At 40.7% G+C, this 288,358-nt stretch overlaps 1 protein-coding gene across 2 annotated transcripts; it reads left to right on the forward strand.

Moving 5' to 3' along the window:
- Positions 1-117,592: 117,592 nt before the first annotated feature.
- Positions 117,593-243,286, forward strand: LOC149232060 (Leucine-rich repeat protein kinase family protein). 2 transcript variants are annotated; one of them, XM_089379344.1, is made up of 8 exons: positions 117,599-118,480; positions 119,360-119,587; positions 120,087-120,220; positions 186,282-186,522; positions 186,626-186,837; positions 186,996-187,048; positions 227,059-227,173; positions 242,435-243,286. In XM_089379344.1, the coding sequence occupies exons 1-8, from the start codon at positions 118,099-118,101 to the stop codon at positions 242,684-242,686; spliced, it is 1,617 nt and encodes a 538-aa protein (XP_089235470.1). In that variant the 5' UTR covers positions 117,599-118,098; the 3' UTR covers positions 242,687-243,286. The 2 variants fall into 2 exon arrangements, with proteins under 2 accessions (XP_089235469.1, XP_089235470.1); XM_089379343.1 differs by having other exon boundaries at positions 117,593-119,587.
- Positions 243,287-288,358: the final 45,072 nt, after the last annotated feature.

Below are 288,358 nucleotides of genomic sequence, written 5' to 3' on the forward strand. Positions count from 1 at the left end.
AAAAGATTCCTTAATGAAAGCATCATTAATGTACGCCCCCGATTATCAAAGATATTTTAACCTGTATCTAGCTGCAGCAGATACGACCATCGCAATGGTTTTAGTTCAAGAAGTCAATGGAATTGAACACCCTATATATTATTTAAGTAAAAACTTAAATGATACAGAAAGTAAATATTCTTATGTTGAAAAACTAGCGCTTGCAGCTGTTCAAGCGATACAACGATTTCGACACTATGTCCTCTTTCCAAAAACTACCATTTTGTCTGATTGCAACCCCATGACTTATATATTGTCGCGACAGTTGCTGGGGGGCAAATATTCAAAATGGATAGCGATCCTTCAAGAGTTTGATCTGGAATTTGTAAAATCCAAATCAAAGAAAGCTCTAGTTTTCGCAGAATTATTGTGCGATCTCCCATCGTCGTCCAACGATGAAACATCCGAAGAATCAATCGTGGATGAGAATTTGTTTCTGATATCTACAAGAAATAAGTGGTATGGAGATATAATAATTTATCTCCAGACCCAAAATTTTAGGCCTAACACCTCTCACTCTGAACAGAAACGTATACGATACCAAGCAAAAGACTACATGATCATCGGTGATACACTTTACCGTCGTGGTATCGATACAGTTCTGAGAAGGTGCCTCACCCATGAGGAGGCCGAGAAAGCCCTGAATGAGTGTCATTCAGGAGCTTGTGGGGGTCATCAATCTGGTTATGCTACGGCACAAAAAATCTTACGAACAGGATACTTCTGGCCGACAATGTTAGGATTGCATAACCGCAGTCAGAAGTTGCCATGCTTGTCAAATTTTTGATAGCAAAACCAGAAGACCACCCGCACCTCTATAGCCAATAGTTGTTGTTGGGGCGTTCGCCAAATGGGCCATCGATTTCATGACATGTAACCCCACCTCGACCGGGGGGCATGGGTATATCATAGTCGCAGTTGACTATTTTACCAAATGGGCCGAGGCGATGCCTACATTAGATAACACTGGTGAAACAGCTGCCCTTTTCTTTTTCAATCATGTAGTCGCCAGATTCGGTGTACCACAAGCTATAGTCACGGATCATGGATCGCATTTTCGCAATCACATGATGCTTGAATTAGCTGCCAAGCTAGGATTGTCTCACGACAGCTCCACTTCGTATTATCCGCAAGCCAACGGACAAGTTGAAGTGATCAACAAGGTCCTGAAGTGTCACACGGAATCAGTCAATGGTGTGGACACAACCGACCTTCCTAGAAGTCTAAGACATTCTAATGACAAACAAAACAAACTAGAGCTATCCTTCTCTAAACATGCATTATGATATGAGAAATAAAGTGTTTCGTTCTTACCTTTGTCCAAATGCTGTTGTAGAAGTCCAAGCTTTGTTGATCTGGATGAGCTCTTCCTTTTCTCCAAAACCTGCAATCACCAACAGTGAAACAATTAAATAGCACCTGATTATAACATAAAACAAAGCATATTCAACATATAGACCAAGGAGTACATGAAATAACTCATAAGCAACAAGTTATTGAGAAGAATGGACCAATTTGCATTAAAGGTAATCAAAAGGAACCATTACAACCTGAGCCTTGGTGTTGTGCAAACTCCTTCCAGGGTCCACAAGAGTCTTCCTTTACTTTGACAAAGCTCACCCACTTCCAAATAGAACAAGCAAAGATGGCAATCTCTCCTCACAAGCTTCTAAATGGGAGTCCTAATTCCTGCAGCATTTACCCTTAGAAATGTATAGCTTTTAACCTCTCCTCCTTCTGGCCCAATGTATGTATTTATAGTGCTCAAGAGGAAGTTAATCAGGTCCACCATCAATGGGATAATCCCCTCTTTGGATGGGATAGCTCCCTTATTGATGGGATAAGTTCCTCTTTGGTAGGAGTGCATGAACCATCTGGAGGCGCTCAATACACGTCGAACAACCTTCTAGAATGCTCTAGAAATAACCACAAGTGACTTTTTAAAGATGAAACTTGCGCATTTTAACCTTTTCAGGGGGACGCACCTGCACCTTTACATACAGAGCGTCCAAAGACGCAGCTTTTTTGAACCTTGGGTGCGTCCCCGCAGGTAAGGTTGAGAGAACCTGCGTCCCCAGAGATAAATACATTTTGAAATACTTTCTCTCTTTTTTGGAGTTTGACATGGAGAGCAGAGGCATAAGACTTGCCTAAGAGGGTAGTATGACTGTTGATAGAGTCATCTTAACTGTAAATAGTCATGGTGACATTTTTTAGTGTAACAGATTGCCCCCTAAAGTGCGAAGCCTGGAATAGATTAGGGTTTTGTATTATCTAGGAAGGGTGAAGCGCTTTATCATTTCAAGGATTATCTCGTGGAGAGCCTGGTCAGAACCTGCAATTTTCAACACAAAATACATGTATAAGATTATATCATCACTGAGGTAGGCATTCCCATACTCAGATTAAAACTTTAACTAACAGACTAACTACTCTGATACAGGAATGATCTTGCAGTACATCATAATCATAGACTTTTTGTAGACACAGTATGGGCGCAGCCATCTGTTTATGATAGTCTACTTAGATAATGAATACAAAACTCCTCGCAGCCTGGATGGTGGAAACTAGATCCAGGGTCTTCATTTCTACTTCTCGAATTGGTACGATTCTAGCCATGCGAATAAATGAGTCGATGTCGAACATGGTAGAAACCACTTGATTACCAGTCGATGATGTGAACTGTTAACAAGCGTGAGAGAGACCACCAGTAATGTCAATGGTTCTCAAAGTACCCAGTACAATCCATGAGATGTGAATGAATGAGTTGATGTCGAACATTACACGGAATCCTTCGATCGAAAGTCAATGATGTAAACTGACGTCAAAGGCGAGAAACCGGCCATTGATGCATGCAGACTTCAAGGTACTGACGATTTCTAAGTCATCTCTCTAGATAATGTGTTGATGTCGATAGAAAGTGACTCGTTGCAGGCAAGCCCACAACACGAAATCATTGTTCAAGTTGAAGAGATGTTGCTGTAAAGACTGACTCAGGGATGGTCAAATGGATGACAAGTATTTTGCAGATGAAAGTTTTGCTTGCAGACCTCTTGAACACATAACGACACGACAGATGGCTTGGTGCTGAATAACTCAAAGTTAATCCCCGGAACCCGGCTGAAGACTTTCAAAGTGGTTTGATCAATTGTGAGGTAAAGGATTTCCCAACCCAGGTGAATGAAAAGTGTCGTGTTCAAGAGTGGTAATAAAGCTTCTTCTGAGACAAAAGGTGACAAATAGGCTCATTCTTCTCTCTTTTCCCCCACCATTTCTGGCAAGTACCTCTTTATTTTTAACAAGCTTGAGGAGGATAACATATGCTTGATTATAAGCTCATCCTTCGGATGAGTCCAACCTAGTTTTGATTCGAACCCTAGGAAGGAGTGGTTCGTTCCTGTTTGTAATTGAACAGGTCCTTTACTGTGAAATGTTTAACGAGCCCAGTATAGGAGAAACTCGGCGTTTTTCAATTTTAGAGAGTCTGAAAAACTTAAGAAGACTCCAAGTTGAACTTTTTCGTAGATTTGTGTCCCTCAAGCCCGAAAAAGAATAAAATAATACCTGGGGGAACCGCTTGATCTTGCGACCAAGGAGTACTTTCATAATTAGTGTCACTGACCTGAAAAGTAAAAAGCGATCAAAGACACGTCGTTTTATTTCCGTATCGAGTTTGAAACGACAAAAACCCGGCAATCTTTTCCTGATTTTACGGTCAGAAAAGAGCTATAAGGGGACCGTCTTTTAATTCTGTTTTAACGAGTGTAAAAGAAACGCTCGGCAATCTTTTCATTTTTTAGGAGTGAGAAAAGGGCTTAAAAGATGACTCTGATATTTTGGTTTGTGAAAAATGACAATTTTCCCTCTAAGTCCCTTTGTCCTGCACAAAAGCGACACATTACTCATACCTATTTAAGATAGGCAAAAATACATCGAAAAACATCTTTCCATGGTGAAAAATGAACAAATTCATCCAAAAAACCTATAAAAAGACTTTTTACCATGTCATTTTTACCGTTTGACTGTTGAGGTTGAAAAATGAGCTTTTGGCAAGAAACTGCCCGTGGTTGCTGCGGAAAATCCGACCGTCAGAATCGAACGCTGTCTCTTCCAGGTATTTTACAACATCCTACTCTTCAATTTCATCCGATTAAAGTTGATTTTTAGGTTTTAGTTTTGGTTTTTGGAGGGGTTTAGGTTTTAGAATGCGCCCCTCGATGGACGCAGGTGCCCTTCGGGTGACATGCGTCCCCTGACTTTTTCCTATACAGGAAAATGGTCGGGGGACGCAGCCCACCTTCAGGCCAGCTGCGTCCGGACGCCCTGTGTTGTAAACGCGGGGTGCGTCCTCCGTGAAAAGCAGATTTTAAAACCCCAATCTCCACAAATGACCATTCAAATTTCCCCAAATCATTTCTAATCATTGTTTCTTGGTGTGTAGGGCACTCACCATGTTGGATTGGAGAGAAAGAGAGCATGAAGACGTTGATTTAGCTGCAATTGAACATCAACCTTCCATTGATGCCCTAAAAGAATGCGGGCTATATAAATACTGGGCCATACCTGGCATGAGGGCTCAGGTAAGATTCTTAGAATGGCTGGTTGAGAGATGGAACGTTCAAGAGAAATGTTTTTACATAGGAGGGCACCAGCTCGAGATAGAGCCCTCGGATGTATACTTTCTCACTAGCTTGCCAAACAGAGGCGAGCAACTCAATCTAGCCGGGACTAGGCCGGGTGGCCAATCCCTTGTTAGTCTCCGGGAAGATTGGTGCACACCTGGTGCACACCATTCGAAAGGCGTGGAGATCAAACACATCTCTCTGCGTGAACTCAAAGTCATAGTGTTCACAGTTACCAGAATTTGCGGCGCGACCGCTTTACACATTGCTTTCGGGTCCCAAATGCGGATGGCAATTGACTGTTACCAAGGCACCATTTTCAACTGGTGTGATGTTGTGTCGGCTAACGTAAAGAGCCAACTGACTAAGGCAAAGAACGGGCGACTGAAAACTTTTGGATATGGGCCTTTAGTCGTGAGCTTTGCCTTAGAGAGAGTTCCAATGCTGATCCCTCAGCAACTCACTGTTGATATTTTGGGTCCTCGAGAGCCAAAGTTGGTACGATGGGTTGCGGTGATGGCCCGGCATCCTGACGAGGGCGCGGCAGTTGTTCGATTTTCTGATAGTTACTTTCACTGGTTGGAAGACCAGGTTTTCTCGATCCAGGACTTTCCGTATGCCGGAGTAGATTTTCGAGGTGATCCGGACATGGTTCTTCCACAGGGAGAACAATGGGATGACAGAGGTACTTTATTTTTCACCAATTTTCAAATTATGTATTTTTTTTTGTTTTTTATATATATCGTCTCAAAACTGACAGTAAAATTTTCAAAATGCAGATGTTGGTCCACAGCGTCCAGCCAACCTCCGGCCTTTTGAGAGGAGACATCCAGTTGCACCGGTACCGGCTCCACAGGACGCAGCGGCTGCAGAGGTACTAGCTGAGTTGGAGCATGATCTAGAGCGTCTGACGGCGGATATGCCTGAGACTACTATGGATGATATTCCTATCAGACTTCAGTGCTATGTAGTCGCGGTCCCTGGACCGTTTAGGAGATTTTTGCGCAAGGTAGCCCGTGCAGTGGTGTCGTACAGGGAGCACCACCAGTGATTGGCTAGTCACTTTGTAGACACATGTGACATTTTTGACCTTTTTGTACTCTATCATTTTTGCCGATCATAAGGTGTTTTTCAACCTATGATCGAAGACGATGTATATTTTTTGACACACTCTTATCTATATATATATCACTATTACCGGCTTATCTTGTTTAACATGTATGATGAAATGTTTTTAAATTTACTTGCATGATTATCGTAAATGTCTGTCCAACACTCGAGAAGCAATTGCATCTGCTAATGTATTTAAGGACCTTCGAATATGCTGATATTCAATGTAATCAAATTCACGTTCCCAGAGACGCACTCTCAAAAACAACCTTAATAACACAGGATTCCTAATGGCATAAACTCTATTAAGCTGTAATACAACAAGTTCAGAATCTAACCTCACTATCAAACGTCGAATTCCAAATGAAATAGATTCGGATAATAATTCAACCACTGCACTGTATTCTGCAATGTTGTTTGTTGTTTGACCGAGGCTTACCCCATGCATAGAAACTAACTCGTCAGAGGGTGAATAGATAACCCAAGCTGCGGAAGAGATATTCCGTGTACTACGACAAGCACCATCAGCAAATCCAATGTATGTTTGGAGAGGCGTCGACATCTGCAATATCAAGAGTAAAACCAAGATAAGCCAGAATAACAACGAAAAACACACTCGCTAAGCTAAGCACACTGACTAACTAAAAAACATACTAGCTAGAAAGAAAACCTAACCTAACTAAAAATTCTCCATACCCACCATTTAAGCATAATACCTCTTTAGGTAAAGTCCATTTCTGGGTTTACCCAAAGAGTCCCCATCAAAATCTACCAGCTCATAAGCCCCTTTTGCTAGCTTTCGCTTTACAATATAGGGTCCATGCCACATAGGAACGAATTTTCCAGCACCTAGCTTATCGTTAGCTTGATCATATAAAAGCACTAGGTCTCCCTCCGAAAAACTTCGAGGGGTCACATTTCTATCATATTGAGCTTTCATTCGCTTTGCGTGAGTCTCGATTGCCAATGCAGCGTCACGTCGAGTCTCATCTAATTTAGCTAAGTACAATAAACGTTTCTCCTCTTCGGAAGTAGCTGGGAGTAATTCGACAGCCATTTGAAGTGATGGGATTTCGCATTCAATGGGTAACACAGCTTCCAAGCCATAAACTAGCTGGAAAGGAGTGAACCCTGTTAAGGCTTTCACTGAGGTTCGGTATGCCCATAGCGCCGAAAATAACATGTTGTGCCAATTCGACCGATGAATACCAATGGTTCGTCGGATCATGATAACCAGAACTTTGTTGATAGACTCAACCAAACCGTTGGCTTGCGGATAATAAGGAGTGGAGCTATCGTGGCGCAAACCAAGCTGGCTTGTAAGCTCAGTCATCATGATGTTTCGAAAATGGCTCCCATGATCAGTAATGATTGCTTGTGGGACACCAAACCTAGTTATAATATGATTGAATACGAAAACTGCAACTGTTTTGCCGCTTGTGTCGAATGTAGGCATCGCCTCGGCCCATTTAGTGAAATAATCAACCGCGAGGATGATATACGCATGCCCCCCGGCCGAGTGAGGGTTACAAGTAATAAAGTCGATACCCCATTTGGCGAATGGACCAACGGCAATTATAGGGTGGAGAGGAGCAGGTGGTGCGCGCATCTTTCAATCAAACACTTGGCAGTTGTGGCACTTCCGGACTGCGATGATACAATCTTTAAACATAGATGGCCAGAAGTAACCAGCGCGCAACACCTTCTGAGCTGTGGCATACCCAGACATATGACCGCCACATGCTCCAGAGTGACAATCATTCAAAACCCTCTCAGCCTCTTCGTGAGTTAAACAACGTCGAAAAACTAAGTCTGCCCCCCGGCGATAAAGTGTATCTCCAATAATTTTGTATTGCTGGGATTGAAACCGAATTTTTCGACGTTCCGCCTTTGAAGCTTCAGGCCGAAAGGTTTGGGTTTGGAGATAGATGATTATATCCCCGTACCACGGATCTAAAGTACTAATAAGAAACAAATATTCGTCCGCAATGGACTCCTCTGCCACAGTCTATGTGTCAGTACGCGGGAAATCACACATCAATTCCGCAAAAACTAAGGATTTTTTAGACTTGGACTTCTCAAACTCCAAGTCGAACTCTTGCAGGATAACGATCCATTTAGAGTACTTGCCCCCTAGCAGTTGTTTTGTCAAAATGTAAATCATAGGGTTGCAATCCGAAATAACTGTAGTTTTACGGAGAAGAATGTAGTGACGAAAACGCTGGACAGCTTGAACGGCTGCCAGGGCCAATTTCTCCACATGCAAATATTTTAGCTCAGTGGGATTTAAGGTTCTACTGAGATAATATATCACATGTTCCGCTCCGAATTCATCTTCTTGAACTAACACCATTCCAATGGTGGAATGCGAAGCTGCGAGGTATAAGAAGTAGTCCTGGTTGTAGTTGGGAGGATGCAACAACGGTGCATGGGTCAACGCGTGTTTAAATGCATCAAAAGATTGTTGGGCAATCTCGTCCCAAAAGAATTGAACGTTCTGTTTCAACAACCGTGTAAAACCTTTAGTGACCTCGGCGTAGTTTGGGATGAATCGGCGTAAAAAGTTCGCTTTCCCCTGCAAACTTTGGAGTTGGCGCAAACTCGAAGGAGGAGGCAATTTGATGATAGCCTCGACTTTCGAGGGATCGACGCGAATGCCGGCTTTTGAAACAACAAATCCCAACAATCGACCTGTTTCTATACAGAAAACACACTTGTGGGGATTCAACCGAATTCGATAATGCCTACACCTCATAAAGATTGCTCGTAGGTGGACAAGGTGATCAGCTCGACGTAAAGAATGAGCAGGAAAATCATCGAGATACGGTTGAACAATGTGCTTGATGTCGTGAAATGCGTAAGACATCGCCCGTTGAAAAGTGGCCCCGGCATTCTTAAGCCCAAAAGGTAATTTGCAATAAGCAAATGTCCCCCATGGACAAATGAATGCCGTTTTTGGTTGGTCGGCAGGTAGAATATTGATTTGATTATAGCCCGAAAAACCATCCATGAAGGAAAACATTTCACTTCCGGCACAATCATCAATAATTTGATCGATATAAGGCGTAGGATAGTTGTCTTTTGGACAAGCTCGATTGATATCCCTATTGTCGATACAGATTCTTATTGTTCCTTGTTTCTTATTGACCGGAACAATATTCGATACCCAATCCGTTAACGGGATCGGATAAATGAAACCTGCTTTCAACAGCTTTTCGACTTCTGCTTTAATCGCAGCCGCTTTTCGAGGGTGAATCTGACGCAACCGTTGCCGGACGGGTTTAGCATCCGGGTAGGTCTTTATTTCATGAACAACAATGGCAGGATCGATTCCCGATATTTCCTCGTAAGACCAGGCAAACACATCGCGGAATTCTTGGAATAGGGCCTTGTAAGTTTGGATTTCATCATCTGTACATGCGGCACCTATATGAATGTTCTCCTCAATTCCGGGCTTCACTGAAATATCAATGGGAATAGTATGAGAAATATTCCCTAAATTCAACTCTGAATCAGAATGTTTCATTGGATCCTGAGCGTCTTTGACATATTCAGCGGTAAAGATAGATGAAAAATCATTTTCAAATGCTTCATCCTTAGGTAAAAACGAAGATCTGTGATGGAGATCCTCCCATGGTAGATCGTCTACACTTAGGATTTCGCAAAGTTGTTCGTCAGATGACACGACTTCGGGAAACGCTATCCGTTCTAAGGTTGAGGTGAAAAGTGACTCTTCACTGACCACATTCATTTGGTCGATCTCGGTTGAATGAGAGTCGGTAAAAGACATGAGAGCTTCATAAGCAATTTCATATGGACTCAAGGGCATAGCATCACCGAATGAGTCTATCTCAGAGTCAGATGGGACAATCCAAGGATCATCATAAATAATGTTTTCTGATGTAATCATATGAATTGTTGCAAATGAAGGTTCTACGCTGAGTGGAGGGAGAGGAAAAGTTCCCAGTAAACCGGAATCCTTAACTAAACCTACACCAACATCCCTATAAGGGATTGTCGTCTTACCGACATGCTGGATACTCTCTGAAGAGGCTGGGTCGGATGAAAAGTATGCCAGCTGATCAATAGTCACGATCTTACCGTTATGTGGAAACTTAATTACTCTGAAGACCGATGAAACGACCGCTGTCATAGCATATGACCAACTTCGACCCAAAAGAAGGTTGTAGTCTAGAGGGGCATCAACCACTTCCACATCCAGACTAACGGTTTTACCTTCTACCCCTATAGGCAATTCCTATAGAATACCAAACAGACGGAACCCACGGCCATCAAAGGCCTTAAGGATGGTGGGGGATTGGTTCAACGAAGGAGAACCAAGGGATCTCCAACATTGAATCGACATAATACACGTAGAAGCTCCCTCATCAATCACAGTCCTATGAATAGGTCTGTTTTTTACTATCACTGGAATTTGGAAAGCCATTTGATGGGGGAGACGCGGTGTACTATTTTCTAGATCGAAGATTATGAGATTCGGGTCCTGAACATCAACAGCTCCTATAGCCGACAAAAGCAATTTTCGTTGTGCTGGGCATGATTGCAGCACTTCTAACGCCGACATTGCTGAGGGTGAAACAGCTAAGTCCTCAACAATGTTGTAATTCTGGGCCGCTCTCGCATGTGGATTGAAAGCAGACCTTCGAAGTACACCCTTGGCGGGCGGTTTAATTACTAAGTCCGGGTTAGGTTTCTCGATCTGTAGTGGATCGGAACCAGGAGCTGAGGTTGATGGGTTAGAGTGAGAAGATTCTGCTTCCTTACCATCAACAGGATTCTTACTACCATAATCTTGCGATCAAGTCGCAATCCTCACATGAGACATCATCCAAATGGGTTCTTCACTGGCATTCGAGGAAGAACCTATCATCTTATTCTCCTGCTCCGGAAATGGATTTTTTAACATAGCAGGAGTGGGAGAACCTTTGACTATTTTCACAACCTCGGCCCGATGAGGGCAATCTCTCGTAAAATGATCCTCTTCACAAATAAGACAAGGATATCGAGGTTTGCGCTTTTCGTCATTGGTTTCCAACTTTTCGGTTTTCTCCTTCGGAACTTTGTCTGCTTTAGCCTTCTTCTTTCCTTTCTTCTTCCCGCCGTTTTTTTATTCGGCCGTAGATGACTCTACAGCGTGAATATCGGCGGTAAGTTCAGGAGAAGACTCTCCTGTCAGGGAATCGGGCAAAGTGATAATAGGAGTAGTCAAAGCCTTGGAAGACTTCTTCTTGCTCTTTGTATTCACGATACCAATCATACCATCAGCGGCATGAGATCCCGAAGGAGCAGCAGCGATTTGATTCGACTTTGGAAGATCCGAAATCTTCTCGTGTAATGTACCCGACTGAGTGTAAACTAAGTCAAGGTATTGCGCCTGAGCAATGACTTGCTCCTCAGTAACTACTCCGGCCTTAGCTACATCTTCAGTAATCCTTGGTAATAATGATTTAACAAACCATTCAGCTAAGATTTGGTCCGGGATAAAAACTTTCACTAGCCTTCTTCAACATCTCCACTCATGAATGTGATCGGAAATATACGTGGAGGTTGATTGTTTTAGTGAAATTAATAACTCCGTGCCATTATCGTATCTGACCGGCAACTGAAAGTGAGTTAAGAATGAGGTAGCTAACTGGCTAAAGTTGTAAAAAGAGACCCGTGGTAACTCAATGTACCACTTGGCCGCGAGACCAATGAGTGTACGCTGGAAAAGACGTAAGCGGATCGAATCATCCGAGATAGAATTTGAAGCACACCAGAGGTGGTAAGTCATCACGTGATTGGACGGATCCTCTCCAGACTTACCTTCGAACTTAGGTATATCGTTGGGCAACTTATTTGGCATTGACGGCCAGAACGGAAGATATTGAATTGGATCGTTCGTTAGGCGCGTCAAGTCTGGTAAATCCAAAGTTGCGATAAACGCTAACTGCCGGTTAGGATCTCTAAAACTCTGGGTCACAATACCGGCCCCAGGAGGAGGATATCCAGGATAACTAGGGACAGGAGTTGCATTTGGGATATTATATCCTCCTGGAAAACCAGGATTAACCGGACCGTACTGGGGTTGCTGAGGTTGTTGATAAGTGTACCCAGGATACGGTTGATACTGGTAAACCGGTTGTTGGACAGCTTGCCCAGGTTGATACTGTCCCCGGTACGGAGGTTGAACAAATTGAGGTTGAGTAGTGACAACCGTACTTATACCAGGCTGGCCTACAAGCATCTGGACCGTGGTTTGAATCGTAGATCTAGACAACGGTAAAGATGTCTGAGGAGTGGTTACAGAGACAGTAGAAACTGGAGCCGTCGATACTCCAGAAGTAAGTATGGTAGATGTGGCGGTAGTTGCAGCAGCCGTTTGAGATGGAGTACTAGGTGCAATTGGCGGCTGAGTAACTACCGAAGTTACAGAAGTTTGAACACTTGACTGGACAGGTTGCGGTTGCTGGGGTGGACCAGAAACTACGGGTTATCCAGCTTGAGGTACCGACTGTATACTTGGCTGCAACATCTGTTGACCCTGTGACGGATCCCACACTAACATTCCAGGGTATTGACCCGTAACAGGTTGAGGATACTGAGATCCATAGCCGGATTGAGGATAGGATTGATAACTGTAAGGCGCAGTTCCCATACCTTGACCATATGATTGACCTTCAGGTGGTTGATAACCTTGACTTGAGTATTGACCTTGAGGTTGATAACCTTGAGGTAAATACGGATACTGGGGTTGACCTTGACCTTGAGGTTGGTACCCTTGAGGTTGATACCCTTGGGGTTGCCATCCTTGGGGTTGCCATCTTTGAGGTTTATATTGATACTGAGGTTGATAATGAAACTACTATGCTTTCAAATCAAACCACCTAAAGTCTCTAAAGAACCAAACAAATTTGAATCACACGCCTAAAGAATCTAGGGTGTCAAACCAAACACAAACAGTAGCCTTCCAGACCGAAAGTGCTAGTTGGTGATGAAGCCCCACATCGCTGGATTCAGTACAGAAGTGGCAGGTGGAACAGTTACCCCGGCAACCTGCTTAATGAATAGACTGGACCAAGTTCCTCCACTTTAACCGTCTCGAGTGAAGTGAACCCCCCAGAAAATCCAAGTGAGTCTAACCGACGTCTGCTCCAGGTACAGTGGGATCTTCCCTCCACCGTCACCTCGGTAGAATCCTAAAGATAATGGTCACTAAGGTTACCAACCGCAACAAATGCACCTGGGGGAACAGTCTAAACTCCGACAGCACGCAAGGGCAGAGTAGCAAGCTCAATCCCCTTGCCGGCTCCTTGACAATAATCCAAGGTTTACCGACAAGTGACCCCTGGCTCCTCGACAATGGTAATCCGAGGTTTACCGTTTGTAATACGTGCGTGTCTGGCGTCGTTCCCAACGAGGGGGGATTGATCCCCTCACTGGTTCGGACACGAGCTCGTTCTTCTCCTTTAAGAGGAGCTTTCCCAGAGTACAAGTGAGACAATTGGATTTATTCTATCACAAGATAAGCTACTTGTTTGGTTTTGTTGTCTTGGAGAGTTAATTACTCACCTACTCCAAGACACTAGCCTGATCTAAATTGGTGTTTCAGAGCCCTAGTAAATAAAAGTTACTACTTCGATTTTACTTTAAGCGTTACTTTTATGGTTTTTCTTTAAAGACAAAAGGTAGTGGAAGTGAAAGCAATGGTGTGTAGACTCGACTCAAACCACTACAAAGATGCACCTAAGATGATTTACGCTATTTTCCTTTTTCAATGAAATTCTTAACTAAGAGAGTTGAGAGAATGCAAATTTTAGAGAAAACAACTTCCTTAGAAAAGACAATCAAAGAAACAATTCTCTTTTTCTTTTCAAGCATGCAAACATGACCACTCTTTACTTGCACGAAAAACTCTTTTTCTTTCCAAAACTTTTCAAAGCTACTCGAAACAAAACTTTTCAAATGAGATGTTTTTGTATTTTCTCTTTTTAATAAAGCATATAAACCTATCTTAACAAAAAACAATCTCAAAAGCTATAAAATCTATGAAAACTTGACTTGCAAGCAAATCAAAAGAGAAATTACTCTAAGCAAACCTAACAAGGCAAAAGCTTACAAAGATGATTCTAGGTTGTTTTACTTGATCAAAATCAAATCAAGGACCAGCTAATGCAGAATCAAAAGACTAGTCAAAACAAAACTCAAATCTTTTTGTTCTTTTGTAAAATGGAATTCAAGACTTAAACAACAAGCACTTCGAAATTGGGCCAAGAGACAACTCAATGGTAAGTTGCTCTCATAGGTAGACTTTGTGACAGGTCTGACTTCTTAGAATGCTGACAAAACCAGAGAGATCTAAGGCTTGACAACTTCTACCGCCAAAGTCACTACAAGACCTACTCAAAAATCAAACCCTAGGGCTTATACTTCGATGAAATCCACTAAAACACTCAATGCTACCGAAACAAGTTCAGGTGAAGATCTTTGACAAGGGACTAATGAATTTGGGCAGTAAAAACTAAGAAAAAACAAAATCTAAGAGCAAGAAATGCAAAAAATGGAATTTTCTCAAATTTTAGCAGGGGACGCAGGCAACCCGTTAGCACAGGTGCGGGCCCGCTCTGTGCACACAGCAAAAGTGTGTCCAAAGACACACTGTGCAGCACTCAGAGGGTGCGTCCTACTGAAAAACTCAAGAAAAACCAAAATGAATCTAATCCTAAGTTAACCCACCCAAAGACAAAGTCACAGAGCAAAAACCAGAAAAATAAACCAATTTTCTCAAAGCAAAGTTCACACAAAGGAAAAGACTTTTCTCATCAATGGAATCCCCAGTGGAGTCGCCAATTTTTCACACGGAATCAGTCAATGGTGCGGACACAACCGACCTTCCTAGAAGTCTAAGACATTCTAATGACAAACAAAACAAACTAGAGCTATACTTCTCTAAACATGCATTATGATATGAGAAATCAAGTGTTTCGTTCTTACCTTTGTCCAAACGCTGTTGTAGAAGTCCAAGCTTTGTTGATCTAGATGAGCTCTTCCTTTTCTCCAAAACCTGCAATCACCAACAGTCAAACAATTAAATAGCACCTGATTATAACATAAAACAAAGCATATTCAACAGATAGACCAAGGAGTACATGAAATAACTCATAAGCAACAAGTTATTGAGAAGAATGGACCAATTTGCATTAAAGGTAATCAAAAGGAACCATTACAACATGAGCCTTGGTGTTGTGCAAGCTCCTTCCAGGGTCCACAAGAGTCTTCCTTTACTTTGACAAAGCTCACACACTTCCAAATAGAACAAGCAAAGATGGCAATCTCTACTCACAAGCTTCTAAATGGGAGTCCTAATTCCTGCAACATTTACCCTTAGAAATGTATAGCTTTTAACCTCTCCTCCTTCTGGCCCAATGCCTGTATTTATAGTGCTCAAGAGGAAGTTAATCAGGTCCACCATCAATGGGATAATCCCCTCTTTGGTTGGGATAGCTCCCTTATTGATGGGATAAGTTCCTCTTTGGTAGGAGTGCATGAACCATCTGGAGGCGCTCAATACACGTCGAACAACCTTCTAGAATGCTCTAGAAATAACCACAAGTGACTTTATAAAGATGAAACTTGCGCATTTTAACCTTTTCAGGGGGACGCACCTGCACCTTTACATACAGAGCGTCCAAAGACGCAGCTTTTGTGAACCTTGGGTGCGTCCCCGCAGGTAAGGTTGAGAGAACCTGCGTCCCCAGAGAGAAATACATTTAGAAAGACTTTCTCTCTTTTTTGGAGTTTGACATGGAGAGCAGAGGCATAAGACTTGCCTAAGAGGGTAGTATGACTATTGATAGAGTCATCCTAACTGTAAATAGTCATGGTGACATTTTTTAGTGTAACAGATTTCCCCCTAAAGTGCGAAGCCTGGAATAGATTAGGGTTTGTATTATCTAGGAAGGGTGAAGCGCTTTATCATTTCAAGGATTATCTCGTGGAGAGCCTGGTCAGAACCTGCAAACACTAAAATATGTCACCATGACTATTTATAGTTAAGATGACTCTATCAACAGTCATACTACCCTCTTAGGCAAGTCTTATGCCTCTGCTCTCCATGTCAAACTCCAAAAAAGAGAGAAAGTCTTTCAAAATGTATTTCTCTCTGGGGACGCAGGTTCTCTCAACCTTACCTGCGGGGACGCACCCAAGGTTCACAAAAGCTGCGTCTTTGGACGCTCTGTATGTAAAGGTGCAGGTGCGTCCCCCTGAAAAGGTTAAAATGCGCAAGTTTCATCTTTAAAAAGTCACTTGTGGTTATTTCTAGAGCATTCTAGAAGGTTGTTCGACGTGTATTGAGCGCCTCCAGATGGTTCATGCACTCCTACCAAAGAGGAACTTATCCCATCAATAAGGGAGCTATCCCATCCAAAGAGGGGATTATCCCATTGATGGTGGACCTGATTAACTTCCTCTTGAGCACTATAAATACAGGCATTGGGCCAGAAGGAGGAGAGGTTGAAAGCTATACATTTCTAAGGGTAAATGCTGCAGGAATTAGGACTCCCATTTAGAAGCTTGTGAGGAGAGATTGCCATCTTTGCTTGTTCTATTTGGAAGTGGGTGAGCTTTGTCAAAGTAAAGGAAGACTCTTGTGGACCCTGGAAGGAGCTTGCACAACACCAAGGCTCAGGTTGTAATGGTTCCTTTTGATTACCTTTAATGCAAATTGGTCCATTCTTCTCAATAACTTGTTGTTTATGAGTTATTTCATGTACTCCTTGGTCTATATGTTGAATATGCTTTGTTTTATGTTATAATCAGGTGCTATTTAATTGTTTGACTGTTGGTGATTGCAGGTTTTGGAGAAAAGGAGAGCTCATCCAGATCAACAAAGCTTGGACTTCTACAACAGCGTTTGGACAAAGGTAAGAATGAAACACTTGATTTCTCATATCATAATGCATGTTTAGAGAAGGATAGCTCTAGTTTGTTTTGTTTGTCATTAGAATGTCTTAGACTTCTAGGAAGGTCGGTTGTGTCCGCACATTGACTGATTCCGTGTGACAAATTGGCGACTCCACTGGGGATTCCATTGATGAGAAAAGTCTTTTCCTTTGTGTGAACTTTGCTTTGAGAAAATTGGTTTATTTTTCTGGTTTTGCTCTGTGACTTTGTCTTTGGGTGGGTTAGCTTAGGATTAGATTCATTTTGGTTTTTCTTGAGTTTTTCAGTAGGACGCACCCTCTGAGTGCTGCACAGTGCGTCCCTGGACGCACTTTTGCTGTGTGCACAGAGCGGGCCCGCACCTGTGCTAACGGGTTGCCTGCGTCCCCTGCTAAAATTTGAGAAAATTCCATTTTTTGCATTTTTGCTCTTAGATTTTGTTTTTTCTTAGTTTTTACTGCCCAGATTCATTAGTCCCTTGTCAAAGATCTTCACCTGAACTTGTTTCGATAGCATTGAGTGTTTTAGTGGATTTCATCGAAGTATAAGCCCTAGGGTTTGATTTTTGAGTAGGTCTTGTAGTGACTTTGGCGGTAGAAGTTGTCAAGCCTTAGATCTCTCTGGTTTTGTCAGCATTCTAAGAAGTCAGACCTGTCATAAAGTCTACCTGTGAGAGCAACTTACCATTGAGTTGTCTCTTTGGGCAAATTTCGAAGTGCTTGTTGTTTAAGTCTTGAATTCCATTTTACAAAAAGAACAAAAAGATTTGAGTTTTGTTTTGACTAGTCTTTTGATTCTGCATTAGCTGGTCCTTGATTTGATTTTGATCAAGTAAAACAACCTAGAATCATCTTTGTGAGCTTTTGCCTTGTTAGGTTTGCTTAGAGTAATTTCTCTTTTGATTTGCTTGTGAGTCAAGTTTTCATAGATTTTATAGCTTTTGAGATTGTTTTTTGTTAAGATAGGTTTATATGCTTTATTAAAAAGAGAAAATACAAAAACATCTCCTTTGAAAAGTTTTGTTTCAAGTAGCTTTGAAAAGTTTTGAAAGAAAAAGAGTTTTTCGTGCAAGTAAAGAGTGGTCATGTTTGCATGCTTGAAAAGAAAAAGAGAATTGTTTCTTTGATTGTCTTTTCTAAGGAAGTTGTTTTCTCTAAAATTTGCATTCTCTCAACTCTCTTAGTTAAGAATTTCATTGAAAAAGGAAAATAGCGTAAATCATCTTAGGTGCATCTTTGTAGTGGTTTGAGTCGAGTCTACACACCATTGGTTTCACTTCCACTACCTTTTGTCTTTAAAGAAAAACCATAAAAGTAACGCTTAAAGTAAAATCGAAGTAGTAACTTTTATTTACTAGGGCTCTGAAACACCAATTTAGATCAGGCTAGTGTCTTGGAGTAGGTGAGTAATTAACTCTCCAAGACAACAAAACCAAACAAGTAGCTTATCTTGTGATAGAATAAATCCAATTGTCTCACTTGTACTCTGGAAAAGCTCCTCTTAAAGGAGAAGCACGAGCTCGTGTCCGAACCAGTGAGGGGATCAATCCCCCCTCGTTGGGAACGACGCCAGACACGCACGTATTACAAACGGTAAACCTCGGATTAACCATTGTCGAGGAGCCAGGGGTCACTTGTCGGTAAACCTTGGATTATTGTCAAGGAGCCGGCAAGGGGATTGAGCTTGCTACTCTGCCCTTGCGTGCTGTCGGAGTTTAGACTGTTCCCCAGGTGCATTTGTTGCGGTTGGTAACCTTAGTGACCATTATCTTTAGGATTCTACCGAGGTGACGGTGGAGGGAAGATCCCACTGTACCTGGAGCAGACGTCGGCTAGACTCACTTGGATTTTCTGGGGGTTCACTTCACTCGAGACGGTTAAAGTGGAGGAACTTGGTCCAGTCTATTCATTAAGCAGGTTGCCGGGGTAACTGTTCCACCCGCCACTTCTGTACTGAATCCAGCGATGTTGGGCTTCATCACCAACTAGCGCTTTCGGTCTGGAAGGCTACTGTTTGTGTTTGGTTTGACGCCCTAGATTCTTTAGGCGTGTGATTCAAATTTGTTTGGTTCTTTAGAGACTTTAGGTGGTTTGATTTGAAATTTTGTTTTGTTTTCGTGTGTAGTAGTTAAAAGTTTTTAGTTGTGGCGGAATTACCAAGACAGTCCCGTAGACTTCGGGACAAGTCACCTGAAATTTTTACCGGAACAGATTTGTTAAGAAAACTCCGTAGATCGCGGGGTGGATCTCCTGAAGACGTTCCGGGTCAGTACGAAGGGTTGAAGGTCCTTGTAACTCCTCCTAGTGGCAGTAGAGTAGGTTCACCTGAAGAAGGAGAATCTTCCTTGGTGGTCCATCCAGATTACCAAAGTTTAGAGACAGGTTATAATCCCGAAGCTGTTACAGTTTCTGAGCTTGTTGGTAGTTTTTCGTCTGCTAGTGATACAGGCGAAGAACCAGAAATATCTGAACCTGTTACTCCGACTTCTAGTGTTCCTGATTCACCGAGAATAGAAAGAATTATCACCGAAAATCTTCCTATTGGTTTGATTGCTATTGAAGAACTTGCTCCAGAGGAAGAAATAGGCGTCTCTAATCCTGAAGATCAACTTACCCTTGATCTAAGGGAGCGTGAATCTATCTTTTACAGTCCTCCTAGAAGTACTACTTGGTACCTTTCGTTAACCAATTATTTAGACAACTTTGGGCATGGTTTTTCTACACCTCGTACTCCTTTTCCACCCGAAGGTATTCATACTCCTGTAAATATGTCTGGTCAGTCGTCCGTGTTTACACAAAGTCCTGAATCTTTTTTACATGGCGGTCCTTCTGTTCCCACTGGGTATCAATCTCTTTCTGGTACCTTTGCGGGGGCATCTCCTCAACCCGTTGATCATGGGTTATTAGTTGGAAACAGTGGTAATATACCATTGGGTGTAGGAGACATTTACATGATGTCAGGTTCAGTTCCCGTTTCCCAACCTCAAGGTGGCCAATTACCGCCTGGGGGGCAGCCTCAGTTAATGCCTGGGGGGCAACCTCAAGGTACTTCATTCGTGTCTGGGGGGCAACCTCAAGGTCAGTACGCTCCTATGGGGCAATACATACCTCAAGGTCAACCCCAGCCTCAATATGTACCCCAAGGTCAACCTCAGTATCAATATCAACCTCAAGGATGGCAACCTCAAGGATGGCAACCCCAAGGGTATCAACCCCAAGGGTATCAACCTCAAGGGTACCAACCTCAAGGTCAAGGTCAACCCCAGTATCCGTATTTACCTCAAGGTTATCAACCTCAAGGTCAATACTCAAGTCAAGGTTATCAACCACCTCAAGGTCAATCATATGGTCAAGGTATGGGAACTGCACCTTACAGTTATCAATCCTATCCTCAATTCGGCTATGGATCTCAGTATCCTCAACCTGTTACGGGTCAATACCCTGGAATGTTAGTGTGGGATCCGTCACAGGGTCAACAGATGTTGCAGCCAAGTATACAGTCAGTACCTCAAGCTGGACAACCCGTAGTTTCTGGTCCACCCCAGCAACCGCAACCTATCCAGTCAAGTGTTCAAACTTCTGTAACTTCGGTAGTTACTCAGCCGCCAATTGCACCTAGTACTCCATCTCAAACGGCTGCTGCAACTACCGCCACATCTACCATACTTACTTCTGGAGTATCGACGGCTCCGGTTTCTACTGTCTCTGTAACCACTCCTCAGACATCTTTACCGTTGTCTGGATCTACGATTCAAACCACGGTCCAGATGCCTGTAGGCCAGCCTGGTATAAGTACGGTTGTCACTACTCAACCTCAATTTGTTCAACCTCCGTACCAGGGACAGTATCAACCTGGGCAAGCTGTCCAACAACCGGTTTACCAGTATCAACCGTATCCTGGGTACACTTATCAACAACCTCAGCAACCCCAGTACGGTCCGGTTAATCCTGGTTTTCCAGGAGGATATAATATCCCAAATGCAACTCCTGTTCCTAGTTATCCTGGATATCCTCCTCCTGGGGCCGGTATTGTGACCCAGAGTTTTAGAGATCCTAACCGGCAGTTACCGTTTATCGCAACTTTGGATTTACCAGACTTGACGCGCCTAACGAACGATCCAATTCAATATCTTCCGTTCTGGCCGTCAATGCCAAATAAGTTGCCCAGCGATATACCCAAGTTCGAAGGTAAGTCTGGAGAGGATCCGTCCAATCACGTGATGACTTACCACCTCTGGTGTGCTTCAAATTCTATCTCGGATGATTCGATCCGCTTACGTCTTTTCCAGCGTACACTCATTGGTCTCGCGGCCAAGTGGTACATTGAGTTACCACGGGCCTCTTTTTACAATTTTAGCCAGTTAGCTACCTCGTTCTTAACTCACTTTCAGTTGTCGGTCAGATACGATAACGGCACGGAGTTATTAACTTCACTAAAACAATCAACCTCCACGTATATTTCCGATCACATTCATGAGTGGAGACGTCGAAGAAGGCTAGTGAAAGTTTTTATCCCGGACCAAATCTTAGCTGAATGGTTTGTTAAATCATTATTACCAAGGATTACTGAAGATGTAGCTAAGGCCGGAGTAGTTACTGAGGAGCAAGTCATTGCTCAGGCGCAATACCTTGACTTAGTTTACACTCAGTCGGGTACATTACACGAGAAGATTCTGGATCTTCCAAAGTCGAATCAAATCGCTGCTGCTCCTTCGGGATCTCATGCCGCTGATGGTATGATTGGTATCGTGAATACAAAGAGCAAGAAGAAGTCTTCCAAGGCTTCAACTACTCCTATTATCACTTTGCCTGATTCCCCGACAGGAGAGTCTTCTCCTGAACTTACCGCCGATATTCACGCTGTAGAGTCATCTACGGCCAAATCAAAAAACGGCGGAAAGAAGAAAGGAAAGAAGAAGGCTAAAGCAGACAAGGCTCTGAAGGAGAAAACAGAAAAGTCGGAAACCAATGACGAAAAGCGCAAACCTCGATATCCTTGTCTTATTTGTGAAGAGGATCATTTTACGAGAGATTGCCCTCATCGCGCCGAGGTAGTGAAAATAGTCAAAGGTTCTCCCACTCCTGCTGTGTTAAAAAATCCATTTCCGGAGCAGGAGAATAAGATGATAGGTTCTTCCTCGAATGCCAGTGAAGAACCCATTTTGATGATGTCTCATGTGAGGATTGCGACTCGATCGCAAGATTATGGTAGTAAGAATCCTGTTGATGGTAAGGAAGCAGAATCTTCTCACTCTAACCCATCAACCTCAGCTCCTGGTTCTGATCCACTACAGATCGAGAAACCTAACCCGGACTTAGTAATTAAACCGCCCGCCAAGGGTGTACTTCGAAGGTCTGCTTTCAATCCACATGCGAGAGCGGCCCAGAATTACAACATTGTTGAGGACTTAGCTGTTTCACCCTCAGCAATGTCGGCGTTAGAAGTGCTGCAATCATGCCCAGCACAACGAAAATTGCTTTTGTCGGCTATAGGAGCTGTTGATGTTCAGGACCCGAATCTAATAATCTTCGATCTAGAAAATAGTACACCGCGTCTCCCCCATCAAATGGCTTTCCAAATTCCAGTGATAGTCAAAAACAGGCCTATTCATAGGACTGTGATTGATGAGGGAGCTTCTACGTGTATTATGTCGATTCAATGTTGGAGATCCCTTGGTTCTCCTTCGTTGAACCAATCCCCCACCATCCTTAAGGCCTTTGATGGCCGTGGGTTCCGTCCGTTTGGTATTCTACAGGAATTGCCTATAGGGGTAGAAGGAAAAACCGTTAGTCTGGATGTGGAAGTGGTTGATGCCCCTCTAGACTACAACCTTCTTTTGGGTCGAAGTTGGTCATATGCTATGACAGCGGTCGTTTCATCGGTCTTCAGAGTAATTAAGTTTCCACATAACGGTAAGATCGTGACTATTGATCAGCTGACATACTTTTCATCCGACCCAGCCTCTTCAGAGAGTATCCAGCATGTCGGTAAGACGACAATCCCTTATAGGGACGTTGGTGTAGGTTTAGTTAAGGATTCCGGTTTACTGGGAACTTTTCCTCTCCCTCCACTCAGCGTAGAACCTTCATTTGCAACAATTCATATGATTACATCAGAAAACATTATTTATGATGATCCTTGGATTGTCCCATCTGACTCTGAGATAGACTCATTCGGTGATGCTATGCCCTTGAGTCCATATGAAATTGCTTATGAAGCTCTCATGTCTTTTACCGACTCTCATTCAACCGAGATCGACCAAATGAATGTGGTCAGTGAAGAATCACTTTTCACCTCAACCTTAGAACGGATAGCGTTTCCCGAAGTCGTGTCATCTGACGAACAACTTCGCGAAATCCTAAGTGTAGACAATCTACCATGGGAGGATCTCCATCACAGATCTTCGTTTTTACCTAAGGATGAAGCATTTGAAAATGATTTTTCATCTATCTTTACCGCTGAATATATCAAAGACGCTCAGGATCCAACGAAACATTCTGATTCAGAGTTGAATTTAGGGAATATTTCTCGTACTATTCCCATTGATATTTCAGTGAAGCCCGGAATTGAGGAGAACATTCATATAGGTGCCGCATGTACAGAAGATGAAATCCAAACTTACAAGGCCCTATTCCAAGAATTTCGCGATGTGTTTGCCTGGTCTTACGAGGAAATGCCGGGAATCGATCCTGCCATTGTTGTTCATGAAATAAAAACCTACCCGGATGCTAAACCCGTCCGGCAACGGTTGCGTCAGATTCACCCTCGAAAAGCGGCTGCGATTAAAGAAGAAGTCGAAAAGCTGTTGAAAGCAGGTTTCATTTATCCGATCCCGTTAACGGATTGGGTATCGAATATTGTTCCGGTCAATAAGAAACAAGGAACAATAAGAATCTGTATCGACTATAGGGATATCAATCGAGCTTGTCCAAAAGACAACTATCCTACGCCTTATATCGATCAAATTATTGATGATTGTGCCGGAAGTGAAATGTTTTCCTTCATGGATGGTTTTTCGGGCTATAATCAAATCAATATTCTACCTGCCGACCAACCAAAAACGGCATTCATTTGTCCATGGGGGACATTTGCTTATTGCAAATTACCTTTTGGGCTTAAGAATGCCGGGGCCACTTTTCAACGGGCGATGTCTTACGCATTTCACGACATCAAGCACATTGTGCAACCGTATCTCGATGATTTGCCTGCTCATTCTTTACGTCGAGCTGATCACCTTGTCCACCTACGAGCAATCTTTATGAGGTGTAGGCATTATCGAATTGGTTGAATCCCCACAAGTGTGTTTTCTGTATAGAAACAGGTCGATTGCTGGGATTTGTTGTTTCAAAAGCCGGCATTCGCGTCGATCCCTCGAAAGTCGAGGCTATCATCAAATTGCCTCCTCCTTCGAGTTTGCGCCAACTCCAAAGTTTGCAGGGAAAGCGAACTTTTTACGCCGATTCATCCCAAACTACGCCGAGGTCACTAAAGGTTTTACACGGTTGTTGAAACAGAACGTTCAATTCTTTTGGGACGAGATTGCCCAACAATCTTTTGATGCACTTAAACACGCGTTGACCCATGCACCGTTGTTGCATCCTCCCAACTACAACCAGGACTACTTCTTATACCTCGCAGCTTCGCATTCCACCATTGGAATGGTGTTAGTTCAAGAAGATGAATTCGGAGCAGAACATGTGATATATTATCTCAGTAGAACCTTAAATCCCACTGAGCTAAAATATTCGCATGTGGAGAAATTGGCCCTGGCAGCCGTTCAAGCTGTCCAGCGTTTTCGTCACTACATTCTTCTCCGTAAAACTACAGTTATTTCGGATTGCAACCCTATGATTTACATTTTGACAAAACAACTGCTAGGGGGCAAGTACTCTAAATGGATCGTTATCCTGCAAGAGTTCGACTTGGAGTTCGAGAAGTCCAAGTCTAAAAAATCCTTAGTTTTTGCGGAATTGATGTGTGATTTCCCGCGTACTGACACAGAGACTGTGGCAGAGGAGTCCATTGCGGACGAATCTTTGTTTCTTATCAGTACTTTAGATCCGTGGTACGAGGATATAATCATCTATCTCCAAACCCAAACCTTTCGGCCTGAAGCTTCAAAGGCGGAACGTCGAAAAATTCGGTTTCAATCCCAGCAATACAAAATTATTGGAGATACACTTTATCGCCGGGGGGCAGACTTAGTTTTTCGACGTTGTTTAACTCACGAAGAGGCTGAGAGGGTTTTGAATGATTGTCACTCTGGAGCATGTGGCGGTCATATGTCTGGGTATGCCACAGCTCAGAAAGTGTTGCGCGCTGGTTACTTCTGGCCATCTATGTTTAAAGATTGTATCATTGCAGTCCGGAAGTGCCACAACTGCCAAGTGTTTGATCGAAAGATGCGCGCACCACCTGCTCCTCTCCACCCTATAATTGTCGTTGGTCCATTCGCCAAATGGGGTATCGACTTTATTACTTGTAACCCTCACTCGGCCGGGGGGCATGCGTATATCATCCTCGCGGTTGATTATTTCACTAAATGGGCCGAGGCGATGCCTACATTCGACGCAAGCGGCAAAACAGCTGCAGTTTTCATATTCAATCATATTATAACTAGGTTTGGTGTCCCACAAGCAATCATTACTGACCATGGGAGCCATTTTCGAAACATCATGATGACTGAGCTTACAAGCCAGCTTGGTTTGCGCACCACGATAGCTCCACTCCTTATTATCCGCAAGCCAACGGTTTGGTTGAGTCTATCAACAAAGTTCTGGTTATCATGATCCGACGAACCATTGGTATTCATCGGTCGAATTGGCACAACATGTTATTTTCGGCGCTATGGGCATACCGAACCTCAGTGAAAACCTCAACAGGGTTCACTCCTTTCCAGCTAGTTTATGGCTTGGAAGCTGTGTTACCCATTGAATGCGAAATCCCATCACTTCAAATGGCTGTCGAATTACTCCCAGCTACTTCCGAAGAGGAGAAACGTTTATTATACTTAGATATATTAGATGAGACTCGACGTGACGCTGCATTGGCAATCGAGACTCACGCAAAGCGAATGAAAGCTCAGTTTGATAGAAATGTGACCCCTCGAAGTTTTTCGGAGCGAGACCTAGTGCTTTTATATGATCAAGCTAACGATAAGCTTGGAAAATTCGTTCCTATGTGGCATGGACCCTATATTGTAAAGCGAAAGCTAGCAAAAGGGGCTTATGAGATGGTAGATTTTGATGGGGACTCTTTGGGTAAACCTAGAAATGGACTTTACCTAAAGAGGTATTATGCTTAAATGGTGGGTATGGAGAATTTTTAGTTAGGTTAGGTTTTCTTTCTAGCTAGTATGTTTGTTAGTTAGTCAGTGTGCTTAGCTTAGCGAGTGTGTTTTTCGTTGTTATTCTGGCTTATCTTGGTTTTACTCTTGATATTGCAGATGTCGACGCCTCTCCAAACATACATTGGATTTGCTGATGGTGCTTGTCGTAGTACACGGAATATCTCTTCCGTAGCTTGGGTTATTTATTCACCCTCTGACGAGTTAGTTTCTATGCATGGGGTAAGCCTCGGTCAAACAACGAACAACATTGCAGAATACAGTGCAGTGGTTGAATTATTATCCGAATCTATTTCATTTGGAATTCGACGTTTGATAGTGAGGTTAGATTCTGAACTTGTTGTATTACAACTTAATAGAGTTTATGCCATTAGGAATCCTGTGTTATTAAGGTTTTTTTTGAGAGTGCGTCTCTTGGAACGTGAATTTGATTACATTGAATATCAGCATATTCGAAGGTCCTTAAATACATTAGCAGATGCAATTGCTTCTCGAGTGTTGGACAGACATTTACGATAATCATGCAAGTAAATTTAAAAACATTTCATCATACATGTTAAACAAGATAAGCCGGTAATAGTGATATATATATAGATAAGAGTGTGTCAAAAAATATACATCGTCTTCGATCATAGGTTGAAAAACACCTTATGATCGGCAAAAATGATAGAGTACAAAAAGGTCAAAAATGTCACATGTGTCTACAAAGTGACTAGCCAATCACTGGTGGTGCTCCCTGTACGACACCACTGCACGGGCTACCTTGCGCAAAAATCTCCTAAACGGTCCAGGGACCGCGACTACATAGCGCTGAAGTCTGATAGGAATATCATCCATAGTAGTCTCAGGCATATCCGCCGTCAGACGCTCTAGATCATGCTCCAACTCAGCTAGTACCTCTGCAGCCGCTGCATCCTGTGGAGCCGGTACCGGTGCAACTGGATGTCTCCTCTCAAAAGGCCGGAGGTTGGCTGGACGCTGTGGACCAACATCTGCATTTTGAAAATTTTACTGTCAGTTTTGAGACGATATATATAAAAAACAAAAAAAAATACATAATTTGAAAATTGGTGAAAAATAAAGTACCTCTGTCATCCCATTGTTCTCCCTGTGGAAGAACCATGTCCGGATCACCTCGAAAATCTACTCCGGCATACGGAAAGTCCTGGATCGAGAAAACCTGGTCTTCCAACCAGTGAAAGTAACTATCAGAAAATCGAACAACTGCCGCGCCCTCGTCAGGATGTCGGGCCATCACCGCAACCCATCGTACCAGCTTTGGCTCTCGAGGACCCAAAATATCAACAGTGAGTTGCTGAGGGATCAGCATCGGAACTCTCTCTAAGGCAAAGCTCACGACTAAAGGCCCATATCCAAAAGTTTTCAGTCGCCCGTTCTTTGCCTTAGTCAGTTGGCTCTTTACGTTAGCCGACACAGCATCACACCAGTTGAAAATGGTGCCTTGGTAACAGTCAATTGCCATCCGCATTTGGGACCCGGAAGCAATGTGTAAAGCGGCCGCGCCGCAAATTCTGGTAACCTTGAATGCTATGACTTTGAGTTCACGCAGAGAGATGTGTTTGATCTCCACGCCTTTCGAATGGTGTGCACCAGGTGTGCACCAATCTTCCCGGAGACTAACAAGGGATTGGCCACCCAGCCTAGTCCCGGCTAGATTGAGTTGCTCGCCTCTGTTTGGCAAGCCAGTGAGAAAGTATACATCCGAGGGCTCTATCTCGAGCTGGTGCCCTCCTATGTAAAAACATTGCTCTTGAACGTTCCATCTCTCAACCAGCCATTCTAAGAATCTTACCTGAGCCCTCATGCCAGGTATGGCCCAGTATTTATATAGCCCGCATTCTTTTAGGGCATTAATGGAAGGTTGATGTTCAATTGCAGCTAAATCAACGTCTTCATGCTCTCTTTCTCTCCAATCCAACATGGTGAGTGCCCTACACACCAAGAAACAATGATTAGAAATGATTTTGGGAAATTTGAATGGTCATTTGTGGAGATTGGGGTTTTAAAATCCGCCTTTCACGAAGGACGCACCCCGTGTTTACAACACAGGGCATCCGGACGCAGCTGGCCTGAAGGTGGGCTGCGTCCCCCGACCATTTTCCTGTATAGGAAAAAGTCGGGGGACGCAGGTCACCCGAAGGGCACCTGTGTCCACCGAGGGGCGCATTCTAAAACCTAAACCCCCCCAAAAACCAAAACTAAAACCTAAAAATCAACTTTAATCGGATGAAATTGAAGAGTAGGATGTTGTAAAATACCTGGAAGAGACGGCGTTCGATTCTGACGGTCAGATTTTCCGCAGCGACCACGGGAAGTTTCTTGTCAAAAGCTCCTTTTTCAACCTCAACAGTCAAACGGTAAAAATGACATGGTAAAAAGTCTTTTTATAGGTTTTTTGGATGAATTTGTTGATTTTTCACCATGGAAAGATGTTTTTCGATGTATTTTTGCCTATCTTAAACAGGTATGAGTAATGTGTCGCTTTTGTGCAGGACAAAGGGACTTAGAGGGAAAATTGTCATTTTTCACAAACCAAAATATCAGAGTCATCTTTTAAGCCCTTTTCTGACTCCTAAAAAATGAAAAGATTGTTGAGCGTTTCTTTTACACTCGTTAAAACGGAATTAAAAGACGGTCCCCTTATAGCTCTTTTCTGACCGTAAAATCAGGAAAAGATTGTCGGGTTTTTGTCGTTTCAAACTCGATACGGAAATAAAACGACGTGTCTTTGATCGCTTTTTACTTTTCAGGTCAGTGACACTAATTATGAAAGTACTCCTTGGTCGCAAGATCAAGCGGTTCCCCCAGGTATTATTTTATACTTTTTCGGGCTTGAGGGACACAAATCTACGAAAAAGTTCAACTTGGAGTCTTCTTAAGTTTTTCAGACTCTCTAAAATTGAAAAACGCCGAGTTTCTCCTATACTGGGCTCGTTAAACATTTCACAGTAAAGGACCTGTTCAATTACAAACAGGAATGAACCACTCCTTCCTAGGGTTCGAATCAAAACTAGGTTGGACTCATCCGAAGGATGAGCTTATAATCAAGCATATGTTATCCTCCTCAAGCTTGTTAAAAATAAAGAGGTACTTGCCAGAAATGGTGGGGGAAAAGAGAGAAGAATGAGCCTATTTGTCACCTTTTGTCTCAGAAGAAGCTTTATTACCACTCTTGAACACGACACTTTTCATTCACCTGGGTTGGGAAATCCTTTACCTCACAGTTGATCAAACCACTTTGAAAGTCTTCAGCCGGGTTCCGGGGATTAACTTTGAGTTATTCAGCACCAAGTCATCTGTCGTGTCGTTATGTGTTCAAGAGGTCTGCAAGCAAAACTTTCATCTGCAAAATACTTGTCATCCATTTGACCATCCCTGAGTCAGTCTTTACAGCAACATCTCTTCAACTTGAACAATGATTTCGTGTTGTGGGCTTGCCTGCAACGGGTCACTTTCTATCGACATCAGCACATTATCTAGAGAGATGACTTAGAAATCGTCAGTACCTTGAAGTCTGCATGCATCAATGGCAGGTTTCTTGCCTTTGACGTCAGTTTACATCATTGAATTTCAATCGAAGGATTCCGTGAAATGTTCGACATCATCTCATTCATTCACATCTCATGGATTGTACTGGGTACTTTGAGAACCATTGACATTACTGGTGGTCTCTCTCACGCTTGTTAACAGTTCACATCATCGACTGGTAATCAAGTGGTTTCTACCATGTTCGACATCGACTCATTTATTCGCATGGCTAGAATCGTACCAATTCGAGAAGTAGAAATGAAGACCATGGATCTAGTTTCCACCATCCAAGCTGCGAGGAGTTTTGTATTCATTATCTAAGTAGACTAATCATAAACAGATGGCTGCGCCCATACTGTGTCTACAAAAAGTCTATGATTATGATGTACTGCAAGATCATTCCTGTATCAGAGTAGTTAGTCTGTTAGTTAAAGTTTTAATCTGAGTATGGGAATGCCTACCTCAGTGATGATATAATCTTATACATGTATTTTGTGTTGAAAATTGCAGGTTCTGACCAGGCTCTCCACGAGATAATCCTTGAAATGATAAAGCGCTTCACCCTTCCTAGATAATACAAAACCCTAATCTATTCCAGGCTTCGCACTTTAGGGGGCAATTTGTTACACTAAAAAATGTCACCATGACTATTTACAGTTAAGATGACTCTATCAACAGTCATACTACCCTCTTAGGCAAGTCTTATGCCTCTGCTCTCCATATGAAACTCCAAAAAAGAGAGAAAGTCTTTCAAAATGTATTTATCTCTGGGGACGCAGGTTCTCTCAACCTTACCTGCGGGGACGCACCCAAGGTTCACAAAAGCTGCGTCTTTGGACGCTCTGTATGTAAAGGTGCAGGTGCGTCCCCCTGAAAAGGTTAAAATGCGCAAGTTTCATCTTTAAAAAGTCACTTGTGGTTATTTCTAGAGCATTCTAGAAGGTTGTTCGACGTGTATTGAGCACCTCCAGATGGTTCATGCACTCCTACCAAAGAGGAACTTATCCCATCAATAAGGGAGCTATCCCATCCAAAGAAGGGATTATCCCATTGATGGTGGACCTGATTAACATCCTCTTGAGCACTATAAATACAGACATTGGGCCAGAAGGAGGAGAGGTTAAAAGCTATACATTTCTAAGGGTAAATGCTGCAGGAATTAGGACTCCCATTTAGAAGCTTGTGAGGAGAGATTGCCATCTTTGCTTGTTTTATTTGGAAGTGGGTGAGCTTTGTCAAAGTAAAGGAAGACTCTTGTGGACCCTGGAAGGAGCTTGCACAACACCAAGGCTCAGGTTGTAATGGTTCCTTTTGATTACCTTTAATGCAAATTGGTCCATTCTTCTCAATAACTTGTTGCTTATGAGTTATTTCATGTACTCCTTGGTCTATATGTTGAATATGCTTTGTTTTATGTTATAATCAGGTGCTATTTAATTGTTTGACTGTTGGTGATTGCAGGTTTTGGAGAAAAGGAAGAGCTCATCCAGATCAACAAAGCTTGGACTTCTACAACAGCGTTTGGACAAAGGTAAGAACGAAACACTTGATTTCTCATATCATAATGCATGTTTAGAGAAGGATAGCTCTAGTTTGTTTTGATTGTCATTAGAATGTCTTAGACTTCTAGGAAGGTCGGTTGTGTCCGCACCATTGACTGATTCCGTGTGACAAATTCGTTAATTTTATGGTTTTTCTTTAAAGACAAAGGGTAGTGGAAGTGAAACCAATGGTGTGTAGACTCGACTCAAACCACTACAAAGATGCACCTAAGATGATTTACGCATCAATAAGGGAGCTATCCCATCCAAAGAGGGGATTATCCCATTGATGGTGGACCTGATTAACTTCCTCTTGAGCACTATAAATACAGGCATTGGGCCAGAAGGAGGAGAGGTTAAAAGCTATACATTTCTAAGGGTAAATGCTGCAGGAATTAGGACTCCCATTTAGAAGCTTGTGAGGAGAGATTGCCATCTTTGCTTGTTCTATTTGGAAGTGGGTGAGCTTTGTCAAAGTAAAGGAAGACTCTTGTGGACCCTGGAAGGAGCTTGCACAACACATGAGTTTGATTAAAGTCTTGATAGAATAAAACACAAGTAAATAAAAAATAGTAAACAGTGATATGGTCGAAGATTTTACCAATAGCACCCCACTGCTCGCCATCCGGCAGTACTAAATCCGGATCACCCCGGAAGTCCATGCCAGCATATGGATACTCGGAATATACCATATCCTGACGATCAAACGACCTGGAGAAGGTATCATAAAAAGAAATCTGAGATTGACCAGCATGCCTAGACATGTGGTCAACCCATCTCTACATGTGTGGTTCAGTAGGAGAAGGCAAGTCGAGTGCAATGTACTGTGGCTGCATCAGTGGTATCTTCTCCAAGGAAAAGGCAGTCAAAATAGAACCAAACCAAAGTTCTTCAACCTCCCGTCCTTTACCTTGGTCAACTGACTCTTCATCACGAGAAGTACTGCATCACACCAGTTGAATATTTTCGGTTGGAGGCACTCCAAGGCATGCTGCATATAGGATCTGTTGGCTACATGAAGAGACGCACTCCTGGCCATCCTACCAAAAGTATACAGGATAGACCTAAGGGATCTGTCAGCAACATCACGGATAATGATCTTGCCGTCTTTACTCGGCTGAGATCCTTCCCTGCAATACTGGCGGACATAATCTCTCACAGAGTCACTCCCTCGGGCCGAACCTGACAAAGAGATGGGGGCACCCCGCCTCGACAAACCAGTCAAGAAGTAAATGTCTACTGTGGTCAAGGGGATAGATTTTCCCCTAATCTGAAAAACTTGGTTGATAGGATCCCAAGCATCGAGCAAATACTGCAGTAGATTGATCTGTTGTCTCATGCTAGAGATGCGGAAGAACTTCAGCAGACCACAGTTCCGCAGCGCGTTCACCGTAACCGGATCATGTAGGGCAATCATGTCCTCTTCTTCATGTTCTCGTTCTCGCCATGTAAGGGTCATTTTGCTCCAAGATCTCTTAAAAAAAAACATGAGAGGAGTTAGATCCTGGTTTTGATGAGAAACAGGCAAAAAATTTCATCAAAAACTGTGCAACAAAATCCTTTTCTGCGCCCAGCGCACCTGCACAGCGTTCCACCTGCGTTGAAGGTCAAACTGCCTTCATACTGCTTGACATTCAGCGCAGGTTTTGAGTGCCCAAGGTGCGCTGATGGCAGAGCGACCCCATCAAACCCCAGGGGCTCAGAAAATCAGGGAATGAAGCACAGAATGCAGAAAGGAAACCATGAAATGAAAGAGCTCAAGTTTAGCTCCTACCTGGTCCAGACGACGCCGAGAATCGTCCACAGAATCTCCCGAAATCAGCTGATGAAAATCAAGGGGAAAGAGGCACCTCCAGAGCTCCAACAAACCAAGTTCAAATGAAATGGTAAAATGAGAGGTAAAAACACTTTTTAATTGCTTTTTACGTAGTTCAAAGTGAAATATTAGTGTTTTAATCTCATTTTCAAGCAAATGTTATTCATTTCTAACTAGTTTGATGCAGCAATTGAGGGTACAGTACTATCTTTGTAAAGGCAAATCTATTTATGGTAAGAATCAAAACTAGACTATGTTATCGAGCAGTTTTAGCACATAGTTCATGCTCGTTAAAAAATAAACATAAGATCGAGCAAGTGTTTCAATCCGCGTTTAAGCTCGTTAAAAAGTGAACTACCCTCCGGTAAATAACCACCGTGAATGTAAATTTATCAGCCATTAAAGCCTTGGTCGTGTTTGCACCGTCACCTCCACTTTTCCATTGGCCAATCATTCACCTCCATTTGATTGTTTACCCATTTTGAGGAACAGCTGCGAAGAGTGATTTCACTAGCCATCCTTGTGACACTGCCGTGATTGGAAAATTCCAACCCTTACCTGGAATCAACTGCTACCCGTTTTATCACTCGTTCCTCAAAAGACGAGTCTTCTTTAAGCTCTTTTCATCTGACTCGTAAAATATGAAAAGATTGCCGAGTTTTGGCCTTCCAGCTCGTTAAAGTGACCGGAAGTGCTATCCCTCCTCTAGATTTTAATATTTTTGGACCTGAGGGATTATTGCACAAAAAGATCGAGCGCTTGTTTTGTTCGGCTCGTTAAAACTATCGAAAATTCATCCCTTCTGTAATGTTTTATACTTTTTCGAACTTAAGGGATTAGATGAAGAAAAAGGACTTTCGGAGTTAACTTTATGTACCTTTTTAGACTCTCTAAAAATGAAAAGGACCGAGTTATCTTTGTCGTTAGACTCGTTAAAAAGATTAATAGCGACAAACTTGTCTTTAGAAGAGAACGAGTTTCACTATCGCTAGGCTCGTTAAAACATAGCGATGGGTTTGCCTGAAGGGCAAATTATAGAACAAGCATATGTTATCCTCCTCAAGCTTGACAAAAATAAAGAGGTACTGGTCAGCAATGACTGGGGAAAAATTGGGAAGAAACTCAAAGAACCTTTATTGGTAGCAAGTCACTCTTGAACATGACACTTCCACTCCGTGCCTGAGTCGGGTTGGGTTGTTCCATTCACCGGTCACATCACCATAGTCTCGCCATACCATCCACCTTTGGGGTAAATGCTACGAATCCATCACATAAGTGTCACCGATATGTTCAAGAGAATTCATCCAAAGAAGTCAACCGTGTCCCATCCACTACCATACATTATCCTTCATTCTTTCATGACCGCCACCCTGAACCATATATCATCAGATCGTTTTCACCTCCATCAAAATCATTTGCTCCGTTCCGTGTCACTGATGTGGGATACATCAAGGCCCTCCTTTGACGGATCGCTTCTTGTCGACATCAGCTCATTATCCAAGAAGTTGATCTAGGAACACCCCCTTCAGTACTTTGAAGCTTGCATGCCTCAATGGCAAGTTTCTCACTTCCGGCGACAGGTATACATCAATGACCTTCGACCGAAAGATTTTGCGTGGTGTTCGACGCCAAGTCCTTTATTCACACCACGTGAATTGTACTGCAGTACCTTGAGGGTCATTATCATTATCGATGATTCCTCTCGCGGTTGTTAACAGTTTACATCATTGACTGGTAATCAAGCGATGTCTTTCCATGTTCGACTTCAGAACATTTCTCACATGGATCGACTTGTACTTAGAGTGAAGATCGAACGAAATTGAAGACCTCGAATCTATTTTCATCCATCCAGGTTGCGATATATATTCAGGAAAAATAAAGACATTGACATGTACAACATTGCAGCACATATAATCATCCTACCAAAAGGATGATGATTTCATCAAAATCATCAGTCTACCATCAGACGATTGTCTGTCCTATGTACATAAAATGAATTTATAAAGCTGAGCATGGGAATGCCCGCCTCAGCTAGATCATGAAAACAGTATGAAAAATAATGTATTGTATTGTATCTTATTACAGGTCTCCTCCCAGCATTGAATGAACTTTGGATCCTCCTAATAAAGCATTTCACCCGATAAACGGCCTCATACTTTAGTGGGCAACTGTTATAGACATTTTTGTGCCTTACAGCATTGAGCATGAAATGTCCATAATCCAAGGGATCCAAAGTTCCTAAAAGAGTTGTTCCTGCCCCTAAAGGAACAAGGTCAACCAATGACAGCTTCTCCCATAATTTCTCCACCAAAAACCACTCAGAAACAGTCAATTCAGGATCAATTCAGATGCTCTACTAGCTGCCTGCATTGCAATGCACCCCAGTACACTAGCTAGGTGCGTTGCAACGCACCTAAATGCACTACTAGGGTGCGCTGAGTGGGAAATGACAAATGGAAAGCTCATTCAACGAGGTGGAAAGACCATGGAAGCTTACAGAATCTTCTCCAGTGACACTTGCCTCAATGAATTCGACTAGTGATGAGTAAGAGGCTCTCAACCTCCAAGTGGAAGCAAGAACTGACAGAGAGAAGCCACAAGTCAAAACATAAGCTGACTCATCCTCTCTGCTTACATCTATATATGGGTCTCTCACCCAGAGATCCAGGAGGTTGGAATTTTGTACTTTGCAGAGAATTGTTGTTGGTTTGAGATTGAGATTAGTACATTGGGTGATTTATGCTTTGTTGGAGGAGAGGAAGGGATTCCTTTGCTGGGAGGTAGATGCTGGATCGGAACTCACTTGGTTGTATCTCCTCTTGGACTTTCTTATTCTATCAATAAACTATTTGAGTTTCTCCTACATGCTGTGTATCAATGATGTTTTGTTATATTTACATGTTTAGCTTAATCTGATCTTGAGCTTTTTATGAATGTATATCTATATCTTCGTGTAGTTTCTCTCTCTTGTGATCTTGCAGGAATTCGGTGAAGCTGGGCCGGTAAGGGAGCAGGGAGCTGGGAGCTATTGAAGAGAGGAGTGATTGGATCAACAAACTAGCGAAAGACACAGGTTAGTTACATCCCTCCTCATTTACATTTCATAAAGAAGAATACTCAAGTAAGTTTCCTTGTTTGTTGCTAAGGCACTATCACACCTTAGAGTGGGATAGGGGCGTTCTGAATAGATACTTTTCCCAACAACACCACCCTATAGCGTTTGCAAGCAGAAGGTTGTCCAAGGTAGAGAAGAACTATTCCACCACCGAGTGTGAAGGGTTAGCCATGGTATACGCACTCCAGAAGTTTAGACACTACTTTTTGGGTTGCCATTTTAAGATGTATAGAGATCATTCCGCGTTGAAATACATGGTCAATAAGCCTGTGTTGGGGGGAGAATTTGCAGATGGTTGTTATTGTTCCAGGAGTATGATTTTGAAGTTATTGTGAAGCTTAGACAACTAAATCCGGGACCAGACCATCTATCGTGCATCGAAATAGGGGAAGAGCCCACTAATTTGGAGGAAGGATTGCCTGATGCACAACTATTTTCAGTGCGCATCGCGGATGGTCATTTTGAAGATATCATACACTTCTTAACGACAGGAATTGCCTTGGAAGGATACACTGTTGAGAAAAAGAAGGAGTTAGAGGCGCGCGCGATAGACTTTTCTGTCATTACCAGGCATCTGTATAAAATGGGGTCTGATGAGATATTTCAACAGTATGTACTAGAGTTTGAAAGAATAAATATCCTCGTGGATGCTCATGGGGGTGCCGCAGGAGGACATTATGTAGGAAGAGAGATTGCGCAAGGTTGTGGTGGCCGACCCTCCATCAGGACTCAAAAGCGTACTGCAAGGCATGTGATGTGTGTCAAAGGACTGGCAGGCCATCGTGGAGAGATGAGATGCCTCTGAATCCATAGATGACATTACAACCCTTTGAGAAATGGCCGATAGATTTTATGGGACCCATCCAGCCTCAAGGAAAGATGGGAGCGAGGTACATTATAATCGCGAAGGAGTATTTGACTCGATGGGCGAAGGCACAGCCTGTGAAGGATTTTTCAGTTGTGATGTCTGTAAAGTTCCACTTTGAGTACGTACTGACGCGATTTAGGTGTCCAAATATTTTGATGAGTGATCCTGGTACACACTTTCTGAATGAAACGATCAGCGTGTTAATAGAGGCCTTTCAGGTATATCACCAGAAGAGCACGTCTTATCACCCACAGGTTAACGAGACAGTGGAAGCATTCAATAAATTGTTGGAGAATGTGCTCACCGAGGTTTGCAACACTCAGCGAAGTGATTGGGGCCTACGCATACCCACTGTACTATGGGCCTATCGGATGACATGTCAGAAGTTGACTGGAAAAACACCTTTTAGGCTTGTCTATGGTGTTGAGGCAGTGATGCCCATGGAATACATTGTGCCTAGTTTGCGGATAATGACACTCACATGTATGAAGGATTGTGGAGCCCTGGAGGAGAGGCTCGTGCAGCTGGTTGAGCTTGAGGAAGAAACATTTTTAGCTGGATTTCACCAACATGTCCAAAAGCAGTGCAAAAAAGCATGGCATGATCGACACATTAAGATGCACACCATTAAGGTAAATGACATGGTTTTGTTATATCATAGTAACTTTGATAAATTTCCAGGGAAGTTCAGAATGCACTAGTTAGTGCCATATGTCATTAAGGAGATTACCGACGGAGGAGCAGTACAACTGGTCAAATTGTATGGAGATCCCTTCCCAGGAAAGGTGAATGGTAGTCGATTGAAGCCATACACCGACAGTCTGGCCATGTGACTAGATGAAGGTAGCACAGTCTTAGCACTCCAGGCAGCTGAAAGGAGGCACGAGACTATAAAATACATTGCCTGAGTGGGAGAGTTGTGCGATTGGAGGATTATGCAGAGCAAGGAAGTGTCACAAGGTTTGCGTCAGCATGAAGGGAGTTTCACTACCCGCGGAGGAATCGCGCAGGTCGGCCGAAAAGTGACCGTTAAAGTCACTATTCATGATTTGATAGTAGAAATGTGGCAAAATGGAGCGGGCGACCGACATTTAATATGAAATTTATGGGTCAGATCCTTGAATATCTGTCGCCAATCCGACATTAATGAACCAAATTTGGGGGGAACAATCGAATTTGAATTCAAAATGCCCTATAAATTACAAGTGGTTGTCCAGTGAAAAACACTTGGCATTTTGAGAATTGAGTTGTTGAGCTCTTAAGCGCACATGAATCACGAGCACCATGAGCTTCTGATAGCCAGTAAAGTATTTGAGACATTGCTGAAGAAGACACAGGAGTTCTTGCAGAAATCATGTCGGTGCCCACAGAAGCCATAGATATCGAAGCGGAGGAGTCAGTGCTGGAAATGGAGATGGAGGTAGAGGAAGCTGCTCCAGAAGTGGCCGAAGTATTAGCAAAAGTCCATAAATCATCAAAGATTCTGAGACCAAAGCCAACCCCAACTAAGGAGACCACAAAGGATAAGAAGGGCAAGTATCCTGTAATACCAGTGCGTGCATCGCCAAGAAGAAATCCACCAAAGCCTACTGCATAAGAGAAGGGAAAAGTCATCAATTTGGACCTGGAGGAGGAAGAAATTGAAGACATCCTGATGGATGATGAGGATGTGGGAGTAGATCTAGAAGAGGTTGAAGCCCAGGATGTTGACTCTATCACTCGGTTACCTGAGTGTGTCCCTCTATGCAAGGGTAAGACCAAGGTGCCAAAAGGCATCGATGAAAGCGAGGTCCCCTTGCAAACCCCTCTGTTGTTGGATAAAAAAAAATTTGAAGGATTGCGCATGGGTCGGGTTCCTCTATTGTAACTTGAATACTGGGACTTGGCCGACCACGAGAAGTTCCCACAGCTGGCAACTGAGCAACTAATGTGTTGCATTATCGACACATCCATCGGCATGACCACATTAGAGTTGCAAAGTTGGATCAGAGGAGTAGACAAGGTAGGGTTGCTCAACCTGCTTTGAGTGCCGCACTACAACTGCACCTCGGTTACAGTATTGGTCATCAAGCAACTTCTGTGTTTGGTGCATGATGGGTGTTTATGGCTAGAAGTGCCAATACCCATCATGGACAGATTGATCCACAGGATCATGTGATTTCCCTACATTGGAGAGAATTCAGCCATGATAATTGGTAGAAAAGGTGGTGAGAAGGCCCTCACGGAGGCCATGAAAGAAAATTTTAAGTTTGTGAAGAAACCGCACGAGTATGCCATATCCAACATCTGTGACCCTGCTGTAAAGGTAGCTATGAATATTTTAGTGCGGAAGGTGATGAGGAAGTGTCGCGCTGACAAGGTGTCGGTGTTTGTCATCGCGCTAGTAGCCTAGTGCGTCAAAGGAGTCCAGTTCAACTGGTCAGACTATCTTCGTAGAGAGTTCCTAGCAAACTGTCGCGAGGCACAAGAGCTCAACAAGACGTTCCACTACGCATGGCTCTTGCTGTCGATTGTGCTGGTAGCATGGGAGCTGCCAGAGGACAGCCAATTCTCCTCGGTCACACCAGACCTACCAAAAGCAGTGAAGTATGCTTCACTCTGGGTGACCAAGGACACGCACCACATCAAGGACAACAAGATCTTCTGGATCTTGATGGAGAGGAACATCTGAATGGCCATCAACTGCAAACTGTGGTTGTCACCAACGGTGTACACCAACCTATAGGGTTGTGCAGAGTTTAAAATATACTTTCACCACGTGTCCATCAAGGCGCGAAAGGACCATGTGCAGAAATGGTATGACTTGCCTTACCTGGCAACAGATGATGCCATTGATGCAGTACTTGATCAATGGTTGACAGAGTGGCACACTACAACAAACTTGGCGGTGGGAGGGAGCAAGTGCGTTGTGTAAAGAAAGAAGGAGGAGGCCAAGCTTAAGATGACATAGCTAGCTAAAAAGAGGAAAAAGGAGGCCGCTGACAAGGCCCAGGCAGAACATGATGCCGCTCAGTAGACAGGGAAAGAAACAGGTGGAACAGAGTGAGGCTCTGACAAAGGCACAAGGTTGCCTTCACCTAAGACAGAGGAGGAGATAGATGAGCAGACAGAATAGCACGATGCAGACCCACATGCCACGTCCACCCACATCAATTTTCCAAGGGAGTAGGAGAAAGGAGGGTCCAAGAAGAAATCAAAGGCTACTAAGATGTCACTGGAACCTATCACCTCACAAAAGGTGATCTTCATGACATCGGTGACATGGTGCAGGGTGTCACCGCAAAGGCCCTACAACAGTTTGAGAAACAACAATAACTAGTATTAGGGGTTATCCAGACACGTCTGTAGGAGTTGCAAACACGCGCGACACAGACTAGCATGGCGTCTACCAACTTTGCTATCGGCACTTTAGAAGATGCCGAGATGCTACACGCAAAGGCCTCTAGTGTGATATTGTTGCTGGATGGAGGACTGACCACAGAGAATGAAGTTCACAGGCCCACTGTCAGTGCCCTAAAGGGAGTAGGGTTGAATCTGGCAGTGCTTCCTGGTGAAGCGCTCCACCTCTTACAGGATGGAGTGATTGCAGAGCTGAGGGCCTGTGAGCACCACACCCTCCAGGTGATTAGTGAGTAGTGGATTTACAATGAGCATATGGCACTACAACTAGACTCTACCATCGCCACAGTGACCAAGGTGACCAATCAGAACAAGCGTATTATGCAAGTCATCGAGGAGGCATGCCGAATGGTCCGAGAGTTGGCCATTCCTAAGGGAGAACTAGTTGAGGTATGTGTCCACAAGGTGGCCACAGGGGTGCGCGACGCTCAGACAGAACTGGCGAGGGTTCAGTTGGAGTTGAACTTGCAGATCACAGAGTTGCAGTTGAAGGCCTAGCCTTCAACTCCACTAGAAGTAAAGGAGCAACAGGCAACCACTATCACAGAAGCAGTTGCGGTGGTTGACAGTGCAGTAGCCGATTGCACGCAAATTTTTAAGCAGTCCTTCGAGGTCTTGACAAGCTTGTAGGAGGAACCCAATGTACAACAACTAGAGACATAAACATGCAAGATACAACAATGCTATGATGAGGTCAAGGGCACAACATGAATAGTCACGCTGACACAAAGACTAGCAAAGCTGCAGGAGGCCAAGCAGCTGAAAGAACAGGTGGATGGAGCGCTGAACAACGAAGTAGTGTTAAAGGCATGACTGGAGCCCTAGTTGGATGAGGCTTACATGGTGATAGGCTCTATTGAAGGAAATTTTGCGGCCTTACAAGCAACTCAGCAAAAGCTTTAGGTTGAAAGTTTAGGAGCAGTGACCGAGCAGATGGTTGAAGACGTGAAGCAGGTGGCCACGCAGTACATCGCTGAGGTTGCGATCATACGAGTCGAGCTGGAAGGTCTTTGCACTAAGATCTTCGTTCCTGCCGAGTGACTCAAGGATGAGTCACGATGTTTGTGTTGGGGTCTTTTTGGGAATGGGATCCCCCAAGGACAGTTTTGGGGCTAAAAGCCCATATTTTGGGTTGAATTTTGTAATAGAGTTGTAAAGTCTCCGCATTTTGTGGTCGTAGAGCGTGGAGGTCTCATGAGTCATAAAGGGTTGTCCGCCCTTATTTTTTAAAGTAAAGACGGTTGTAAAAGATCTACCCATGGTCTTCAGACCATGGGTTTGTATAAAAAGAGCTAAGTAAGTAAGCTCTAAGTAGTCTTAACAAGCCATGAGTTGTAGATGAAGTATTGAAGATAAGAAAATAAGTCTAAGTTCAGGTCGTAGCGTAGATAGAGGCTCTGTGGCTGAGTGCGCAAAGGCCTAGGGTAGAAGTCCGCATCTGAGTGCGCGGACCCCTGTAGCTGTGTGCACATGGCGGAGAGAGTCTGTAATCATATGAATATATCAATAAAGAGAAGAATTTACAAACTCTGTGTCTTTGTTTCTTGTTAATGCATCTTGACATGTTATGTATGAATTTCATTTATAATGCTTATATGATGCGTGAATATATGTAATTACATTGGTTAAGAGAACACAAGTAAGAACATCTGTTTACGTGGTGCTAACTATGATTGTTTAATAAGGTAAGTAAGACACTTGAATTAGTTTGGGAATCTGCACGGCACACTGCCCTAGCCACATGAAAGTACCTGAGCTGCGGGTTAAGGCTGCATGAAGGTCAATTGTATCTTTTTGCAAAGGTACTGAAGGGCGGCATAAAGGGCTAGTCTGGTGAGTCCTAGAACTAAGGAATCTACATGAAAGCAAGAATAAAAGGAATAAACCGACATCACAACCATCTCAGGGTGCGGAAACTTGGTTCCAGCATCCCCCATACTGCTTCGGGTGAGACTTCGGCCCGCGCTCTGTGGACAGATGCCGAAAGGGCTAGTAGTGTAGGGATTTGTTTGGCTAACTAATGCTGAACCTGGGTCGGGCCCCACCAAGACAACAATGACATCAGTCCTCCTTAACGATTCTCAGATAAGTATGAGATCCCTATGTTTAGATATGTTGTTATGACCTGTAGATTACATGTTTATGATATGTTTGAAGAAATTCCTGTCATGGTTGGTACGGGTCTAGTTAATTCCTTATTCAAGTGTTTGAATTAGTAGCCTTATTTCATTATTATTTATCAATTCTAAAAGTTTCATGAATTTCTAGGAAGAGTACTTAGTCATAGCACCGAAAAATTGGATCAGAATTTAAGGTCGTTGGCACATAACTGCCTGAAAAGAGGGTCTCAGTTGCATGGTGTTACACTAAAAAATGTCACCATGGCTATTTACAGTCGGTATGGCTCAATCAACAGTCATACTACCCTTTTGAGCAAGTCTTATGCCTCTGCTATTCATGTCAAAATCCAAGAAAGAGAGAAAGTCCTTATAAAATATGTTTATCTCTGGGTACGCAGGTTCTCTCAAGCCTCGCCTGCGGGTACGCACCTTTTGTTCACAAGGTCTGCGTCCAAGGACGCTCTGTATCTAAAGGGGCAGGTGCGTCCCTATGAAAAGGTTAAAATGCGCGAGTTTCATCTTCAAAAACTTACTTGTGGTCACTTCTAGAGCTTTCTAGAAGGTTCTTGGATGAATATTGAGCGCCTCCAGATGGTTCATGCACTCCTATCAAAGAGGAACTTATCCCATCAATAAGGGAGTGATCCCATCCAAAGAGGGGACTATCCCATTGATGGTGGACCTGATTAACTTCCTCTTGAGCACTATAAAAAGAGGCATTGAGCCAGAAGGAAGAAGGTTGAAAGCTATAGATTTCTAAGGGTAAATGCTGCAGGAATTAGGACTCCCATTTAGAAGTTTGTGAGGAGAGATTGTCACCCTTACTTGTTCTATTTGGAAGTGGGTGAGCTTTGTCAGAGTAGAGGAAGACTCTTGTGGACCCTGGAAGGAGCTTGCACAACACCAAGGCTCAGGTTGTAATGGTTCCTTTTGATTACCTTTAATGCAAATTGGTCCATTCTTCTCAATAGCTTATTGTTAATGGGTTATTTCATGTACTCCTTGGTCTATATGTTGAATATGCTTTGTTTTATGTTATAATCAGGTGCTATTTAATTGTTTGACTGTTGGTGATTGCAGGTTTTGGAGAACGGGAGGAGCTCATCCGGATTAACAAAGCTTGGACTTCTACAACAGCGTTTGGACAGAGGTAAGAACGAAACACTTGATTTCTCATATCATAATGTATGTTTAGAGAAGGATAGTTCCAGTTTGTTTTGTTTGTCATTAGAATGTCTTAGACTTCTAGGAAGGTCAGCTGTGTCTGCACCCTTGACTGATTCCGTGTGACAAATTGGCGACTCCGTTGGGGATAGTTTCCAATAATGAAAAGAGTCCTTTCTTTTGTTTGAACTTTGCTTTGAGAAAATTGGTTTATTTTTCTGGTTTTGGCTCTGTGATCTTGTCTCTGGGTGGGTTAGCTTAGGATTAGTTTGATTTTTGGTTTTCTTGAGTTTTTCAGTAGGACGCACCCTCTGAGTGCTGCACAGTGCGTCCCTGGACGCACTTTTGCTGTGTGCACAGAGCGGGTCCGCACCTGTGCTAACGGGTTGCCTGCGTCCCCTGCCAAAATTTAAGAAAATTCCATTTTTTGCCCTTTTTTGCTCTTAGTTTTTGTTTTTTCTTAGTTTTTTCTGCCCAGATTCATCAGTCCCTTGTCCATAATCTTCACCTGAACTGGTTTCATTAGTATTAAGTGTTTTAGTGGATTTCGTCGAAGTGTAAGCCCTAGGGTTTGATTTTGAGTAGGTCTTGTAGTGACTTTAGCGGTAGGAATTGTCAAGCCTTAGATATCTCTGGTTTTGTCAACTTTCTAAGAAGTCAGACCTATTCTAAAAGTCTACCTATAGAAGTAACTTACCATCAAGTTGTTTTTTGGGCCATTTTCGAAGTGCTTGTTATTTAAGTCTTGAATTCCATTTTACGAAAAGAACAAAAAGATTTGAGTTTTGTTTTGGCTAGTCTTTTGATTCTGCATTAGCTAGCCCTTGATTTTTTTTTGATCAAGTAAAACATCCTAGAATTGCCTTTATGAGCTTTTGCCTTGTTAGGTTTACTTAGAGTAATCTCTCTTTTGGTTTGCTTGTGAGTCAAAATTTCATAGTTTTATAGCTTTTGAGATTGTTTTTTGTTAAAAGTAGGTTATACATGCTTTATTGAAAAAGAAAATACAAAAATATCTCCTTTGAAAAGTTTTGTTTCAAGTAGCTTTAAAAGTTTGAAAGAAAAAGAGCTTTTCGTGCAAGTAAAGAGTGGTTATGTTTGTGTGCTCAAAAAGAAAAAGAGAATTGTTTCTTTGATTGTCTTTTCTAAAGAAGTTGTTTTCTCTAAAAATTGCATTCTCTCAACTCTTTTAGTTAAAGATTTTCATTGAAAAAGCAAAAGTAGTTTAGATCATCTTAGGTGCATCTTTATAGTGGTTGGAGTCGAGTCTATACACCATTGGTTTCACTTCCATCATCTTGTGACTTTAAAGAACAACCTTAAAAGTAACGCTTAAAGTAAAATTGAACTAGTAACTTTTATTTTCTAGGGCTCTAAAGCACCAACATAGCTTAGGCTAGTGTCTTGGAATAGGTGAGTACTTAACTTTCCAAGGCAGTAAAACAAACAAGTAGTCGATCTTGTGATAGAATCAAATCCAATTGTTACATTTACACTCTGGGAAAGCTCCTCTTAAAGGAGAAGCACGATCTCGTGTCCGAACCAGTGAGGGGATCATTCCCCCCTTGTTGGGAACGACGCCAGGCAGTACGTATTACAAACGGTAAACCTCGGATTAACCATTGTCGAGGAGCCAGGGGTCACTTATCGGTAAACCTTGGATTACTGTCAAGGAGCCGGTAAGGGGATTGAGCTTGTTACTCTGCCCTTGCGTGCTGTCGGAGTTTAGACTGTTCCCCCAGGTGTACTTGTGGCCGTTGGTAACCTTAGTGACCATAATCTCTAGGATTCTACCCAAGGTGACGGTGGAGGGAAGGTCCCACTGTACCTGGAGTAGACGTCGGCTATACTCACTTGGATTTTCTGGGGGGTTCACTTCACTCGAGACGGTTAAAGTGGAGGAACTTGGTCCAGTCTATTCATTAAGCAGGTTGTCGGCGTAACTGTTCCACCCGCCATTTCTGTACTGAATCCTGCGAGGTTGGACCTAATCACCAACTAGCGCTTTTGGTCCGGAAGATACTGTTTGTGTTTGGTTTGACGCCCTAGATTCTTTAGGCGTGTGATTCAAATTTGTTTGGTTCTTTAGAGACTTTAGGTGGTTTGATTTGAAATTTTATTTTGTTTGCGTGTGTAGTAGTTAAAAGTTTTTAGCTGTGGCGGAATTACCGAGACAGTCCCGTAGAATTCGGGGCCAGTCTCCTGAAGTTGTTTCTGTGGCCGAATTGTTGAGAAGATCCCGTAGACTTAGGGGTGAACCTCCTCGAGACGACCCCAGTAATTTAGAAGGTTTAAAGGTCCTTGTAACTCCTCCTAGTGGCAGTAGAGTAGGTTCACCTGAAGAAGGAGAATCTTCCTTGGTAGTCCATCCAGATTACCAAAGTTTAGAGACAGGTTATAATCCCGAAGCTGTTACAGTTTCTGAACTTGTTGGTAGTTTTTCGTCTGCTAGCGATACAGGCGAAGAACCAGAAATATCCGAACCTGTTACTCCGACTCCTAGTGTTCCTGATTCACCGAGAATAGAAAGAATTATCACCGAAAATCTTCTTGTTGGTTTGATTGCTATAGAAGAACTTGTTCCAGAGGAAGAAATAGGCGTCTCTGATCCTGAAGATCAAATTACCCTTGATCTAAGGGAGCGTGAATCCATCTTTTACAGTCCTCCTAGAAGTACCACTTGGTACCTTTCGTTAACCAATTATTTAGACAACTTTGGGCTAGGTTTTTCTACACCTCGTACTCCTTTTCCACCTGGAGGAATTCATACTCCTGTAAATATGTCTGGTCAGTCATCTGTGTTTACACAAGCTCCTGAATCTTTTTTACATGGCGGTCCTTCTGTTCCTACTGGGTATCAATCTCTTTCTGGTACCTTTGCGGGAGCATCTCCTCAACCCATTGATCATGGGTTATTAGTTGGAAACAGTGGTAATGTACCATTGAGTGTAGGAGACATTTACATGATGTCAGGATCAGTTCCCATTACCCAACCTCAAGGTGGCCAATTACCGCCTGGGGGGCAGCCTTCGTTAATGCCTGGGGGGCAACCTCAAGGTACTTCATTCGTGTCTGGGGGGCAACCTCAAGGTCAGTACGCTCCTATGGGGCAATACATACCTCAAGGTCAACCGCAGCCTCAATATGTACCCCAAGGTCAACCTCAATATCAATATCAACCTCAAGGATGGCAACCTCAAGTATGGCAACCCCAAGGGTATCAACCCCAAGGGTATCAACCTCAAGGATACCAACCTCAAGGTCAAGGTCAACCCCAGTACCCGTATTTACCTCCAGGTAATCAACCTCAGGGTCAATACTCAGGTCAAATTTATCAACCACCTCAAGGGCAATCATATGGGACTGCACCTTACAATTATCAACCCTATCCTCAATCCGGCTATGGATCTCAGTACCCTCAACCTGTTATGGGTCAATACCCTGGAATGTTAGTATGGGATCCGTCACAGGGTCAACAGATGTTGCAGCCAAGTATACAGTCGGTACCTCAAGCAGGACAAACTGTAGTTCCTGGTCCACCCCAGCAACCGCAACCTGTCCAGTCAAGTGTTCAGACCCCTGTAACTTCGGTAGTTACTCAGCCGCCAATTGCACCTAGTACTCCATCTCAAACGGCTGCAGCAACTACCGCCACATCTACCATACTTACTTCTAGAGTATCGACGGCTCCGGTTTCTACTGTCCCTGTAACCACTCCTCAGACATCTGTACCGTTGTCTGGATCTACGATTCAAACCACAGTCCAGATGCCTGTAGGCCAACCTGGTATAAGTACGGTTGTTACTACTCAACCTCAATTTTTCCAACCTCCGTACCAGGGGCAGTATCAACCTGGGCAAGCTGTCCAACAACCGGTTCACCAGTATCAACCGTATCCTGGGTACACTTATCAACAACCTCAGCAACCCCAGTACGGTCCGGTTAATCCTGGTTTTCCAGGAGGATATAATATCCCAAATGCGACTCCTGTTCCTAGTTATCCTGGATATCCTCCTCCTGGGGCCGGTATTGTGACCCAGAGTTTTAGAGATCCCAACCGGCAGTTACCGTTTATCGCAACTTTGGATTTACCAGACTTGATGCGCCTAACGAACGATCCAATTCAATATCTTCCGTTCTGGCCGTCAATGCCAAATAAGTTGCCCAGCGATATACCCAAGTTCGAAGGTAAGTCTGGAGAGGATCCGTCCAATCACGTGATGACTTACCACCTCTGGTGTGCTTCAAATTCCATCTCGGATGATTCTATCCGTTTACGTCTTTTTCAGCGTACACTCATTGGTCTCGCGGCCAAGTGGTACATTGAGTTACCACGGGCCTCTTTTTACAATTTTAGCCAGTTAGCTACTTCGTTCTTAACTCATTTTCAGTTACCAGTCAGATACGATAACGGTACAAAGTTATTAACTTCACTAAAACAATCAACCTCCACGTATATTTCAGATCATATTCATGAGTGGAGACGTCGAAGAAGGTTAGTGAAAGTTTTTATCCCGGACCAAATCTTAGCTGAATGGTTTGTTAAATCATTATTACCAAGAATTACTGAAGATGTAGCTAAGGCCGGAGTAGTTACTGAGGAGCAAGTCATTGCTCAGGCACAATACCTTGACTTAGTTTACACGCAGTCGGGTACATTACACGAGAAGATTCCGGATCTTCCAAAGTCGAACCAAATCGTTGCTGCTCCTTCGGGATCTCATGCCGCTGATGGTATGATTGGTATCGTGAATACAAAGAGCAAGAAGAAGTCTTCCCAGGCTTCAACTACTCCTATTATCACTTTGCCCGATTCCCCGACAGGAGAGTCTTCTCCTGAACTTACCGCCGATATTCATGCTGTAGAGTCATCTACGGCCAAATCAAAAAACGGTGGGAAGAAGAAAGGAAAGAAGAAGGCTAAAGCAGACAAGACTCCAAAGGAGAAAACTGAAAAGTCGGAAACCAATGACGAAAAGCGCAAACCTCGATATCCTTGTCTTATTTGTGAAGAGGATCATTTTACGAGAGATTGCCCTCATCGGGCCGAGGTAGTGAAAATAGTCAAAGGTTCTCCCACTCCTGCTGTGTTAAAAAATCCATTTCCGGAGCAGGAGAATAAAATGATAGGTTCTTCCTCGAATGCCAGTGAAGAACCCATTTTGATGATGTCTCATGTGAGGATTGCGACTCGATCGCAAGATTATGGTAGTAAGAATCCTGTTGATGGCAAGGAAGTAGAACCTTCTCACTCTAACCCATCAACCTCAGCTCCTGGTTCCGATCCACTACAGATCGAAAAACCTAACCCAGACTTAGTAATTAAACCGCCCGCCAAGGGTGTACTTCGAAGGTCTGCTTTCAATCCACATGCGAGAGCGGCCCAGAATTACAACATTGTTGAAGACTTAGCTGTTTCACCCTCAGCAATGTCGGCATTAGAAGTGCTGCAATCATGTCCAGCACAACGAAAATTGCTTTTGTCGGCTATAGGAGTTGTTGACGTTCAGGATCCGAATCTAATGATCTTCGATTTAGAAAATAGTACACCACGACTCCCCCATCAAATGGCTTTCCAAATTCCAGTGATAGTCAAAAATAGGCCTATTCATCGCACTGTGATTGATGAGGGAGCTTCAACGTGTATTATGTCCATTCAATGTTGGAGATCCCTTGGTTCTCCTTCGTTGAACCAATCCCCCACCATCCTTAAGGCCTTTGATGGTCGTGGGTTCCGTCCGTTTGGTATTTTACAAGAATTGCCTATAGGGGTAGAAGGTAAAACCGTTAGTCTAGATGTGGAAGTGGTTGATGCCCCTCTAGACTACAACCTTCTTTTGGGTCGAAGTTGGTCATATGCTATGACAGCGGTCGTTTCATCGGTCTTCAGAGTAATTAAATTTCCACACAACGCTAAGATCGTGACAATTGATCAGCTGACATACTTTTCATCCGACCCAGCCTCTTCAGAGAGTATCCAGCATGTCGGTAAGACGACAATCCCTTATAGGGACGTTGGTGTAGGTTTAGTTAAGGATTCCGGTTTACTGGGAACTTTTCCTCTCCCTCCACTCAGCGTAGAACCTTCGTTTGCAACAATTCATATGATCACGTCAGAAAACATTATTTATGATGATCCTTGGTATGTTCCATCTGACTCTGAGTTAGACTCATTCGGTGATGTTATGCCGTTGAGTCCGTATGAAATTGCTTATGAAGCTCTTATGTCTTTTACCGACTTTCATTCAACCGAAGTCGACCAAATGAATGTGGTCAGTGAAGAATCCCTTTTCACCCCAACCTTAGAACGGATAGCGTTTCCCAAAGTCGTGTCATCTGACGAACAACTTCGCGAAATCCTCAGTGTAGACAATCTACCATGGGAGGATCTCCATCACAGATCTTCGTCTTTACCTAAGGATGATGCATTGGAAAATGATTTTTCATCTATCTTTACCGCTGAATATGTCAAAGACGCTCAGGATCCAACGAAACATTCTGATTCAGAGTTGAATTTAGGGAATATTTCTCGTACTATTCCCATTGATATTTCAGTGAAGCCCGGAATTGAGGAGAACATTCATATAGGTGCCTCATGTACAGAAGAAGAAATCCAAACTTACAAGGCCCTATTCCAAGAATTCCGCGATGTGTTTGCATGGTCTTACGAGGAAATGCCGGGAATCGATCCTGCCATTGTTGTTCATGAAATCAAAACCTACCCGGATGCTAAACCCATTCGGCAACGACTCCGTCAGATTCACCCTCGAAAAGCGGCTGCGATTAAAGCCGAAGTCGAAAAGCTGTTGAAAGCAGGTTTCATTTATCCGATCCCGTTAACGGAATGGGTATCGAATATTGTTCCCGTCAATAAGAAACAAGGAACAATAAGAATCTGTATCGACTATAGGGATATCAATCGAGCTTGTCCAAAAGACAACTATCCTACGCCTTATATCGATCAAATTATTGATGATTGTGCCGGAAGTGAAATGTTTTCCTTCATGGATGGTTTTTCGGGCTATAATCAAATCAATATTCTACCTGCCGACCAACCAAAAACGGCATTCATTTGTCCATGGGGAACGTTTGCTTATTGCAAATTACCTTTTGGGCTTAAGAATGCCGGAGCCACTTTTCAACGGGCGATGTCTTACGCATTTCACGACATCAAGCACATTGTGCAACCGTATCTCGATGATTTGCCTGCTCATTCTTTACGACGAGCTGATCACCTTGACCACCTTCGAGCAATCTTTATGAGGTGTAGGCATTATCGAATTCGGTTGAATCCCCACAAGTGTGTTTTCTGTATAGAAACAGGTCGATTGCTGGGATTTGTTATTTCAAAAGCCGGCATTCGCGTCGATCCCTCGAAAGTCGAAGCAATCATCAAATTGCCTCCTCCTTCGAGTTTGCGCCAACTCCAAAGTTTGCAAGGGAAAGCGAACTTTTTACGTCGATTCATCCCAAACTACGCCGAGGTCACTAAAGGTTTTACACGGTTGTTGAAACAGAACGTTCAATTCTTTTGGGACGAGATTGCCCAACAATCTTTTGATGCACTTAAACACGCGTTGACCCATGCACCGTTATTGCATCCTCCCAACTACAACCAGGACTACTTCTTATACCTCGCAGCTTCACATTCCACCATTGGGATGGTGTTAGTTCAAGAAGATGAATTCGGAGCTGAACATGTGATATATTATCTTAGTCAAACCTTAAATCCCACTGAGTTAAAATATTCACATGTGGAGAAATTGGCCCTGGCAGCCGTTCAAGCTGTCCAGCGTTTTCGTCACTACATTCTTCTCCGTAAAACTATAGTCATTTCGGATTGCAACCCTATGCTTTACATTTTGACAAAACAATTGCTAGGGGGCAAGTGCTCTAAATGGATCGTTATCCTGCAAGACTTCGACTTGGAGTTCGAGAAGTCCAAGTCCAAGAAATCTTTAGTTTTTGCGGAATTGATGTGTGATTTCCCGCGTACTGACACAGAGACTGTGGCAGAAGAGTCCATTGCGGACGAATCTTTGTTTCTTATCATTACTTTAGATCCGTGGTTCGGGGATATAATCATCTATCTCCAAACCCAAACCTTTCGGCCTGAAGCTTCCAAGGAGGAACGACGAAAAATTAGGTTTCAATCCCAGCAATACAAAATTATTAGAGATACACTTTATCGCCGGGGAGCAGACTTAGTTTTTCGACGTTATCTAACTCACGAAGAGGCTGAGAGAGTTTTGAATGATTGTCACTCTGGAGCATGTGGCGGTCATATGTCTGGGTATGCCACAGCTCAGAAGGTGTTGCGCGCTGGTTACTTCTGGCCATCTATGTTTAAAGATTGTATCATTGCAGTCCGGAAGTGCCACAACTGCCAAGTGTTTGATCGAAAGATGCGCGCACCACCTGCTCCTCTCCACCCTATAATTGCCGTTGGTCCATTCGCCAAATGGGGTATCGACTTTATTACTTGTAACCCTCACTCGGCCGGGGGGCATGCGTATATCATCCTCGCGGTTGATTATTTCACTAAATGGGCCGAGGCGATGCCTACATTCGATGCAAGCGGAAAAACAGCTGCAGTTTTCATATTCAATCATATAATAACTAGGTTTGGTGTCCCACAAGCAATTATTACTGACCATGGAAGCCATTTTCGAAACACCATGATGATTGAACTTACAAGCCAGCTTGGTTTGCGCCATGACAGCTCTACTCCTTATTATCCGCAAGCCAACGGTTTAGTTGAGTCTATCAACAAAGTTCTGGTTATCATGATCCGACGAACCATTGGTATTCATCGGTCGAATTGGCATAACATGTTATTTTCGGCGCTATGGGCATACCGAACCTCAGTGAAAACCTCAACAGGGTTCACTCCTTTCCAGCTAGTTTATGGCTTAGAAGCAGTGTTACCCATTGAATGTGAAATCCCATCACTTCAAATGGCTGTCGAATTACTTCCAGCTACTTCCGAAGAGGAGAAACGTTTATTGTACTTAGCTAAATTAGATGAGACTCGACGTGACGCTACATTGGCAATCGAGACTCACGCGAAGCGAATGAAAGCTCAGTATGATAGAAATGTGACCCCTCGAAGTTTTTCAGAGGGAGACCTAGTGCTCTTATATGATCAAGCTAACGATAAGCTAGGTGCTGGAAAATTCGTTCCTATGTGGCATGGACCCTATATTGTAAAGCGAAAGCTAGCAAAAGGGGCTTATGAGCTAGTAGATTTTGATGGGGACTCTTTGGATAAACCCAGAAATGGGCTTTACCTAAAGAGGTATTATGCTTAAATGGTGGGTATGGAGATTTTTAGTTAGGTTAGGTTTTCTTTCTAGCTAGTTTGATTGTTAGTTAGTCAGTGTGCTTAGCTTAGTGAGTGTGTTTTTCGTCGGTATTCTGGCTTATCTTGGTTTTTCTCTTGATATTGTAGATGTCGACGCCCCTCCAAACATACATTGGATTCGCTGATGGTGCTTGTCGTAGTACACGGAATATCTCTTCCGCAGCTTGGGTTATCTATTCACCCTCTGACGAGTTAGTTTCTATGCATGGGGTAAGCCTCGGTCACACAACGAATAACATTGCAGAATACAGTGCAGTGGTTGAATTATTATCCGAATCTATTTCATTTGGAATTCGACGTTTGATAGTGAGGTTAGATTCTGAACTTGTTGTACTACAGCTTAATAGAGTTTATGCCATTAGAAATCCTGTGTTATTAAGGTTGTTTTTGAGAGTGCGTCTCTTGGAACGTGAATTTGATTACATTGAATATCAGCATATTCCAAGGTCCTTAAATACATTAGCAGATGCAATTTCTTCTCGAGTGTTGGACAGACATTTACGATAATCATGCAAGTAAATTTAAAAAACATTTCATCATACATGTTAAACAAGATAAGCCGGTAATAGTGATATATATATAGATAGGAGTGTGTCAAAAAATATACATCGTCTTCGATCATAGGTTGAAAAACACCTTATGATCGGCAAAATGATAAGTACAAAAAGACAAAAATGTCACATGTGTCTACAAAGTGACTAGCTAATCACTGGTGGTGCTCCCTGTACGACACCACTGCACGAGCTACCTTGCGCAAAAATCTCCTCAACGGTCCAGGGACCGCGACTACGTAGCGCTGCAGTCTGATAGGAATATCGTCCATAGATGTCTCTGGTATATCTGCCGTCAGACGCTGTAGATCATGCTCCAACTCAGTCAGTACCTCCACAGCCGCCGCGTCCTGTGGGGCCGGTAGCGGTGCAACTGGATGTCGCCTCTCAAAAAGCCGGAGGTTGGCTGGACGCTGTGGACCAACATCTGCATTTTGAAAACTTTACTGTCAGTTTGAGACGATATATATAAAAAACAAAAAAATACATAATTTGAAAACTCGTGAAAAATAAAGTACCTATGTCATCCCATTGTTCTCCCTGTGGAAGAACCATGTCCGGATCACCTCGAAAATCTATTCCGGCATACGGAAAATCCTGGATCGCAAACACCTGGTCCTCTAACCAGTGAAAATAACTGTCAGTGAATCGAACAACTGCCGCACCCTCGTCCGGATGTCGGGCCATCACAGCAACCCATCGTACCAGCTTTGGCTCCTGAGGACCCGAAATATCAACAGTGAGATGCTGAGGGATCAGCATTGGTACCCTCTCTAAGGCAAAGCTCACGACTATAGGCCCATATCCAAAGGTCTTTAGTCTGCCGGTCTTTGCCTTGGTCAGTTGGACTTTCAAGTTAGCCAACAGTGCATCACACCAGTTGAAAATGGTGCCTTGGAGACAATCAATTGCCATCCGAAATTGAGACCCAGTAGCAATATGTAAAGTGGTTGAGCCACAAATTCTGGTCACAGTGAAAGCCAAGACCATGAGTTCACGTTGAGAGACATATTTGATCTCTATGCCTTTCTTGTGCTCTCGATCAGGTAGGCACCAATCTGCTCGGAGACTATCAAGGGATTGGCCACCCGGCCTAGTCCCAGCCAGATTGAGTTGCTCACCTCTGTTCGGCAAGCCAGTAAGAAAGTAAATGTCAGCAGGCTCTATCTCGAGTTTTTGCCCGCCGATATAAAAGCATTGTTCTTGAACGTTCCATCTCTCGACCAGCCACTCCAAGAACCTTACCTGAGCTCTCATACCGGGAATGGACCAGTATTTGTATAAACCACATCCTCTTAGGGCATCGAGGGAAGGTTGATGATTGATTGCAACTTCATCAACCTCCTCATGCTCTCTTTCTCTCCAATCCAGCATGATAAGTGCCCTACACATGATTACACAAGCATTAAAATTAGTTTTGAGAAATTTCATTGGTTGGTTTGGGAGTTTGGGGTTTCAAAACCCGCGTTTTGCGGAGGACGCACCCCGCGTTTGGCACACAGTGCGCCGGGACGCGGGTGGCCTGAAGGCAACCTGCGTCCCCCGACCTTTTCCCTGTGTAGGAAAAAGTCGGGGGACGCAGGTCAGCCTTTAGGAAAGCTGCGTCCCCCGCAGGGCGGTTTCCAAAACCCAAAACCCCCTAAAAATCAAAAATGAAACTTAAAACAAAATTCTAAATGGATGAAATTGACAAGGAGGATGTTGTGAAATACCTGGAAGAGACGGCGTTCGATTCTAACGGTCGGATTTTCCGCAGCGACCACGGGAATTTTCTTGTCAAAAGCTCCTTTTTCAACCTCAACAGTCAAACGGTAAAAATGACATGGTAAAAAGTCTTTTTATAGGTTTTTTGGATGAATTTGTTCATTTTTCATCATGAAAAGATGTTTTTCGATGAATTTTTGCCTATCTTAAACAGGTATGAGTAATGTGTCGCTTTTGTGCAGGACAAAGGGACTTAGAGGGAAAAATGTCATTTTTCACAAACAAAATATCAGAGTCATCTTTTAAGCCCTTTTCTGACTCCTAAAACATGAAAAGATTGCCGAGCGTTTCTTTTACACTCGTTAAAACGGAATTAAAAGACGGTCCTCTTATAGCTCTTTTCTGACCGTAAAATCAGGAAAAGATTGTCGGGTTTTTGTCGTTTCAAACTCGATACGGAAATAAAACGACGTGTCTTTGATCACTTTTTACTTTTCAGGTCAGTGACACTAATTATGAAAGTACTCCTTGGTCGCAAGATCAAGCGGTTCCCCCAGGTATTATTTTATACTTTTTCGGGCTTGAGGGACACAAATCTACGAAAAAGTTCAACTTGGAGTCTTCTTAAGTTTTTCAGACTCTCTAAAATTGAAAAACGCCGAGTTTCTCCTATACTGGGCTCGTTAAACATTTCACAGTAAAGGACCTGTTCAATTACAAACAGGAATGAACCACTCCTTCCTAGGGTTCGAATCAAAACTGGGTTGGACTCATCCGAAGGATGAGCTTATAATCAAGCATATGTTATCCTCCTCAAGCTTGTTAAAAATAAAGAGGTACTTGCCAGAAATGGTGGGGGAAAAGAGAGAAGAATGAGCCTATTTGTTACCTTTTGTTTAAAAAGAAACTTTATTACCACTCTTGGACACGACACTTTTCATTCACCTGGGTTGGGAAATCTTTTATCTCACAGTCAATCAAACCACTTTTGAAAGTCTTTAACCGGGTTCCGGGGATTAACTTTGAGTTATTTAGCACCAAACCATCTGTCGTGTCGTTATGTGTTCAAGAGGTCTGCAAACAAAACTTTCATCTGCAAAATACTTGTCATCCATTTGACCATCCCTGAGTCAGTCCTTAAAGCAATATTTCTTCAACTTGAACAATGATTTCGTGTTGTGGGCTTGCCTGCAACGAGTCTCTTTCTATCGACATCAGCACATTATCTAGAGAGATGACTTAGAAATCGTCAGTGCCTTGAAGTCTGCATGCATCAATGGCAGGTTTCTCGCCTTTGACGTCAGTTTACATCATTGACTTTCGATCGAAGGATTCCGTGAAATGTTCGACACCAACTCATTCATTCACATCTCATGGATTGTACTGGGTACTTTGAGAACCATTGACATTACTGGTGGTCTCTCTCACGCTTGTTAACAGTTCACATCATCGACTGGTAATCAAGTGGTTTCTACCATGTTCAACATCGACTCATTTATTCGCATGGCTAGAATCGTACCAATTCGAGAAGTAGGAATGAAGACCCTGGATCAAATCTTTACCGTCCAGGCTGCGAGGAGTTTTGTATTCATTATCTAAGTAGACTAATCATAAAACAGATGGCTGCGCCCATACTGTGTCTACAAAATTCTATGGTTATGATGTACTACAAAATCATTTCTGTATCAAAGTAGTTTAGTCTGTTAGTTAAAGTTTTTATCTGAGTATGGGAATGCCTACCTCAGTGATGATATAATCTTATCCATGTATTTTGTGTTGAAAATTGCAGGTTCCAACCAGGTTCTCCACGAGATAATCCTCGAAATGATAAAGCGCTTCACCCTTCCTAGATAATACAAAACCCTAATCTATTCCAGGCTTCGCACTTTAGGGGGCAATCTGTTACACTAAAAAATGTCACCATGACTATTTACAGTCGGTATGGCTCAATCAACAGTCATACTACCCTTTTGAGCAAGTCTTATGCCTCTGCTATTCATGTCAAAATCCAAGAAAGAGAGAAAGTCCTTATAAAATATGTTTATCTCTGGGTACGCAGGTTCTCTCAAGCCTCGCCTGCGGGTACGCACCTTTTGTTCACAAGGTCTGCGTCCAAGGACGCTCTGTATCTAAAGGGGAAGGTGCGTCCCTCTGAAAAGGTTAAAATGCGCGAGTTTCATCTTCAAAAACTTACTTGTGGTCACTTCTAGAGCTTTCTAGAAGGTTCTTGGATGAATATTGAGCGCCTCCAGATGGTTCATGCACTCCTATCAAAGAGGAACTTATCCCATCAATAAGGGAGTGATCTCATCCAAAGAGGGGACTATCCCATTGATGGTGGACCTGATTAACTTCCTCTTGAGCACTATAAAAAGAGGCATTGAGCCAGAAGGAAGAAGGTTGAAAGCTATAGATTTCTAAGGGTAAATGCTGCAAGAATTAGGACTCCCATTTAGAAGTTTGTGAGGAGAGATTGTCACCCTTACTTGTTCTATTTGGAAGTGGGTGAGCTTTGTCAAAGTAGAGGAAGACTCTTGTGGACCCTGGAAGGAGCTTGCACAACACCAAGGCTCAGGTTGTAATGGTTCCTTTTGATTACCTTTAATGCAAATTGGTCCATTCTTCTCAATAACTTATTGTTAATGGGTTATTTGATGTACTCCTTGGTCTATATGTTGAATATGCTTTGTTTTATGTTATAATCAGGTGCTATTTAATTGTTTGACTGTTGGTGATTGCAGGTTTTGGAGAACGGGAGGAGCTCATCCGGATCAACAAAGCTTGGACTTCTACAACAGCGTTTGGACAGAGGTAAGAACGAAACACTTGATTTCTCATATCATAATGTATGTTTAGAGAAGGATAGTTCCAGTTTGTTTTGTTTGTCATTAGAATGTCTTAGACTTCTAGGAAGGTCAGCTGTGTCCGCACCCTTGACTGATTCCGTGTGACACATGGAAGGATTGTCATGGGAGCGATTGGGGTCTAGATTAGTAAAACATCAAGTTGTCTCAGGGGTTTGGCACCTCGAAAACTTGCTAGGGAACAGGAGAAACAAGCAGTGGCTAATGCAATGATTCTTCAGAGCTTGTCATACTTGCAGAGACAAGGACTACTTAGAATCTATCATGGATAGGAGGATAGGACTAACGGGTCATATAGCAGTAGGTCTCCTAGTGGGCATAGGTTGGATAGAGATGACATAGTTAGAGATGGCAGATTCTTGGATACACCTGATAGATGAGGCAGTGGACACGGGCTTCACTCTAGTTCTGGTTTAGATAGGTACCATGGTCATCATCGTTATCATCCTTATAGGAGGAGTGATAGGGGATATTTTTTGGATGAGTTCAAGAAAGCAAAGCCACCTACATTTGATGGGGAAATGAAGAAGTCACAAGATGTAGAACCGTGGTTGCTTGGGATGAATAAGTTAATTAGATTTCATGATTACTCAGAGAATATGAAGGCCATAATAGTTACTTTCAGTCTTAAAGGTAAAGAATACATTTGGTGGGAAGATGTAAAGAATTTCAAAGGTATTCATGAAGAGGAGTTGACTTGGAGTGAGTTCGAGAGAATTTTCAGAAAGAAGTATCTATCAGAGAGATACTATGATGTCGGGAAAAAGAGTTCTATGAGATGAAGATGTGAACTATGATCGATGAGGAGTACACTAGCAAATTCTTGGAGTTATTAAGGTATGTTCCTTATCTTAAGGAGGAGAAAGTGAAGATTTAGAGATTGATCAATGGGTTGCCAATAAAATTTAAAAATAGGATTGATTTTGATGAGCCTAGATCATTGGATGAATCCATCAGGAAGCTAAAGCATTGTTATGAGCAATCAGAGCATAGGTTTGAGACTAAGAAGATTTGGAAAGGTAATGAGAAGAATAAAGAAAATGAGAAAAGAAGCAATCAATACCATAGGACATAGGTAAGAAAGATAATGCAACACCACCTAAGAAGTTCAATGCATCTCACAGAGGACAAGGATTTTGATATGAGGAGAAGAACAAGGGTGATGATAGAAAACTATTACATTGTTGGACTTGTGGAGGAGAGCATCAGAGAAGATATTGTCCATAGCATTGGGGTGGTAGGCCTTATATCTACAGTGCAAAGGAACCGTAAACAGTGGGTGGTGCTAGGCAAAGTATTCCATGGATCTATGAAGCGATGGATAATAGTTAAGCAGATCACCAGACATCTATTATTGACATGGATGGTAAGCTTTGTGATAAAAAAATTTCCATTTTGATTGACCCTAGATCTAATTATAGTTATATTAATCCTGACCTGGTGGATTAGTGTGGTTTGAAAAAATAAGTGAATGTAGAGTCTTGGTTAGTGAAGTTGGTTACAGGTACTAAGAAGAGAGTTCATCATTGGGTAATAGCCTATGCATTTGAGTTGAATGGTATGCCTACAGAGTACATTTGAATGTACTTATGTTGGGATCATATAATATGTTTTTGGGTATGGATTGGCTATATCTTCACAGGACTAGGATGGATTGTTATTACAATAATATTGAGTGCTTGGATGACAATGGGGAATAATTAATTTTGTAGGGTAAGAAGAAGGCAACATCAGTTAGAATGGTGACAACTATGCAGGCCAAGCGTAGTCGTAGAAAAGGATGTGTGTTATTTTTAGTGCATATTTCTAGTGACAAAAGTAAAAAAGTTGAGGATGTGGATGTCTTGAGGATGTATATAGTTTCACAATAGTTTCGAGATGTGTTCCCGACATATATTTCAGAGTTTTGGCCTCATATGGAAGTGGAATTTTTTATTGAGTTGGTACCATGGGAAGCACCAACATCAAAGGCACCATATAGGATGAGCACACCAGAGTTAGTAAAATTGAAGGTGCAAATGAAGGAAATGTTTGACAAGGGATACATTAGAAAAAGAATGTCACCTTGGGGTGCACCAGTGTTGTTTGTGAAGAAGGATGGTACACTCAGGGTATGCATTGGTTATAGGAATTTGAACAAAGTGACCATAAACAACAAGTATTTGTTGTCGAGGATTGATGATTTGTTCGACCAACTGAAAGGAGAAGCAATGTTCACGAAGATTGACCTGAGATGAGGATACAATCAGGTACACAATAAGGAAGAAGACATCTACAAGACTTCTTTTCGGACTAGGTATAGGCATTATGACTTTATTGTAGTTCTATTTGGTTTGACTAATTCTCCAGCTACTAATGTGTTGCATCCTTATCTGGATAAGTTTGTTATTATATTCATTGATGATATATTAGTATAATCGAAGAATGAGGAAGAACATGTTGAACACTTAGCAACAATACTGATTTTTCTAAGAGAACATCAGTTGTATGCCAAACTTAGAAAATGAAATTTCTTTCAGACATAAGTACATTACTTGGGGCATGTAGTTTCCAAAGAAGGCATAGCAGTGGATCCAGAAAAGATAAAATCTATTCGGAATGGGCAACTCCGAAGAATGTGGAAGGGGTAAGTTCATTTATGGGGTTAGTAGGTTATTACAGGAAGTTTATTAGGAACTTCTTATAGATTTCTTATCTATTACATCGTTGCAAAGGAAAGGTAAGAAATTTGAATGGACAGAAGAATATGAAGCTAGTTTTGAGTAGTTGAAGCAGTTGTTGAAAAATGCTTCAATTCTAAAGATTTCATATTCAGATAAAGAGTTTGTAGTGTGTAAAAATTTTTGCAAGAGAGGACTTGGTGGAGTCTTTATGCAAGATGGAAAGGTGGCATGTTATGAATCAAGGAAACTGGATGATCATGAGAAAAATTATGTTACACATGATCTTGAGTTGGCGACAATCATATGTTCATTGAAGATGTGGAGAAACTACCTTCTTGGCAAGAGGTTTCTACTGATGAACGACCGCAGTGGATTGAGACACATATTTTACCAATCGAATATGAATTCCAAGTAATGTAGATGGTTGGCCATGATCAATGAGTTCGATTTCGAGATCAGGTACATTAAAGGTAAATATAACAGGGTTGAAGATTCTCTTAGTAGGAGAGAATAGGTAAATCATATAATAGCTATGAGTTCTTATGGGACAAACTTACATGATCGAATATTACAGGCAGGATTGCAGGATGACAGGTGCATGGAGCTTAGGCACAAGTTATAATAGGGTATAAGTGATCAGGATGTTGACTATCATCTCATAACAGATGGTTTGGTCAGATTTAGGGACAGGATCTTTGTGCCAAATGATAATGAGCTCAAGAAGACTATCTTGCGAGAATTTCATGCAAAACCATATTCATGGCACCCAGGATACTAGAAGACATTGATTGCAGTGAAAACACTTTATTATTGGCCAAATCTAAAGAAGGAAGTGGCAGATTTTGTGGCTAGATTCTTGAATTGTCAACATGTAAAAGCAAAATGTAAGCACCCAGGTGGATTACCACAGTTGATTTTGATTCCATAATGGAAATGGGAGGTAATTTCCATGGATTTCATCACAGGTTTGCTAAGGCAATCTAGACATCATGTTTCCATTATGGTTTTGGTGGACAGGTTGACAAAGGTAGTGCACTTCATTCCAATGAAGTCTACTTATTCAGCTAATGATGTAACACATGTCTTCATCCAAGATTTAGTGGGGTTGCATGGTCTTCCGGGGAAGATTGAATCAGATAGGGATGCTAAATTCAATTCTCTCTTTTGGAAGGAGTTGTTTGCAGGTTTGGGCAAAGAGTTGGCCTTCATAACAACTTATAATCCATAGAAAGATGGAAAAAAAGAGAGGGTCAATAGGATATTGGAGGGCATGTTGAGAATGTATGTGATGCATCAACAGAGGATATGGGAGGAGTACCTTTTTTTGGTTGAGTTTTCTTAAAATAATGGTATTAGGAGTCACTGAGGATGAGTTCGTTTGAGGCATTGTATGGGAACAATTGTAATACTCCCATTAGTTGGAGTGATCCAGTGAATAATGTGTTGCTAGGACTAGACATGTTGGAAGAGATAGAATAAGAAATGTAGGTCATCAAGAATAATATGAAGGCAACACAGGATAAACAGAAGAGCTACGCAAATTAGAACATGATTTTTAAGGAGTTTAGAGTCGGGGAATAGGTGTACTTGTGCATCAAGCCCAAGAAGAGATCCTTGAGGATTAGATCATCTGCTAAACTGCCACCTCGGTTTTGTAGGGCTTTCAAGTTTCTTGAGAGTATAAAACCAGTAGCCTATCGAATTTCACTGCCTCTGACAATGAAATTCCATGATGTTTTCCATGTGTAATATCTTAAGAAGTATGTTAAAGATGTTGACCATGTGATTGACTCATCTGTATTGGAGGTGGATCTAGAAGGAGAATTCAAGTTGGAACCTCAGTGCATTTTGCAAAGAAATATGCTCATGCTCTGGAAGTGAACACTCGAGCAGGTTAAAGTGAAATGGTAGCACTTTGGGCCCGATGAAGTTACATGGGAGATGGTTGATTAGATGCAGGCTATGTATCTTTCTCTATTTGCTGGTTGAGTAAATGTATTTTATTATATGTTTTGTTGTGGTGTTTTTGTATATGTATATATTATATGGATGTAAATACCATCATGAATTGTGTTATAAAGCTCCTATAAGCGATATGCTTGTCATGTCGTTATGATTGTCATGTTGGTTATGTTGCTTTCCTTCTCAACAGGTTGATCATTGTAAATATTGCAACAAGCTAAGTTATAAAGCTCCATTGGAAGTATGTTTTGCTTTTCAACAATATTTCTAGTTGTAGGTGTCATTGAACACCAAGGATGGTCTTCCCTTGGGGGGGGTTCTGTGACATCCCTAGTCAAAAATCCATATAATAAAGTTAATAAAGGAAAAATAATAACCAAGTTCATGGGACACATATTCCAAGATGAATGTTGAGAAAAAACATAGTGATGGGGATCAATTGTGATTAATTAATGGCTATGAAAATTGGCAAAGGAAATGGAAAAGGTTTTGGAAAGACATGAGGAATTTAGTGGCATTTTATTTATGAAAATAATGGAAAATAGGAGAAAAGGAAGGTGAAAGGTCACGGGTTGCATTTGGGGAGGAAAATGAAAAAAATAGAGGCCTTATTGATAAAAATACTTCTAAGGATTAGTTCACAACCTTTTGTCAGTTTTACCTTAAATTTTTCTCTTCTATTCTCGCTTTATCATACTCTTTCACAGTTAGAGTTTTCTTGGAGAAATCTTGGAGCATTGTGGCATACTTGGGATTTGGAGCAAGAAGGAAAAGTAAAATAAGGAAAGTACAAGAGGACATCGAGATAAGAAACTACAATTATTTTTTCTTGCAAGTACTGAGTTGCATGTATGATTTCCTTGCTAGTTTGGCATGCATAACACATGCATATGGTTTCTTGGTTATGATTTGTCATGGGCATGGAGGATTTCCTGGATTGATAGTGGTGTTGCCTAGCCTTTCCATTTCCTAGATAGCCATGGTGTTGTGTGTTTTATCTTTGTTTTTTGTTTGGTTCTCATGTTCCTTTGGTTGTGTATTGAGTTACTAGTTCATGAAACCTTGGTTGGAAAAATGCTCTAGAAGCCTTTTAACAGCTTGCATTGAGTTATTAGTCCTGGAAGACTTAGTTGGACAAACACTCTGGGGCCCTTGGTGGGTTGAGTTACTAGTCTTGGAATCACTAGTTGGACAAACGCTTTGCAGCCCCGTAATAGTTATGGGTTGATTTACTAGTCCTGGAAGCTTTGGTTGGAATAAATGCTTTGCACCCCTGGATAGCTTGGGTAGAGAGTGATATGGTGATGTTTAGTGATGTATGACCATGAGGTGAAATCACTGGTTGAGGGTTGAGGTGATTTGGCCTCTGGAAGCCCTGGTTTGGTTTTGTTTGAGTTGTTTCATGAGATCCCACATTCATGCTTGGGTAGAGAGCAATATGGTGATGGTTAGTGATGTCTGACCGTGAGGTGGAATCACTGGTTGATGGTTGAGGTGATTTGGCCTCTAGAATCGCTGGTTTGGTTTTGTTTGAGTTGTTTCATGAGATCCCACATTCATGCTTGGAATATGGCATGGTGGTGATTGGTTGAAAGAGAGATTTGGTTCATCCTAATCTATGGTCGAGTGGTACATGGAAGTCTCTAACTTGGTTTTATTTGCATATGTTAATAAGTGCTCCTTTTCCTTTGGTATTTCATGAGTAAATGTGCTTATCATTATGTGGCTTTAATGGTTGTTTCATCATTGATATATCTTTGGCTATTCATTGGTTATAAGCATGTTTCATGACAATCTTGATGAATGGCTCTCATCATGTTTTGGTTGGTAGATGATTAATGAACGAATGACATAATATATAACAATGCATCTATTGGGAGTATACATTACTCCTCCTTGGCGATTCTCAGATAACTATGAGATCCCTATCTTTAGATATGTTGTTATGACATGTAGATTACATGCCTATGATATGTTTGAAGAAATTCATGTCATGGCTAGTAGGGGTTATTTCAAGTCTTTGTTCAAGTGTTTGCATTAGTATCCTTATTGCATTGTTACTTATCAATTCTGGAAGTTTCAAGAAGTTCTGAGTAGAGGTTTGAGTCCTAACCCATAAAAAGCGGTTCAAAATCCAGGGTCGTGTTGAAGCCTCGAAAATAATTGCTTCAACATGGGGGAAAACCACCCGGTCTGGACCTTGGTTGGTAGCTCCTTTTCCATTTCGAGTAGTGGCTCCGACTGGGGATAATGGGACTAGTTTCCTGTAACAACCCTGCTAAATTAATCCATCTTATAAAGTTTTAAACTTTATAATAAAACCAATTGTGTGGAAATTTAAACTATAAGTATGTTATGATTATATATATAATTTAAATTTAAAACATATATAAGTTTAAATTTTATAATACATATACAATTTAACCTTATAATATATATATATTAATATTACAACACATGTAATTAAATTTTATAAAGTATGTATATATATATCTAACTTTGTATAAAGTAAAATGTTATAAAGTATAAAATGCAACTTATATGTAATGTTATAAAATACAGGTGAAACTTTATATATGGTTTATAAAATACAAATGAAACTTTATATATGGTTTATAAAATACAAATGAAACTTTACGAAAGGTTATATGTTATAAAATCTATAAACTGATTCATGATATTACTATACAAAACCTACCTATGAGTCACCCCAGCCATTAAAAGAAGCGCGTCCGAACCAACTGAACATTGATTGCTAAAACGCAGAAGTCAGTGGAAAATATCCGAGAAACTTGAATGCAAGGAAGGCGGTGGCTGCAAGTGGGAGGGCGGCCACCGCCAGACCAGGGGTTAAATAGGAGGGTCTGAACCTGAAGAAGGGGGGAAAAAACCAGAGAATTATGGATTCATCAGCAGGAAACCAGAGAAGTAACTTTGCAGTGGAAGAGTCTTGAGTGATCTGAGTTCTGGGCACGGAGGGACAGAGAGCCTCTGTGGAGAGCTTCTCTGGATTGAGCAACCAGGTTGCTCTATCTGGTAGGGTGGTATTGGCCATCCCGAAATTGGATCAAATCAGTCAGCAGTTCAGGATTACCAGTTCAGCAGCGGAATCTGAAGTCAGCCAGCAGCTCAGGTAGGTGCAGATTTCAATTTTATGCATTACTTTTTTCAAATTTCATATGAGTGTTTATCTGGTTACTGTAAATTCGAAATTAGGGTGCTACATTTCCCAATCTATTTAATGCTTTTGCTAATGGGGTGATATGTGAGGTTTTAAAGTAATGACTAAACTAAAAGTAATCTAATCTTAACTAACAATCACATGCATTTTATCCTAATTTAAGCACTATCTAATTATAAATATACCCAGTATTAAATTGTTGTATGCGATCTACAATAATATTTGAAAGAAATGGTAATAAATATCATTCAATTGCGATGAGAAGTGAATCCATTTTAACAATAATCTTTCATATAAAAAGTTAGCAGAAACGATTGTGAAAGATATATCGCATAAGGAATTATTCATATATTCAACATAAAATATAGATCATCATCATACAGAAGTGTAATAATGGTAATCAAGATTCAAACTTTCATACATAAACAATTCGAAAAGAAATCATTGCTTAATACATAAGTAAAAATGATTATGAGATAAAGTTACCATTTATAATACATCCTACTCATGTGTTTCAGCAATATTGATCTATCTTCAGTCCATTCAACACCATCTAAGAGTACAAAAGTGCAATTTCAATAGAAGATGATAAGTCAGATAGAAAATAAATTATGTTCCATTAATTTCACAAGAACTTCCTCAAATGGACAAAAGTGCATGTTTTGAACACTGTTTCTGATAAAATTCTGGACCCCTCTATAAATGCATGAGAGGGGTTTAAATACTTAAAATATAAAACTAAAAATAGATTATTACAAAAATAGTTGAGGAGGTTTAAACAACCTCACTCAATTTGCGCAAAAATAAAATAAAAATGGAAATAAACAAGGTGACTAACTATTCTGCATTTGATCCTTCAAATCACAAATATCCATTATGGGCTTGAGTTGTGTTGGTTGGATGACTTCAGCTTTCAACTGTCCAGCGAATACGCTAGCTGTTAGTGCTTGCGACATTTTCTCAATATAAGTGGTTAGGCATCGCAGGGTGATCCATTGGCTGTGAGGTTTTACCAAATGTTACCAATATGCCTCCCAGTTTAACCTGGTCGTTTGCCTTATCATTTATGCTTTTTCTTTCGCTGCCTATTTCCATTGTTGTTCAAGTTGTTTTGCATTAGGAAGGAAACTCAGAATGGACTCTGCCACAACGTTGGCACTATGTAAATTCTCATTGATTTTTTCTACGACACTGTTTGTTGCTCTCGCCGTGTCTACTGTTTCCTTTTCTAATTCTTTAAGCTGAGAATCCCAGCTCGCAAATAGGATTTCCTTATGCGATTCTTCTAGCTTGGGCAAGTAGGCCTTTCTACCATCTTTTATATTTTGCCAAGATATAAAATCGGAGACATTTTTAAAGATCTCATCATATTCAAGTCTCATTTCCACGACTTGACTTGTCAGTTTATCGCTTGTTTCACAATAATATTTCCACTATGAAATACTCTGGCAGAATAATTCTTTTTAGTACATGAGCTGGGAGTTAAGACTTAGTGCTTCGTTAACACAATGATCAATTTTTGGATCATCATTGTGTAGATTAGTTATTGCCTGCATCTATGCTTCCATCTCGGCTAAGTTGGTTCGATGCTCTATTTGCATCTGTTCGAATACCTGTTGTAGCTTAGCCAACTGTATCTCTGCGTACTGGTCAGATTTTGCATGTTGTAGTTGTTGCTCAAGCGACGTTATTTTATCTTCCTTTTCTCTAAGTAACATTTGTACTTTTGTTGCTTTGTCCATGGTCCCTGTTGCGTAAGCACCTGCAAATTGTGAGAATCTAGTAAGGTTGGTGGATGGGTCAATGGGTGAGTCTTTCCATAGAATATCCATTGGTTCATTTTCAGGGGTAGTAGCAGTTGTAGAGTCCAATTTCCTTTTCTTTCTTTGTATTTTCACCACGGCCTTATGTTGTGGGCTATAAAACACATCTAGAAGGGGAATTTCCTCAATTCTCAAAATTATTTTGAAAGTGGGGGTAACAAGGATGTGCTCTACCTCTTGTGTATTTGTAGTCTCCTCCACTGTAATTTCCAGAGTTGTTTTCTGTTGTGGAGTTCGCAACTCTAACGCTTGTTCCTCTGTGTTAGGACTTTTATTAAAATTGTCCCATTCTTCCTCTAAATCAATTACTAGGGTTTTTATAGGCTGTGCAGAGGTAGTAGGGATTTTAACCTTCTTGCTAGTTGAAGTTTCTTTAGCTATCTTCTGTGTAGATTGGGTTGTATCCTTTACTGACTCCATGCTTCTGTTTTTCCCATTTTGCGATGACTGTTGTGATTCCCTGGTAGATTTCTCTTGAGATTCTACTCCAGAATTGGTCTTGGAGTTTTCTTTGGAGTCACCTTCTATAGTCACAATGGGAGTGGGCTCCCTTATTGGTTCAATCAATAATTGGTCCAATGGGATCTTTGCTAACCTCCTTTCTCTATAACTATAAAAATTTTCCAGATTTTCATGGTCAAAAAGTAGTTATGCCATATGTTTCACCTCTATGAAGGTGTTTTTTTGCAAAAATATGTCATCCAAGGTATCTGCCTCATTGCTGAATATTTTTTTTTTTTTCACCAAAGTGGTGAAATTTTCGACAGTGCCGAATGGGTCATATTTCCTTCCAGGGAATTTGGGTAATCGCAGAGATAACATGTTCTCTGCTTCTTTGAATCATTCCCTAGGTCAGCTAATGCAAATGCTCCACACTGTACAGGGAATGTAGGCCAGTTGGAATTTTTTGATTCCTTTAATGTCTTGCTCATTCCTCCCTCACTAGCTGTTTGATAGGCTATCTCTCTAGCTATCAATTTATCTGGAACATAGTATGGGAGGACATGGGTGGAGGTGATGCTGCCAAAAGCCCTAATATATGTAAATTTTTCCTCCCCAAACCATCTGGCCACCGGGAGGATGTCTACTTGAGATTCTTGGGAAAACCTGGGGGCATCTCGATTATAAAGCCGCTTGTGAATAGGGAGCATAACTCCATGACAAATCTTGAAAAAATGTGGTTGAAAATTGAATTCCCACATTTCCTTGTGGTATATGTGAATGGGAAGTGGATTTTGAGCAGTCCATTTCCATCCCATGAGAGGGAATTTCGAACTAAAACAAATTGCATCCATGATATAGGCACTCATAAAAAATGGAGTATTTCTAAAAAGAGGAGTCATTTCTGACTCCTCATAGGCGACTGCCTTGCCTTTCTTCACCATTGTTCTCAATGCTTTGCTTTGCGTATTTTTCTTGAAAGTGAAGAACAACAGCTATCGGATACACAAAGATGAACGTAAAACGAAATAATGGAGATAGCTTGTAAAGGTGATAAAAGGAGTTTTATCTGAATGCATGTAAGAAGATGTCATATCACGCTAAATGGATTTTCACACATAAATGTAGTTATCTCTTACTAAATGCCCACTAATGATTCATTATCCCTTAGTTTTAATGCTCATAAATGTTTGCATTGTAAAACGGGAAGAAAGCTTCTAGGGTGACGAGCCTTTGAACTGCGATAATAGTGATTGTGCGATTTGCGAAGCAATATCATAGATCGCAATATCGCAATATGCCTTTTGTCTTTCTTACCTCCAGCTGTGTTTCTGTGAGATGCGAGATGCAAGCTCATTAGTTGTTTCAAAACGTATCTGATTTCCAGGTTTATCCTATGTAAAATACCCTTTTTACTAAGTGGTGGACCTAAAACTTTTGCTTGTGATATTTAAGGAGTGGGTCTAGGTCTTAATTGAATTTCGCAATATCAGCTGGTGGCAAGTACACGGTGTTCGTTTGAATGCCTGAAATGCAGTGTGATAAAGGTTACAATGCCATCGCATTTTCGCATCTCGCATGTTTCACAATTACCTTTTTAAAGCGAGCTCTTTATGAATGGTGATATGCGATGCGAGACTTAAGCCTAAAAATCTTAAGGACTTAGTTTATGTAAGTATTTATGATAGTTTTGAGCATAGAGTCCTTACTTATCAATTTTCCTGATTTTGGAGGTTTAGAAAGGTCTTTTGGTGGGTTTTAATCATGCTATATGTGAGAAGGTAAGTATTTAGTAGTTTTCTAAAAAGGGGGGTTTTGATTGTTATCTTTGCTTTATTCCAAAAAATAAAAGAAATGCCTAAATGCTAAGTTTTGTTTTTTGGATAGATTTTTTGAAGGGTCCCCATTTATTAACGTAATATTAACTACTATCATTAATAAATGGGGGGTTGTTGAATACCACAATAATTGGCGATTCACTTGGAAGAACTAGTTATCTCTGAGAGTTTTTTGAAATTTCTAAAACTTCCAAAATAAAGATAGTTTTGAAAATAAAATAAGTTATATGGAATATAAGGTAAGTAATATTGCTCTTTATTAATAAAAAAACATCTACCTAACTACCATCCTTTTCATTATTCTTTTATCATAAAAAGTCACTTTATCTACATCAGTCTTTACTTGGTTTAATCAAGAAGTCTCTCCTCAGATCATTTTTTGGTATACTCAGTTGTCGTAGGTAGAGTCTCTGCTACCAGTAGGCATTCATAGCCTCGACATGGTTACCTTTTAACCAACAATGATCCAGTGTCCCACTTAAATTAGAATGCAATTTTAAATATAAGCTAGTAAGTGTACTTATTTTTTTCTTTATTTTGTGAAGTAATTCATTGTCGCTTCATCTCTTCATTTTTTATTTCTTAAAGGACAATGTCCTAGTTTGGTGACCAATATTGACAATGCCATTAACTTGATTTGTAACTTAACTGAACAAGCTGTCTCGTGATGAGACCCCTTGTCTTTTGATTACTATAATCTTAAGCCATTACCCTGTTTTGATATGCAGTATTGGTAATGTCAGTTAGTTATAATCTTATGATCATGGTAAGCTGGTTCTTGATGAGACCTCTTATCGTTTAAGTTTAAGTATATTTTAGAATTACACTCTAAAAGTGAAAGCTGATTAAGTGGGGAGAATCATTTCCTCTCTAAGAGTTTCTGGATGAGAATTGCAAAGTTTTAAAGATGCCTTTCTGGAGAGGGACTTTGCTTTGTTATAGATACTTTTCTGGACTGATGTAAAGGAGAAGTTTCTTTCTTAAAGCTAAGTTTCATAAAAAATTAGATAATTGAGGCAGAAAACAGGCAATTAAGAGCAATAGGACTTAACTATATATTTCATATGTGAAGATTACTTTCATAACAATCTTTACTTATACAAGCGAAAAGTCAAAATTAAAAAGAGACTATCCTTTGTAAAACCAAAAGTAAATGCTTTTCAATTGGTATTATTATTTCTAAAGGAAAATTTTAACTAAAGGCAATAATATATAGTGAACATAAGAGATCATCTTCTATGGAAAGTATTTCTTTATAACCTATCCATTAACATGTAGAGATTCTCTCATACCTGATAAATCTTGTAGCAGAAAAGTCGGTGGGCCTAATTGTTCCACAATCTGAAATGGCCCAAGCCACATTTGTTGGAACTTGGTATGCTTACCTTTCTCTTCATGGGCTTTATCCCATTTTAGTACTAGGTCTCCAAGTTGAAAAGACTTTGAAGTTACAAAATTTGAATCAAAGGAGGCTTTGACTAACTGCTGATGATGTGCATGTGTGGTCCTGGATTTTTTTCATTCCTCTTGAAGCTTAAGAATTTTTAATTGTCTAACTTGTATAGATGAGGAAGGAGTTTCTCCAATGAATTGAACTAAGGCTAAGGAGATAATAGCTACATTTTTTGGCAAGATTGCTTCTTTCCCATAGACCAAATTAAAAGGAGAAGTGCCAATAGAGACTTTCTGAGTTATTCGATCTGCCCACAGAGAAAACACTAAAGACTTATGCCAGTTCTTTTGGCCTTGGTCAATAGTTTGTTTAATAATCCTGATGAGATTTTTGTTTGTGGATTCAACTAATCCATTTCCTTGCGGATAGTAATTGGTCGAATACTTAAGCTTAAAACCTCTTTTAAGAGCAAATTCTGTCATAGCATTGCCTGAAAAATAAGATGCATTATCAAACATCAAAGCAGATGGTAAGCCAACTTATTTACTATATTTCTACATTTATTTGGGTTTATCCTAGACCATATCTGTGGGGATAAATTGTACCGGTCAAAACATCTCAACCATTGTTTCCAGTCATTCTCTTTCAGATCTTGTGGTTTTTCGACCTTGTGATGATAAATTGATCTATAAATTCAATAATATTTTCTGAATTAGCTACCTTGAGTGGAATTGCTTCTACCCATTTGGTGAAATAATCAGTAGTTATAAGGATGTATCTGTGCTGCTTAGAAGAATGAGGAACGATATCACCTATTACGTCTAATCCCCATTGTTCAAATGGTTGGTCAATGTTGACGGGCTGTAATGGTAGCGCGGGTTTTCTCTATCTTCCAACAGCTGTTTGACAAATCTTGCATCTCCTTACATAACTGTGTGCATCTTTGAACAACATTGGCGAGTAATAGCCGGCACACAGGATTTTATGTGTTGTAGTATCACCTCCAAAGTGACCACCAACTAGTCCATCGTGAAGTTCCTGCAACACCTTCTCTGCCTTAAATTTTTCAAGGCATCTAAGTAAAACGGAATCATAATTTATTCTAAAAAGCACATCGTCGACAATTTGATATTGCCTAGCTTTTAATCTCAAGGATCTTTTCTTTGTGTAATTTAATTAGGTTGGTGCGTATCCATTTTTTAAGTAAAATATGATATCAACTTACCTTGATTCTGTGTCGTTAAGGCTTACCTCATAGATTTGTATATCGTCACCTGAATGCTACAATTCTGATAAATTCAATGCTCCTGCCAGCATCCTGTAAAAACCTTGACCTTTAACAATTTTCGCTGGCTTAATTTCAATGTCCTACTCTTATAGGGATGTCACCCAATTAGCTCTCTTTTCTCCTACATCCCTTTGAATTAAAATATTTCTCACTGCTGAGAATGGTACTATTACTTTAGTGTGGGTTTTGGGGAGAAAAGGTCTAAAGTGTTTTATAGATTTGAAAACAACAAAAGCTTATTTTTCAACATCTAAATAATTTAATTCAGCACCTTGCAAATTGGAGCTAAAGAAAGAGATTAGGGTTTTAGCATTTTCTTTATTTACTTGTGTCAATATGGCCGCATATGATTTCTCGGAAGTGAAAAAATATAGAATGAAATGATTGGAAAAATTTGGCGTTGCTAAAGATGGGGCATTTATAATTGTTTGTTTTATCAAGCTGAAAGCTTCATATTCCGAATGTCCCATTTAAACAGAGAATTTTTCTTTATCATTGATTGAAGAGGTAAAACAATTCTTGAGAAGTCAGGGACAACTCTTTTAACAAGATTTATTTGACCCAGGAAAGATTGCATTGATTTTTTGTTATGGGGTAAAGGTATTTCAGAAATTTCTCTAATTTTGTTAGGGTCAATATGAATTACTACTTTGGACACAATGAATCCAAGGAGCTTTCCTTCACTTAATGCGAAAAAAGACTTCTTGGGGTTCAGAGAAATTCCATACCTTTGGCAACATTCAAAGATTTGTTTTAAATCTCTTAGATGATTACTGTGTTGGAGTATACCGTTATATCATCTAAGTAGATGACTACTAATTTGTTTATTAAGCCTTTGAAGGCTATATCCATAGCTCTCTCGAAAGTGGCACCTGCATTGATCAGTCCAAATGGCATCTTCTGATAGGCGTAAGTGGCCCACTTTGTCCTGAATGTAGTTTTTAGTTGGTCATCTGGTTGTACTAAGATTTGATTATAACCTGAGAATCCATCCAGGAAAGACATTAGCTCTGAGCCTGCCCCTGATTTCAAAATCTGTTCCATATGGGGTAATGGGAAATTGTCCTTTTGGAAATATTTATTGAGGTTGTGGAAATCTATACATATCTGAATATCTCCGTTATTTTTTCTGGCTGAGACAATATTGGAAACCCACTGGGAGTGTCTGACAGGAAAAATAATTTTGGCTTTCAACAGTTTATTAAACTCAGATTTAATTTGAATTTCTAAATTAGGATGGATCTTCCTCAATTTTTGTTGTATAGGTCTTTCATCAGATATCATGGGAATAGTATGTTGAATAATAGAGGTGTCGTATGTCTTGAGATCTTCATAGTTCCATGCAAATGCATTCTTGTATCTTTTCAACAAGCCTATAAAAGATGCTTTTCTGTCTGACATAAGACCGAGACCTAAGTTAATATTTTGAGGTTTTAAATCAATCCCAAGATTGATCAATTCAAACCTCAGAGTTGAACTCTAAAGTTTTGAATTGGTGGATCGCTTAAATATATCTTTAAGGTCATATAAATCTTCCAACTTAACTACAGATTTTGGTATAACATTAATGATTGTTTCCTGTTTAAGTTAGTTATCATGTTGGTCCTCATCAACTATCTGGTCATTATAAGAGCCTTCTGAGGTCAAGAAGCTTATGATATCTAGATCATTATTAAATACTCTCCAGTTGGTGATATTGTCAGGGATAGAAGGCCTAAAAATTAATTCAATGGAAAATCGATCTGGGTTGTAATCTTCAGGTGGGATAAGCTTGGAAGCGACATTAGCTAGAAGATCAGCACTAACATTCTAGAGTCTTGGAATAGGGGAAATATTAAACACTGTAAAGTGGAGAGTCAAGTCTTGGACTAATGACTAATAATGTTTCAAATGCCCTAACAAGCAATGTATAGTATTTCTCACCTGTTATATGACAATCTATGAATCTCGAATACTTGGAGGTATTTAACATTAAGACCAATTGCCTTATACAAACCTTGAACTAGTGCCTCATATTCAGCGGTGTTGTTTGTGCAATCAAATTCAAGTCTGCATGGTAACATAGTTTTTTCCCCTCTGGGCTGACTAAGATGCAACCTGCTCATGATCCATCATTGGATTTAGATCCATCAAAAAATAATTTCCAAAATAAAGATCTAACTATAGTTTTATCTAAAAAAATTGAGAGGCAACAGAGTTTTCTAAGAAAGGTGAAGTATGAGAATTGAAATTCCCTAGAAATGATTCTACAAAATAATTTCCGATAGTATTGTTGCTATATGCGACTGGTTCCTTTTCTCCTTCTAATTCTATCATTATGAACTTTTGATGTTTCTCGCGATCAACCCTTATTTGATATGGTTTGCCATTATAGGGAAGCCACAAGTGAGACCAATCAGTTGCAGATAATCATGAAGTTTTTCTGACCAATCTCTACTAAGGATTAAGCCATAGAACTCAGGAATGTCAGCTACAAGTATGTCAATGACTTGGCAAAATTTAGGGTTTGATGAAAGTCTGATGGTTACTTGGTTAAGTTCCCCAACAACTTCGATTTGACAGCGATCTAACTGAACTATTCGTACAATAGATTTATGAGGCTAAAAATTCAACTTTGCACAAATTGTTCTGGGTAAGATGTTAGATGAAGCTCCAGAATCAACTAGACAGTTGTGTAAGTTTTTTTTAAAGACTTCAAAAGTAAGGAGAAATGGCAGAGTGTGGGATTTTGATATTTCTCCAATTAAAGCTATATAATTTGGATCAATCTTATTTAAAGAAACATTAGGGGGTCTTTCCATTTCTTCGGCAGCTTGTGAGATCACGACAGCAGGAAGTGACGTAGTAGGTACTGCTTTAAGTTCTTGAAGAAGTAACTTTTGCTGATGTTTCAAATTACTAAGCTCATGAAATGTGATGTTTTCCCTAGTCTTCTTCATATCATCAATAATATTATATTCCATTTCATTAGAAACTATCAAAGTTTTAGATGAAGGAGAAGGATCCAACTGAGTAGGTGTAATTTGAGTGGATTTTGGTACAAATTTCTTACCTGTTGCTATGTCCTTAGGGGGTGGCATTGAAACCTTCTTTTTTGGATTTGTTTGTGACAATTTAGCAGGATTTTTACTTCGGGTAGCAATAGGTAATTCTTCTTGAGTTTCTTCATTGGGAAGTATAAAATCTCACATCCCTTGTAACTCTGCTACTTCTTCATCATTTGTTTGTTTTTTGTTTGTTGAAACTTCTTCCTCATCTCCATCTGATTCAACATTTGATATGGCATTTGGGGGTTTAGGATTAGTCGGGGAATTGAATGGTGTAAAAGGTTTTTTAGAGGAAGTCTCTGCTACTTGTTTTTTAATATCAACCATTTCGTTAGACATGGTCTTGAGGACTTTCTGTAACCCTTCAAGATCAAAAGGATCTTTTGGTGGTTTCTTCTTAGAGTCATCTCTGAAGGTTACTTTCTTAGATTTCTATTATTCTAATGAATTTTTCTTTTCCACAGCCAAAATACGTTTTTCCACAGCTATTTCCTCTTTCATATTTTCTGCCAAAGTTGGTTTGGTAGCTATATCAATGAAGATAATTGTGTTTGATGGTAGAGCAGAGATGTACCACTCATTTTGGACCTCATCGCTAGGCTTAGCTGCTGTTGGTATTTTATTCAATAATTAATTGAAGTGAGAGTTGAAGTCCTTAATGGGTTCTTTCGGTTCAACTTTTAAATTGGAGAGATCATTGATTTGGGTAGTCGTAGATCTATGATCTCCAAATTTAGTTAAAAATTGCTCTTCAAAAGCATCCCAATTGTTAATAGAACCTGATGGTAACGACAGGTGCCATCATCCTGCTACTCCCTGTAAAGTATATGGGAATAATCTTACAACTACGTCTTCTTCCACTACTTCATTCAAGTCAATGGACAACATAAAATTATTTATATGTTCCTCAGCTAATAGGCCATTATCAAGATTGAATTTGGGAAACTATTTCTCTGGGTGTACGGGTAATTGATGTAAATGTCCAACCATCCTAACAGCCCCCGAATTTTTCCATGGCCTTGGAGGATTCCGTGTCATTGCTGGTATGTGGGTAGGGGAAGGTGTAGCAATAGTGTTTGAAGGTGATTGGATAGAGGAAGATGTAGCTCCTATACCTGTGTGAATCACGATCTGGAGTGGTGAGGTGGATGATTAATCTTGTGACGGTATAGATGGAATGAATGAAGATGATGATAGAACCTCATTGTGAAATTCGAATGGTGTTTTCTTAGCTTTCTTCCAGCTTGGCAGAGGAAAATCAAACAAAGGCATTCTGAACTTTTCGTTCTGTGCTATAGTTAACCGTTGAGATGGGGTGAACTGAGAGGTAACACTATCCTGGGATAAGTCAGATTCTTCTTGAGATAGCAAAATCCCCTGTACTTTATGAATCAAAGATTTAAGTTCAGGGGCTTCAGTAAAAGAAGAATGATTTGGCTCGTTTGGGATTTCAGCAACGGGTTGTATAATATTTTGTGCAACTTCTCGCTTAGGATCAGGGGATTTGGAAGACTTTCAAGAAGTTGTAGGTGATGGTGAGGGATTTTTACTCTTAGAATGGCCTGTTAATTTATATTTACTTGCCATTCACATTTAGGCCCTCCTTCTAGTGCCAAAATGTTGAAGCCTCGAAAATCGTTGCTTCAACATGGGGGAAAACCACCCGGTCTAGACCTTGGTTGGCAACTCCTTTTCCGTTTGGAGTAGTGGCTCTGACTGGGGATAATGGGACCAATTTCCCAATCTATTTAATGCTTGTGCTAATGGGGTGATATGTGAGGTTTTAAAGTAATGTCTAAGCTAAAAGTAATCTAATATTAACTAACAATCACATGCATTTTATCCTAATTTAAGCACTATCTAATTATAAATATACCCAGGATTAAATTGATGTATGTGATCTACAATAATATCTTAAAGCAATTGGTAATAAAGATCATTCAATTGCGATTAGAAGTGAATCCATTTTAACAATAATCGTTTCGTATAAAAATTTAGCCGAAACGATTGTGAAAGATATATCGCATAAGGAATTATTCATATATTCAACATAAAATATAGATCATCATCATACAGAAGTGTAATAATGGTAATCAAGATTCAGACTTTCATACATAAACAATTCAAAAAGAAATCATTGCTTAATACATAAGTAAAAAGGATTACGAGATAAAAGTACCATTTATAATACGTCCTACTCATGTGTTTCAGCAATATTGATCTATCTTCAGTCCATTCAACACCATCTAAGAGTACAAAAGTGCAATTTTAGTAGAAGATGCTAAATCAGATAGAAAATAAATCTTGTTCCATTAATTTCACCAGAACTTCCTTAAAGGGACAAAAGTGCATGTTTTGAAGACTTTTTTTGATAAAATTTGGGACCCCTCTGTAAATGCATGAGAGGGGTTTAAATACTTAAACTATAAAACTAAAAATAGATTATTACAAAAATAGTTGAGGAGGTTTAAACGACCTGCCTCAATTTGTGCAAAAATAAAATCAAAATGGAAATAAACAAGGTGACTAACTATCCTGCATTTGATCCTTCAGATCGCAAATATCCATCATGGGCTTGAGCTATATTGGTTGGCCGACTTCAGATTTCAATTGTCCAGCGAATATGTCATCGATAAGTGCTGGCGCCATTTTCTTCGTAGAAGTGGTTAGGCATCGCAGGGTCATCCATTGGTTGTGAGATTTTACCAAATGTTGCCAACATGCCTCCCAGTTTAACCTGGTCGTTTGCCTTATCACTTATGCTTTTTCTTCCGCTACCTATTTCCATTGTTGTTCAAGTTGTTTTGCATTACGAAGGAAACCCGGAATGGACTTTGCCGCAAGGTTGGTACTATGTAAATTCTCATTGATGTTTTCTATGACACAGTTTGTTGCTACCGCCGCGTCTATTGTTGTCTTTTCTGCTTCTTTAAGCTGAGAATCCCAGCTCACAAATAGGATTTCCTTATGCGATTCTTCTAGCTTGGGCAGGTCGGCCTTTCTCCCATCTTCTGTATTTTTCCAGGTGATAAAATCGGAGACCTTTTTAAAGATCTCATCATATTCAAGTCTCATTTCCACGACTTGACTTGTCAATTTATCGCTTGTTTCGCAATAAGATTTCCACTGTGAAATCTTCTGGCAGAATAATTATTTCTAGTGCACCACCTGGGAGTTAAGACTGAAAGTTTCGGTAACAAACTGATCAATTTTTGGATTGTCTTTTTGTAGATCAGTTACTGCCTACATCTGTGCTTCCGTCTCGGCTAAGCTGGTTCGATGTTCTATTTGCATCTGTTCGAATACTTATTGTAGCTTAGCCAACTGTATCTCTGCCTGCTGGTCAGATTTTGCTTGTTGTAATTGTTGCTCAAGCGACGTTATTTTATCTTCCTTTTCTCTAAGAAACATTTTTACTTCTGTTGCTTTGTCCATGGTCATTGTTGCGTAAGCACCTACAAAATGTGAGAGTCTAGTAACGTTGGCAGATGGGTCGACAGGTGAGTCTTTCCATAGAACATACATTGATTCATTTTCAAGGGTAGTAGCAGTTATAGAGTCTAGATTCCTTTTATTTCTTTGTATTTTTACCACGGCCTTATGTTGTGGGCTATAAAACACATCTAGAGGGTGAATTTCTTCAATTCTCAAAATTATTTCGGAAGTGGGGTAACAGGGATGTTCTCTACCTCTTGTGTATTTGCAGTCTCCTCCACTGTAATTTCTAGAGTTGTTTTCCATTGTGGAGTTTGAAACTCTGGCACCTGTTCCTCTATGTTGAGACTTTTATTAAAATTGTCCCTCTTCCTCTAAATCAATTACTAGGGGTTTTATTGGTTGTACGAAGGTAGTAGGGATTTCAACCTACTTGCTAACTGAAGTTTCTTCAGCTATTTTCTGTGTATATTGGGATGTATCCTTTACTAACTCCATGCTTCTGCTTTTCCCATTTTGCAATGATTGTTGTGATTCCATGGTATATTTCTCTTAAGATTCTGCTCCAGAATCAGTCTTGGAATTTTCTTTTAGTCACCTTCTATAGTCACATTGGGAGTGGGCTCCCTTATTGGTTCAATCAATAATTGGTCCAATGGGACCTTTGCTAACCTCCTTTCTCTGTAACTATAAAAAATTTCTAGATCTTCACGGTCAAAAAGTAGTTGTGCCACATGTTTTACCTTGTGAAGGTGTTTTTTGACAAAAATATGTCATCAAAGGCATCCGCCTCATTGTTGAATACTTTTATTTTCACCAGAGTGGTGAAATTTTCTACAGTGCCGAACGGGTCATATTTCCTTCCAGGGAATTTAGGTAATCGGGACACTGTACATGGAATGTAGGCCATATGGCCTTTTTTTATTCCTTTAATATCTTGCTCATTCCTCCCTCACTAGTTGTTTGATAGGTTATTTCTCTAGCCATCAATTTATCTGGAACATAGTATGGGAGGACATGGGGGGAGGTGATGCTGCCAAAAACCCTGATATATGTAAATGTTTCCTCCCCAAACTATCTCGCCATCAAGAGGATGTCTACTTCAGTTTCTTGGGAAAACCTGGGGGCATCTCGATTATAAAGCCACTTGTGAATATGGAGCATAACTCCATGACAAATCTTGAAAAAATGTGGTTGAAAATTGGATTCCCACATGTCCTTGTGTTATATGTGAATGGGAAGAGAATTTTGAACAGTCCATTTCCATCCCATGATAGGGAATTTCAAACTAAAACAAATTGCATCCATGACATAGGTGCTCATAAAAAATGGAGTATCTGTAAACAGAGGAGTCATTTCTGACTTCTCAGAGGCGACTGCCTTGCCTTTCTTCACCATTGTTCTCAACACTTTGCTCTGCGGATTTTTCCTGAAAGTGAAGAACAACAGTTATCGGATACACAAAGATGAACATAAAACGAAATAATGTAGATAACTTGTAAAGGTGATAAAAGGAGTTTTATTTGAACGCACGTAAGAAGATGTCATATCACGCTAAATGGCTTTTCACACATGAATGCAGTTATCTCTTACTAAATGCCCACTAATGATTAGTTATCCCTTAGCTTTAATGCTCATAAATGTTTGCATCATAAAATGGGAATAAAGCTTCTAGGGTGACGAGCCTTTGAACTGCAATGATAGCGATCGTGCGATTTGAAAAGCAATATTGTAGATCACAATATCACATATGTCTTTTTCCTTTATTACCTCCCGCTGTGTTTCTGCGAGATGCAAGATGTGAGCCGCTCGTTAGTTGTTTCAAAACGTAGTTGATTGCTAGGTTTATCCTATGTAAAAGACCCTTTTTATTGAGTGGCAAACCTAAAACTTTTGCTTATGATATTTAAGGAGTGGGTCTAGGTCTTAATTGCATTTCGCAATATCCGCTGGTGGTAAGTACACAATATTTGTTTGAATGCCCGAAATGTGATGCGATAAAGGTTACAACGCCATCGCAGTTTCACATCTCGCATGTTTTGCAATGACCTTTTTAAAGCAGTCCCTTTATGAATGGTGATGCGATGCGAGACTTAAACCTAAAAGGCTTAAGGACTTAGTTTATGTCATGTTTTATGATAGTTTTGAGCATATAGTCCTTACTTAATCATTTTTCCTGATATTGGAGGTTTAGAAAGGTCTTTTGGTGGGTTTTAATCATGCTATATGTGAGAAGGTACGTATTTAATAGTTTTCTAAAAAGGGAGGTTTTGATTGTTATCTTTGGTTTATTCCAAAAAATAAAAGAAATGCCTAAATTCTAAGTTTTTTTTTTATAATTTTTTGAAGGGTCCCCATTTATTAATGTAATATTAACTACTATCATTAATAAATGGGGGGTTGTTGAATACCACAACAGGTCGCTAGCACATAACTGCTTGAAAAGGGCCATTGTCGCATGGATACCTTGTTTTGGGAGTGATTAAAGGGTCTCAATCGCATGGAAGGCTTTTCATGGGAGTGACTAGGGTGTCTAGTCCAGCAAAACTTCAAGTTCTCTAAGGGGTTAGGCACCTGGAAGTGTTGGTTGTCCCATAAAGGTTTTATGGCTCTTGAGGAAGGTCATATGGGTCTTACCTTGTCAGTTCCACTTCCTTAATTGTACATGGGGATTTGAATCATATCATAGTAACTCTTCGTCACATGTTTACCCCGGTGGAATAATTAGCTTACGTAAATGTGGGAGGAGGGTGTTACAAAGTGGTACCAGAGCATGGTTCCATTCTCCTTGGGTGATGTTTGGTTCTCCTTTCTCTTTGGATGAATTTGTTGTCATGCATACATGTTAGTTACATATATGTTCATTATGCTTGTGATCTATGTGATTATTATGTATGCATGGTATTGGTCATTGTTTTTGTTGTGATATCATGTAGAAGATGATGATGTTGTTGTTAATATGTGTTGTCATGAATGTATGCTAATTTTGTATGTATTGTTATGCATGTGTGTCGTCCATATGTTTGTTATGGATAGCACCTAGTTGGTGTTATAATTGTGGCATTATGCATGGTAATTAGGATAACGATTGAGATGATGTCTATATATTGTGATGATTATGATTATACATGTAGTGTGTTAATCTCGTTGATCTTGCAGACGAGAGATCCTCCCCTAAACTAAATTGAGGTGCATTGGTTTGTTTATAGTTTGGTTTAGTTGCAATGGTATACCTTGTAGGAAGAGAAGATCAAAGATGAATAGCAAGATGGTAGACTACACCTCATGAGATTCTCACTATAGATTAGATGAGCAACATGGTGAGGGATATTGTCCTGACATAGCAAACAATTTGAGAAGTTTGAAGGCATAAATAAGGAGTTGCAAAGAATATAATGATTAAATCATTCAATCACAAGAGAGACTTGTGAGGGTGCAGGAGAAACAAACAGAGGTCAGTGTGGTGATTATTTAGAGATTTTCAAACTTGTAGAGACACGGATCGCTTAGAATCAGTCATGGAGATGAGGATAGGACTAACGGGGCATATGGAAGTATGTCTCATGGTGGGTACAGGTTGGATAGAGGCTGCACAGTTAGAGATGGTAAATTCTTGGATACACCTGATAGAAGATGTAGTGGACATGGGCTTTACTCTAGTTTTGGTTTAGATAGGTATCATGGTCATCATCGTTATCATTCTTACAGGAAGAGTAACACGGGATATTTTTCAGATGAGTTCAAGAAAGAAAATCCACTTGTATTTGATGGGGAAATGAAAAAGTCATAGGATGTATAAGTGTGGTTTATTGGGATGAATATGTTCTTTAGATTGAAAGATTACTCAGAGAACATGACGGCCAAAATAGATACATTCAGTATTAAAGGTAAAGCAGACATTTGGTGGGAAGATGTAAAGAATCTCAGAGCTATTCATGAAGAGGAGTTGACTTGGAGTGAGTTCGAGAGACTTTTCATAAAGAAGTATCTATTAGAGAGATACTATGATCACAGTGCAAAGGAGTTCTATGAGCTGAATATGGGATCTATGACCGATGAGGAGTACACTAGCAAATTCTTAGAGTTATTGAGATATGTTCCTTATCTTAAAGAGGAGAAAGCGAACATTCAGAGATTTGTCAGTGGGTTTCCGGTAGTATTCAAATATAGGATTGATTTTGATGAGCCTAAATTATTGGTAGAAGCCATTAGGAAGCTAAAGCATTGTTAAGAGAAATCAAAGTGCATATATGAGACTAAGCAGGTTTGGAAAGGTAATGAGAAGAATAAGGGAAAATGGGATAAGAAGCAAACAATACCTTAGAACATAGGTAACAAAGATAATGCATCACCTCCTAAGAAGTTCAATGCATCTGATAGAGGACAGGGATTTCGATCTGAGGAGCAGAACAAGGATGATGATAGGAAACACTTACATTGTTGGACTTGTGGAGGAGAGCATCGCATAAGGTATTTTCCACAGCATCAAGGTGCTAGGCCTCATATCTATAGTGCACAGGAAGCACAGATAGTGGGGGATGTTGGACAAAGTATTCCATGAATCTATGCAGCATTGGATAATAGTCAAGCAGATCACGAGGCATCTATTATCGAGATGGACGGTAAGATTTGTGATCAAGTTGTTTCTATTTTGGATTACCCTGGATATAATTATAGTTATGTTAATCATGACCTGGTGGATAAGTGCGGTTTGAATAACTTAAGTGTATGCAGAGTCTTGGTTAATGCAGTTGGCTACAGGTACTAAGAAGATAGTTCATCATTGGGTAAGATCTTGTGCATTTGAGTTGAATGGTATGCCTACATCAACACATTTAAATATAATTCCATTGGAATCATATAGTATGCTTTTGGGTATAGATTGGTTATATCTTCACAGGACTAAGGTGGATTGATATGCCAAGACTATTGAGTGCTTAGATGACAATGGGGAACAAAGAATTTTGCAAGGTAAAAAGAAGGAAACATCAGTTAGAATGGTGACAACTATGCAGACCAAGCGTATTCACAAAAAAGGGTGTGCTTTATTTTTAGTGCATAATTCTAGTGTCAAAGGTAAGGAAGTTGAGAATGTTGATGTCTTGAGGAGGTATATAATTTTACAACACTTTTAGGATGTGTTCCTAGAAGAGATTTTAGAGTTTCCATCTCACGGGGATGTGGAATTTTCTATTGATTTGGTACCAGGGGAAGCACCAACATCAAAGGCACCATATAGGATGAGCACACTAGAGTTAGTAGAATTGAGGTTGTAGTTGGAGGAAATGCTTGACAAGGGATACATTACGCCAAGTTTGTCACCTTAGGGTGCACCAGTGTTGTTTGTGAAGAATAAGGATGGTACTCTCAAGTTATGCATTGATTATAGGAAGTTGAACAAAGTGACCATCAAGAACAGGTATCCGTTGCCGAGGATTGATGATTTGTTTGACCAGTTGAAGGGAGCAATAATGTTCTCGAAGATTGATTTGAGATCAGGATATCATCATGTATGAATTAATGAAGAAGACACCTATAAGATTTCTTTTCGGACCAAGTATGGGCATTATGAGTTTGTTGTTGTTCCATTTGGTTTGACTAATGCTCATGCTACTTTTATGTGCTTGATGAATAGTGTGTTGCGTCCTTACTTGGATAAGTTTGTTATTGTATCCATTGATGATATATTGGTATATTTTAAGAATGAGGAAGATCATGTTGAACACTTAGCGACAATATTGAGATTGCTAAGAGAGTATCAGTTGTATACCAAGCTTATAAAATGCAGTTTCTTTCAGACAGTGTTACATTACTTGGGGCATGTAGTTTCCAAGGAAGACATATCAGTGGATCCGGAAAAGATATAAGCTATTATGGAATGGGAAGCTCCTAGGAAAAATTTATGGGGTTAGTAGGCTATTACAGGAGGTTCATTAGGAACTTCTCACAAGTTTCTTATCCTATTACATCATTGCAAAGGAAAGGTAAGAAATTTGAATGGACAGAAGAATGTGTAGCTAGTTTTGAGCAGTTGAAGTAGCTGTTGACAAATGCTCCAATTCTAAAGATTGTAGATCCAAATAAAGAGTTCGTAGTGTGTACAAATGCTTGCAAGAGAGGACTTGGTGGAGTATTAATGTAAGAGGGATAGTTGGTATGTTATGAATCAAGGAAACTGAATGAGCACAAGTAGAATTATGTTACACATGATTGTGTGTTGGCAATAATCATACATGCATTGAAGATGTGGAGACACTACCTTCTTGGTAGGAGGCTTGTATTGATGAGTGACCACAGTGAATTAAGATACTTGTTTTACAAACCAAATCTAAATTCTAGGAAAGCTAGATGGTTAGCCACAATCAATGAGTTCTATTACGAGACCAGATACATTATAGGTAAATATAGTAGGGTTGTAGATGCTCTTAGCATGAGAGAATAAGTAAATCATATGGTAGCTATGAGTTCTTATGGGACAAACTTACAAGATATAATTTTACAGGCAAGACAACAGGATGATAGTTACATGGAGCTTAGGCACAAGTTACAACAGGGTATAGTGATCAGGATGTGGACTATCGTCTCACAGTGGATGGTTTTGTCAGATTTAGGGACAATATCTATGTGTCAAATAACATTGATCTCAAGAAGTCTATCTTGCAAGAATTTCATGCAAAACCATATTCAGGGCACCCAGGATAAAAGAAGACATTGACAACAATGAAGAATTTTTATTATTGGACGAATCTGAAGAAGGAAGTGGTAGAGTTTGTGGCTAAATTCTTGGATTGTCAACAAGTAAAAGAAGAATGTAAGCACCCATGTGGATTACTACGTCCGTTTCCGATTCCATAGTGAAAATGGGAGGCCATTTCCATGGATTTCATCACAAATTTTATGAGGACATCTAGACAACATGATTCCATCATGGTTGTGGTGGACATGTTGAAAAAGGTAGTTCACTTCATTCCAGTGAAGTCTACTTATTCAATTAATGATGTAGCACAAGTATTCATCCGAGATGTAGTGAGGTTGCGTGGTGCTCCATCGAATATTGAGTCAGACAAGGATGCTAAGTTCACTTCTAGATTCTAAAAGGAGTTGTTTGTAGGTTTTGGCACAGAGTTGGCCTTTAGCATAACTTATCATCCACAAACAGATGGACAGACAGAGAGGGTAACCAGGATATTGGAGGACATGTTGCGGATGTATGTGATGCATCAACAGAGGAGATAGGAGGAGTACCTTCCGTTGGTTGGGTTTTCTTACAAGAATAGGTATCAGGAGTCATTAAGGATGAGTGTGTTCAAGGCACTATATGGGAAGAGTTGTAATACTCCCATCAGTTGGAGTGATCCAGTGAACAAAGTGTTGATAGGACCAAACATGTTGGCAGATATGGAACAGGAAATACAGGTCATCAAGAAGAATGTGAAGGAAACAAAAATAGACAAAAGAGTTATGCAGATCAGAACATGATGTTTAAGGAGTTTCAAATTAGGGAATAGGTGTACTTGCGCATCAAGACCAAGAAGAGCTCCTTGAGGATTGGATCACATGCCAAGTTAGAACCTCGGTTTTGTGGGCCTTTTAATATTTTTAAGAGGATTGGACCAATAGCATATCAAGTTGCACTGCCTTCGATAGTGAAAGTCCATGATGTTTTCCATGTGTCATTGCTTAAGAAGTATGTTAAAGATGTTGATCATGTGATTGGCTGTTTGTATTGCAGGTGGATCCAAAAGGAGAATTCCAGTTGGAACCTCAGTGCATTTTGCAAAGAAAGATGCTCATGCTCATGCCCATGCTCGATGAAGCTATATGGGAGATGGTTGATCAAATGCGGGCTATGTATCCTTCTTTATTCGCTGGTTGAGTGGATGTCTTTTGATATATGTTTTGGTGTGGTGTTTTGGTATATGTATATATGTATATGGATGTAAATTCACCCATGAGTTGTGTTATAAAGCTCCAATAAGTGGTATGGTGTTCATTTCATTATGATTGTCATGTTGGTTATGTTGGTTTGCTTCTTAGCAGGTTGATTATTGTAAATATTGCAATAAGCTAAGGTTTAAAGCTCTATGGGAAGTATGTTTTTCTTTCAGTCGTCTTGCTAGTTGTAGGTGTCATTGAACACTGAGGACAGTGTTCCCCCAAGGGGGAGGGTTTTGTAACAGCTCTAGTCAAAAATCCATGTAATAAAGTCAATAAAGGAAAAATAACAACCAAGGTCATGGGACACGTATTCCAAGTTAAATTTTCAGCAAAAACATAGTGATGGGGATCACTTGTGATTAATTAATGGCTATGGAAATTGGCAAAGGCAATGGCAAAGGTTTTGCAAAGGCATGAGGCATTTAGTGGCATTTTATTTATGAAATAATGGAAAATAGGAGAAAATGAAAGTGAAAGGTCACAAGTTGCATATGAGGAAGAAAATAATGGAAAATGAAGAAAATAGAGGCCTCATTGATAAAAAGGCTTATGAGGATCAGTTCACAACCTTTTGTCAATTTTAGCTTGGATTTATCTCTTCTATTCTCTCTCTCTCTCATACTCTTGCACACTTAAATTTTTCTTGGAGCACTCTTGGAGCATTATGGCATACTTGTGATAAGAAGGCAAACGAAAAGAAGGAAATCACAAAGGACATCGAATCAGCAGCTACAACGATTTTTCTTGTAGGTGCCGAGTTACATGTATGATTTCCTTGCTAGTTTTTGCATGCATGACACATGCATGTGGTTTCTTGGTTATGATATGTCATGGGCATGGAGGATTGCCTAGATTGATAGTGGTTTTGTGTAGCCTTTCCACTTCCTAGATAGCCATGGTGTTGTGGGTTTTATCTTTTTTATCTAGTTGGTGCTCAATTTCCTTTCGTTATGGGTTGGGTTACTAGTTCCTGGAGCCTTGGTTGGACAACCGCTCTGGAAGCCTTGTAACAACTTGGGTTGAGTTAGTAGTCGTAGAAGCCTTGGTTGGATAAATGCTTTGGATCCCTTGTTGGGTTGAGTTACTAGTCCTGGAATCCCTAGTTGGACAAATGATTTGGAGAGCGACAACAGCTATGGGTTGAGTTACTAGTCTCGAAAGCCTTGGTTGGAACAAATGCTCTGGAGCCTTGGACAACTTGGGTAGAGACCAATCTAGTGATGGTTAGTGATGTTTGGCCAATAGGTGGAATAATTGGTTGAGGTTGAGGTGTATTGGCCTTTGGAAGCCATGGTTTGGTTTTTTTTTAGTTGTTTCATGAGATCCCACATTCATGCTTGGAATATTGTGTGGGGTGATTGGTTGAAAGAGAGATTTGGTTCAACCCAATCTATGGTCGGGTGGTACGTGGAAGTCCTTGACTTGGTTGGATTTTCATATGTTAATAAGAGATCATTTTCCTTTGGTATATCATGAGTAAATATGCTTGTCATTATGTGGTTTTAATGGTTGTTTCATCACTAATATATCTCTGGTTATTCGTTGGTTATAAGCATGTTTCATGACAATCTTGATGAATGGCTCTCATCATGTTGTGGCTAGTAGATGAAATATTAATGAATGAATAACCTAATAGATATCAATGCAACTATTGAGAGGAGACATCAGTCATCCATGACAATTCTCAGATAAGTATGAGATCCGTATGTTCAGATATGTTGTTATGACACGTAGATTATATGCTTATAATATGTTTAACGAAATGTTTGTCATGGTTGGTAAGGGTCAGTCAATCCATTGTTCAAGTGTTTGCATTAGTAGCCTTATTGCATTATTATTTATCAATTCTGGAAGTTTCATGAAGTCTTGAGAAGAGGCTTGAGTCCTAGCCCACAAAAAATGGCTCAGAATTCAGGGTCATTGGCATAGAACTGCCTGAACAAGGCCACAGTCGCATGGATGCCTTGCTGTGGGAGAGATTGGAGGGCCTAAGTCGCATGGAAGGGTTGTTATGGGAGGATCTAGTTTAGCAAAGCATCACGTTGTCTTAGGGGTTGGACACCTGGAAGGGTTGGTTGTCCCCTAAAGGTTTTGTAGCTCATGAGGAAGGTCATATTTGTCTTGTCTTGTCGGTTCGACTTCCTTAACTGTACATGGGGAGTTGAATCATATCATAGTAACTCTTTGTCACATGTTTACCCCGGTGGATCTGTTAGCTTGGGTAAATGTGAGAGGAGGGTGTTACAATTTGTTTGATGTCTCACTGACCCACGAACAATTTGAAATTATCCACCTATTTGTCCCTAAGGACCATACGCATGAGAGTTTCCACCTGCTGGTGCACTGTGATAGAATGTAGGAATTGGAATTTTCATTTTCAAAATTTAACGTGGTCTGAAACCACTTAAGAGAAGCACCTTCGACTTTTGAATCTGAGAAGTAAGCACGATCTCCAAACTCCTTTGATTCAAGAAAGAGGATTTCATTCTTTACCTTAGGAGGAACTGTATCAAAGAAATTAGCCATTGATTTCCAACCAAACAACCAATGGAAATGGGAGGAGGGACTTAATGAACCACCTCGGCGACTCAAAATTATCTACCTAGGAGCCATGAAGACCATAGAAAATGAGTTTGTTTGAAATGGCAATTGACTTGGAGTGATTGTACGGTAAAAAGAGAAGGCACAAGAAAGACTTTAGGCATTAAGATTCCCCAGAGATTTACACAACAACAAGTGACCAGTGGAGAACCTCAGGACAAGTAATTATCCACCCACCCAATGAAAGAAGAAGTAGTTACAAGACATATGGGGTGGTAGGTGTGTAGTGAGACATCGTCTAACCAAACCCCTAGTTGATATCGTGTTGGAAGGACCCAAAGCGAGGGGTAGGGCAGAGATAAAGAATTGCCAGGATAATTGGCCATGTAGATTACACTTTTAGCTCCAGATAGAGAGAAATGACAATGATTCAACTTTAGAAACCAAGGCGACTCGAGCACATAAAAATATTGAAGAAGAAATTGTGGCTCCAAACTGAAACAGGTGTGGTACTAATATGACATACTCTGCCATGTCTTCGCTGAAGGGGAAGGAAATACGTGCCATGAGGCTTCATGGTTGTCACAAACATGCATGGGGTGATACGACAGGGGGAGGAGATGAATGGCATGGAGAACATAGAATGGATGGGCGGAAGGGAGAGGGATGCAGGGGAGGGGGGAGGGGAATGTCTAAAAGAAGGGAAAGCGGGGGTAAATCAGAAGGGAGGGGAGCAAAGTGTGGTGGGGGGGGGGGAGAGGCAAGGGGAGAGCAAGGGGGAGGGTGGAGGGGAAACATTTCCAATAATTTCAAACTTTCTAATATTTTAACCTTCCTTGCCTTCCTTCGAGTCTGTTAGCACTCAGAATGAACCTCAAGGCTGAGAAGAGGCAATTCTGAGGTAACCACAGACCAAGCTTTCGATCTGGCATCTAGCCCTGCCAGACCAGAGAGGGCTCTCTCTTTGCCAACAAAATGTGGCTGCAATAAGTGAATCTTAGGCTAGCTATGAAGTACGGGGATTTGATTGAAAGTTGTGGGTCGAAAACAATAGGAGAAGGGATCATTGGGCTATGGAATCGAGGCTAGTTTCTGTCGGCAAACTTGGGGCAAAGTAAGTGCAATTTTCAGCCAGATAAAAGATGTAAATGAGAGAAGGAAAGAGGAGAAATCCTGCTGCACTACAGGCATTAATCAAGGGATGGATCTACAGTGGCAGTGTTAGAAGAAAAAGAAACATCGGGTTACTCAACAGAGCATCTAACAGAGGATGGATTCTGCAAAGATAACCACTACATTTAACAACAAAATCATTGTGAAAGGAGCATTGTGCGTGGATGGATTCCTAACATTTCCCTTAGATAATGTTGTAACAAGAATTAGCAGAAAAACAAAGTATGTAAGTGAATTTACGAGAAAAACAAACACATGCTGGACATTAAACACCGTGATGGATCCCAAATTTAAAAGACGGAAACTACTCCATTAAAAACAATATTCAGAAAAAAGATTTACACAGTCCAAAGCAGCTTTCCTCTGCTGAAAAATTCAAACCATTTACACTCTGAAATTCATAAAATATATACAATTAGCTCATCCCTGTACTAAGGGAGTTGAGCTCAACCATCTCCCTAAAGATAGAAACAATTACATTAAATTTGGACCGAATTTCTGAAAATAAGGGTCAAAGATGAACTCGTATCTCTTGAACCATAACACTTGTTACAAAACTAAAAGAGGTTTTTGTAGATAAGGTCATGTTTGAGAAAAACATCTCTCAAATTTTGGAAATTCGTTTCCAGTTTCTCGAAATCTGTGCCATAAAATAATCTCTAAAATAGGAAATCATTAAATATTTAAATATGTAAAAATAGACTGTAAAGATCTAGTCAAATATTCCAATTCACGAAACCTGTGAATAAACTGGAAGAATTTTTTGTTATATGGCTCGTAGTAAACTTGTCCTTGTGTGCAGCAAATGACCTCAAAAAATGCATAACCAAGAATCAATCATTCATTTCGATCATATCTTCTGATCCAGGAACTGGTTTTGGGAGTGTGATATACCGTTGGAAAGATTTTTCCGAGCTGCTTCTGATGAACATGCTTATGACATATTTTGCACTGAATATCATGTGAAAAACATCTCTAAAAACCATACATATTAAGAGCCCATTTTGATCCCTAGTGACAGGCTACGAAGACTGCAACTAACATTGGCCTTATTTGGGATGGAAACTCCTTGGAGGTGTCAAGAACATCGTAGACCAAGTGCCCCATCCATTGGGAAATACGGTCACAAACACCTGCAAACCTGAACAACTTATACCAACCAAAAAAACACACATACTGCAACCTGTACATTAGGAAACTAAAACAAATGTTGAAAACTGAAATGCTACTTTAGGCGGATTATTTATGTAGAACCCTACACTACTTTGCTCCAAATCACTAGATCAAGTGATACTGTAATGCCAAATTAACCAATCAAGCAACTGTGGCAACAATGATGCTAGGGAGTGCTTGAACCAAGACACAATTGGAAATGCTGACAACCATACATGCACAAAATGAGTCTAAATGTGTAAAAGACAATATGGTTTGTCATTCAAACTGAAAAAATACTCTATATATGCAACAAAAGGATCATAGAAACCAGACCATGTCTATTGCCCTAGCTCCTCGACATATGCTTCCAACTGCAAACTATCAATGCAAACATCTACGGGCAGCCCTATTGTTTCTTGTTTTGAAGGAGGGAGAGTTTCCAAGAACCTTTTGGGATCTTGGAATTCATATGACTTAATTTGAACATCTATATACTCAATCTCCTTCTCAAATTTTTCAACCACTAACTCAAAGAAACCAGTTTTACCGTTAAGAGGAAACTTCAGAGATCTCAAACATTGAAGCACGGTAATGAAAAATACCTCATCTATTTCAATATCCACTAACTGATCTCTAACTTCTTTGAAAACTTCACAACACACAGGGTTTGCCACATACCCTACCATCTTATTTTAGTACATGAACAGATCAGTGAGTGCTGGAATCTCTGGATTGAGTTGGAGTCGCCAGGTGAATGTTTTAGCCTTCATATGTGTCTGATCGCTGTCCACCATCAGTAACCAGATCTGCAACTTGAACGATCTTTCCCAGAGAAGATCTGTCACCTCGTTCCCTGGCAACGGTGCCAATATGTTAGCACTCAGAATGAACCTCAAGGCTGAGAAGAGGCAATTCTGAGGTAACCACAGACCAAGCTTTTGATCTGGCATCTAGCCTTGCCAGACTAGAGATGGATCTCTCTTTTCCAACTGAGGGTGGCTAAAATAAATGAATCTTAGGCTAACTATGAAGAACAAGGAGTTGGTTGAAAATTGTGGGTCAAAAACAACAAGACAAGGGACCATTGGGCTATGGAATCGAGGCTAGTTTCTGCCGGCAAACTTGGTGCAAAGTAAGTGCAATGTTCACCAGATTAAGATATAATGAGAGAAGAAAAGAGGAAAAAGACTGCTGCCCTGTAGGCATCAATCAAGGGATGGATCTACAGTGGCAACTTTAGAATAAAGAGAAGCACAGGGTTACTCAGCAGAGCATCTAACAGAGGATGGATTCTGAAAAGATAGCCACTACATTAAACAAAATAATCATTGTCAAAGGAGCATCGTGCTTGGATGGATTCCTAACACTTCCCTTAGAGAATGTTGTAACGAAATTAGAAGAAAAAACAAATTATGTAAATGAATTTACGAGAAAAACAAACACATGCTAGACATTAAACACCGTGATGGATCCCAAATCTAAAAGACAGAAACCTCTCCATTAAAAATAATATTCAGAAAAAGCTTTACACAATCCAAAGCAGCTTTCCTCTACTGAAAAATTTAAACCCTTTACACTCTGAAATTCATAAAATATATACAATTAGCTCATCCCCGTACTAAGGTTGTTGAGCTCAACCATCTCCCCAAAGATAGCAGCAGTTACATTAAATTTGGATCGAATTTCTAAAGATAGGGGTCAAAGATGAACTCGTATCTCTTGAACCATAACACTTGTTACAAAAATGAAAGAGGTTTTTGTAGATAAGGTCATGTTTGAGAAAAAACCTCTCTCAAATTTTGGAAATTCGTTTCCATTTTCTTGGAATCTGTGCCACAAAATAATCTCTAAAACAGGAAATCATTAAATATTTAAATCTGTAAAAATAGGTTGTAAAGATCTAGTCAAATATTCCAATTCATGACACCTGTGAATAAAATGAAAGAGGTTTTTGTTATATGGCTCATGGTTGACAAAAACCTCCTTGGGTTTCTCAAAATTACTTTCCATCTGTTGTAAAATGGCACCGCACTACAATGACTAAAACAGTAAAACAAATGCAAAATTTGTTTTGTTTTAATGTAGGCTTCAAATATCACTGCATATCTCCCACATAGTAACACCTGTGCATAAACTGAAGGAGGTTTTTGTTATTTGGTATGTGGTTGACAAAAACCTCTTTCACTTTTGTAAAATTCATGTCCATTACTTCAGAAATTGATTTTGTAGTAAAATTGTCCCTGTGTGCAGCAAATGACCTCAAAACATGCATAACCAAGAATCAATCATTCATTTCGATCATATCTTCTGATCCAGGAACCGGTTTTCGGAGTGTAATATACCGTTGGAAATATTTTTCCGAGCTACTTCTGATGAACATGTTTTGCACTGAAGATAATGTGCAAAAAAAATTGAAAACCAGACATAGTAAAAGCCCATTTTGATCCTTGGTGACAGGTTGCGAAGACTGGAACTAACAGAGTCATTATCAACATCCTACAATTGTCGCTCTTTAACATCCTAAGGGATATTTGTCGTGCTGTCGACATCGTTCACCTTCTCCCAATTGACATGCTTGATTGGCCTGTGTGTCAGCTTCTTGGTTATTTCCTCTCAATACATGGTAGAAGGACACTGAGTCAAAAGAAGTGAGCATGTTATGGGATCTCTTAATGATTTGGTTTAGGGTAGTGTTCTTAGTGGTTGTAGTGTTGATCGTATGACTGATAATGATCATGGAATCTCCTAACACTTGAATTGTTTTTATGCCCTTTCCTTGTGTTAGTTTTAGGCCCAGGAGTAATCCCTACACTTCTGCTTGATTATTTGTCTTCCATCCAAGCCCCCAAGCATATCTGTATTCAATGTTTCCTTCAGGATTAATGAGAATCCCTCTCCCTCCTACCACCCCATCCTATTATTATTATTAAAATAGGTACAAAATTACATTATATTTACGATCTTTTCTCTCCAACCACTTAGCCAAAACCAACATATATGTTTGGGCACGATGGCCTCAAACACACATCTAATCATATCTACATGGGCACACAAGCCACATAACATAGCTCAACTCATATGCCTAACTGTTATCTAAATATGGCTCACCAACCTAATACCTTATACATATAATTACAACATCATAAGTAGGAAGAGGTATTACATTTACTTAATCACAAATTTTGAACTCAATATGAACCACAAAACTTTGCCCCTCTTTTTGAAATATTCACATTATAGTCAAAATCAACATTTTTAATAATTTAGTTCTTTGCCTTAATGCAAATTTCTTTTCATATTTTAAATGGGAAATAAATAGCCCCAAAAATAAATAAATAAATCCATTAATGATTTGGTATTGACCTTCTTTCATTTTTACCATTACTCTCTTGTCAACAATGAGAAGATTTTTTAATTAATCTATTGTATCTAGCAATGCATTAAGGACATGACCACTTTTCATCCTTGTGCTCATATTCTTAGCGAGGCATACAATTTCAAAATGCACACTCAATCAAGCAACAAAAAACTCCCCATCTACTATCATGTTAACATTTCCTCCACAAATGTGTCACATGTGGTTGTTGTAGTCTTCATTCATGGGCTCTTCTTCAACACATGGTATCTACCCTTCTTTCCACTAGCAACCCATTTTTCATAGCAATTGGAGGCTCCTTCATATTAGATTAACTTCCGTGCAATAGGCTCAACGCCTATGAATAGCTTTATAGAGATTTTTAGCATAGATTGATCCATTTTCATCATCTCTATATGTGTGTGTGTTTGGGTTGGGGGGGGGGGGGGATTTCATGGGTCCTATCAACCCTCCAAATCAAAAGAGGTGTAATATTCCTAATTAGCCATGGCTAATTAGAATATTCAATTTTGTCCAAATTTTGCCTTCTACAGTTATTTGTAAATAAAAAGTGAGGAAGGGGGACATAACTCACTTTTAAAATAAAAAGTCACTTCCTAGTAGCACAACGTTGTGACTTAAAGGGGAGCCAAGGGGGCCAAAGGGGGATGCGGAGATGGAACCCACGCAAACACATGGAGGGACTGTGCAGGAGGGATGACACGTGGCAAGAGGGGAATCACGCAGAAGGAGGTGAGCCTTGGGATTGAGAGAGGCAAAGGCTATAAATGAGAGAGGAGCCCCCTCATTTTGATCATTCTATTATGAGCATTTGTGATAGTCATTTCGGCTTGGAGCACATTGGCTGTTTAGCTAGTCTGCAGCACCGTTTAGTGCATTGAGTGTCTCCGTTCGGAGATCTCACCCTTACCCTCGGGGGACTTTGAGTGCCTGCTCGAGCAAGGTATTCCCATCGGCATTTCAGCAGTAGTTTCATCAGCCTTTTTGCAGCAGTAGTTGCAGCATTTTGGAGGAATGCGCAGCACTAGGAGAGGGACGCAGTTCTGAAGGACTGTGCAATACTGTGAGACGGACGCAGTTCTGGGTTGAGGTTTGTAGGAGGTTTGGTGCTGAGAGATAGAGCAGGGGATTAGCCCTTGCATATTGAGGGGTTTTGGCAGGGGTTTCAGGCAGGTTTCTAGAGTATCTCATTCAGTGGCAGTGCAGAGCAGTGAGGAACTACGCAGAACCCCAAGGGGGTGATTTTCGGGGGTCGGCGATTCCACGAGAGCTTTCTAGGTTTTCTTGGGTTTCTTGAGTAGAGTTCGATTCCAGAGTTTCAGCCTTTTCTGAGGAGGGGAGCAGCCCCAAATCCTCACTTGATTTCTAGCAGCAGCAGCAGCATAATAGTTTCCCAGCAACTTGGATGCAGATCAGAGTGGGGCCATTCCTTCGCTATTATGAGTGTATTTCTTCACTTGCCTAGTGCAAGTAGAGGTGCCATCTTCTTGATCACCTCCTGTGCTCATTTTATTACTCAGTATAATAAAATGGCTTAGCATTCTCTCTGCATTTCTTGTGTATCTGCTTATGGTTTATTTGATATATATCGTATCATTGTTATTTGTATCTCTTTGAGCATTTTCGGCTATTATACCACTTGTGTGCATTTCTATTATACTCTTAGACAGAGTCTGGAAAGGGACAGTTAGCCTCCGGATCTCGTCCTCTTTTTAGAGGCGACATATATGGTAAATGCCCTCCCAGTCCATCTCTGGTTGGAGTTTGCTTGTGTTTGAGGTATATTCCTAATAAGGGATATTACAGTGGTATCGGAGCATAGATCTGGCTCAACCTGTGGAGCTGGCAATATATGACACTAGGGAAAAAACCCTATATCTGTTACAGAGGTCGGAGATATAGGGACTTTGGGCGTAGGTTGGAGAACACTTACGGAGAGGGAGACTGTGTTCTGGTAATAGACGCAGCACAAGAGGAGCCTGTAGTGGACGCAGAGTAGAGGGAGCCTATGGTGGACACAGAGCAGGAGGCTCTGATGGCAGATGATGACGAGAAGAGATTTGCAGATATGCTCCTCAAATCAGTGCAGGATCTGTCGAGATAGATTGAGGTGATGGGGCAGAGATTCACGGCAGTAGAGGCCAGATAGCATGAGAGCCCATGGGTTTTCCAGGTTGTTGAGGGATCGAGCGCATCCCACCATTTGCCAGAGCAGTGTGATATTGCGCAGCAGGTGGCCTCACATGCCCCTACATGCTCTACCATGCCCACTTTCTTGGTAGCAGACACGGGGGCCGTAGCCTAGCAGGAGGCAGAGCCCGGACATATGGGTGATTATTTTACAGAGTACCAGGCCTATGGGCAGGAGTTTAGGGACGCCCTCTCATTCAGAGATTTTGTTCAGCTCCAGCGGGACAGTAGACCCCGCAACCATCACAGGGGGTACCGACATTACCATGATGGTGACACCCACCATGCAGCAAGTAGATTCCACTTGCCTACGTTTGATGGTTCATCAAATAGTTCAACAAAGTCTTGGGTGGAGAAGCTGGACATTTACTTCCAGCTTAATCAGATGTCGGAGACAGAGGCCATCAAGGTGGCAACATTGCATTTGGATGGTGAGGCCCAGGATTGGTGGTTTCATGGGATGGTTACACTCGGGCACTCTACAGTGATGACATGTGCTGAGTTTACCGGAGCGATTTGACCGGAGGGATCCAGAGCAGCATTTTATTGAGCTGACAAGGCTCAAACAAACAGGGAGCCCAGAGACCTACATTGTAGATTTCTTGAGGGTCTCCATGATGGGGCCAGACCTATCCATGACACAGAGGGTCTATATGTATGTTGAGGGGTTAGCAGAGCCACTTCGGGGTCTAGTCCGATCCATTAGACCAGCCACACTCCAGGACGCTATCAGTAGGACCGGGGACTTATAGGATGTCTTATATCGGACCCGGACACCTTACCCCCAGAGACAGACTTTCCAGTCTAAGGGGAAGGACGTGAGGATTCCACCTCCAAAGGGGAATCCAGGACGAGTATAGCTTGATGATGATGCCAGGAGGGAGCTGATGAAGAAGCGGTTGTGCTTCACATGTCAGGAGCTGTGGGCACCGGGACATAGATGTGCTGCTAGTAAAGCACATTTTATTGAGGTCTTCTCTGAGATCAATGGAGAAGTGGATGACGAGGATGATGGGGAGGCAGGAGATAGCCATGCCATGCAGGGACCTTTACCACCTCCACCACTAGCAGCAAGAGGTGCATCTTTTACACCCACCGGAGGGTCCCTTGCAGCACTGCGAGGAGTACCTAAGTATTTGATGCTACACATGCGAGGGACAGTGCGTGGCCAGCGGGTATCAGTTCTGGTTGACAGTGGGGTGACCCACAACTTCATCGATGCATAGATGGTTGAGAGGAGAGGAATACAGACAGAGAGCTTCGATGGGTTTTCAGTCTTGGTCCTAGGAGATCAGACCATGACGTGTGCTCATTATGCTCCAAAGCTTTTAATGATGATGGGCACCTACACATTGACTGACCACTTTTTCATGGTCGATATTCCGAACACCAACATGATATTGGGTGTTCAGTGGCTTATCACTCTAGGGAAGGTCACAACAGATTGGAATACCCTAGAGATGGAGTGGGATGATGAGAAGACAGGGAGGCATGAGAAGATACGGGGACAGCACACATATCCACCTCAGACTGTTTCGGCTCATCGGATGGAGGTAGTCTTCCGGAAGGGAGACATAGAGTGGGTAGTGGAGCTGCGTGCATAAGAGGCAGGGACTACAGGGCAGTTGGTACATCCAGAGATACAGTCCATCCTTGATCGGTATGCCATAGTGTTTGGGGAGATTCCACTAGGACAACCACCAGATCGAGAGTGTGATCACCACCCCCTATAGGCACCCCAAGGCCTATCGGGATGAGATTGAAAGGGCTATCTAGGAGTTGCTGGCTCTTGGGCACATTCGACCGAGCATGAGTCCTTTGGTTTCTTCTGTGGTGTTGGTGAAGAAGAAGGACGGTACGCTGAGGATGTGCATTGACTACAGGGCCTTGAAGAAGACCCTGAAGAATAGGTACCCCATACCCAGGATCGATGAGTTGATGGACGAATTGAGAGGGGCACGTTTCTTCTCAAAGATTGATTTGAGATCGGGGTATCATCAGATTCGCATGAGGGAGCAGGACATTCCCAAGAGTGCCTTCAGGTGTCACTATGGGCACTTTGAGTTCTTGGTTATGCCTTTTGGGCTAACCAACGCCCCAGCTACATTTCAGTCCTACATGAATCACATCTTCTGTAGTCACTTGAGGAATTTTTTGTTGGTATTCTTCGATGATATTCTCATTTACAGCAGGACTTGGGAGGAGCATCTCCAGCACATTGAGACAGTATTGCATATCTTACAAGAGCAACAGTTCTATGCCAAACTCTGCAAGTGTGAGTTTGGGTTGACGGAGATGTTATATCTGGGACACATCATAGGGGTGGATAGAGTGAGAGTCCACGAGGAGAAGATCAGGGCCATCAGATAATGGCCGGAGCTGAGAAATGTGACGGAACTTCGAGGATTCATTGGCATTTGTACATACTACCGGAAGTTCGTCAAAGGTTTCTCACAGCTTGCTGCACCCCTGATAGACTTGACGAGGAAGGGGGCATTCAGTTGGTCGGATACAGCACAATGAGCCTATGATAGGCTCAAGGAGGTTATGAGCAGCTACCCAGTGCTTGCGTTGCCAGATTTTACGCCGCCATTTGTGTTGGAATGTGATGTGTCAGGAGAGGGGATCGACGCAGTATTGATGCAGGGATGCCACCCTATAGCCTTTGAGAGCCAGAAGCTCCTTCCGCACGAGAGGTTGTATTCTATATATGACAAGGAGATGCCGGCCATCATGCATGCATTAGTTAAGTACCGACAATATTTGGTGGGCAACAGGTTCAGGGTGAGGACTGATCACAACAACCTCAAGTTCTTTTTGGAGCAAAAGCAATTACAGGAGAGGTAGCAGAAGTGGATCAGTAAGATCCAAGCATATGACTTTGACATTGAGTATGTCAAGGGTAAGAACAACATGGTAGCAGATGCCCTTTCACGTAGACCAGCCACGTTGTCTCTTATGAGCTTGGATACAGATTGGAGGGCTCGACTCTTAGTAGAGTACTCCAAGGACAGGTTTGCATGTGAGATTCTGGATGGGCAGGTGGCAGATGACAGGTATAGGGTGACCGATGAGATCATCTATTATAGCGATTGGATCTTCTTGACTGAAGGGTCTTAGCTCAAGAAGAAGATACTCCAAGCATCACATGACTCACCATTGGCAGGCCATGAGGGGTTTACCAAAACCTACAGGGCCATTAGAGAGAGGTTCTCATGGAAGGGCCTCAAGGAGGACGTACTCCAGCATGTCAGGGAGTGTGATGTTTGCCAGAGGAACAAGGGGGAGATGAGCCATCCTGTGGGACTATTGCAGCCTCTTCCAATTCCGGAGGGGAAATGGGAGAGTATTTTGATGGACTTCATCACAGGGTTGCCCATGGTGAAGGCAAAGATTGTATATTTGTCGTCGTTGATCGGCTGATGAAGTACGCACATTTCTTTGCCATATCCACACATTATACAACAACATAGGTGGCTGAGTTGTTCTTCAGGGAGATATTCAGGCTACATGGTCTTCCTAAGACAATCGTCGGTGATAGGGATAGCCGTTTTATGGGCGGGTTTTGGCAGGAGCTTTTCCGATTGATGGGGATGGAGTTGACACCGAGTACTAATTATCACCCACAGACGGATAGGCAGACAGAGATAATTAACAAGTGGCTGGAGGGCTACTTGCATAACTATGTCAGCGGGCAGCAGCGAGCATGGCTAAGGTGGCTGCATATGGGGGAGTACTGCTACAATACTTCACATAACATGTCCATTGGTATGTCACCATTCTATGCCTTGTACGAGTATCATCCTTTATCTTTTGTTGACATGATGTTTGGTGATAGCAGGGCTCCTAGAGCTAAGATTTGGATCCAGGAGAGTCAGGATATCCTCTGAGCTCTCAAGGATAACATGACTACAGCGCAGAATCAATAGAAGCTGTATGCTGACAGGGGTCGCGTGGAGAGACAGTTCGAGGTAGGGGACATAGTCTACCTACGATTACAGCCATACCGACAGTCGTCACTGAAGCAGAAGGGGGTTGAGAAGCTCAAGCCCCGCTTTTATGGGCCATACAGGGTGATACGCAGGATTGGACAGGTTACATATGAGTTGGAGCTGCCCCAAGGCAGCAAGATTCATAACATTTTTCTTGTAACATGCCTGAAAAAGGCATTGGGACAACAGGTGATGGTGACAGATGAGCTACCACCCATGGATGATGAGGGGCATTTGGTATTGCAACCGGAGGCTATCATTGATACCAGGGAGAGGCAGTTGCAGAGCAGGACGGTCCGGGAATTCTTGGTGAGATGGAAGAATTTACCGGATGAGAATGACACTTGGGAGAGTGAGAAGATCTTACAACATCCATCACTTCAGTTGCTTGAGGACAAGCAACATTTTGCCGAGGGAGACTGTAATATTCCTAATTAGCCATGGCTAATTGGAATATTCGATTTTGTCCAAATTTTTCCTTCTATAGTTATTTGTAAATAAAAAGTGAGGAAGGGGGACATAACTCACTTTTAAAATAAAAAGTCACTTCCTAGTAGCACAACGTTGTGACTTAAAGGGGAGCCAAGGGGGCCAAAGGGGGATGTAGAGATGGAGCCCACGCAGACACATGGAGGGACTGCGCAGGAGGGATGACACACGTGGCAAGAGGGAAATCACGCAGAAGGAGGTGAGCCTTGGGATTGATAGAGGCAAAGGATATAAATGAGAGAGGAGCCCCCTCATTTTGATCATTCTGTTATGAGAATTTGTGATAGTCATTTCGACTTGGAACACGCTGGCTGTTTAGCTAGTCTGCAGCACTGTTTAGTGCATTAAGTGTCTCCGTTCAGAGATCTCACCCTTAGCCCCGAGGGACTTCGAGTGCTTGCTCGGGCAAGGTATTCCCATTGGAATTTCAGCAGTAGTTTCATCAGCCTTTTTGCAGTAGTAGTGGCAGCGTTTTGGAGGACTGTGTAGCACTAGGAGAGGGACGTAGTTCTGAAGGACTGTGCAGTACTGTGAGACGGACGCAGTTCTGAGTTGAGGGTTGCAGGAGATTTGGCGCTGAGAGATAGAGCAGGGGATCATCCCTTGCATATTGAGGGGTTTTGGCAGGGGTTTCAGACAGGTTTCTGGAGTATCTCATTCAGTGGCAGCGCAGAGCAGTGGGGAACTGCGCAGAACCCCAAGGGGGTGATTTTCGGGGGTCGGCCATTCCACGATAGCTTTCTAGGTTTTTATGAGTTTCTTGAGTAGAGTTCGATTCAAAAGTTTCAACCTTTTCCGTGGAGGGGAGCAGCCCCAAATCCTCACTTGATTTCTAGCAGCAGTAGCAGCATAGCAGTTTCCTAACAGCTTGGACGCAGATCAGAGTGGGGCCATTCCTTCGCTATTCTGAGTGTGTTTCTTCACTTGCCTAGTGCAAGTAGAGGTGCCATCTTCCTTATCACCTCCTGTACTCATTTTATTACTCAGTATAATAAAATGGCTTATCATTCTCTCTGCATTTCTTGTGTATCTGCTTATGGTTTATTTGATATATATCGTATCACTGTTATTTGTATCTCTTTGAGCATTTTCGGCTATTATACCCCTTGTGTGCATTTCTATTATACTCTTAGATAGAGTCTGGAAAGGGCCAGGTAGCCTCCGGATCTCGTCCTCTTTTTAGAGGCGACATATCTGGTAAATGCCCTCCCAGTCCATCTCTGGTTGGAGTTTGCTTGTGTTTAAGGTATATTCCTGATAAGGGATATTACAAGAGGCACATCTTGATGTGTAGTAATTACTTAACAAAGTTGTTGAAGTGAAGGTAATGAAGGTGGAAACATAATAAAAGGTGAATGACTTCTTATAAGAAAACATCTTCTCAAGGTTTGGATTCCTAAGAGAGATAGTCGCATTCAAAGGGACTCAATTCACCTCCAATCTCATCGAGCATATCATCAACACAACAATATCCATAGGAAATATATCTATATATATCTCTCTATATAGAAAGAGACATTGTACGGTAATACTTATGATGTTAGTATCTCTCTCTCTCTCTCTCTCTCTCTCTCTCTCTCTCTCTCTCTCTCTCTCTCTCTCTCTCTCTCCTTATTCAATAAATCATGGACGAGCTATTAATAGAGATTTTTCTATATTACTTCAAAAATTGGGCATATTAAATAGAATATCACTGCCTATGATCATCGACTAGTTCTCCAAACGAAGACTCAAAATCCAAGTCAAATTTTGATGTGCAAGCTGCTACTACTTTTTCATTAATACTAGACTCCAAATGGATGGCCACAATGCATGATAGTGTCTATGGGTAAATCCTTGTTATGATCTTCTCTTGAAGGCATATGAAAGGCATCTTTAGTGGCCACGACAACCTCTTGGATGTCCCTAGTGGAAAATATGGTGGGGTGAGGCAACAAAGAGGTGAGGCAGGAAAATTGAGGAAGGATGACATCCCCTTTATGGCGAGAGCCACCACATCATAGGCTCAAGCTACCATCTATGGGAGTGGGAAACATCCTAAGCCAAATTCTTGATTTCTTCTTGGGTCGTTGAATCTCTGAAACCCATTTCCCACATGTTGACATTCTTACACATTCTTAGCCCATTTTTCACTTAATGTAGAAACTGGCACACAAAAGATCTGCACTAGCTTCAATGCATCAATATTCTTAATGAGAATTAAAACCACATAGATTCAAAATTGAAAGTTGCACACACTATAAGAAAAATTCCATATTCAACTTACATCAAAGAATTGGCAAAGAGCTCACACTTCTCTAGTCACAGAATCAAAATTATCATTCTTTTCTTATTTGGGTAATACTCTTGATAGTGATATAGCACCATTTTTTGAGAGCAACAATGGATCACAACCATTGCTTTGATACCATATGTAAGTTTTAGCAAGCAACACCGAATATACACAAAGATATATGAAGCAAGGGACATAAGGAGTTTACACTCAAGAAACCCTCAAAAGGGAAACTTTATTAAATTAAATCATTTAAGTGTGTGGTTTTATTATACATTTGGTCCCTTTATAAAACAATAGGTGACCATAATAGATATGTCATAGTTTTATATTTAGTTCGACCATATGCATAAGTATCTCCACAACAATCTCTCCATGAATCTCTAAAGTGAGCTTCATCCCTAACTTCTCTCTTTTCTCTTCATCATTGTTTCTTCCATAGACTACTATGCTTGGTCTACATTATTACAAATCCATCATATAATTTAAACATTATTCATGATTCATAGGTAGGAGTTAACCATTCATTTGAGCCTTCCTTTTATGTGCACATTGTACAAAAAGGTGATTTACAAATTCCTCGTCGCTCTTACATAAGATGCATCTTCCTTGACCTCGCCAGTTCCTATTATGACCATTGTCCCGATTTAAAATATTATTAGATAATGCTAGCCCTAGTAATCCTACTGAAGCCGATTATTGAGCTTCCGTACATTTTTCCACCACCATATTTCCCCAACCCCGTCTTCCTTCATTTTGGTTACATAGCCAAATTTTGTAATGTAAACGCTTGTACCTTTGTTCTTGGACCATTTTAGTTGATCATATACATCAATCAATTTTATAACATTTTACTTTAAATGAAGCATATAATTGTGCCATTCTTTCATTAGTTCATCTCATAAATTTAATTCACTTGCTTCCTTCTAGTCTTCTCTCCAATGATTGATTATACTTTGGGATTTTTCATCAAGTAAACTAAAAGTTATTGTTGGAAATAATACTGAGAGGGGGGGGGGGGGGTGAATCAGTATTATCAGATCAGTAAAAACTTTCTTATTTCATACTCAGAAACATATACGCTACTTCAATTAAGTGAACCCGCGTGTACACGCTACTGTGTCTAATGAAACTCGCGTATATCCAGAGATCTTATAATTCAGTTAGCTTAATCTTCAGTAAATGCATCAGAACATTATTAAGCATATTAACAGTAAACAGGTGCAGAATAACAGAACAGAACATCACACAAGAGACACACATGAACACCATGATATAAGGTGGAAACCCAATGTGGGTAAAAACCACCTGCTGCAATTCGTCTCTTTCTTCTTTAATAAGAACTTCTTTTACAATGTACTGGTGCAGTCCTTTACCAGTACGCAGGCTTCAACCTGCAGAGAGCTACAACCCTCTCTCGTTTTCCAACTACTTTTGGAAGGGAGCTACAACCCCCTCAGCTCTTGTACTAGCCGATCCATTTACTAGTACGTAGGTGCTGACCCTACAACCTGCTTTCCTTCAGGGACCACGTTTCATCAATTTTCAGACTGGATCCAAGAGTACAAAACAAACATTACCGCAATACAATCATCAACTTATACTTGCATCATAATTCATTAAACAACCCAATACTGAATCACTGAAACCCTGTCATCAAGAACACAGAACCCAAACCAGAGCCCAGAACTCTGCAACAACCACCAGAATCAGCAGCAACATGAAATATCAAATCTTATTATGCATACGCTACTTCACTGTACCAAAACCGCGTGTATACGCGCTTTCACCAAAGGCAACCCGCGTGCAGATCTAGAAATAGTTTCTTATGCCTTCGCTGTCAGATCCGACCCTTGCCAAGCGTCCCGAACAGATAAACAGTAATACCAGATCTTCTCACTTCGTTAGACACACATTGCTTACCCCTTTGCCTAATGATCTTCTCCTTATATAGCCTTAGGTACTTCACAATACCACGGTCCAAAACCATAGTAACACAATACCATCAACCTCAAAACTAGGGATCGACACGCCTGTCGAGACACCATGGTCCGAAACCATAGGCACAACTTCCAAGGACTAACCGCCACGAACCAAAGGTACTTTTTCACATACACGCTCTTTTACTGAAGCCAACCTGCGTGTGCACGCGACTTGGTATATAGTGAACCTGCGTATACGCGACTTGGTATATAGTGAACCTGCTTGTATACGCGACTTGGGCTTAACGAACCTGCGTGTATGAACTTTCTTGGCATGTTGTACTAAGATCTGTCCTCTGATTAAGTTGCCATCACCTGTACCAACCTCTGAGTGAGTTGCAATCAAGGACAACACTTGAATCATAATGCCAACAATCTCCCCCTTTGGACTTGATGGCAACCACCACACCAAGTCACTCTCCCCCTTTGACATCAAGGGAAAAGGGCGGACCAAGATGTTCTCTTCTTTGGTATACCTCCTGTTGTCCATACTGTTGTCCATACTCCCCCTGAGTACATGCTGAAGTTTCTGATTTGGCTCCCCCTTTGTATATGCCAAGTTGTATCAATCCATCCATGCTCCCTCTGAGCAGATGCAGGTTCTAAGACCAGCAATAACTATTTATCATAAGCCTGCAAAACCATTCCTTAAACAATAAGGTGTATCATTCAGTTTCATCATCAACTTCTAACCATAATGCCAACAATGAATTATTTGAAGTATATGCTCCCCCTGAGTGTGAGCCAACCATGACTGAACCATTTCCTGAGTCTGTTCTGCTCCCCCTGAGCCTGAGCCAACCATGACTGAACCTGGGTCTGTTCTGCTGCCCTTTCTTCATATACGCGACTTTGCAGCCTGTAACTCACGTATATACGCGACTTGTCTTCGTTATATCAGCGTACGCAAGATGGAATACTGAATTTCATCACTTTCAGATTCCCCTGTGTCTGTTATGTCCGCTGTCTGAATTATGCCACACCTTTCTGTCTCTGTCTTCTTCAATTCCTGCAACTGTGATGATGTATGGTCCTCTTGTCTTGAATTTTGAAATCTGCTCCTGCATTCCCTTGCTTTATGCCCATAGTTGTTGCATGTATAACACCTTACATTTTTCATGTTCCTTCTATCACAATCAATTGCTTTGTGTCCATATGCATTGCAGGCAAAGCAATATCCTCTGAAATACCTGGGATGCGATGATCTTTCTTGAACCATTCTACTTCTACATCTGGCTGCAACATGTCCAAGATTATGACATACATAACATTCAACATTATTCAGTGGAGGAAATAATCGTCTATCACGTCCATAGTTAGGAGTAAAGGATCTTCCTTGAGGAATTTCTTTCCTTGGTTGTTCCTTGTTGAGCATTTCAGATTTCTCATTAGAGTTTCTTGCCTCACCTTGTGAACTAGATTCACCTTCAACATATTCATGAAAACCAAGACCAGTCTTGATAGCAGGAGACCTTTGACTATTAAGAATATCATCCAAGACTTTAGTACTATCTTGAAATCGTAAAAGCTTATCCTTTTCTTCTATTTTACCTTTCAAGATATTTACCTCAACTTGATGTTGTTCTTCCTTTTTCAGATATTGATTCCTTAGGTCTTCTTCAACTTTTCTTCCTTCTTCCACTTGTCGCTTTAGTTTGGTCACTTCACGTTCTTGATCTTCAAGATCTTCTCTGTTCTGTTCTCTTGATTTTTTAAGATCTTCTTTTAGAGAGAGGATCTTTGATTCAAGTCTCTGAATATTTGTACTCTGATCCTTTACTATATCCTGCAATTGCTCCCTTACCCTGATTTTTGTCTCCAATTGTTCTTTTAATTTGGCAACTTCTTCAGTTTCTGCATTCTTCTCTTCATGTGCCATGAGAATTTTAATATCTTCGCTATTATTGGATGAAGCATTCTTCTTCTTATGTGCCATGAGACTTCTAATATCTTCACTATCATTGAATGAACTTTTAATATGGGTATAATAGCTTCTACCATCTTCTTCAGATATCTTTCCTTTGTTATGAGGACATCTAGCAGCATAGTGACCCACCCTACCACATAGAAAACATTTGAAAGGTAGCTTACCTTTGAACCGTCCAGTTCCCCGTTCAAGATTCTTGACAAAATTTACCTCATCTTCTTCCTCTGACACTTCAAATGCGGCCTCTGGTGGTACCTCTTGTCGCATTTCAAAAGCAGTTAAGATCCCGTGAAGCTGTGACATGGTGATTTTCTGCACATTCTCCTTTTCTTCTATGGCAGATACTTTAGAATCAAATTTAGTAGACAGAGATCTCAAAACCTTTTCAACTAAGACAACTTCCTCAAATTCTTCACCCATATCCCTCATACAATTCACAATCTCATCCATACGCAGGAAATAATTAGCTATGCTTTCATTACTACACATCTTAAGAGTTTCATACCGGATTCTGAGAGTTTGAAGCTTTGCTCTTTTTACCTGATCATCTCCTTCGTAGCTTGTAACGATTTTGTCCCATATTTCCTTAGCTGATTTGAAATGCATGATCTTCATAAATTCTGATTGAGTCAAACTACTCAATAGGACAGTAACAGCTTTGGCATTGAGCTCATATTACTTTTTCTCTGCTGGATCTGTAGGAGTTGCTGATGGGAATTTGTATCCTCCTTCTACGATTACCCAAACTTCTGCTCCAAGTGATTGTAGATATGCAGTGGTTCTTATCTTCCAGTGAGTAAAATTGTTCCCGTCAAAGACTGGTGGCCTGATGTGTGCCTCTCTTTCTGGATTAGCCATTCTGATGGATCTTTTCCTTCAAGCGATCAAGCTTCCTCTGAAGGACCTGCTCCGATACCAATTGTTGGAAATAATACTGAGAGGGGGGGGGGGGCGGGTGAATCAGTATTATCAGATCAGTAAAAACTTTCTTATTTCATACTCAGAAACATATACGCTACTTCAATTAAGTGAACCCGCGTGTACACGCTACTGTGTCTAATGAAACTCGCGTATATCCAAAGATCTTATAATTCAGTTAGCTTAATCTTCAGTAAATGCATCAGAACATTATTAAGCATATTAACAGTAAACAGGTGCAGAATAACAGAACAGAACATCACACAAGAGCCACACACATGAACACCATGATATAAGGTGGAAACCCAATGTGGGTGAAAACCACCTGCTGCAATTCGTCTCTTTCTTCTTTAATAAGAACTTCTTTTACAATGTACTGGTGCAGTCCTTTACCAGTACGCAGGCTTCAACCTGCAGAGAGCTACAACCCTCTCTCGTTTTCCAACTACTTTTGGAAGGGAGCTACAACCCCCTCAGCTCTTGTACTAGCCGATCCATTTACTAGTACGTAGGTGCTGACCCTACAACCTGCTTTCCTTCAGGGACCACGTTTCATCAATTTTCAGACTGGATCCAAGAGTACAAAACAAACATTACCGCAATACAATCATCAACTTATACTTGCATCATAATTCATTAAACAACCCAATACTGAATCACTGAAACCCTGTCATCAAGAACACAGAACCCAAACCAGAGCCCAGAACTCTGCAACAACCACCAGAATCAGCAGCAACCTGAAATATCAAATCTTATTATGCATACGCTACTTCACTGTACCAAAACCGCGTGTATACGCGCTTTCACCAAAGGCAACCCGCGTGCAGATCTAGAAATAGTTTCTTATGCCTTCGATGTCAGATCCGACCCTTGCCAAGCGTCCCGAACAGATAAACAATAATACCAGATCTTCTCACTTCGTTAGACACACATTGCTTGCCCCTTTGCCTAATGATCTTCTCCTTATATAGCCTTAGGTACTTCACAATACCACGGTCCAAAACCATAGTAACACAATACCATCAACCTCAAAACTAGGGATCGACACGCCCGTCGAGACACCATGGTCCGAAACCATAGGCACAACTTCCAAGGACTAACCGCCACAGACCAAAGGTACTTTTTCACATACACGCTCTTTTACTGAAGCCAACCTGCGTGTGCACGCGACTTGGTATATAGTGAACCTGCGTATACGCGACTTGGTATATAGTGAACCTACTTGTATACGCGACTTGGGCTTAACGAACCTGCGTGTATGAACTTTCTTGGCATGTTGTACTAAGATCTGTCCTCTGATTAAGTTGCCATCACCTGTACCAACCTTTGAGTGAGTTGCCATCAAGGACAACACTTGAATCATAATGCCAACAGTTATTTGTTCATAGAGTGCATAAATTAGAGTGTATAAGATTTTGAAGTTTGTAAAGCAACCAATCCAAGGGTCTTCCCCCAATCTAATCCCATTTCCTTTCCCTACATTCCAAGCTAACCACTTTTCAACTATGGGAAACACCTTCACCAATATTTTGCAAATTATGGAGGCCTCTTTAAAAGATTGTATTTCCTTTCATAAACATTCTTCCATTGATTATACTCCTATTTTTTTCATAGATAACTCCCCACCAACACCTTTTTTATTGATTAACCTCTGTAAATGTTTTTCTACCAAAGCTTAACCAAAAACGAAATTGTTGTTGTGTCCCCAATCACCCATTTCCTTCTAAGTGGAAATTTGCTCCATTTCACCAATGGTATCCTTTCCTTTTCCCATTTCGAGTCCATACAAATTTGAAGCACTTTCTTATGATATTATGTAACATCCCTTTAGAGATATCAGTCAAGTACAAGCAATATACACTATACTTTCTATCACTAGTTTGGCCATAATTAACCTACCTCCATAAGGCAACAATCCAAAGCACTAGTTTGAAACCATATCTTCAATATTTTTATATAAACAATGCCAATCTAAAAATATATAATCATTTGGCTTTAAATTAAATCCCAACTACATATACCTTCATTAAAAGAGATTACACGATATGGGAAATTTTGTAAATTCTACCTTGTCAAATCTTCTTCTAGCTTATTAAAGAGAAGATGAGATTTTTGAACATTTACTTCCATACATGTTGCCTTGTAATAAAGATCTATGGTTTCTTTAAAGTTTGTCATATTTTGCATTGACCTACACCTACTAGCATTACATCATCTACAAATAGAATATGAGCAAGGATAGCTAAGTTTGCTATCTTCATTCAAATTTTATGGTTCCTTTTCTTTTTGAATCAATAATCAATTTGCTCGACCCCTTTGCCTCGAACAAAAAAGGAAATGGAGGAAATAAACACTCTCACTTAATTCCTCTTGAGGTAGGAAAGAAACCTACAATATAACCATTAATAAGGATCACAAAAGGTGTTGAAGAAAGGCATCCCATTATCCAATTCATAGCTTGGATATCCATCCTTATTTGAATTCATAACAACCTTATACAACTAGTTACCCTTATCATATGCCTTTGCCAAATTAGTTTCATTACTATTGTTGATATTTTATCCACCTTTATAGACTACATACCTTCCTGAGTTTAAACTACTACATCATGAATTTTCTTATTATAAAGGAAACCAAATTGTTCTTTTGAAATGACCCTTGATAGAATTCTATTCAACCTATCAACTATATTATTTGAAATAAGTTTATAGAATAAATTGGATAGATTTATCCATAAACTTATCTTGGATCATTATTTTTAATAATAAATGTGATAAACATAGCATTTAATGCTTCTAGGATCTTTCTAAAAGATCTACGATCTTCTGCTATACTCAACAAATCTTCCTCCAACATTCCATAAAAGCCTAGAAAAAATTACACCTTCCACTTGTACAAACTTGGGCTTTTAGCTTACTTAAAAAAAATCAAAATAAATTTCATCTTTGTCTTAAATATTTCAGCTCTCAACTCCCCATTCATTTTCTCATCAATAAGTCTAAGAAACAAGATTACTAGATTCACTATTTTCCAACTCCAAGTTAAGTGAAGAACTATAATATATTTTCCACCCCACCTAGAGTTTCTAGATAGTGTTTGAACCATTTGGAAGGCTAATTACCACATGTTATTGACATTTTTACTAATGCTTTTTTTTTTTTTTTTTTTTTTTTTTTTTAAAATTTAATGTTTGACATAGTTTTGGAAGAATTTTCTATTTTCATCACACTCTATAAACCAAATAACCATGCTCTTAGGTTTGCACGATCTTTCATGTTTCTCGCCACGTTTTGAAACTCTTCCTCTAAGAAATTCCGTCTACATTATCCTCAAATAAATTGCTCATATCCTCTTCAACTGATTTTCGCTCCTATTGTCATTCTTTTGCTCTTTTATAAGCCCACTCAACCACTAATTTCTTCACCTCTTTTTATATTCTCGACAAATTGGAACATCATTAGTCCATCATTCCATTAAATTGCTTCCAATTTTAGATTAACGTACTTTTTAATTATTCCCCCTTGATCAAAGAGTGATTAAATTCAACAGGGGTCAGAGGTTTTCTTGATTCTATATTAGTTTGAAGAATAATAGGAAAATGATTAGAGGATCCCCCTATTCCCAACCAAGATTTCATTTTGTTTACCTCCTCAACAATCGTTTCTACCACTAAAAACATGTGTATCCTTGTTGAAATGTTGTCCTCCCCTCTTCTTAAATTCCTCCATGTGAGAATCCATTAGACATGCTCCATATTAGCCAGCTTCATATCTTCAAAAATATTGGAAAAGGATTAGTGAGAAGATCTTGTCGGGGAGTTTCCTATGAAACCATCCTTGATTTCATGGTGAGATTTAAGTCTCCCCCAATAATACCATTACCTCCTTTTAAACATCACAAAGATAACATGTTATCACATAAAACTTTCCTTTCCATTTAAGGCCCACACACATATATGATATTTAAACATTTCCTCGTCTTGTTTAACCTCCACTCAAACAAAACTCCTACATTTAAAGTAGATGGAGTTAAGGGATCAATACTTTGATTTCAACCCATTCAAACATTGACAAAATGACATTTTACATCTAGAGAACATAAGGTTTAATCCTTTAGAAACGACAATAAAATTTCAATTGTTTTTTGTTTTTGTTTTTTATTTTGTTGTTGTTGTTGTTGTTGTTTTTTATTTTGTTTTGTTTTGTTTTTGTTTTTGTTTGTTCACTCCATATTTCTTGAGCTAAAACTATGCTAAATTTGTCACAAAAAGTAATTATTTTGAGGTCTAGCCTCCTATGGGCACCCCCCCACCCCTCTAACGCTTAGGGAGAGAATTTCCGTTTAAGCACCTTGTCATGGGTCTTCCCTACTCCAAGGGTCCCATTTATTGTTAGTTAAATCCACCCTAACTTTTTTTATAGTTTCCTTTTTCACTATGGCCAAAAAAGATTTGATCCAGATTAGATCATTATATTATTTGTTAACCATCTGGATATTGTCAAAGTGGAAAAATTGGTGGAATTAGCTTGCACGACCATTTTTATTGGTGGGTCCCAATTTGGAGAATTAGGGTTTGAAACCTTCTAGAGGCAGTTTGAAGCATTAAAAAAAGTCTTTTGGGGTCCAAAACTGATCTGTAAACTGCCACAAATATTCCACTAGACAATTTATCACAACAAATCTAATAAAAATAGAGTGAAATTTGAAATCTATGCTACAAGGGTTAATTTTCCCTAGATTCTGGATTTATTAATTATTGTTTATTTTCTTATGTATGAAATAGATAAAATGCAAATAATATAGAACGATGAAATACAAATACATACTAATCATTACAAACACCAAGACATGATTCGGGAAACCCTTTTGAGAGATGGGTGAGATTGTTGTACTTTCTTTTGTTTGAATGGAAAATGCAAATAAAAAGGAGAAGGAACTCTCTATGTAGTTATTTGAGACTTATGGCCTGTTGGATGCTACAGAACACAAACCCCTATGCTCTGCTCTCTTTCGCTATCCACTCTCAACTACTTTGCTATATGGAGTTACCGTTGGCTGCTACAGAACACAAACTCCTCTGCTCTGCTCTCTCTCACTATCCACTCTTAACTACTTTGCTATACCATGGAACAAAATGCACTCAAATAGAATGGGACCCATTTTCCACCTTATGACATGATTATAACATAGCCTGATAGCTGATTAAGGGTTAAGTTTGACCCATTTAACCTTCGACATGGGTTACAACTTGATCCTTCTAGAGTATTCTTCATATTCCCCATGTGGCTAGCCCCTTTTCTGTGAGTAATGGGGGCTGACATTGTATCCTCTTGAATTATGGTGGTCACTCACATTAGGTCAACTTCCAAGATGAATAACTTTTGCATTTGAATTCCGATTGACAAAATTCTTGCACTATTGGAAAGGCATTTGAGTGTATAATAACGTGATATGGTGCACACATAAGAAACATAGTTTTACACCTGAAAAACATCATTTAAGGCCTAAAAATGAACCCAAAAGTTTTCAAACCCCAATTCTCCAAACAAGGGCCCACCACTAAACTTGCTCTTACAAGTTGATTCCTTCAAATTTTCTAACCTGAAAGCACTGGGTCATACCTCCCCATTTTGGAAGGCTTTGGTCCCCAAAATATTTTACTGAATAAGGTGAGAATTTTTTTCCTTCACCTTATGCTTGAAGTACCGTTTAACCTTTGCGTGGAAATTGTCCTTTCAACCCAATCTTCCAAAGGTCATGTTGCCCTACATTGCAGTACTAAACGTCTTCTGTAAAACTAAGTCCTGCTTGTGTTAGGCCCTAAGTGCTATTCTACTCTCAAAAAGTTTTCCAATGGTGCAAGAAAGGCATTAAACGAAGCCTATATGCAAAATGTATGCACCCATACATTGACCTTCTTAATTGTTCACCATGATTCAAGAGGATGGCACATTAGCCCCCATTACTCATGGAAAAAGGGCTAGCCATGTGGAGACTATGAAGAAGACTCCAGAAGGGCCAAAGTTATAACTCTAGTTATAACTAGGCCATTAGGATGAAAAGGGGTACCATTCTATTCGAGTGCATTTTGTTCCACAATAGAGAAGAGTAGTTGAGAGTGGTTAAGAGTGAACATAATAGAGGAGGTTAGAATTCTATAGTAGCCAACAGGCCATAGGTCTTAAGTAACTCCATAATGAGCGCTTTCTCCTTTGTATTTGCATGATTTTCATTCTAGACAAAAGAGAGCACAACAAGCTCACCTCCCACTTGGGTTTTCTCTTGAAAGGGTTTCCTAGAGCATATATTGGTGTTCATTATGATTGGTGTGTGTTTGTATTTCATTGTTCTTAATTTTATACATTTTGTCTATTGCATGCATAAACAACAAAATCAATAATAACATATTTGGAATCTAAAGGAAATAACCTGTCATAACATGGATTTCAGATTATTTAATATATCTGTTGTGATGAACTATCTAGTGGAATATCCATGGCAATTTACAAATCATATTGGTATCATAACAGGTTTCTTTGGGTATTTTGTGGGAAGTTGCAGGGGATCTAAGAAAATGTTTGAGTAGGATCCAAGAGATGAAACAAAAAACCATTGAAAAGATAGACCAACCCATGAGATTTTAAGAAAATAATTTGTTCTAGAGCTTCTTGACGAAGGAAAGACAAATCGAGATGAAGATGCTTTTTCAATAGTGAAGTTCCTAGATGAGCATGATGTGTCAATAACACTAAAGGTAGTTAAAATATTTTTAAATGGCTTTTTCTTAACTCGAGTAACATGAGCTTCATTTCCTATGAGGGAAGAGAAACATACATAAATGAGAGATTTCGAGCCTTTAATGATTGTGTCCATAAAAATATAGGAGAGTTGCCTAGATATAGTTATGCTGAAAGTTGCAAAAGAGTGCTTCCCATCAAAGAAATGATTCACATAGTAGAAAAATTGGGAGGGCATAATGCTGAAGGAAAGAGTTAAGAAAGGATGCCAAGATGCACCAATGACATCATAATAAAGAGGGCAAAGCTCTAATTACAAATAGCTCCAAACACTAAAGCACCTTCTTCCCTCTTGAGGCTACAATTAATGAGTTATCATAGCATAACCTACAAGTTACGATTTAAGTAATTTAATTTCATACCAATATTTATGAGTGAGTAAAATTGGAAAAAATAAAGAATAAAATCACGTAGAAAGGGAGGGAATGTCTAAAGCAATATTAAAAAAGAATAGCACTTCAAACACATGACTTTAGCATGATTTGAGAAAGAAAAAGAGAAAAGAGAGAAAAATATAAGATTGAAATTGGGCAAAGAATTATGAGAAAATATAAGGATAATTGCAATCTCTCAACATTTGAAATTTATAAAAACAATAATATTTTGGAACCCAACCTTAAATTGCAAAACAAATATGATGTTGAGTGCTTATCTAAAAATTGATATGATTTAAATGTCTTTTTCTATATCTAAATAAAAGAGATAACCACACAACAAGTCTAATATGATTCTTAATGTAACATACTAAATAACTTCCTTCAAAACTAAATCAACTTTCTAATGAAAATAGCAAACCATCTTTTATATTTATATTACATTTGTAATCTCAAAATATAAAATTATTTGCAAAACCTTTCATGAAAACTAAACATTATTTTATTTTTATTTTTTAATTTTAATTTTAACTTAAATCATATAGTGAGCAAAAAGTTCACACATCTATATAAAAAATAACACTAATCTATATTTCCAAATGAAAAGTTCATTCATGAAAGTAACAACAAACCATGAAAAGTTTGCCAATGAAAGTGATACTAACACATCAAAAGTTCCCTTAAAATGCATCTATGTGAAATTCACAGACAACCAAAAATCATTTGCCAATGTGTAATGTGCAAACTAAAAGCGACAATGAAAATGGAATCATTCTGGCTGGCAAGATAATAAAATGAAAGTGTGATGAAGATGTTTGACCATTTGTAAGGATCGTGGATATATCATTAATATAATTATTTCTAAATTGAAATTCTTTGATACCAAAAGCTAGATAGCTTCAAAAGCAATGATTCCATGATTATATACACCTAAAATCTATGTCATGTCCGACCGTTCTCCGGGACATGAAAATATCAACAATTATATTTTTATTTTTAAATTGAAATTATTCGGAGTTCAAAATCGACTTAACTTCAAGAGCAAATGATTCGATAAAAATATATTTTCAAATTGAAATCTCTCGAATTCAAAAGTTACAAAAACTTCAAAAGCAATGATTCGTATAAATGCACCTAAAATCTATGGTGCTGTAGAAGTACACTTCAATTATGGTTCACAGTAGGCAATCAAATCACAGATTGACAAAAATGACAGTAACTTTGAATAGAAATAATCGTTGAAAATATCTCCATGTAATTAAGGATAACGAGCCATGCCCATTACCATCGGAGGTACACTGACAGGAGGTCCGTAGAAGCAGAATAACAACAAGGGTTGAACGTGATACACCGCCATTGCCTACTCAGGCAGTCACCGCTGACATGGATATCACATGAGATAATGGAAGACAGTGCTAAAGGTTATAGTCCAAGTGGACCCTCTTTTCTCCAAGCACAAGGAAACCCACAACCCAAAATTTCTAATTAGAGAATTAATTTAATTCCACTCGCTTCGGCGGCTCTGTTTTCCAGAAATGCTTTTCCTGTGGCATGGATTCCCTCCTCAGCATCTTGCTCATACGAGGACCACGGATTCATGTCAAAGGATTAGTGTTCTCAATGTCCAGTGCGCTGCATTGCTGAATTTGGGAGATCGCCATTCACTCCGAGATAGGTTAAAGCTCTAGAGAGCAACCAGCACTGTAGAAGGATTTGGGTAATTGGTTTCTGCACTGTTGCGTACTGTTTTGCATTGCAGATTATGCAGGGAGAGGATACTTGGGTTCATGCTCTCACGGCTTGAGTTTAGCACTATGTTTGTGCAAGCACTCAATACAGTTCTACCCAATATGAGTTGTGCAAGGAAAACGACGCAGAAATCAATGGCAAGAGGTAAAGCCTCATTCTCTTACTCCAAGTGGGCAGTGCTGATTCCAATCCTCATTCTGGTTCTCCTGCCTGGTTCTCAACAATTCCAGTCTTCTAATGTCCAGACACTGCTGAGACTTCAGCAGCTCTTGGAGTACCCCAGTGCATTAAAGGGCTGGAACAACAATACAGATTTTTGCAATCTTACTCCTACTTCATCTGTCACCATTGTATGCTACGAGGGCGCAATAACACAACTGAAAATTGTGGGTGACAAGGGCTCTCCTCAAAAGGGAAATAGTACGTTTTCTATTTCAAACCAGACTCTGTCATCATCTTTTTCAATAGATTCATTTTTAACCACCCTCTACAAGCTTTCAAGTCTTAAAGTTCTCTCTGTGGCATCTCTGGGAATCTGGGGTCCTCTACCAGCAAAGATAGGGCGCTTATCCTCCCTTGTGATACTAAATATCACTTCAAATTTTTTCTATGGAAACTTTCCACAGGAGCTTTCTCTTCAGAGGAATCTCCAGACCTTAATACTAGACAATAATATGTTGAATGGCACAGTGCCTGACTGGATAAGCGCCCTCCCTGGTCTAACTTCTCTGAGCTTGAAGAACAACTTGTTAAGTGGTCCTCTGCCGATCTCTCTGAGTACATTGCAAAACCTCAGAGTGTTACAACTTTCAGGAAATCAGTTGTCTGGGGATTTGCCAGACCTCAGCAGCTTGACAAACTTGCAAGAACTTGATTTACAGGGCAATAGTCTTGGACCCATGTTCCCAATTCTGGGAAACAAACAAATTGTCAAGCTTGTATTGAGCAAAAACAATTTCAGGTTTCATGTTCCGGATCTTAGTTCATTTAACCAATTACAAAGGCTTGACCTGTCTTGGAATGACCTTATCGGGTCACCTCCGCCTTCGTTGTTTTCGCTGCCCGGTATTTCCTACTTGAACTTAGCTGCGAATTCATTCAGTGGATCTCTTCCCCAAAATCTCACTTGTGGCAGTAGGCTCGAGTTTGTTGATCTCTCCTCGAACTTTTTGTCGGGGAAGTTGCCCCCATGTCTCGTCTCCCTAGTAAGCCAAAAGAAAACCATTAGATTTGGCGAGAATTGCTTGGTTACCGAGATGCAGCACCAGCACCCATATTCATATTGCAAAAATGCTGCAGCTGCAATTGGAGTTAATCCTCGAAGGTCAGAGAAAGCATCCAGAACTATCAAGGTAGCTATTGTGCTGGGCGTGGTGGGTGGAATTGTGGGAGTATTCGCTGCATTGGGACTTGTGCTGCTAGTGCTGCTCAAAATATCAGAGAGAAAAAGAGCGATGAAGCCGCCGAGAAAACTAATAGCAGAAAATGCCTCAACGGGGTTCTCTTCTGATCTTCTAGCGAATGCAAGTAAGATGTTTCTTCTTTAGATTTCTCATCCTTGGCATTCTCCCTAAACGGATTTAAAAAGGAATGAAGTGCAATATGTCTCCTATAATTAATTTAAGTCTCTGTATCTGTAGAAGACACTGTGGTTGTGTGGTACATTGTGCCTGAAATCAGAATCGCTATTACAAAGTTGAATGCACCATAGATTCTCTCATATATTTAATAATTTTTATGAAATTACCCATGTATTCTAGGACTGTGATTTCTTTCTTTAAATGCTTATTTTCTCTTGCCTCTGTGCATCCTTGCATCCAAACAAAGAGAGAATAGGTATATTGGATATGACTTACAATCGAGTCCTAATATTTTAGAATGAGTAACCCTCTCGCTTTTAGCATGTTAGCATATGGCACAAGGCTAAAGTTTAATTCTATATTTGGAAGTGTTGAAAGAAAGGATAATATTTGCATCAGTATCTTGCAATATAATTTTCCTGAGCTTTTTTCATTTTCTATGTAAGGGTATATATCTCAAACAATGAGACTAGGTGCACTGGGTCTCCCACAGTACCGCCCATTTGCTTTGGAGGAGCTTGAAGAAGCAACAAATAATTTCAGTCCGTCTGTGCTCATGGGTGAAAACTCTCATGGAAAGGTAGGGTATTTCTCAATGAGGCACTTTTATTTGCAGATCTATGCAGTTCTACTGGTTAAGATTTATAGTATTGTGTGAACATAGGTTTCTGGCTGTGGAACTAATATAATTAAGTCTACTTCCCTTCTTTTTCTATTTTATTTTTATTCCTTCACAAAGCCACTGAGAAATTAATAGTATCTCTAGATAAGCCAGTCATAAAACTTCATCATGTTTTCCTTCTTATTATGATAATTTAATTTCCAAGATAGCAATTCAGTCAGAAGAGGTTTTTGTTGAAGCATCAGCAGCTGCAGGCTAGCACTGTTTGACCTTTCATTTCTTGGATGACTGCATTATTCGTTATGATGTTAACCTTATCTTATTCTATGTGCATCCAAATTTAACGGTATAATAGACGCTCACATTCTCCTTGCCCATGTTTGCTAGTCTCTATTAGTTGGCAAGGAGCTAAATAGGGCCATATGTCCAACCTTTGTGTAGTTTTAAATTTTATTAAAAAATGTACACTCTGAAGATACGACAAAATACTAAAACTTGTCCTTGATTATACAAGGTGTGCATTAATCTCAGACGGCATAAGGTAGAACACCGAGTCTTCCTGATGCAAAACCCGTGGAATGCCTAGCTAGTAGCCAGTTATAGTTTTTAAATATATTATTTAACCTTTATAGTTTCTAACTGAACATGGTTAGTTTATGTATATGCTTGGGTTAGAATATTCAATCAAGTGCATAAGAAAGAGCTTGGCATACTATTTTAATTGTCTTAAATCTTCAAAGGATATTGAATGCTTGTCAATGATGTTGCATTTATTGAATTTCTTCTTAACATTTACTCCACTTTGCAGTGCAGTAAATGTTATTTTTTATATTGAGCACATGACAACAATACCAATGCTCACATGCAAGAACAGAAACCCAAGTGGGAGAGCAAACATGCAAGTAGAAAGGAGATTGCATGATGTATGCATATGTTGTAGACTCATTTTTATTAACTATACAAGGAGTACAAAATTGGGGGAAGAATGATCAAAGTTGAGGAAGTCTCCAATAAAATACAACTAGCATACCTTCAAAGTGGGGCAAGGAGAACCCTGAAGGAAATAGAAGGCCGGGTACTTTAAAAAATCCCACCACCCAATAAATCAACTTCATGTATCTTCCATGGAGTGTCCTTGGAAATGAGATTCGTCGAGTTTCTCCTCTTAATTGAAAGTTCCCTTGGTGAGTTTGAGCGTTGCTACCTCCAACATCCTAGGGGCACATGGCATTTTTTGATGTTGTGGGAATTTTTCAATCCCCCTTTCCAGACCCATTTGAAATGCTTGATTTTGGTTGTTAGTCTCCCTTTTGATTTGATGACTTGCACATCCCTAACCTCGACACCTTCTGATAGGGCCAAATGTTTCGTAGCAATGGATTGTTGCAATGTTACCTCCATTTCATACATCTATTATTAGTTTGTCCCATGGTTTCTATTTTTTAATACAACATTGTCTTAGGTCCTAGCTAATTGTGTGAATTTGAGGGGCCTCTTTATGTGACCTTGTAATATTCCTAATTAGCTATGGCTAATTAGAATATTCGATTTTGCTCAATTTTGCCTTCTATAGTTAGTTGTAAATAAAAAGGTGAGGAAAAGGGGACATAACTCACTTTTAGAATAAAAGTCACTTCCTAGTAGCACAACGTTGTGACTTACAGGGGAGCCAAGGGGGCCAAAGGACCACGCAGAGATGGGACCCACGCAGACACATGGAGGGACTGCGCAGATGGAAAAGGAACACGTGGCAAGAGGGGATTACGTTGGAGGAAGTGAGCCTTGGGATTATGAGAGGCCAATGCTATAAAGGAGAGAGGAGCCTCCTCATATTGGCATTCAGTTACGAGCATTTGAGCTAGTCATTTCGACTTGGAGCACGCTGGCTTTTAGCCTGTCTGCCGCACTGTTTAGTGCACTGAGTGTCTCCGTTCGGAGATCTCACCCTTAGCCCCGGGGGACTTCGAGTGCCTACTCAGGCAAGGTAGTTCCAGCAGTCTTTTTGCAGTAGTTTGGTTCTTTGGCATTGAGGTGGTGATGAGCATTGGAGGACTGCGCAGTCTTGAGAGAGAGGGACGCAGTTCTTTTGGGGGCAGTCCCGGATTGGGGGTTTGTGGAGGAGTTGAGCTGGGAGATTGAGCAAGAGATCAGCTCTTGCATATTGGAGGAGTTTGGCAGAGTTTCAGGCAGTATTTTGGAAGATTCTACTCAGTGGCAGCGCAGAGCCTTGAGGGATTGCGTGGTTCCCCAAGGGGGCGATTTTCAGGGGTCGGCCATTTCAAAAAAGATTTCTGGGTTTTTCTGGGTTTTCTGAGTAGAGGCGGATTCCAGAGTTTCAGCATTTTCGGAGGAGGGAAACAGCCCCAAATACTCATTTGATTTCCAATAGTAGCAGTAGCACGGTAGTTCTCCAGCAGCATCCACGCAGTTCAGAGAGAGGCCATTCCTTTGCTATTCTGAGTGTATTTATTAACTTGCGTGGTGCAAGTTGAGGTGCCATTCTTCTGATCACCTCCTGTACTCATTCCATTACTCAGTATAATAAAATGGCTTAGCATTTCTCTCTGCATTTCTTGAGTATCTGCTTATATTCATGTTTACATTATTATATGTTGCACCACTGTTATTTTTATCATTTTGAGTTTCCCAGTTATTACATTATTTGTGCGTATTTGGTTGGAGTTTACTGGGGTTTTGGGAAAAATCCCTGAAACGGGATATTACAGTGGTATCAGAGCATAGATCTTGCTTAGCTTGTGGATCTAGCAATCTATGACACTGGGGGAAAAGCCCTACATCTGTTACAGAGGTAGGAGATACAGAGACACTGGGTGTAGGTTGGAGAACACCTACGGAGAGGGAGACTGCGTTCCAGTGGTGGACGCAGAATAGGAGGAGCCTGTGGTGGACGCAGAACAAAAGGAGCTTGTGGTGGATGTAGAGCAGGAGGATTCGATGGCAGATGAGGATGGGAAGAGATTTGCGGACATGCTCCTCAAATTAGTGCAGGATCTGTCGAGGCAAATTGAGGTGATGGCGCAGATATTCACAGTAGTGGAGGCTAGACAGCGTGAGAACCCACGGGTTTTCCACGTTGGTGAGGGACCGGGTACATCTCCCCATTTTCCAGAGTAGGGTGCCACTCAGCATGATATTACTCCGCAGATGGCCTCACATGCCCCTACACGCTCTACCATGCCACTTTCCTAGGAGCGGACACGGGGGACGGAGTCCAGTAGGAGGCAGAGCCTGGTCATATGGGCGATTATTTTGCAGAGTACCAGGCCTATGGGCAGGAGTTTAGGGATGCTCTTTCATTCAGAGATTTTGTTCAGCTCCAGCGGGATAGTAGACCCCGCGACCATCACAGAGGACACCGACATTATCACGATGGAGACATCCACCGCACAGCTAGTAGATTCCACTTGCCTATGTTTGATGGTTCATCAAACAGCTCGGCAAGGTCTTGGGTGGAGAAGCTGGACATCTATTTCCAGCTTAACCAGATGTCGGAGGCAGAGGCCATCAAGGTGGCGACATTACATTTGGATGGTGAGGCCTAGGATTGGTGGTTCCATGGGATGGTTACACTCGGGCATTCCACAATGACGACATATGCCGAGTTCACCAGGAGATTGATGGAGAGGTTTGACCGAAGGGATCCGGAACAACACTTTGTTGAGCTGACGAGGCTCAAACAAACAGGGAGCCCAGAGACCTACATTGCGAACTTTTTGAGGGTTTCAGTGATGGTGCCAGATCTATCCACGACACGGAGGATCTACATGTATGTTGAGGGGTTAGCAGAGCCACTTCGGGGTCTAGTCAGATCCGCTAGACCAACCACACTTCAGGTTGCTATTAGCAGGACCCGGGACTTACAGGATGTCTTACCCAGGACCCGGACACCTTACCCGCAGCGACAGGCTTTTCAGCTTAAGGGGAAGGATGTGAGGAGTCCGCCTCCGAAGGGGAATCCAGGATGAGTACAGATTGACGATGATGCCAGGAGGGAGTTGAAGAAGAAGCGCTGTGCTTCACCTGTCAGGGGCCGTGGGCACCAAGACATAGATGTGCTGCTGGCAAAGCACATTTTATTGAGGTCTTCTCCGAGAGCAGCGGGGAAGAGGATGAGGAGGATGATGTGGAGGTAGGAGATAGTCATGACATGCAGGGTCCCTTGACGCCTCCACCAGCAGCAGCAGGTGGTGCAGCTTTTGCACCTACTGGAGGAGCCCTTGCACCATTGCGAGGAGTTCCCAAGTATTTGATGCTGCGTGAATGGGGGACGGTACGTGGCCAGCGAGTATCAGTTTTGGTTGATAGTGGGGCCACCCACAACTTCATTGATGCATAGATGGTTGAGCGGAGAGGTATACCAATAGAGAGCTTCGATGGATTTTTAGTTTTGCTCCCAGGAGATCAGACCATGGTGTGTGCTCGTTATGTTCCAGAGTTATGAGTGACGATGGGCACCTACACACTGACTGACCACTTCCTCGTGGTCAATATTCCAGACACCAACATAGTACTGTGTGTCCAGTGGTTCATCACTCTAGGGAAGGTCACTACAGATTGGAAGGCCCTAGAGATGGAGTGGGATGATGAGAAAATAGGGAGGCATGAGAAGATACGAGGACAACACACATATCCGCCTCAAACTGTTTCTGCTCATCTGATGGAGGCAGTCTTCTGGAAGGGAGACATAGAGTGGGCAGTGGAGCTACGTGCATCAGAGGCAGGGACTACAGGGCAGACAGTGCACCCAGAGATACAGTCCATCCTTGACCGGTATGCCACAGTATTTGGGGAGATTCCGCCAAGACAGCCATTGGATTGGGGGTTTGAGCACACCATTGAGCTTGAGCAGGGCATACGGGCAGTGATTACCACCCCCTATAGGCATCCCAAGGCCCATCGGGATGAGATTGAGTGGGCCATTCAGGAGTTGCTGGCTCTTGGGCACATTCGGCCGAGCACGAGTCCTTTTGCTTCTTCCGTGGTGTTGGTGAAGAAGAAGGACGACACATTGAGGATGCGCATTGACTATAGGGCCCTAAACAAGAAGACCCTGTAGAATAGGTGCCCCATACCCAGGATCGATGAGTTGATGGACGAGTTGAGGGGAGCGCAGTTCTTCTCAAAGATTGATTTGAGTTATGGGTACCATCAGATTCGCGTGAGGGAGCAGGACATTCCCAAGACCGCCTTTAGGTGTCACTACGGGCACTTTGAGTTTTTGGTGATGCCCTTCGGGCTAACCAACGCCCCAGCTACATTTCAGTCTTGCATGAATCACATCTTCCGCAATCACTTAAGGAAGTTTGTGTTGGTATTCTTTGATGATATCCTCATCTACAGCAAGACCTGGGAGGAGCATCTCCAGCACATTGAGACAGTATTGCGCATCTTGGAGGAGCAACAGTTCTATGCCAAACTCTCCAAATGTGAGTTTGGGTTGACGGAGATGTTATACTTGGGACACATCATAGGGGTGGACGGAGTGAGGGTCTATGAGGAGAAGATTAGGGCCATCAGAGATTGGCCAGAGCCGAGGAACGTGACAAAACTTCGGGGGTTCATTGGCATTTGTACCTACTATCGGAAGTTCGTCAAGGGTTTCTCACAGCTTGTTGCACCCCTAACAGATTTGACGAGGAAGGGAGCATTCAACTGGATGGATACAGCGCAGCGAGCCTTTGACAGGCTCAAGGAGGTTATGAGCAGTTGCCCAGTGCTTGCATTGCCGGATTTTACGCAGCCATTCGTTTTGGAGTGTGATGCGTTGGGAGCGGCGCGGTATTGATGCAGGGAGGTCACCCTATAGCTTTTGAGAGCCGGAAGCTCCTTCCACACGAGAGGTTGTATTCTATATATGACGAGGAGATGCTGGCCATCATGCATGCATTGGCCAAGTTCCGGCAGTATTTAGTGGGTAACAGGTTTAGGGTGAGGACTGACCACAACAGCCTTAGGTTCTTTTTGGAGCAGAAACAGCTACAGGAGAGGCAGTAGAAGTGGATCAATAAGATCCAAGCATATGACTTTGACATTGAGTATGTCAAGGGAAAGAACAATGTGGTAGCAGGTGCCCTTTCGCGTAGACCAGCCACGTTGTCTCTTATGAGCTTGGACGCAGATTGGAGGGCTCGACTCTTAGTAGAGTACTCCAAGGACAGATTTGCATGTGAGATTCTGGATGGACAGGTGGCGGATGACAGGTACAGGGTGGTCGATGGGATCATCTACTACAGGGACCGGATCTTCTTGACTGAGGGGTCTCAGATCAAGAAGAAGATACTCCAGGCATCACATGATGCACCATTGGCCGGCCATCAGGGGTTTACCAAAACCTACAGGGCCATTAGAGAAAGGTTCTCATGGAAGGGCCTCAAGGAGGACGTACTCCAGCATGTTCGGGAGTGCGATGTTTGCTAGAGAAACAAAGGGGAGATGAACCATCCCGCAGGATTATTACAGCCTCTTCCCATTCTGGAGGGAAAATGGGAGTGTATTTCGATGGACTTCGTCACAGGGTTGCCCATGGTATAGGACAAGGATTGCATCTTTGTCGTCGTTGATCAACTGACGAAGTACTCACACTTTTTCGCCATATCCGCACACTACACAACAACACAGGTGGCCGAGCTGTTCTTCAGAGAGATCTTCAGGTTACATGGTTTATCCAAGACCATCACCAGCGACAGGGACAACCGTTTCATGGGCGGATTTTGGCAGGAGCTTTTTCGGTTGGTGGGGATGGAGTTGACACCGAGTACAAGTTATCACCCACAGACGGATGAGCAGACAGAGATAGTTAACAAGTGGCTGGAGGGCTACTTGCATAACTATGTCAGTGGGCAGCAACGAGCATGGCTGAAGTGGCTACATTTGGGGGAGTACTGCTACAACACTACACATCACATGTCCATCGGTATGTCACCATTCTATGCTTTGTATGGATATCATCCTTTATCTTTTGCTGACATGATGTTTAGTGCTAGCAAGGCTCCAAGAGCCAAGATTTGGATCCAAGAGAGTCAGGATATTCTCCGAGCTCTCAAGGATAATATGGCTACAACACAGAATCAACAAACGTTGTATGTTGACAGGGGTTGGGTGGAGAGACAGTTTGAGGTAGGAGACTTGGTCTACCTACGATTACAGCCATATTGACAGTCGTCACTGAAGCAAAAGGGGGCTAAAAAGCTCAATCCCCGCTTTTATGGGCCATACAGGGTGATACGTAGGATTGGACAGGTTGCATATGAGTTGGAGCTGCCCCAAGGCAGCAAGATTCATAACATTTTCCATGTATCATGCCTGAAGAAGGCGTTGGGACAACATGTGACAGTGACAGATGAGCTACCACCAACGGATGATGAGGGGCCTTTGGTGTTGCAGCCAGAGGCTATTATTGATACCAGGGAGAGGCAGCTGCGGAGCAGGACGATTCGGGAATTCTTGGTGAGGTGGAAGAATTTACTGGATGAGGATGCCACTTGGGAGAGTGAGAAAATTTTGTAACATCCATCAATTCAGTTGCTTGAGGACAAGCAACATTTTGCCGGGGGAGACTGTAATATTCCTAATTAGCTATGGCTAATTAGAATATTCGATTTTGTTTAATTTTGCCTTCTATAGATAGTTGTAAATAAAATGGTGAGGAAAATGGGACATAACTCACTTTTAGAATAAAAGTCACTTCCTAGTAGCACAATGTTGTGACTTAAAGGGGAGCCAAGGGGGCCAAAGGACCACGCAGAGATGGGACCCACGCAGACACATGGAGGGACTACGCAGATGGAAAAGGAACACGTGGCAAGATGGGATTACGTTGGAGGAAGTGAGCCTTGGGATTATGAGAGGCCAATGCTATAAAGGAGAGAGGAGCCTCCTCATTTTGGCATTCAGTTATGAGCATTTGAGCTAGCCATTTCGACTTGGAGCACGCTAGCTGTTTAGCCTGTCTGCTGCACTGTTTAGTGCACTGAGTGTCTTCGTTCGGAGATCTCACCCTTAGCCTCGGGGGACTTCGAGTGCCTACTCGGGCAAGGTAGTTCCAACAGTCTTTTTGCAGTAGTTTGGTTCTTTGGCATTGAGGTGGTGCTGAGCATTGGAGGACTGCGCAGTCTGTAAAAATTTCTGTTTTCCCACCCCGGTTTTCAGTTTCTCCTTATTTCTCCCATGTAGTTAAATGCCCATTCCCATAACCATACATTTAACAGACTGAAAAAATAAATATTGCTGAAAACACAAATTCTGGAAATTTTTCAGAATGCTGGAAATTGCAGAATTAAAAATCAGCAATTAAAAACAGCCATTAAAACACATTAAAACACTGATATTTTTGGTCAACTTGACCCTGGAAAAACCCCCTACAACTCTTGGGGAAAACCAGTTTGAGAGCTCTTCTTTATTTCTGAATTTGTCTTTTTACAGTGAGAATTATTCAGCAAAAATCAGCAAGCAAATTTACAACTTATCTCCTTTCCCGTGCCTCACAGCAATCTGGAAATTACAGCAAACAGGACAGCAATAAATGCTGTACGACCTCCGTTTTGTGTGCAGAAAAATCAGCAAACTGCTCTTCGATTTTTGTGCAAAAATCTGCCTTTCACTATGTGCTGAATTAGCTGTACAAATCTGCTCAACTGCTGCCTTGGAATGTGTGCCAAGCTGCTGTCTCCTTCTCCTTCCTGCTCAGAAATCTCTCTTGCTCTCTTGCTCTCCTTCTCCCAATCTGCTCATGAAAGAATGAATGACCTTTTCCTCCTTTTCCTCCTTTAATATAACTCCAAGTGACTTTTGGGTGATCCAAGTGACTTTTGGGTGATCTCTAAATCCAATGGCTGAAATAGATTTAGATCAATGGTTGAGATTAAATGCTCATTTAAATCTCACTTTCTATTTTTTAATTCACCCACTTTAATAAAGACCCACTTAGTCATTTATTTCCAAAGTCACTTTTCCTTTCTAATTTTTCATTGACTTTATAAAAGTCACTTTAAAATTAGACTTAATAACTTTATCACTTAAAGTCACTTTTAAATTAGATTTAACTTTATAAAATTATAAAGTCACTTTAGGAGAAAAATTAAATTCTTTTGGACACTTTTCCCTAGGCCAAAGATCAAAGCCTAAGGGAACCACCTGTCCTCCGGTACCAAATTTCAACACAGTCTTGAGAGAGAGAGACGCAGTTTTTCTGGGGGCAGTCCCGGATTGGGGGTTTGTGGAGGAGTTGAGCTGGGAGATTGAGTAAGAGATTAACTCTTGCATATTGGAGGAGTTTGGCAGAGTTTCAGGCAGTATTTTGGAGGATTCTACTCAGTGGCAGTGCAGAGCCTTGAGGGATTGCGTGGTTCCCCAAGGGGGCGATTTTCAGGGGTCGGCCATTTCAGAAAATCTTTCTGGGTTTTTTGAGTAGAGGCGGATTCCAAAGTTTCAGCATTTTCGGAGGAGGGGAACAACCCCAAATCCTCATTTAATTTCCAGTAGTAGCAGCAACATGACAGTTCTCCAGCAGCATCCACGCAGTTCAGAGAGAGGCCATTCCTTTGCTATTCTGAGTGTATTTATTCACTTGCTTGGTGCAAGTTGAGGTGCCATCCTTTTGATCACCTCCTGTACTCATTCCATTACTCAGTATAATAAAATGGCTTAGCATTTCTCTCTGTATTTCTCGAGTATCTGCTTATATTCATGTTTACATTATTATATGTTGCACCACTGTTATTTTTATCATTTTGAGTTTCCCGGTTATTACATTATTTGTGCGTATTTGGTTGGAGTTTACTGGGGTTTTGGGAAAATTCCCTGAAACAGGATATTACAAACCTATAGCTGTTGATGTTGTAGCTTAGAAAGGTAATTCTGCACAAGTCTGTGTATAGACATTTGGAAGTCATCTAATTGACTCTTAATCTTAGCAATTAATTCAATTATTAAAGTAATTCATTTTTATGAGAAAAATGAGATAATCTAAGACAAAGCTTATTTGCCTCGGTGAATTAGATAAATCTCAATTTTTTTTTGTTTGTTTAATTTAATTTATCAAATTGTTGTTTTGTTTCTCTTACTTGTATCGCAGAGGAATCCAACAGCTCGCCTGAGACGTAGCTACTAGTAAACCTCTCGGGGTCTATGACCTGTCCTCCTCTTTGTAAATCGGGTCACAACTGGGGGGCTTTGAACCTTGTATCTCTCAGCGTTGTCAGGACTCACATTACATCGATCACCAATTGAGTTGCCCCCTAGGACAGATAAATCTCAGTTGTTAATCTCATGTGAAGTGGAGATTTGATCTCAACCCTTAATCACTTCGGAGATTAGGGTTGTGGATTTAGTCATAACTCAAACTTATAAAAGGAAGGCTAGGTGAAGTTAGAAGACAAATTAGTGAGCACAAGACACAATGAGATAGTGGGATCTTAGTTATTCAGTGAAGAAGGACATTCATCCAAGTGTGCAGTGTTGATTTCTGGTAGCATCAGATGTGCTCTAAGTCTCAAATTTTGCAGGGAGGCTTAGGCACGTGTATTCCAAAGAACCCAAAGATCGTTTGAGGAAATTCCACCCAGAAACAATTTTATTAAAATAATTAATTATTTTAATGGGACCCTAAGTCTAGACTCTAAACTTAGGAAAATAAAATAATTAATGGGTATTAATCTAACTGTGGGTGTAACTTCTAGAAGAAGACGAGGATCAAGTCAAAATGATCTTAGCTGTTGATTAGCATATAATATAGGCCATTGAATGTCAACGAGGAGATTATTTAAGGAGGGCTTGAGGGTCATTTGGAACACAAAGATAGAGAGTTCAAAAGTTCGATTTTCTGAAGCAGAGCAAAGGAGCTGCTGGAAGATTTTCGATAGCGAGCTTTTGCAATGAGGGGCAGGGATAGTTGGGTTGGAGTATCTTCTCCAGGACCCAGGACCAGCAACAAAGAGGCAGATAGACACAAGGAAGAGGCAACGTAGATCTAGGAGGGGTTGACGTTGGGCCAAGGGCCCACGTAGAGCTGACGCAGAGCCAGAAGGGCTCATGCAGAAGCAGTGCATTCTTCCAATGTAGAAATCTGAAATTTGCCGGGGAGCTGAGATATCTGAGCGGGAGGGCTGGAAACTGCGCCAGAGGGCAAACGTTTCCCAGTTGGGCTGATGCAGAGCATGCTGAGGTTGACGCAGGGCCTACGCAGGGCCAATGCAGAAATAGCGGGGGACAACTGGTTTAGCCGCTGGAACAACCAGAATTGTCGGGTAGAGTGAGGTAATCTCACTAAGTTTTTCTGCTAGTTTATTTTCTTTGTAACTGGATTGCCAGAAGGGCATCTAGAGTTGTATTAAGAAACAACTGCTTAATCTGCACCGGATTTCCCGCATTGGGTTTTTGTGAAAATTCTATCACTGCAACAACTGATTTATTTTTCCTACTTATTCCACAATAAGTTATTTATGAAATTACTTCAATAAACATTAAAAATTAAAATGAATACTGCTGCAGATATCACACTGTAATATAGAAACAAACATATGCACAAGCATTAACGCATTGACACATATATTTTGGACAATAGTCCTTGGAAAAATCCAATGTGGGAAAACCGGTGCAACAAGGGAGGATTTTATTATTCAACAATTCTTCAGTACAACGGGGTGCCAAACTGGCTTACCCACAGAGAGAAATAATTCTCTAGCACTTCTCCCAATCCCAGCGTCAGCTTGGCTGACCTTTGCGTGGCTCTCAAAGCCTCTGCGTCAACCCTTGCTTGACTGCGTCAGCCCTGGGCCTCTCTGCGTTACCCACGTAGGCCGAACTAGTGACTGCGCAGTCTTCTGCTGCCTCTGCGTCGGCCTCTCCTGCTTCAACGATGATCTCCAGTGGTTGATCCCACCTCTTTGCTCCGTACTTGGTGCCTCCTGACTGCTCACCAAACCACTGGTTCAATTTCTCAGCTAACCTTGCTCCAGAAATTGAATTGACTGGTCCCCCTCTGTGTGTTCTTCAAGTGACCCTCAAGCCTCCTCTTATACTTTTCTCGTTGACAAATCAATCGCTGAGATTAAGTCCCTAATCAACGACTAAGATTAGATCTAGCTTGATCCATGACTTTTGGACCATTCTAACATAGTTTTATATTAATTCACATTAATATTTTATTTTCCCTAAGTTTAGACTTAGGGACTCCATTAAAAATATTAATTATTTTAATTTCTCCCAAATTGTTTAGAATCTGCCCAAACCCTTTCTGGGTATTGGAGATCTGATGTGCCTTAACCTCTCCACCAATTTTCGTGGCTAGAGCACATCTGATGCTACCCAAAATCAACACTCCCTCTTAGCGAGGACTGTGCTCTAGTAATACTCCTCATTGAGTATCACCTTGATTATCCGACATCGGTCCTTGTGTTGATGCTAAGCCTCCTTGCCCAACATCCTCTGCACTACTGCATCCCGTACTGCTGCCCATGGCTCTGCTACTACCACTGTTGCATCTGTATGACAACTCCCTCTGCATCCGTGCAGCTGTTGGTCCTTTCTCTCAACACTGCATCTGCACTGCAACTCCCTCTGCATCCTTGCTGTTATCACTCACATTTCTGCTACTGAAACAGGTTCTTTACCATCTCCATCTTTTCCCTAAAGTAGTCAAACTTTGTCCTTCCAAGGGCCTTGGTGAGGATATCCGCCAACTGTTCTCCTGTAGGAGTGTAGCTCAACTGTACAGCTCCTTGTTGGACACAGTCCTTGACAAAGTGACACCGAATATCAATATGCTTCGACCTATCATGAAACACTGGATTCTCAGAGAGCTTGATGCAACACAAGCAGTTTTCTAAACCATATGGCCTCACACGAAGCTGTGCTTGTCACCATATATTCCGCCTCAGATGAGCTCAGAGCCACGGACTTTTGTTTCCTACTGCAGGAGTTCATTCTTGATCCAATGTTGAAACAATACCCAGAGGTACTTTTCTGATCCACTAAACTTCCTGCCCAATCTGCATCAGTAAATTCACTCAATTTGATATCCTTACTCCTAGTGTACAAGAGTCCATAATTGACTGTTCCCTGTAAATACCTGAGAACATGTTTGGCTGCTGGCCAGTTCACCCTCTTTGGTTCCACCATCAACTGACTGAGGGTGTTGATAGCGTAGCAAATCTCTGGCTTGGTATTGACCAAATACATCAGGGACCCTATGAGTTGCCTGTATAGGGTGGGATCAACATCCTTGTCTTCTGATGCATCAATCTTCTTCCAGTTGGTGATCATTGGCGTGGCCATAGGTCTACAGTCCTCCATCCCGAATCTTTTCAGGATTTCTGTAGCATACCTCCCTTGCCGAAGGAAGATTGCTCCCTTCTGTTGCCAAACTTCCAACCCTAGGAAGTAGTGCATTCATCCCAAATCCTTCATATTGAATTCTGTTGCTAGATTCTTCTTACAGTCCCCAATGAGTCTGGATGATCCTGTCAGAAAGAGATCATCCACATACAAGACTAAGATTAGCGGCTCGTTCTCTACAACCAGATAGTAGAGATTCAGATCCGTGTCACTCCTGACAAACCCCATCTTCTGCAAGTAGCCATCTATTTGACCATACCATGCTCTCGGTGCCTGTTTCAGCCCATATAAGGCTTTCTTCAATCTGCATACATGAGACTTCTTCTCATGAGTTTCAAAGCCCTCTGGTTGTTCAATGTATACCTCCTCTTCTATTATCCCGTTTAGAAATGCCGTTTTGACATCCATCTGATGGATCTTCCATCCCATCTGGGTTGCAAGAGATATAACGGTCCTAATAGATGTATACCTAGCTATCGGGGTGAAGGTCTTCTCATAGTCAATCCCTTCTTTTTGAGCATACCCCTTAGCCACAAACCTGCCTTGTATTTCTTAACACTACTGTCTGCAACGTATTTGATCTTGTAGATCCATCTTGAACCTACCACTGATCTGTCTTGAGGCCTTGGCACCACCTCCCAGATATCATTTACCATTATGGAGTTGTATTCCTCTACCATCGCATCTAACCAAACCTGATGTTGAGCTGCCTCCTTGAAACTGGCAGGCTCTCCATCTTGAGCTACTAACGCCTGATATCTATCTAGCTGTTTTTGCTCCCTCTTATTGTTTCTTGGCGCACCGATGAAGTCCTTTGCATCTCACAGAATCTGACGAAGTTCCCTGCTAGTTCTTCCTCTGCTAGTAGGTGCTTCTGTTCGCTCGTCCTGCTCATCCTGAGAATTTTCCTGGCCTGAGGAAGAATTCTTTACTTCTGTTGGTTGAAGAGGCTTAACTAACGACTCCTCTTTCAACTGCTCCTCGGAAGGCATCTCGCGAGATCTCCTAAAAGCCTTGTCCTCCGTGAACTTTACATCTTGTCGTACTACTACCTTTCTGCTCTTTGGAAGATAGATTCTGTATGTGTTAGTGTTCTCGCTATATCCTACCAGATATCCCTTTTCCGCAATCTAATCCAGCGTCTTCCTCTTTTCTTCAAGTATGCAATAATATGCTAAACTCTCAAATATCCTGAAATGATTGACTTCAGGTGTCTTCCTTGTGAAGACTTTCTCTGGAGTAATCTTGCCCATTGCCCGATGAGGAGTCCTGTTCTGAACATAGACTGCTGTGTTGCATGCTTCCGCCCACAAGAAATTTGGCATATCTTGATCATACATCATGGCCCTAGCTGCTTCTACAATAGTCCTGTTTTTTCTTTCTGCTACCCATTTTGCTCCGGATTATATGGAGCTGTCCACTCTCTTCTGATGCCCTCCTTAGCGCAAAAATCAGTGAAGTCCTTATCGACATATTCTCCACCATTATCTGAGCGCAAAACTTTTATTTTCTTCCCAGTCAGATTCTCCACCAGAGCCTTGAACTCCTTGAATCGACAGAAAACCTCATCCTTGGTTTTCAGAAAATAAATCCAAGTTTTCCTTGAGTGGTCATCAATGAAGGTAAGGAAATACTCGACACCACTAAGAGCTTTGACGGACATAGGTCCGCAGATATCAGAGTGTATCAATCCTAGTACACTCTTGGCCCTGTGTTTGCTCCTAGGAAATGCTGCCTTGGCATACTTTCCTAGAGCACATCCCCTGCATACATCATCTCGTTCTGTACTCAGATCCGGAACTCTTGTTACAGTGCTCCTGAGAATTCTCAGAGCTCCATGGTGCAAGTGACCCATTCTTCTGTGCCATAGTTTGTTCAAGTCCTTGTCTCTGTGACTGCCTATTAGTGCCATTGGTGATTCTAGTTGCAATCTATACAACCGATTACTTTTAAGTTTTCATCCCGATCTGCACTTTCTTTTTCTATCTCGGGTGTTTGACGTATACCTTCTCCTTGATGAAGTAGACGTCATAGTCCCTGCCTTGTAGTTGCGACATGGAAAGTAAGTTCATCCCCAATCCTAGTACATGCAACACATTTGTAGCACGGAACTGTTCTCTCGATTCTGTTTGAAAACCTATGGTATCGTTCCCTACTGTAGTACACTTTGCCTTGTTCCCCATGGTGATCTGAAAGTTCATTTTCTCTTCTCGATATTCTGAGAAACACTCCCTGATTCCCATCATATGCCACGAAGCTCCATTGTTTATATACCATACACGCTACTTCTTCCAGCTTGGAAGCCAACATAGAGAAATCAAAATCTCTCTCTTGTGCAATTTTCTCAAAATCTGTGAGTCCCCTGACGTGGATGCCTCTACATCGTGGTCCCGAACCATAATTGATTTTCCCTTTCTGTCTCTGATTACTCGCTCCAATACCATGTGAAAATTCTATCACTGCAACAACTGATTTATTTTTCCTACTTATTCCACAACAAGTTATTTATGAAATTACTTCAATAAACATTAAAATGAATATTGCTGCAGATATCACACCATAATACAAAAACAAACATATGCACAAGCATTAACACATTGACACAAATAAATTGGACAACAGTCCCCGGAAAACCCAATGTGGGAAAACTGGTGCAGCAAGGGAGGATTTTATTATTCAGCAATTCTTCAGTACAACAGGGTGCCAAACTGGCTTACCCACAGAGAGAAATAATTCTCCAACACTTCTCCCAATCCCAACGTTAGCTCGGCTGACCTCTGCGTGGATCTCAAACCCTCTATGTCAGCGCCTGCTTGACTGCGTCAACCCTGGGCCTCTCTGTGTCACCCACACAGGCCTAGCTAGTGACTGCGTAGTCTTCTGCTGCCTCTGCATCTACCTGAAAAGCCCTGCATCTGCCTCTCCTGCCTCAGCGCTGATCTCCAGTGGCTGATCTCGCCTCTCTGCTTCGTACTTGCTGCCTCCTGACTTCTCACCAGACCATTGGGTCAATTTCTCACCTAACCCCGCTCTAGAAATTGAACTGATTGGTCTCCCTCTGCTTGTTCTCCAAGTGACCCTCAAGCCTCCTCTTATACTTTTTTCATTGACAAATCAAAGACCGAGATTAAGTCCCTAATCAACGATTAAGATTAGATCTGGTTTGATCCATGACTTTTGGACCATTCTAACACAGTTTTATATTAATTCACATTAATATTTTATTTTCCCTAAGTTTAGACTTAGGGACTCCATTAAAAATATTAATTATTTTAATATCTCCCAAACTGTTTAGAATTTGCCCAAACCCTTTCTGGGTATTGGAGATCTCATGTGCCTTAGCCTCTCCACCAATTTTTTGTGGCTAGAGCACATCCGATGCTACTCCAAATCAATTGTTTTTCTGGGGATATTTGTCCAAAAAATACTGTCACTTGTGCATCTTTCTCTATTTGTTTTGTTCTTGTTTTGGGAAAATTGATTAATTAAGTGAAGGCTGCAGTGTGTTAGCTTCGATATTTGCTGTCAGAAATAGTAAGTAATTTCTTTTAGTATTTAATATTTAGGAGAAGTTTAATCAGTTGGTGCAGTAGGTGATTCGGGTGGGATTCTCGAATCTTCACATGTAGCAACTACAGGAAGAAGGCAAGGGGCAACAAGAGAGATAAATTTTCAACAAGAAGATTTTGCAGCAAGAGAAGACCACATGTGAGTTGTAGATTGATCCTAGGATACCATACAGTGCAGGCAGGTGCACAAAACAATTATGACAAGTTTGTAGTAGTAGGAAAGATGTAGTACAAAACACGTGTGCAAGCAGGCGGTTGTATGATCTTGTACGAACTCGCACGTGCGTGGGTACGCTGAGAAACCTGCCTAGATTTCCTCACACATGCATGGGTAGGCTGTAACAATGCACATGTAGGTTGAAAGGATGCTTGGGCAGTAGGTCATACAATTGTAGGATTGAAGGTTGAAGTGAAAATTCTTAGTTGGAAGTTTCCAGGTTTTGTTTGCTGTGATTTTTCTTCAATGGCCATTTATTTTCCCAATTGGGAAGGCCTTTGCATGTTGAAGAATTTATTGATGAAACATCAGAATTGAAATTCAAATTTATGTGTGTTTGTGAATAAAATGCATTGTTTTGCTTCTGCTAAATTAATTTTATTTGCCAGTTGAAATCTCAATTATACTTTTGATTCATAATCTGAAAAAGTAATTTAAATTGGCAAGGAAAACGTACTAGGAAATAGTTTTTCATTTACTGGGGTTAAAAAATTAACAATAGCGTTCCCAATTTCTTTATGAGCACACAACAATTTAAATGGAAGCAAAACATTGAATGCAACAAAGGAACCAAAAGTATAGCAATTGAATTGAAATTAAGCTTTGAAACATGAGAAGGATGCCTTAAATGGGCTCTTCTTTTGTGGTAACAAAATATGGGTTTATGCTCTTCTCAAAACAAATTTAAGATGTGTTACCGCTCAAACTAGTAGGGGTCCTGGGAGGGTTCCTATCGAGCAACTACTAGGTCAAGTGGCAATAATGGAGCAATACCCACTGTTACCTCAGCTAAAGCTCCCTACTCTTTACGGATTTTCATCGATGGGAGGAGTCCCGGTATTAGGGAAATCACTAGAAGAAATGTATCAATAGTGTAAAGGTAGTGATTTCAAAGCCTCATCAAAGGAGAGTCTCTAATGATAGGGATTGATTGCTTTGGAAGCAAGATGGATGGCTCTGCAAGAAGGGCTAGAAGGAAACTTGGACCTAGGTTTGAGGGGTATATCTTGATGAGGGGTATATCTTGATATGAAGTGCCTTAAGCCAAAGGATCCTAGAAGAATAGGGTTTCTAAAAAATCCTTGTGAAATTGGAGTGACAAGGTTGCGGGACCACAAAGAAGCCCTAGTGGATCCAAACGAGGTCAAGGGTGTGGGGTAAGACTTCAAATAGATGGACTTGACCAAGTGAGGGAGGAGAAAAGGATCAAAGAGGTAAGATTTGACTTGAAATTTGGATGTAATGATCCTTAATGAAACCACTAACCAAAGGAAACCTAGGGAAGAAATGTTCTTCAAGCTAGGGCTTGAGATAAATTGAAATTCCACTGTCGGAATAGCTTCAAAATTGGAGGACCTCTCAAGGACACATCAACACAGTGGTTGACCAAGTTTCATGAATTTTGGATGGCTACAATTAATTTCGTGTGATGCCCTAGGAGACCTATTAAGGTTAGGGTTTAGAAAAGGAGGAGAGGAGGTGAAAGAGATCTTCATTTTGATGATCACCTAGGACTAGACCAGTGCCTTGCCTATTGGGAGAATGGATTCAATGCAATCCAATGTTTAAAGATGTCTTATACCCAATCAAGGAGCCTCTTAACAACTTTGCGTGGCCCTAGAGGCAACAACTAGGTTACTAGGAAAGTTTATACTTCTTTGATGCGGCCATTGATGACTTATCAAGGTAATAATGAATAATCATATACCCCTAGGACATTTATTCACCATACTTTTGCATGAAACATATGAAAAACCCTCACAAAGACAGGTTCAATAAATTCACATTTCATTAAAGTAGCTACACCAACCTCCAGAGCAAAAATCTTCATACATTGCACAAGTGACAAGACATGAGAAATAAACCTTGAAAATGACACCTACAAGTATAGCGAAAATCCTCCAATCATCAATAGACAAGAAAATTGAAGCTCCAAGATAAAATATTAGCTCTTCCAAACATCGAAATGCATCAACAATCCAATTCGTCCATCAATAAGGCTAGCAAAATTCTCAAGGAGAGATACAAGTCCAAATCCAAGTGATGATCAAATGAAATGATCATCACATTAATATATATCCTCCCTAAGGGGTTTGATTTGCCTAATTAGGCCTAATAATGCTCCAAATAATAAAATAATGTGCAAAAATAATATAACTTGGTGACAAGCTCACCAAGATAGCTCCACGATACAATAATAAGCTTCTCAATAGGGAAAAATAGTAGATACAATAGGTTGAAGGGCCATTGAAGAGGCCTAATGGAGTCCAATGTGTGCCAAGATGAATGAATGAACTCCAAACATAGTGATAAAGGGGTTGGCCCCTTGATATCCAAGCAAACAACCTGTGGTGTCCCCAAGTGGCTGTGGGGGCACAAAACATCCTCATGGGTCTCCAAATGGATCGAACAAGCCTGTATCCCATTTGCAAGGGCTGGAAGAACGATGCAAGCCCTCCCATTGTCTCTCATGGAGAGACACGTCCTCATCTGGGTCCTAGATCAACTGCGAAGTGTGTGGTGCAAGAGTGTAGTCGGCTGGGCAAGTTGGTCCAGGTTCATCATCATCGTCCAATAGGTGGAATGCGAGCAAGTCATGAGTGAAATTGAAGGATCCCATGGAGTGGCAATATGCTCTCTGCTATGGTGGAGACCCATGGCTCTCAATGCTCACCCTACAAATGCCAATATGACCCTCTGGAGGGCTTGGACCTCGTATAGGGAGACCAAACCCAAGATGAAGACCCATATGCAATCCTGTATAAGATCCAGTGCATCCCCTTACCTTCCAGTACAACCAAACATTAGTGCAATTGAGTAAATGAGCTTACAAATCATGGAACCAAGTGGACACTTCAGAGTGGCATGCCCTTCCATAATGGGCTTTAGAACGTATAAGTGTCTCCAAGTTCAAGAATAAGGTTAACTAAGGACCCTATTAGATGGTTTCAGCCTCTAAGGGGGTGACATGTCGATGGTACATCCATCAAATGGCAGGTGGTTCATGATTTAATGATGGAACGAAGTGGGGCATCAGGGGATGGCTTCAAGCCACATGCCACAGTACAAGGGTAACTATAATAAGGGAAGGCCACACTTGGGTGTATGAATGTAGGAGGGAGCAATCGTGGTACATGAGTTACCCCGCCTTTGTTTTTCCGCCCTTCTTCATATGCCTTTTTCCTTTTATTGATTTTTCTTTTATAACTGCTTGGCGTAGTAGGGGATGAGAGCATGATATATAAGATATAGCAATAAATACCCCCTTAAGGTGGTGCGGTTCATCGCCACCAGGGGTTGGGACAATCATGGGTTCCTTAATGATGTAAGGGGCCAATATGAGGGGCCCTAAGAACCAGGGTGATGGCCATAATGATAGGGGTAGAGCTCGTGTTTGGCTTTTGCCCACGTGCTAAATTTGTATGCCCCAACCGTCTTTTGCATTTTATGGTACATTTCCTATTGAGAGTGGCAAAATTATGCTTTTTCGTTTCTTTTTCTTTGCATTAACCTTTGGGCTTCATTTCAGGCCCGACCTAAGGTGTGGACAAGGGAAGGGGAGGCTAACACCTTGTGGACCTAGTGGACAAATGCGGACCTAGATAGGAAATATGGTAAATGGGGTTATACTGAGCGAAGGGGAGTAATGTATATGGTGCCGGGAAGTGGGAACATGCAACCAAAAGCGAGATTTCTCATGTAGTGTCACCCCTAAAGCTAGTAGCCAGTAAAGGAGATGCCACGGGTCTAGGATACAAGGTTAACCATCAAATTGGATAGAGGAGACAAGGGTACAAACCAAGCCCACTCTTTCTGTCGAATACCCTCACTAATCCATGCCTAAAAGTGTCCATGATAAGTAAACAAGAGTACCCAACTACACAATGAAAAGCGCCATACCTTCAGGGTAGGAAGGCCCACCTTCAAACATACGATCATAACAGATGGGCGAAGGAACACATGGCTGGCTCAGGTGGCAGAGATAGTGGCACATCGAGTTATCTGGTGGTTGCAAGGTGCTGCTGGCTGAGGACCATTTAGGAGAAAAAACTTCTCCTATGGATACTACCCACAGTTGGTGGGTAACAAGATGCCCATTATTTTGAGTTTCAGCTAGGCATACAAAACAAGAATTCACCAGCTCTTGCTCACTAACTTTGTTCTTCTTCTCTTTTCTTGAGATTCCTCATCGTCTTCCTTTTGGAGAGTTCCTTTTTCTTCCTTCTTCGTCTTCTCTATGAAAACATGAAAATCATAATGAGAATTCTCTATTGTTTCTCTTTTATGGTCCCGCTAAACTCCTCATAGACTTTTACTTTCAAACATAACCAACAACCACAACCTTAATGGTTTTAATAAATACTTCATGTGCTTATTAATTTGGAGTTGTTGTCTAGTAGGCCTGCTTCTCTATGTTTTCAAGTCCTAATACCACTTAGAGAAAACCTAGGGCAAGTTTAGAGGTAATGTGCATTGCCACCTCAACATATACCCCTCTCATCTTACAACTAAAGCTTTTTTAGCTTTATGGGGATTCATTGGTGTTGATTTTCAACAAGGCTTACTTACTCTAGGTTTTCAATTGAGCTCATACTTGTGTTACACAAATATGAAATAAAATACTTGCTAAATCAAACTTTTGACTAGAGTTGCAACTATTGGGCAATGGAGTTAAGGTATTTGTAAATTGGATCCAACGTGGGAATTGTAAAATCCAAAGGGCATTGCTCTTTCAACAAATTCTAAAGGTCGATCTCTTAGCTTATTAATGAAAATAATAATGATGACATTTGAACAGTTAGACAATAATTCGTCAACATCCAAATATACAAAAGAATTAAGTAAACAGAACAATAAATAACTTTGCTACACAACTTGTTAGATTTCCTTAAAACCTAGTAATTGATTTGCAATTTCCTAAGTTTAAAAACTAGAAATACAAACAACTGTTGTTCCAGAAACTTATATTGCAAATACATTGAGTTTTCTAACTTAGCATGCACAATGGAAATAATAAATCAGAAGACAATCACATTCAACACATAGAACACAAGATATACCTAGGAAACACCAACTTCGGGGAAAACTTGCAACTTTGTGTGGCCTTTATTATCTTCAGCAAAACGGTAATCTTCATAAATTTACAGCAAGGGAGAACTTCCCTTCCACCACAAGAAAACCACTGATCAACTCCCAAAATAAATTGATCTCTCTTTTGCACACTCAATTTCCCAAATGGTTGCACAGATTTGCCTTTCTGTGCACATATGTGAGTGTAATAACTGTGCTGAGGCTGTAAGAGTAGCTTAGTCCTCACTCTATCTCCTTTTTAGTCATTGAAGCTTTGTGATCTTGAAACCCTAATTGCTCCCTTTGCTGATCTGACACACTGCTTGTGCTCAACTGATTAGCCACTTACTCATTCTATCTCCTCTTATAATTTTGACCTCAGCTCCTCCTTCATTCTCAGTGATTGAGATTAAATCTTGTTGAAGGGATGAGATTAAATCATAAGTAAACTTAGGATTTTAATTTTTTCCCAAGTCCTACTATAGGAAATAGTTAAATAAATTAATATTCTGCTAAGTGGCTGTCATGTGGGTTGTTTTGCTAGCCTTGGCACCTAAGCAAGCAGAACCCTTACTTTCCTGCATGTGAATTCTCCTTGGAATCTTCAGGGCGTACTTTCCCTGCCCTAAGAAGATATCCCCATTACCTTGCCAAGCCTCAAGCCCAAGGAAATAGTGCAACAACCCCATATCCTTAATCTCAAACTCGCCTACAAGTTCTCTCTTGCACTCCTGGATGTGCTTATGTGCGCTTGTCAAAATCAAATCGTCCACATATAACACTAGGATATGTGGCTCACCTCCAACAACAATGTAGTAGAGGTTGGGGTCCTCTTCACTCTTGGTGAAGCCCAATCCCTGAAGGTAACTGCCAATCCGAGCATACCATGGCCTTGTAGCCTATTTGAGCCCATATAAGGTTCTTTTGAGTTTGCAAACGTCAGTATCCTTGTTGCATGTCTCAAAACCCTTTGGTTGCTCAATACAAATCTCTTCCTCAACAACATCATTGAGGAATGATGTTTTAACGTCCATCCAGTGGATCTTCCACCCCATCTGAGCTGTCTGCAATTACCCTGATCGATGAATATCTGGCCACCAAGGAAAATGTCTTGTCATAATCGATCCCCTCTACTTGCGAGAACCCCTTTGCCACGAATCTTGCCTTATATTTTTGATGTTCCCATCAACCCCATTCTTGATCTTGTAGACCCAACCAAAGGCCACCGCAAATTTGAACTCTAGCCTCAACATTACCTCCCAGACATCATTCTTCATGATGGAGGCATACTCCTCCACCATGACATCTCTCCACACTTGCTGAGTGGCTACCTCTAGGTAGCTAGAAGGCTCGACATCCAACAACTTGGTCATAAGTGCCATGTATCTTGTGTACCTCTGTGGCTATTTGCTCTGTCGAACTGATGTGCTAGGAGCACTAACTTGCTCCTGCGCGTCCTGGATCAGCTGATCTGTCCATCTCGCTCTCCTCCTTGTGCTGGGAGTCACGACCTGAGTGGGCTCTACTCTCTCCTCCAATTGTAGGCCCCTCTTTCCATATTCTGCTTGGCCTGCCCATCAACATGCTCAGCTATAATCTGAGGTGCTAGCTGAGCCTCTTGCTCCTCCACCTGCACTGTAGTCAGCTGACGCTCTAAGGACTTTTTCAAAGCCCTTTCCACCTAAACTTCACATCTCTCTTGATGAATGTTTTTCTATGTGCTGGTATATACACCCTGTAAGCTTTGGATGTCTCACTGTAGCCCACGAATATGCCCTTCTCTGTTGTGGGTTCCAACTTTTTCCTTTTTTTTTGCTGGTATATGGCAATACACTAGGCTACCAAATATCTAGAAATGTGAAGCCTCCTTTGGATGGACTCGCCCAAACACTTTGTGAGGGCTTTGGATCCGCAAGAAAATTGTTGTATTGCATGCCTTAGCCCAAAGAAACTTGGGCAGCCCTTAGTCACACAACTTGGCTTTGATTGTTCCAACTATGGCCCCGTTCTTCCGCTTTGCCACCTTGTTCTGCTGAGGATTATGGTGTAGTCAACTCCTTGGCACACAACTCCTTGAATGCATTTGAAGTGTACTCCTTGTTAGTTTTTGTAGCATAATATGGTGTTCTAGTCTCGAAATTTTGTGGAGAGGCTAAAACACATGAGTTCTCCAAAATCTAGAAACCATTTCTGGAAATTCCACCTAGAGATAGCTTAATTAAATTAATTGACCATAATTAAAAATTTCCCAAGTCTAACTTAGGAAAAATGGTTAATAATAGGAATTAATTGAGAAATGTAAGAATTCTCTAGAAACTCACATGGATCGACTTGGAGATGATCTCAACCATCAATTAAGTTTTAATCGTGGCTGTTAGAGTCCGAACTGGAGATTATAAGAAGAGGTCGATGGGTAGATGGAGAAACACACTTGGAGAGCGAGTTTCCTTGGGCAGTACGATTTTCTAGCGAGCAACATTTTGCTGGAAGAGTTCGATCCAGAGATGGGAGGCAGAGACAAAGAGGGACAGAGATAGTGAGTCCAGAGGAAGTCTTCCAGTTCCGGAGAGTCAACTATAGGAGGGATGAGTTTCCTCAGTGGGGCTGCGTAGAAGCTTCAAAGTCAAAGTTCGATTTGGCCATTCAGATGGTTGATTCAGTTGCTGGAGGCTGGGAGAATTTCCGGAAGCGGCCAACAAGTCATTCTCAGAGGCTGAGTTGGGCAGACGACTTGATCAGTTGTAGTTCCAGGCAGAGCATACAAGAGCCTGCGTAGGTGTGACGTAGAGGCTGACGTAGGGGTTTTGTGGAACCCAATAAGTTGCCAGTTTTGGAGTTGGATTAGTGCTGGGCGAGACAATTTGTCTCACTAATTTTTGTGGCTAGTTTCTCTAGTAGAGGATTGCCAGTTTTGGGCATCCAGTTGTACTCGAAATTTCTCACTGCTGCATAATAATAAAACCCTGAATTGCTGCACTGGTTTTCCCACATTGGGTTTTTCTGGGGACATTTGTCCAAAAATGATTGTCATTTTTATGTGTGCTAGTATTTTCTCAGTTTCCAGTTTATTTTTTGCAGCGTTTTATTTGTGAAGAAATCGCAGTGTGATTCATTCGATATTAATCAGAAAATTAATAAACTGAATAATTGGTTAGGAGAATTAATTCCAGTTGCTACATTTTAAGGAATTTTCACTTGGTATCATAAAATATTTGACGGATAGGAAGCTCAAAAGTGGAAGAGAAAAATTTTGCTGTTCAGAGGGAGCAGTGGGCCGAAATTTTCAGGGGTTGCGCAATGCCTAGCCAGGCAGTACAAATTGCTGGACAGAAGGTTCGATTTTCAGTTGCAGGGTGGCAGAAAATTCAACTTGTCCATAATAACGATTCCAACAAGCAGAGGGAGCAACAACAACTCAGTGTTTTTGCTGAGCAAATTTCTTGTTTGGGCGCATAAGGGTTTTGCAGCAGATTTGCTAGAGCACAATTGATGTCGAGTGGAAGAGAAAGCGCACACAGAGGGAATTTCTCTCAGAGGGTTTCTAGCTTCAGAAATCCAAATTTCTAGTTGCAACCGGCAATAGCAGCGGACAAATTTCTCACTTTAGAAGAGAGTGCGAATAACATAGCTAACAACCGAGCAGGAGAAAGAGGGAGATTTCAACTTCAGGTAGAGTTTTTGTAGAGATGGCCACAGTCGGGCTTAGAGATCAAGACAGACTGGACAATGCCTCCAATTATGTCATTTGGAAGGCCAAAATGTCCTTTCTCCTTGATGAGCATGTTCTAAAAACTTATGTAGACAATGTTGTGGCAGAACCTATTGATCAACAACAACTAACGAACTTCAGAAAGGAAATGGCCAAGGCGAAGCGAATGATTCTTGATGGAGTCCAGGATCATATAGTCTCACATATATCTGGTAAGAACACTGCGAAAGAGATGTGGGATGCTCTTGTAGGGTTATATTAGAATCCTTCCGAGCAGCAAAAGATGTTTTTGAAGGAGAAGTTGCGGAATATCAGGATGCAGAAGGGTGAAGGCATTGATCCCTTTCTCACCAGAATTTAGGATATCCGGGATGAACTTGCAGCCATAGGAGAAGTCCGTCAAGATACAAATCTTGTGCTTTTGGCCCTGAACAATGTCCTTAGAGGATTGAGAAATCTTCTTCCAAGGTATTTTCGGACGAGATACAATACCTAGGTGTGTCAGGATGTGGATAGACCTGCAGTAGGAGGAGATGAGGCGATCACTAGTGAAGACCTCCATCAGTGGCAGCAGCAGCAAGGGATCGAAAGGTGTGAAGGAGGAAGATAATGTGGCCCTTGCATCAAAGGGTCCCAGTCAGGGACAAGGTTCACAGGGGGAGAAGAAGAAAAAGAAAGGATCTATCTAAGGTCAAGTGCTTCAGGTGTGGCGAGTTTGGCCACTACAGTACTCAGTGTCCTCAAAGGAAGAAGGACAAGTAGGAGAAAAGGAGGATTAGGTAGCAACATTTGTAGAGATAGACAAGTTGTCCTCGAGGCTGGAGGAAGATTTTTCCATATTTGTAGCTATACTTCTAGGAGTGAGGTGGGGTGATATATAGCTTTAGTCCCAGAGTTGCGCAAAGGTTTGAGTAGGGTCCTTTGAGGTTTGCATCGGATGGTGTTTCCTCATGGATCATTACCTTGCTACAGGGGCCCACAATATTCAGTAGCAGGAGGATCAGTGTCAGTGGTTGCAGTCAGTTCCAGAGTGACAGTTGCAGACTAGTGGCAATCAAATGCTGAGGAGCGCAGAGCAGTGTTGACAATAGAGCAGGTGGCTCAGTGCTAAGTCAATAGTAGCACTAATTTCTTAGTGGATAGAGCAAAGGCTAGTAGCAGTCAGATGCTCAGGAGACAGTTGCAGTGGTTACAGTAGCAGCAACAACATTTGAGAGGGAGTTGCAGTGTAGATGCAGAATGGGCAGCAGTACAAGATGTACGGTGCAGTGTCAATAATAGCGCAGATGCAGTAGTTTAGTTCAACTACAGTTAGTGGGAGATGAATCAGAGTTAGTGTAGTAGTTGGTGGACAGTGGTAGGCAACAACGTGGTTGGAGGATGTTATAGAAACAGGGTGTCGTGACAGTTGTGCAACACTAGTTGGAGAGAACACCTTCCTCGCTAAGGAGTGTTAGTTTTTGTAGCGTCAGATAATGTTCTAGTCTTGAAACTTTGTGGAGAGGCTAAAGCACAAGAGTTCTCCAAAACCCATAAATCATTTTTGGAAATTCCACCTAGAGATGGTTCAATTAAATTAATGACCATAATTAAAAATTTCCGAAGTCTGACTTAGGAAAAATGGTTAATTAATGGGAATTAATTGAGAAAGGTGAGAATTCTCTAGAAACTCACACAAATCAACTTGGAGATGATCTCAACCATCGATTAAGTTTAATTGTGGCCTTTGGAGTCCCAATTGGAGATTATAAGAAGAGGTCGATGGGTAGATGGAGAAACACACTTGGAGAGCAAGTTTACTTAAGTAATTTGATTTTCTAGAGAGTAGTATTTTGCTGAAAGAGTTTGAGTCAGAGAGGGGACGTAGAGATAGAGGGGCAAAGATAGTGAGTTCGGAGGAAGTCTTCCAGTTCTGGAGAGTCAACTATAGGAGGGCTAAGTTTCCTCAGTGGGGCTGCACAGGGCTTGCGCAAAAGCTTTAGAGGGAGAATTCTATTTGGCCAGTTAGAGGGTCGATACAATTGTGGAGGCCGAGAGAATTTCCGGAAGGGGCCATTGAGTCATTCTCAAAGGCTGAGTTGGGCAGACGGCTTGATCAATTGCAATTCCAGGCAGAGTGTATAAGAGCCTACGCAAGTGTGATGCAGGGTCTTTAGGGAGCCCAGTAAGTGCCGTTTTGGAGCTAGATCAGTGCAAGGTGAGACAAAATTTGTCTCACTAATTTTATTGGCCAATTCCTCTTATAGTGGATTGCCAGTTTTGGTCATCCAGTTGTACTAAGAATTTCTCACTGCTGCATAATAATAAAACCCTCAGCTATTGCATTGGTTTTCCCACATTGGGTTTTTTCGAGGACATTTTTCCAAAAAAAATTGTCATTTTTATGTTTGTGCTAGTATTTTCTTAGCTTCTAGTTTATTTTCCACAATGTTTTATTTGTGAAGAAATTGCAGTGTGATTAATTCGACATTAATCAGAAAATTATTGAACTGAATAATTAGTTAGGAGAATTAATTCTAGTTGCTGTATTTCAAGTAATTTTCACATGGTATTAGAGCATATTTGACAGACAGGAAGCTCAGAATCAGAATAGGAAAATTTCGTTGTTCAAAGGGAGCAGTAGGTCGAAATTTTCAGGGGCTGCGCAGTGCCTAGCCAGAGAGTGCGAATTGCTGGACATAAGGTTCGATTTTCAGTTGCAGGGTGGCAGAAAATTTGACTTGTTCGGAAAAGCGATTCCAGTAGGTAGAGTGAGCAGCAATAGCTCAGTATTTTCGCTGAGCAAATTTCTAATATTGGCACAGAAGCATTTTGCAGCAAATTTGCTAGAGCACAATCAACGTTAGGTGGAAGAGAAAGTGCACACACAGTGGGAATTTCTCTCAGAGGGTTTCTAGCTTTAGAAATCCAAATTTCCAATTGCAGCCAACAGTACCTACAAGCAGATTTTCTCACTCCAGAAGAGTGCAAATAGCAGAGCTAGCAGCCGAGCATGAGAAAGTGGGAGATTTCAGCTTTCGGTAGAGTTTTTGCAGAGATGGCCACAGTTGGGCTCAGAGATCAAGACAAACTGGATGATGCCTCCAACTATGTCATATGGAAGGCCAAAATTTCCTTTCTCCTTGATGAGCATGGTCTGAAAACATATGCAGACAATGTCGTGGCAGAAACTACTGATCAACAACAACCAGCAAACTTCAGAAAGGAAATTTCCAAGGCGAAGCAGATGATTCTCGATGGTGTCTGGGACCATATAGTCTCATATATATCTGGCAAGAACATTGCCAAAGAGATGTGGGATGCTCTCACAGGGTTATATCAAAATCCTTTCGAGCAACGAAAGATGTTTTTGAAGGAGACGCTGCGGAATATCAGGGTACAAAAGGGTGAAGGCATTGATCCCCTTCTCACCAGAATTTAGGATATCCGGGATCAGCTTGTGGCCGTAGGAGAAACGCCTCAAGATACAGAGCTTGCATGTTTGGCCCTGAATAGTGTCTTAGAGGATTGAAAAATATTCGTCCAGGGTATTTTGGGAAGAGATACATTACCTAGGTGGGGCATGATGTGGTCAAACCTGCAACAAGAGGAGATGAGGCGATCAATAATGAAGGTCTCCATTAGCGGCCGCAACAACAAGGGATCGAAAGGTGTGAAGGAGGAAGATAATGTGGCCCTTGCATCAAAGGGTCCTAGTCAGGGACAAGGTTCACAGGGGGAGAAGAAGAAAATGAAGGATCTATCTAAGGTCAAGTGCTTCAGGTATGGCAAGTTTGGCCACTACAGTATTTAGCAGTGTTGCACGAAGCGCCCCCCCCCCCCCCCCCCGCTCCGAAGCTCCGAAGCGCGCCCCGTACGGAAGCGCCGTACGAAGCGCGCTTCGGAAATTCGGAAGCGCGATTCGTAAATTTTTTTGCGCTTCCTGGAATTTCCGAAGCGCCGGCTCCGAAGCGCGCTTCGTACGACGCTTCGGAGCAGGAAGCGTGCGCTTCACGCACGCTTCCGTACGCTTCGGCGGAAAGGGGCGCGCCCAAGGGAGAAAAACAATTTTTTTTTTTAATTTTTTTTTAAAGTTAAGTTAACTCAACCTTAAGGGGGTGGGTTAGGGTGAGGTTAAGGTGAGGAATGAAAAGAATAAAGCCCCCATTCATTCCTCATTTTCTCACTTTGAGTTTATGAGAGTTGGAGAAGAGAAGAGAGGAGAGGAGAAGAGAAGAGAGGAAAGGAGAGGAGAAGAGAGGAGAGCTTGGAGGAGTGAAGAAGGAGGAGCTAGGAGAAGGAGGAGGAGCTTGGAGGACTTCATCTACAAGAGCTAAAGAGGTAAGTTCAAACCCCAAACTCCCTTGTTTTTTTGAAATTGTTTTTGTATTTTTCTCCTCCCTCTCCTACTCTTTCCCATTGTTTCTACTTGCTCCTTTATTTACAGGTTGTCGTTGTCCACCACCTATATCCATATTCCAAGATGGTGTTCTTTTGGCTTCTATGTATCATTCCACTCTTGGTTTTAATGATGGCAAGGGTGAGGAATAGAAGGGAAGAAACAGAAGAGGACATTGGTGATGGTCCTAATAGTAGTGACCCAATGTATGATGAGGAGGAAGGGTTTGAAGAGGAAGGGGATGAACTTGAAGGGGACACTGAAACACAAGATGGGAAAGCTACATCAACATCCTTGTGGAACTATGTGACCAAACTTGATGGGGGAAAGGGTGGTGGATCTTACAAATTTGTGTGCCCTCATGGTTGTCATGGAGGAAAACCATATTGTGGTTCATATACCCGTCTGAGGAGGCATCTTTGTGGGGTGCTGGACAGTGATGAAAAAAGGGGTTCTGTGGGGGTACAAATTTGCCCAAACATTTCAACTGAAGAAAGAAGAAAATACATCCAAATAGAGATGGCTGCACAACAAAAAAACAAGAAACAAAAAACTCATTCTGAATCAAGTGCAACCTCTAAATTTGGTAGTTGCTCATCTCCTCATGGTACTTCTGCAAGCTCTGGAGGTAGAAGAACAATAGGGGATTTCCTTAATGTTGCTGGGAGGGATGATGTGGATGGAAAGATAGTCCGTTTTCTTTGTGCTTGCGGTGTACCATTCAATGTGCTTCGCTCTCCCTATTGGCATGAAATGGTAAAGGCCATCAATGAAGCCCCAAAAGGATACAAGGCCCCCAACTATGAGAAAGCTAGAACAGTGTTATTAGAAAGAGAAAAAGCTAAGGTTCAAAGAGCTTTGACACGTTTTACAAATGAGTGGGTAGATTCTGGGGTATCCATTGTATCAGATGGGTGGACAAATATTAGAAACCAACATTTGATAAATGTTCTTGGTGTTTCTTCTAGTGGTGCAGTATTTATTGCATGTCATGACTCCTCCTCCATCACTGCATCTGCACAAAACATTGCAGATCTCCTATTGAAATCAATCAAAGATGTTGGTCCGAATAATGTGGTTCAAGTGATCACAGATAATGCAGCAAATTGTAAGGCAGCAGGAAAAATTATTGAGCATACTCATCCACACATCTTTTGGTCTGGGTGCCTGGTTCACACATTGAACCTTTTGATGCATGATATTGTGAAACACAAAGAATGTGGGTGGATTGCTGAGGTTTACAGGAAAGGGAAGCAGCTCATTAAATTCATCACAGGGCATACAAGGGTAAACTACTTCTATGGCACTTACTCCAAGTTGCAATTGCTTAAAATTGCAAAGACAAGATTTGCTAGTTATTACCTCACCTTTAGGCGGCTAGTGAAGGTGAGACAAGCTTTAACTAATCTGGTGTGTGCTGAAACATGGGATGAGATTAACACTGACACAGATGGTGCTAATGCAGTCAAGGACACTGTTCTTGACAGTTACTTTTGGTCACAAGTTAAATATGTTTTGCAATTCACCAAACCAATTTATTACATGATCAAGTTTGCAGATTCAGATCGACCAGTAATTGGGGAGGTGTATGAGCAAATGGATAGCATGTTGGGGCAGATTAAAGACATTGTTGAGCCTAGAGATACCACCTTGTACAATTATATTCGTGTAGAGGTGCAAAACCGATGGGAAATGCTAAATATTCCATTGCATGCATTAGCATATGTTTTGACACCTAAATACTATCATCCATCATGGCTTTCAACACCAGCACCTGGGGGGGGAAGCAGGAGAAAACCACACCAAGATCAAGAGGTTCACCAAAAATATATGGCTGCATTGAGTAAATTAATCCCTGATGAGGAGGACGCTGCATTGGTACGGAGACAGGTGAGCAACTATACGCTCAACACTGGTCCATTTGGGAGCATGCATGCAATTAAAGATCGAGAGACTTTTTCTGCTCTTGAGTGGTGGAACATGCATGGAGGGGGTACTCCACTTCTACAGAGTTTGGCATTGCGGGTGCTATCACAGGTGGTAAACACTTCTTCTGCAGAGAGGTGTTGGAGCTCTTATTCTCACCCACAGTGTTAAAAGGAACAGGTTGAGTTTAGACCGGGCAGAGAGCTTGGTTTATGTTCATTACAACTTGCGATTGTTGTCCCGTTATTGTGAAGATGCAAAGTCTAATAGAGACTTGTTGATTTGGGACAAGAATCCAGAGGAGCCCAATTTGGAGGATGGAGTGTTGCGACTAGAGCAATTAGAGGATGCTCTTATCCAGGTATGTCCATTGTGGTATGAATTTTCCAATTTTCCCTTATAAAGCATTTCTCTAATTCATGTTTTTAATTTTTTTGTTAACTAGTGTTTTTTTTTTGCATGAATTTTTTGAGCGATTCTAGGATGATGATGACCGTGTTGATATGCCACCACCCCCACCCCCATCTGGTCCCTTGGTTCCTAGGTTCCATGGTTCAACACCAACAGCAAGGGGTTCTTCTTCATCAGTTTCAGTGCCACGACTTACACAGGCACCATCTTCTTCATTGCCACCACGTGGAGGCCCGCCACCACGTTCTATTCGTGGTGGAAGGAGGAGAGATTAGTAGATATATTCACAATCTACTACTTTTTGTCATAGATTACTCATTAGACTTGTAGACTTGTGAATTTGAATTTTGAACCTTTTTGGCTTGGCGGTGACCAAGTGACATATTTTGTAAACATTATTATTTGAATTTTGGACATAACAAATGTTGACAGTTGCTCACTTGCTAGATAAATCATAATATGCTCTATGTTTTATGTTTTATAATATGCTTAAATGTTTTATAATATGCTTAAAAATTTGATGTATGTTTGTAATAGCTAGAATATAGATGAATGTTGTACATACTAATAACTACAATGGAATCATGGATGCCATATCTATCTTGATTTATGCAAAAATATGCATGTTTTCATGTCTTCTACAATTAATTTGGTATTTGGGATGTTTGTTTTGAGTATAAATGCAAAAAAATATTAAAAAATATATATATATATAGCAGACGCTTCCGCGGACGCTTCGCTTCCTAGATTTTTGGAAAATGACGCTTCCGCGCTTCCGCTTCGCTCCCGCTTCGTGCAACATTGGTATTTAGTATCCTCAAAGGAAGGACAAGAAGGAGAAATAGGATGAGGTGACAACATCAACAGAGATAAACAAGTTGTCCTCCAGGCTGGAGGAAGATTTTGCCATGTTTGTAGCTATACCTTGAGGAGTGAGGTGGGGTAATCTGGAGCTTTAGTCCCAGAGTTGCGCAGAGATTTGGGCAGGGTCCATTGAGGTTTGCATTGGATGGTGTTTCCTCATGGATCATTACCTTGCTACAGGGGCCCACAATATTTAGTAGCGGGAGGATCAATGTTAGTTGTTGTAGTCAGTTCTAGAGTGACAGTTGTATGTTAGTGGCAATCAGATGCTGAGGAGCACAAAGCAGTGTTGACAGCAGAGCAGGAGGCTCAATGCAAAATCAACAACAACACAAATTTCTCAATGGATAGTGCAAAGGCTAGTAGCAGTGAGATGCTCAAGATACAGTTGCAGTATAGAGACACAAATGATTCAATATTTTGGATGCTTCTTAGTTGCAGTAGTTGCAGTAGCAACAACAACAATTGAGAGGGAGTTATAGTGCAGATGCAAAATTGGCAGTAGTACAGTATGTACGGTGCAGTGTCAACAACAACACAGATGCAACAATTTGGTTTAGGTACAAGCAGTGGCAGATGAATCAGAGTTAGCGCAATAGTTGGTAGAGAGTGGCAGGCAGCTACAGTTGTTAGATATCAACAGTGTGGTTGGAGGATGTTACATAAACAAGGTGTTGTGACAGTTGTGCAACACTAGTTGGAAAAAACACCTTCCTCTCTAAGAGGGAGTGTTAGTTTTTGTAGCGTTAGATTGTGTTCTAGTCTCAAAACTTTGTGGAGAGACTAAAACACAGGAGTTCTCCAAAACCTAAACCATAATTAAAAATTTCCTAAGTTTAAATTAGGAAGAATGGTTAATTAATAGGAATTAATTGAGAAAGGTGAGAATTCTCTATAAACACACACAGATCGACTTGAAGATGACCTCAACCATCACTTAAGTTTTAATCGTGATTGTTGGAGTCTCCACTGGATATTATAAGAAGAGGTCGATGGATAGATGGAGAAACGCACTTGGGGAGCGAGTTTCCTTAGGCAGTTCGATTTTCCAGAGAGCAACATTCTGCTGAAAGAGTTGGAGCTAGAGAGAGGATGCAAAGACAGAGGGGCAAAGACAGTGAGTCTGGAGGAAGTCTTCCAGTTCCGGAGAGTCAACTACAGGAGGGCCGAGTTTCCTCAGTGGCGCTGCGCAAGGCCTGGGTAGAAGCTTCAGAGGCAGAGTTTGATTTGGCCACTCATAGGGTTAATTTATTTGCTGGAGGCCGGGATAATTTTGCGGAGGAGGCCAACGAGTCATTCTTAGAGGCTGAGTTGGGTAGATGGCTTGATCAGTTGCAGTTCCAGGCAGAGCGTACAAGAGCTTGCGCGCGCATGTGACGCAGAGGTTGACGCAGTGGTTTTGTGGAGCCCAGTAAGTGCCAGTTTTGGATCTAGATCAGTGCCGGGTGAGACAAAATTTGTCTCACTAATTTTGTGTCTAGTTTCTCTTGAAGAGAATTGCTAGTTTTGGGCATCTCGTTGTACTCAAAATTTCTCACTGTTGCATAATAATAAAACCCTTAGGTGCTGCACCAGTTTTCCCACATCAGGTTTTTCCAGGGACATTTGTCCAAAAATAATTGTCATTTTTAGGTGTGTGTGCTAGTATTTTCTCAGTTTCCATTTTATTATTTGCAGTGTTTTATTTGGGAATAAATTGTAGTGTGATTAATTCGATATTAATAAGAAAATTGATAAACTAAATAATCAATTAGGAGAATTAATTCCAATTGCTACATTTCAAGGAATTTTCACACTCCCCACTATTATCAGGCCTCAACGCCTTGATTTTCTTGCCAATCTGGTTCTCAACCAAGGCCTTGTACTTAAGAAACTTTGAGAAGATCTCTTCCTTCTTTTTCATGGAAAATATCTAGGTCTTCCTCGAGAAATCTTCTATGAAGGTGATATAATACTTGTACCCACTGAGGGATATTCTAGAGAAAGGACCACAAACATCTGAATGAACAAGGTCCAAGCTACCCTTGGCCCTGTTATCTTTGCTATGAAAAGAGGTTTTGGCATACTTGCCAAGTGTGCAACCCTTGCACACCTCATGCTAATCCGTGCTGCACTGTGGCAACCTTGTTGCTATCTCCTTAAGAATCTCCAGTGCACTATGGTGCAGATGCCCCATGCGCTTATGCCATAACTCCCCAAGCTCGTTGCTTGAGTCATTGTTCCCTTTGCTAGTTAATGTTGCGGTTGTCTCAAATCACAATCTGTACAGGCTCTTGTGCCTAACCCCAATTTGCTTAGCCACCTTGGTGTTTGAGGGTTTTATAAAAACCTTACCTTGTTTGACTTGTACACTTATCCTCCAGAGCAAAACTGAAAAGAGGTTCTTCTTGAGCCCAGGTATGTAAAGGACATCTCTGAGATATAGAGGCTTTCCAGACTACTACCCTTGACCTTGTACATCCCATCATCTCCCATCTTAATGTCAAACTGCATCTCCCTTTTTGACAGTCTGCCGAAATACTTCATGTTTCCCGTCATATGACAGGAAGTACTGTTGTCCACGTACCTTAAATTGGTAACCATTGAGCTTGCCATGCAAGCAATGAAAACTCTTTCTCAAAATGAGAAGAAAACTCATTTATATCTGTATAGGCTACTACTTGGTCTTTCTTGGACCCTTTCTTCCTATTAGAGCATTTAGTAGCATAGTGCCCAGATTGATGTTACAAAAAACACTTGATTTTATTGAGATCCTTTTTCTTCTTCTAACCCTTGGAGCTCGACTTTCGACCACCATTGCTCTTTTTGCCATTTGACTTGACCCCTTTGCTGGCTAGGGCAAAAATTTCCTTCATCTTCCTCGGTCTTAACACGAGACCTAGATTGAGCTTGTCTACAAATCTCTTCTTGGACATAATCACCCCATAATTGCTCCCAATTTGGAAGCTTTTCTGTGGCACATATCCCATCCACAAAGGCTTACTAAGATTTGGTGAAACCCAATAGGGCAAAATTCACCAAATCCCCATCTGGAATTGTCTCACCTACATTAGGCCACTCTTCCCTCACTTGAATAAACTTGGTGAGGTAAGACACCACAAAATTAGACTTGGACATTTTAATGTTCCTGAGCTTGTCCCTCAAAAACCACCTTTTTGGCCTCACTCAAACTTTGATAGAGGCCAATGATGGCTGCCCACATGGCTTTGGCTATCTTCTTCCTAGTCAAGTGAGGAATAATGTGATCTTTGACTCCTTCCAAGATGATTTTGATGCCTTTGCGTCTTTCTTGTTATGTTGAGCCTACTGCTGAGGGTCAGTGGGTGCAATTGGGACATTATCAACAAACTCCCACACCCCTTGCTTCTCCAACACTATTGCTATCCTCTCACACCATGAATAGAAGTTGGATACACTGTCCAATCTGCCCTCAAATTTGAGACCTTGATACGCCATACTGCCAAATTGCATTGCCGCATTGCCTAGAAACCCTAGCAGCCGAATTGACTTGGTGAACTTGCTCCCTCTTAACTTTCAACACCTACTCTTGAGGATAAAAGATGTGTTTGGTCTTGTTAGATTTCCTTGAAACCCAATAATTGATTTGCAAATTTCAAAGTGTAAAAACCAAAAATACAAACAATTGTTGTTCTAGAAACATAAGTTGCAAATACACTGAGTTTTCTAAGTTAGCATGCACAAAGAAAATAATAAATCATAAGACAAACATGTTCAACACATAGAACACAAGATATACCCAAGAAACCCCAGCGTCGGGGAAAACCTGCAACTTTGTGTGTCTTTTATTATCTTTAGCAAAAGGGTAATCTTCATAAACTTATAGCAAGGGAAACCTTCCCATCCACCATAGGAAAACAATTGATCAACTCCCAAGATAAATTGATCTCTCTTTTGTGCGCTCGATCTGCTATATGGCTGTGTACGTTTGCCTATCTGCGCACATGTGCGAGTGGAATAACTATGGTGAGGTTGTAAGAGCAGCTCAGGCCTCACTCAATCTCCTTATTAGTCTCTAAAGGTCTGTGATTTGTTGAAACCCTAGTCTCCCCCTTCGCTGTTCTGATAGTCTGCTTGTGCTCAACTCATTGGCCACTTATTCGCTCTATCTCCTCTTATAATTTCGACCTAAAACTCCCCTTCACTCGCTGAAGCTCCGCAATTTGCTGAAACCCTAGTCCCCCCCTTCGCAGATCTAACAGTCTGCTTGTGCTCAACTCATTGGTCACTTATTCGCTCTATCTCCTCTTATAATTTCGACCTAAGACCCCGCTTCACTCTCAACGTCTGAGATTAGATCTCGACAAACGGTTGAGATTCAATCATAAGCAATGTTACATTTATCATTATTGGCAATTTATCGCCGGGGGTCCAAAATTTAAATTATCGGCAATATCGTGGAAAATATCGGGAAACTTTGAAAAATTACAAAAATAATCATTTTTTTCTCAATCTTTTTGTCTTCTAAAACAACATTAAGAACAAACAAACACATTGCTACGTAAATATGAAAATAAAATCGATATACAAGATGTACAAGATGTCAAGTGATACATCGGACTTCGATACTGAAATATGATATTTCCCCTGAGTCATAACATCTAATAGGACAATACAAAATCATATCAAAACAAAAATAAATGTATCTCATGAGATGAATCATGGCATTGAAAACATCAAATTTCGCTTTGTTTGTTTGATGGAAAATGGTCACAACATCCTCAACTGGACCAAAAGATGCATAAAATATTCAAATTTTGAAAACAACATATAATTCATGTGCATCTATATGAATCCAAATTATTATACACAAATATGCAAAATTTCTCATGTATATAGCAAGGGTGTACATAACCAAAATATCATCGAGTGCAAGCCATCTTTGAATAAAGAAAGATCCATAGAGGCTCTAAATGGCCTCTGAAATTCAAGGAAAATCATGGTACAACAAATAGCTACATAACATCAAAACCATTGCATATACTGGGATCCTCCTCGTCAAGATCACCCTTTGAGCATTAAATAAGATAGAAAAAGATTAACAGCCTAAGCTTAACATCCCTAATCAATGATTTTGCTTTAGTGAAGTGTACATTTTTAGTAGGGTCATGAATAATTGAGTTAAATGTACATTAATACTACAGTGACGAAGGAGAAGCTCAACATTAAATGCCACCAACAACGAGGTACATAGAGGGCTTGGGGATCTTCATTAAATGCTAGTTCCATACCCCAATATATCACATAATGTAATAGAAACATTCCAATCCCGCCAATCTTGAAATCTTTAAAATTGTTAAGTTTGCTGGATTTTGAGTGGGATTGAAAATTCTACTTTCTCCATATGAAATCCAATGAGGTCAAAACCACTCTCAAACATCCTGAGTCAATTAATGGTAATGTTAAAAATTTAAGTAAAAGGATGACTTCCTTTATCTTTCGTTTTCATCCTTTTACTTTAAGACTTCAATATTACCATTAGCTACTAGGTTATGTATCTCATGAGATGAATCATGGGAAATGAAAACTATAGATTTCCCCTTATTTGCTTGATGTAAATAGTCAGAGTATCCTCATAGCTGAATCCCCCAACTCACTTTTAAAAAATTAGGGTCAAAAGAATAAAAAATAAAAATTGTTAATAAGTTGAAATTGGGCATAGCATGACGATAATTTTAAAATTATCACTATAGAAAATTGTTAATAAGTTGAAATTGGGCATAGCACGACGATAATTTTAAAATTATCACTATAGATTTCCCCTTATTTGCTTGATGTAAATAGTCAGAGTATCCTCATAGTGCAATCCCCTAACTCACTTTTAAAAAATTAGGGTCAAAAGAATAAAAAATAAAAATTGTTAATAAGTTGAAATTGGCAGAGCTGGGTGATAATTTTGTAATTGTCACGATAATTTGAATTTATCGTGATAATTTCAATTTAGGCAATTTATCGCGATAAATACCGACGATAATATCAACAAGGTGGTTTTTGGTGATAATTCTGATATTATCGCGATATGTGCAACACGATTCATAAGTTAACTTAGGATTTTAACTTTAGGAAATAGTTAAATAAATTAATATTTTGCTAAGTGGTTGTTTTGTGGGTCCTTCTCCTAGCCTTGGCACCCAGGCAATCAAGACCCCTACTTCTCTACTCCAATCAACACAACTTCTTAGTTCAACAAGGTTTAATCAATTATTTATTAACCATTCAACATTTACAAGTAAAGATTAAGGGATTGACTAAAATATCACTTTGTCAATTTCCCCTCTTGCTACACATTCTGGGGATCGACATTAGGATCCATGAGCAACATACAACATAATGCAATTCCCTGCAATCGCTAGATGTAGTGTTGCAATAGTAAGTCTAAGATATGTAATAAAAGGTATGGATGGGGACACATGCATATTTATAATGTGGTAGAGCCCTCTAGGTAGAAGTGATACAATTGTTTGGAAATATCTATGTCCTCCTTAGATCGACATACAAATTTGGTCATTCTGACATCGTGAAAAATGATCATCTCTTAGTAAACCCAATAATCAATGCATCATCTAGAAAATACTTTAAATTAATATTGCATTCATCTTTTGTGCATGTATTTTTCTAGGAAAAGAAGTTGTCTCTGTGGTCTTTGCTTGTCTTTTGTAATCCTTTGTTTGTAATTTTGGATGTGGGCAATCCCAGTCAACAATAGTTATACACTAAAGTGAAAATCAAAATCTTTGATTGTGTTTTATTAAATCCAAACACTAGCTTATATAGCTTTACATAAAGAAAACAAACTCAATAGATTTAGGAGAGAAATACTTGGTAGATAATAAGCATTATCATCTAAGCATAATAATAGAGATAGTTGGAGAAAAGATCCCAACTACTTCATGATACAAGGAAACCAAAAGGATTTGTCATTCTCCAAACCACAATAATCTCTACAATGTAAATAATAATGTGATGTGCTAATCCTTATCATTCCCCTTGACAACAAAAGTGTTGGCCTCCTCTGCTCTTAGGAGAGAGGGAAAAGGTTGTTGAAGTGGAGTTTGAATGATTTGGATATGGGCGTTGTGTTGATTTGGGGTAGCATGGGATGTGCTCTAGCCATGAAAAATGGTGGAGAGGCTAAAGCACATGAGATTCTCAAGACTCATAAATGGTTTGGGGAAATTCTACCCCGTGAGAGAGATATTAAAATAATTAATATTTTTAGTGGGTTCCTAAGTCTAAACTTAGGAAAATAAAAATATTGATATAAAACTTGGTTAGAAGGTTCTAAATGACATGGATCAAACCAAATCTAATCTTAGTTGTTGATTAGAGATGTAATCTCGGCCGTTGAAGACTCAACAGAAAAAGTATAAGAGGAGGTTTGAGGGTCAGTTGGAGACACCAGATTGATCAGTCAGTTCGATTTTCTAGAGCGGGGTTTGCTAAGAGAAATCGAACCAGTGATTAGAGTTGCAGCGAGGGGAAGTGAGTGCATAGCAGAGAGGTGGAGATAGTCCCTGAAGACCAGCGTAGAGGCAGAGAGGCAGACGCAGACCTTGCAGGAGCCACGCAGAACCTACAAGAACCACGTAGAGGGCCAGAGGGTCAGCGTAGAGGGCTAGAGCGCCTGCGTGGGTGACGTAGAGGGCCAGGGAGCCAACGCAGAGCCTCTGTAGGTCGACGCAAGGGGTTCTAGGTTGACACAGAGGCCAGGAGGGCTGACGCAGAGCCTCAGAGAGGTGCTGGAGAGAGTTTCGTGGAGCAGACTTTTAGAATATCTGCTTCCGAAGAGAGGTATTACTGCCAGATAGATTTCTTTGTCGGGTGAGCCAGTTTGGCACCCAGTTGTACTCAAGAAAAGCTGCTTAATAATAAAACACTCAGAAATGCTGCACCGGTTTTCCCAAGTTGGTTTTTTTTCGGGGACGATTGCCCAAAAATAACGGTGTCCCTTGTGTGTTTGTGTATTTCTTTCAGTTGATGATCTGTAGATGGTTGAGACTACATTGTGTTTATTTCAGTGTTTATATGTTTAAATAACTTGTTCAGTAATTAAACAAATAGGTTAAATAAACTTGATAGTGCAGGAAAATTTCTAACAGGTTAGACTTAGAAATTTCAACATGGTATCAGAGTGTTGCAGATCACAGGAGACCTGAAGGCACCAGCTGAATCAGAGAATTTGTAGCAGAAACAATTGTCTCGAGAGACAGACGCTGTTCCTAAGCAGTAAGCAGCAGAGGAGTGACGCAAAAGGGTTTGTGTCATCATTTCGAGCTAGAGAGAGGCGAACACAGAGGCAGAGGAAGGCAGAAGAGGCTCACGAGGAGCCATGTCATCCTACTCAGCCAGGTAGGAGTGACGCAGTTGGCCAGAAGAGCGATTCAGCCTTGCCGAGATTGTGCAGAGCCAAGAGGCTCAGTTTCTTCAGTTGCTGGGGCATAGGAAGCTGTGGGCAGATTTTGGAGTGTGAAGTTGGTGGGGTGCTGTTGCTGTCGAGGTAGAATAGTTCCTAACGGGAAAAAACCAAGGTAGAGGGAGTCACTACCTAGGCGGATTTCTAGCCAAGAAATCCATATCAGTGTTGCAGGAGCAAAGGGGATCGAAGAGGTACGATTTGACTGTTGGCAAAAGGATTTCTAGGAGGGAAATCGAGACTCAGAGGGAGTTTAGAAGAGAACTTCTAGGAGGGAAGTAGAGACTCAGAGGGAGTCGAAGAGAGAACTTCTAGGAGGGAAGTAGAGACTCAGAGGAGTCGAAAAGAAGAGCAGAGATGGCAATGAACGGACTGAGGGATTAGGACAGGTTGGACGGAGCATCCAACTTTGTCATCTGGAAGGCCAGGATCCTGTCTGTTCTGGATAGACATCGCATCAAGGCCTTCGTCTTGAGAACCATGGCTATCCTAGTTGACCTTGCTGATAACGAAAGGTATGAGGATGCGATGTCCAAGGAAACGTGCATAATCCTTGATGGGGTCAAGGATCATGTAGTTCAACATATTGTCGAGAAGAATACGACAAAGGAAATGTGGGATACCTTGTATCAAGGCACTTCTGTGCAAAGGAAGATGCTATTAGAGAATCAACTGTGGTCGTATTAGATACAGAATGGGGAGCAGATAGATCACTTCCTCAGTAGGTTGTAGGAGATTCGGGATCAACTGACTTCCATAGGGGCCACCCCAGATTAGGAGTTAATGGTGAGGACCGTCCTGAACGTAGTCTTCGAGGAGTGGGAGACATTCGTCCAAAGTATTTTGGGCAGAGCGACTCTTCCAGGATGGGAAGAATTGTGGGCATCTCTTCGCCAAGAAGAGATCAGACAGCTAACCAAGGCGGGAAGTAGCAGCAAAGGAGCCTGGGTCAAGAAAGAGGAGGAAGAGGATGCGGCTCTGGCATCTGCGGGGCAATAAGGGAAGAGGAAGAAGAAGGACATCTCCAAGATTAAGTGCTTCAACTGTGGGGAGTTGGGCCATTATGCAACCTAGTGTCCCAGGAAGAAGAATAAGGGAGAGGGTTTTGACTCCAAGGCAGCGCCGACTAAGGTGGAGAAGGAGGTAGAGATGATGACGATTGTGCCATGAGTGCTCATGTACCTCTAGAGAAGAGGTGGGGTGACATCGAGCTGTAGTCAGGAAGACTTTAGGAGATGTGGGGCAGGATCCTTGAGGTACCCAAACTCTTGGATCATATCCGGCTACTGGAGCCCCGAAGTGACAGTAGCGGGATGGTGGATGTTGGTAGAAGCGGATGTGGAAGAAGCGACAGAGAGTGCTAGAGAGCAAGGAGCTGTAGCAGCGCAGAGAGGGTTGCAGCAGTGCGAGAGGCACAAAGGAGGTTGCAACAATGTAGGAAGGCACAAAGGTGTTTGCAGCGGTGCGAGAGGCACGAAGTTTGTTGCAGTAGCACAGAGGCAGCAGAGCGAGCATAGGATAGCAGCAGAGAGAGCTTCAGCCTCAAGAGGGTTTCTAGCCTGACAAGGATGTCAGTGGTTGGGTAGATCAATTACCATCCTCCTAGTAACTGAGTTGCAATGCAACATTAACAGTGGTAGTGCTATAGGCAGCGCGATGCAGCATGAAGAGAGAGGGCTGCAATGCAGAGGCAATGTTGGGAGAAAGGACCAACAGTAGCACAGATGCAAAGGGAGCTGCCGTACAGATGTAGTAGTGACAATGACAGAGCCATGGGCAGCAGTACAGGATGCAACAGTGTAGAGGATGTTGGGTAGCAAGGCCAAACATCAGCACAGGTACCAGTGTCGGATGATTAGAGTAATGTTCAGTGGTGGAGCATTACTAGAGCACATTCCTCGCTAAGAGGGAGTGTTGATTTGGGGTAGCATTGATGTGCTCTAACCATGAAAATTAGTGCAGAGGCTAAAGCAAATGACATCTCCAAGACCCATAAATGGTTTGGGGAAATTCTACCCGGTGAGAGAGATATTAAAATAATCAATATTTTTAATGGGTTCCTAAGTCTGAACTTAGGAAAGTAAAAATATTAATGGGTATTAATATAAAACTGGGTTAGAAGGTTCTAAATGACATGGATCAAGCCAAATCTAATCTTAGCTGTTGATTAGAGATGTAATCTCGGCCGTTGAAGACTCAACAGAAAAAGTATAAGAGGAGGCTTGAGGGTTAGTTGGAGATACACCAGATTGATCAGTCAGTTTGATTTTCTAGAGCGGGGTTTGCTAAGAGAAATCGAACCAATGATCAGAGTTGCAATAAGGGGTAGTGAGTGTATAGCAGAGAGGTAGAGATAGTGTCAGAAGACCAACGCAGAGGCAGAGAGGCGGACATAGAGCTTGCAGGAGCCACGCAGAGGGCTAGAGGGACTGTGCAGTGGGCCAGGGAGCCAACGTAGAGCCTTTGTAGGCTGACGCAGGGGGTTCTAGGCTGACGCAAAGGCCATGAGGACTGACACAGAGCCTCAGAGAGGTGCTGGAGAGAGTTTTGTGGAGCAGACTTTTAGAATATCTGCTTTCGAAGAGAGGTATTACTGCCAGATAGATTTCTCTGTTGGGTGAGCCAGTTTGCCACCCAGTTGTACTCAAGAAACGCTGCTTAATAATAAAACCCTCAGAACTGCCGCATCGGTTTTCCCAAGTTGGGTTTTTCTAGGGACGATTGTCCAAAAATAACGGTGTCCCTTGTGTGTTTGTCTATTTCTTTCAGTTGATGATCTATAGATGGTTGAGACTGCATTATGTTTATTTCAATATTTATATGGTTAAATAACTTGTTCAGTAATTAAACAAGTAGGTGAAATAAACCAGATAGTGCAGGAAAATTTTTAATGAGTTAGAAATTTCAACACGTTGGTCTTTCTTAGTGATATAGTAGATCCTTGATGAATTTGGTGAGACAAAGACTTGCAATTGAAATTATAGAAACCATACTTTGCCTTGTAAGAGCCAAATGAGATGAAGCCCTGCAAATAATTGTTGAGTGAATGTACCTTTGTCTTGATGATGTGGATCAACATGATTGAATCCAAATTGAAATGGGAGTGGAAGAATGCTTAAAGCTAATTGAAAGTCTTCCATTGAACAAGCTACCAAAAAGATATAACACCATACAAAATGATGTGATCCATATGACAACATTGTTGAATTAGGATAGAATGCTTTTGAGTTTCCAAAAAATATTGAAACAAAGACTTGGCTCGGGGATATTGAGTCCCTAAGAACACACCAAAATAAAGCATATAAATTACCAGTCATGGATACAATAGCATGTTTGTGAAAAAACATAAAGAAATGGGAAAAATCACCACTCAAGGTAATGTTGCAAAGATGGCCAAAATCAAAACATGTTGGTATTTGAAATTTTGAACACAATCTACGAAAAAATAATAGTGGCCGTCATGGTTATCAGAATCAGGCAGGTCATTAAACCGGTAGACCCCTCGGACCGGGAACCAGTTAGAACTGTATGAAAACAGGTAAAAAAAACCGAACCAAAAAACCGGTCAACCAAAAACACATACACATAAAATATTCAATTTTTAAAGAAAAAACATATATATTCATGTGCATCCTTATGAAGCCAAACCATATATACCAATGTGGAAAAAGTCGAAGTCGGGATTAATTCGGCAAGGGTCCAAAAGTTGAAAAACTCGTCAAAGTCGGGAGTTTTTTGAAAAAGTCGGCAAAATTTAAAAAACACAAAATTATTCATTTTTATTTTATTTTTTTTAACATCTAGAGTATCCACAACATCAAATAAATGCATTTCCACATAAACATGTAAAGAAAGCTAATATATAATATGTATATGAAGTCTAATGCTACATCACATATCAAAATAGTGAATCAACTCCTCAATTTTGGGTCCTGTCTGAGTCTCAACTCTCAAGAGTCAAAATATCAACAAAAAATATAATAAATGTATATCATGAGTCATCTAAAAGTCATCAAGTAATTAGTGACTGAGATCCTCTTCCCCTTTTAATTTTTGTTTCCGCTAATTGTATTAAGAAATAAGTCATGCATTTATTCAGTAGATTTTAATCTGCTTGGGTAATAAGGTGTCAGGTGGTAGGTCCAATGAAAATTAACATTGAGTATCACAGTAGATGTGAAAATTAACGCTTGGTGACTCCAAGCTGCTTATTTTCTGAGAAAACAGTAGATGTCAGATTACTAACCTAGCCTTGGAATCTATTATTCAAAAACTCTTGGAGGTAAAATCCACTTTTGATACATAACCTTTGCCCACATTTACAGGGAGTTCACCACTAAAGAAGATTCTCTTTCAAAACGTGGTTTCATTGCAGGAAGGATCTTTGTTGTCACAAGATTTCACAGGTACTTTTGTCCTGTCTGAAAAATGGGTTCTTTTTTGAGGCACTGGTTTTGTTTTTTTTGGACAGGTTGTTGCTATTTGATCTTCATGACCTCCTCTTTGTTGTTTCTTCTGGAAGCATTCAACAACTGTAACAATGTTTTTGATGGTGTGGGGTTCTTTCTACGGAAGACTGTTGTATACCTGTCCTTTTGGTACTTTTGTAATCTTTTGAAGGGGCAGTGGCTGTTAGAGTCTGAATCACTGAAAGCCTGGAGGCTTAGCCAATTTATACTTTGCTTTCTAACTAGAAATATGAAGTATAAAGTTTTGTTTTTCCTTGGAAAACAAAAACATATCTTAACCTCAAAACTAACAGATTACAAATGAGACTGTTATGCTCGCAAGAAGTATGACAAACAATACAATGCAATAACTTGAAAATGCATGGATGGAAGCTTCAATTTACAGTTTTTTCACCTTTGCGGCCTCTTTATCCGCGGCCTGGGAAGGGAGGCAGACTTTTTGGGTCGACTCGGGAGTATAAGGAAAAAATCGAGATTTTTTCCTTTGTGAAAAAGTCGCCAAAAAGTCGAGGGATTAAATCGTTTAGTTCAAAAAATCGCGTTTTTAGGATTAAATCGGGATTTTTTCCAGACTTTTTCCACACTATTATATGCAAAAATAAGCAAAAGTTCTCATTTATAACATCGAGAGCAATCCATATCTAAATCGAAAATACATCAACAAACAAGATCCACATGCCCTCTAGCATCCAAAAAAAATTATGCTACAACAAATATCTACATTATCATCCAAATCATTGCCTATATTGGGATCTTCCTCATCAATATCACCCTCTAAGCATTATAATTAGATAGAAAAATTAACATGTCAAGCAAGGTTTTGTTTGAGTGATGCGTATTTTTTCTAGTAGGATCATGATAAAGGAGTTCAACAACCAATGCCACTAACATCAAGGTACATATAGGGCTTCGTGCTTTTGATTAAATATTATTTCCATACCCTCGTACATGAGAAAATCCATTGTAGCGTTGCAATCCCCCATATCCCGAAATCTTGGAAAATTGTTAAGTTTGCTGGATTTTGAGTGAGATCTAAAATTCTACTTTCTCCTTATGAAAACTAATGAGGTCAAAACCACTCTTAAACACCTGAGTCATTTCATGGTAATGTATTTAATGTTAAAGTGATATTCTCTTTTATCTTTCATTTTCATCCATGTTAAAGTGACATTCTCCTTTATCTTTCATTTTCATCCTTTTACTTTAAGAATTTAACATTACCATGAAATGCATGGTAATAGTAAGGCCATATGCTTGAATATTAGGCATCTATTATGGGCTAATGCCCAACTATGAAAAGCATTAAAACAAAAAAAGTAAAACAGACCTCACTTGTTGCGTTCTACATGGCTTTACCATACCGAACCGGGAAAAAACAGTTCAAGTCACTGGTTCGAACCAGTTTTTGCCTCAAAACAATCAGACTAGTCTGAACCAATGTTGCATGAAGAAGGGATGAAGCGGGGACGTTTTTTGGAAGCGGGGACGCGGAAGCGTCATTTTCCAAAAATCTAGGAAGCAAAGCATCTGCGGAAGCGTTTGCTATATATATATATATATATATATATATTTATTTTTTTATTTTTTTTGCATTTATACTCTAAACAAACATCCCAAATACCAAATTAGTTGTAGAAGACATGAAAACATGCATATTTTTGCATAAATCAAGATAGATATAACATCCATTGTACATTAATGATTAATTATTCGAGCATCAACCATTTAGATGCATCAACCATCTAAAATCTAGATTCTTCTCCTCTTGTCTAGCCTTTGCCTCTACCTCGATTGTTTAGGGATATTAGTCAACATTGCCCAATTTTGATCAAACTACCTAATTCAAGACTTAAAATATGGTAGAAAAAGCTTAACATGCTTGATCGATGATTTTGACTTGATTGAAAGGTAATTTTTTGCTAAAGGCATGCCGCGTGACAAAGGAGTTCAACTATTAACACCACCAACACTAGGGTACATATAGGGCTTGGTGCTCTTGATTAAATGCTAATCGCATACCTTCATACTTGATATAATGAAATGCCACAATCCCATTGATCCTGAATTCCTGAAAACTGTTAAGTCTGCTGAATTTTGAATAGGATATGAAATTCTATTTTCAACATATGAAGTCCAATGAGGCTGGAACCACTCTCAAACATCCTGAGTCATTTCATGGTAATGTTAAAAATTTAAGTAAAAGGATGAAAATGAAAAATAAAGGAGAATGTCACTTTTACTTTAAGAATTTAACATTACCATGAGGGAGCGTCTACTATATTTATATTTTTTTTTGCCTTCACTCATCACCCTAACCCAAGTTGGACCCACCCCCAACAAGCAAACTCACCTAAAATTTAAAAAAAAAATGAAAAAAAAAAAAACGATTTTCTAAACGCTTTTCCAGAAGCGTACACTTCCTCCTCCGAAGCGCCACGCTTCCGACGCCCGAAGCGCCGTACGAAGCGCGCTTCGGAAGCGGCGCTTCCGTACCACGCTTCCGAATTTCCAGGAAGCGGCGCTTCCGGCCAAGCTTCCTAGGTGCTTCCGTATGGGACGCGCTTCAGGGCTTGGAACCGGGGGGGGGGGGGGGGGGGGCGCTTCGTGCAACATTGGTCTGAACTGGCTGATCCGGTTTGGTCCTTATAACACTGGTGATCGCAAATGCCAAGTGATTTTCAAAGTTGAGACAAAAATCAAATATCTACATGTAACTAGTCACGTGGAATACATCTAAATGCATTGAGTAGAAATAGACACCTGTGATAAGAATTGTAGAATACTTCTTCAGGATCTTTGGTCATGTTGCCAAGTTCCACCACCTTTTTGGCAAATGTCATTTTTTTCCAAGCGCTCATGTACTTGTTGCTGTTGATGCCATGAGATAAAGGCCACCAACGAAATCCTTCTTACAAAAGTTTTAAAAACAACATTCCACCAAAAATTACAATCCTTATAAGCAATTTTCTTATGCCAAAATCTCATATATATGTATGTATGTCTATTGGATTTAGCTCGGGTGGTTGGGAGAAATTTTGTTATCCTCCACACCTGGGTTCAATACCGACGTGAGATGTTGAGCTCAAAATAAGTATTTCTTATAATAGCTTCAAGCCTTGTTGTTTGAGTAGTCCTTTGAGGACTTGTTGCCTCAAAATCTAGGTGGTCTTGTGAGGGGATCTCACAAGGCAAGAGCTAAATCAAGTGACAACACTATGAATTGTGGCCCACTATCACCACAACCACCACCTCCTGCTCTTTAGTGGATTTTCACCACAAGGGAGGCTTCCCTATGTAGTGTTGATTTGTGGTAGAGCATCGGATGTGCTCTAGCCATGAAAATTGGTGGAGAGGCTAAGGCACATGAGATCTCCAAGACCTAGGTATGGTTTGGGGAAATTTGACCCTGTTAGAGAGATATTAAAATATTTATATTTTTAATGGGGTTCCTAGGTCTAAACTTGGGAAAATTAAAATATTAATGGGTATTAATATAAAACTGAGTGGGAATGTTCTAAATGACATGGATCAAGCCAAATCTAATCTTAGCCATTGATTAGAAACTTAATCTCGGCCGTTGAAGACTCAAAAGGAAAAGTATAAGAGGAGGCTTAAGGGTCAGTTGGAGATACACCAAGATTGATCAGTCAGTTCAATTTTTTGGAGTGGGGTTTGCTGAGAGAAATCGAAGGAGTGATCTGAGTTGTAGCGAGGGGTAGTGAGTACATAGCAGAGAGGCAGAGATAGTTCCATAGGGCTAGCGCAGTGATTGAGGAGGCTATGTAGAGCCAGCAGGAGCCACGCAGAAGGCCAGAGAGAATGCGCAGAGGCTAGCACGGCCTGCGTGGGTGATGCAGAGGGCTAGAGAGTTGACGCTGAGGGTTGATGCAGGGGGTTCCAGAGCCATGCAGAGGCTAGCAGGGTTGATGCAGAGCCTTGGAGAAGCGTTGGAAGGATTTTCGTGGGAGAGACTTGGTGAATATCTGCGTCCGAAGAGAGGTATTACTGCGAAATATAAATCTCTGTTGGGTGAACCAATTTGGCACCCTAGTTGTACTCAAGAAAGTTGCTTAATAATAAAACCCTTAGAACTACTGCACCGGTTTTCCCAAGTTGGTTTTTCCGGGGACGATTGCCCAAAAATAACGGTGTCCCTTGTGTGTTTGTCTAGTATTTCAGTTGCTGATCTGTATATGAGTTAAGGCTGCATTTGTGTTTATTTTCAATGTTTATATGAATAAATAACTTGTTAAGGAATAAACAAGTAGGTGAAATAAACCAGATAATGCAGTAAGGCTTTCTAATGGGTAACATTTAGAAATTTAAATATGGTATCAGAGCATTGCAGATCATCACAGGAGGACTGAAGACATTAGTGATATCGGAAATTTGCAGCTGTAGCAACTGTCCTGAGAGACAGAGCTGCTCCTAGGCAGAAGGCAGTAGAGAAGAAGTGACACAGAGGGCCTGCGTCATCATTTTGTGCCAAGGAGAGGGCCAACGCAAAGGCAGAGAGAGGCAGATGAGGCTCACGGAGAACCACGTCATCCTACTCAGTCAGGTAGGATTGATGCAGTTGGCCAGAGGAGTGATTCAGCCTTTGCCAGGATTGCGCAGAGCTGGAAGGCTCAGCTTCTTCAATTGGGGCCGAGGGCGTTGTGGGCAGATTATGGTTGGGAAGCTTGTGGGGTGTTGTTTTTTTCGAAGCAGAATAGTGCCTAATAGGACAGAACCAAGGTAGAGGGAGTCGCTACCTTGACGAATTTTTAGCCAAGAAATCCACATCCGAGTTGCAACAGCAAAGGAGGATTGGAGAGGAGTGATTCGACATTTGGTTGGAGGATTTCCGTGAAGGAAATCAAGACTCAGAGGGAGTCTAGAGGAGCTTGTTCCTTAGAGGGTTTCTTGCGCCAAAGAAATCTAGATCCGAGTTTTGTTGGGGCAGCAGCGAAAGAGGGAGAAGAGAACCAGTTCGACGTATTTTTTTTTGGCAGAGATGGAAGCCACATCTCCAGGAGGGAGGTGGGGTGATCTAGAGATGTAGTTTGAAAGGACTGCAGCAAGGGCAAGATCCTTGAGGTGCCCAAACTCTTGGATCACATCTGGCTATGGGAGCCCTTAACGATAGTAGCAGGATGACAGAGGTCGGGAGGAGTAAAGTGTAGTGAAGCACCAAGGCAGTGCTTGGGTGCAGAAATATGAGGCAAAGCAGTGGACACTGCAGCAGTGCGAGAGGCACAGAGGTGTATGCAGTAGTGCAATGGCAACAAAGGGAGCACATGATAGCATCAGAGGCAAATTTAGTTTCACGAGGATTCCAGACTGACCGGGATGTCAGTATTTGGGTAGATTAGTTACTTTTCGGTAACTGAGTTGCAGTGCAGCAGTTAGCAGTGGCAGTGCTAGGGGCAACATGGGCAACATATTGAGAGGAAGGTGCAGTACAGATGTAGCAGTGGCAGTGTCATGGGAAGCAGTACAGTGAGCAACAGTGCAGATGATGTGAGGCAACATGCCAAGCATCAACACAGGTACCGGTGCGGAAGGATCAGTGTGATGTTTCAGTGGTGGAGCATTACTAGAGCACATTCCTCGCTAAGAGGGAGTGTTGATTTGTGGTAGCATCAGATGTGCTCTAGCCATGAAAATTGCTGGAGAGGATAAGACACATGTGATCTCCAAGACACCCAGAAATGGTTAGGGGAAATTCCACCCGGTTAGAGAGATATTAAAATAATTAATATTTTAATGGGGTTCCTGAAACTAAACTTGGGAAAATTAAAATATTAATGGGTATTAATATAAAACTGAGTGAGAATGTTCTAAATGACATGGATCAAGCCAAATCTACTCTTAGCCATTGATTAGAGACCTAATCTCGGCCATTGAAGACTCAACAGGAAAAGAATAAGAGGAGGCTTGAGGGTCAGTTGGAGATACACCAAGATTGATCAGTCAGTTCAATTTTCTAGAGCGGGGTTTGCTGAGAGAAATTGAACAAGTGATCTGAGTTGCAACGAGGGGCAGTGAGTACATAGCAGAGAGGCAAAGATAGTGCGAGAGCGCCAGCGTAGTGATTGAGGAGGCTACGCAGAGCCAGCAGGAGCCATGCAGAAGGCCAGAGAGACTGCGTAGAGGCTAGCAGGGCCTGTGTGGGTGACGCAAAGGGCCAGAGAGCTGACACAGAGAGGCAGAGGACTGACGCAAGGGGTTCTAGAACCACGCAAAGGCTAGCAGGGTTGACACAAAGCCTTGGAGAAGCGCTGGAAGGATTTTCGTGGGGAAGACTTGCTAAATATCTGCTTCTGAAGAGAGGTATTATTGCCAGATAGAAATCTTTGTTGGGTAAACCAGTTTGGCACCCTAGTTGTACTCAAGAAAGCTGCTTAATAATAAAACCCTTAGAACTGCTGCACTGATTTTCCCAAGTCGGGTTTTTCCGGGGACGATTGTCCAAAAATAACGTGTCCCTTGTGTGTTTGTCTAGTATTTCAGTTGCTAATCTATATATGAGTTAAGGCTCCATTTGTGTTTATTTTCAATATTTATATGAATAAATAACTTGTTAAGGAATAAACATGTAGGTGAAATAAACCAAATAATGCAGTAGGGATTTCTAATGGGTAACATTTAGAAATTTCAACATGTAGGTCATCTAATGGATATACAAGTCTAAGGCGTGGAGGTGACAAAAGATAGGCTTAGGATAGGTACTCAAGGAGAGGGCTCAAACTAGCTTAGACATCGCAAAGCTTACCCTCCAAAAGCCCTATCTAGGTTACAAGTGACCTAGAGTTTTAGAATAGGCAAGGTCAACAGGCTTACCTAAGTACAAAAGGCCAAGAAAAGGCTTGAATAGATGGAGATGATCAATTTTAGGAGCAACAAGCCCCAAGTTGAAGCCTAGGGCCAGATTAGGGTTGGCATAGGGAAACAATTTCCCAGGGCTTATGACGTCAACCCTAAAATGGAATAATTAGCTATGGGAAAAGGACTATGACTTCCTGGTTGCTCCTTGAGACACTGTAAGTGAGAGGTTATGACTTTTCTAGTCGCTCCCTGAAGCACAACATGCAAGCGGTTGGGGACTAGACCTCCCAGAACTGTCTCAAACCATAGTTGCTCCCTTCAGGTTGTTATGTGAGCGACTGCGATTTCCTAGTCGCTATCTGAAACACTGCGTGCGAGCGACTATAGTCGGATTTGACCTGTGGCGTGCGTGCGATCGGAAAACAGAAACCCTAGACACGTGCGAGCCTCAGACCTGTAATTTCGGACCCTTGCGCGAAGTTTCCTTTGTCAGTCCTGTGCGAACCAAACAATAGAAGAGGAGAATAGAATGCTTGATGATGATGTGCAAATGAGCTTGAGGCCTCTTGTATTTATAGGCTTCCATGAGGGTCCATTTGATGTTGATGCTGGTTCGTCCAATTGTACACGTGTGTTCATAAATTCAAAACCAACTTCTGCTGGTCCATATGAAGTGATCTTTAGGTCAATTTTGGTCCGCTCGAAAAGGGGAATTCAATGCAATCATCTCTGTCCAAGGTGGAATTTGACCCTAGTTGCATAATTTAACAATAGCTACTATTGGCAGTGTTTGCTCTTGGTTCCTCTTTTGGTTCCTCCTAAGACCCCTTTGCTGTTGTTGGTAGGTCCTGAGATTTCTTAGATGCCAAGTTCTCCTCGAACTTGACATCTCAGTTCAACACTGTCTTTCACTGATCTGTCAGGAAGACTTTATAAGCCTTTGAATCCTCGCTGTATCCCACCAAGATGCCCCTCTCACCTAAGGGCTGCAACTTTGTCCTCTTTTCCACAGGTATGTGGATGTAGATTGGACAACCAAATATCCTGAGATGTCCTATCTCAAACCTCTTTCTTGATAATGATTCCTTTGGTGTCTTATCCTCCAGAATCTGTTGCGGGCTCCTGTTCTACAAATACAAAATCGTGTTGCATGCCTTAGCCCACAGAAAAATTGGCAAACTCTAATCATGGATCATGGCCTTCATCGCATTGATGATAGACGCTTCTTCCTCTCGACGACCCCATTTTGCCGTGGGTTGTAGGCCATTGTTTTCTCCCTCTTGATTCTTTACTCTTGCAAAATTTGTGAACTCATTAGAGGTGTCTTCACCCCCGTTGTCTGTTCTCGACACCTTGATCTTCCTTCTTGTCATGTTCTCCACATGAGATTTGAAAGCTCTGAAATGATTGAAGACCTCACTCTTGGTTTTCATGAAGTAGATCCAGGTCTTCCTGGAGAAGTCATCAATGAAGGTCACATAGTAAGATGTGCCCTTTACTGAAGATACTGACATAGGCCCTGCTAAATCGTAATGGATTAGATCCAAAATGCTTTTGGATTGAGTCTCATTGCCAAGGAAAGATGCCTTTGTTGAAATTTCTAAGTCTAACCCGTTATAAATCCCTACTGCATCCTCTGGTTTAAATTCTCCTACTTTTTTATTACATTAACAAGTTATTTATAAATATAAATACTGAAAATAAACAGAGATGCAACCTTAACTCATATACAGATCATCAACTGAAATACTGGAACAAACACACAAGGGACACCGTTATTTGTGGACAATCGTCCCTGGAAAAGCCCAATGCGGGAAAACCAATGCAACAATTCTGAGGGTTTTATTATTATGTAGATTTCTTGAGTACAACTAGGTGCCAAATTGGATCACCCAACAAAGATTTTTATATGACAGTAAAACCTTTTCTCAGAGACAGATATTCAGCAAGTCTGCCCCACGAAAATCCTTCCAACGCTTCTCCTAGGCTCTGTGTCAGCCCTGCTAGCCTCAGCGTCACCCCTGAACCCTCTGCGTCAGCGTTCTACCTCTCTGTGTCAGCTCTATAGCCTTCTGCGTCACCCATGCAGGCCCCTCAGCCTATGCGCAGTCACTAGCTGCCTCTTTGCGTTAGCTCTCTGGCCTTCTGCGTCAGCCCTGCTAGCCCCTTCAGGTTGTTATGCGAGCGAGTGCGAATTCCCAGTCACTCTTTGAAACACTGCATGTGAGCGATTGCAGTCGGATTTGACCTATGGCATTGTGTGCGACTGGAAAACAGAAACCGAAGACACGTGCGAGCCTCAGACCTGTAATTTCGGACCCTTGCGCGAAGTTTCCTCCGTCAGCCCTGTGCGAACCAAACAATAGAAGAGGAGAAGAGAATGCTTGATGATGATGTGCAAATGAGCTTGAGGCCTCTTGTATTTATAGGCTTCCATGAGGGTACAATTGATGCTGAGGCCGGTTTGTCCAATTGTACACGTGTGTTCATAAATTCAAAAACCAACTCTGCTGGTCCAAATGAGGTGATCTTTAGGTCGATTTTGGTCCGCTCGAAAAGGGGAATTCAATGCAATCATCATCTCTGTCATCTGAGCTTTCCAAGGTGGAATTTGACCCTAGTTGCATAAATTAACAATATCTACTATTGGAAGTCTTTGCTCTCGGTTCCTCTTTTGGTTCCTCCTTCTAAGTCCCCTTTGCAACTGTTGGTAGGTCCTGAGATTTCTTAGATGCCAAGTCCCCTTTGCAACTGTTGGTAGGTCCTGAGATTTCTTAGATGCCAAGTTCTCTTCGAACTTGACATCTCGGTTCAACACTGTCTTTTACTGATTTGTTAGGAAGACTCTATAAGCCTTTGAATCCTCGCTGTATCCTACCAAGATGTGCCTCTCACCTAAGTGCTTCAACTTTGTCTTCTTTTCCACAGGTATGTGGATATAGATTGGACAACCAAATATCCTGAGATGTCCTATCTCAAACCTCTTGCTTGCTAATGATTCCTTTTGTGTCTTATCCTCCAGAATCTGTTGTGGGTTCCTGTTCTACAAATACACAGTTGTGTTGCATGCCTTAGCCCACAGAAAAATTGGGAAACTCTAATCATGGATCATGGCCTTCATCGCACTGATGATAAACCGCTTCTTCCTCTCTACAACTCGATTCTGCCGTGGGTTGTAGGCTACTGTTTTCTCCCTCTTGATTCTTTACTCGTTGCAAAAATCTGTGAACTCATTAGAAGTGTCTTCACCCCCGTTTTCTGTTCTTAACACCTTGATCTTCCTTCTTGTCATGTTCTCCACATGAGCTTTGAAAGCTCTGAAATGATTGAAGACCTTGCCCTTGGTTTTCATGAAGTAGATCCAGGTCTTCCTGGAGAAGTCATCAATGAAGTTCACATAGTAAGATGTGTCCTTTACTGAAGATATTGACATAGGCCTTGCTAAATCATAATGTATTAGATCCAAAATGCTTTTGGATTGAGTCTCACTGCTAGGGTAAGATTCCTTTTTTGAAATTTCTAAGTCTAACCCATTAGAAATCCCTACTGCATCCTCTGGTTTAAATTCTCGTACTTGTTTATTACATTAACAAGTTATTTATAAATATAAATACTGAAAATAAACAGAGATGCAACCTTAACTCATATACAGATCATTGACTGAAATACTAGAACAAACACACAAGGGACACCGTTATTATTGGACAATCGTCCTTGGAAAAACCCAATGCGGGAAAACCGGTGCAATAGTTCTGAGGGTTTTATTATTATGCAGATTTCTTAAGTACAACTAGGGTGCCGAACTGGATCACCCAATAGAGATTTTTACACGACAGTAATACCTCTTCTCGGAGACAGATATTTAGCAAGTGTACCCCATGAAAATCCTTCCAGCGCTCCTCTTAGGCTCTGTGTTAGCCCTGCTAGCCTCAACGTCACTCCTGAACCCTCTGTGTCAGCGTTCTGCCTCTCTGCATCAACTCTCTGGCCTTCTGCGTCACCCATGCAAGCTCCTCTGCCTATGCGCAGTCACTAGCTGCCTCTGCGTGGCTCGTGCTGCCTCTGTGTAGCTATGGCTGCCTCTGTGTAGCCCCTCTGCCATTGCGCTGATCCTAAGGCACTATCTCTGCCTCTCTGCTATGTACTCACTGCCCCTCGGTGCTTGCAACTCATATCACTTGTTCAAATTTCCTCAGCAAACCTCGCTTCAGAAAATAAAACTGACTGATCAATCTTGGTGTATCTCCCACTGACCCTCAAGCCTCCTCTTATACTTTTCTTGTTGAGTCTTCAACGGCTGAGATTAAGTCTCTAATCAACGGCTGAGATTAAGTCTCTAATCAACGACTAAGATTAGATTTGGCTTGATCCATGTCATTTACAACATTCTCACCCAGTTTTATATTAATACCCATTAATATTTTAATTTTCCTAAGTTTAGACTTAGGAACCCCACTAAAAATATTAATTATTTTATATCTCTCCAACCGGGTGGAATTTCCCCAAACCATTTCTGGGTCTTGGAGATCTCATGCGCTTTAGCCTCTCCACCAATTTTCATGGCTAGAGCACATCTGATGCTACCCCAAATCAACAGCCTTGATATTCTTGCTAAATTCACACCCTTTGCACACCCCCTGCTGTTCTAGATTGAAGTCTGGAAGCTTAGTGATCATTTGTCTCAGTAATGATAGAGCTCTGTGATGGAGATGTCCCATCCTCTTGTGCCAAAGCTCACACATGCTCTCACTGGTGTGAATTAGTGCCTAAGTAGGCTGACCCTGATGTCTATACAAGTTCCCCTCCCAGACTCCAATCCTCACTACAGTCTTTGGATTGGTTCCCTCAAGGTAGATGAACACTTGCACCCCTCAGAAGTAATCCTCATAAACTTTGTTCTCCGTGAATAAGATGGATAAAAGGTTCTTCTTTGGGCCAGGTACATAGAGTACCTCTTGCGCATCAAAGGACCCTCCTAACTCGAGCTGGAACTGAACTGCCCCCTGTTCCCTTACTGCATACTTTGCATGATCGCCAAACTTGGTATGGATCCCAAAGTTGTCCTCTGCAAAACCACTGAATAGCTCTCAAGCCTCTATCATGTCACAATTCGCGTCATTATCTAAGTTACTAGACACTTCTAGCAATGGTGCTAGTAGAAAGGCAAGACACAAGTGAAAAATCACTCTCAAACTTGGAAGCAAGCTCGCTCAACTGTGTCTCTGCTGTCGCTGCAACTGTCTGCAACTTCCTCTTGCCCTTCTTCCTCTATGGCCACAAAGAAGCAAAGTTGCCATTCTTATGGCAGATATAACATCTGATCTTGCTCACATCTCTCTTCTGCCCGGACTGCTATCCCTCTCCCTGACTATCACCCTTCTTGATGGAAACTTTCGCTTTGGTCTTCTTCGTCTTGCTGACCAGGGCGAAGTTTTCATCTGCTACTCCTTGCTTGCTGGTCCTCTTGGATGCAATCATCCCAAAGTCTCTCCCAATTGGGAAGATGTTCCCAGGAACAGATGCCCATGATGAATGGTTCCCAAGCCTTGGTGAACCCATTTAGAGCAACATTCACTAGATCTGCATCCAATACAACTTCCCCAATAGTGCAAGCTGGTCATTGTTGGAGGGGTTCATTCTGCACTCTTCGAGCTTAGTTTTGAGAATCATTTTCTGACTTATGTTATCACTTTGAAAAAATGATACTAAGACATTAAACATCTGTTTAGATCTGGTCTTTTCTGCAACATGCGGAATCAGATGATCCTTAGCAACTTCAAGGATCACCCTTTGTGCCTTTATGTCCTTGTTATCCCACACTGCCTGCACTATAGGGTCTACTATTGCTGGTGTCTGTGTGCTCCCTGAGGCCTGCGTTGGAGCTGGAGGAGGGTTGGACACGGCTTCCTACAAGTCTTGCTCCTTCAAGATCATTGAGATTCTTGCCTTGCATGGCAAGAAATTCGAAACCCCATAAAGTTGATCCTCAACTTTAACACTGGTTACTGACATGGCTGTCCTGAGCTTTATCTTTCAAGCTTGTTGAAGTAACTTGAAAATTATAGATCTGTTTTTTCTCTCAGAGCTGGAGCTTTGATACCATGTTAAAATATCCTAAAACCAACTATCTAAGCAAACAGATCAGATCTAGTTACTTGCTGGTAATATTAACTTTTGCATGCAACAAAAAACGAGAAAAGCAATCACACATAGTGCACAAATATTTCTGCCCTTTTAGATCAGTTCATCATTCAAAATTATCTTCAGAATTTACAAGAGCTCCCTCACAGGGAAAAGATGGCTTTCAGAATTTAATCAAACGAACAACAAATGTGAAAATTAGAGTTTGCATGGAAATTGAGGCAACCTGCCCTCAAATCCGCATGGTGGTACAGAATCCATACAGATGGAGGTACAACCTGCTCTGCTGGGCTGTATGTCTTCTCTTTTTCTTGCTTCTAACTGACTGCCTATCCTTGTTGAAGACTGGCTGGTTCTCCTTGCTGAAATTATGCTGAAATCCTCGCCAGTGGCTCAAAATCAGATCTCTGATTTTCTCCTTCACTCATGTGACTTGTGAAATGAATGTTCTGTGTCTTTGTCCTTTGCCCTCTCTTTCTTTTATAACTTTGACATGAACCAAAAACCTAATTTTCAATGGTTGAAATCTAACTGTGAGAGCAATTGCTCTCTTGTAATTAAATTATTAAGTGATGCACTTTGGTCACTTTATTAATTAAAAATCACTTTAATAAAAGAATGTTCACTTTATTAATTAATTAATAAAGTGAACTTTTAGTTCTGAAAAAACATAGGATACTTTTAATGACGATTTCCATAAGTAGACACCCTTATGGAAATACCTGGTTGAGTTACAAACACTAACACCTCTAATAGTACAATTTTCCTTTGTGCTTTTCCAGCTTAGTTTTCATCCTTATGTTTTGTCTTCGAGTCACTTTAGATTCCTTGCAAAGTTCTGTTCACATTCTTTTAAATCTTTTTTCTAAGTCCCATCTCCCCATTACCAATGCCAGATTTTCTTGACTGTTATCACCTCGTTGTTCACATCTCTGGATTGAGTCTCTGAGATTAGGGTGTTCATAGGACGTTGTTGAAGATTCTAAGTCTAACTGTTAGAAACCTTTCATGCGGTTTACTGATTTATTCCTACCTACTTGTTCTGTTAATTAACAAGTTATTTACCATGTAAATACTGGAAATAAATACAAGTGCATGCTCAACACATTACAGATCATCAACTGAAGGAAACAGAAACAAACGCACAAGTGACACCATTGTTTTTGGACTAATGTCCCCGTAAAAACCCAACGCGGGAAAACCGGTGTAGCTATTTGAGGGTTTGATTTATTAAGCAGTTTCAGAATACAATTTGGGTGCCAAATCCGGTTCACCCAAAAGAGAAAAATCTCGGTAGTCGTACCTCTCTACTTGGAAGCAGATATTTTGGCTGAAACCTCGGATAAACACTCGGCAGCCCCACAACTCCAATCTGCCCCACGAAACCCCAACGTCAGCCTCTAGGGACTGCGTTAGCCTCTCTCTGGCCCAACGTTAGCCCAACGTCACTCTGGCTTGGCCCGCGTCAGCCTCTGGAGGCACTGCGTCAGTCCTCTGGCCCTCTGCATCACCGATGCTGGCCCTCTGAGGCACTGTGCAACTCTTGGCTGGCTTTGCGTGAGCCCTGGCTGGCTCTGCGTGAGCCCTGGCTAGCTCTGGGTGAACCCTTGGCTGCTTCTGCGTCCTTCTCTCCGGCTACTGCACTGATCCTCTCGGTGCTATCTCTGCCTCTATGCTTCTATATTCACTGCCCCTCACCTGCAACTTTGATCACTCTATCAGCTTTCTCAGCTTTCTCAGCGAACCCAGCCCCAGAAAGTCTAAATCTTGATCTCTTGGTGTGTTCTCCAAGTGACCCTCTAGCCTCCTCTTATACTTTTCTTGTTGACAAATCAACGACCGAGATTAAGTCCCTAATCAACGGCTAAAATTAGATCTGGCTTGATCCATGACTTTTGGATCATTCTAACACAGTTTTATATTAATTCACATTAATATTTTATTTAGGGACTCCATTAAAAATATTAATTATTTTAATATCTCCCAAATTGTTTAGAATCTGCCCAAACCCTTTCTAGGTATTGGATATTTCATGTGCCTTAGCTTCTCCACCAATTTTCGTGGCTAGAGCACGTCCGATGCTACCCCAAATCAACACTCCCTCTTAGCGAGGACTGTGCTTTAGCAATACTCCTTACTGAGTACCACCCTGATCATTCGGCATCGGTCCCTGTGCTGATGCTAGGCTTTCTGCCCATCATTTGCACTGCTGCATCTTGTACTGCTACCCATGGCCCTGCCACTACCATTGCTGCATCCGTATTGCAACTCCCTCTGCGTCCATGTTGCTGCCCATGGCCTTGCCACTGCCACTACTGCATCTGCACTGCAACCCCTCTCATCATGCTGCGTCGTGCTGCCCATAGCACTGCCACTTCTAACCACTGCACTGCATCTCAGTTACTGAGAAGTAAGTAACTGATCTCCCAGCTCTGACATCTCTGTCAGGCTAGAGACACCCTCGATGCTGAAACTTCCTCTATCCTTGACAAGTGCTCCCTTTCTGACCTTTGCGCTGCTGCAACAACTCCATGCATCTCGCACCGTTGCACACCTCTCTGCGCCATCCTGCACTGGTGCAACACTCTTGTGCTTTCTCGCACTGCTGCCTCACGTTGTCCTGGGAATTCTGCACCGTAGCTCCCTCTGTCGCTCCATCCGCATCCGTCTCTACTGACAACCGCCAGTACTGCTACTCCTCTTTGGGGCTCCCGTAGCAAGGCCTAATCCAAGAGGCTGGGTACCTCGAGGATCCTGCGGCTCATCGCATGTAGTCCATCTGACTACAGCTCGATGTCTCCCCACTTCTGCTCAAGTGGTGTGTGTGCACTCATGGCACAGTCATCGTCTGTCTCCACTTCCTTCTTTGCCCTTTGGTGGCGCAGCCTTGGTTTCCGAGGCCTATCCCTTACTCTTCTTCCTTGGACACTGGGTCGCATAATGATCCAACTCCCCGCAGTGGAAGCATTTGACCTTAGAGAGGTCCTTCTTCTTCCGTTTCTCTTGCTTTTCCTCAGATGCTAGGGCAGCATCCACATCCTCCTTCTTGATTCTGATCCCCTTGCCGCTGCTTCCCGCCTTGCTCAACCTTCTGATCTCTTCTTGACAAAGAGCAACCCTCATTTCCTCCCAATTTGGAAGTGTCGACCTGCTCAGTATGCTCTGGACAAACACCTCCCAGTCTTCTGAGACTGTGTTCAGCGCTGTTCTAACCATCAATTCTTGATCCGGCGTGGCCCCTATGGAAGTCAGCGGAACCTGGATCTCCTTCAATTGACCGAGGAAGGGGTCGATTTGTTCTCCCTTCTGCATCTGGTATGATCGCAGCTGATTTTCTAGTAACATCCTTCTCTGCATAGAAGTATGCTGGTACAATTTCTTTAGGGCCTCCCACATCTCATTTGTCGTGTCCTTTTCAGCAATATGTGGTACTACATGGTCCTTGACCTTGTCAAGAATGATGCTCTTGGCCCTCGCCATTGCCTCCTCGTACTTGTCGTTATCAGCTGGGTCAATTGGGATTGCTATCGTCCTCAAGGCGAAGTGCTTGACACGATTTCTGTCTAGAACGGATAAGATTCTGGCCTTCCAGACTACGAAGTTTGAGGCTCCGTCCAGTCTGTCCTGGTCTCTTACCCCGTTCACTGCTATCTTGCTGCTCCTCTGCTTCCTCCTAGAAGTTCTTGGTGTGACTCCCTCTGAGTCTCGATTTCCCTCCTGGAAATCCTTCTGCAAATGTTGAGATGCCCCCACTCCGATCCTTAGTGCCGCTGCATCACTGATTTGGATTTCTTGACTAGAAACCCTTGGTAGCAATTCCCTCCACCTTGGTCTTGCCCTGTTAGGTATTGTTCTGACTATAGTACCCCACCAGCTCCACTTTGCAACTTACCCACAACCTCCTAAACCCCAACAAACTGAAGGTTAGAGCTCATAGGCTCTGCGCAATCCCGACTCTAGCAAATCAACCTCCTCAGCCAGCTGCGTCAGCCCTCCTGGCCTCTGTGTGGCTCTGCATGAGCCTGTCTTTGCCTCCCTCAACCTCTGCGTTGCCTCTTCCTGGCTCAATCTTGATGATGCAGGCACTGCGTCACCCCTTCCTTGCTGCAACTTTGCTAGGAACAACTTCTGTTACTCGGGACGACTGTTTTTTGCTACTGCTGCTCTGCTCGGCTGATGTCCTCAGTTCTCCTGTGATTTGCAACCAAGCTCTGATACCATGTTGAAGTTTCTAAGTCGAACTGTTAGAAACCCTTCATGCACTTTAATGATTTATTCCTACCTACTTGTTCTGTTAATTAACAAGTTATTTACCATGTAAATACTGGAAATAAATACAAGTGCATGCTTAACACGTTACAGATCATAAACTGAACGAAACATAAACAAACACACAAGTGACACCATTGTTTTTGGACTAATGTCCCCGGAAAAACCCAATGCGGGAAAATTGGTGCAGCTATCTGAGGGTTTGATTTATTAAGGAGCTTCAGAATACAATTTGGGCGCCAAATCCGGCTCACCCAACAGAGAAAAATCTCAGCAGTAGTACTTCTCTACTCGAAAACAGATATTTCGGTTGAAACCCCGGATAAACACTCTGACAGCTCCACAGCTCCAATCTGCCCCACAAAACCCCGTCGTCAGCCTCTAGGAACTGCGTCAGCCTCTCTCTAGCCCAGCGTTAGCCCAACGCCACTCTGGCTTGGCCTGCGTCAGCTTGTGGAGGCACTGTGTCAGTCCTGTGGCCCTCTGCGTCACCGATGCTGGCCCTCTGAGGCACTGCACAACTCTTGGCTAGCTTTGCGTGAACCCTTGGCTGCTTCTCTGTCCCTCTCTCCGGCTACTGTGGTGATCCTCCCGGTGCTATCTCTGCCTCTTTGTTTCTGTATTCACTGGCCTTCAGCTGCAACTCTGATCACTCTTTCAATTTTCTCAGCAAACCCAGCCCCAGAAAGTCGAAATCTTGATCTCTTGGTGTGTTCTCCAAGTGACCCTCAAGCCTTCTCTTATACTTTTCTCGTTGACAAATCAACGGTCGAGATTAAGTCCCCAATCAACGGCTAAGATTAGATCTTGCTTGATCCATGACTTTTAGACCATTCTAACACAGTTTTATATTAATTCACATTAATAATTTTTTTCCCTAAGTTTAGATTTAGGGACTCCATTAAAAGTATTAATTATTTTAACATCTCCCAAACTGTTTAGAATCTCTGCCCAAACCCTTTCTGGGTATTGGAGATCTCATGTGCCTTAGCCTCTCCACCAATATTCGTGGATAGAGCACATCTGATGCTACCCCAAATCAACAGGCGTGGGGCGATTTGGCTCGTTGTGGTTATCCATATCACCAATTTTTAGCGAAATGGCCAAAGACAGTCCCTATGAGCCTATAATTGGTTAAGGTGGGAAGTGCTGTAATGCAGAAGAGATGATTGAGGAAATCCTTTTATAACATCTAGTCTGGTAGAACAATTGGATGGCCAACTTCTAATGTAGAATCCTGGATTTATTTGCACAGTTTTTCCAAAGAAATATAATAATTCAATTTAAAAGGATCAGAAATTAGAACCCAGCAGACTTGAAACAGCTTCTCATATCTGGCAGACAGGAAGGATTTAGAAAATTATTACCTGAGTTTGAAGCCTGACGTTGATTTTCACCCTGAGAGTGAGTCCAAGATTCTTGATCCATGTAGTGAATCGATCAGGTCACATTCAGAGATAACAGAAAATATCACATGCAGAGCACGAACATAAGATCGACAGCTTATAGAATTTCTCCCCTTCCAAAGGAATGGCACTCCAACATAACAGAAAGAGGTAAAAGATCAGACCTCTTGTCCATAAACTGAACTGGAATTTCCAGCTTCCAAGTATTCATTTGGATCAAAATGATAAGTCCACATGCTTGGTGCCATTGCACCCTGGTAGGCTTAATGAAGGAGAAAGGCTGTGAGTTCAAAATTCAAATGAAAGGCATGACAGTCTGTCCCATTAATCAAATGCAACTGCATGTTATCATGGCTTAGCCACTTGTCTAGGCATATTAAATGGATCATTAAGAATTGAGCAATGGATGATAAAATTAGGGGAGGTTGCTAAAGACCTAATGCCATCCCTCTCCTCTCCTCTCCATCTTTCCATAGAATCCCCAGAGCTAAACTGCAGGCCCTTTTGGCCATAAAGTCAGCCAGTGAGTTTAGCCGTCTCAAGGAGTTATAAAACTTAATATTTTGTGTCCTTCTACCTGTTTTTGGATTCAGTGGAGCAACCTGTTCATGAGAGGTTTCTTGGGAAGAGTTTCATAGACTGTGGTGCATAATTATCATCAAGGCACCAACTGCTATTGTATTTTTAATGCCTCGTCTCTTCATAATCAGAATTCCTTTTTAAAGGCGCAGGAATTCAACCTGATTGTTTTGCGGTTTCAACAATTCCGCAGGCAAATGAAGTTTATTGATTTCCTTTGGGATCGAACATGACCCCGTCATGCCTGCCACCCCTTACATATATTATGAGCTGAAAGCTGTTGAAATTTGTGCTTTTTCATACCTTGTATGTAACTCAATTAGCATTGGCATAAATATATTTTTCTGTTGTCTATTCTGATGCTTATGAGCAAAATGTATTCTGACTGAATGTGAAAACATGCCCATGCCAATCTAGCTATACAGGGGTAGGCTTGAGGATGGAACTTTGGCTGTGATAAGGTGCTTGGAGCTTGAATGGGGATATCCCATTCAAAATTTGAAACCTCACTTGGAGCTGCTTTCAAAGCTGCGACATCGCCACTTAGTCAGTCTTCTTGGACACTGCATTGATTATGATGAAGATGGTTCAACTGTAAAAAGGATTTTTCTGATATTTGAATATGTATCTAATGGGACATTGCGAAGCAATCTCTCTGGTAAGTATACTATTAATAAAGTTATAGGACTATACATGATTTATCTGTTTTTTGAACTTGAATAGATAATTTGGTATATATCATATGCAACTTGCTTTTGCAGGAGGAATGACTGGAGAAGTATTAACCTGGCCAGAAAGACTAGCTGCAGCAATTGGAATGGCCAGGGGCATTCTTTTCTTGCATACAGGGGTGGTACCTGGTATCTTCCATAATAATTTGAAAATCACTAATGTACTGCTAGACCAAAATCTGGTTTCAAAGTTGAAGGGTTATAACTTACCTATGCTTGCAGAAGATATGGATGAATTTGAGGTGGGTTTGATATCATGCAGATTTTATACTTATTTAAATGCCGTTTGAAGCTATAGATGCCTTTCCTGTCTGAATCTTTAGTTTGCGTTTCCCGTTCATAGTTCTAGATGATGGATGACTACATTGAGTAGAAAACTCTTGGTTTGATTATCTTGCAGACAAAAGCTGAAAGGCATAATCTTGTGCAAAAAGAGCCAGAATATTTGAGGAGGTATCTAATTTTTAAATCCATCAACCATAAAGTTCAAAAGTCTTTAAAGGAAAGTATTGGCATTCTGTCATTGTTGATTATTTTTATTTGTAGGTATCTGCTACTTATAGTTCTGTGGTTTTATCCTGATAATGGTTGGATATTAAACAATGGCAGATTACATCAATTACTGCTGAAACATACATCTACAAGCTTTATGTGACTATAATTTAATTTTGTAAGATCAGTCTAATAGATAAGAGCACAATTATGTTGATACAAAGCAGGAGTACCAAAATGTCTCCTCTATAAAGAACAAGAAGCAAAGCAAGAGGTCTATTCTAAAACATGGAAAACCCTCAACTCCAACTGCGGACAGCTGCAATGGAAGGGAGATATATAAAAGGAGAGGATCCATGGGCTAGATCATGGTCCACTAAATCTATCTCTTGCAACATCCAAGACTGAATGAAGAAAATTAAAGATAGAGTGGTGTCCCAAGGAAGTGTCAAGGGAAGAAATAACCCGCCACTGATGTCTAGGTGGACTTGTCTGCATGTTGGAAAGAGATATGGTCTAGCAGTGTCTCTAGGGAGGGGGGATGCTCCCTCGGGTTTGGCATTGATCTAGAGTTAGATGCAATGTTGCTATGTATTTTCCTTTTGGTGCCCCTAGTTGATGGGAGCACTGTAAAGAAAGAAGTAATTTGCTGAGTGGGATTTGTTCTAGGAGGTTGGAGAATATCAGCACAAAGTTCGAGAGCATGTTGCTTGAAAAAGGGTTAGAAATCTTTGGTGTGATTATCAAAAAAACTGGATAGGACTTGGATCCCTCTAAACAAGCAACGGATCTCATAATAAATGGGGTAGTTGAATATGAAGTGCTCCTTTATCTCAACTTCACAAAGATAACTCAGCTAGCAGGTCCTCTTTGTCCATACAATCTAGTGGCTTGCGACTCTTTCTCAACTCATAGTCTATGTGAGCCCACTTAGAATTGGCATAAGTAGATACGAAGAGAGTGCACTCAATGATGAGATGTGTATGGTGGTTGGATTATAAGTCCGTCCTGCAACTCTATGAAGTGCTCAGCATAGAAGGCCATCTTTGGATGTAGCCTGCCTTAGGGGTTTGCCCAAGTGACTTGCACAAACTGTCTATAAATGTCATCACAGATGGTTTGAATGGAGGAAGTTGATCTATCAAAATCCCAACTGACTCCAAAAGGTCTTAGACCCCTACAAATCAACACCTACAACGACCTTGAGGAGTAGATAAGGGAGTGGCAATAGACCATGCTCGGGCATTGGTCTTGACTTGTCGCTGAGGCAACAAATCTCCAAATATAGTGAAGTAAAACCAAGAAGAAAATCGTCTCTATTCAAAAGGGTCAAGCACCAAACTCTACAGGGATGATGTGTTGGGGTACTGTTTTCTTTCATTTGATGATGCATTGAAGGAGAGGGGTTCACACTCACTCAATTGAAGCCTAAGTAGTGTTCAATAAACAAGGCTGCCATGTATTTAAACCTAAAGCACCGTGAGGCGAATAAGGAAATCCATAGGAGATATCTTGGATGGAATGTCATGAAAACAATGACGGAAATAGTCTCTCAACAACAACTAATGATCCATAACATTTGTTTACATGAAGTTAATGAGCATGTTGAATATTGAAGCGAGGCTATGAGAATGGTACCCCCAAAAAAGTATCATTGTTGGTGATCTGAATCTCTTCTCCCCAAAAAAAAGACATGGTGGTTTAATAGAATCTTCTTCGATGCAAAAGTTTTTGAAGTTAGGCATTTTTAATGTGTTTATGTTTTCTGTCTAAACATATACTAGACCTAGGTGCATGGAATTCTAATAAAAAAGGTGCACCAAAAGTTTTTAGGGGTATGGAGAAGAGAAGCATGCAATTTATGTCTCCTTTGTGAGATGAAGAGGTGTTTCTTGTGGCAGAAGGGGCATTGCTAGGAAGTTTTAAGATCGGGATAAGAATGGAGATCATGGGAGAAGGCATATATGATATGTAAGCTAGTGATGGAGAGCTTTGCAGTCTGTGTCATACCATTGGTTCATGGGATTTGAACCGATTTTTGGGGAAAGAGAGGTGGATCGGGTGATGTGCGGGTAGGATTTGATGGTTGCTTCCCAAATAACAAATGAAAGACAATCATATCTAGTAAATGCAGAGTTGGGAAATGAGAACACGGATTTAGGAGGGAGCAACTTGCAGTGGTGCTTTGAGAAGATGTTCGAGTCTCCCTCATTGAAAAGAATAGTGGTTCAGGGTTGGGTGAGGTAGAAGTGGGGGAGAGGATTGCTCTAGAGAGAGAAGGAAACGAGCGTGTTATTGGTTAAGGGGATGGGGGTTATGGAGAAGTGGCGCACCCAAGGATATGGCATACTCAACTACAATAGCTCCTCTACTATGTGGGAAGCATGCGAAGTGACTAGAACTAAGGAACTATGGGAGGTTGTTAAATATCAATAGCTCGTAAGATTCCCCTGGCTATAAAGGATGCCAACCATATGTTGTAATGGTCCCCAAAGCATTCGCTAACAATCTGTGAAGTGCCACTATCTCAACATCCACGTCTTGAGTACAAAAAGCATCTTCGGATTGGTCATGGAGAGGATTTTGGAGAGATATAGTGTGGGCATTGAAGTCACCTAAAAGAATGACCTCCCCAATCGCTGAATATTGAATGATATCGATATATAATTTTGTGTATGGGTTTTTATCGCTTTGAATAACATGGTTGCAAAAGATTCATGCAACTCGTTGAATTGACACACATAGGACAAAGGCATACTACCACTGTTACCCACCAAAAAGAGGGTAACCCATAGGAGAAAACTTTTCTCCTCCTTGGACAGCTAGCTAGCCAACAATCCTATTCATCAACACATGACACAACGACATAGAACCTCCAACTCTTGTTTTGGTTAGATTCCTTTCTCCCATTTGACATTCCTTGTTGAAGGGAGGTGGGTCATCCATTGGTATGTACTTTAACCATTTTGTAATCATGTGCTTTTACTTGATGTTTCGGGCATACTAATATGAATCAAGGCGTGATCTGGATGATTGACCAATCTTGACTATATGCTGTTTCCTCACTTCACTTGGGAGGTTAGTCTTTGACTCTAGTCTAGTGGGACCATGTTTGAGGCCTTAGGGTTATAGGAAGGGCAATACTGGGGAAGGTTTGATTGAAGTAGCATGTCCATGATATCCCATACCTACCACTTTCCATCTTTCCCATTATTCCATCTCCATTCTTTGGGCTGGTGGTCATTAGTCATGGGGATTGGCACCCTCTCATCCTCATCCTTGAGGCAAGGCCAAATTTTTTTTCCCTGGACATTGATGTAGCTAAAAGAAAGTTAAAAGCATAAGAAAGCCACAATGAAAGAAAAAGATAAAATGCAAAATATGGCTAGGACATTTGATTAGTGCATGGGAAAAATCCTAGCATGAGCTCTACCCCCTTCATCAACCATCACTCGAATCCTCAAGCACATGATGCTTCATGTAGTAAAAGGAACTCTTTTATTGTCCCAACCTTGATGAGCAATAAATTGCCTAATAATAAGGGGTATTAAATGCTAAATCTCAAAAGGCAAGCTTGGGCTCCTCAATTATGCACCCAAATCAAAGCATAATCATAAAGAACTAAAAGGTGCACCAGAGGGGTGGAAAACATAGGCCAAGGAAAGGGGTAACTCATGCCTCCACAATTGCTCCATCCTTACGTCTATACAATATGGATGTTGGATCACCATTAGCTGGTCACTTGGCTATGTCACCTTGGCTTGAAATCATGCCCACGTCATTGCCACCATTTCACACATACCTATGGATTGATAGGATAACTTGGGTCTTGTCACTTCCCCTTGGGGGTTGGAAACGCCTGATAGGATTAACCATCTAGCCATCCCTAACATAAGGAGGGAGTAATTATATGAGACTTAGTCTAGTTAGATATTTGAAGGTGATCTTTGTGTAAAGTATTATTGTGCCTCTAACATTAAGTATGGTCCACTATGATTCATCCAGGTTTTTGTACCTAATGATTGTTGATTTTCACTTGATCTTGAGAGGGTTTTGTGAGGTGGTCCTCATCGCAGCAACAAAGGCTTCTTGAGGTGATTGCTCCACGTTCTCAGTAGAGCAACAAAGGTCATATTATCCATTGCAGAGAGAGAGAAGAGCTTGTTGATGCAACATTGCCTATCTAGAGCAGAGCGTTGGGCTACTTGATGACCCCACAAGATGCTTGACACCTTGAGGGACTCCTATATGTTGAAACACTGAGCCAATGAAGCTTGGCGTTGGAGATATTGATGAAGTGCCTAGTGTATGCATCATGCATTCAAGATGGCCTTAACACTGTTTGATGGGCATCACTTGTTTTGGAGCTCAGATGATGATGGTTATCCTTGAGATGACCGGGTAGGGACTGCACATCACTTTGGAGCCCCAATGCTTGAGTTAGAGAGTGCAATGTCACCCCTCTTGCTCCTTTGAGCGTGACATAGGGACATAGTTTTAAAAACTAGAATGGTAACTCATTCGATCCACCTGTTAAACCAATTTTTGAGCTAGAACTAGAAAAATCAAATTGATTAGATCTCAATGAACCATTCTTTAAAAAAATACATGAAATAAGTAATTTTTAATGAAAAAAATATTTTTTAAGATTTAAAACCATGATTCCAAACCATTAGAGACAAAATATACAAAGTTTGCTCATCTGTATACCATATAAGGGTGAATATATCAAAATGGCACTGAGTGCAATAGATATCAAGAACAAAATACACAATCAATGAGGCTCTAAATTGCCTCTAGAGTCTAAGAACAATGCTACAAGCTACTAGGTCACTGGCCTACCACAAATCTACATACCAATCAGTGATCAACATGATCACTCCCCATCAAACTCATCACCACTACTAGACATGGGATCATCAATAGGAGCTATATAAACATCATTTGGCTGAGAGTCAGACGACTCTTCAGACTGCTCTGCAACCTTAGTAGTAATAGTAGTAGCATCAAAACTAGAACTAATAGAAGCACGAGTTGGTCGAGCTGCACGACTAGTGCCTTCCATTGGTTGTTTTACTTTGCTTGATTCAACTACTAGTTTTGGTTCCATTGGCACTACCAAATATGCATTGGGATCAACCCCCCTAACTCCATGGAATCAATATCAAAATCAGGATCAAGTCATCAAACTTAGTTGGTTGAGTGCTCTCCACCCATTCTGATGTTGGATCAAAATCAGGATCAAAATCGGCTGGTTGAGTCCTCTCTACCCATTCTGATGTTGGATCAATATCCTCCAACAAAGCTGTTTCTAGATCAGGTCTTCTATTCATCAATAGGTTGTGCCTTAGTCGAAGGTTGTACGGCATAAAGACGAGATTTTTGTTCCAAACGATCTCTCTTCTTCGTGTGTATTTGCTAAAAAACAAACCAACTGTGCTCACAACGAGAAGAAGTAGAACTAAAAGTTTGGTTGAGGACTCTAACTGCAAACTTTTGCAATTGAGGACATTGGTTGCCATGCGACTCCCGCCAATGTGCTGCAAAGACAAAAGCATTAGATAGTTCATTGTACATTAGTTTAGATTCTAAGTTTGGCCAAAACAACAAGTATTTACAATTTGAATTGTAAACAATTGAACTTAAAAAAAACAAATTAGAATTGCTTATCTTTGCCAATTTTTTGCCAAAGGTACCTTAGGCAATAGTGAAAAGACATATCTGTTTATGTATTTTCACTTGGCTGGACTCCCTAGGGACCATGCACTCCAAGCAATTGTACAACCCATCTTTGACCTCCCCACTATGATCTTCTTCTAGCTAAGCTTTATAATGATACTTTGGGTTCAGGAAATACCTGACTGCATGTATTGGATGATGGAGTTGATTGTTCCATATGTTGTCAGTGATCTCGCAAATCAACCCATATTTATCTACTTAATCTTTGTAGGTTGCTTGTATCTACTCCTTTGCTTGATCCATAGCCTCATAGATGTAGCCCATAGCCAATTTTTCCCCATCCATCAGTTGTAACACCTTAACATGTGCCTCGCCAATTTTCACATCCTCTGCAAACTTTTTTCCAAAAAGAGTTCTCAAAAACTTTCTTTCTAGTGTCTTTGCCATCTTGTTTACGAACCCACAGAGATGAATTCCATTTCTTAGAAGAAAACATTTTCTACAAGTTTTGTTGCTAGAATTGAGAGATCGCAATGTAAGGAAGTGAGTTGCAAATCTCGTAATGGCAGGCCTAACAAGCTCCTTGCCCCCAATGGTTTTCTTCACTAGGCTCAATACCCATGAGTAGTTGTAGATGTATTACGCTTGGCATGATCTACAATGTTCTTTACCCACTCCACTTTGTCTATGTCCTCAAGCATGAGGTCTGTGCAATGTGCAGTAAATGGGGTCCAAAATATGGTCCTATATTTGGACTTTAGCATCTTTCCAACAAGAACATAGTTTGAGCCATTATCTGTGATGACTTGCAAGTTACATGACATTCTCCTTCGCCACTGTCTTAATCATCTCATCCAAAAGCTCAAATAAAATGTTTGCATCCTTCACCCTATTAGTTGTATAATCTGATTTCATTAAACATGGTTCCTTGAGGGCAAGAAACAAGGAAATTGATGATAGTGTGGTTCTTTCCATCGGTCTATCCATCTAACATGATTGAAAAACTTGTTTTGGCCCATGACTCTCTATACTTGGTCAAACATTCATCAATGGAGAAAATCTCCTTTTGCAAAAGACTTCCCTTCAAGTCATGCATACTAGGGCCTTTGAAGCCCTTTTTTGCAAATATAACAGAGTCCCACATGGCTTGGTAATAAGGTGGGTGGGCAACATTATAGGGGATATCTGTACCATGCCAGTGTCTAGCAATGTATTGAAAAGCAACGTCTTTGCATTGCTTTTACCAATGGTTATCCAAAGTGTGTTGAGTTAGACTTGGTTGGGAAGAAGTGGCATTAGCAGAGGCAGTGGTGGGGGAAGTTGATGTTGGTTTTTCGTAGTAGTTCATATCAGGGCTATGTCTAATCACGATCATAAACACACTGAAATACACAACTTCAAGCACTTTGCACAGTGGAAATGTAATAATAATGAATCAATGAAATACATAGAAATATAAGTGACCCAAAACGTGTTTCTATTAGTGCTTTAATAAAACAAATGTAGGGCTCTTGTACCAAGGATCACGTCCCTTACAAAGCCCTGATACACGACACTAGTATATACAATATACACTAGGGCTTGAGGAGAATTCCTTTAGCCTCAATCTGCCCAAAAGACCAATGACAAAAATGACCAACCTACTTGTTCAAGATTCCCTTGGACAATAGTCCTTTCAGTCCTCTTTTGCCACTGATGCCTCGCTGTGCTTTGCCTCCAATACTACAAAGAAATACCTCCTTATACTTCTTTGTCCACCAGCTGGTCACAAAGTATTTTCTCCTTCAAACCACTTTATACTCAACCTCAAAACACTCAACTTCTCACAATGAATAAGACCCTTCAATTCACTGTACAATCAACTCTTTGACACATTGTTCAAACACCTTTCTTGAACAGACTTCCACAATCACACTCAACAACCAATCTTCAACAACATATCAACTGACACACTGTCTAACTGCGTTTTCTCTCTGCCTGAGACAATTTGTTGCCTCTATTCCAAGTTTGAGGCTAATTCGACCTTCTTTAGGGCTTGGCCTTACCATAGAGACCCTACACAATTTTCTAAGGAACTTCGGCCCTGTACAATGGACTATACTGAGGCTTATTTGGCCTCTTTCAGTGCTTGGCCCTCCTCCCTATACATAGAACAAAGACCATATCTCAACCAGAATTTCGGTGGCTCCTTTCCTCCTTGTTTAGGCCTGGGCAAAGCTCTTTTTAGGGCACAAATATCACACGAAAACTTGGCCTGGATGCTAGGCCAAACTCATCTTCTCTTCAATAGAGAACAAACCATAACCTTGCTCTTTCTCTAACCGTGGCTCCTCCCGAGGTTTTGCGTCTCTCCTTATCTCGTGATGCTTCTTGTGATGGGTTGCTATGATGTAGTGAGACCTCTCCTTAGGTCTCTTGTATTTATACTTTTCTAAGGTTGCCTTAGGTGACCCCTTTAGTCCATCAAAGGTGCCTTCTTACAACAAATAGAATAAACAAATATTTTCTTTGGGTCTTTAGCCCACAACATTGGGTCGAAATTTCACAACTTGGGTACTTTTCTAACAAAGGTCCATTTTCGTGGGTCAAGTCCACACAAACCTAGTACTCTGAGGCTTGTGGGAGTACCTCCCAAGCTACACTTTTGAACAATTGAAATTAACTTTTGATGTTCATTCTCTTTTTACCTTGAGATTGTTAGCCTTGATTGTAAGACCCAAGAGCATGAGGAACATAACGAAGGGGGTCATGGACATTGCTGGAAGGGGTAGAAGAGGAGTATTGTATCTCAAAATATTCACACCCACCTGCGTTCATGGCTTGTGCAAGTTCCTTCTTCTTTGCGAGTTCTTCTTGGATAGCCTTATCACTAGCCTTATGCTCCTTAAACTGCTCAAAATTCTCAAGGAATTCTGCCCTAATATGCCCAATCACTTCATTTGGTGCTTTGCATGGCTTTACTTGGTTTCTTATCCTAGCCAAGTGTTGTTTCATCCTTTGAATACCCCCTCCTCCAATAGGTTTTTGGCAGTATTTGTAGGCTATTTTTCCATACAATCATATCACAATGAGCCCATGTGGTATACTCGGTGGTTGATGAAATGTTTGAAATTTGTAAAGGAAATAAATTTGAAAATTAAAGAAAAAAATGTAGCCAAGTAAAATGGAAAACCCAAGATAAATTTGGAAAAAAAATAGGGTAAATTTAAAACTTGAAAACTGAAAATTGAAACTTGAAAGAACCAAAAAAAATTAAATACATGGAAAACAATGAAATATGGATTTTTCAAGTGAAAAAACTTACTTGGAATTGAAAACTAGCTTCCTTAGCCTCCTTTTGAAGATGCCAACTCCATTAGATAGCTCCAAAGCAGCTCCAAGATGATAAACATAACCAAAACCCTTTGTTGTTAAACTACTACAAAAACTCAACACTCTCCAAGCTCACAATGAAGCTCACAAAAACTTCAAATGAGATGTGCAAATGAGAGGGGAGAAATGATTTTATAGGCTCGGAGGGGCTACTTTTGGAGGGAAATAGCCCTAGTTTCCTAAAAAACGATTCATAGCCACCTAAAACAACTTGGTGTGGGTTTGCGACTGCGTATGTGGGAGTTGTTAATGACCCGACTGGGTTATGACGAAACTTGTCGGGTTATACTGGTTCGTGTTGGTTTGGTACAAACTAGGGTCTACCTCTACCCAAATTAGGGTCGTTGGTCATGTTGACTTGCGAGCCTAAGGAATCAGCTAGTTTGACCGGGTTTTATAACCATGTGTATGGCACCATGTGTTGAAGAAAATGTAACTAGGTTTGGTCTTCATAAATGTAATTTTGATCTTTGTACTTGTAAAAGAAAAGAAATATTGTTTTTGTAAATTATAAAATGAGTTTTTTGCTCATTACATAGGTCCAACACATGTTGAAGTGCTATAGGAAAGTCAAAGAGTCAAAGAAAACGTTAAAGAGCTCTTCTTGAGCATATATGTAATGTATACGAGTCAACCTGGTGTCTAGATCAGCCCTCCAAGGCAAGCACAATCCTCTTGAAGAAGGTAGCGAACAAAATGATGAAGAAAGCAATTATGTCGGCCTCAAAATGTATATAAATGTCATGTCAACTCAAATAGGAGACACAACAGTGCACTATGTCATGTCGGCTTGATATGTGGGTCAAACCACCATAAATAGGCGTGTAAAGTTCATAATTACAGTCATAGAATTTCGGACATCTCTGCAACTTCGGATAAGTACAGGAACTCAGATTCTCTCGGATGGGTACAGGGATCCGCATTACAGGAGGACACAATCTCGTGGATAATCTCAGTGAGCAAATAACAACCTTCTCCTCCTTGTTGGTATAGATCTCGGTGCAAGGAAATTACAGTCTCCTCCTCGATGGTAAATTGATATCACAGTCTCGGTGAAGGAAACACAGTGATAGTTTCGGTGGTGAAGATGATTTCAGGAATCCACAATGGCACACACAGTCTCGACATAATCATGATGAAAGGATCGAATAGTAACACACTCTATCTCGACATGTAGTCTGGAAGCAATCATGATCTTGCTCTCTACATATCTCAGTCTATAGACCTTGATGTCATGGTGATGGTCTCAATGAAGGAGTAGCACTGATCTCAGTAAAAGTGCAAAAATATTCTTATTGGTGCAATAATGATGACCTCGGTGAAGCAACAATAATGATGATGAACTCAGCAGTGACAAAGAAGAGGATTGGTGTCTTGGTCTTGGAGTGGCCTAATAGGTCAAGGGTCATGGTCTTGGTATTCGTCAATTGGAATCTCTATAAGAAGAATTTTGTGCGGGTTTTCCTCTTAAAGTGAGAGGTTTTTGCCCTGGCAGAAAGCCAACATTTTGTGTTCTTGTCTCTTTTTTTTTGATAACTATTTGATGAACCTAAAGAAGACCCAATCTAATAATAAGGAAAGATTGTAATAATAAGAAAAACCTCACAAATAGTTATCATGCTAAGAAGAATCTCATTAACTGCACTTGCCCTAGATTCTTCAACACCATGGACATGATGTGTTGGCATAGAGTCACTTTAGCGGCTTTCACATTATCTTTGAAATGCATCGTGGAGCATGGAGCACTCATTAGTTCGTATCATACATTTTTTGTGGTTGCTAGAGCTCATTTAGAAGATGACATCATGGCAGAGGAGGATTTTCTCCCACACATGTGGGCATTTATGGTACTTTTCTTATGTTTCTGAGCTATAAGATTGGTTTGTAACCTCTTTCTTGTGGAACACTTCAAGTAAACTTGTCAATAGGGCTTCATTAATCAACTACTGTAAAAATGAGTGGGATAGGTCTCATATAAATAGAGCCCCTCATTTCTTTTTCTCATCATCACACGTACTCTATTCCTCTCTAAGAGAGTGCGAGCTACATTGGGAAAAATGTGATTTTTTTCGGTGCAACTTGCTAGAGGATGTGATTTTTGCACGGGGACATTGTTTTGGATTGAAAGAAGTGCCTTTTGTGGAGGATTGTTGTAAGCTTACTCTCTATTATTGATATTTTGCATGCTTTATGTTTAAATTAGAGTTTCAATTGTTCCATGACTAAATGCTTTATGATTGCTGAAATTTTGCTTCAATATCGCATGTAAAATTGTCTCCTCGAAGGGCTATAGTGAAATTCTTTATGGGTAGGCTCTATACTTAATTTTTCCCCTAACAAGAGCAGTAGGTAGGGTTTTAGAAGTGGATGCCCTAGGCATCCCTTCTTACTCCATCAATATCCTTTGAATTTGTGCCATTAACACTGCATTGAACCCTAATAGGATAAGTTGTTGGTCTAAGAGTGTGTTAATCACCATAAAACTAAATAAAATCTATCTATTTTTCTCTCCCCTAGATGGCTAGGGCAATCACTAGGGTTTCTAGCTCTGATTTATGCATAAAAGTGTCATTTGATTGCATGCGGCTAGTTTGTAATTTAGGTATTTTGCCTCGATAAATTGTCTATAAGCAAAATCTAGCATAGGGCATGGTCTAATATGTCTGAAAAGGACTGATGTCACCAGTGAAACATGAATCTTCGATTACTCGCGATTAATCGCGAGTCAAACTCTGCTCTTCCCTCAAACGATCCGATTCAACTTTGGGCGAGTCAAACTCGCGTTGACCAAGTTTGACTCTTGGTCAACGCGAGTTTGACTTGTGACTCACCGATTAATTGCGATTTAGGAAACTGAGGTGATTTCCAGCCCTCAACTTGGCGAGCATGGGTTTTAAATTTTAGGGTTCTTGCATTTTTCGTTGTGTGGTTTAGTTCGGTTACGTTGGTCTGTAACCGACTTCTCACAGCTCAAGCGGGCAACTCATACACCGAGAGGTAATAGAGGCATGGTTTCAGTTTTAGTTTACTTCGCGTAATAGAGTTGCAGTGTAATAGAGGCGTAGTGTGCAGTGTGCTCTAGTGTAGCTTAAGTGTGTGCTTTGTCAGAGATTTCAGTAGCAAACCATTATCGTATCATTTCAACAGCAATCAAGAGATTTCAGTGACTGCTTTTTTACTGATTATTATGCAGTATTTTATAAACTTTTAGAAGCAAATGCTTTTGGTTCTATGTAGCCATTGGTTAGGATTTAGGACTTAGTACTTTGGATCATGTTTGGACTCGTAACATATACGAGATACTTATTCATTCATGATATTTTGGACATCTATTGATATTATGCATTGTTTGATCATGGCTTTATTGAATATCAATGAAAAATAAAAATAAAAAATTAATTCAATATGTGTATATCTATTTTTGAATTCACCGATTTTTTCCCGATTTTTCCCCAATCCGATTAAAACTCTTCGCTCTTTTGCCTCGCCGATTTATTGCCGATTCCGAGTCTGGTAACATTGGATGTCACACATTTTATTTGCCATTTATGCATATACAACAGTCATATAACAATTTACCCTAGCCTAAACCTAACCTTTATTTGAATGGCTTGTCCCATTCTTGTTGAATATCATTTTAGGGCCTTTTCTAAGGCTGCTATATGGCATTGAATGCAATATTATTAAATATCAGCCAAACCCTAGCTTACAACAACCCATCTAGTAGTCTAGGCTTAGAGTACTTGAACCATAATATAGAAATCCTAGATCATCTTTAGCCTTGCAAGCCCTCTATCCTACTTTAGACCTTTAAAAAGTTATCACCTTGAGCTCTAGTATTGGAATATTCTTATAGGTGATTTAGGGGAGCCTCTCGTATGGCTTAATCTCCACTAAAGAGGAGGAGGAAGGTTCCCAAGGTGACAATGGCAACCATTCCTCTTTGATGCCATAAGGTTTAGCCCCTCCCTTGGTGAGACTTTACATCGAGCTTGTTAGATTTGTGATATGTCACCTTGGCCTAAGTGCCCACTCTTTAACCCCAACTCCAACCAAAATGGTTATGGGAGGCTTCCCTTGGATGACTCTAGCGAACCAATACAAAACTAATGCCTTGTAATGGGGTCTAATGGTTGAAGTGGAAGAGTTTATGTTGTTGTGTTGTTAGCCTACTGTGTAAAATTTGCAAAGAATATATTAGAACAACAAAGAAATACACTCCAATCTAACAATATATAGCAGTGTTTTACAACCAGGACCAGGTTTCCGACCAGGCCGGGGATCGACTCCGACTCCGACCAGGATTCGGTAATGACCAGGCCTAGTCGATTTCAATGACTCGGTCGTTGTAAAAAATACATTAAATATTTATTTTTTTTATAAAAAAACATAATTTTAAATACTTTAAACATAATTTTAAAGATTTTCATTCATGTTTCCAGAATCCAAACACATAGATATAGATGGAAGACAACATATGATCAAAGTAGGCTCATGAACCAATCCATTATATCAAAATGGTACCCAATGGCAATACAGAGTCTCCATTTTTTGGCAAAGTGGCACTCTTTCCTACCCGCTTTGATAATGCCCCTGGGAAAATTTTCTGCAATAATCAGTTTATCTTTCAGCTCAACCTATGTTACTCCATAAATTCAATTGGGTTTCTTATTTCTATGGACTCTAAGGCCTTCCATTGAGACTTTAAGGTTCATGCTGCATTTTTCGAGGAATGTAATGCTATTTTAAATATGAAAAATATTCACTGTAGTAGTTTTAGCCTTTCTAGGATATTCACAATGTAAAGACTTGTCAGACTAAAGGATGCTCAATAAGGAGAGCAGACACAAACAAAGCTTGATAAAGCAAGCAATGGTTAACACATTGCGGTGGGTCACCTATAACAAAATTTTATCATCAAGATATAAGAAAGTGCACCCGTGATGATTGAGTCCACATCTGCAATTGGCCTAGTTAGCCAATTAAGGGGAACAACACAAATTCAAGAAATTAACTCACATTTTCAAATAAAAACTTGCTTTCTTTAATAAAAGGCTCGCTTAGAAAAGGGTCTTTAAAACGATTGATCAGGTGCCCTAGCTTAGAAGACCAAAAGGAAAAAATGGAAACAATCTTATTCCAAATTAAATCTATTCAACCTTTTGGCCCTTAATATTTAATTACATAGTCAACTGTCATACATGATCAAAGACTCAAAACAAAATACAAATAACCAAGGATTAAACATAGTCAACTGTCATACAAGGATTAAAGTTTTAAACCGACTCTTAGTCTGATCTAAACACCTTCAAAAATTCCTCAAAGACTCTTCCAAATTCTGCTAATAGCTCTGTCCCCTAGATGCCTCTATAAGTACTCAAGGTAGGCTTCAGATCATCCCCAAGAACTTGCATTAGAATCACTTGAAGTCCTGCTTAAGAAGTCTTCAAGATCTGCACCAACAAGCTTTCAAGTCTGCTCAAGAGATCTTCTAAGGGCTATCCCAGTAATGGCTTCCAAGGCACTTCAATACTGCTTTAGATGTTATCTTCAGAGCCCTTCAAAATCTGCTCCAAGGTGCTTGCATGTCTACAAAATGCTGCTTCAGAATCTTTTCAAGGGCTGCTCTAAAGACATCAAGGGAGTGCTGCAAAATGCCTCCTAGGTCTGCTCAAATTGTCTCAAAGGGCTGCTTAAAACTGTTTCAAAAGACTGTCCATGTCAAGAAGAGATGCTCCACAGATCTGCTGATGTTCTATATTGGACCAAACTATTTTCAACAGATCTGAGCTTCAATGGTTCAAAGAAAATGTCCTCCACAGTGCAAAACTTTACCAAAAATCAGCAAAAAAGTGAAAAAAAAAACAAGTTTAACGCTGCCCACGCGTTTTTTTATGACCCGGCCTGGTCAATGCAGACTCGGCCTGGCTGACCGAGTCATAGCTGACTCGGCCAAACTGGCCGGTTACTTGGCCTGGTCGGAATTTTTTTTAATGACCAGGTATGACCAGGCCGTTTCCGTTTCAAACCGGCCTGGTTGTAAAATATAGTATGTGAGTAGTCAAGTCAAGTTTAAATAAAATATGCTAACCAAATATGCAATTATTTCTATGATTAGGTCCTTGGTGGGGTTGTTGTGTAAATTTATCTTGTTGTCTTGTTATGACGTGTGTAATTTTTGCAAAATATTGCATAAAGCAACATGATAACCTCTTAATAGACCACCCAAAAGTTCCAAAACCTATATGTTGCACTAGTTTTGGGGAAGGGGGAACAACGTGGATAGGCGGACACATTCCCAGAATGGGTAGAGTGCACCCCCAAATTTTTCAGGGGACGACAATTATATATATATATATATATATATATATATATATATATATATATCTATATCTATATATATATATATTCATAATTCAATAACATTTGTAGTTGTTTCAAGCTTGTAAGCATAACAATCTATACTTTATAATATTATGCACAACCCTTACACTCACTATTTAAAATGTCATACAATTTAAAAAAGGGTTGAGTGATATTCCATTATTGGTCATGTTACCCACCAAAATGGGTAATCCTATAGGAGAAAACTTTTCTCCCATTCTTCACATCCACCTGGTTAAACATGCTGCCCGTGATAACCAGTAGTAGCCGATGACGTGCCATTTCATCTCTGCTACCCGCATCGACCATATGCTTCTCACCCATCCGACAATAGCACATGGACGAAGGTGGGTTTTTGATTGCTACCTTATTCATTTTGCAATTGGGTGCTTATGCTTGTTTGTATTTTGGCATTTGATATGGATTATGGGGTGATTTGGAAGAAGGAGGGGTTTTAACTGTGACCTTGTTCCCTCACCTTAAATGGGGGGTTAATCTTCGACCCTAGTCCAGTGGGACCTTTCCTAATGGCTGAATAAGTATAGGTGGGGCACTACTTGGGAAGCCTTGATTGGGATACCGTAGTTCCATCTATCCCTATTCCGTGCTTACCACTTTCCATCACATACTACAAGCCCTTATCTCACATCCATTCTTTGGGTTCAATGGACCATTGGTTCTTGAGCATTTAGCACCCATATATCCTTGTACTTGGGTAGGGCCCAAAACTTTTCCATGGGAAGTTGATGCAGATAAAAGAAAAGAAAAGGGCATATCATGGCCACAATAAAATCAAAGAATGTTAAAATGTAAAAGATAACTGGGACATACAAATTAACACATGGGCAAAAGCCTAGCATGAGCTCTACTTCACTCCTTATGGCCATCACCTAGTTCCTAAGCACATGTTGCTCCATTACATCATAAAAGGAACCCTTGCATGTCCCAACCCTAATGAGCAATGGAATGACTGATCCTAAAGGGGTAATATGACTACTATACATCATTCAAAGCAAGCTCTAACCCTTTGAGCTATGAGCAATAATACAAAGAAAAATCAAGCAAAAGTAAAAGGTGCACAAGAGGGGTGGAAAAACAAAGGCTGAGTTGGTAACTCATGCATCTAAGGGGTGAGGAGCATTAGGAAGGGTTCTAAAGTCCAAAGGCTTGAAGGTAGCAAGATTCCATGGTCTAGCCATGGGGATAGTGTGTGTGGGATTGGGATTAGGGCTATTATTAGGGAAAAGCTACCTGGTTACATGCAATGTTTTTAAACCTGGCCGGCTCGGAACCGACTCTACCAAGTTGGTCCGAGTCGGTCCAAAAAAATTTGACTCGGCCATTGAACCAGTTCGGCCGGTCAGGTTAATACCAAGCCGACCGAGTTGTTACACAACTTGGCCGACTCGGTATTAACCTGGCCGGCTCGGCCGAGTCCGTATCAACTCGACCAGGTTACGGACACTGGCCAGTGAACCCCAAAAAACTGCTTTTTATTTTTTTTTTTAATTTTTCTGAGTGTGGGGGACTCCCTGGGCTTCCCTGTCTGACTCATGGGTTTCCCTGTCTGACTCTGATCCCTAGTATTGGTATGCTATTCATGGTAATGTTAAATTCTTAAAGTAAAAGGATGATCCCTAGTAACATTACCATGAAATGACTCAGGATGTTTGAGAGTGGTTCCGGCCTCATTGGATTTCATATGGAGAAAGTAGAATTTTAGATTTCATTCAAAATCCAGCAGACTTATCAGTTTTTCAGGATTCGGGGATTGCAATGTTTCCATTGAATTCTGTCATGTATTAGGGTATGGAACTTGTATTTAATCAAGAGCACCAATCCCTCTATGTACCTTGATGTTAGTGACAATGGTTGTTGAACTCCTCCGAGATTCGCTCCCAAATTGGGAGCTTCTGAAAATGTCGCTCCCGCTCCCAAGTAACACTGAGCCAAATGATGTTGGCAACTCTAGCAGTAGCCAGTAGTACTGGTCACAGACTTTTGTTGTAGAGGCCATTTCTAGCCTCCTTGGTTATGTGTTTTTGTTTTGATCTCTATATCATCATTGTGTATGTATTGGACAGTGCACTAGGTGCCATTTTGATATAATGGATATATTCATGAACCTACTTTGATTATATGTTGTCTTCTATCTATATTCTAATGCTGTATGTTTGGAAACATGAATGAAAATCTTTAAAATTATGTGTTTTTATAAAAAATAAATATTTAATGTGTTTTTTACAACGACTGAGTCACTGAAATCAGATTGGCCGAGTTGATACCGAGTCGGAGTCGGAGTTGACCCTCGGCCAAGTCGGAGTCGGAGTCGGAGTTTTAAAACATTGGTTACAGGGGTGGAAGGCTTTGTAGGAAATACACCAATATCAACAACCCTAGTTCTAGGAGCTATGGTTGTATAGAGGGGGCTTCCTTCGGATGAGGAACTAGGGGATTCAGTATGAATTGATTCATGAGTCGCCAAAAGAGGATCTATCTTGTCGTAAGAGAAAACACCTCTTCAAATAGGGAGAAGCTTAGATGCTTCAATCTGTAGGAAGGTAGACTCGGTTTCTCCCTGGCACTGGTGCTAAAATGTTACGGCAAAATCTAGTAGGCCTTGGAGAGGGAAACCCTACAAGATATAAACTAGACCAAGAGAGAACTAGGAGGCAACTCACTTACCATAGAGAGACCTATAATGCAAAGCGCAAGACCTAGGGATTGATCGATTTGATGAGTGTTGGAGTAACCCAAGGTTAAGGTCAAGAGAAAATGTTTCCAATGATGTATCTTAGCAAGGCCAAGGCTCATGAAACCTTTAAGAAGACCCCCAAGTTGAAGAAAGATAAAACTAGGGTTTCCCTCTTAGGGAAAACAACTAGGGCAAGAGAATTTATGGATGAAATTGAAGTGGATGCCCACCAAAAGGATAGATTTTGTGGCAAATGATATCCCCTTGATGTTTAGGCTCTTCAATCCCAAGAATCCTACTTGCCTAGGAATTTGCACCAAGCCCTAGTTTACTACCCTAGCCTTAAAGGCGCTGAAATTTCAAAGAGAGAAAATGGATAAGGAAGCTAAATGATCACCAACAAGTTGGACCAGTCCCTTATCCCTTGGGCGTAATGAGTCAATGATGTTTCAAACCAGCCAAATTGCTTCTAAGGAGGCTGAAATTTTGATGCCCTAGCTACCAAAATTCCAATAATTACCTATTCAATGGAAGAAGGGTTTTTCATGGGAGAGCTACCAAGAGTTCAACACTAAGGACATTCATTCACATGCTATGTATGAGTAATGGATGCAATAGATCATCTAGATTAACATTCAATAGATATTCAACAAATTAGGGCACGCATGCAATTAATAGAATCTATAAAATTCCATACATTAGACATGTAAGAAATAGATATTCAACATATAAATACACTTGCAAGATAACATGAAAAAGAATCCATTCCATTCATCCAAAGAAATAGCTCCAAAGTGAAATGATTTAGCTCCAAATGTCAAAATACATCAAAGATCCAAATATCTCCACAAGTTCAAGAGGCCGAAATGCACAAGTAGCCTGAAATATCCAAGAGTGATGTGATGATCAATGATGAATTGTTAAAATGGAAACTAGGGCCAAACTCCATGTGGGTCATCTTATTAATGGAAGTTGATATTTTTCTTGGATCCCTCTCATCGAGAGGTGTAGGATTGATCCAAAGATCATCCGATTCCAATAAGTATTCATGGAGATATGAATTTATTTGTGTAATGGGACAATTCGTCAGGGTCAGCCAGCAACCAAATAAACCGCACTTGTGCTCAACGTTGTAGTATAAATAGAGGTGGTCTTCAAGTCATTTCAACACACTTGGGATCTATTCCTCTCTACTTGTCTTTGGGTTTTAGTAGGAGGAGAGATCCTAAGGGATAATGCTGCCTTAATCCAGAGGGCAGAAGCCGGAACTGTTGGGAATTGTCGGAACCGCCAGGAATAGCTGGAATAGCCGGAACTGTCGGGAATAGCCGGAATTGTTGGAAATGCCAGAACTGTCGCGAATAGCCGGAATTGTCGGGAACTGTCGGGAAAAGTCGGAACTGTCGGGAATTGCTGGAATTGCCAGAACTGTCGGGAATAGCCGAAATTGACGGAGCTGCCCGGAATTGGCGGAATTGCAGGAACTGTTGGAATTGCCGAGAATAGCCAGAACTGCCAGGAACAGCCAAAACTGCCGGAACAGCGGGGAACGCTGACGCAGAGGGTAGAAGCCAGAACTGCCGGCACTATAGGGAAAAGCCGGAACTGTCGGGAATCGCTGGAATTGTCGGAACTGCCGAGAATAGCGGAAATTGTTGAAACTGCCGGAACAGCCAGAGCATCTGTCTCCGAAGGAGAGCAGCATGCAAGGGACAACTAACTAACATTGGGACAGTTGTATGGTACTTAGCAGCAAATACACCAAGCATGCAATGTTACAACTAGCATGCAAGGGATAACTAGCATGCAACAATAAGCATGCAAAGGACAACGAGCATGCTAGGGACAACGAGCATGCTAGGGACAACAAGAAAGCTAGGGACAACAAGCAAGCAAGATGCAGCCAACACATAGGTCAGTATGGAAACATGGTGCAACAATGGCACATAATGCAGTACAGTGATGGGTACAATGATGATTAATGAAGCATGATGAGATGTAGCATAGTGATGATGGGTGCAACATGGTGGAGCGCGGTGAGGTGTAGCATGATGACGAAATGCAACACAACGATAGGTGAAGGAGTCACCTTGGAGAATCAGTTGAAGCAACATTTCTTCAACTGATCTCATGTATCATCTTCTTAGAGATAATCTATGCTCTTATCTAGATAAGTCAAAGTGTTGACTTTTGTTGTAAACGTACCATCTCTCTCTCTCTCCCTACTGAACTATTAAAGAACATATAAGAAGAATTGATCAAGGGTTTCCCCACATTCGGGTTTGTCCATGGCTAGCGCCACATCTTGTGTCTTCTTGTCTTGGCTTGTCTTCTGCGATTTATGTTTATGTTCTATCTGTGGTTTACTTTAACGTTGATGTGATTGCTAATCTGGAAAAGATATTGAGCTAATTGTGAAAATTGAAATAAATTGCTCTAAGCATAGAACATACCTAAAATTAACATGGTATCGGAGCTGAGGTGAAGACAATGCCCAAGCAAGAGTGAAAGAGCAATCACCAAAGACAGTTGGGAAAGGACAAAAGGATCAGTAGATTCCTCATCCCTCTTCAAATTCACAGAGGGTGAAGTTGAAGTAGAGAATATTATCAGAATAGCGTAGCAGAAGTTTCTGATGGCCCACCTAAAGATCAATTCATTGGGAAGTCCGGATCTAAGGGTGGAAGGAAAGGCAGATGCCTTGGTTGCAATAAGTTCGACCATTATGCGAAGGAATGTCCGAATGGTAGAGACACATCTCTTGATGAAGGTAACAATCATTCCAGGGACATCTTCAATGATCAAAGGAATGACAGGTAATGCAGGTCATCAAGGAAATGGCCGACTCTTCAGATGGCCTACCTAAAGATCAATTCATTGGGAAGTCCGGATCTAAGGGTGGAAGGAAAGGCAGATGCCTTGGTTGCAATAAGTTCGGCCATTATGCGAAGGAATGTCCGAATGGTAGAGACACATCTTTTGATGAAGATAACAATCATTCCAGGGACATCTTCAATGATCAAAGGAATGACAGGTAATGCAGGTCATCAAGGAAATGGCCGACTCTTCAAAGAAAGCAAGGAACCCCAGGTATGAAGAATCAAATGTTGTTTTTGATAAGATAAAGAAGTGTTATCTTGTATTGGCCCTCTCCTTCAGATTCTTTGGGAATCTGGCTTATTGATTGTAGTGCTTCAAGGCACTTCATCGGATAGAAGGGTGCACTCTCTAATTTGGTAGAGATGGAAACAATCGTGGGATTATACTTGGAGTCGATGCCACCTATCCCGGAAAGGGTGTAGGGAATGTTACCCCTCAATTGAATGAGGGTAAGTTGATTCATTTACAAAATCTCTTTTATGTACCTGATCGCAAGAAGAACCTAGTGTCCATTTCAGCAATGGAAGTCCGAGGTTACGAGGTGGCACTCATCGATGGAAAGGTACGTGTTTGAAAATAGAATTTTCAAAGATGTTTTTGAGTTGAGGGTTGTATCAAGTTGCAGGAAGTCCACTAGGGACCATGCCCATTGACACATAGCACCGGAGGTTTGTGAGTCAGATGGTGACAGGGATGCCTGAATTCAAAAAGAGCATGAAAGTACATGTCTGAGATGTAGCGAAGGAAAATCTTACAAGGGAACCATTCCCCTCATGTAGCAGGTCCACAAGTTTGGAACAACCCGAGGGGTTTGAGATTGATGATCATGAATCTCACGTATGCAGGTGGAAGAAAGCTCTCTATGGCTTGAAGCAAAACTCACCGAGTGTAGTATGAGAGGATTGATAGCTGTCAGATGAAGTTGAGATTCACTAAGAGTGAAGCCGATCCAAACCATTGTTTGAAGGTTGTGGATGATAGACCTCTCATACCAGCACCTTATGAGGACGACCTATTTTTGACAGGTGCAGACCCTCTCATTTGCAGAAGTAAGAGGGAGTTGGTTTCCGGATGTGGAATCATAAACTGCAAGCCTGTGACTACCTCGAGGATCTTAAATTTCAGAAGTTATATGGTAGTGATGTCGGACCAGATTTGGGAAATGCCTCCGAGTTTCATAAACTCATTCGTGTTGATGTTCTTGGTGAACTTCCGTTCGGATATATGTTTTACAGTTAGCATGGTGAGCTCATATTTGGTTGAGCCTCACTGGATTGGTGCCAAGAATCTTCTGAGATATCTTCGGGGCACAATCTCTCATGGATTGAGATACACTGCTGGAAATATGAAACTGCATGATTATTCGAATGCCGACTGGGTAGGTAGTGTGGAGGATCACTAGAGCACTTCTCAGTGCTAGTTCTCTTTGGATTCTGCTTAGATATCATGGATGAGTAGGAAGCAGAAGTTGGTTGCTATAAGCACTGCCGAGACCGAATACATAGCTACGAGTATGATCTCGTGTGAAGCTGCATGGTTGTAGAAGCTCTTAAGTGCGCTGTTTGTACACATGATGAATACCATTGTGATTCTCTGTGACAACTAGAAGGGGGATTTGATTATTGAGGAATCCTGTATTCGATGATTGCTCCAGCAGATAGATATCAGATACTGCCTTATCTAGGATATGGTAAGTCGATGAGCGAGGAGGCTCCGTCGCATTGAGACTGATGCACAGGTCGCAGACATTTTGTCAAAGCCCCGGGGAAAGGTCAAATCTGTGACTTTCCCGAATGACTTGGAGTTGTTGAGAGACCTTCTTATAAGGGCACTGCATGTTGCATGCATTGAGCTTTGGGAGCTCTGGGGGGCTTGGGGTACTTACTGGAGCAACATACGACCACAGGGCGACTCACACTCCCCTGGTGGTGCACTATGTACAAGATGACAGGTTCAACCTTCCCCTGTGATACCTCGTGGCGACTGTGGAACATGATGATTAGTTCTCCTGTGGGCCGGGATGATTAGTTCTCCTGTGGAAACTGTGGAACAGGATGATTAGTTCTCCTGTGGGCCGGGAAGATTAGTTTTCTCATGGAAACTGTGGAACATGATGATTAGTTCTCTTGTGGGTTGGGATGATTAGTTCTCTTGTGGCAACTGTGGGACAGGATGATTAGTTCCCATGTGGGCCGAGATGATTAGTTCTCCCTTGGCGACTGTGGGGCAGGATGAGTCGTTCTCCTGTGGAAAGAGGATGATTAGTTCTCTTGTCGAGGCATCCTACCCATGCTATCTAGGACTCATGGGAAGTACCTCTCATTTGACCAATGAGCAGGGAAATGGGGTTAGGGACCATAGTAGTACTATCGATGGACGCATCGATGTATCTACCGTAATCCCTATGCTAGGATGACCTCCATTGATCTGGGATCAATGAAACTGATTTGGGATCAGTATGAGTGGTTTGAGACACTCTCTTGTGATATTGATCTGGGATCAATAAAACTGACTTCGGGCCAGTAAGAGTGATGTGACACACTCTCTTCAAATGAAACTGACTTTGGGTCAGTAGAGAATGGTATGAGACATTCTCGATCAATTCTTCTTCTTCATGGTTCAACAGAGCAGTGTAGGGCACTGATGGCAGAGATAGTACAGTCGGACATATGGATCAGCGGATGGAGTTCTCCCTAGTTGAGAGGGAGTGTTAAAATTGGCAACTAGGGCCAAACTCCATGTGGGTCATCTTATTAATGGAAGCTGATATTTTTCTTGGATCCCTCTCATCGAGAGGTGTAGGATTGATCTAAAGATCATCCGATTCCGATAAGTATTCATGGAGATATGAATTTATTTGTGTTATGGGACAATTCGTCAAGGTCGGCCAACAACCAAATAAACCCCACTTGTGCTCAACGTTTTAGTATAAATAGAGGTGGCCTTCAAGTCATTTCGACACACTTGGGATCTCTTCCTCTCTACTTGTCTTTGGGTTATAGTAGGAGGAGAGATCCTAAGGGATAACGCTGCCCTAATCCAGAGGGCGGAAGCTGGAACTGCCGGGAATAGTCGGAATTGTTGGAACTGCTAGGAATAATCGGAGCTGCCGGAATTGCTGGAACTATCGGGAATAACTGGAGTTGCTGGAACTGTCGGAACTGTTAGGAACTGTCGGAACCGTCAGGAACTGCCGGGAAAAGCTGGAACTGCCGGGATTGCCGGAACTGCCGGGAATAGTCGGAACTGCCGGAACTGCTGGGAATAGCCGGAATTGCCAGAGCTGTTGGAACTGCCGAGAATAGCCGGAACTGCCGGGAAAGCTGACGCAGAGGGCAGAAGCCCGAACTGCTGGGAATCGCTGGAATTGCTAGAACTACCGGGAATAGCTGGAACTGCCGGGAACAGCCGAAATTGTCGAAACTGCCGGAACAACGAGAGCATTTGTCTCCGAAGGAGAGCAGCATGCAAGGGACAACTAACTAACATTGAGATAGTTGTATGGTACTTAGCAGCAAATACACCAAGCATGCAATGTTATAGCTAGCATGCAAGGGATAGCTAGCATGCAAGGGACAACTAGCATGCAACAGCAAGCATGCAAAGGACAACAAGCATGCTAGGGACAACAAGCAAGCTAGGGACAACAAGCAAGTAAGATGCAACCAACACATAGGTCTCTATGGCAACATGGTGCAGCAATGGCACATAATGCAGTACAATGATGGGTACAGTCATGATTAATGAAGCATGTTGAGATGCAACATAGTGATGATGGGTGCAACATGGTGCAGCACGGTGAGGTGCAGCATGATGACGAAATGCAGCACAACGATAGGTGAAGGAGTCACCTTGGAGAATCAGCTGAAGCAGCATGTCTTCAATTGATCTCATGTATCATCTTCTTAGAGATGATCTATGCTCTTATCTATATAAGTTAAAGTGTTGACTTCTGTTGTAAACGTACTATCTCTCTCTCTTTGCTGAACTATTAAAGAACATATAAGAAGAATTGATCAAGGGTTTCCCCACATTGGGGTTTGTCCATGGCTAGCACCACGTCTTGTGTCCTCTTGTCTTCTCTTGTCTTCTGCGATTTATGTTTATGTTCTATCTGCAGTTTACTTTAACGCTGATGTGATTGCTAACCTGGAAAGGATATTGAGCTAATTGTGAAAATTGAAATAAATTGCTCTAAGCATAGAACATACCTAAAATTAACACAAATGAAGGCCTCCTTTATTTATATGAGGACGCTGAATTCTAATTTAGCCTATTAGCCCCTCAAACGAGTAAAATAATGGGGTAATTACTAGCCTAGGTCACAAGATGACCTAGTAGCCTATGAGAAAGATAACAAATCTTCATGCGTGAGGGCCGAAATGTTGTCGTCACACTAGTGTGGGCCCTTTTAGTGCTGACGTTGAGGGCTATGATTACCATCATGAGTGTAGAAGCCCTCTAAAATCAATCTCTAGGGGTTGGCCCCTAGATCTATGATAATCTCCCTCCGTGGACCCCAATTTTAGCTTTGGGGCACAAAGTATTTTCATGGGTCTCCAAGTGGCCAAAATGCTTGTCTTTGCTCCAACATTGGGGCTCTCAAGGTGTTGCTAGCCCTCCCATGTCTCAATGTGTGAGACCATCCTCATCTGGGCTCTGGATTGGTTGCCATCTATCTGATCAATGCTAAGCCGATTGGGGGCATGTTGGTCCAGGGGCATCATCCCATAAAGGCAATGTTACTAGACTCAGAATCGACAATAAATCAACAAGACAAAAGAGCGAAGAGTTTCAGTCGGATGGGGAAAAAATGGGAAAAAATCAGTGAATTCATTAAATAAAGATATACACATATATTGAATTAAAAAAAAACATTTTTCCATTGATATTCAAAAAAGCTATGTCCAAACAATGCATAATATCAATAGATGTCCAAAATATCATGAATGAATAAGCATCTTATATATGTTATGAGTCCAAACATGATCCAAAGTACTGAGCCCTGACTCCTAACCAGTGACTACATGGAACCAGAAGCTTCTACTTCTAAAAGTTCATAAAATATTAAATTCTAATTAGTAAAAAAGTAGTGACTGAAATCTCTTGATTGCTGTTGAAATGATACGATAATGGTTTGCTACTAAAATCTCTGACAGAGCACACAGTGAAGTTAACGCTGGAGCACATTGCACACTACGCCTCTATTACACTACGCTTCTATTACGCAGAGTAAACTGAAACTGAAGCCATGCCTCTATTACCTTCTCGGCGTAGGAGTTGATGGGCCTGAGCAGTGAGAAGTAAGTTACATACTGACATTTAATTTTTAACCTAACTAAACCACACGACGAACAATGCAGCAACCCTAAAGTTAAACTTAAAACCTATGCTTGCCGAGTCGAGCGCTGAAAATTGCCTCAGGCGCCCAAATCATAATTAATCGGTGAATTGTGAGTCAAACTCGTGCTGACCAAGAGTCAAACTCGGTCAACGTGAGTTCGACTCACCCAAATTTGAATCAAATCATTTGAGGGAAGAGCGGAGTTTGACTCGTGAGTAATCACGACTGATCAGAGATTCATGTTTCATTGCATAAAAGTCAACAATGTGGGGCAAAGTGTTGTAATGCTATGGGTGTTGGAGGTGCCCACAGATGTATGTGATGCTCCACAACTGTCTGGAGTCCCATGGCTCTCAATGCGTCACCTGTGGGTGTAAATATGCCCCTTTAAAAGACTTGGACCCCAGTGAAGTTGCCCAAACCTACAAATGGTACCGCCTGTCAATTACACACAATATCCAGTGCTGCAACTTTCACCATTAGGTACATTTAATCATTATTGCATCTAAGTAAACCAAGCTTTAAAGTAATGGGCAAATTAACACTTCATACAAGGATTCCCTTCCAAAATTTGGGGCTTTGGTCATGTAATGGTGTTACCTCCTTAGGTAGGAGTGGTTAATAGATGACCCTATTAGGTTTTCTCAACTGTTGAAATTTTTAAGTCTATCTGTTAGAAATTTAGTCTGTATTCTTCTGGTTTATTTCTTCTACTTGTTAATTACTAACAAGTTATTTAAACATATAAATAACAGAATAAACACAATACAATCTCAACCATCTACAGATCAACAACTGAAAGAAAACAAACACACAAGTGACACCGTTATTTTTGGACAACTCATCCCTGGAAAAATCCAATGCGGGAAAACTGGTGCAACAATTATGAGAGTTTATTTTATTATGCAGTCTATCCTTGAGTACAACTGGGTGCCAAACTGGCTCACCTAATAGAGAAAAATAAACGACAATAATACCTCTCTATTTGGAAACAGGTATTTAGAAAACCTGCCCCACGAAACCCCTTCCAACAACACTGAAGCACTGCGTCAGCCCTCCTGGCCTCTGCCCTCTGCGTTTGCCCCAGAACCCTGTGCATCAGCCCTCTGAGGCACTGTGCAGCCTCTGGGACCCTTTGCATCACTCCTGTGTGGATGACGCAGGCCCTCTGGCCTCTGCATTGTCTCTGCTGGGCTCTGCGTGTCTTGCTTTGGCTTCTGCGTCTGCCTCTCTGCCTCCACGCTGGTCTCTCGGCACTATTTCTGCCTCTGCGCTAGTCTCTCGGCACTATCTCTGCCTCTCTGTCCAGTACTCACTGCCCCTCACTGCTTATCACTGATTCAACTTTACTTAACAAACCCCGCTTTAGTAAATCGAATGTCTGATCACTCTGGTGTGATCTCCAACCGACCCTCAAGCCTCCTCTTATACCTTTCCTGTTGGTCCTTCAACGACCGAGATTAAATCTCTAATCAACGACTAAGATTAGATTTGGCTTGATTCATGACTTTTGGAACCTTCTAACCCAGTTTTATATTAATACCCATTAATATTTTATTTTTCCTAAGTTTACACTTAGGAATTCCCTTAAAAATATTAATTATTTTAATATCTCCCAAACCGGGTACAATATGTCCAAACCATTTAGGGGTCTTGGAGATCTCATGTGCTTTAGCCTGTCCACTAATTTTCATGGCTAGAGCACATCCGATGCTACCACAAATCAACACTCCCTCTTAGCGAGGACTATGCTCTAGTAATACTCCTCACTGAGCATTAGTTTGATTATCTGGCACCGGTACCTGTGCTGATGCTAGGCCTCCCTGCCCAACATCCTTTGCACCGTTGCATCTTGTACTGCTGCCCATGGCCCTGCCACTGCCACTGTTGCATCTATACGGCAACTCCCTCTACATCTGTGCTGCTGCTGGTCCACCCTCCCAACAATGCATTTGCACTGCATCTCCCTCTCATCATGCTGCATTGTGCTACTGCATACTGCTACTGCACTGCAACTCAGTTACTGAGAAGTAAGTAATTGATCTACCCAACTTCTGACATCCCTGTCAGGTTAGAAACACTCCCGATGCTGAAGCTCCCTCTGCCATTAACAAGTGCTCCCTCCACTAACCTCTACGCTGCTGCAACAAATCCTTGCATCTCTCACCGTTGCAAACCTCCCTGTGCCATCCTGAACCGTTGCAACACTCCCGTGCCTCTCGCATTGTTGCAGCCTACTAGCCTCGCGTTGCTCGCGGACTCCTGCACTGTAGCACTCTCTGTCGCTTCATCTGCGTCCGTCTCTACCTACATCCGCCGTCCTGCTACTCCTCTTCGGGGTTCCTGTAGCAAGGCATAATCCAAGAAGTTGGGTACTTCAAGGATCCTGCCCCTCATCGCATGTAGTCCTCCTGACTACAACTCGATGTCTACCCACTTCTCTAGTGGCACATGAGCACTCATGGCACAATCGTCATCCTCCTCAACTTCTTTCTCCGCCTTCGCTGGCGCTGCCTTAGAGTTAGAAGCCTCTCCTTTACTCTTCATCCTCGGACACTGGTTCGCATAGTGACCCAGTGCCCCACAATGGAAGCACTTGACCTTGGAGAGGTCCCTCTTCTTCCTCTTCTTCTGCTTTCTCGCAGATGTTAGAGCCGCATCCTCTTCCTCTTCCTTCTTGATCCTGACCCCTATGTTGCTACTTCTCATCTTGGTCAGTCGTCTGATCTCTTCTTGACCAAGAGCGGCCCACAGTTCTTCCCAACCTGGAAGACTCGCCCTGCCCAGTATGCTTTGGACAAATGTCTTTCACTCCTCGGAGACCGCGTTAAGTGCGGTCTGTTGGGGTCCTATAATTTTTATAGGATTGCTTGATTATAGCTGGTGATATTATATTTTGGATGTTGTAAATAATATTCCATATTGTAAATTATTTCCAAAAAAGGTCAAAACCTTAAGAAAAATTAAAAAATATGCTCGCAAGACGAAATGCAACATTAGAGGATAATTATGTTTAGATTAAATTAATCACATCATTTAGATGTGATTAAATAAAACTGTAATAAAGGCCTTGGTACTATAGTTTGATTTTATTGTAAGGTTGAAAATGACAAAAAGGGATTTTGTCACATGGGGTTAAATAGTTGCAGCTTTCTCGCCCCCCTTCTATATCCTAGCTTTACCGCCAGGGGGGGTCCGAAAAGGCGGTTTTACCCTGCCAGTCCCATGCTACGTGTCTTCCCCTTTGCGTTTCGCACCCCCCTCATGATACTACCTACCACTTTGACCCCGCTCTGAAAACTGCTTACCACCTTCCTGCTTACAACTCTCCTTTCCCACCATCTTTCCCGCACACTCCTGGTTATGTTACCCTCCATTCCTCGACTGCCATGTCACCTCCCGCATCCACGTCATTCATCTGTCTCATGATCAGTTGAAACTATGCTTTTTCCTACATGCCACATTGATTTAAAACATGGTTTCCAAACCAATGAGGACGAATTTTCAGAAAATGAAAGAGGTTTTTGCTTCCAACATCCTCATGTACAAAAACCTCTCTCAGTTTTCTAACAGCTATTATGGTTTGGGATATACAGATGAAGCTTTGTAGACATATTTTCCCAAATTTTCCTATTTAGTCATACTTTTGCAGAACATATTGTGGCCAATAAGAGATGAATCTTGAGAAACTGGAGGAGGTTTGTGTTCTTAAGAGGACGAAGTACAACAAACTACCTCATATTTTACACAACTATTATAGAATGGGAGATGCATTTACATCTTTACAACCTATTTTTCGGATTGTGCAAAGTCCTGTTTCAGCCACCTTTTTGCAGAGAATATTGGGAACAACTGGAGCTGAATTTTGGGAAACTGAGAGAGGTTTATCTCAAGAACATATTTATCTACAATAACCTCTCTCACTTTTTACAGAGCTATCTCGGATTGAGATATACAAAGGGATGACTGGACCCTATTTTGCAGAATTTCGGGAGGAAAATGTTCAAAGACAATTAGCCACCTCATCAACTAAGAGTTGCAATCAAATTCGAATTTCTCTTCTTTGTCAACATAAATCCATAATGATAGTGCCAAGTAGATACATTAGTTTTGAATTTCCTACATTTCATTTCTATTTGTGTAAAACAGTTTAGGATATTTGTAAAAAGATCTTGAGATTTTTATCAAGATATTTTAGTTTAGAATTTGTATAAATACTTCATAATTTGAAGTAATAGATGTTGGGATTTGTAATGAGAAAGACTACCATTCATTGTAAAGTTGTTCACTGAGTTCAAGTGACCTTTTGTAGTAATACAAGACAAGTTGTTTCAGGATTCATGTGTCATATCTATTGGTGAAGTGCATCTACTGTTCTTTGTTTATTTTCTCTGTCTATCATGCTTATGTATTCTCTATTCTGAATTAATCAACAGAAGCTGTGATAAATAGGATTCGTTACCTAGAGTGCCCTATTTTGGCTGTTGTTAATTCTACATGTTTTCCTCTAATATCAAGTTAAAGAATTCTTAATTGCTCTTTAGCTTCAATTGAATCTATTTCCCTTCTTCTACTTCATTTCATTTAAATCTAAAAGATCTAATAGTATGCCTAGCTTGCCTTGTTTCAGTTAAGCTTGTTTCTTCTGCAAATTGATCACCCCAAGCTCTTCTGACTCCATTGCCTAATGGCCTTCCCTTGTTGTTCCAACCAAACCAATTCAAAAACCAAACTCTGAGCCCAATAACTAGCCTAAAATTCCCAGTAAACAAAGCTAAATCTCACAGAGAGATCCCTCTTTGTGTTTAGGAGGGCTAGATCCTAAACTCGAAAGCGGTTTTGATGTTGCCTTCGTGGTTTTTTCTCCTTGAAATCACGGAACGCTAATACGGTCCTCACCATCAACTCCTGATTCAGCGTGGCCCTTATGGAATTCAGTTGGTCACGAATCTCCTTCAATTGACCGAGGAAGAGATCTATCTACTCTCCCTTCTGCATCTGGTATGGCCTTCGCTGATTCTCCAAGAGCATCTTTCTCTGCACTGAAGTATTCTGGTATTCAAAGTGTCCCACATCTCCTTTGCCGTTTCCTTCTCGGAAATATGTTGGACCACATGATCCTTGACCCCATCAAGGATGATGCACTTTGCCTTAGCCATTGCCTCCTCGTACCTTTCATTAGCTACCGGGTCAACTGGGATAGCCATTACTCTCAAGGCGAAGCCCTTGATACAATGTCTATCTAGAATGGACAAGATCCTGGCCTTCCAGACCACAAAGTTGGACGCTTTGTCCAGCCTGTCTTGATCTCTCAGCCCATTCACGACCATCTCTCAGCTATTCTCTGTTGACTTCTCCGTGTCTCTCTACATCCCCCCTGGAAGTTGCCAGTTTGACTCATGCCGAGTCTCTCTACTTCCCGTTTGGAAGTTATCGGTTTGACTTCTGCTGAGTCTATCTACTTCCCGTCTGCAAGTTCGTGGTTCCACTCCTCCGAGCCTCTCTTCTGGACTCCCTCTAAGTCCCGATTTCCCTCTTGGAAATCCTTCTGCCAACTGTCAAGTTGCCCCTCTCCAATCGTCTGTGCAACTGCAACACTGATCCGGATTCCTTGGCTAGAAATTCGCCTCGGCAGCAACTCCATCTACCTTGGTTTTTGCCCTGTTAGGTACTGTTCTAACCACAGTACCCACCAGCGTCGCTCTTGCAAACTGCCCACAGCTTCCTTCACCCCAACTATTGAAGGTTTGAGTGTCTTGGCTCTGCGCAATCCCGACACCGGAAAAATAGCTCCCTCAGCCAACTGCGTCAGCCCTCTTGGCCTCTGCGTGAGCCTCTCTTTTCCCTCCCTAGCCTCTGCGGTGGCCTCTCTCTAGGTCGGACTTATGACGCAGTCCCTCTGCGTCAATGCTCCCTCTGTTGCTTCTGCAAGGATCAACTACTGTCACTCGGGACAACGGATTTTGCTGCAAATGCTATGTTTAGCTGATGCCTTCAACTCTCCTGTAATGTGCAACCACCCTCTGATACCATGTTGAAATTTCTAAGTCTATCTGTTAGAAATTTAATCTGTATTCTTCTGGTTTATTTCTTCTACTTGTTAATTACGAACAAGTTATTTAAACATATAAATAACGAAATAAACACAATATAGTCTCAAACATCTACAGATCAACAACTGAAAGAAAACAAACACACAAGTGACATCGTTATTTTTGGACAACTCGTCCCTGGAAAAACCCAATGTGGGAAAACCTGTGCAACAATTCTTAGGGTTTTTTTATTATACAGTTTATCCTTGAGTACAACTGGGTGCCAAATTGGCTCACCCAACAGAGAAAAATAATCGGCAGTAATACCTCTCTATTCGGAAGCAGGTATTCAGAAAACTTGCCGCACGAAACCCTCTCCAGCACTGCGTCAACCCTCGTAACCTTTGCGTCTGCATCAAATCCCTTTGCGTTAGCCCTCTGAGGCACTGCGTAGCCTTTGGGACCCTCTGTGTCACTCCTGCGGCCTTTTGCATGGATGACGCAGTCCCTCTGGCCTTTGCGCTGTCTCTACGGGGCTCTGCGTGGCCTGGTCTGGCTTTTGCGTCTGCCTCTCTGCCTCTGCACTGGTCTCTCGGCACTATCTCTGCCTCTCTGTCTAGTATTCACTGATCCTCGCTGTTGATCACTGATTCAACTTTACGTAGCAAACCCCACTCTAGTAAATCGAATGATTGATCACTCTGATGTGTTCTCCAACTGACCCTCAAGCCTCCTCTTATACTTTTCTTGTTGGTTCTTCAACGACCGAGATTAAATCCCTAATCAACGGCTAAGATTAGATTTGGCTTGGTCCATGACTTTTGGAACCTTCTAACCTAGTTTTATATTAATACCCATTAATATTTTATTTTTCCTAAGTTTAGACTTAGGAGCTCCATTAAAAATATTAATTATTTTAATATCTCCCAAACTGGCTACAATTTGTCCAAATCATTTCTGGGCCTTGGAGATCTCATGTGCTTTAGCCTCTCCATCAATTTTCATGGCTAGAGCACATCTGATGCTACTCCAAATCAACATCAACTCCCAAGGGGAAGTGACATGTCCTTGGTCCACCCTTCAATCAATAGGTGCGATGTTAATAATGATGGAATGGAGGAGTGAAGACTTCATGGCCAAGTGCCATGGTCAAAGGGACTAGCTTGATGGGGATCCTCACCCTGGGTGTATAGATGTGAGGAGGGAGAAATCGTGGATGCATGAGTTACCAACTTGGCCTTTGTTTGAACTTTTTACACCCCTCTTATGCCTTTTACTTTTTTCTTGATTTTTCTTTTTATTATTGCTCGTAGCTTGAGTAACGAGAGCTTGCTTTTTATGATGTATAACAATGATTTACCCCCATGATGATGGGGTAGTTCATTGCCCATCATGGCTTGGGATGTGCAAAGGTTCCTTGTCATTAATATGATAGGGCAACATTGGCCTAAGAACCGGGTGATGGCCATAATGAGTGAGGTAAAGCTCATGCTTGCCTTTAATGGGTATGTCCCGACAATCTTTTGCATTTTGATTCTCTTTTGTTTTGTTTGTTGCCATCATATGCTCTTTTTGTTTCCTTTGGCTCCATCAACCTCCCAATGAAGCAATGTTTAGTTGAATCCAAAGAATGGAAGTGGAATAGGGCTTGTAATGTAAGATGGAATGCGGTAAGTATGGAATAGGGAGAAATGGGGTTGCGCTATCTCAATCATGACTTCCCAAGTAGAGCCTCTCATATACCGTTGGGCTAGTAGGGGAGGATTGAAAATATCCTCCCATTTAAGGTGACGGAACAAGACCATGGCCAAGACCCTTTTTTTCTCTAAGTTACTAGATAATCCATGTTAAATGCTCAAATACAAACAAGCATAAGCACTTGATTGCAAATTGAATAAAGTACCTTTTGATCAGAAGCCCAACTTCTAACATATGCTCTTGCCAGATGGGCGAGGAAACATATGACTAATGTAGGTGGAAGAGATATGAATGTCACATCTTCATCAACTATTGGTGGCTGTTGGGGGCTGCCGAGGGAAGAGATGGTAGGAGAAAAAAATTCCCCTATGGGGTCACCCACTTTGGTTGGGTAGCATCTTTCTAATGATGTTGATCTCACTTGATCTTGAGAGGTTTTGTTTGTGAAAATTTCTGAATCTAACAAACCAAAAATCCTACTGCAGTAAACTGATTTGCATTACCTACTTGTGTTCTTCATTTTAAAAAGTTATTTTCAGAAATATTCAGAAAATATTAATGCAAATACACTGCAGCCTACGCCAATACACAGATCGAGTACTGAATTGAGACAATCACACAAAGGACACACTTATTTTTAGACTAAATGTCCTCGAAAAAACCCAGTGTGGGAAAATCAGTGCAGCAGATATGAGGGTTTTATTATTAAGTAGATTTCTAAATACAACTAGGGCGCCAAATCGGCTCACCCAATAAGAATAAACCCGACAGAAGTACCTCTATCCGGAGACATATATTTTGGTAGAATCCAACAACCGGATGAACAAACCCCACAGGTGACTGCACTGTCCCCAGTGCTGTGCAGCGATGGCTGCTCTTAGCTCTACGCTGGAGCTACGTTACCTCCTCTAGGAGCTGCATCACCCTGCCAGTGAGCCTTCCTAGCTCTGAAATTGATTTGCTGAACTGCTGCCCAATCTGCCTCACAGAAATCCTAGTGTTGCCTATAAGTGACTGCGTTAGCCCTCCAACCTTTGCATCACCCTTTTTGGAGCTGCGTTGTCTCTCCCTGGTGTTGCACGGCCTCTCTGCTATGTATTCTCGGCCTTGGACGGAAGTCCCTCTATCGAAATACCCCTCTTTGCACTAGAAGCTCACTCCAAAATTCTCTGCAAACCACGCCCCATAATTTCAATTTTGCTCAAGTGTTGCTCTCATTGTGTGTGTTCTTTAACTGACCCCAAGCCTTCCTTTATACTTTTCCTGTTGAGAAATCAACGACCGTGATCTAATCTCTAATCAATGGCTAAGATTAAATTAGACTTGATCCTCGTCTCTTAGAAGCTTCTCACCCATATTTTCATTAATACCCATTAATATTTTAATTTTCCTAAGTTTAGACTTAGGAACCCCATTAAAAATATTAATTATTTTAATAAAATACAATCTGGGTGGAATTTCTCCAAACGATTTCTGGGTCTTGGAGATCTCATGTGTTCTAGCCCCTCCACAAAATTTCGGAGCTAGAGCACATCCGATGCTACCCAAAAATCAACAGTCGCTCTTAGCGAGGAATGTGCTCTAATAATACTTCCCAGCAGAAGTATCACACTGATCCAAGACATCGGTCCTTTGCACTACTGATGCTCGACTTGCTGCCCTTCATCCACTGCACTGCTGCAATCTGTATTGTTGCCCATGACACTGCCACTGTCACTGTTGCATCTGTACTGCAGCTCCCTCTCAATATGCTGCATCATGTTGCCCATAACACTGCCACTGCTAACTGCTGCACTGCAACTCAGTTGCTGAGAAGTAAGCAACTGAAAAAGCCACCCAAAAGCTGACATGCTGGTTAGTCTGGATGCCCCTTGACGCTGAAGCTACCTCTGCTACTAATCTGTGCTAACCCTCTGATGCTACTGTGTTGCTGTTGTGATCAAGGGTTTCCCCACATTGGGGTTTGTCCCTGGCTAACGCCACATCTTGTGTCCTCTTGTCTTGGCTTCTCTTCTGCGATTTATGTTTATGTTCTATTTGCAGTTTACTTTAATGCTGATGTGATTGCTAATCTGGAAAAGATATTGAGCTAACTGTGAAAATTGAAATAAATTGCTCTAAGCATAGAACATACCTAAACTTAACACTAGGGCAAATGTCATGTCTGTTGAAATATGTAGCTGCGATTGGTATTTGAAGTCTACAAGTCAAAAGAAAAATATATTATTTTATTACTGTTCAAGTCAGCCTCAAAATGACAGGTCGGCCCCACCTCATGAAGGGGTTTGACCTTTGGTCAAAAACCCAGTTGACTAGATGTGTATATATTAGCAACTTGACCTCTTCATTTGGCATCATCTCACAATCAATTTGGATCTGTTCTAAGGAGTATCTGATCGCATGTGTGAAGGGAAAAAGAAGACAGGTTTGACCATCGAAGTTGACCTTTCTATTCTTTTCTTTGACCAGTGTTGACTTGGACTATTCTGCTGCTGTTTTACTGAATCTCTGACTGATCTTGGAGGCCGAATATTCCTGGAATCTTTTACTATTTGTTGACCATATTCTGGAGCAGGTATCTGAGCGTTGACCGAACTTTGAACACAGGTCAAAGTCTGCAGTTTGACCGAATTTTCTGTGGCAGCTACAGGACCAAATTTTGGCCCCTTTCACCTCAGTTGACCAGAAGCAGCAGGGCCGAAATTCAACGTCTTTGACCAGACTTGACTTGTGAGCAGAAGTCTGATTTTTCACTCTTTTGACTTGGTTTGACTTGGATTTTGTCATGGTCAATGGGATGATATGTTGACTGGATTTCAGATGTACAAATTGATTTGAATTGGACAATTTCTCATAAGAAAGGGTTGCTGGGTTTTTCCCCTGGTTTGGGGTTTTCCCAGGGTAAACTTTGTGTCTCTTGTGCATCTTTATTTTATTGTGATCTCTACTGCCCTACTGCATTTATGGTTGAAATTTTCTGAAGTGTAATTGCTTAATGATCTGAATGTGTTAAAGAAGTAATTGTATCATTGGAAGTAATTATCTGGCAGAAAATTTGTGCTTGTCTTAATTGCACTATAAAAATCTACAATGTCTTTATTTGCTGTTTTATGCATGTTCCAGCCTATGTTGCCAGGAAACGTGGGTTCACGGACGGGTACGGGTACGTCATTTTTCGAAACAGGGTGCATGGGTTCGTCGGGGGTATATATATATATATATATAATATAATATAAATATTATATTTTATAAATTATAATATATATGAATTTGTATATTTTTCAACTTTAAACAAGAAAACTAAAATATTTATGATTTAAACTTTAAATATTTAAACATGCACATCATTGAACATTTAACATTCACAATGAAATTTCAAAATTTCTAGTTAGATATCAAGTGCAAATTGGAGTTTCGATATTAATAAGAATCATGATATATGTCCATCGTCATACTACATTCAAAATTTGTCTTAAGGCATCTCCAAACAAGAACTGGGAAATTTTAAAATACTAAAATAAAAGTATCTAATAGTGAACAATGGCTTCCTCAAGCGATGTCATCAACATCACTCAGATCTTCAGTTAGCATGCTCTCCAGGTAGGGATCACTCTCATCTTGAGGCTCTTGCTCATCCATAGCAATTGGAGGTAGCTCAATAAGGCCATCTGGTTGTATCTCCTCATCCACACACATAGCATCGTTTGTGTATTGGTCCCATCTCTTGAAAGGACCTTCGTATCCAGGGTCTTTTTGAGATATGAGACGAAGTGTGCTATGAATGTACACTAAGTTCTCTGCCTTTTTTGAACCCAACATATTTCTCCTTACTAAATGGATAAAGGCATAAGTACTCCAATTCCTCTCACAAGATGAAGAACTAGCTACCTAGAATATTAGGGGAAGCCCATTAAATTAATTAAAAAATAAAATATAAAAACTAAAATGAACCCCAAAGAACCCAAAAGAACCTGATTTTGGGGTTCCAAGTACCAATCATCAGGGTTCTCCGTACCGATCAAGACAAAAGAACCCAATTTTTTTTAATGAAGAACCCGGTTCTTATGGGTTCTTCTCAGAAGCACCCGAACCCGAATCCGGTACTTGGGGACGAGAACCCGGGACGGGTTCGAGAACCCCACCCCCGGGTTCGGGAACCCATGCAACATAGGTTCCAGCCGTACAAACTCACTTGCCTACTCTAAAACTTGCTTACCTAATTGATAGCCTTATTCCTTTATTGATATATGCTTGGGCTATTTCTTTTAGCTGTTATATGAAATTGCATGCCATATTATTGAATATCTCTCAAGCCCTAACTTATAATAGCTCTATCTAAAGGGTCTTAGGAAAGAGTAACTGAACTTTGGTAAATCTTATCTCTGCCTTTTTAGGCCTCGCCAGTACCTTTCCCCGATTATTAAACCTTGCATCACCTTAAATTTCCCTTTATTGAATATCGTTAGTTGATCTTTATAGGGAAGCCTACCTTGTGAGATTTAATTCACCACTAAACAGCTGGAGCAAGGCTGCAGAGGTGACAATGGTTGCCATTCTCTTGTTGTCATAAGGTCTAGGTTTGCCTAGTTGGGCTGTGCACTAGGCCTGCTAGATTTTGCTGTAACAGTGACAACTGTACGTGATTATTAATCTATGAATATTTTTAAATCTATGACTTGTGAGTGTCAGTAGATCCAAATATAAACATATAAATCTGGAATTCTGGTAGTTATTTCTGATAGTTTTGCAGTCTCAGAGAGTTCAGCTGAAGGATGAGATACATACATGCAGGGTGATGCAATAAGGTGACTAAACGAATTTCCTGGTCTGATCACATCCTATTTAAATGGCATTCTCTTCCATATATCTAGACAGACAGGTTCTATTTTAGGTTGCACTAGAGTACTCTATCAAATACTGCATGCACAGTGTTTAATGCTAAGAATACTGAATTAACAAGGCAAAATTATTCTATTGTAGTTGCAATTGGAAGGAAAGATGATGAATTATCCAAATTACATTAAAAGCCATGGAAAATTGGGGTGTTTGAAGCTTGCATCTTGATGCTCTTCTTGGAATCATTAATCTAGATAGAAATATCTTAGAAAATCATCAAGCTTGGAGAGATTTGTGGTTTTTATAAAATTGCGTATGCCAGTAAATAAACAAATGGAAAGGATGGGACACAGAGTCTGAAATGTCATAAACACCTGTGGAAATAGCAAGAAATTTAAATTTTAGACCCCATTAGCCGGGATTAAAAATTGCTACTCTCATGTCTGGAATGTTTTCTAATGAATGGTATACTCAACTAAAATAAATTTATTCCTGCCCATGCTTCTCATTTCTTGATGTTTTTGTCAGTTTATCATCTTACCGACTTGGTCTGGCCTACTTTGTGAAGGCTGCTGACAAAATGAGAACATCATATTACTAGGCTTGAATGCTTTCAAGGAACCCACTTGAACCTCAATTGTGAGAGTTCAATAAATAAAGGCTACGTTTGGTGTCTATAGTAACTGTAAACATTTAATTCAATTTCTTACGAATCTACAAGCAATCAAAATGATCATCAATAATTCTGTAGCAAATTCTTATGCAGTTTCATGAGAAAAGGAAAGAAGAACATTCTTGGATGGCCCATGTATGGCATGCTTGATGATTTAGAACTATTTTGCATTAAATCAAGACTTTGTCGTAATATGAAATTGGCTAGTCAGCAGATGCTCTAGGCTTGTGTAAATTTGATTATATTGACTTAAATATGCTGGGATGGATAACGTAATGAATGTTAAAAGCGTTAAGACTCAAAATTCTATATAGCTTACAGTTTTGGTAATGAAGTGCACGTTTTTCTCTCTGTGATCTGTTAGACTATTCCTTGCAGGAGAAAATTTGCTGATAAAGGCGATATTTATGACTTTGGTCTCATTTTACTGGAAACCGTTGTTGGAAGACCACTTTCTATGCAGAACCAAGAAACAGACATGGTTCAAGAACTGGTAGGTATTTTCATCCATGCTTTGAGTTTTGCTTTAAAGCATCAGGATGGTTTTATTACTTTGCATTATATAAATATTTAATGGGACCTTAGGAAAAAATTCAAGGCCATCAATCAACTACTGTTGGCCTACAATATACCTCAAACATAGTGTTTTCACCTACAATCTACCTTAACTAGAAAAGCAAGAGCATTTTTACCCTCTCTTAAGCCTTTCCACTTAGTTGTTTTCTGAGTATGGCTAGTTGTTTATGGCTTTTCCTTTTCAATTTGATATCGAGTGTTCTCATCTTCTCTTGTGCTTTTCCATGCAGATAGTTGTTTTCTGAAATATGGCTGGTTGTTTCTGAATTATTCTTCCAATTTGAATTCAATTGTTCTATGAATAATAAAAAAAAATATGATTATGCCATGTTTGTTAAATTACCTACATACCTAAGTAACCTGACACGGGGGTTCGGGATTCGTCGGATACGGGGATTCGAGTGTCGGATTCAGACACGTTGACCCCCTGGAACATGACACGTTCGGATACGTTATATATTATTTTATTATATATATATATATATATATTAAAAATTAGATATTTCTTACACAAATCTCATTAATGATACACATTCATTGATTTCAAACATAGATCTTCATCTAGATGTAAGTTTTACTATTTACAAAGTAAGTTAGTAACATTATAACATGCATAGTACATACAAAATTCAAATACATGTCACATAAATGATAAATCAATGAATCATAAATTCTAATTTCATAAATGATAAATCATAATACATATTCAATTCATCAATGATCCAATAGGAGAAAGACAAGATAGTAAGATAATGTTAAAATTGGCAACTAGGGCCAAACTCCATGTGGGTCATCTTATTAATGGAAGCTGATATTTTTCTTGGATCCCTCTTATCGAGAGGTGTAGGATTGATCTAAAGATCATCCGATTCCGATAAGTATTCATGGAGATATGAATTTATTTGTGTTATGGGACAATTCGTCAAGGTCGGCCAACAACCAAATAAACCCCACTTGTGCTCAACGTTTTAGTATAAATAGAGGTGGCCTTCAAGTCATTTCAACACACTTGGGATCTCTTCCTCTCTACTTGTCTTTGGATTTTAGTAGGTGGAAAGATCCTAAGGGATAACGTTGCCCTAATCCAGAGGGCAGAAGCCGGAACTGTCGGGAAAAGCCGGAACTGCCAGAACTGTTGAGAACGGCCGGAACTAACGGGAAAAGCCGAAACTACCGGAGTTGCTAGAACTGCTGGGAATCGCCGGAATTGCCAGAATTGCCGGAAATAGCCGGAACTGTCGGAATTGCCGGAACTGCCGGAATTGCCAGAATTGCCGAGAATAGCCGGAATTGTCGGGAAAAGTCGGAACTGTCGGAACTGCCGGGAATAGCTGGAATTGTTGGAACAGCCGGGAAAGCTGACGCAGAGGGCAAAAGATGGAACTGTCGGAACTGCCGGGAATAGCCGGAATTGCTGGAACCGCCGGGAACAACGGAAATTGCCTGAACAACCAGAGAATCTATCTCCGAAAGAGAGCAGCATGTAAGGGACAACTAACTAACATTGGGACAATTGTATGGTACTTAGCAGCAAACACACCAAGCATGCAATGTTACAGCGAGCATGCAAGGGACAACTAGCATGCAACAGGAAGCATGCAAAGGACAACAAGCATGCTAGGTACAACAAGCAAGCAAGATGCAGCCATCACATAGGTCAGTATTTCAACATGGTGTAGCAATGGTACATAATGCAGAACAATGATGGGTACAATCATGATTAATGAAGCATGATGAGATGCAGCATAGTGATGATGGGTGCAACATGGTGAGGTGCAGCATGATGGCGAAATGCAGCACAATGATAGGTGAAGGAGTCACCTTGGAGAATCAATTGAAGCAGCAGGATCTCAACTGATCTCATGTATCATGTTCTTAGAGATGATCTATGCTCTTATCTAGATAAGTCAAAGTGTTGACTTCTGTTGTAAACGTTAATCTCTATCTCTCTTTGCTGAACTATTGAAGAACATATAAGAAGAATTGATCAAGGGTTTCCCCACATTGAGGTTTATCCTTGGCTAGCACCACATCTTGTGTCCTCTTGTCCTGGCTTGTATTTTGCAATTTATATTTATGTTTTATCTGCAATTTACTTTAATGCTGATGTGATTGCTAATCTGGAAAAGATATTGAGCTAACTGTGAAAATTGAAATAAATTACTCTAAGCATAGAACATACCTCAGATTAACAGATAAAGACACTGACAGCTGTAGTTTTCTCATGAAGTCATCAAAATCAAAATTGTTACATAGGTAGTGCAATGCCAATGGCAAATAGAAATAGAAAATACAAAACAACTACAGGTTTACAAGCCTCAAGGCAACGGGTAGCCCATGACTCATGAGTCATCAATCCTCATAGTCATCATTAGAATCAGCGTCACTCTCCTCATCATCATGGTCACCACTGCTCTCCTCTGCATCCTCCTCCCTGGTATCCATAGTCATCTCTGCATCTGCTAATGTGGAGGATGACCCCTCTACAATATCACCATCATCAAATCTAATAGGCTCTAGCACTGGATCATTGAGATCCATGTTGGCCAATGCCAACTCAACACTGCTATCCAGACCCATATCATCAAGAAAGACATCCCACATCTTTGTCTTTCCCTTCAACCACTCTTCCCTCTGCCCGTAAATAAGACGAAGGTTGGTGTACACATACACAATTGTCTTAGCCTTGGATTGCTCAAGCCTGCTCTTCTTAACACTATACAAATTCCCATATGTGCTCCAATTCCTTTCGCAACAAGAGGATGAAGTCACCTGAGAGAGGAGCCTCATGGCTAACTGCTATAGAGGAGGGCTTGTTGCCCCATGATTTTCCCACCAAGAATAGGGCTTCTTAGTCCCCTGTCTATAATTACATCATACCCTGCAAATCGACCAGTGCCAGTGGAAAACTTTGCAAAGGCATCCTCCACCTCATCAAGCAATGCTCTATTCTGAAAAACCCGCTTGAATGCATCTTTCCTCCCCTGTGAGATTTCACCATCCATGTGAGGAGGGAATCTGTGGGAAGGTCCACCATTCAGCCACTCATGGCTGTAGTATTTTGGGTTCAATGAGTGAGTCAAACAATGTAAAGGTGTGCAATTCTTGTCCCATCTGCTGACAAGAATATCTTGTATAGTACCACAAAGGGCCTCTAGTGATGGGGCATACTCGGGGCACTAACTCTATAGAATAATGATCCTCATAGACTCAATCATGGAATCCCATCCCTCATAAACCTCTCCTGGGATGGGTTTGTCTGTATCTGCAAATCAAAGCAAAGAAATGATAGGGTCCATGATCTGAATAATTAGATCTACCCTCTCCCACCAAGCATCATCTAGCACTGTGTTCTTCACTCTTTTAGAGGCTAGTTGATCTGTCTTTCTCGAAAAAGACCAAAACTCTGAAATAACCATAGCCCCAAGAGCGGTCTTGATTTCCCTCAACCTCTTCAACATGATGAATGAAGAGGCAAACCGTGTATTCGCAATCTTCAACAATGATAGATTGTTGTACTCCTTGTAGATAGTGAGGGCATTTGTATGATTTTGTACAAAGTTACGGATATGCCGTGCATCCTCAATAATGTTACCAATCCAAAGCACATTAGAAGCAATGGATTTCAGTGCTAAGTTCAATGAATGGACAATGCAAGGTGTCCAAAACACTTGTGGATATTTAGCTTCCACAATCATGCCAACAACCTTGCAAACAGGTGCATTATTTGTAATGATTTGCACACAAGAATCAACACCTACATCTTCAATAACTTTAATAAACAACTCACCCATATATTGTGCATCCTTGTATTCTCCAAGTGTATCCACTGCTTTCAAGAAAACTGGACCATTCAAGGAAGACACCATGAAGTTGATGAGTGGGTGTCGTGCTGGATCTGTCCATCCATCAGAAACAATGCGAACCCCAGATGTTGGCCATGATGTTTTAATAGGCTCAATGATCTAGGTGGATGTTGGTGGCCACCCAACTAGCCCACTTGGACCCCCACAACTGTCTCTTTCAGTTTTTCAATTTTCTTAATTGGAGCACAATCTACTATTTTTGGCAGTTTTTCGGGTCCTGAACTTTCGGAGCCATTTTGAGGCCCTAAACGACGTTTTTTGGGAAAATCGGGAGCAACATCGATCTTGCTCACTCAAAAGTTGTAGTCCTCGGGTAGATCTTTCTAATGAGGTATTGTGCGCGTCAAACAGAGATTGTATGCCAAAGTTACGACCTCGGGAAGTTGATGTACCAATTTACTCAAACGGGGCCCACAGTTTGGTGTTTCATCTCCTAGGGTTAGGCTTTTGGATGTTTGGGGTTTTCCATTGTTTCTCAACAATAAATACGCCTTCGAGCCTCATTGTAACACATTTCAGAGGCATGTAGCCGCCACATTTCTTCTCAGAGATAAGCTACCATCGCCCTAGCTGGTTTATTTCTATTTCTGTTTGTAAGCATATTTCAGTATTTTACAGTAATGAAATGAAGTATTATTTCCGCTGCATCTCTGTGTATATGGGTATTTTTGTGTTTTGTTGCGTTCCTGTTTAAATCCGGATTAGTGGTATCAGAGGCGGTCTTCTCTTTTGCTGTTTTTCTTTGCATGTCCCCAATGAGGTCGGGATACAAGGAGCTAGGGCTTGAACTAGTCGAACCTTTGCAAGAATAGCCTCGCAAATCCTGATGGTCTCCCATGGCGGATGAAAAGAAAAACGAGGGGGCAAGAGATTTTATCAAAATCTTGCTCGAAGAAGCCCTCCAGTGAAAGAGGAATGCGATGATGGAAAACTTTGCCCAACTCCTTTAGCGGCTACCCATGGGCAACACATCTACGTCCAACAGCTACTCCGGAAACGCCACACCCTTTAAGGTACAAGTTAACTTTGAAATCCCCATATTCGAAGGCCAGATAGATGCATATATCATGTAAATAAATGGCTAAATCTGCTAGAAGGGTATTTTTCTGTTCATGATTTTTCCAACCGGGAAAAGATTACTTTCGCTCTTCTCAAAGCAGCCCACCACGTCAAGGACTGGTGGGAAACCTACTACGAGTAGAAGGATGAATGTATGGGCTCACTATTTTCAGCCGCACCCACTTGGAATTCATTCTGGGATGCCATCAAGGAGCAGTGCTACCTTGTTAAAAGCTACGAGGATAAATACATAAAGTGGACCACCCTGCGACAAGGAAGGGACCAAGATGTGTCGGAGTTCACAAATATTTTTCATACCCTTCGCACAAAGTTGGGTATCAAGGATTTTGAGCTGCATTTGCTACTCAAATACCGCCGTTGCCTACATAGGTACATCCAGGACGAGATGAAGTTTTTGAACATCTCCTCACTTGGCACGACATATCGATATGCTGTCAAGATCGAGCAAAAGTTTAAACAAAAGAAGCAGACTTTGGATCTGCGAATCCGAAGAACAAAGGACAAAGCCAAGGTGGGGTGACCCAAGACAACCCGTCGACGTTGCAAGAAAAGAACAACACCATGAAGTCAAGGAAGGACATCGTGAAGTGGTGTGAGTTCCATAAGAGCCCCACTCATAACACAAGTGAGTGTCGGACCAAGCAGTCGCTGGTGGCTGAGTTGAAGGCTTCAGAATCAGATGCATGTTCCGACCCTGAGTCAGAACCCGACAAGGGAAATGACAAAGGAAAGCAAATCATTAATGCGGAGCCCAGCGCCACTGTTGCCACCGCCAAGGTCCAGAAGAATGAGCCCGAAGATCCAGAGGAGGGGGAGCGTCTTTTCCACTCACAGATGTGGGTGAAGGGTTCGCCACTGCAATTCATTGTCGATAGTGGCAGCCAAAAGAACCTCATTTCAGCAGAGGTCGTGAAACAGTTGGGCCTACCGACTACACCACACTCGCAGTAGTACAGTATCGGGTGGCTTCACCAAGGACGAGATCTCCTAGTCCGCCAGCAATGCCGCCTTCCCTACAGCATCAAGCCCTTCACAGATCAGGTATTGTGTCATGTTGCACCTTGTGATGTTTGTGATGTACTATTAGGCCAACCATACTTATGGAGGCGACATGTTGTGTATGAGTCAAGGCCTCACATTGTTATTATTTCTTTCGGTAATTCATTATACAGGATACCGGAGGTAGCCCCACCTACTGCCACCTCTTTGATCACTGCTAAGAAATGCAGCAAGCTCATCTCCCAGACTACGAAATTCATTTTCTGTCTGGTTCACTCCCAAAGTAAGGGGAAGATTGTCGCCACATCCATGACTCTCGCGAAGGGTTCCTCCACGCAACAGTAGCAGCAAAGGGATACAGTCATGAAAGAATACAGGAACATCTTCTCCTCACCCACACGGGTATCATTGCACTGTCAGGTCAAGCATTCGTTCGATCTGACTCCCGGAGCACCTCTACCCAATGGGTTGATATATCGCCGCTCCATTCTGGGAAATGCCAAGTACAAGCAGCAACATGATCAACATCGGGTGCCACGCAAGTTTCAGGTGGGCGACAAAGTCTGGTTACATTTGCAGAAAGAATGCCTTACAAGAGCCCATCGGAAACCCAGACCACTCCGATATGGTCCTTACACCATTACCAAGGCTGTGGGAAATAATGCTTTGGAGCACAACATTTACCCATTCCTTGGCTTGCATCGAATGTTCGATGTGGACTGCCCTCAACCATGCTTCCCACCATTACTGGACATATAAGAGATTGCAGAACAACTCACAGGGACCAAGTTCAGCAAAAGTTTCTTCATCTCATGGAGGAACTCAACGTAATGGGGACCATTGCTTCCTAAGGGGGGAGGAATGATCCAGGTGGAAGTTGGTGGCCACCCACCTAGCCCACTTGGATCCCCACAACTGTCTCTTTCCATTTTTCAGTGTCCTTAATTGTAGCACAATTTACTATTTTTGGCAGTTTTTTGGGACCTTTACTTTCGGCGCTGTTTTGAGGCCCTAAATGATGTTTTTTGGGAAAACCAGGAGCAAGATGGGTCGTAGACTGATGTTTCTCACTCAAAAGTTGTAGTTCTTGGGTAGATATTTCTAACGAGATATTGTGCGCGTCAAACGAAGATTGTATGCCAAAGTTACGACCCCGGGAAGTTGATGTACCAATTTACCCAAACGGAACCCACAGTGTGGCATTTCATCTCCTAGGGTTAGGTTTTTGGATGTTTAGGGTTTTTCATTGTTTCTCAACAATAAATAAGCCTTCGAGCCTCATTGTAACACAGTTCAGAGGCATGTAGCCGCCACATCTCTTCTCAGAGATAAGCTACTATCGCCCTAGCTAGTTTATTTCCATTTCTGTTTGTAAGCATATTTAAGTATTTACATTAATGAAATGAAGTATTATTTCCGTTGCATCTCTGTGTATATGGGTATTTCTATATTTTGTTGCATTCCTGTTTAAATCCAGATCACTCAAGCATTTTTTTCACCTCTTTTTTTGCCTTTTCCAACAATGTGGTTCTAAGCTTCTTTGAACTAGTGGGCACATACCATGATGGAGACACGTGCATTAGAGCTCGGCACATCTCAATAAATAGAGGTGAGCATGCAACATTAAAGGATATGAAGTTTTGATAGAAAAAAGGCAATGGGGAGATTAAGCTCTTCTCGTTTCTCTTTTTGAAAAATCTTGTCCGTTGGACCAAGTGAAATTGCCTTTCTTTTCGCTGCTTGTCTCCCAATAGAACTCTCAAATGGAAATTTGTTGGTGCCTTTCCTCAAAAATGGAAGGGGGTCATCATTCTTGGTTTTTTTTTATTATTATTTTGCAGCCACATTTGCCATACCAACAATGAACTCTTTTTCCATTTCTTTCCTCTTTTGTCAAGGAACTTGTGTACAAGCTCCAACTCCACAACATGGTAAAGCCAACAAATGGCCTTTCACAAAAAATATGTGCTTGTGAAAGTATTGTGGCAAAAGTTGCATCTCCAATTCACATTGCCTCCTCCCTTCCCCTTGCTGCTTGGCCCATCCTCTCTTGTGACATATTTCCACAAAGGATATTTCTCAATGTTACCTTTAGGAGGAAGTCTTCCCTGAACATTACTTGCAACAGACTCTGATGAAATTGGGGGAGAGGGGCATCTCCAATGGGGACATTCTTCCCCTTCCTTTGCCCCCTACTTGCTGCCCTTGATTGAGCCATGAATATTGTAAAAAAAAAAAAAAACAAAACATGCACAAATTTGTAAAAGAAATGCTTATACAAATTGCTATAATACAAATGCAAAAAAATAGAGAGGAAATGCACTTAACTGTTGCTTGAATCTCCTTGAAAACGCTCCAAACCCTTGGTTCCTTGCTCCAAACTCCTAACAACAAACCCACAGCTCACCTCTTGCAAAAGGAATGACACAAAATGATACAAAACATAAGCATTTTTGCCCTTTTATGGCCGCGCAGGTCCCGGTTTGCTGGGTTCGTGTCCAGATTTCGTGACAGTGATGGAGAAAAAAAACCCAAAATTTTCAAGTGATTCGAGAAAGAGCAAAATTAGGTCAACATTAGGGCATCATGTCCAAAAATAGCAACAACATGATGAGTGAGTTGTACATGGCAATGTGGAAAAAGTTGAAGTCAGGATTAAATCGGCAAAGGTTCCAAAAATTGAAAAACTTATTAAAGTCTGTAGTTTTTTTAAAAAGTCAGCAAAATTAAAAAAATACAAAAATATTCATTTTTTATTTTTTTTTAGCAGTTAAAGTATTCACAACATCAAATAAATGCATTTCCACATAAACATGTAAAGAAAACTAATATATAATATGCTTTGAAACCGGATTTGTTGTTTGAGGGCCACGTGTCCAAATCCGGCGAATCAGATTCTATTCAACCTAATTCGTGTCTGGATTTCGTGACACGTTGTGTTCGAACGGGACATGATCCAGATTCGATCGTGTCCCATTCGGACATGACATGTCACGAAATCTAGACACGAATTAGGTTGAATCAAATCCGATTCGCCGGATTTGGACACGTGGCCCTCAAACAATGAATCCGGTTTCATAGCATATTATATATTAGTTTTCTTTACATGTTTATGTGGAAATGCATTTATTTGACGTTGTGGATACTTTAGATGCTAAAAAAAATAAAAAAAAATGAATATTTTTGTATTTTTTAATTTTGCCTACTTCAAAAAACTCTAGACTTTAATGAGTTTTTCAATTTTTGGACCCTTTCCGATTTAATCCCGACTTCGACTTTTTCCACATTGCCATGTACAACTCACTCATCATGCTGTTGCTATTTTTGGACATGATGCCCTAATGTTGACCTAATTTTTCTCTTTCTCGAATCACTTGAAAAATTTGGGTTTTTTTCTCTGTCACTGCACAACCTCATCCATGTATAACACTTTCTAAGACTAAAATGTCTAAAAAGAAAACTCATACTCTGAAAAAGGTATCAAGAAACAAAAATAGTTTTCATGAATAATTTTTTTTTTGAACAAGAATTTTCCAAAATAGCTGATGATCCAAAAAGTCAAAAAACACACTTTTGGAAAACCACTAGATGGTTACTCAAAATTGCGATGTGTTGCTAAAAATAATATGTTTCTACAAGTAGTAACTTTTCAAAATAGAAAATCTAATTTTGGAAGGTACCCTTTTGAAGTAACCTCCCCCCGATCCATGTTACAAGTGTTACGTGTTTATGCATGAGACACCTCTTAAAATTTGAACTGTACTGTCATGCAAAAGCATTGGATAGGGTCTCTCCCATGTCAGTTTGAACTTTTTTGGAAATAGATCTTGGTATGATCTTAAACTTCTGGAACCAATAGATGTGCTCACGAATGTGTTGGATCATTAGCATTGAACATGCATGGGAAAATTCGTCGTTAACATGCCCAATATGTATTTGTCCCTGTCCCACACCGCAACATACATTGTGGCCTCTCCATGATTGTGTGATTTCTTGTTACGAACAAAATGATGCAAGGGAAATAATAATAATAATAATAATAAAATAATTATTAAATTAATTAATTAATAATTAAAAACATTATTAATTATGAGAAGGTAATAGTCAAAAGACATGACTATTCACCTTCATGGCCAATCAATGCCTATATAGGCAACTACCACGAAGGTATTGTATCATCACTCATCATTCATGCATTAATAAAAAATATTTATTACTTCTCATGCACTTCTGTGTCTTCTGCAATTAGCTTATGCTTCTAACATTTCTCATCTCAACTCCAATTTCTTGGGTAATATATGGAGCGAAAAATTGTCTTTGAATTTGCTTCTTGCTTACACAAATCTACAAACTTGTTAGATTTGAATTCACTTCGATTATCAGTTCATACTCTCATAGCGCCTTGGTACTTTGATCATACTCTTTCTCTCGAATTTTCTTAAAGTCTTTGAACTCAACAAAAGCAGTGGATTTTTAATTTTTTTTTTTTTTTATTTAATTTAATTTAATTTTTATTTTCTTATTAATTTCTTGAGAAAATAAATCCACATTTCCTGTAAAAGTCATCAAGCAGTGTATAATATTTTGCACTAGCCATTTAAGTTGTCGTTACAAGACTGCAAATATCCATGGATGAGATCCAAAATGGCTTTGGCTCTGCGAGCCTTCTCCTCATCAAAGGGCATGTGTTGTTTTCTTAGTAGGCATGCTTCATAGAGTTCTTTGTTCTGCTTTTATATTTGGCATCCCAATCACCACTCTACTGAGGCATTAGCTGTGCCATACCCCACCTCTTGCAAGCTTATCCTTGATGGAGAAACTATCCCTATTTCAAGGGATCGAGATCTACAACAAGCTTATCCTTGATTGAGAAAGTATCCCTATTTCAAGCGATCGAAAACTACAACTTGCTTGGTTGTTTTCAATTAGAAGTATCAATGTTACCCAATTGCCCACATGTGCTTTGTAAGAAAAGGTATTGAAAAATCAAATGTCCATACCTCAAATGCTATAAATTGTTACTGCATGCGATTTTGCCACTTGATTATCTGCAAGGCTTTACTGCTCTTGCTCTTTTATATATGATCAAATATTCTTATTGCTCCTTTTATCAATTATTTGCATCTCTCCCCAAAAATTCACATCAAAAAATGGATTTTGCTTTCTAATTTCACTATTTGAGAACATATTTTTATTTGAAACAGGAATATGTATAACACATTTTTAAATGTGAGGGTCCTACTTGTCATCTTGTCCTGAACATTACCACGCCCTTACTAAATCTCTCCCTCCCATCACGCACTTACTGTTTTTGACTTTGGTTCGGTCTTTAACAAACTAATCAAACCACTAAATTATCGTAGTTATATGTTGTGGAAATGTAACTAGTTTTGGTCTCAATAATTCTAGGTTGCACGAAACGGGGAAACGGGTACGAGTTTCAGAAATGGGAAGCGATAAGAAACGCGACCTCCCCAAATTTTGGAAACGGGGAAACACGATATATATATATATATATATATATATATATATATATATATATATATATATATATGTGTGTGTGTGTGTGTGCAATCATAAAGCATAAATGATACATTATAATTTATTACACTTAAACATTAAGATTTAATTTACATCACATTTACTCATGAATGATCACATAATGAAAATAAAAATATCGGAATATCCAAAAGCAACCTTTATTATATATCCAAATCTCAAAATCAGCCTTTATTTATATTAATATATGAGGCTACAAGTACAATAAAGACTATAAGGCTGCAAGAGAGAGATCCAAATCAGGATTTTCTGCATCCACATCCCATTCTTTAGAAGGACCACTGTTGTATTGAGAGTCTCCTCCTACATAGTCGAACGACCTTAGTGCTTTTGATTAAATACAAGTTTCATACCCTAGTACCCTACATGATCTTGATTATTGGGAATTTCCCTTGCATAGAGGGCTTGGTTCTCTTGATTAAATACAAGTTCCATACCCTAGTACATGATAAAATCCAATGGAAACATTGCAATCCCCCCAATCCTGAAAAACAGATAAGTTTGCTGGATTTTGAGTGAGATCTAAAATTCTACTTTCTCCATATGAAATCCAATGAGGGCGAAACCACTCTCAAACATCCTGAGTCATTTCATGGTAATGTTAGAAATTTAAGTAAAAGGATGAAAATGAAAAATAAAGGAGAATATTACTTTTACTTTAAGAATTTAACATTACCATGAACTGCATATGCCTCAAACTTCCTGATGAACTGCATATCAACACTAGGGCAAAAATTCACTTTTATAACTTTAGACACGCATCTAGAAACAACTAGAAGTCACTACCATACCCTAAAAATAAATTAAAAAAAACACAAGTTAATGAGGAAACGTGGGTCGTACGGTTTCACGGCCGTACCAAACGCGTTTCCGCATTTCGTACCAGTTTCCGTACGGAAACGGACCTATGTACCGCGTTTCCTGCAACATAGAAATAATTGTTGTTGTACTCATTTCAATATGTATCTTATGCAACAAACAAAAGAATAAAAGAATTAGTTCTTATTATTAAAGCATGGTTTTCATGCTCTTTATTGATGTTCTTCTAGGTAAAAGCATGTTCTTCACGCTTCTAGGGTTTGTTAAGTCGTAGCATTTATTTTCACGAGTCAAGAAGGTCAACATCGTGTTTATAAGACCCTTCCGGGCAAAATATATCTTGTAAAAGAAATTATTTTGAGTCTATAAAGTCTGGGAAACCTCCAAAGTACAAGTCAGCGTAAGGAGGGAATTCGGTCCCCCTTGGAAAGGCTATATAAAGTAGCAATTGGACCTCATTTGGCACTTACTCATCAAGAAGTTCGATCTCAAGAAAAAGAAGTTCGATCTGTAGCTGGGAAGCAGACGAAAAAGAAGAGTGAAGGTCTAGGAGGAGAAAAGAAGGAAGAAAATCTTGTTTTTGGGCTAATCTCTCTCACACATGTGAAAGTCTATAGGGTTTCTGCAGCTACAAAGAAGGCCGAAACTGCAGGTCCGAATCGCAGGAGAGTGAAGTGTAGGAACTTGTTGCTGGAGGAGAGAATACCCTATCTTGACCTCGTTGACTTTGGAAGGATCTGTCTTGCTCATTGAAGAACTCTTGAAGAAGCTAGATTAGGGTTTCTGCAGCAGCTACAAGGGCGAAATTGCAGCGGAGAAGCTGTGGTTGAAGTTGTAGCTAGAAGCTGGTTCTCTTGGAAGGGCTGACTTGGTACTTGGAGGAGGACTTGGTCTAGGGTTTGGGTCTTTGTTGTCTCATTTGAAGCAGATTCTATAAGAAGAGAAGAGTTTCTGGGATTTCCCTTTGGAGGGGTTTTTCCCTTGCTTGGAGCCTAATTTCTGTGCCCACTTTCTTTATTATTTTGCTTTTGATATTTGTTTGATGAAGAAGATGCAAGATACACAAGAAGAATAATAAAGTTCACAACCAAGTATTACGGGTAAGGAAAATTTGAATTAATAAGTTGCCACATTGCATTTTCCAACAATATGCATTGAAGTTCTGGGACCAAAGAACCAATCTGTTGCATGAATCCCTATTAGGTGTAAAAGAGACAGATCAACATGAAAATATATCTTTAAATAAGAGTCGTTTTACCTCCTGCTTGAGATGCAACAAAAGCAGAGAACTCTTCATCTTCATGTTTAACAAGATTGGCCTGATGCTTTTGTGACTGCCCATGGTTGTACTAGTTATCCCACAACCTTTTCCTATGATTTTTTTTATATGACCAAATTAATCACAACAATAATATTATTTTAATGTCACAGCCTAGGTAAACACTAAATTGATGTATGAGACTCCCCTGTTCATGGGACAAGAGACCCCAGCTGTGCAGAGATTCAACTGCTCAGTCTATGGAGGTGTACATACCCTACCCCCACTCTTGATTTGAACCTCTAACCTCCAAGGAGGAAACACATGTTCATAACCCGTGTTCTTAACAGTTAGTCCCACTCAACATTTATATTTTTCACTGATTTTGTGAACCAGAAGGCTTGCCATTGCAATTATCATTTCCCTCTTGCTCTATATCTCATTTTTCTCTATCGTTGTTGCATATTGGATGCTCCAGTTCTCCTGAATCGCTCTTTCTACTGGACCTCCTGCAATAACTCACTACATAGCTTCTCAATTGTGATGTCAATTGATTAGCGTAAGTCAAGTTTTCAACAAATTTCTCAAAAGGGGGAGGCAAATATTTTTAAACACAACAATACCTTCCTCCACCACTTTCGGCTTATTGCAAACAGTTGATCTCAGATGCCTTTCATTTTTAGCAAGCATTATGGAATTGAATCACCCACCATTTTCATTGGAAAGAACAGATTTTTGAGGAAAAAATCCGACTTTTATCCAAAGTCTTGTGCATCTTGGACAGCGTGGACCAAATTGTGAAGATATCCTCTGATTCTACATCTGTGACTCTTGTGAATGACAACTTATCAGCATCAGTGCTTCTCTAATTTTGACATCAAATTCTTCCTGTTGATCTACATTATTGGGGTCTCTCTGGTCCCTTGCTAGTGACCACACTTTGACAATCCCCTGCACTGGAAGATTACAATAATGCATTGCCTCCAGAGATGGAAGTTCTGACTGTTGAACTTCTCACATGAGTCCAACAATTTGTTCAATAGTCTTGCCATTTCTTTCAACAGGGAGACACCAAGCTGACAAGCACCATTGAAAGCCTCAAACAAGACATAACAAAATCCATAATTACCTCCAGAATAATTCTGTTGTTATAAAACACCGCTGACTCACTCTGGCATCAGCCTAGCACTTACGTTACCCTGCTTTTCTGTTAATACACCGCCAATTTGCAGTTGTAGCTGAACTTAATTACAACACCATAGGACCCTCCATGTTGGCTTTCTTATATGTTTTTCTGCTTTTGACATGGTTCTCCAGGAAAAACTATAATGTAAAACGAAGATTTGTAAACGTTACTTGTATCTCATTGCTTACATGCAGGAACAATGTTAATAGTCTTAATGTTTAATGTTAATAGTCGTTACATGGATTGTGTGTATTTGATCAGTATACTCGTCTTAATGTTTAATACGATTTTTATTCAGATATGCTTAATACGATTTAGGTGATATTGCTATTCAGCTAACAGTATAGATCTGTTTATGAGACCAAGTGCATCACTATATTTCTTATAGAATACACTGATGTTACTTTGCAGTTGAACTTCATTACCGATGAGGAAAATAGAAGGCAGATTGTTGATCCTATTATTTTAAGTACTAGTGTTGATGAATCCCTGGCAACAGTGATAGAAATCACTTGTAAATGTCTTTCAAAAGATCCAGCATCTCGTCCTTCAGTGGAAGATGTGCTCTGGAATTTGCAGTATGCAGCCCAGGTACAAGATACATCAGGTGCCGACTTACAGGATGATGATGATTCACCGGACAATTTTCCCACTAGAAGATAAGAGATTGGTGTATGTGGAACCATTGGAGAGTTGGATGAATAAGACCGTACTTTTTCCACAGAAGGTTTGGTGGGTATAAGCATATGTTGAAACATGTAGGAGATAATGACAATCTCATGAATGGGGAGCAAACGCATATGATATGAAAGTAGTCTACCTCGAGAAAGCAAGATGGGAATCCTGAGTTTGTTAAAGAAGGGTATATGGTGCATGCTTTGTAATAATTGCTGTAAATGGTGTAATTTATAGAAGAACAAGTTTCCCCATAGACCCTGTCATAAGGAGATTATCCTTTTTTATTCCTTAATTATATTTATATTCATTTATTTCTTTTTGTATAAATCTTCGATCTGTATTCCTTAAAATTCATTTGACTCTTTGTCTAGCAGAGTTTTCCAGGAACTCGTTAGTATTTATTGTCAAGATGCATAGTTGCATACATTTGATTTTTTTTTCAATTTTGATGAACAGATCCGGTTAAATTATTCTGTTATATTTGAACCCTAGCTGTACACAATATTGGAGCATACATATATTTATCGGCATCCTCATGGTAGACATGTTACTTCGATATATAATATTATATATTCAGTTGGTCAAGCTCGGTTTATAGTTGAGTCCATTTTGCTGAATGGCATCGTTCATATAACATGTTGACTTCTTTTGGGTTCATTTTCTTTCATTTTTAGAATGAATGCTGCATATCAGAGTCAAACTCTGCTCATGATTTGATTACCAGGGCTCTATGCCCAGTGGGGTTTGAACTTGAGTCTAGTGTTCACTTTTCTTTCATCTTTAATTGCAGTTTATTCATAAATTTGCGAGGCTCATTTCTGTGATTGGTGAAGTCAAGTGGTTTGACCAGATTTGTTCTCTAAAAGGAAATGGAAAATAATTTCTTTTCCTTTAAAATCCAGGACCAGTCTACAAACTGGCCACCTATCAAACTGGAAATTAAACTGGATTCAATTAACTGGTTCTTTAAAAAAAAAACATAAAATAATTAATTTTTAATGAAAAAATCTTTTTTAAGATTCCAAATCATGATTCCAAACCATTAAAGATGATATATTCAAACGGTGCTAATTTATATACTATGTAAGGGTGAATATATCAAAATGACACTCAGTGCAATATATATCAGTGAAAAATACTTAATTGATGACACTCTAACTGGCCTCTAAAGTTCAAAAACCATGCTACACGCCATTGGAACACTGGCGTACTACAAATCAATGATCACATGATCACTAGTCAAACTTATCACCACTACTAGAAATGGGATAATTTGTAGAAGCTACATAAGCACCATCTGGCTTAGAGTCTCGAGACTCCGATTTTCAACCTTATAATATGGTAGAAAAATGCTTAACATGCATAACCAATGATTTTGGTTTGAGTGAATGGTTAGTCTCCTCGACCTTGTGATATAGTAGAAAAAACTTAACATGCCTAACCAACTATTTTGGTTGGAGTGAAGGGTACATTTTTGCTTAGGCCATGATAGAGGAGTTCGACAATCAATACCAGCGACATAAAATAATTAACAATCAATACTGCCAACATAAAAGGAGTTAACAACCAATGCCACCAACATCAAGGTACCTAAAGGGCTTTGTTCTCTTGTTTAAATGCTGATCTCATACTCATACATGATATAATTCGTGAAATGTTGCAATCTTACCAATCCTATAATCATGAAAATTGAGAAGTCTCTGTATTTTGAGTGGGATATGAAATTCTACTTTATCCATAAATGTTCTGATAAAGTTGGAACAACTCTCAAACAACCTGAAACAATTAATGTTAATATTAAAAATTTTAAGTAAAAGTTGACCTAATGTCAACTTTTACTTCAAAAATTTAACATTATTTATTGATTGCCAACATTGTTAGGGTCAAGTTTGGTTTGACCAGTGCACCAGTTTGATACCAAACCAGTGCATCAGTCTGATTTGGTGGCTGGTTTGACCCTGTAGTTATCCAACCAGTTAGTTTGATCTGTTCTGGTTCAAACTGTGATGGTTTTAAAACTGCGGATGTATGTTAAGAGACATCAGTTGAATCTACTGCAATTTGGCTGCAACTTTAGAGTTGTCAAGTCAATGTAGCTAAAAGCTGAAAATGAATTGGATCACGATGATTGATCATTGAAGTTAATTTGGCCAGCTAAAAATATTTAGGATCTTGCAGAATCGCCATTTGTAACACTGTTTATTTAAATTCTTATGCTGTCTGGTGTGGACTTGCCAAGCCACAGTGAGATCACATGCTTAATAAGCATGGAGTTATGTTGAAGCCCTAAGCATCACTCATGAAAATAATCTAGTAAGGAAGTTGTTCCTTTTTTAATTCTATACTAGAAACAGGAACCATGGAATCTTTAAATAAGAGGGTGAAACAAGTGTAATAGCATGTCAAACACCATATCAAATATGGCGTAGTCTAATTGATAAATGAAATGACCCTTCTCCGAATACATTTTCTGTTTAATTTTGTTCAGAATCTATTAGAGATTTTTAAAAATCACAAGTTTAAGTTGTTTAATATACAGAGATAGAGTGCCTTAGAGGTTTTTGAGGGTGCTTAATTCATTTATGCATTTAAAATATGCATTTTAAACAATAAGAAATCATAATCTTATTAAAATTTGTATTACCAGATTCGGGTCAAGAAGCCATTTCATCTATTAGTTGGTCTAAACCATTGATTATTATTATCATGAGATTTTGCAAAATACCTCAAGTTTTAACCGACTCAAACATGCTCGAGAATCCTCACAAGGCAAGGTTGCAACCTTGAGGTTTGTTCCTCCAAAATTATGAGATGGTGATCTCAATTCTTGACTACATTGCTTTTTTATGATTAGAGATGTTCCAAAGCCATAAAATCCATCTTAACCTTGGATCTATTAAGATGGGGGGAGATCAAAAAGAGATTGAGATACACATCTTTTAGTGTTTAAAAGTGTAGAAATTGATTTTTTTCCCAATGAAAACCTTGGCAGGGAAATCCTTGGACGCATTGCTTTTTGCAGATGTTACCTAGTGTAAACCACTCTCATGCCAATTATGACATCTGAATTGGTAGGGACACTAAGGTACACAACAAGTGCAGCTATCTTGGGGGGTTGACACTTAAACAATATTCATGAAGTACAAAGCACTCAACCACTCATACCAGCCCATGGAGCTTAATTTGAAATTAATTTATGTTGGTGTGTGTAGATATTAATGAAGGCTTTATATTCTTCTAAATTTTCTTTTTATATAAAGGATTTAATTTTGTTTTATATTTCGGTTTTATAGGCATAGCTGTTACACATTACCATATTATAAATGTGTTACAACTTAACCTTTATCTTGTTGCAAAAAATAATGAGAAGGTAAATTCGATTATAACATTGCACAATTAGTTTGTGTGGATATTTGAGGGTGCTGAATTCACTTTTGCATTCAAAAACATCTATTTCAAAGTTGCAATTGGTTTTAGTGGGGTTACTTGAGGGTGTGAAATCCATTTTTGCATTCAAAACACTGATGTCATCATATTTAAAATTGCAATTTTGGCAAAGATGGCTTAGACAAATTTTGGTGATGGGAAATTGGTGAAGGACAAAAATGTAGAATATTTAGCCTCCTTGCCATGCATATCATGCATATTGCATTGCTTTTGTTTCATTTTTATATTTATTTGTTAATATTAATTTATATTTTTAAAATATTATATTGGGCCATGTTACCACTCAAACCAGCAGGGGACCTAAAGGGGTTCCTAAGAGGGCAACTGCTAGGTCAAGCCCAACGGTGGAGGCTTAGCCCACTGTCACCATAGCTAAGTCTCCCTGCTCTTTACAGACTTTCACAAATGGGAGGAGTCTCGGTAGTGTAGGGATCACTTGTAAAGTATATGTCAATGGATAAATGGGTAGTGACCTTGGAAACCCTTTCCTAGGGATGGAGTGAAGAATGGAACTTGCTTGCTCTTTAAGCAAGGGACTTGTTCCTCCAGGGGTAAGGGGTGAGGATTGGAGGGTTGAGGGAGAAGGAATATGCTTATAGGCGAGGTTCTCAATCCTATAATCCTAGGGAAACTTGGATTCCTAGAGGGTCCTTGACAAGTAACCTTTATTGAGAAGTGGGAGCACACGGGGCCAAGTGGATGTTTTTCCTTGGGTCAATTCCTAGGAAATTGATGCCTTAGGTGACCTTTGAGGGCCAAACTTAGGAAAAAGCGGTAAAAGGTGAAGGAGATGACCACCCTTTTTAGGGCTCAGTGCCTAATTAACTTGGGGATATGGAGTCAAGCATGATGATGAGTAATAACTTGGTTTCTTGATCAAGGAGGCTCCGAAAGTTAGCTCCATCCAATGTTCAAAGAAATAAAAGAAAAGTGACCTTCAAGCATTTATACTTTAAAGCAAATGATGCAAGCTTATCAAGACAAATAATTTCTTGAACATTTCATTTAGATAACATTGGCTCATACATAAATTAGCTAAAACATGCTTAATTCCATATTTCAATTATGTAGCAACAAGAATAACGTCGTCAAAATTTACTTATAATGTTAGAGAATATATCCAACCAACATTTTGTTTGCAAGACAAAGCTCCAAGGCAAGAAAAATAGGCCAAATCCATACATCAAAATTCATCCATCTCCAAAAACTATCCTCCAAGGAAAAAAATGTGAAGTTCTTTATGATTAGAGAGATCCCAAGTCAAGCGATGATCTAAATGAATGTATTTAACATCAATATATATCCTCTTGAGGAGTTCGAATTAGCCTATTGTTAATTTTAGGTATGTTCTATGCTTAGAGCAATTTATTTCAATTTTCACAGCTAGCTCAATATCTTTTCTAGATTAGCAATCACATCAGCAGTGAAGTAAACTGTAGATAGAACATAAACATAAATTGCTGAAGACAAGCCAAGACAAGAGGACATAGGGTGTGGCGCCAGCCAGGGACAAACTCCTATGTGGGGAAACCCTTGATCAATTCTTCTTATATGTTCTTCAATAGTTCAACTGAGAGAGAGAGAGAGTACATTTACAACAGAAGTCAACACTTTGACTTATCTAGATAAGAGCATATATCATCTCTAAGAAGATGATACTTGAGATCAGTTGAAGACACGCTGCTTCCACTAATTCTCCAAGGTGACTCTTTCACCTATCATTGTGTTGCATCTCGTCACTATGCTGCACCTCACTGTGTTGCACCATGCCGCACCCATTATCACAATGCTGGACCTTATGACCATGTTGTACCCATCATACTGTTGCACCTTATGCTGCATTGTTGTCCCATGTGTCTTTGCTACCATGTCACAACTTTCCTATTCACTTTGCTGCACTTGTTGCCATGTCACAACTGTCCTATTTACTTTGTTGCACTTGCTACCATGTCACATATGTCCTATTTACTTTGCTGCACTTGCTGCCATGTCACAACTGTCTTATTTATTAACACTGCTGTACTATTGTTGCTCCATACTGCACCCCGTTGCCTTCAGCATGTTGCCACTCCTTTTATCACAGTGCTGCACTTTGCTACCCAACACACAATATGTTGCACTACACTTCTTTATGATGTCTGTAATGTTGTAGCAGCATTCCACACAATGCTGCTCCAACACTGTCATATCTTATCATTAGCTGCATAGTTCACTGTTAAGAGGATTCTCTATACACTGCACTGGAAGTCATTCTAATACTAGGGGACAACGTTCATGTTAAGACAATCCTACCTATCCTCACATAGCAACATCAAACTTGCTGCTCAAACTTTCATATGGTTGTAGCCTTCGATTCTCCAACAGAGTTCCAAACAACCCTTGAAGGACTGTGTCATACCTTAATAGAAACTCTCCCTCGTTGCATTGCTACCTTAGGGCAAATGACAACCCTTTTTTGCCCTACGCAAGCCCAGCTATGGTGCTATGGACTGCGGCATATCACAACAACATTCTGTCCTTAAAATATGTCACAATCATCATGTGTTAAGCCCTCAAACTAGGCCTAATAGCGAGCTAAGATGTCTGCGTTTTAGGTCTGCATTAGAAGTCTCTTTTGCTGTGATGATACCTGCGGCTAGGGCACATTTTGCATCAGCTGTAACCCTTCCTTAGATCTGCGACTAGGGCACATTTAAGGCCTCCTCATGACAACGGATTAGGGCATCCTTTAGGCAGCGTATTAGGGTATATTAATGCAGTGTATAGGAGCAGGTTTAGGCTATGAAGGAGCCTCTTTACTGCGGCCAAATCTCCTCTCTTGGACTGCGGTTAGACCACCCTCTGTGGCTAGGAATCATCCTCTAGGGACTGCATTTAGGGCATCATCCTCTATGACTACGTTTTTCCCTTAGAGATTCTTCTTTCCACTAAAACCCAAAACAAGTGGAGAAGAAGAAATCTCACAAGAGTTGCGTGTACAAATGACTTGCAAGGCACTTGTATTTATATCAAAACGTGGAGCACAAGTTGGGGCAGTTTAGTTGCTGGCCAACCTTGACAAATTGTCCCATAACACAAATAAATTCATATCTCCATGAATACTTATCGGAATCGAATGATCTTTAGATCAATCCTACGCCTCTCGATGAGAGGAGTCTAAGAAAAATATCAGCTGCCATAAATAAGATGACCCACATGGAGTTTGGCCCTAGTTGCCGATTCTAACACTCCCTCTCAACTAGGGAGAACTCCATCTGCTGATTCATCTGTCCGACTGTACTATCTCTGCCATCAGTGCCCTGCACTACTATGCTCCGCTGAGGTCTGGTCTGCTGAGCTTTGCTCTGTTGAACCATGAAGAAGAAAAATTGATCGAGAATGTCTTATACCATTCTCTACTGAATCGAAGTTAATTTTATTGATCCCAGATCAATATCACAAGAGAGTGTTTCAAACCACTCATACTGATCCCAGATCAATATCGCAAGAGAGTGTCTCAAACCACTCATACTGATCCCAGATCAGTTACATTGATCCCAGATCAATGGAGGTCATTCTAGCATAGGGAGTACGGTAGATACAACGATGCGCCCATCGATAGTACTACTATGGCCTTCTTGTACTATGAAACAACCCCCCATTTATAAATAACAATAGCTAAGGTTAGAGATATAAATGGGGACCCTTTTTATATTTTTGGTTTTAGGATAATAAAACCGAACTCTAAGAAATTGCCTTGAAAAATCTTGCAAAACAACCCAAGGATGAGATCTTCATTGCAAGTCGCAAATCGGGCTTTTCCATGTGACTATCATAAAACACCTTTAAAAAATTGTGATGCGTGATCAAACCTCTCGATGCGATATCTCGATTATAAGCACCTTGTCATTTCACAAATCGCAATTCACAAACTTCGCAAGTAATTAAGTTATGCCACTACAACGCCCATTAACGATTTGTGAAATGCGATATTGCGACAATCGCAATCGCATTTCGCCTTATAGAAAGCACAACGCTATATTGTATCTATTTAAAGATTGCGATGTAGGAATAAGAGCAGTAAGCGTGTGAAATAATTGCGTTTTAAATACAAACACGAACAAATTGATAGGTTAATAAATATTTAGCGGCCCGAGGAGAGCTAATCATGTAGAAATTCTCACTGTAGATTAACCTGATAATGCAATATAACCAAAGCAAAATACTTTAACCTACTTCTACAATCAATTTGCGGAAGCTTAAAATATTTGAGCAAGATCAAGTTGAACACATATAACCGAAAGAAGAATTAATGCACATGAAACACATAAGAATACTCAGGGGAAAGCCTCAGCTAAAAACCCCACTATCTGTATTATCATACAAGTTGGAAATATCTCAGAATTACACCAAGCCTTAGCTCTTACAACTAGCCAGCTTTCAGTAGAATCCTCACAGATGCTCACAGGTAAAATAGACTTCTCATAAGCCTTCTCCTCTGCCCTCCAAGCTCGTATTTCCATGCGCAATTTCTCCTGGGTGATCCTCCTGTTACCAAGTGGAACACTGATCTCTCACACCGATCTCACACCTTGTAAAACTGTACAATTCTCAAGGAATGAATGCCTTGACTGCATGCATGAGTTTTATTTATAAGATAACACATGCAATTGATAGTAAACTGTCCCTGTCTTTAATCTCATCTGGGTCTTTCTCAGAATAGACATGCATGAGTTAATGATGAGAGAATCTTCAGTTATCTGGAGTACACTAGTTAAGTGCATGCATGCATCAACTTACTCATAACTCACAATTAATTCCTCAAATAGTTTGGAACTAATTTAACTAGACATAACTCAGTAAACTGAGCTAACTAATTACAACTCAAATATAACTCAATATTATCTCTTTAATTAAGGGATAATCTTCTTAATTTAAGGGATCACTGTTGCATGACTTCAAAAAGACTTCTAACTTGAATTTCTCCAACTAATTAACTCAAGTGAATTAATTAATTATTTTTCAAGCAGTGGGTGAGGCTAAATTCGAATTTTAATTCAAGGACATTAAAATTGGAATATTCTTTTTGTCACATTTCAACACCCCCTCTCAACAAGAAAGGGATTACCTGCCACCTCGATCTTGTCTCTATGGAACTCGAATTTACACTTTGACAATTCCTTTGTCAAAATGTCAGCATCTTGCTCCCCTGTCGAAATATACTGCAACAAAATGATCCTCTTCGCTACACAGTGTCTGAGATGATGGTACCGGCTATCGATGTGCTTGGACCTATCATGAAATACTAGATTATCAGAGAGTTTGATACAACTCTGATTATCACATTAGATCACAGTTGGATCCATCCTCTGATCAAACAACCCAACTAGGATTTTCCGCATCTAGATGGCCTCACATGCTGCCTAACTTACAACCATGTATTCAGCCTCTGTCGAGTTGAGTGCAATTGACCTTTGTTTCTTGTTGTACCAAGAAACTACAGCTGACGCAAGGTTGAAAATCCCTCCTGATGTGCTCTTCTGATCTGATGGACTCCCTGCCCAATCTTCATCAGTGAAGCCCTGTAGCTTCACTCCCTCTGTCCGTCTGTACCATAATCCATACTGAGATGTACCTCTGAGGTATCTCAATACATGCTTTTCCAAAACATCTTGGTACGCTGAACCATCGCTTGACTCAGCTGGTTCACCACATAGCACAAATCTGGTCATGTGTTCACTACGTACATAAGTGAACCCACAAGTTGCCTGTACACAGTAGCCTCTACTACTTCTCCTAAAGCATCATCCTCCTTCCTCCAATTACCTGCTAGAGGAGTCAGCATGGGCTTGCACTTCTCCATTTGGAATCTCCTGAGTATCTCGTTGGCATACTTGCCCTGAGACACAAACAACTCCCCATCCTTCTGCCACACTTCCATGCCAAGGAAGTAATGCATGAGACCCATGTCTTTCTTCTCGAATTCTCTTGCAAGGTCCTCCTTGCAAGACATGATCAACTGATCATCACCTGTCAATATGAGGTCATCAACATAAAGTACAATGATCAACGACTTACCTTTCATCATGATGTGGTATAGGTTCGCATCCGCTTCACTCTTTGTGAAGCCCAATCCGGTGAAGTAGTTGTCTATCCTGGTGTACCAAGCACGAGGTGCTCGCTTCAGCCCGTACAAAGCTTTCTTGAGTCGGCACACATGCGACTCACGATCGAAGGTCTCAAAACCTTCCGGCTTCTTTATGTACACCTTTTCCTCAATCTTGCCATTGAGGAATGCAGTCTTCACATCCATCTGATGGATCTTCCAACCCATCTGTGTTGATAGTGCCAACATCAATTTGATAGATGAGTACCTTGCGATAGGAGAAAAAGTCTCACCATAGTCAATCCCCTGGATTTGTGAAAAGCCACAGGCAACAAATCTTGCCTTATGTTTCTCCACACTACCATCAACAGCTTGCTTTACCTTGTAAAGCCAATGGGAACTCACAACTGACTTGTTCCCCAGTGTCGGAACCACGTCCCAAACACTGTTACAAACTATGGAGTCATACTCCACCATAACATCAACCCAAATCGGTTGCTGCGTTTCTTCCTCAAAGGAAGATGGTTCGGTCTCAACACATTCCCAACAAGGGCCATGTATCCAGTGTACCTCTCAGGTGACCTCTTCTGTTTGCGCTGAGAAGATGACTCTCCCACATTCTCTCTCGCATTCGTCAACAATCTGTCAGCTTCTTTTGTGCGCTTTTGTCCATCTCTGGAAGACTCTGCTTGAGTGGATTTCTCCACTCCTGGAACGTCTGCATGCGGCTGCTCTGCATCAGTCTGAGGCTCCTCCTCCTTAGGAACCAACAGTTCCTCCACAACGTGGAGTTGGAGCTCCCTCTCAAGGGAAACTCGCATGGCCTTTTGCTCATCAAACTTGAGATCTTTGCGAACCACTGCCCTCCGACTGGTAGGCAGATACACCCAATAGTTGTGGAGTGTATCAGTGTACCCCACAAGTATCCCCAACTCTGTTGTCGGCTCAAGCTTCTTCCATGCATCGTTTGTCACATGGAAATATACCGATGAGCCAAAGATCTTGAAGTGACCCACATATGGTCTCTTACCGAAGAAAACTTTCTCTGGTGTCTTCATCCCAAGTATGCGATGCGAGCTTCTATTCTGCAAATAGACCGCTATGTTGCATGCCTCAACCCATAAATGAAGTGGTAGACCTTGGTCATGCAACATCGCCCGTATAGTTTTGTTCTTCCTCTCGACCACCCCATTATGCTGTGGGTTATGAGGTGCCGTCAACTCTCGTTTAATTCCTTCCACTGCACAGAAGTCCTTAAAATCTTGAGAGACATATTCTCCACCGTTGTCATTTTTCAAGGCCTTGACCTTCTTCCCTAACTCTTTCTCGACCAAAGCTTTGAACTCACAAAACTTTGTGAAGGTTTGGTCCTTCTGGATGAAATAAATCCAACGTTTACGAGAAAAATCATCAATGAAAATCACATAGTACCTTTGCTTCGCTGTGGATGCCGTTGAGAATGGTACACACAAATCAGTATGAACTCGCTCTAAGATAGCCTCTGCTTGACTGTCTCGATCATGAAAGGAAGACTTGGTGTACTTTCCCAAGGTATAATCTTTGCATGTGTCAACTTGCTCAAGTTTACCTTTGGGAAGTCCTGTAGATATCTGCTGCATTATCTTCAAGGCTCCATGATGCAAATGGCCCAATTGCCTGTGCCACAATTTGCCAATGTCTTGGCTTTGCACCAATTCTGCTTTCGTACTCAATGCTGCACAATCATCTACCTCTAGTTTATAGAGATTATTCACCCGAATTCCAATCCTCTTGGTCTGACTCGTGGCTATGTGTCTTAGGAACGCCTTTCCTTTACTGAAGAAAACATCGTAGCATTTGTCCTCCAACATCACGACCGATACCAAGTTCTTATTCAGTCCAGGGACATACTTCACATTTGTCAAGGTGAGAGGAGCTCCATGCTCCCTCTGAAAAGCAACCGTGCCCACTATGGAAACATTGTACTTTCCATCGTCACCCATCTCTATGCACATTTTGAGGTCTTTCTCCTCCAAGGTACTGAATAAACTTTTATCGCCGGTCTTGTGGAATGAGGGTCCACTGTCAAGATACCAAACAGAACCCACCATCGATGACACCATGCATGCGATGAGGGTAAAGTCCATTTCAAACTGAGAGGCTAATGTCTCACCTTCCGATCCTTTCGAGGATTTCTCTTGGACTTCTTCGATGGGAAATTAGTCTCATAATGTCCCATCTCGTGACAATTAAAGCATCTCATTTTAGACTTGTCAACCTTCTTCCCTCCATGAGACGAATTCGATTTGGAATGGGAAGCCTTCCCCTTCCCTTTCCTTGCCTTACTTGCTAAGGCCAGATTTTCTTCATCATCATTTGTGGATGAAGAACCATCTTGTGTGCTCCTCCCGATCTCCTCCTACATGAGATCCGACCACAGTCGTTCCCAATCCGACAGAGTCCCCCTTCCATTCACAGAGTCTTGGTAGCTATTCCAGCTCTTTGGAAGGCCAAGGAGAGCGAGGATCACCAAATCATCATCAGAAGTAGCTATTCCTACATTGCTAAGCTCATCTCTGCAGGTGGTGAGCTTCACCATCTTGATTCTTCGAAGTTTATCCTTGAGCGCCAATTTCCTGTGGTCGCTACTGTTTTTCTAGAGGTCCTTCAATGTCTTCCACATTGAAAATGGAGTATCCTTCCCATGGAGACTCGAGACAATATGGTCCCGAACTCCCTCAAGAATGATCTGTCTCGCCTTCGCCACACACTTCTTCCACTCAGCCAACTCTTGTGCATTAGTTGAAGCTGGTTTTTGGATTTCTTGATCAATGAATTCCTTCAAGCCGTTGTCTTCTAATACAGCCTCCATGCGATCTTTCCATGTTATGTAATTCAAGCTACCATCCAAGGTATACTCAAGTCTCAAGCCATTGAACGCCATTGGCCAACCTTGTAGTATGATAAGAATTCGATTTTGCACATGCAACTTCGAACTTCAAACTTCGAATTCTCTTCTCTGTACACTGTTCATAGCTTCAATAACCTTTCCTCTGATACCATGTAGAAATTCTGACTGTAGATTAACCTGATAATGCAATATAACCAAATCAAAATACTTTAACCTACTTCTATAATCAATTTGCGGAAGCTTAAAAGATTTGAGCAAGATCAAGCTGAACACATATAACCAGAAGAAGAATCAATGCACATGAAACATAGAAGAATACTTAGGGTAAAGCCTCAGTTAAAAACCCCACTATCTGTATTATCATACAAGTTGGAAATATCTCAGAATTACACTTAGCCTTAGCTCTCACAGCTAGCTAGCTCTCAATACAATCCTCACAGATGTTCACAGACAAAATAGACTTCTCATAAGCCTTCTCCTCTGCCCTCCAAGCTCCTATTTCCTTGCGCAGTTTCTCCTGGTTGATCCTCCTATTACCAAGTGAAACACTGATCTCACACCCTGTAAAACTGCGCAATTCTGAAGGAATGAATGCCTTGACTGCATGCATGAGTTTTGTTTATAAGAGAACACATGCAACTGATAGTACACTGTCTCTGTCTTTAATCTCAATTGGGTCTTTCTCAGAATAGACATGCACGAGTTAATGATGAGTGAATCTTCAATTATCTAGAGTACACTAGTTAAGTGCATGCATGCATCAACTGACTGATAACTCACAATTAGTTCCTCAAACAGTTTGGAACTAATTTAATTGGACTTACTTCAGTAAACTGAGCTAACTAATTACAACTCAAATATAACTCAATCTTATTTCCTTAATTAAGGGATAATCTCCTTAATTTAAGGGATAAGTGTTGCATGACTTTAGAAAGACTTCTAACTTGAATTTCTCCAACTAATTAACTCAAGATGAATTAATTAATTATTTTTCAAGTACCTGGTGAGACTAAGTTCGAATTTTACTTCACAATTTTAATTCAAGGACAAATTAAAATTGGAATATTCTTGTTGCCACATTTCAACAAATCATTTTCCAAGTTATGGGTAGTTAACGTTGAGTATATCATTAAACCTTTCTCACGATCCAAAGTCATTTCAAAAAAGCTTTCAATCTTAATTTCCTGATATTGTCTGTGCTGATATATCTTGTCCATTTTAGGCAAGCTACAAAAGGCACGTCATTAAGGAAGATGATGCAAAAACAAAAAAAACAGAGCATTGCTAAATATGAGTTTACAGAGATGGCTCCCATATTCTCTGATACAATCTGCAACATTGATGGAGGAGCAACAAATTGGGAGGTCATATACAATAGGCTTGAGGATGAGCGTCCTAAGATTACTGTCACAAGAGCAACAAATGACTCAACAAGACCTTTCGGGCTTCAATTCAAGGATCCTGTATGTTCTTTCCTGCATAGGATAGGAGCGAGGGATAAAATCCTCCCATACACGGATATGATCAGGTGGGTGGTCGAAAAACTCACCATTGAAGATAGGCAATTCAGGAATTCAAGAAAGGAACTCATGGGATCATTCAAAGCAGAGGACAAGAAGAAAAGGTACCATATATCTGATCCTCATAATATATATGATAAAGACATGCATGGCCAGCTTCGCAAACAAGAACCCAGACCCCTTCAAGTTGATTCAGGGCTGGAGAGGATTGGACAACAAAATCAAATTTGAAAAATCGGGTATGTATGCTATAGCCTCTTTGGCAAACCCCTACAACTATGCAGCTGCTATGTTATGTAGACTATATGGGTTGCCCAATAATTCTAAGTTTTCCATAGAATGGATTCCTCTGATTGATGCCTACGTTAATTCCCACATCATGAATTGGGCCACCATCCTATCTGATAACCTAGCCACCATCATTACTGAATATCGATAGAAGAGAGCCTCCTCTCCAGAGAACCTTCCCCCGTTCTATTTTAGTGACTACATTATGAATGCCATTTGTTTTTGCACTACATTTTTGACCATGGGTTGGAAATGGACCTTACAGGTCCCCTACCTTATCCATCTCAGTCATAAGCAAATATGGGAATCCTATTATATAACCCATTTCTATAAAATATGTCATTTTGTTATTTTTCCCATGCATCAAATAATTTTCAATAAGAAAGCCCCTAGGTTTTCCCAAGAAGCCGCAACAGACCTTCTAGCTATCGAAAAATATTTTATTGAAGAATGGTTCACCTACATTAGGGTTTTTGGTAGCACAACCGACCCACATGTCATTCCTTTGTATGTTTTTGATAAATTGTTAGCAAGGTAAATCACCCACTAGACCATGAGAAAAGGCTTAACTAAAGTCCTTAAAGAAAACAAGAAGTTATTATGGCCCTCTTTTCCTGTCAAGGGCGGTTCTTTTTTTTTAGCAAATTTTAATCATACCATTAAGGAGTTAGTAAACATGGAAACCCTAAGGCTTCGTACATTGTTGAAAAGGAAATTTGATCCAGACAAGGTAGCACATAACATCACTACTGCGGTAAAGCTCAAGCCATACAACCATGAGGATAATGATTTTGAAGACCTGTTACAGTCGGTCGAGTCCTTCGAACAAGCGTTCGAATGAGCTAAAGCGAACCTGAGTCCTGAATTTTTTGAAAGATTTCGGGAATTCAGAAATGAAAGGCTCGAAGTAATCCCAATGCACTTGTTGAAGATCAAAGATAAGCCTACACCAAGTGTGTCTGTTAACAGTGAAGGACCTAGTTCTCGCATAGCGTCTCGGGTGAATACTAAGAAAACACCAGAAACTGGGAAGGCCTAAGACACAGATAATACAACAGAGTCCAGCAGGGAGTCAGCTGAGAAACAGTTTATGAGCACCCCACCTAAAGAAACTAGTTCAGAGGTCAAAGGCAGCGGTTTGGAGCAGGAGTGGGATCAGTTTAATTAGAAACTACAAGACACTCCCAAAACAATAGATACCCAAGAGACATTGGAGTGTCAAACTCCTTTGCATATTCAGGAGAATACAGAGTCCAAGTCTATGGATGAGCAGGGGACAACATCTCAGCGGACTGAGATTACTCCTGTTATGCCCACATCAGAGATCGTCTTGAAAGTGACCGAAATCCCTTCACTTGATGTGTTCTACAACCTGCTCCACAAGGCTATAGTAAGAATACAAAGAAAAAGGAAAAGGGTAGAAACACCCGAGCTCCCACATGGAAACGAGCCAATGGACATAGTTTAGAGGGACATTCCTTTCAACCCAGCTGAGAACTTGAATAGATTGTCACAGTTCAAGGGAGCATATGAAACAACCACCCTGGACAAAGCCACTGAAGTCTCTACTTTGTTGAGAGAAAAGGAAGAGAGGATTGCACAGCTCGAACAACAACTCAAAACAGAGAAAGCAAGTGTGAACAGGTAAGGAGCTGAGCAACTTGCCCAATTGCAGCAGAGCACGGAGTTCCTGAAAATAAGCTAGGAAGCCGATATATCGGCTAAAAACATGCAACAACAAGAATTGCAGCAAGCCATGGAAAGATATAAGGATGTTCCTACTACCGAGGAGTTCGTTAAAGAGGCGCTGGAACTAAATTCCCTCCTAATGAAACAGAAAGAACACTTCTGTCAAAATATGTCACACATTACTCATCTGATCACTAGTGACCAATTGAAAGATAAGGTGATCGACCAAAGAATCGAGTTTACTGATCTTAACACCAGAATCTCAGAGTTCATCGAATGGCAGGAAATAGAAGACGAAATGAAAGCCAATCTTCCTGAAATCGAGGAGACACACAAAGACATTCTTTTCACAGATTGGGATGCAAGAATCAAGTAAGATGAGCTAGTAGCAAGGGAAACTGGGGTATCAAAGAATATAATCAAGGCAGTGAACCACACTCTGTTTGTCACCAACCTTCTAAAGGAAGGCAGTTTAAAAGAAATGCCCGATTTAGGTACTTTGCATAAAAACTGGCAGGAAAAGGCAGAGATTCAAAGGGAAGCAATCGAAAAATTGACCAAGACCAACTGGGAGTCATATTGGCAATATCTCATGAAGTCGCACAACCAGATTATGACCCTTAACTGCTCACTTTATTCGATTCAGTGGATGCTGCCACCTCTCACCGATGCGATTTTCGTAGGACAACTCAAGACACATTTTGGGGCACCTCCTCAACTCAAACCAATGATCGATATATGCGATTTGAAGGACAAACTGGCAGACAAAAAATCATCATCTTAGTTCTGCTCATCAAGCCACTGTTTATTTTTAGAGTTAGTCAACTAGTTAGGAGAAAGGTTGTTTGAAACTTCCTCAAATTTTTGTATAATCTATTTTTGCACATTAGTTAGAATAGAATTTATACCCTTTTCATGCATTTAGAGAAGGGTCTAGTGTTTTATGAAAAAAATTTGCAAAGAATGCACTTTTGTAAGTTTGTGAATTCTTTAGTGAAATTATGGAACATGATCGTCTCTTTTAGATATGAGACTACTTTCCTTTGTTGATGCACTATTGTGTTCTTGGGAGATAATTTGATTTGAAGAAAGGAGTTGATCCATGTCATTAGTTAAATGAGCAGAACTTCGCACATATGGTACTATTATCTTGTATGATTGATTCAGTTTTTTTTTTAAATTAGTGACAACACTTTACTTTCATGAATTGTATGTGAGATTTATTCTTTCTGTTAAGCGTTAATTGCACTATTGTATGATGCCTAGCTGAAATTGTTAATTTTCATATATATAATTCATCATATATGCGATATATTTTATAAATTTCTTTGACTAACTATTTAGTCAAAGAAATTATCTTATACGTTATCATCTCTGTTTATGCGTGATTAATCTTTATTATCACATGTTAAGCAGATATCTTTGTAGATCGCATACCACACAGAAATACCTGGGTTTATATTAGAATAAGTTAGTTAGAAGATTTGCATGATAGAATAGGTCATTTAGATTATCATTATTCTATTGCAAATGCTCATGAACCACCCACTCTCATCTTAAAACCCACACTAGGAAATGGTCCCATTATCCCTAGTCGGAGCCACCACTTTAAACGGAAAATGAACTGTCTTAAGGTCCGGACCGGGTGGTTATCCCCCATGTTGGGGCAGCAAAAATATGAGGCCTTCAACATTTTGGCGCTAGAAGGAGGGCCATCCAACTATGAATGGCATATAAACCCAAAGATCAATCGAAAAACATTCATAAGAGTCAAAACTCCTCCACAACTTCTACACCTTCTAGATCTTGTTCAGAATCTCCTGATAATAAATCTGTAGTTACAGAAACATCTCCCTCGTCTCTTGAAGTAGTAAGACAACCACCTTCCCCAGATTACATTCTTGAGTCTCCCGAAGTCCATTCTTTGATACAAAAATTGGAACATATATCCATTTCTGCTGAGAAGCCACAGAGGCCCGAAGTTTCTGATGAAAGTGTTACTTCCTTATTACAACAAATTGATGTATTAACTAGATTGAAAAGTGAAAGGCTTGGAGTAACCCCTTTCGAGTTCCCCATCCCTCCACGACGTAGGAAAGTTACCTCACCAAGATCTGAATCGGATACCAGTGAGATCACATCACCTTTCCATCCATTCACTTCCCCATTCACTTCTACTCAATCCACAACTTCTCAACTATCCACTTCTTCAATTAGTACTGCCACTAGTAGTACTAACCCAGTAGTAAGTTCTTCACCATCTATACCTACTTCTGGACCGACCTTCCCATATTCTCAGTCTCCAACTCAAGTTATGGCCAATCAACCCGCTCAACCTTGGACAAACCCTGGTGTTGTCCCAGTTGCAAATCCAAAAGCACTCTTAGCAAACCCAAAAAAAAATGGCTACACAAGTACAACCCCGACGATGCTCTTTCAGCCAAAGAACATATAAATAGCTTTATGTTGGCCATGAATCTTAATGGAGTTGCACATGAAGATATCGTAATCAGACTGTTCCCTTATTCCTTCCAAGGATCTACTGGATCTTGGTATTTTTCCCTTCCAGCAGGGCCAATTAGTAATTGGGATACTTTTCAAGAAGTATTTCTTGCAAAATTTGGTGATGATAGGATCATAGCATCCTTGATCAATGATTTTTTTAATTTAAAATCTAACTCAGATGAAAGGATCAAATACTTCAACTCCAGATTTAACAAGTTGCTAAATAAAATCCCAGCTGCCTCAAAACCTGATGTAGTTGTACAAATAGAATGGTACATATCGTCTCTTCCCTCTAATATTGCAATTTTTGTAGATAGAGCCAATAAGGCTACCCTTGTAGAAAACATGAAAAAAGCCCCATCTGTAGAAAGAAGGATTATAGCTTTGAAAATAGATAAAAAACAAACGAGAGGAAGTCAAAGAAAGTAACATTTAAGGATGATTCTAAAAAGGAAGCTTCAAAGGACCCTTTCGATCTTGAAGGCCTGCAGAAAGTATTAAAGACGATGTCTAATGAAATGGTCGAAATCAAGAAGCAGGTTGTAGAATCCTCTGCTCCCAAGAAAACTTTTTGCTCGTTTAAAAGGAATCCTTCTTTTGCATCACAACCCCCGAACACCATTTCAAATGCTGAGTCTTATCAAGAAATAAAAGAAGACTCACCAGCTGAAGAGGAAGCCAAAACATAGGAAGAAGTTGAATTAAATGGAATGTGGGATTTCATCCTCCGAAATGAAGAAGAGGCACAAGCTATGCCAGTGACTACAAGGAGAAAAAAATCTCCTGACATGTCTATCACAAATCAGAACTAAAAATATGCTACCCCTGTAAAGGAAAAAATAGTAACTAAAAAGTCTAAGACTAGTTAGACTGACTCTATTCCACTAGATCCTCCAAATGCTTCCAAAAAATTGGTAATCTCAGATATAGTGGAATACAACATAGTTGAAGATATGAAAAATACTAGAGCAAACATTTCATTGCATGAACTCACTAAACTCAAGCAACAACATAAAATTTTATCAAGAGAATTAAAAGTAGTTCCTGTATCCCCTCTGCCATCTGCTATAGTTACTCAAGCTGCCTACAATATGGGAAAACCTCCATCATCTTCCAAAAAAGTAGATCCTTCAGATCTAGTCATAATCGGTGATATATCTATTTCTCATATTCCTCCATTTCTACTCACTTACGAAATTTTCAACAGGAAAGTTCATAACTATCTTGTTGATTCAAGAGCCTCTTCAAATATTATGCCAAGAGTTGTGTGCACCAAATTGAATATTACACCTCAAAAATCTACGGTACACATAGTTCAATTAGACAAGACAAAAGTAGAGGTACTTGGAGAAATAACATCAGTTTCAATTAGGCTTTCCTCTAATCCAAAAGTTTTGCAAATAATTGATATTTTAGTGGCTGATATCCCTGAATTTTATGGTTTAATCCTAAGTAGGGATTGGTCTGAAAAGTTGCATGGTTACTTCGCAATTGATTGGTCTCACATGTGGTTGCCACATAATGGTAAACCAAACCAAATCAGGTAAGACCAAGAAACGTTCATGAAATATACATCCACTGACCTTGAGGGAAGCAATGAACCCGTTGCCTTCACCAATAACATCATTGGAAATTACTTGACTGAGTCATTTTTGGGATCCTTTAATGCTCAGAGGTATCCCTTTCTAGATAATATCGTAGTGTCTCAAATAGATTTTTTTTTCACAAACAGATGCTTCCAAGTGTGTAAATTTAGTAGATAAAATTTCAAATAATTGTTTGTTCTGGACTCTCTATTTTGATGGTTTCAAATTTGAAGACGGTGCAGGCTCATGATGCATTTTGATCAATCTAGAAGGAGAGAAAACCATATTAGCCTGAAGACTTGAATTTCAATGCACCAATAATGTCGCTGAATTTGAAACATTGATCCAAGGACTGTACAAAGCCATTGGCCTTAATGTCAAATCTCTGCAAGTCTATGGTGATTCTGAAATAATTGTGAAGCAGGTAAGAAATACAATTCATTGTGTCTATGGGAACCTTAACCATTATCAATCATTAGCCTATAATTTGACTTCTCACTTCTCTGCTTTTAACATTTCTTCAGTTCCTAGACTGCAAAATGCAAGTGTTGACTTGCTAATGTGGCATCCAAACTTATACCCTCAGAAGATTCTAGTCCAGACAGATTTTCAATAGAGTTAGTATTTAGGCCATCTATTCCCGATAATGTAACAAATTGGAGAGTATTCAATAACGATGCAGATATAGTTAATTTCCTTACATCAGAAGGGTCCTATGAGGAACATATCATAGCTGAACAAGAGCATGATCTACAAATTAAAAATCATCAGAATCAAAACCAAATCCCGAATTCCATAGTGAAGATGGAAGATCTCTATGATCTAAAGTATTCAAGAAAGTTACTAACTCCAAAGCTCAAAGTTCTTCTTTGAGATTTGAAGTAGTAAACTTAGGGTCAACTAAAAAACCTCAAAATGTCAACCTAGGTCTTGTCTTGCCATCAAAAGAAAGAATATCATTCATTACGTTGTTGAAAACATATAAAAGTGTTTTTGCCTAGGATTACACAGATCTCAAAACCTATGATACCTCTGTGATTAAACATACCATACCTATGTCTTTGAACGAAAAACTAGTTCAACAGAAGCTTCGCAAAATTCACCCAAACTTTGAGAGTCAAATCAAATCCGAATTGAACAAGCTTTTGAAAGCCAAAATAATCTTCCCCGTTAGACACTCTAAGTGGATATCGAATATGGTGCCTGTAAGGAAAAATAACGGTGATATTAAGATTTGTATTGATTTTAGGAACCTGAATAAAGCTTGTCAAAAAGATAACTTTCCTTTGCCTACCATGGAATATATATTGCAATCAGTTGTAGGTTCTGAATTAATGTCTTTTCTAGATGGATTCTCCGGATATCTTCAAATTATTGTGCATCTAGATGACAGATTAAAGACAACCTTTAGGACCAAGTGGGGAACATACGCCTATCAGAAGATGCCTTTTGGGCTCATTAATGCAGGTGCTACATTTCAATGTGCTATGGATATTGCTTTTAAAGGTCTAATTAATAATTAGTTGTTATTTACTTAGGTGACATCGCAATCTTTTCTAAGGATACGAAAAATCATTTAAGTGACTTGAAGCACATTTTTGAAAGATGCAGGGAATATGGCATTTCCTTAAATCCAAAAAAATCTTATTTTGCTTTACCGAAAGGCAAACTCCTTGGGTTTATAGTGTCCAAGAAAGGGATTTACATTGATTCCGATAGAGTCCAAGAGATCGAAAAGATTCCTCTCCCACATAACAAAAAGACCATGCGATCGTTCCTAGGCCAAATGAATTTTGTAAAAAGATTTGTCCCAGATGTTTCACAGATTGTCCTACCCCTTCAAACAATGATACGAAAAAACATAGTTTTCAAATGGGGCAAACATGAAAGGGAGTCATTTGAGTTTATTAAAAAAACCATTATTAATGCTCCTTTTCTGACAACTCCTAAATTTCTCAAACCTTTTGTATTATATACTTTTTCATCCGATACATCATATGCAACAGTTCTAACACAATTGAACAATGAAAATATCGAGGCACCCATCTCTTTTTTCAGTTCTAACTTGCAAGGTGCCGAGTTAAATTATTCAACGGTCGAGAAAAAAGCATTTGTTGTTTTTAAAACATTGAAACATTTCAGACCTTTTCTTTTTAAAGCCCATACAAAGATAATAGTACCCTACCCCGCAGTAAGACAATTATTAATCCAAAGAGAAGTAGGGGAGAAAAGAGCCAATTGGGTTACTATACTTCAAGAATATGATGTAGAAATCCAGCAAACTAAAATTGTTAGGGGCCAAGGTTTTTGCAGGATGTTAATAGGAGCTTCCCAGTTATCACCAGAAGAAGATCAAGGTAATGAAGCACAAATATCAGAGGTAATCCTCAATGATACACAATCATAATATGCTGATTTGAAATTCTATTTAAAGAACGAATATGCTCCTATGCATATTAATTATAAAACAAAGCATGCTTTAAGGTTGAAATCAAATCAGTATGAATTAGTCAATGATGTATTGTTTAGAAAAAATTATGATTCAATATTATTAAGATGTTTGGAGAAACTTGAAGTTGAAAAGGTCATGCATGAATTACATGATGGACCAGCTGGAGGACATTTCAGAGGAAATACCACAGCTCACAATATCCCGCATGCATGATATTATTGGCCAACGATATTTAAGGATGCACATGAATATGCAAGAAAGTGTAAAACTTGTCAAACTATAGTCGGAAGAGAAAGGAAGCCAACATTCCCTTTGTAGCTAGTAAACATTCAACAACCATTTGAACAATGGGGATTAGACACAATTAGTGAGATTGTTCCTAACTCTTCCAAACTGCATAGCTTCATCCTTACAGCTACTGATTATTTTACAAAATGGGTAGAAGCTATACCCTTAAGAATAGCCAATACAGAAACATTACGGACTTCATTGATCAGTACATAATTCCTAGGTTTGGCTTGCCCTCAACTTTAATGTTTGACAATGCATCTTACTTTTTTGGAAATCCAATGGTAGAATTTGCTCTAAAGCGAGGTTTTAAGCTAAAATATTCAGCCAACTATTATCCACAAGGTAATGGATTAGCAGAATCAACGAACAAAAACCTCATCAAAATTATCAAAAGGACTATTGACCAAAATCATAGGAATTGGCACAAAGCATTGACATTTTCTCTATGGGCAGACAAAATTACATAGAAGGCATCTATTGGTTCTTCTCCTTTTGCTTTAGTTTATGGAAAAGAAGCTGTTCTTCCCACAAACATAGCAATCCCATCTCTTGCCCTAGTGCAATTCATCGATGAAAACCCTTCTTCTTCTCTCCAAGCTAGACAGTTTTAGATTCTTAAGCTTGAAGAAGAACGAGAAAAGGCCAAAGCAACCCACTTCCATCATCAACAGTTAGTCAAAGCCTCTTTTGATACAACCTTTGACAATAAAAAAACTTTTGGAGTAGGTGATTTGGTTTTGAAATGGGACAAGGCACATGAGGAAAAAGGTAAACATAACAAATTTGAAAGACTATGGCTTGGCCATTTTCAAATTATAGAGAAAATTGGACAATCAATGTTTCTTTTACAAGACTTATCAGGAAAGAAGGATTCTTTGCCCGTTAATGGGAAAATTTTGAAAAAATACTTTTCTTAGAAGAAAGCCTCTTCCAATTTTGTATCATATCGCCTTTAAATTTCTTAGGAAAATAAAGTTTAAGTGGTATTTACTTTTGAATTTTCAAAATAAAATCTTTGACAATATTTCTGATTTTTCGCTTCTATAATAAGTAAGTAAAAGTTAAAAGAAATAATTAGGACATTCGAGTACCAAAGAAAACCTGATTTTTTTGGAAAAAACTTGATCTTACTAAAAAATGTTTATTCTTTGAACAAACTCTTACCTTTTTAGAGTTTGAATGTTTTGTTATCAGTCAAGAAAAGAATCTTTAACCTAGTAACGACTTTCTGCAGATCAATATCTTAAAACTCTATCATTATCATCCAAAACTCTCAAAAGAGCCAATGATTCACCCCATCTGATAAAATTTTCCTTTTTCAGAGTGTAATTCTAAAATGTGCAAAAATTAGAAGATAAAAAGTCTCTATGTAGATTTACTTCCGGATCCATCGCATTCAAAGTCTCATTATGAGCTTGTTTACCATGGTCATAAGGAAATAATTAAACTGATATTATCAATACTGCATATCAAAACAAGGGTAATTGTCAATGATCTCATCGATCAGAAGACAAGGGGTCTCATCAAGAGCCAGTGTGTTCAGTTTAGTTACAACCAGTGAATGCCATTGTCATTAATAGGTTACCAAACCTAGACGATGTCTTTTAAGAAACCTAAAAGAGAAGATTAAATTAAAAAGGAAAAAGGGACAAGATCCAAGTGAGATTAAAGCAAGTGAATATCATTTTGAAATTTGAAAATTACTTCAGATGGGATAATGAATCATTGTTGGTTAAAAGATAACCCTATCGAGACTATGAACGGCTACTGGCAACAGAGGATCTATCTGTGATAAATGAGTTAACACCAAAAACTAATCCGTAGAAAACACCTGCTATATCACTTTAACTCTTATTATTGATTGATGCAAACATTTGTATTTATATCATCACAAGAGTAAAGTAGTTGAATAAATAGATTGAGTAAGTGATGATGATTCTAGAGAAATGTTGTTACTTTATAAGTCATGTTATTATTATTCCTATAACTCTAATTACTTTGAAAGTTTTATAAATTTTAGGAAACTACTAAGAGATAGTTGATTCTCCCAAGTGAATTGCCAATTGTTGTACTATGAAACAACCCCCCCATTTATAAATAACAATAGCAAAGGTTAGAAATATAAATGGGGAACCCTTTTTATATTTTTGGTCTTAGGATAATAAAACTTAACTCTAAGAAATTGCCTCGAAAAATCTTGAAAAAAACCCAAGGATGAGATCCTCATCACAAATAAAAAATCACGCTTTTCCATGTGACAATCATAAAACACTTTTACAAATTTTCGATGCGTGATCAAACCTCCCGCTAAGATATCCCAATTATAAGCACCTTGTCATTTCGCAAATCGCACTTTGCAAACTTCGCAAGTAGTTAAGATATGCCACTACAACGCCCATTAACGATTTGCGAAATGCGATATTGAGACAATCGCAATCACATTTCGCCTTATAGAAAGAACAACGCTATATTGTATCCGTTTAAAGGTTGCGATGCGCGAATAAGAGCGGTAAGCATGTGAAATAATTGCGTTTTAAATACAAAAACAAATGAGTTGACATGTTAATAAATATTTAGCGGCCCGAGCAGAGCTAATCATTTTCCAAGTTATGGGTAGTTAATGTTGAGTATCTCATTAAACCTTTCTCATGATCCAAATTCATTTCAGAAAAGCTTTCAATCTTAATTTCCCGATATTGTCTGCGCTGATATATCTTGTCCATTTCAGGGAAGCTACAAAAGACATGTCATTGAGGAAGGTGATGTAGAAATAGAAAAAGCAAAGCATTGTTGAATCCAAGTTTACAGAGATGGCTCCCATATTCTCTGATACAGTTTGCAACGCTAATGGAGGAGCAACAACTTGGGAGGTCATATACAATAGGCTTGAGGACGAGCGTCCCAAGATTACTGTCACAAGAGCAACACCTGACTCAACAAGACCATCCAGGCTTCAATTCAAGGATGCTGCCTGTTCTTTCCTCCATAGGATAGGAGCGAGGGCTAAAATACTCCCTACATGTATATGATCAGGTGGGTGGTCGAAAAACTCACCATTGAAGATAGGCCATTTAGGAATTTAAGAAAAGAACTCGTGGGATCATGCAGAGCAGAGGACATGAAGAAAATGTACCATATACATGATCCTCAAGATATATATGATAAGACATACATGGCTAGCTTCGCAAAGAAGAACCCAGACCCCTTCAAGCTGATTCAGGGCTGGAGAGTATTGGACAACAAATTCAAATTTGACAAATCGGGTATGTATGCTATAGCCTCTTTGGCAAACCCCTACAACTATGCAGCTGCTATGTTATGTAGACTATATGGGTTGCCCAATAATTCTAAGTTTTCCATAGAATGGATTCCTTTGATTGATGCCTACGTTAATTCCCACATCATGAATTGGGCCACCATCCTATCTGATAACCTAGCCACCATCATTACCGAATATCGACAGAAGAGAGCCTCCTCTCTAGAGAACCTTCCCCCATTCTATTTTAGTGCCTACATTATGGACGCCATTTGTTTCTGCACTACATTTCCGACCATGGGTTGGAAATGGACCTTACAGGACCCCTACCCTATCCATCTCAGTCATAAGAAAATATGGGAATCCCATTATATACCCCATTTCTATAAAATATGTCATTATGTTATTTTTCCCCTGCATCAAATAATTTTCAATAAGAAAGCCCCTAGGTTTTCCCAAGAAGCCGCAACAGACCTTCTAGCTATCGGAAAATATTTTATTGAAGAATGGTTCACCTACATTAGGGTTTTTGGTAGCACAATCGACCCACATGTCCTTCCTTTGTATGTTTATGATAAATTGTTAGCAAGGGAAATTGCCCACCAGACCGTGGGAAAAGGCCTAACTAAAGTCCTCAAAGAAAACAAGAAGTTATTATGGCCCTCTTTTCCTGTCAAGTGCGGTTCTTTTGCTTTAGCAAATTTTAATCATGCCATTAAGGAGTCAGTAAACATGGAAGCCCTCAGGCTTCATACATTGCCGAAAAGGAAATTTGATCTAGACAAGGTAGCACATAACATCACTACTGTGGTAAAGCTCAAGCCATACAACCATGAGGATAACGATTTTGAAGACCTGTTACAGTTAGCCGAGTCCTTCGAACAAGTGTTCGAATGGGATAAAGCGAACCTGAGTCCTGAAAATTTTGAAAGATTTCGGGAATTCAGAAATGAAAGGCTTGAAGTAATCCCAATGCACTTGTTGAAGATCGAAGATAAGCCTACACCAAGTGTGACTGTTAACAGTGAAGGACCTAGTTATTGCATAGCGTCTCAGGTGAATAATGAGAAAAAATCAAATACGGGGAAGGCCCAAGCAACAAATAATACAACGGAGTCCAGAATGAAGTTAGCTGAGAAACAGGTTATGAGCACCCCACCTAAAGAAATTAGTTCAGAGGTCAAAGGCAGTAGTTTGGAGCAGGAGTGGGATCAGTTTAATTAGAAACTGCAAGACACTCCCAAAATGACAGATACCCAAGAGACAATGGAGTGTCAAACTCCTCTGCATATTCAGGAGAATACAAAGTCCAAGTCTATGGATAAGTAGGTGACAACATCCCAACAGACTGAGATTATCCCTGCTCTGCCCACATCAGAGATAGTCTTGAAAGTGATTGAAATCCCTCCACTTGATGTGTTATATAACCCGCTCCACAAGGCTGTAGTAAGAAGACAGAGAAAAAGGAAAAGGGTAGAAACACCTGAGCTCATACCTAGAAACGAGCCAATGGACATAGTTTGGAGGGACATTCCTTTCAACCCAGCTGAGAACTTAACTATATTGTCACAGTTCATGGGAGCATATGCGACGGACACCATGGACAAAGCCACTGAAGTCTCTACTTTGTTGAGAGAAAAGGAGGAGAGGATTGCATAGCTCGAACAACAGCTTGAAACAGAGAAATAAAGTGTGAACAGGCAAGCAGCTGAGCAACTTGTCCAATTGCAACAAGTATGGAGGTATTGAAAATAAGCCACGAAGCCGATATATCGACTAAAAACATGCAACTCCAAGAATTGTACCAAGCCATGGAAAGATATAAGGATGTTCCTACTAATGAGGATTTCGTTAAAGAGGCACTGGAACTAAATTTCCTCCTAGTGAAACAGCAAGAGAACTTCTGCCAAAATATGTCACACATTACTCCTTATTTGATCACTAGCGAGCAGCTAACAGATAAGGCGATCGACTAGAGAACCGAGTTTACTGATCTCAATGCTAGAATCTCAGAGTTCATCGAATGGCAGGAAACAGAAGATGGAAGGAAAGCCAATATGCCTTAAATCGCGGGGACACACAAAGACATTCTTTTCACAGATTGGGATGTGAGAATCAATCAAGTTGAGCTAGCAGTAGCAAGGGCAGCTGGGGTATCGAAGAATATAATCAAGGCGGTGAACCACACTCTGTTTTTCACCAACCTGCTAAAGCAAGACAGTCTAAAAGAAATGCCTAATTTAGGTACTTTGCATAAAAACTGGTAGGAAAAGGCAGAGAATCAAAAGGAAGAACTCGCAAAATTGAACAAGACCAAATGGGAGTCATATTGGCAATACCTCGTGAAGTTGCACAGCCAGATCATGATCCTTAACTTCTCACTTCATTCGACTCAGCGGATGCTGCCACCTCTCACCGATGTGATTTTCGCAGGACAGCTGAGGACACATTTTGGGGCACCTCCTCAACTCAAACCGATGACCAATATATGTGATTTGAAGGACAAGATGGTAGACAACAAATCATCATCTTAGTTCTGCTCATCAAGTCACTGTTTATTTTTAGAGTTAGTTAACTAGTTAGGAGGAAGGTTGTTTGAAACCTCCTCAAATTTTTGTATAATCTATTTTTGCACATTAGTTATAATAGTATTTATACCGTTCTAATGCATTTAGAGAAGGGTCTATAATTTTATGAAAAACATTTGCAAAGAATGCACTTTTGTAAGTTTGTGAATGCTTTGGTGAAATTATAGAGCGTGATCGTTTCTTTTAGATATCAGACTACTTTCCTTTGTTGATGCACTATTGTGTTCTTGGGAGATAATTTGATTTGAAGAAAGGAGTAGATCCATGTCATTAGTTAAATGAGCAGAAATTCGCACATATGGTACTATTATATTGTATGATTGATTCTGTTTTTATTATTATTTAATGACAACACTTTACTTTCATGAATTGTATGTGAGATTTATTCTTTCTGTTAAATGTTAATTGCACTATTGTATGATGCCTAGCTGAAATTGTTAATTTTCATATACATATATAATTCATCATATATATGATATATTTTATAAATTTATTTGACTAACTATTTAGTCAAATAAATTATCTTATACGCTATCATATCTGTTTATGTGTGACTAATATTTATTATCACAGATTAAGAAGATATCTTTGTAGATCGTATACCACACAAAAATACCTGGATTTATATTAGAATAAGTTAGTTAGAAGATTTTAATGATAGAATAGGTCATTTAGATTATCATTATTCTATTGCAAACACTCATGAACCACCCACTCTCATCTTAAAACCCACACTGGGAAACTGGTCCCATTATCCCCAGTCGGAACCACCACTTTAAACGAAAAAGGAGTTGTCTTAAGGTCTGGACCGGGTGGTTATCCCCCATGTTGGGGCAACAGAAATTTGAGGCCTTCAATAGGTACCTAACCCCATTTCCCTGCTCATTAGCCAGATGAGAGGTAATTCCCATGAGTCCCAGACTGCATGGGTAGGATGCCTCGACAGGAGAACCATTCATCTTGTCCCTAAGTCACCTCGGGGTATCAAAGGGGAAGGTTAAGCCATTCACCCTATACACAGTGCACCATTTGGGGAGGGTGAGTCGCCTTGTGGTCACTTGTTGCTCCAAGCAGTACCCCAAGCCCCCCAGAGATCCCAGAGCTCAATGCATGCATCATGCAGGACCCTCATAAGAAGGTCTCTCAACGACTCCAAGTCATTCGGGAAAGTCACAAATTTGACCTTTCCCCTGGGCTTTGACAGAATTTCTGCAACCTGTACATCAGTCTCATTGCGATAGAGCCTCCTTGCTCATCGACGTACCATATCCCATATAAGGTAGTATCCGATGTCTATATGCTGGAGCAATCATAGAATACGATATTTCTCAACAACCGAATTCCCCCTTGGTTGACACAGAGGATCACGGTGGTATCCATTATGTGTACAAATAGCTCGTTGAAGAGTTTCCACAACCAGGCAGCTTCACACGAGGTCATACTCGTAGTATTTGGTCTCAGCGGTGCTTATAGAAACCGAATTCTGCTTCTTGCTCATCCATGATATCAAAGCAGAATCCAAAGAGAACCAATACTCAGAAGTGCTCTTGCGATCCTCCACATTGCCTTCCCAGTCAACATTCGAATAATGATGCAGCTTCACATTTCCGGTAGTGTATCTCAATTCATGAGAGATTGTGCCCCAAAGATATCTCAGAAGATTCTTGGCACCAATTCAGTGAGGCTCAACCATATATGAGCTCATAACGCTAACTTCAAAACATATGTCTGGACGAAATTTCACTAGGAACATCAATGCGAATGAGTTTATGAAACTCAAAGGCATTTCCCAAATCCGGTCCGACATCACTACCATATAACTTCTGAAAGTTAAGATCCTCGAGGTAGTCATGGGATTGCAGTTTACCATTCCAAATCTGGAATCCTACTCCCTCTTACTTCTGCAAATGAGAGGGTTTGTTCCTGTTAGAAAGAGGTCTATCATCTACAACCTTCAAGAAAAGGTTTGGATCGGCTTTACTCCTAGTGAATCTCAGCTTCATCAGACAACTATCAATCCTCTCATACTATGCCCGGGGTGTTTTTCTTCAAGCCATAAAGGGATTTCTTCCACCTGCATACATGGGATTCCTGATCATGAATCTCAAACCCCTTGGGTTGTTCCAAACCTGTGGACTTGCTACATGAGGGGAATGGTCCCCTTGTAAGATTTTCCTTCGGTACATATTAGACATGTACCTTCATGCTCCTTTTGAATTTAGGCATCCCTGTCACCATCTGACTCATATTGAGTAGGGCCCCATAATAAGTAGAACTTCAGTGCTATAGATGAGATGTGACAACTGACATGATCCCCAATGGACCTCCTGCAACTTGATACAACCCTGAACTCAAAAGCATCTGTGAAAAAATCCATTTTAAAATATGTACCCTTCCATCAATGAATGCCACCCTGAAACCTTTGACTTCCATTTCCGAAATTATCACCAGGTTCTTCTTGCGATCAGGTACGCAAAAGAGATTCTTGTAAATGAATTCAATTGAGGGGTAACATTCCCTACACCCTTTTCGGGATAGGTGGCATCGAATCCAATTATAATCCCACGATTGTTTCCATCTCTACTAAATTAGAGAGAGAACCCTCCTATCCGATGAAGTGCCTTGAAGCACTACAATCAATAAGCCAGATTCCCAAAGAATCTGAAGGAGAAGGCCAATACAAGATAACGCTTCTTTATCTTATCAGAAACAACATTTGATTCTTCATACCTGGGGTTCCTTGCTTTCTTGAAGAGTCGGTCGTTTCCTTGATGACCTGCATTACCTGTCATTCCCTCGATCATTGAAGATGTCCCTGGAATGATTGTTATCTTCATCAAGAGATGTGTCCCTGCCATTCAGACACTCCTTCGCATAATGGCTGAACTTATTACAAACAAGGCATCTGTCTTTCTTTCTAGCCTTAGATCCAGACTTCCCAATGAAGTGGTCTTTAGGTAGGCCATCAGAAACTTCTGCCGCGCCATTCTGATAATGTTCTCTGTTTCGACTTCACCCTTGGAAAATTTGAAGAGGAATGAAGAATCCATTGATCCTTTTTTCGTTTTCCAACAGTCTTCGGTGATTGCTCTTTCACTCTTTCTTGGGAATTTTCTTCACCTCACCTCTGATACCATGCTAATTTTAGGTATGTTCTATGCTTAGAGAAACTTATTTCAATTTTCATAGTTAGCTCAATATATTTTCCAGATTAGCAATCACATCAACATTAAAGTAAACTGCAGATAGAACATAAACATAAATCATAGAAGACAATCCAAGACAAGAGGACACAAGATGTGGCGCTAGCTAGGGACAAACCCCAATGTGGGGAAACCCTTGGTCAATTCATCTTATATGTTCTTCAATAGTTCAACACACACACACACACACACACACAGAGAGAGAGAGAGAGAGAGAGAGAGAGAGAGAGAGAGAGTACATTTACAACATAAGTCAACCCTTTGACTTATCTAGATAAGAGCATAGATCATCTCTAAGAAGATGATACTTGAGATCAGTTGAATACATGCTGCTTCAACTGATTCTCCAAGATGACTCCTTTGCCTATCATTGTGCTACATCTCGTCATCATGCTGCACCTCACCGTGTTGCACCCATCATCATAATGCTGGACCTTATGACCATGTTGTACCCATCATACTGATGCACCTTATGCTGCACTGCTGTCCCATGTGTCTTTGCTACCATGTCACAATTGTCCTATTTAATTTGATGCACTTGCTGCGATGTCACAGTTGTCCTATTTACTTTGCTACACTTGTTTCCATGTCACAGTTGTCATATTTACTTTGCTGCAATTGCTGCCATGTCACAACTGTCATATTTATTAGCATTGTTGTACTATTGCTTCTCCATACTACACCATGTCGCCTTCATCATGCTGGCACTCCTTCTATCACAATGTTTCACTTTGTTACCCATCACACAACATGTTGCACTACACTTCTTTATGATGTATGTCATGTTGTAGCAGCATCCCACACCATGCTGCTCCAACACTGTCATATCTTATCATTTTCTGCATAGTTCATTGTTAAGAGGATTCTCTATATGCTGCACTGGAAGTCATTCTAATACTAGGTGGACAACCTTCATGTTAAGACAGTCCTACCTATCCTCACATAGCAACATCAAACTTGCTGCTCAAACTTTCATATGGTTGTAGCCTTCATTCTCCAACAGAATTCCAAAAAATCTTTGAAGGACTGTGTCATACCTTAATAGAACCCCTCCCTAGATGTGTTGCTGCCTTAGGGCATATGACAACCCTTTTCTGCTCTACGCAAGCCCAGATGTGGTGCTATGGACTACGGCCTACCACAACAACATTCGTTCCTCAAAACATGTCACAATCATCATGCGTTTAGTCCTCAAACTAGGCCTAACAGCTAGCTAAGATGAATGCGTTTTAGGTCTGCGTTAGAAGCCTCTTTTGCTGTGATTATACCTGTGTCTAGGGCACATTTTGCATCAGCTGTAACCCTTCCTTAGATCTGGCTCTAGGGCACATTTAAGGCCCCCTCATGACAGCAGATTAGGGCATCCTTTAGGCAATGTATTAGGGTAGATTAGGGTAGCATATAGGAGCAGGTTTAGGCTGTGAAGGAGCCTCTTTACTGCGGCGAGATCTCCTCTCTTGGACTGCGGTTAGACCACCCTCTACGACTAGGGCATCATCCTATAGGACTGCATCTATGTCTGCGTTTTTCCCTTAGAGATTCTTGTTTCCACTAAAACCCAAAACAAGTGGAGAAGAAGAAATCTCAAGAGAGTGGTGTGTACAAATGACTTGCAAGGCACTTGTATTTATACCAAAATGTGGAGCACAAGGGAGGGTAGTTTAGTTGCTGGCTGACCTTGACAAATTGTCCCATAACACAAATAAATTCATATCTCCATGGATACTTATTGAATCAGATTATCTTTAGATCAATCCTACACCTCCCGATGAGAGGAGTCCAAGAAAAATATTAGTTGCCATAAATAAATTGACCCACATGGAGTTTGGCCCTAGTTACCAATTTTAACACCTATGGACCTAGCCCCTAATGATAAAATAATGTGCAAATAAAACCCCTATTGGTGACAAGCCCACCAAACTAGCTCATAAGTTTAAACATAAGCCTCAGAAGGGGCCAAATAATAATATGTACATGTCATGGGGCCCTCCAAAGGCTTAATAATGTTATGAAGTGTAATACTGAGGAATAATTTCCTCAGAAGATGATGGACAAGGTGGTGGCCCCTTGTTCTTCAAGTAGTAGACCTGTGGTGCTCCCAGTGGGTTTGAGGGTACATAAATGACCCTATTGGTCTCCATATGAATCAGAGATGCCTGTAGGTCCTCTACAAGGGTTCGAATGGTGGAATGAATGTTTTCATGACATCTTACAAGTCTTGGGGCACCTGCCAAGTGTGTGGGGCTCTTGTGGGGGGGGGGGGCGCCTGCTGGGCATAATGTACTAATCATATCACCATCATCCCAAAAGTGGATCACTAGTAGACTTTGAGCACCAATGAAGATCTATGGAGTGTTGTCCACTACTGGTGAGGCCAGTGGCTCTCGATGCACACCCAATATGTTCCAATGTAGACCTCTGAGGGTTAGGATCTCGTATAGGGAGACCAAACCCAAATGGAAACCACCTGTAATCCTGTATAAGATCCAATGTGTCCCCTATGCTTCCAACACAACCAGTCATTAAAATAATAGGGTAAAAGAGTTTACAAATCATGGATAACAAAGTGGGAACTTCATAATAACATGCCTTTCCATGGCGGGCTTTGGCATGTGCTAGTGTCTCCAAGCTCCAAAGGGGGTTAGGCAAGTACCTTATTAGGTGGTTTCAACCCTTAAAGGGGATAATATGTCCAAGGTACATCCCTCTAATGGGGGTGGAAAGTGATAAATAAGTGGTATGGAGTAGGGAATGAGAAGGGAAATCCTGGGCCACATATTGGGGCATAGGGGTGGCTAGATAAGAGGGAGCAATCGTGGCATGAGGTGCCCCGGTCTTGATTTTTCCACTCTTCCTTATATGCCTTTTGCCTTTCATGAATTTTCTTTAATTAACTGCTCAAGGCTCAAAGGACAAGAGTATGATGTGAAAGATATAATAGTGATTACACCCTTTGAGGTAGGATCATCTAGGGCCTATGGAACCAATGTGATGACCATGGATTGGGGTAGAGCTCATGTATTGGCTTTTGCCCACGTGCTAATTATTTTGTCCCGACCATCTTTTGCATTTTGTGGTACAACTTCTTGTTAAATGTGGCAAATTATGCTCTTTTATTTTCTTTTAACTTCTTCAACCTTCGGGGCATCATTCAAGGCCTGACCCAAGGTGGGGACAAGGGGATAGGGAGGTTGGCCCTATGTGGACCCAAAATGGAAATGTGGACCCAGGTGGGAGAAATGATGATTGGGGTATAGTGAGTGGAAAGGGAGTAATATATGCAGATAAGGAGTGGGACCACACACCCAAAGTCAGGGTTTCCCAAGTAGTACCTCCCTAGAACTAAATGGTCAGTAAAGAAGATCCCATGGGACTAAGATCCAAGGGTAGCAACCAAAAGAGATCAAGGGGACAAGAGCACAAACTAAGCCCACGCTTTTTGCCAAATCCCCCCATCAATCCATACCCAGAAGTATCCATGATAAGTAAACCCAATACCCAATTACCAAATGACAAGACATACAAGGATTCAGGGGGCCCACCTTCAAACATACGATCAATATAGGTGGGTGAGGGACCACATGGATGCCTCGAGTGGCAGAGAAATGACACAACGAGCTAGTAGGAGGTTGTAAGGGGTTGCTGGCTACCGGCTGAGACTCATCATGGAGAAAAATTTCTCCTAGGGATATCACCCATGAAGTGGTGGGTAACATCTTGCTCCAACTGGGATGCGATCTCTCGAAGAAGTGGAAAAGGCTGCTCGAATGGGAGGTCACGAGAACTCCAAGAATCTCTTGGTCACCGTAGGCTTGTTATCAGCACATGTTAGAGATCAAAGCCACGAGGCAACATATTTTTCACAGTCTCTTATGATCACCCATTCTTAATGTTAGCCCATAAAAAAACAAAAAATAAAATATGATTTTTTTTTTTTTTTACCTAAATGTAATCTAATCTATCATGAGAAACATCATATGTAGTTAATTCTAATGAAAAAATTATCATGCAATGCATCCTACCCTATCATGCATATAGTACAGAGTCAATATCAAGGAAAGGAATGATGCGAATTATCTTGACCGCTTGAGGTCAAATTTCATCATTGAGTTTGGCAATGTAGTAATAGTCATCCCCAACTTTCCCATGAATCTTGACAGGAGCCAACTCTTCATCCACTAAGACCAAGTCCCCTATTTTGTATTCATTCTCTGGTTTCCACCTTTTGATTTGTTTGTGGCTTGGTGTTTTAAGGATACAAACCTCTTGTGAAGGGAGAATAGGAGAAGGTTTATTCGTGTTATGTGCTTCATAATAGGGACTAGGCTCAATTTCATGGGATGTATAGGTAGGTTCTCTATGAAGCATGAAAGGGGTCCCATCGAATTGAGGGATGGTAGCATATGATAGATCCATTTGAACATGACCCCAACAGTGGATCCCCATTTCCTAAATAGCAACATCCCCCACACATCAGGAATGTCAATGAAAACAATGCCCATGAGAAGGGATATGTCGGGGTTCCTAGCTAGAGAGTCCTTAAGATCTTTAATGAGACCCTCCACTTCCACAGGTTTGGAGTTAAATCCACACACCTTCTTGTATGGCTGGGTGATGCTGAGACCCAATTGCTTCATAATAGTTAAAGGCATGATGTTTGTGGAAGCCCCTGAGTCGAGCATACAATTATGGAGATAAAGGTCATTGATAGCCAAAGTGAGCATAAAAGGTTCATGTCTAGGGTTACGATCGGGAATGTGAATGTTTTGCAAGTCTTCAGGTAACTCTTCCTCTTCAAAACCCAAGGAATTCTTAATTTTTTGTTGTTGTTCGAGAAGTTTGGTAATCTCCTTTAGAGGGACAAATACAATCATCTTTCCAATATCAACATCAATGTCATTATTAAGCTCAACATGTTTTCCCTTTTATTTCTTTTTGGTGCTTTCTCCATTTTGAGGGCCCTTTTTTGGTTCAACTTTAGTTTGGGAATCCTTTTTCAGAGGATTTCTCGAAAGGACTTTCTCTTTGGGAGACTCTTTAGAGGGGACATTTTTGGGAGGATCTTTCTTGGGAAAAGAGTCCTCTTTGTTAGGATCTTTGAAGTTTGTGGGGTCCTTTTTATTGTCTCTTCGGGAATATTGGACCCCTTTGAATCTTCCACTATGCTCATGAGTGTTCAGAATAGGCTCGTCTTTCTCATCTTTGGTTATGACCTCATTGATGGGAGGATGAGTGTATGAACCTCCAAGAATAATGTTGAATATATAGGATTCTACAAGGTTGGTTTGCTTGTTTGTTTCATCATCATCACTCTCATCACTATCACCGGGCTTATCTTCAGAGGATGAATCTTGGTCCACTATATTGGTTGGAGCCAAGGTATTTGGGGCTTGAGATGAGCTAGGCTTATACTCCTCACCTTGCTTTCTTGGAAAAGGCTTCCCCCTTGGAATAAAATTTGATTTTTGGGCTTCCTCCAAAGCGGTGATTTTGTTCATAACAATTCGATCTCGTGAATGGACTTCCTCGGTAATATTTTCCATTTTCTTAAGGATAGCAATAAGGGTTTCCTCATGTTTATCCTTTGATTTCTCCTTCTTAGTCTCAGTTCTAGCTTTATGGAGGCCATCAACATTCATTTTTGAGATACAAAGGTTTTCCTCAACCTTTATTGCCATCTCTTTGGCTTCAGCCAATGTGGAAGGTTTCTTGTATCTTAAAGCATAGGTTAGGTGGCCCCCAACAACTTTGAAAAACTTATCAAGGATGTTGGCATCGAAAGGCTTTAGGTGATCAGGGATATCCCGTATGACCCTATCAAAATTTTGAATGAATTCGCGAAGGTATTCCCTTCCCTTGGATATTTGATAAAAATTCTTGATGTTGAAGGTTCCCTGGGCATTGCAAGACCACCTTTTCATGAATAGGCCTTCAAACTCATCAGAGTCACTAATGCATCCAGGGGGAAGACTAAGGTACCATTCCCTATCTTGTCCCTCAAATGATAAAGCAAACAACATCATGATTCTATCTTCATCAAGATCATCCTAAGGGACAGTTGCAAACAAAATTCCTCAACAAATTCACGGGCACTCATAGTGGCATCTCCTTTGAACCTGGGAAACCATTGGTTTTATTTTTCAGGTAATGGCTTGGGATCATTACTCAACTTGAAAGGAGAAAATACACTAACCAAATGTCTTTCACTTTTGGTCATCTTGTTCTTTTCAGTGCCAGAAGTATATGTCATTTTCAGAGTGGGGTCAATTACTTTTTAAAATTTAGGAAGGAGAGCGGTGCCACCATGTGATGGTTCATGGTTCCTTCTTGCATCAACCCTAGTTAAAGGAGGAATGTTGTCTTCTTCAAGTAGACTAGGGGTTTTGACAATGAGTTGAGTTTCCAGTGGAATAATGAGAATGTTGCTAATGAATCAATTCCTCAATGATTCACTAGGGAGGCAGACCTACTTTCTCCCTAGAAACGGTGGCAGAAATGTTACCACTCAAACTAGTGGGGGACCTAAAGGGGTTCCTACGAGGGAAACTACTAGGTTAAGGGCAACGATGGAGACTTAGCCCACTATCCCCACATCTAAGTCTCCTTGCTCTCTATGGAATTTCACAGATGGGAGGAGTCTTGGTAATGTAGGGATCACTTGTAAAGTACATGTCAATGGATAGGTGGGAAGTGACCTTGGAAACATTTTCCCAAGGATGGAGTGCAGACTGGGACTTGCTTGCTCTTTAAGCAAGGGACTTGTTCCTCGAGGGGTAAGGGGTGAGGATTGGAGGGCTAATGGAGAAAGAATATGCTTATAGATGAGGCTCTCAATCCCTATAATCCTAGGGAAAGTTTGATTCCCAAATGGTCCTTGACATGTAATCTTTATTAAGAAGTGGGACCACACATGGCCAAGTGGACCCAACCCAGGTTTGGGGATGGTATGCAACCACTAATGATGTTCCTATCCTGGACAAGGTGAAGGGAAAGGACAAAACACGAATATTTACTTCAAAAGGTTGAATTGATCATGTTGAGGTCTAGCCTTGGGGATGCCTAGGCATAATTCGATCTTAGAACTAGGGCTTGGGATTATTGGAGATTCCACTATTATAATTTCCTCAAATTTGGAGGAGAGGGAGGGGACCCACCAACACAGTAGCCTATAGGAGATCAAAGTTTTTCCTTGGGTCAATCATTGGGAAATTGATGCCCTAGGTGACCTTTGAGGGCTAGACCTAGGAAAAAGTGGTAAAAAGTGAAAAAGGTGAAGGAGATGATCACCCTTTTTAGGGATCAGTGCCTAATTCACTTCGGGATATGGAGTCAAGGATGATGATGAGTAAGAACTTGGTTTCTTGATCAAGGAGGCCCGAAAAGTCAGCTTCATCCAATGTTGAGAGAAAGAAAAGAAAAGTGATCTTTAAGCTTTTGTAATTTAAATAAAATGGTGCAAGCTTATCGAGACAAACAATCTCTAGGACATTTCATTCATATAACATTGACCCATACATTAAATTATATAAACATGCTTAATTCCACATTTCAATTATGCAAAAGCTAGTCCTAATTTTAGCTGTATGTAGCAACAAGAATAACAACATCAAAATTTACTTACAATGTTACAAAATATATCCAACCAAAATTTTGTTTGCAAGACAAAGCTCCAAGACAAGAAAAATAGCCCAAATCCATACGTCAAAGTTCATCCATCTCCAAAAAATATCCTCCAAGGAAAAAATGTGAAGTTCTCTATGATTAGAGAGATCCCAAGTCAAGCGATGATCCAAATGAATGTATCTAACATAAATATATAACCTCCTAAGGAGTTCAAAGTAGCCTATGGGTCTACATTAGCCCCTAATGATAAAATAATGTGCAAATAAAACCCCTATTGGTGACAAGCCCACCAAACTAGCTCATAAGTGTAAAAATAAGTCTCACAAGGGGCCAAATAATGATATGTACATGTCGTGGGGACCTCCAAAGGCCTAATAATGTTCTGAAGTGCCATATTGAGGAATAAATTCTTCAAAATATGATGGAAAAGGGGGTGGCCCGTTGTTCTCCAAGTAGTAGACCTGTGATGCTCCCAGTGGGTCTGAGGGCACATAAATGACCCCATGGGTCTCCATATGAATCAGAGATGCGTATAGATCCTCTACAAGGGTTTGAGTGGTGGAATGAATGATGTCATCACAACATACAAGTCTTGGGAAACCTACCAAGTGTGTGTGGACCTTGTGGGGGGCCTGTTGGGCATAATGTACCAAGAATATCACCATCATCCCAAAATTGGATCACTAGTAGTCTCTGAGCATCAATGAAGATCTGTGGAGTGTTTTCCATTGCTGTGGAGGCTAATGGCTCTCGATGCACACCCTATATGTTCCAATGTAGACCTCTGGGGGTTAGGATCTCGTATAGGGAGACCAAACCCAAATGGAAGCCACCTGTAATCCTATATAAGATCCAATGTGTCCCCTATGATTCCAGCATAACCAATCATTAAAATAATCGAGTAAAAGAGTTTACAAATCATGGATAACAAAGTGGGCTCTTCATAATGGCATGCCCTTCTATGGTGGGCTTTGGCATGTGCTAGTGTCTCCAACCTCCAAAGGGGGTTAACCAAGTACCTTATTAGGTGGTTTCAACCCTTAATGGGGATAGTATGTCCAAGGTACATCCCTCTAATGGGGGTGGCAAGTGATAAATAAGTGGTATGGAGTAGGGAATGAGAAGGGAAGTCCTGGGCCACATATTGGGGCATAAGAGTAGCTAGATAAGGAGAAGCCAACACCTGGGTATGTAATGTGTAGGAGGGAGAAATCGTGGTACATAAGGTGCCCCAGTCTTGATTTTTCCACCCTTCCTTATATGCCTTTTTCCTTTTATGATTTTTGTTTAATTAAATACTCGGGGCTGAAAGGACTAGAGCATGGTGTGGGATATAGCAGTGATTAGCCCCGTTGAGGTAGGGCAATTCATTGCCCTCCAGGGGTTGGGAGAATCATGGGTTCATAATTGATAAAGGAGGCTCATCTAGGGCCTATGGAACAAGGTTGATGACCATGGATTTGGGTAGAGCTCATGTATTGGATTTTTCCCACGTGCTAATTAGTTTGTCCCTACCATGTTTTGCATTTGGTGTTATAATTTCCTATTAAATGTGGCCAATTATGTTTTTCTCTTTTCTTTTAACTGCTTCAACCTCCGGGGCATCATTCAAGGCCTAACCCAAGGCAGGGGCAAGGGGATAGGGAGGCTGGCCCTATGTGGATCCGAAATGGAAATGTGGACCCAAGTGGGAGAAATTATGAATGAGGTATATTGAGTGGAAAGGGAGTAATATATTCAGATAAAGGAGCGGTACCACACACTCAAAGTTGGGGTTTCCTAAGTAGTACCACCCTAGAACCAAATGGTCAATAAAGGAGATCCCACAGGACTAAGATCTAAGGGTAATAACCAAAAGAGATGAAGGGGAAAAGAGCACACCCTTTCTGCCAGATCCCTCCATCAATCCATACCTAGAAGAATCCATGATAAGTAAACCCAATACTCAATTACCAAATGACAAGACATACCTTTAGATTCAGGAGGCCCAACTTCAAACATACGATCAATATAGGTGGGTGAGGGACCACATTTTTGGCTCAGGTGGTAGAGACACAATGAGCTAGTAGGAGGCTGTGAGGGGCTAGTGGTTGTCGGCTGAGGCTCATCATGGAGAAAAATATCTCCTGGGGATATCACCCATGAAGTGGTGGGTAATAGGCCAATTTATGGAATATCATTGCTAGGTACAAAAATTACACATCTCTCTCATGCTAGGGTGTAGAAATAATCTTGATTCTCTCTATGCTATAAGGGAGTTGAACAATTAAGAATAAGGTTAATATTAAGGGTGATTAAGTAATACTTTTAATAAGATAGAGTAACATTTTAGAGGAACCATTTGATGATTGACATGTTAAGGAGTTAAGTTGGATTTTATTTTCCAGTTCATTTATTTGTAAGGTTCCCAATATCTTGTGATTTTTGATGGGATTGATTTTTATTAGGTCAAAAGATTGATGGATGTCTACCAAAATAGAGTTATGAGTCCCCTCGAGTTAAATCTCAAGATTTTTATAGCTTTTTTTTCTTGGCAAATTTCAATGTGTTTCATATGCAACATACTTAGTCATATCTAATGGCATTGTTGTCATTAATGGCAAAGGACCAACAAAGGAGCAACGACAACAGAACAAAGATATGGCGTTGAGCAACAAGAAGAGCAACAAAGGAGTAGCAATACATTGTATTTTTACATGAGATTGATTTGAACACATGTGTACATTGTATTGTAGGCACCGTGTATTGTAGGTGTTGCTGAGATAGAGGCTGATTGACATATGATGACTAACTTGTTATGCTGTTGATGGATGCACATTTGATGACTGACTTGTTATGTTATTGATGGATGCACATTTGATGATGAGTTGTGGTGCTTGTGAGTAGCAAGACACATGCTTTGTTGTTAATGTATGCACAAATGAATAGGAGCAACATGGTATGCAAAGGAGTAGGTACATATGCTAGATGTTGCATATGTTGTTATGGTTGCAAAGCAACAAGTTATGCTTGGTATGCTTGATGACTAGGTATGCTTGTGAACAACAAAGAAGCAACAAAGTTTGTCGAGTTGAAGGAGTTATGTATACATTTGAGCAACAAAATAGAACAAAGATTATTATTGGATGCTTATGTCACATATGTTGCATATGGTGCTTGAGAAAAAGTGGCCTAGTTGAGTGATGATGTTGATGATTGATATTGCTTGATGCATTGTAAATGGCTTTGTGAGAAACACTTGCATAGATTGTTGCGATGCAAGGCGAAAAAATGATGCAAGGCAAGACAAAAAAGATGATGCAGGGAAAAGGTAAAGGCATGATTATTGTTGTGATGAAAGGGCTAAGGAAAAGGCCTGAAGAAGTTGTGATGCAAAGGGATATGAAAAAGGAGCAACAAGGGATGAGGTGTTGCCAACATAACATAACTATTGATAACCGAACAACAAAGGGTGATGGAAAATTGTATGCATAGTTGATGTATTATGTCAATATAGTATGATGAGGTCGTTGATATATGAAGTTTCATAAATTGCAAAGGATATGTTGCTTATATGTTTGATATGCAAAAGTATCGTCGATGCTTAGTAATGCTTGGTGAGTGGAGTGTAAATGCATTAGGGGAACTTTGAGGTCTAAAATGGGCCTCCTGAGGAAATTATAAAATAATAGTGGAAATAATAAAATAAGATTAGATTACATCATCAAATTTTAGGGGGAAAAGGAAAAAACTATTTTTTCAACTCGTATTTTCAACTTATCTCCTTATGGGTTTACTCAAATTTCGAGCGGAAACACTCGTTGGATGCAAAATTTGATTCCTCACCCAAGGAGTACCAATATCGCATACTTTCGATGGAACCTGCTACACAAAAAATGAGAAATACATGAACAACGTGATTGCAATCACCTTTTTTCATGTATTTTTCATTTTTTGTATGATAGGGTCCATCGAAAGTATGCAACATGGGTACTCCTTCGTTGAGGAATTAAATTTTGCATCCAACGAGTACTCCCGTTCAAAATTTGAGTAATACCTTAGGGAGATAAGTTGAAAATATGAGTTGAAAAAGTAGTTTTATTATTTTATTATTTTTTAATCTTTTTACTTTTTTACTCAAAAATGGTAAATCATCCCCTATCGTTGACATCATCATCTTGAATCCTATTGGTTCTTATAAAGTTTATTTTGGTTGTACATTTTTCTTAGGAGGCCCATTTTTGACCTCAAAATTTCCCTAATGGTTAAGTTACATTGCCTTGGCATTATGTTGGTGCATTTAATCACTACATGTGGCTCAAAATAATATTGGATGGAACATTTATTTTTTCTTTTAATAGTCAAAATCTGAAAAGGTGTGAAATAAATTGGTGGAATGTAAAGAGGCAAGACTGTTCACATCATATTCTTGTGTGGAATATTAAAAGCCATCAAATTATATTTATAAAAATATGTACTTTTGAAAGGTTGAATGATGAGAGAGTTAGAGAGCATGTGAAGATTGATTGTTCATGAGTTACCTAACACACATGAAACTAATGTGAAGTAAATTTGAATGGGAGAAGAGGCATAGATAAAGATGGAGGTATGCATCATCGATGACTAGGTAAACCAACATGTTGTTTATTGTATGTATCGGGGGATTGTAGTCTCCTTTCAAGTTGGAGCTTGATAAAAAACAGATTGTAGCATGTTGAGGTAGGAGCCTCTTGTGGGTTGTAGCCTGCAAAAACTATATGGGAGTTGGAGCTTCCTTGTAAGTTGTAGTTTGCATAAAAAATGATATAGTAGCCTCCTACAGGTTGGAGCCTATAAAAAATCAGATGTAATAAGGGAGTAGGAGCTTGCCTTTGCATCACAACAATAAAAAAATCGTGGTTTTCTTCCTTTATGGGTTTACACTTATATTTAATGTCCATATGTGCTTACTTTTATGTCATGATGTGATGTTATGACTTACTTATTACCTATTGTTCACATATTGAATCTGATGTTCATTATGTGTTAAGTTTCTTATCTAAAATTTCAGTTAATAAGTTTAATGAAAATAGATTTAAAGTCCATGAATGTACTAACATGATTCACCCCCCCAGTTTAGTCAAGTTTTCATCAATTGGTATCAGAGAAAGTTCCTTCAGTGTAAGCCTAATAACTTGAAGGTAGACCTGGTTAAGTCATGGACTATCAAAGCGTTCTCATGCTAAGCGCAACAAAATTTCATGAATTGAGAGATAATGTTAAAACAAAATTGATAGCTTATGGACCTGGTGTATGGAAGCTTGTATGCGATGGATACAGTAAATATGATTCTCCCTCTATTGAAGAACAACAATGGAATGCTAAGGAAAAATGTGCAATGTATAGAAATCTTCATAATAAGGATCTTGAGATGGTTATAAACCTTAAATCTGTAGAAGAAATCTGGTATAGGTTACAACTCATGCATGAAGGAGATACTAGTATGAATAATATTGAAAAAGAGAAGGGCAAAGAAAGAAGAAAAAGCCTTGCCAAAAGGAACGTGTTCAGTCAAGTGAGACCTATGTACATGTGAATGAACCTGGAAAAAGGTTAGCTGATGAACAAGTTAAACTTGATTCAAACCTGACTAAAATATAAAGACAGATGAATAAAAACAAATATTTGAAGAAATTGGTGCAGATATATGATGAAAGAGAGCATGAATACAAGGAGGAAATCGTTAGCCGAAGGACACAACTTGAATAAGAAAGAAGAATAGAAGAGGTAATGAGAAAACGACTGAAGGAGAAAGAAGAAAAATGTGAAAGGTTAGAGACTAAGACTAATTCAACTAGAAGTGAGTTAGAAGAAACAAACAAATTGTGTAAACAACTAGAAGACTCCAAGAAGAACTCAGGTAAGGAAGCTATTAAAAAGAACACACCAACATAAAAAAAAATACCTACAAAAGAAGAAGCTAGTAGCAACATGATTTGTAAAGAAGAAAACAAAAAAAAGCAGCAACATCAAGAGCCAAAGAGTGAGATGAAGAAATGGTCCTTTGCAAAAAGGTCATTTCCTCCTCGAGACGAACTAAGCAAATTTGGAAGATCTCAAAAGAAATTCTTTGCTTCTTTGAAAGATATCATATGTTTTTCTTGCCATGAACCTAGATATGTTTCATCACAATGTACATCAAAACAAATCATGTTTAATTAGTAGAAGATGTAGCGAATAAGAAGGCTCCCTCAAGCAAACAAGGAAAGAAGGAAA

Source organism: Pinus tabuliformis, chromosome J, assembly GCF_031772625.1.
Source record: "Pinus tabuliformis cultivar Carrire ecotype Pingquan chromosome J, CPIR1, whole genome shotgun sequence".
Taxonomy (NCBI): domain Eukaryota; kingdom Viridiplantae; phylum Streptophyta; class Pinopsida; order Pinales; family Pinaceae; genus Pinus; species Pinus tabuliformis.

What these genes read in the sequence shown, in the direction of transcription:
- LOC149232060 (XM_089379343.1), top strand. Translation starts at nt 118,099, where the DNA reads ATGCTCTCACGGCTTGAGTTTAGCACTATGTTTGTGCAAGCACTCAAT. An exon ending in ATTGCGAAGCAATCTCTCTG is followed by an intron (nt 186,523 to 186,625) that starts GTAAGTATACTA and finishes TTGCTTTTGCAG; the next exon opens with GAGGAATGACTGGAGAAGTA. An exon ending in GAGCCAGAATATTTGAGGAG is followed by an intron (nt 187,049 to 227,058) that starts GTATCTAATTTT and finishes TATTCCTTGCAG; the next exon opens with GAGAAAATTTGCTGATAAAG.